Below are 288358 nucleotides of genomic sequence, written 5' to 3'. Positions count from 1 at the left end.
TTGCGGAGACAAGTGTCAGGTTAGGACTACTGGAATATTATATAGTACATATATAATATGTTCATATAGGTAAATATTTATGTAAACCATAATTCAAATACTCGCGCTACATTAGCGACATGATTCAATTTTGTCACTTTTTGTTAGTACATGTTTTTGACTGAATTTGTTGATACTACGTACATATATATTTGGTTGTGCCTTTTGGTAATTACATATTAATGATTAATAAGGAAACGACAACCAGTATCTGGAAAATATTTTAAAGAGGAAAAGGCTGTTATATGGATTTGTTTTTTTTTTTTTAAGATTGGTTTGCTTTTCATTTGCTCAAAATTGTGAGTTGCAAAATTGGAAAATGTTAACCTAACAAATTGAGGGTGTGTAAAATAAGCTGGTATAATACCAGTGGTATTACAAGTAATTTTATCTGGAATTTCAAATTTTGAATCGCTTTAAATCGAATGTTTTAGCACATGTGTCCTTAGTTTCGGTAGAAGACTCTTGTGTTCAATAACTTCACAAGCGGAGGAGAAAAGTTATCTAATATTATGTTGTTATTGTCGCAGGGCTTAACCTGTGCTTAGTTCGAAAAAAATTTAGTTTTTCACGTGACATACATAATTAAATTAAACAAAAAAAAGATGAGCTACTGAAGAAAGAGTGATTCTTAATGATTTTATTTATTTATTTGTAAACATCTTTGCTTACGGTATGGTGGAATCCTCAACGTAAGCGTAAGGTGTAAATGTAAGCGTAAGAGTAGTCTTTATAAGTAGTATGCTATAAGGCTGACATAAATATGTACAATGCAAATGAATCGGAGCGAGTAATCTTGGGAGGTTCCATGAGAAAGTGAACCTTCGTGCGGGGATAATTTTTTTTTTTGCAAAACTGGAGACCGTGTGGATACAAATGTTGTAAAATCCTTCAATCAACCGAAAGATATTAAATTTATTCTTTAAATATATTTTTAACACCTTTTTTCCTCATAAAACAATGTGCTAATTTAAATATTTCAATTAGGTAGAAAAACTTGTTTTGAAATAGCTGTCAAAAAATATGTGATTTAAACTGGAGTGATTAAAAAGAAAAATAATTGCATTAACCCATCATTGTTTTTTGGAGCTGATTAAAATACCAAATTATATAACCACTATTATTATTATGTCTATCGAATAGTGTTAGGTTTGTAGCACCCTCGACAAAAAAGTTAAAAGTTGTTATTCTAAATTTTGCAAGTCGTTCTTTTTTTATACTTATACAATGTAAGAAACATATTTTAATTAAATCCAACGTTTCAGCTTTGATATCTTTGAAGTTGTTAAGGAATTATTCAACAATAAAGTTTGTTGCTAGAGATATGTAAGTAGGCATTGTTAATACGCCTTATAATCCTAAAAGAAATATCAACTAATTACGTCCACTAGAAATTTTAATCAAAGTACAACATCTATGAAGTAGGTTTTCTCATGGCCATTGAATCTGAGTCAAAGCCTTAGAGTACGAAAATCTTAAAGTTTTCCGTAACTCAAATATATTTAGCCCATGATTTGATCCCGTGACATGAACCATATTTTGAACCCTTGAAATACTTTATTTAACATTAACAAGTTCAGTTATTTACCATTAACAAATTCAGTTTTTCATTCGAATATGCCCCACCCGTGACACTTAATTTTACATTATAGCAATAAATGATTTAAGAAAAATTAATTACTTTTTCACTATGGATTCCTTAAATGTTCGTTTATCTAAAAGTATTTAAACAACACAACACTTCCATATATTTGTAGAGCTTTTATAATTTATAACTTCACTAATGGATTACGTCTTTTTTTTGTCCCACCCGTGACAATTATAAAACTTATTATAATTTGCGTATATGTATGTATACTAAAATATTGTGACATTTTTTTACATAACAGTACTGATTCAATGTTAAGTGTCTTATGTATTAGAACCTGAAATCTTTAGCTGGTTTTATCAAAATGCGTCAACAAAGATGAAATATTGCGCACAAATGTCCCACCCATGACGATGGAACATCCCTATTGGCATATGTACTGTATGTAGTATAAGATAATATTTTAGCATAGGCGTTGTGTGTGGTATTAGTAGGAATAATATAATAAAGAATGAGAACATAGGTGCAACATGATTCTTGGCAGAATTATTATGAGCGAACTAACACAGCACTCAAAGCAGACACGTCACCTTCATACATAGAGATCTATGGCCGAGCTTCTCTTCCAATTTGCGTCGTGTTCCTCTTGATTTGCCCTACAAATTGGGCGGATGGGACCTACATGTTTTATGCCGACTCCGAACGGCATCTGCGAGGCAGATGAGTTTTCACTGAGAGCTTTTCATGGCAGAAATACACTCGGAGCGCTTGCCAAACACTGCCGAAGGGCGACCCCGCTTAGACAAATTTTCTTCTAATTGAAAAACCTTATTTCTAAAATTTTTGATGTTGCTTTGCACGGGGTGCGAACCCAGGGCATACGGTGTGGCAGGCGGAGCACGCTACCATCACACCACGGTGGCACTTACTAACCGAGCGTCAATTGGGGCTTACATCAAATATGCTGACACAAATTAAACATTATACACTTTATTATTTTGTTTTATTAAACGCACTTTCACCAAATTTTATATTTTATAATTTATTTAATTTATAGTTTTCAACTTCGCTTTGCAAATAGAAATGAAAAAAAGTAGTCACAAAACTGATTCTCAATTCTTTCGTTTGCAGCTCAGCTCATTCTCAATTTCTTCTCTCGTATGTAGTTGCCACACTTGATTGTTTCGAACAAAACTTGTATAAATGTTTGACATAACATTTTAAGTAGAGAACTTGTAAGTTATACAAAAGTAAAGAATCAAATCGCTAGAAGGTAATTCACCACTGGAGTAACACTTTAAGTTGAAACGATTCCAAAACAACTCAAACTTTTATGTTGTCGGAAACATCAACATTAAAAAAGGATGTTTTTTATTATCTTATTAAATTCGTTCGCGTGAGTGAAAATTCGCAAAAACTTGAACAAAATGTTACTAACTTTGGAAAAGTCCTGTTCGTTCAAACAAAACTTTTGCGACAAGAAGACGCAATTTTGCATTTCGCTTGGAGGAGAAGTTGCAAAATTGTCCCCGATAAATAGGTGTCCCGGTATCTCATAATTTTTTGCACAGTAAATTCAAAAAAGGGTTTTTCATTTTGTATTGATAACTGAAAAACTAGTTTTTTATTGTTTTCCCATTTTGTGTGTTTTTTCATTTGGGTGTTTCTTATTTTGGTATTTTTTTTAAACAAGTGGCACCATCGTCATAAGTACAAAGTAGAGAGCGCAGTGAGCGTAAAATTCTCTTTGAAATTTGCTCATGTATTGACTGTTGATCGCTGTTGAAAAGACCAGTGAGATCAGTTATGTTAACAGAAAAATCAGTTAGATTGACCAGGAATCTGTCAATTTTACAGAATTTTGTTAACTTAAGAGCGACAATTTCTCTTCTGTTGAAATGAATAAACTAATTTGTTCGTTTGACAAAGAACTCAGTTGAATTAACCATAATTCGATCAATTTCACCGAATCTCCGTTAAGTCAAGAACAACAGAACCGATTCGTTGATTTTACGAGCACCATTTCTTTCAGTGTACACTGCTGTTTTATTGGAAACAAAGAGCCTGAGCAGATGCGTTATTTTTATGACTGATACAAAAAGCGTTAACTAAAATATAGCACGTGGTGAGCTATTTAGGTTTATGTTTTATTTTTGTAGGTTGAAATATATTTTTACATTATTTGGCTGGATTTATATGAAATAATATTTGCACAAAGAAAAAAAGAATATGATGAAAAAAAATAAAATTTAAATTAACGAACTAAAAAATAAAAAATAAAATAAAATTTAAATTTACGAAAAAAAAAAAGTAAAATAAAATAACGTAGGACAAAATAAAATACAAAATAAAATAATAGAAAAGAAGATTCTCTTCCCATGCTAACTTCCTTAGAGAAAATTGAGTAAAAATTTGTTGGACTCTTTCGATTTTTTAGAGTGCAAGGCTTTCTGAACTCCGTTAAATTTTTTCCAATGAACCCTATTATGGAAAAATAATTGGATACTATAAAGTCAATATGTTGACGAAATTTCAATTTTGAATCGAAAATAACTCCCTAATCTTTCATTTCGAAATTTGTTGTTAGAGCACAGTTGTCCTTTCTGTAGTTATGTACTATACTGTTTGATACTGTTGATGATCCTGGTAAAGGCGACAACACAGCATTTGTTGATGTGTAGTTTAACACAACTTAATGTGCGCCGCTGTTTGAGTGAATTAAGGTCAAATTGAAACTTATGACTAACTCTAATAATTATTTTGAAAGCAGGCTCATTTAGTAAAGTTCAAGCAAATCGTGATAAAGAGGAAATATATATATAAAATATAAAAACTGACATTTATTTCTACTTAAGCGAAAAGCCACTATGACTCAAGCTTCATAGTATACCAACATTAGTACTTCATTTGGAAGTATGCGCTGACAAAATTTCAGCTTTTATAAAATGACGAAGGGGTGGCAGTCACGGGCTCCTAGGCTAGCAGGATGGCTTTCGCCAGCTGGCCCTTTTTTACCATTGATCAAATTCAACATCTAAAATGGTGGAATGTTTTCACTGAGAGCATGTTTGAACGGATACGTGAGAACAAAAACACCCACAAACTGATTTTTTTAATGTAATTTTTGTTATGTTAGAAAGTATTTACCTTTTTTTTAATAACTAAATTAAACTAGTATCCGCCGGGTTCAAAAACTCCACCAATCCAATTTCCTAGATAAGGGATATCAAAAATAAATGTATTTTTTACATGGGACATACAAATTTCTCTTTATATGAGATGTGCCATATTCCCTTTCGCTAAATTTCTACTCCTCTGTACAACACGGTGTTTATAAGGAGTAGCTTCAAACCAAATTTCACTAACCAGGCAGGCTCTTTTTGGTATTTCTGCTCTTTGTACAAAATGTTTAACCTATTCACTGATGATGGTATTATGTATATTTAAATCGGGGAATAACTTATTAAAATAGTGGAAGCCTTGCGCATGGACTAAACCAAAATGAAGTTAAAATATCTTTTTGTTAAAACATATCGTCGGCTTAGAGTGTAAACCTGCAAACCGACTTAAATAAGTTTTACATGACAGACATCATGTAAAAGATATAAAGTAAGCGCGTCATATAGGGTTTTTACTTTGTTTTCTAATCTCTCAGCTTCGTTTTTCGCCTGGTTGGTGGTCTATCAAGCTGCATTAACCACAAGTTTTTCGAAAAAATGGTAATTAGCAGATTTACACACCAGTCCGGTGATGTAATGATGCAAGACTTCCCATATTAGCAAATAAGGTACAGCGAATACTCAGATTCCGTGGTAACGGATAAACACAAATGGAGATTTGAATTTTTATGGTAGGTGCCACACTCTTCTTTACAATCTACCCCAACTTGCGTTAAAACTTTGACATTATCAATATTGACAGCTTATGCTAAGTTGCAGGAACATGAAGTAATCGGTACACCAGACATACGATATGGAAATCAAATTTGAATTGCAGGTGTCACACTCCCTTTTACAATTCCTCCCCTGACACAATATCAATGTTATGCATCTGCCCGCCAAGTATCACTGCCCTGGTAATACTATCCACAGAGATATTTAATTTTTCATTTATTCCATGCGCCTACATGCCAAAATTTTTGCACTGAAGAACCCTCTTTTCCAATTCTTTCCACTTTTCTCCACCGATATAATATCTGCCTGACAAGTATCATTGCATTTGGTTTTTCAGTGGGAATTTCAACTATTAAAGTTGACTAGAGTTTAACCTTGACACCTTGTTGAGCTCATCTCAGCTTAAGCGGCCGAAGTGGCAGTGCATTCAAATCGACCAAACGGTGCGTTCCAAAAAGTAGTTGAAAAATTTGAGTGTGGCGTATTTATATGTATGTATATAGATTTCAAAGTTTGATTGCTAGTATGAAATATTTCAATCGAGTGATTAGTTCTATAGATTTCTTCAAATTATTTTCAAGTTAACCATTTTCCATAGATAAGCTTTAAAATGCATAAAACCCGTTTTAACTCGGAGCTTCCTGTGCGGAGTTAATACATTAAATGGAAATTTAACGACTTCATTTTATAATGCTTGGTTTTCATTAGGTCAAAATTAAATTTTAATATCAAATTGCCTTGCCGTTGACCAATTGGTATTTTTCACTTATTGGTCAATTTAATTGTCCTTTGTACTCAAAACGGACGGCAAACGCATTTGACGTTGTATGACGAGGCTTTTTCACGATACGGCCAAGTCTATTGTCAAATTTGACCTGGTGAAAACCAAACATAAAAAATAAGGTGACGAATTTTTTTGCTTTACTCTTAAATTTTTCGTATTTATTTTTTCCAGAACTGCGGACAGCTCCCCAGGCTCATATCTAATATCGGATTTATTGACAACATATTTAATTTAAAATTGCGAATAAATGTTAAAACTGTAACTGTTCGCTAAACGGACGTGTTGAACCTGTTATAAAAATATATAATAATTGCATTGAATACTCGAGCAAATAAAAAAAGAAAAGATGAGTGTTATAATTCGTTTGCAGAATTTGCCGTGGTCGGCAAATGCTTTGGATATTAGACAATTTTTCAAAGGTCTCTCAATACCGGATGGAGGAGTTCACATTGTTGGTGGCGAGATGGGCGATGCTTTTATCGCATTCAGGTAGATATATAAATGTTTTTAATTTTAGTAAAATAATTTTAAGGCAAAGATGAAAGGTAAATAAATTGAGTCATATTGATTTTGCTAAGAGAAATGCATACGTTTGTGGTATGTGAATATGTAATGAGGCAAAGTAAGAGAGGTATAAGGTAAGATAAGAATAATGTTATGCAGTTAACGCCGTGTTCTTGAAAAATACTTACAAAGTTGTTCCCTAATGCCGCTCAGCCATGAATTCAATCTGTTAATGAATCTGTTAATCAGTTTAACTTCCTAAATTATAACTTTATATCTAAATAAGTTTTCTTTGAAATACATTAACGCGATGGTTACCTGTGTATCACCGAGGTCACAAGCGAACCCCGTTCCAGTGATATGTATGGTTGGTTATGTATCAGCAATATCAAGAACTTTAGGGAACCCCGATGAACTACATATATATAAGGTCAACGGAATAGGTGTATTCTAGTACGGGAAGTTTTTGAAACTCAGTGTTTCCAGCTTGCTTACACAAGTTTTCGAGAATAAACTACCGACCAAATCCTCTATGACCAAGTTATCGAGAATAAACTACCGACCAAATCCTCTATGACCAGTCAAAATTGGTTTCCTATGGCTACTAAACGAATTTTTGTCTTGAGTGGTTTAGAATAAGTTGAAAAAAAAATGTTAAAATGTATAACTCAAACCTATGGAAGAGGTGCGGTCATGGCACAACTCACACATCGTTTGCGATGCCGACAGGCCGCACCGGTTACGCTCGCTGCCTTCTGACTACAGACCCCCCCCCAACTCTGACTCGATCCGTGAGTGAAAGGGACTACCGCTGTGCCTTTAGGGTTGACCGCTCTCAGCTGACTTGTACATCTCATCCCTTTCATCCTGGCACCTTTTATATGTTGTGCAGCTATGGAGTCGCAAGGGTCCTACGAGTGAACCAGCACTGACATGAGTCCTAATCTCCAGTAACCTCCGACACGTGAGTGAAAGGGACTACCGCTGTGCCTTTAGGGTTTACCGCTCTCAGCTGACTTGTACATCTCATCCCTTGCATCCTGGCACCTCTTATATGTTGTGCAGCTATGGAGTCGCAAGGGTCCTACGAGTGAACCAGCACTGACATGAGTCCTAATCTCCAGTAACCTCCGACACCGTTCGCCGCATACTAGTAAGCCTGGCCATCTCACCTTCTCGGTCTCCACTCTTTAGTTACATAAAGCTGCTGCTACCTGTATTCGACATTAGCACATAAGAAATGTGTTTTTATTCATTGGATTGGAATCTCTACTTGACCCTGGATTGACTGAGTACTTTCTCAGCCTTCGACAAAATATATTTTTCTCCACTTATACAGAAAGGTCGTAAGTTTTGTTAACCCGGACCTATCTCAGAGACTCTTTTTAATAAGGCCGTAGTTGTTAATAAAGTCTTATCTCAGGAGGTTATTTAAAAAGGTTGTAACTTGAAAAATAATTTTTTTTACAGAACCGATATGTATTTTAACTTAGTTCATTTTCAATACGCAAAGGATTTAAAGTATTAAATTAGAATAAAGATTCATTAGGCTTCTTTAGTATAGAGTTTAGTGTTTTAAGTCGTCTACAGATTTTGAAGGGCTTAAACTGAATTAAATTCATACCGCTTCTGTTCAAAATGTGTCTTTCCAGTTACAGCCTTTTGAACCGGCCTTCTAAAATACGACATTATTAATGACTCGCTGAGATACGGCCTTATTAAAAGAATGTCTGAGCTATGCCATTGTTAACAAAACTTTTAAGTTACGACCTTTCTATTAAGATAGGTCGATATAATGTATAATGGCTATAGTATAAGCACTAAAGGACCGTCATTTAACCACTGAAAACCACAGAGAAATAATGAAAATTTAAAATCTACTTCGACAATGTGCTGGACAATCCCCTCCTCCGTTTTTTATGCACCTACAGCGTCGATAAGAAGTACCAATATTCCAGTGCCCAAACGAGAAAAGTACGTGAAATAGTGTTACTTTTCATATTATGCTAATGTTTTTACATAATGTCGCGATAAGTGCAAAACGTTCAACATTCAAAATGTAGTTACATGAAGACGTTAACATTTTTTAACGTTAAAACTACATGACACGATGTCGACTGTTGAGTGGAATAGCATCCTTTCTCAGCTGCCGTTTCAAAAGCGTCCTATCTCAAAAAGCGCTTGAAAAGCCCCCTATTTCAAAGTTTGTTTCAAAAACGCCCTATCTAAACGTAAATTCAATATATTTTGACGTTAGATATGGCGTTTGTGAAGCAATTCTGAGATAAGGCGTTGCTCAACTAAGTTCTGAGAAAGGACGTTTTTGAAACCAATTCTAAAATAGGGCGTTGTTGAAAAATATTCTGAGATAGGGCGTTTTCGAACTGGCAGTGTAGATAGGGTGATATTCCACCCAGCAGTCGATGTGGAAATTTCAACGTTTAATAGTTTTCAACTTTAAAACAACATGGCACAATCTGGAAATTAAAACGAAATTAGAAACTTGAGTTAGCAAAAAAAAAATTTATGTTAAGGCAACATGCTCCGATGCCAAGTTTACAACAGAAATGGCATTTGGACTGTATAATTTTTAATGTAGTATAATTATAATGTCAGACATGACATCAATTCGACATTTCTGCTGTGAATTTAACGTGAAACGTTAATGAAGCATTATAAATGTAAGGCGCGACCTCTGAAGAGATCTTAAACCGAGCTTCTCTTCCAATTTGCGTCGTCCTCATATTAATTTTTCCAAACAAATTTTTCACTGAGAAGCTTTTCATGGCAGAAATACATTCGGAGTGCTTGTCAAACTACTGTCGGGGGCGATTTCATATTAGGACTGTGAGACTAATAGAGACATACAAACTAACTTAACTCATTAAATTTTTGTTTCCTTGTACAATGTTATGACGTTCATGGCTCTCCTTACAATGTCATATGCCTTTAGGGCCGCCTGACTACGTGAGAAGATGGCTATCTTATTACCCGTGCCATGCATGGTAGCAATATATATATACATATATATATACGGTCAAAGGACAGATTTAGTATATTTTTGTTTCGATGTAGGAGTCATGGTATAGCTGAATACGTATGTACGCTTATGTAAGCTTACTCCATTCAACTCAAGTGTTAGGAGTACTGCTGTACTGGTATAAATACTTAAGACAGAACTGAATAATAAGCGGCTTGTGCGTTCCAGGCGTTGTTGAAGTTCATCCTGTTTCAATATATCTAGCCAAAGAGGTGAAATTTTAAAACGCCTGAAACACCATATCCGCTTGATGTGGTTCTGTGGATTCAATTCTTGACCGTTAAGATAAGGTAAGTTAAGTCTTGGTATTTAAGCCCTATGTGAAGAGCAGTATCTCTGCGTGACCACGTTAGGACACGAACCAGATACCAGATCCATTACGTCATCTGCATAAGTCACCGTTTTAGCTCAATTTTAGTTGAGCTAACTAAGTAAGCTGTCTATAATTGAAATAATAGAGTCTTCGGTTCCAAGGTTTGGATTTCAACCGACTGCTAATCTGCTAAATGTCTAATCACGTTATTAATTTCTACAATCTCTCATGGAACAATAGTCTCTAATAGGTTTATCTCATGCACCTCGACGGCTGATCTACAGATATGACGCCTTACACCTCTTACCCTGTTTTCCTTCACTCGAAATATGTTTCGGATAACAGATATGTATGTTTATACAAGCCAAAGGTTAAACGGCGCCAAAAATATATTTCCCGCGACAGACGCGCTAATACCGTAAGGCACCGGATGCGTATCAAGCCAACATTACCCCGGTCACATCGGTGACAGTACTAACCAAGTTGCCGCATCTGCTACTCAATGTCTGATCTACTCATATGACCCCTTCGACCTCTCACTAACAGTCTCCTGTTTTCCTTCACATCTGTAGGATACATATAGTAAGACAACCCGAAGGTCAAAGAAATCAATTGCACGGTAGTGCACGGGTTGATACCGAAGCACACCGGATGCTTAACAAAGAGCTGCCAACAAAGGTAATCCCTCTTCTAGACTTCGGAATATGGTTTGCGCCGTAAGCTGTGGAGGTCAGCTTAGTAACCACCAATAAGTGGGACGCTGCAAAATTACAACAAAAGTCTCCTCGGAGTTATATTGCGCCAAGTTATTATTGGGATAGTGTTGCGGATGTAACCAGTCCTTTACCTGATGTGAATCCGGTATGCTGCGGAATAAGCCCGAGTGCCAGCGGAACACTACTACACCTATTCAGGTTTATAATGAAGAGATATAAGTTTATATTGAGAAATATAATTTCATATTGAGGAAACACAAATTGATAATCTTAGTTTAATTTATTTATTATTACGGCTGTTTAGACCTAAAACCAGGGATAAACCTTAACGTTAAGCTAATCGTTTATCAAAAAATTTCCACCGTTTCTGTTGAAACACTTCGAAATATTATCGATAAAGAAATTATCAAAATAAATTGTATTTCGTTTTTAACCGAAACGAAAAGCTTTCGTTAACGTTAAAAACGTTAACAAAAACGTGATACTTTATGTTTGAATTGTGCTGGCAATGCTATAGCCATGGTGAAGCCGTAAGGTGGTAACAGCGAGCGGACATACACACACAAACTCCATGTAATTTGTTTGTGTAATTTGTTGGTGGTAGTGTCAAAAATACTCTGAGAAATGTTCGTACTGTCAAAATTCATGAGAAAAGTTGCAATCAGCTTGGCTAATGCTTTCACCTTTAATGACTCCGCCATCAATCAGCTTTGCCAGCATAGTGTAAAATTAATAATCAACAAAAACGATTTGATTTCGTTTTGATATGGCAGAAAACGAAACAAAATCCTTTCGTTAATTTGACGTTCTTAACGTTAATAAACGAAACGAAATGACTTTGTTTCGTTTATTAACGTTAATTTTCGTAACGAAATGATATCGTTTCATTGGTTAAGCATGCCTGCCTAAAACTTAAACTACTAGATACAATTGATTACTTAATTTTATTGAATATGCTGTCTGAATGCCAAGTGATTCCGATCAGTATATTTACTAGAATTACAAACGGAACAGTCTGGGAGGCACTCTTTTAAGGGATGTTGGAAAGAACATGTTTCCAATCACCCCCTACTTTGTTTAGTAATAACGCTGTCGGAATGCATGTAGATTGTGATCAGCACAGCTCAACATATAACGAGAAGTATAACTTGATGTTCAGAACATGTACATATGTGCACATATATGTAAGTTGTTTAAGATTGAGACAATTTCAAAATGATGAGAAATGTAACTTCATATTGAGAATATATAAAGTGATATTGAGAAATATAAATTGATGATGAGAAAATATAAAATTTTAATCATGAAGTGTTATACATTATAATAAATTGTGTTTAACTCACGCAACCATCTTAATACCGTGAAGTCAAATTCGGAAAACATGCATGTTAACTCACAAAAAATCTAGAAAAAGAAACTAAGTCCTTTAATTTCCCCATTAAGAGTTTACATTTTGTAAATATTAATTTATATATTCTTAGTATGTAGTAACATTTCTCATTATCAATTTATATTTTCTCAATACGAAAAAAATGCTCAATATCAATTTATTAATTCTCATTATGAAATTACATTTCTTATTATCAATTTCATTTTCCCAAAATAAAAAACATTTCGGATTATAAACTTGAAAAAGTGTAGTAAACCGCTGTCAGTCGAGCCTATACTAATGTACATATATTCTATCGCTATCTACGACGAGGACTTGTTTTGAAAAACTTCGATCCCTGTGTGATCAGCACATTTGGCGACAAATCTTGTTACTGAATGTCAAACTAAAAAAGAAGATTCGGAATATCGTCAAAGAAAGGAACCTTCGTAAAGCTTTATCTATGTATATTCCAGTTTCTGTTTAGCATGGATCCACTTATGGAAATTACTGTGGACTTGGACTTTTAGGTTTCTGATTTGTTTCGCGCACATGTTATGTAGCTCTTCAGCCCAGTTACAATTTTACTATTCTCAGCTGTATTTATTTCTCTACTGACCTTGAGCTTACCGTGCTATCGAATCGGCTACAGAATAAGATTCAACGCATACTATCTGACATCAGTTCACGAGTAATGGATTCACCATGCTGGTTTTATGGAACAATTTTATTTCTAAGTTATGAATTCACTAATCTCGAACTGATAGCACAATGGTATGCGAAGTTTGCTTCTCTTGTTATTATATCCTCTTTTGGTTAAGCTTACGTTCAATTGGTTTTATTGTGGATGTAGGAATTACTCCAATCAAAAACATTGAACGGAACCAAGTCACAGTATCTCAATAACAAGGTAAAAATATAACAGCAGACCTAAATCGCGATTGCACAATCTTATAATTGATATCATTGGGCCTAACAAACGTGCAGTAAGATTTGGCTTCTATGGATCGGATAAAGAGGCAAAAAGTGGTTAGTCTTGCTGTAAATGAGGACAAGACGAAGAACTTGCTATCATTCAGGAAAGAATCAGGACATTTTCGTCTTGGCAACCACGTCACTGTTGACGGATATGAATTCGAGACCACTTCGTCAACATGGGAACGACTTACTAGAGAAAACAATATCGGCTGGAAATCACACGAACAATAACTCTGCCAACAAGTCCTACTTTGGAGGAGTATGCAATTGAAAAATAAAGTCCTCTCTCGACGAAGACAAATCACGCTCTACAAGTCCCTCATCATTCTTGACCTGATGTATAGCTCGCAGTCATGGACGGTGTCGAGAGAAGCTGGATCTTGGAGTGTTTGACAAAAAAGTTCTCCGGGAGATGTATGATACTGTACGTGATGCCGACAGCGAGTATCGAAGGAGGTATAGGATGAGTTTTACGTAGATACAAGGAATAAAGCTCAAAGGCTGCGCTGGCTAGGTCGCATTATGCGAATGGACGAGGATGCTCCGCAAAGTATTTCAATCGACACCCGAATTTGCAAAGGAAATGGGAGACCTCCACTAAGTTGAGAGGTGCAATAGGAGAAAGACTTGGCCTCCCGTGGTGCTCCCAATCGGTGTAATGTTATCGCGAAAAAGGGATAGCTGGCTGACTTGTTCCGAAACGCCCAAAATCACCTTGGCGATTGGGCGCCAATTAATGAATCATGACCGGAACTATGTGAATGGGAATTCTATAACAAAATACCCGAAACTGTACCATAAGAAGCGAGTCTCGATTCCGAAAGAAAATAAAGCGGCAAGCACATGCTTTTAACAATAATGCTGGCTACAACATATAAAGAAATTGGGCTACGCGTATGGTCGCCTGATATGAGAGACACACTTGAGAGGGTTGCAGGGCTGCCAAAACACTGCGCTCGGAACTGATACCGAATGCTCCTTATAATACTTCAACATCATTTACTTAGTGAGGAAAAATGCAGGCAGATTCTTTTCAATTCCCGAAATCCTGAGGATCCGAACCGGCAACTGTATGATGCGGCACGCGTCTACTATCAATGTCTCCATGGCCAAACCCTATTTAAACAACCACCTTCCTTGCATTGGTCATAGCTATCTTACGAAACGTCTCTTAATTCTGGCGCTATGGCCTGGATTTTCAGTGCGAGTATAAATTAACTAGAATTTAACCCTACTACTTTGGCCTCTGAAACCGAGATTAGCAGTCAATTGTATATAAACGCTGAAAGTGGCAAGGTCAAACGTAGACCAAGTGGTAGTTTCGCACTGGAAAACTAGGCCAATGAAATAGAACATCGTAGCTTTTCTGTTTTAAGGGAGAAAGGTGTACACAATTGTATGTTTGGATATGTATGTATATTTCAGTATTCAACTAGTCGATAATAAGGTTAAGCTATATTCGATTCAACTACTAAAAAAAATGCGTCTTATACCGCATATATTCCCAACAAACATCGAAATAATACTTCTTCAGCCATCGAAAAATTTGTAGTTCTCATTTTGATATCCAACCTTTGAGAAATTTTATGAAACTTATATTCCTCAAATCTATATCCAGGACATTTCTCCACTTGATATCCTACATTGGATATCTAGTTGAGGTGAGGTTGAAAATAAGAATGTTCACCAAGTTGGGGCCGCCAAAGCCAATAGTTGTTTATTGTGCACAAATAAACAAGTGGTTGCCAGCATTGTGGATAAGAGAAGTCTGATATCTCGCATTGACGTCAAAATAACAAATACAAACAATTACCTGATGTTTAAAGTGACTTTCGTGGTCTCATCTTGTATTTCTTTCTATCATCCGCTGAAGATAGCCTATCGAATGCGTCGCCTATCGAATACTGCCAAAACGTAGAAATAAGCCGACAGGACGTTCAATGTCAGGTAGTTGACGGATAAGATAACACTTGTTTTGTACACAATGGTTGCTAGCATTAAGGAAGCGTTATAAATTAAAAATTATTTATACAGGGTTTATTTTATTTTCATGAAATTTCTACAATATTGGAATCTTACATTTATGTCCAATAAGATAATCACGCTGGAGTACAAGTTAGTAACTAACTTTTTCTCAATTTGAGAAACAGCAATTTTTGTCATTAAAAATACCCTTTTTTTTTGAAACCGCTTTGATTCCCAAGTTGAGCCACTATTGAGAAACAAAGCTTAAGGTTTGAGAAGTATAAGCAATTGGTTGATGACCAGCATATACACCATTGGTGATAATACCCCACCCTGTGGCGTTTTTATGTTTACAGATTTTAAGCCCTCGCATAGACGCCACTGCGGCGTGATCATTCTGCTGCTTATAGTGGAGCGAATTTGTTAAGGTCGGATGTACTTCAATAGAGTTGAGTGTTCGTTACGAGACATTGTCGAAAGCCCCGGAAATGTCCAGGAAAACGCCTAGGGTATATTCCTGGTGTTACAGGGCTTTTTCTACAATGCCCAACATCGGCGAACCAAGCGAAGCTACCCGGCTATTATCCAACGTAACCAACTCGATCATATTATATGCAGCACGAGTTTGGCAAGGATCCGAAATGGCCCACCAAAAGGATATACGAGCAGCCTACCGTATGTCCGACGACGCGATCCATGTTTTATCCAGTAAAATCCCAGTAGATCTACTCAGGTGAAATGGCCAATCTGTATGGCATTGGAGTCAGCCGAAGGCGCTAAGAAAAGCGCAAGGTCACGAACAATAGTCAGGTGGGAAGAATTGAGAAATGTGCGCTGGACCTTCATTCTAGATCGGAATATAGCGGAATGGTACGAACGCAAACACGGCCAACTAAAATAAATAAATAAATACAAAGGCTACACAGATATTGGGCAGACACAGAATATCAAGGAATATCTACACTTAAAAAAAAAAACCCAAGGAAAATTTTTCCCTGTTACGGCGTTTCCACAGTCACTGCAGCTGCGTAACGAAACTTTTTAGTTATTTTGATTAACATCGACAATTCCTAAACTCATAAGTTAGTGTATCTTAAGGCGAGAAAGCTAGAAAGTCCCTAGCAGTAAAAGCAACAATATTTCATAAAAGTAATAAATAGTTTTAGCCTTGCAGAAAAAATTAATATAATTTTTTACGAAGGAGAAATCACGCAAAATGTGGAAATTTATTAAATAGGTGACCTTATACTATCATTTTTGAAGTTTACGACCACGAAAGGCCACTGAACGCGTTGATAGGAATATCGTCATCATGGCTCTTATAAATATATTTTTAACTGCTCCAGAAGCTTCCGCGGAATTGAAAGATGGCACAAACATGAAAATTAGAGTCGTAACGGTCCAGCGTCTCTTGAGGCCCATGGCTAAAGAAAAACCCGCTTTCCACCACAATAGCGATCCCGCACGCTAGCTGGTATTACGAAAACATAAATTGGACAGGGAACGATTGGCTATGATTCATATTCTCTTATGAGTGCAAAATAAATTTTATTCAGTTAAGGTTCGCGATGCGTAGTAAGGCCCAAAAATCAGGAAGATTGAGTCAAAACTGCGTTAAAGCAACAGTGAAAGATTCTCCGTATATAATGGTGTGGTACGCATTAAAAACCGTGAGAGTTGCTTAGATTTTGTTAATGAGTAGTTAAGCTAACTCCCCCGCCTACATCCAGCATTCACGACGGTATCATACCAAGAATTGGGGGGGGGGGGGGCTAATAGAGCACGGTAATCTGAACGCAATTGTGAATCCATATATTTGTATTTTTGGTGCTAACCACACATAACGAAACTTAATTGATTATATTTATCTTGCGCTAAGAATACGACTCGTCCCCAGTCGCTCCGAGGCCAGTTTCTTTTTTCGCAGAACCAGAATTTTTGTGGTAAGAAGCTGGTTTCATTCTAGCCAGGGACCATCTAATTATTTTACCTCAAGTGACGGTGGACCAACAATATTATAGTTTTCATGTTTATACTATCCTTCAATTCCGGGTAAGTTTCTGGAATAGTTTTAAATACACTTACTCACAAAAGTATTTTGCATCCGATTTTTTGCAAATTTCAGCAAGTTTTCCCTAAGTTAAATTATTTTCGCAATTTTTTTATGAAAAAAAAAATGTTAATATGTAATACAGGAAATATAGGTTAAAGTTCACAGTTTTTCATCAAAGTTTTGAACTTTTCCCCAAGAATTTTCAGAATTTTTCTGAGTATGCAGTTTGGTAGCTCATTCAATTCTAGTATAATAATGTACTAATCTTAATCCGCTAAAGAGACTTCCCGATTTTTGGCCATTTTTTTTTTTCCTAGCGGGCCTTGGTTTTTTTCCCATATAAAAAACAAATCCGTTCTAAAGTTTATATGGGAATAAGTACGAAGGTCCGCTAAGAAAAAAATTGCCAAAAATCAGGAAGTCACTTTAGCGGATTAAGATTAGCACATTATTGTACTAAAATTGAATGACCTACAAAACTGCATGCTCAGAAAAATTCTGAAAATTCTTGGGAAAAGTTCAAAACTTTGATGAAAATTTGCCGAATTTTCCTGAATTTTCAGTAAAACTTTGAACTTTAACCTACATTTCCTCTATATATATTTATATTTTTTTTTTCATAAAAAAATTGCGAAAATAATTTAACTTAAGGAAAACTTGCTGAAATTTGCAAAAAATCGGATGCAAAATACTTTTGTAAGTGTATATTCAGAAGGACTATCGTGACGATATTCTTATTAACGCGTTCAGTGGCCTTTCGTGGTCGTACACTTCGCTAACGAATGGATAAAGTCGCCTATTCAATATATTTTGTCCATAAATTCCTTAGGAATAATTTATTTTAATGTTCTCCGCCGACTCTTTCCATATTTTTCGTGGTTTGTTCTTTTTAGACAATTATGTAAATTTTTTTTTCAAGGATAAGACTTTTTTACGAAAACTGCTGGGGCCTTTCTAACTTTCTCGCCATAAGATACCACATAATTTGTTAAGAAATTATCGAAGTTAACCACAATAACAAAAAAGTTTCGTTATGCAGCTGTAGTTACTGTAGAAACGCCGTAACAGGGAAAACATATTCCTTTTTTTTGACCGTATGTGTACATAAGCGTGGGATAGAGGAGGATCCTTTCTGTCCACACTGTCCCTCCAAATTGCAAAGCACAGAACACTTAATGTTTCACTGCCCTCGTTTTCGCAGCGAAAGACTCTGTACACAGGGTTTTTGGAGAGGAGCCTTTCATTAGGAATTTAGTTCCCCGAATGTGCAGACAAATAGATTGTTGGACTGCTGTGAGCAAGATGACCTTATTATGACGCAATTGATGCATGCTGAACGGGAGCGCAGAGAAATGCGCAGGCGACCTTTCTCGCCTTTCTCTGTGTTCATGACCACCCTATACAGCGCAGTATCGGCTTTTTATTTAGTGGAATCTAAGAGAAAAATGCTTCCGGGAAAAAAGCGAGCTTAACATATTACTACCCTGATTCTAAGCTTCATATTTCAAGCAAATTTATCGTTAGCTCCGGGGTCATTGAGATAAACAAGCTCACATTAGAATTATATCTAATAGATGTAGATATCATGTCTTATCATGAAGTCGGAACGCGTTTATTTCTAAACTCTAACTAATGCAGACCCCAGAATACCCAAATTTACTCAAATTCCTTAGTTGGACATAACTGTGAAATTTAAACTTTTGGGTCCTTTGATTAAAGCTTGGAAAAGTCCGCGTTTATGACATCGTCGCAGGTGGGATACTCGCTTACTCCACCAGCAAAATATCTGTCGCTACGAAGTGCAAGCAAAACGAGACGCCTTATATTATTCAGAAAAGTGGTTCCAAAAAAATTTTTTTTAAATTTTTGCTCAATCAAAAACGGTTTAAGTTGTCATCACAAAAATCGGTAAACTGATTACCCTGGTCATAAGGAATAAGCCTGGACTAAAAATTTATGAAGTTGGCTGAGCACCACGTCCACTTTTACCTAAAAGACTTTTAAAGTTATCATAGACGAATTGGATATGCAATATTTTTGCTAAAAAACACAATCATAAAAAAATTGGAAGTGGACATGGCACCGCCCCGTTTTTGGCCAAGCATTCTCTAATGTCTCGGGAGCCATAACTCGTAAGACGAATTTATGAAAAAAATACTTCTGGCAAAAATTGGCCAAATCGGTTAAGGACCACGCCCTTAAAAGACTAATGAGCGTAGGCAAATATAATAAGGCTTTGCGAGAAATAACTATTTAAAAATTAAACTATTTTAAAATGGGTGCGACACTGTCGCTTCAATGTCGCCAATCATTCTTCTATGTTTCGGGAGCCATAACTGGAAGAATAATTGACCTATTGTGAAAATCTTGGTACCCTTATTTCCTTTCTATCTCAGCTGAGTGTATAGAGTTCGTTTACATCTTGAAGCCCCTTTCGACGCACATTTCCCATCGAAAGACAATGCAGAAAAGCCAATAGACAACACCTTCACATGGATCCAGGAGTAGGTAGTGCCGATAGTATATTCCCTGCCATGCTACAAACCTCGAGTAGAACGATATTGTAAAGTCTTCTAAAAATAATATTCGACGGGTGCGTGAGACTGAATCATGTACCTAACTCTTGGAGAACTTCTCGTGTCGCTTTGTTACCAAAGGCGGGGAAGATCAGTCATATGTACCCCAAAGACTAGACTGCTGATAGATGTGTATATTAAGTCCAACACGGATGACAAACTGTTCTTCAAAACACAATATACGTACACCAAAAGCAAATCGGTAGATACGGCACTGCATAAGGTGGTTATAAACATAGAGAAAACCTTGGAATATAAGGAGTCGTCGTAGACATTTCCGGGGCTTTGAACAATGTCTCTAAACAGGCGTTCATGGAGAGTCTTAATTACATTGAAGTTCATCCAGCCCTAACCACATGGACCGGCTGCATGCTTAATTGCAGGAAGATTACTTCGCAGTGGGGGCTGTATTAGTCCACGAAATTGGTTTATCACCCTCTCTCTCTCATTGGATATTTACAGAGATTGGGAACCCCAACCTATTTTAAGGAGTCCTTGTTTGGTGAACGGATACACAAAAAAGTACCTTCCCCAAATGAATAGGAGGGTAGCTTGAGCGCACACCATACGACCATAGAAGTATAGCGTCATCAAATATTGGACGAACATACTACCTAAATCCCTACCTACGCTTCGATGGGTCACTTAGAGCCACAACAGAGGTAGAAGGTTGCCGCAAGGGTGCTCAAATGGCAGAAGAAGCGATACACGTGTACACCGATGGTTCCAGAGTAATGGAAGGAGTAAGGTCTGCGGTATACTGTGGTGCTCCGGAAATAAACAGATCTCATAAGCTGACATATCACTGTAGTGTTTTTCGGGCGGAAATAGTCGCCGTGACTAAAGCGATAGAAACCCTGGAGGAAACAACGTAAAAGTGTGTTAGAATGTAAGCAATCCCTGGAAAGAATTGTGATATAAAAAAGAAAAATATACATCTATATTGAGTCCCTAGGTATAGATGGAAATAAAAAAGCGGATGAGGTAGCTAAACAGATCGCGTCCCTCGTAGCTTATAAAGTAGACGTCCCAATCAGAATGGGGCGAAATTAAAAAAAGGCGAGAGTTGTACATGATCGACCAAGCAGGAAAGTCGTGGAACCAAGCTCGGGACTGCAAAGTGTTGAAGATCATGTGCATGTGTTACTCCCTTAGACTAACAAAGATGCTCCTTATCGTTGAAAAGAGGGGACTGTAGGCTAATGATAGGTTTTAAATTAGGTCTTGTCAAAGATAGCAGATGTAGGAAATGCGGATTGGAGGAGGAAGCGAAAGAACATGTTTTGTGCTCGTGCTCTGCGGACACTAGGTTAAGACTACAGCTATTAGGAGTGACACAGATATCAGATCTAGAAGCAGCAAGTAGCTCAAGTCCTATTTTATAACACAAGTTCTGGCTTCTAATAGGGGTTTTCAATTTGGTCGTGGAGAAAACTTCTGGTAACACTATGGGCTCATTCAGTCTATGTGAGAATCCGTTCTAAGTGAACACATGCTTTCCAAAAGGCACATTTTTCCGTCGGATAGATACCGCCTAAAGGGTCTTAGCGGAGCTACAAGCGGACTCATCTGTTTGGCTGGAAATAAATTCAATATTATAATATAATACATAATGCATAATATATCACACAAACTGAACCCTACTCAATTAATCGTCCGCAAACTTGAGGTATGGTGCATGAAATCAACCCACTGAAAGAAAAAGCTGGTAAAGTTAACAGAATTACGGGTCAATTCAATCGACATTTCTGTAAAGTTTTATCGCATCACAATAGATGTTAACTTCGCACAGTCGTAGCGCGCTACCATCACACCACGGCGGCGCCTTTTGTTGGAGTACTGCTTCGCCCCATCCAATAGACACAATCACTTACAAATTATTATCAATATCCTCTAACGGAAGTCCAAGGAATCTTGCAGTTTCAACAGGGGTGGACCAGAGTGAGAGGGGTGTTAGAACCGTTGGTTCCACATTCAATTAAAAGAGTATGGTTGGTGTCATGTGGGGACACATTGCAAACAGGATTTACATTGTCGTGAAAATGATTATTGCAAAGTTTCAGGCCAATCCGATAATGTTAACACGTGCCTCATTGAGGTCAAGGTTAAGAAAAACAACGATTTTTCAGAAAAAATTTTAGTGTTTCGTCAGTAAAAGCGAAACCATTTATGCCACGAACTTCACTCGTATATCATTCGATAAGTAATTTTATTTGTATTAATTTTGGCGCATTAAGATGAACGGATAAATGCCAAATACTGATAAAAATAACCTTGGGTGAGAACAGCAAGGTGCCACAAAAGATATGTAAAAATTACGGGGTCGACGGGTTTTGGAATCTAGCCCAGCACACCCCGTGCGATGTAACCATCCCTTGCACGTGACACTCTGGCAAGAGTGTGACCGTCCTAAAAAGATTATTTCCGCCACATGCAGCAGAACCATTTCTCTGGACCGGGATTAGGTACTGGCCCCGGATTGGGTTCGATACCTTTCCGGAGCAGGAGAATATAGCGCAGTCCCGCTGCAAGGATCTCCTGGGAGAATGAGAATTTGTGAGAGGGACACAAAAAACTCGTTTGCGTTAACCATAATGCGATAAGTTTTACTGAATGTCTGAACCAGGAACCTGATTTGTTGATTTTACTATATTAATTTCTTTCAGAGTAGTCCACATTTCGTTATTATAGGAAATCGACTACACATAATTGTCGGTATTCCTATCAACAGACGATTAAAATTATCGTTATAATAATTTAAATATTTTTGGGTGCTTCTCTGAAAAGTTTTGCCTCGAAAATAGTGCTTCCTGGCCGTGGGTTCAAATCGAGCTCAGTCCTCATATTTATTTACTATAAGCGTCAAAGTCGCCAACAATGTTTTAAAGTAGAAATCAATAATGTAATTGCTATCAGAGGCGGATGCAAATTTGTTTTATCGTTACGAAACAACTGAAGAAACCTGATCAAACCCCTGTAATCAGGACTTTAACATTATGCTAGGCAATGAAGGTTTTTGATGGATGTGTAATCAGCTTTGCTCGCCCCGGTAGAAACAAGAAAGGTGTAAGAAGCACTTACAGAAGCTGTTCTCCTGCGCCTAGACGATATTCCAATCTCCATTCCTTCGAAGGACTGACTAGCCATTTCGCTTCTGGAGGAACAGCTTGTAGACGGAGTTAGCTTCAAATACATCGCAAATGCCTGGTTATAAGACATTGTATTTTTGCTTCCGACTTACTAACACGTTTGAAACATAAACAGTGAAAGGGAAGACCCCAGCGGGTTAGTGGTTCAGAATATACCCGCGGTAGGTATGCCTGTCGTAAGAGGCGACTAAAATACCAGATTCAAGGGGCTGTGTAGCGCAACCCTTCAGGTAGCTTCTCCAAACCCAATTGTCAACCTCACCTATCCGCGGCGAATCCAGTTTCTCTAACAGACGAGGCTCTGGCGACCCCAATCTCCTCATGGAACTTGGGGGTGGGGAGGGAGGGGACGGCCTGAAGGTTTAATGTGGTCACATAAATCGTTCCCGAGATGGTCGGGCTAGTACCTTAATGGTGCTGTGGTACCGGAGCGTACCGGATATGTATCCGGCAAAGGACCATCACATCGGTAACACTCCCCAAAGCCTTCGGGGAACAACCTTATTGCTACAACAACAACAGGAAAGGGAAGGAAATAGAAGAAAAAATTTAAAAGGAGGGGTACGGATAGGTAAGAAACAGAGATCGGAAATGGAATCTGAACCGAAATCGGGAAAAACCTGGCATCCACCCTCACTAGGGTAGGCACCTTGTCATCGCTGTGAGAGTTTAGTCGAACTCGATAGCGCCCGACTATTAAGTTGAGGGGTTTAGGGCTGGCATCCACGCCGTTTCGCCTCATAGGAAGGCGGCGAGATATCGGTGACCAAGAACTGCCAACCTAATCCAGGGTGTTATGCGGACCGTGCCTAGTGGAGCCAGGGGATATATTCGGCTGTATTAAAATGGAGCCTTCCTGATACCGGGCCACCTCGGGAAGTTTTGATGGCTTTACCACAATAAAGGGCGCTGCTGTGGCGGACGGTTCTTTTCCCATATTTAGTACTGGACCGCTGAGCCCGCCTTGTCAGGCAGGTGGTCGTACGACCAAGATAAACTACTCAATATTTTATTTTAATGAGGAGGATAAGAAAGGGAGAACTGAGTCGCAAGCCAAGGAAGACAAAAACGCATAAAGCGATGCGTAGGACTCGGGTAGCGAGAGTAGTGGCGAATCAATGAGCTCCGTGTTAGGGAAGAGTACTAATGCTAACGGAGAAGAAGAGTGGAGAGGGGTACGGAGCAGAGGAAGTAAGAGAGCTCTGTCGCAGTACCATGCAGCACTTAGAATTGCCCAACGCTGGGGAGCAGTGGTCCACCCAACAAAACTGGAGAGCGAGCGCTTGGAATGAGCCCCTGGCGCGGTAGAAGTAAGACTAAGGCAGTTCAATATTCACTGCGAGAAACCCTCGCTACTGCAATCGGTTCGAGGAGGAAGAAGCGTCGAACGGTAGAATAAAGAGGCAAAGTTGGGCGGAAGGCGACAATCCTGCTTTCAAGAGGCAGAAAGGACCAAGTCTCAGGGCGGCGAGGCTAGGCAGCCGCATAGACAAGACAAGTAGGCCTAAAGCAGGCCCAATAGCGAAGTAGTAACCTCGAAAGCTGCATGTCAGAGAGAGGACGTTTAAGTGGCGATGAGTCAACCACGGATGTAGGAGACAAGCAAAAGGGAGATAACGGTAAGACTCTGGCTCTCTAGGATGTGGCAAAGATGATAACACTAAGACTGCGGCTGTTCCCCAGAATATGAGTGATGTGGGAAAGCAGTCTCTTCCGGTCAGATGACTACTGAAAGATGGAGACCTTTAGAAAGGGAGCTTATTAGCTTAATGCTCGAGATGATGTGGAAACAGGCCCTTCCCAACTTTTGGTTCGGGTGGTAGTTTAATGGTGTGAAGATGACAGCGTGCGACAACATCGCGAGCTTGCGGTGGCTGGAGAAAGTAGTTCTAAACCTACAAAGGCAAGGCACGAACGCGCGGTTTGAGATGGTGGATAAAGCGTAAATCCCCACGGTAACAAAAGTTAAAGTATGGATACTATGCGTGATGAAGTCTGCGGATACGCTGCAACTTCTACAGAGTCAGAATCCAAATATTCCGACATGGGATTGGAAGGTAATTACTGTATACCGGCCTACAGAGGAGGGTCAGTTCTCATCTTCCAAATAAATGAGCAGGCGGAGGATATATTGTACACGCAGCTTGGAAAAATATCCCAAGGGTAACAATCCTAAAACGCTAGAAGTGGGCGAAGTCGAAGAAGACCTCGAAAGCCTTAGAGCAAAGGGGCAGGTGGAAGACGCGGACGTCATTACGAAGGATGTTAGAGGTGGACAAACAGCCAAATGGTGCTGCGAATTGTACAGAGGAACACCGAACACAGTATTTACGCCTCGGGAAAAGAAATCCTGAGGATAAAGATCTTATTTTGCAAGAAGCGGAAGGGACCTAGAAACCCCCTAAACCCAAAAAGCAAGAGCAGGTCGTAGATGTGACGACTGAGTAGTTGGAGGGGAGCAAACAGCTCAATGGTGATGCGTGTCTTACAGATAAACCTCCAACACAGTGAAGTGGCGTCGACCGAACACCTCCTACCCTTGAGGAGGGTTCGTTTGACGTGACGCTGATCCAGGAGCCATGGCTCTCATTGTGAGGAAAGTTTCTGAGCTCGCGTGGATTTGGCGTTTACTACGCGCAAACTAAAGGAAGGGTGTGAACTATAGTCATGGTAAGGAAACATCTGCATTCATATATGCTGGCTAATTACACTACTGAGGACGTCGCAGAGTTGGCCGCCTAGCAGAAGAATAACAGGTATTTTTCCTGACATCCTGCTATATGGCCTATACTGCGGAGGGACCACCGGTGGAGTGCAAGAGGCTAGTACAGGAGGAAAAGCGCACCACAATGCGTGGTGAGATACGAATGATAAGAGGTGAATCTCTTTTTTGTTGCATCCTGCAAACCAATTTAAAGAAAGCAAATAGAGGAAGTGTCCCTACATTTGCTGGTCCAACATCCAGCAAAGTTCTTTATATTACTTTGAGGTATGAATGTGATATATCAAGGTATGATTTAACGGTTCTTGTTAGACCATCCTTCTCCACCATGGTGAAGCTATGAGCTGAGTCTTCTTACAAGACAGGTAAAAGAAATGTTTAAGCAGGCAAAGGCGGCGGAAATCGAAGCGTGCCAGGAAGAATATAGGGATCTGTTGAGGATCTACAAGCGTGAAATTTACAGGACAAAGACCCACATGGAAACATTTTTATGCGGATATGGAGTGATCCAGCGAAACAGCGCGGTCAAGGAAATTTCCTGTCAGGGGACCATAATCCAATGACTAATTAGGAGTCTTTTGAGCTGCTTTTCGACCCATATTTTCCATCGGGAGATGATTCAGAAAAACCAGCAGACAGCACTTACACTTCGACCACTGAGCAGGTAGTGCCGGGCACGGTGACCTAAACCAAGATCGAATGGGCTATAAAGACTTTCTCTAAGTTTAAATCGCCGGTCCCAGATGGTATATTCCCAGCCATGGTACAAATTTCAAGTAGAGCGGTCGTGGAATTGCTTAAAATAATATTGGATGGATACATAAGACTTAATCATGTACCGCACTCTTGGAGAAATACTCGTGTAGATTTCTTACCAAAGGTGGGACCGATCGGTCATATGTATTTCAAAGAGTAAAGGTTCATTAGGCCAACGTTATCTTCCACCATATGGTGGTAATAAACATAGACAAATCCCTGGAATATAAAGAGTGTGCCGTAGGAGTTTTGTTAGACGTTACCTGGGCTTTTAATAATGTCACCAAACGGCCGATATACATTGAAGTACATCCAGCCATAACCAGATGGATCGACTGGAAAGTGCCTTCCAACGATTACCTCTTTGATGGATCGGACGCTTTGGGTTAAATATACCTTGGCATCTAATATCCGGTTGACAGCCAACACAGAGAAGACGGATATGGTCTTGTTTACTAAGAGTTACAAGATCCGGAATTGGACCAGGCCTAAGCTAGGAGGGGTTACCCAGCCGGTAAAACCTTGTACAAAATATCTAAGAATCATTCTAAACAGTAAGTTGTGGAAGCTCAACGTGGAGGAGAGAGTGAAGGCCTCGACGGCACTTTATGCATGTAAAAGGATGCTGGGGTGTTCGTGGGGTTTCTCGCCCTCTCTCTCCGACGGATCCACTGTATGCTATTCTTCACATCCCACCTGTAGACCTGGTGTCAAAGAACATGGCAGCTTGAGCGCAGACCATACGGACATAGAATTATAGCGTCATCAATTACACTCAGAGAAAAAGGCCGTTCTAAAATCCAGCCCCACCGGACTCAATTCAAACTTGTCATGTTCTTACTTTTTTGTTCTTGAAAAACGAACGACCTGTTCCCAAAACAAAAACCTTGTTCTTGAACTGACAACCAGTTTCTTGAAAAGAGAACGGCTGGTCTTAAAATATGAACAAATGTTCTATTAATGAGAACAATGTTCTTAAATTAAGTTCAAGAAAAAAGAAACGGTATAATTCATGTGTACTACAATGTTAAATACAACATTTGGCACAAGCTATCAAGCAGATGTAGTGTCCCAGCGGCTACGATGTTGCGGTTGCGATCGTGTGGCGCGAGTTCGATTACCGTCAAACTCTGAAGTTTTTTAAAAAATTTTATTAGTTATATTAAATTTTTTAACTCTTATTTTTCGTTGAGTTCCATTCACATATGCACAGGTAATTCTCAATCTTGTTATGCAATGTTTTAAATATACATATATTCAGATTGCATCAACAAATAAGAAGAATTTCTAAATAAGCGAAATGTATGAAAAAATGCATATTATGCGTTTTTTCAAATCTTTTGGAATTTTAATACTAATTTTTTTTGTTATTAATATTTTTTATTAATGACAAAAAAAATATGTTATTAATAAAAAAAATAAATAAATGGGTTTTAATTGGAAAAACTACCTCCCCACCAATGATCAAGTACAAACCGTTCTTGAATTGATACCGAAAACTGTTAAATCGTTCTCGAAGCGTGAGAACGAAAAATCTTAAATCAAGCCCAAGTAGTGCTTGAAATGAACACAAAAGGTTTACACATCAATACCAAAGTGGTTTGGAAAAACTGTTCTTAAAACAAGCCCATCGGTCACGACTTTTGTCAACGAATGTTCTTAATTTCGAACTTGTTTCATTCGTTTTAAAACGATTTTTTCTCTGAGTGTACAGGACGAACAAACTACCTTGTCGACGACGATGAATAAAAGGCGAGAGGTTTTTAATATGTATTTAAATTACATTTAATTAAACACGATAAAATTTAAAATAAAATACAACAAATTTGAAGGTAAATTAATTTGACATGACGCGTTAAAAAAATTGCTGCCCTTGCTGGCCACTCGATTCGTCTTCTTTTCGATAACTGTCCTGCTGTTCAATTTGGTCCCTGTATAAATACAAATGTGTGCACAATGAAAGAACCGCAAAATCATACGATTATGCCGCTATGCATTGAAATTGCAGTAATGTTCAAAGCAATAAACAACATTAGCATGTATTTGTTATTGTATGGTTTTCTATGTTGGAAAGTGCACCGTAACTTGTATTAAAAAGGTAAAATAACTGAGCAAACCAAGCAGACAATTAGACCAGCTCAGTAACCCAGTAATATATTTTAATTTGCGTTGTTTGCTAAATTTATTATGAAATGACATCCCACCCCCCGGTGGATCCGCATGAGGATTCACCAACCATTAAAGCGGCTAGCTTACTGGCTGGTCGACGTATTAATCCGGATGCGGTTCGAACCATAGCACTCCGTACTTGGCCGTCTTTCGCAGTAAATACCTCCGTCACCCGACCTCGCATCCACTTGCTTCGTGGTACAGTGTGATCACATACAATCACTAATTGCCCCGGTTTTAAAGGCGTTGCCTGATCTCTCCATTTAGAGCGTCGTAAAAGTTGAGGCAAGTATTCGGTGGTCCATCTCTTCCACAGTCGATCTTTTATATTTTGCGATATTCGCCATTGTTTTCGAAGGCATACATGCTCGTCGTTTATACTAGGAGTTTGCGTTGAGTTGAGGCATCCTAGCAGAAAATGGTTGGGTGTCAAGGGCTCCTCGTCTTGTGGCGCTACAGGCAGTTCAGTTAGCGGGCGGCTGTTTACGATGTTTTCGGCTTCTATCAGTACGCTTCTGAACGTTTCCAGTCGCGGAGTTTCTTCCTTTAAGACCCGTTGTAATAACCTTTTGATACATTGTACGAGGCGCTCCCAGCAACCTCCTGCTGATGGGTTAGATGGACAATTGAATACCCACTAAATATTTTGGCGAGACATTTCCTGTTCAATAAGATTAAAGTCAAATAAACGGTTTTCTTCATTAAGTTGTTTTTGGGCTCCCACGAAGTTAGTACCGTTGTCGCTTCTAATCTTCACTGGCACTCCTCGGCGGTTGACAAAATTTCTAAAGGTAATAATAAATGCGTCAGTCGATAGATCTTCCGCTATCTCTAAGTGTATGGCTCGTGTTGTCAGGCACATGAATAGTGCAACCCATCGCTTCTCCCTTCGACCAATTGCAACAAAAAATGGTGCACAATAGTCGACACCGGCGTAAGAAAATGGGCGAACGTATGGTGTAAGGCGATCTGTTGGCAACTGACCCATGAGTGGTGTAACTGGCTTCGCATTGTTGTAAATGCACACTGGACACTCCCTCTTGATGGATTTCAATACGGCATTTAGGCGTGGAACCTAAAATTTTTGGCGTATTTCATTTATTGCCAGACGATCATTTTGGTGATGCAGCTTACTATGGTATTGCTGGACGATTAGACGCGTGACGTGGTGATTTTGTGGCAGAATTACAGGACGACGCGCGGAAAGACGTAAACAATAGGCGGCATTAATTCTACCGTTGACCTTCAACAAACCATCATCGTCTAAAAACGGCGTTAGCTGATATATGGCTGATGACTTCGATATTGACTTCTTCGTTTTAATGGAATGTATTTCTTCGGCGAATGATTCGGTTTGAACTTGACGTAAAATAGTTTTTTCCGCATCGGCAATTTCCATGGCGTTTAATTCCCCCTTGTGACGAATATCACATCTAGTGTTTTTAGCGAACCTTAGTACCCAGGCCAGAACTCTGGTGAGCTTTAAATATAAAGAAAAATTACAAAATTTGATTGGATACTCCCCTTGGTTTGTAAGCATGACTCTTTTAGGTGCTTCCTCCACGGCACATTGTTCAGACATCAATTCGCATGTTTCCCGCGGCCAGCGTGCTTCTTCTTCTTCTTCATAGAGAAAGGATAGACCATTCAGCCATTAACCCAGCGGGTCAGGGGGTTAGAATATACCCGCGGTAGGTATGCCTGTCGTAAGAGGCGACTAAAATACCGGATTGGCCTGAAGGTTTAATGTGGCCATATAAATCGTTCCCGAGATGGTCGGGCCAGCTCCTTAATGATGCTGTGTTACCGGAGCGTACCGGATCTGTAAACGGCAAAGGACCATCACATCGATCACTCCCTAAACCTTCGGGGAGCAACCGTATCGCTACAACAACAACAACAACAACCATTCAGCCATCTTGACCGTGTACCGTACTGAAATGTTGTGGACGTTCTTGTTGCTTCGTCTGCTACGTTAAGCGCTGTAGGAACCCATCGCCATTGATCTGATGTTGTCGTACTTAAAATCTCAGCTGTGCGGAATGCGACAAACTGTTTATACGTTCTGCTAGTTGAACGAATCCACAATATGATAGTTTTTGAATCGCTCCAAAATGTTGTACTATTGATGCGAAAGTCATGACAGTGGACCAATCATTCTTTTAGGCGACACCCCAAAACTGCACCTTGTAGCTCTAAACGTGGTATTGCCTTGAGTGGTGTGCATCTTGCTTTGGCCGAAACCAGCGTAACATCGACCTCGTTCCCTCGTTTTATTCGGAGATATCCGACGGCGGCGTATGCCGAGGAAATTGCATCCACAAAAATATGTAATTGAATATCATCAGCAACAGATAATAATGCAGAATAACAGCGCGGCACCGTGAAATTCTTCACCGACTGAAAATTTTCCCACCACGTCTTCCATTGATGTGCCAAGTCTTGAGGTACTACCTCATCCCACTCGATTTCTAGTCGCCACAATGACTGAACTAACAGCTTCAAAAATATGGTGATGTTTGCCAGAAGTCCGAATGGGTCATAAATTGACATAGATATGACTAACAATTCTCGCTTTGTTGGCGTTCGCGTGCCATTCAGAACATCCCGGGCGATTTTGTAAAACTGAAATTGAAATTCAAGAGCATCATTAGTGGTATTCCAATACATACCAAGCACCTTTTCAGTTTTTGTATTGCGATCCATTTTGACGAGTTCCGAGTTACTATCTAAATTTTCCCCATTTAATTTGTATTGAACCTCTTCATTGTTACATATAAAATTGCGTAATTTAAAACCCGCGGTTGCATTTATTTTAATGGCTTCTTTTGTGATGTTTAGAGCTTCTTCGGCGCTATCAAAGCTTATGACCAGATCGTCAACGTATGTGTTAGCTATGACAGCATGGCTACCACCTGGCATGGCGGTCTCAAATTTAGCGGCATTGACGTTATTTATATATTCGGCGCAGCAAGGTGAACAAATAGCTCCAAATATCATCGACGACATTACATAGGTAGAGATTGGTTCGTTTGACTTACCATCTCGCCACAAAAAACGTTGAGAATCTTGATCTTTATCAATTATTCGTACCAGAGAGAACATCTCTTGTATATCTCCGGCTACTGCAACAATACCTTGACGAAATTTATGGATGATCGCTATAAGCGGTTGCGCTTGTTCCGGGCCGTTCAGTAGTGCGGAGTTTAACGATGTAGAACTTGTAACGGCGGCTGCGTCAAAGACAATACGCAGTTTTCCCGGTTTCGACGGATTAACAACACCAAAATGAGGGAGATACCAAGGTTTGGGATTTTCAATAGCGGCTTCATCTTGTGTCAGCTTTCTAGCATACCCCTTTTCTATATATTTGGCGATTTCCTTTTTATAATTTTCAGCATAAACGGCATCCTTCTGCATTCTACACTCAGTACTCAATAAGCGCTGCTTCGCCATTGCATAACTCGACGCGAGTTCGGTAAAATCTTGTCTCCAAAGCAATCCTACTTCATACCTCTGGCCGATGTTTTTTGTGGTTTCTAACAGAATTTTCCTGGCTCGTTGATTTTCATCCGATTCCAATACGATTTTGGTACTCCGGACTCCAAAGCTCTCATTTGAAAAATACTCCTCCATTAAATTGTTTAATTGTTTATATGATTCCGACTTACGTATATGAAGCACCCCGGGCATGTCAACGCTTTCTTGTTGGTGTGGTCCGTATACCACCCAACCCAACTTAGTTTCCGCTGCTACTGGTTGATCATGTCCGGCTTCGACGACTTTGTTGGACAAACACAAGTGACAGTTGTCCAAACCCAACAGTAAGACTGGTTCGACATCTTCATAGTTCTCTATAGGCAAAGATTTTAAATGATTAAACTTACTTTTTTCAAATGATTGCTTTGGCAAATGGAGACCCTTTATCGTATGGACGTTTTTCAGTGAGTATGTATGGCGACTATTTACTTCTCCTATTTCAAGAGACACTTTTCTGGAGCTTTCTGTTGTCTGGCTGTCACCGTACCATTGAAGAGTGAGAGGCATGACACGACCTCGTAAACCTAACTGTGTTGCGACATCTTCTTCCAAAAGCGACACTGATGACCCTTCATCGAACATCGCGTAGATAGACATTTTTCCTCGAGGACCTGACAATGTAACTGGGACAACTTTAAAAAGACTGGTTACCTGGTCATTTCGACAATTCAAAATTCGTTCCCGGTCGGACGACGACGTAGAGGATGATCCTATATCCTTGTGCAACATCTTATGGTGCATACGTTTGCAACCGTTGATGGAACATTGCTTGCGGCGACGACAATTTAAAAGGTTATGACCTTTTTCCAGGCATCCAAAACAAAGGCGATGTTGTTTAACCAATGACCACTTGTTGACAAGGTCGAGCGACTGAAATCTTCGGCATTCTGGCAAAGTGTGAGCTTCGTTGCATGAAGGACATGCCAGCTGCTCGTGGTTGCTATGAACAACTCTGCGAGCCGACCCTCCCTTTGGACCGGTCTGATGATTAGTTTGTGCATTATATCGCGGCTGTGGTAAGGTTTGTTGGCTAGAACGCAGGGCACTGTTACTAACCCCGGGCATAGTCGCAACTACTTTTGCCAAATCGCTCAGCCAATTTGAAAATACGTCAACAGTGGCGAAACATTAGTGGCATACTCCATTCAAATTGTTTGGATGAAGGAAGCTTAGAAACCAATTGTTCCAGCAACATGGGATTCATAAGATAGTGCTCACATTTGGCTGACTTGAAAAACGCTGAAATATTGGCGACGCGATTCGAAAATTGTAATATCTGCTCAAGGTGGCTATCGTTAATGGCAGGAAACTGCTGCACTTTCTGCAATTGGCAGCGTATCAGCAAGTCCTGGCGTCCAAAGTTAAATTCAAGTTCCTTCATAACTTTTGGAACGTCATCAGGGTATATTAGCATTGACGTTACTGACCGCTTTGCATTACCTTGAAGTGCTTTCTGCAGTCGCATTAAATTCTGCCGGTTGTTGTAGGAGAACTAGGCTGTGCTGTCGCTGAAGTTCGCTAAAAAAAAATACAACAAATTTGAAGGTAAATTTATTTGACATGACGCGTTAAAAAAATTGCTGCCCTTGCTGGCCACTCGATTCGTCTTCTTTTCGATAACTGTCCTGCTGTTCAATTTGGTCCCTGTATAAATACAAATATGTGCACAATGAAAGAACCGCAAAATCATACGATTATGCCGCTATGTATTGAAATTGCAGTAATGTTCAAAGCAATAAACAACATTATCATGTATTTGTTATTGTATGGTTTTCTATGTTGGAAAGTGCACCGTAACTTGTATTAAAAAGGTAAATAACTGAGCAAACCCAGCATACAATTAGACCAGCTCAGTAGCCCAGTAATATATTTTAATTTGCGTTGTTTGCTAAATTTATTATGAAATGACATACCTGATTCCGTATTTGCGCTTCGAAGGGACTCTTAGAGCCACAATAGAGGTGGATGGTTGGCGAAAGGGTGCACAAATGGCGGGCGAGGCGATACCCGTGTACACCGATGGTTCCAAAGTAGTAGAAGGAGTAGGTTCTACGGTATACTGTGCTCATCCGAAATTAAACAGATTCTACAAGCTGCCAGATCACTAGCGTAGAAACATTGGAAGAAAATAGATTCAATTGCAGCCGCTTCAACTTTTATATTAACAGGCAAGCGGCAATGAAGGCAATAATCTCGCATAACGCAGCACCTAAAAGTGCGTTAGACTGTAAGCAGTCCCCGGAAAGAATCTGAACAGGGAGAAGCATACATCTATATTGGGTCCCAGATCATATGGGAATGGATGGGAATGAAAAAGCGGACGAACTAGCTGAAAATGGCGCATCCCTCCATCCCTCCCTCCGTAGAGGCCCAACTTATTTTGGACGAGATAAAGAGATCGCGAGAGGTGCTCATGATCGACCAAGCGGGAAAGGCGTGGACACAAGCGAGTCCGAGTTCTTCTGCGAGTTCGAAGTATTTAACTCTAAGAACGAAGTTCGCCGAGCGATCCGGTCCGACGTCTTTTTGTGGATATCACTGAGTACCTTTTTGTGTTCTTCTACATACGGTTGAGATCTCAGGTGGTGTATTTCTCCGTAATGCTTGAGGAGATGACTTCTTAAGACCCTGAAAGGGATGCCCAGGTCTCTGTATATTCAACAGAAACTGTTTTTTTCAGCATTTCATTTCTCCCTAATGGGGAGCACTGTCGCCTCACTATGTTGGTGGTGCTCTGGGGAAAAAGAAGACAGACCATATCGATTCTGAGAGCGGTGTTTTGACAGGTCCGTATTCTCTTAAAATGAGTAACCAATCGGCCGGTCAATTGCTTTGAAAGTGGTAATGAGCGTCTCTTTATCTTTACCCCAAGTGCTGCCGGCAAGATATTTCAGAATTTTGTTACGGCTCTGGATTCTAGGAACAATTGCGGTGAATGTTCGCCAAAATGTAGATCCTGAACGAACGTCACACCCAGTATTTTTGGGTGTAAGACATTCGGTAGCGTAATGTCATTGACGTGGATGTCGAATATGGTCGAAATTTAACATGTCCATATTGTAAATAAGGTCCCCAATGATTTCAGTGACATAGTTGTTTATTTTATTACATAGCTCATCGATGGGTGGGCTGGGACCTGTAGCCATTATCGTGCAGTCATCGGCGTAGGAAAAAATGGTAACTCCTTCTGGAAGTTAAACAGAAGCGGCGATAGAACGCCGCGATGTTTAATTCTTCTGGGCTTAAATGCTACGGTCCTGAATTGCACCGATGTCTGCCGACAACACAGATAATTTGCGGTCCACCTTTTGAGACTACGAGGACCAACAAGTCTTGTAAGAACGTGCCGTGGTTGACTGTATCAAAAGCTTTTGATAAATCTATCTCTACTAGAAGTACCATATATCTATATATTTGAAATTTTGTTAAGATTCAAACTGTAAGCTCCATTTCATCAAAGTAGACGTGGTCCTTATCCGGTTTTAATCGGACCTATATTATACCAAGGACCATATTTCCGCCTTATCGCAAAGTGATATCAACTGCTTTTGATTAACGGTTTGAAAAACTTTTAAATTTTCTCATGCCTAATGTGGGCGGCGCCATGCCAATTTTACAAAATTGTAATAAATATTATATTGTACATAGCAACTTTTTTTTATCCACTCATCAAGTTTCACCACTTCAGCAGAATTTGTTAAAGTATTGTTCTTTTTACCAGTTTTGAAAGTAGGCGTGGATATAATCTGACTTCGACCATTTTCAATACCGATATATCGTCGACGATACTGTAAAAGCTGCTGACTCCATCCACCACAATTTCACAGTAGAACGAAAAAGCTCTATTGCATGACAGGTTAAAATATATTGAAATTTTATGTAGTTAGCATTTCATAATTTTGTTGGAGTCAGTGATTCTGAACAGTAAACACATACTTTTCTTTTACCACTATATGCAGATCGTCTCCCACTCCACCATTATCAAAATTCGGTTTAAGTTAAACGCGGAACTTTTACCGCATCGGCGATAATCTCAATTTATGCTCAAGTTATGGTCTTAATGGACTGAACTTCGTTGATCTTAAATATTTAGACCACGCTCTTGGTAAAGTATCGCTACTTTACTCAGTACTTGGAAAAAAGCATCGAGTACGAAATACCCGAGTATTTTTTGGAAAAGTATCGATACTACTCACTCAGTACTCGTATCATTCTATCACTAGGTACACGAGTATCACTTTGAACGCAATTCTTCGGTAATGCGCTGAGTTCGAATTCCAAGAAAACGGGGGAAAAAAAAGATCGTTTATGACCTCTCGGTACACGGTCATATCAAACGGGTTTCGCCGTCCGTATCTCTGCTGAGCACCATCCCTAATATGGGGTAAAGTATGTCAACCGTTCCACTTAAAAAGCTTCATCGCTTCGATTTGAATGAAATTTGGTGAAATTGCTGTGCTATATAGTAGTGTTAATTTCACTTAAGTTCGCTCCTAAATTTTGGATGGTTACGGAGATATAAGCGTCTGAATTCTCAATTTTTTTGTGGAAGCCTTTTTTCTATAAATCATGAGTCGTGTAATTGGCTTTCTAAGAAGAAATGAATAAAACGGTTTCTAAAGTATTTTTTCCATTCTTTTGGAATATAAATATAAAAAAATTTTATTAAACAACTTTTTTTTTTTAATTTTTTTCAGAGGGGCATTTTTCATATTTTTATTTTTAAATAAAAGCTTGATATTTTTCCTTTAAAATGATACCTATTTTATTTTGGCACGCGAAAATTTCTTTAATACATTTTTATTTTAAACATATAGAGTTCCAGCTAAAATTAACCCATAAATTTTATAATTTTTTTTTTTTTTCAAGTTTGAACATTTTATGTATTTTTATTTCTATTTTTAAATAAAAGCTTGATATTTTTCCTTTAAAATTATACCTATCTTGTTATGCTGCCCGAAAATTAACAAATACACACCCCGAAGTACAGATTGGTTTATCAAAATTTTCCGGACTAAAGCCACGCCACTGTGTTTTGGCTGGTGCCAGTGGTACTCACACGGTGTGTGTTTGCGTCCATCACGAAAACGTAAACCTTATGCTGAAATCTGTCAACTTCAAAGACGTGACTCTTGGAACTGACTTTCCTTTTGAAAGTTATGAAGATGTTTTTAAAATAATTAACTGCGGAATGCAATCTCAATGAGTGTCAAAAATGTCCCGGAGTAGAGATTTTTAAAATGTCTTTAAAATCAGTTTTTGAAGATAAAGATATAGAAAAAGTAGAGTATGTGAGCTGGCAACAAACCGACAGATGTACATTGCGCACTATAGTTTCTAATTTGGAAGATTTTGTGGAAGAACTATGCGATCGCATTTACAAGTTAAAGCCTCATTCATATATTGCCAAACAACAGTCGAGCTTTTTCAAAGATAGAAGAGAGAACCTAAAAGAAGGCGAATTTGTCGTAACAAGTGACTTTGCTGAAAATTACTATTTCATTGCTCAAAATGCTGCACAATCTTTTCACTGGAATAATGACCAGATCACGATATTCACTGTCGTTTTTTATTATAAGGAAGGAAATACTGTTTCACATAAAAGTATGGCAATTTTATCAGATAGTCTAAAACATGACACAGTAGCTGTATATGATCTCCAACAACTACTGGTGAAGTATTTAACTAACAACTTCAAAGTTACCAGAATTATATACTTTACTGACGGGGCAGCACAACATTTTAAAAACAAGTAAAACTTTCAAAATCTTGTACATCACGAGGAAGATTTCGGTATTCGAGCAGAATGGCATTTCCATGCTAGTGCACATGGCAAAGGCGCATGTGATGGAGTTGGTGGAAACTTGAAAAGACTGGCAAGGCGTGCCAGTTTACAAGCTTCACCGGATAGTCAAATTCTTAATTGCGATTCTTTTTATCAGTGGGCCAAAGGAAACTTACTTCAAACAGAGATTTTGTTCAGTTCTAAGGAGAGTCATGCAAAAACAGGCAACGAATTCAAATATCGTTTTCATTCAGCTGAACCAATACCTGGAACACAAAAATTTCATTCATTTATTCCTGCTTCTACAACACAGCTTGAAGTAAAAATATTTTCCCTTCATACTAGCAGCCAAGAATTTCCCAAAAACAAAAAAAAAACATTAGTATGTACAACTCTACTATATAATGACTTTGAACTGAATAGATTTTAATGCCAGTATGTATAATTTTAGATTAAATTTATTCACTAAACTAGTAATAGTCGTAAGTACAACCTGTAGAATGAAATAAATAAAATGGTTTTATACACACAATAATATACAGGTGTTCAAGTGATTATAAAATTAATATAATGGCATTATGTGGGTGAAGTTTTATCTGTACCTCTATGTTAAAAAAAAAATTATCAAAGAAATTTTCGGGAAGCATAACGAGATAGGTATCATTTTACAGGAAAAATATCAAGCTTTTATCTAAAAATAGAAATAAAAATACATAAAATGTTCAAACTTGAAAAAAAAAATAATAAAATTTATAAAATTTATGCGTGAATTTTAGCTGGAACTCTATATGTTTAAAATAAAAATGTATTAAAGAAATTTTCGCGTGCCAAAATAAAAAAGGTATCATTTTAAAGAAAAAATACCAAGCTTTTATTTAAAAATAAAAATATGAAAAATGCCCCTCTATGAAAAAAATTAAAAAAAAATATTTTTTGATAAAATTTTTACTAAAATTTTTCTAAAAAATTTTTTTATATTTATATTCGAAAATAATGGAATTACACGACTTATGATTTATAGAAAAAAGGCTTCCACAAATAAATTGAGAATTGAGACGATTATATCTCCGTAACCATCCAAAATTTAGGAGCGAACTTAAGTGAAATTAACACTACTATATAGCACAGCAATTTCACCAAATTTCATTCAAAGCGAAGCGATGAAGCTTTTTAAGTGGAACGGTGGATATACTTTACCCCATATGTTCTTCCATTGTTTATATCATTTCTTGATTTCCATATTTAAGTCTCTGATTCGATGGTCTGTGAGGCGAAGCGGTGGTAGTAGGCTTGCTATCCGCGCTGCTCTGTTGGGGTAGAAGATAGATATGGAGTTTTCTGCAAATTTCAGATATACGCTCGAGTTTGTGAAGTTGACGTAGGTTTGATGAGTCTTGTTACTAAAATGAGTTCAACTTAGAGTGGATTGATCCTACTCTTATGTTGGAGGCTGTGTTCGAGCCTTCAAATAATTACAGCGGTATTGTTTCAGTGCTATTCTGCTCGAAAACACCAGCGAGCTTTTTTAGTCTCTCACCTGTAGAGGGCACGTCACTAACGTGTGAATGCCTACGATTTGAGGATACCCATCGCAAATATCAGATTCCTTAACGGGGATTGCTGATGATTTAGACGGAACAGTAAATACTCTAAAGAAAAACCTAGGATCTGTCTTAACGGCGACCTCAAGTCCAGAGCTACCCGTTTAATGGCGCCACCTATTCGCGATGTTTTGAAGTCAAAAAAGAGATGGTGCGTATCGATCCTTCTGGCGTATTTTTATAATGCTCTGTTAGGACAAAGAAATTGCTGTGAGCGAACCGGAACAATTGTTAGGGCTCAAGTACCTAATAGATGAAATGTTTGGATTGGAAAAGAACAAACAAACAAACTAAACACATCTACAGTGGGAGTACTTGCGGTCGTCATCTCAGATCACTGTCGTATTGCACCTATGCTTTGAGCTTGGCGTGTAGGATAGGCTACAAACGGGGAGGACATGGAGTTGGTTTATCACTTTCTTTGCCGATGAAATGGACTTTTGTCAGTCTGGCGGAGGTAAGGAAGGTGGGGGAATCAAGTATTTTATTGACGAATTGTGATGTATCAAGTTGGACAAATGTACCCAACCTACAAGCAATAAGGGTATTCACAAGAAAAGCAGAAAAGATCTCATGCACGCTCCCTTAACCCAGACTGCCGAGCTTGAATTTAGACTGATAAGAACCAATCGTTAGTAGGCGGTGAGGCTCAATCTTTTGCAATGTACGCTTGATAGAACCTATCGATACTAAAACAGGCTTCGAACACTACAGACTCATTCAGTCTATGTGATGTCCTCATGGACCGGCCAGTCCAACCTAAGCATGATTTTTTACCAACTTTTCGCCTGAGTGTCGGGTTATTGGCCTTCTTCAGACCACTCTCACGTCAAATTGATCTGTAGATGGGAGACAGGATTCCTTAAGGCTACCGTGGGCTTCGCAACAGTCTATTGGAAGAAAAAGGAAACGGCTCTCCGTTGGATTGTGAAGAAAATAGAGGGGACCGTAGAACATAAGAAATTGCTCTGACTGCCTTTCTAGACAGCGGTTTGGAAGTCAAGGAGGCTTTACTTGAATTCATTAAAAGCATTTATGTAATTGAAGTAGGAGAGGAAAAAGTGAGGCACCCATCATGGGGTGTTCTAACTGCCCTATCCTGGGTTGTGGTAGCCAAAGGCTGTCAAACTTAACTTGATCTATTGGATAAGAGTCATCGGGATCAGATAGGGTCACTCCCCAATAGAAGTAGACTGGCTTTATCATGGACCGGGTGACCATTACCAAAATGTGCGCTTTTAGAAAAAAACAGCTACATATACTGACAATGAATGTCATGCTGAACAAACAAATCCTGTAACATAGGCTATTGGCTCTCTCACTTTCGCCGTTCCAGCATTCTCTAAGGACGACATAGGCAGGACGGACCCATGTCGATAATTTCTTCGCTGTCCAAGTTTTACCTCGGTCATTCCCCCGAGAAAGGATTTGAGGTTGGTACTCATATGGGGCATCGGGCTGATTAACGATCAATTTATACTCAGATTTGCCAAGTATTTTTAAAATCCTTGAGTTCAACTGAAGTGCGATCACGGGTGGTTGATTGTGTTGAACCTTAGTAGTATCCCAAAACTGCTGGTCACCTCTAGTCTGGTGCTGTATATGTAGATTGACTTGTGAGTCGTCTATGAAAATGCTGGTCGGACACGAACTTCTGCTGGATAAGGAATCCTTCTGGGCGGAAGTGGATAACAGACGGTCTGTCAAAATTATTTCCTTCGCCCCGTCTTGACTATCAATGGTGATTGAAGTTTGGTGGGTCAGTGTTTAATAGGAGTCCATGCGGTATGTCCTGATGTTCTCTGGATGACTTGTCTAGGCTAGAGATTGATCTATATCTGCACTGGTTGAACATGTTTATATACCGTCGTGAAATATTAAGGTATCAGGTTTGTTATCTTCCTCGATCTCTTGCTGTGAAAAGCAGCGTTTCCTCTACAACTGGGGCTGATGTGAATAGCTAAAAATTGGAAATATGGAAAGAATATTTCGGTTCACGCCTGACATATTACAGCGCTCTATGAAATTGAATCTGTTGAAGGTAATGTATATGTTATATATGTATGTGTATATATAGATGGATAATAAAAAGATACCTGAATTGCCAACTTACCTCAAAACCTCATATGAATATGACTCATTTACCTTTCTCTGGTCCAAAGTAAACTAAAAATTTAAAATCTAACAGAGCTTGATTATATATTTCCTTTGATGTTTTCTATTTCCATTTACCACCTTAAATCCAATATATAGCACCGACGAAGATGCACGCCAAGCCATGATGCATGATCGTAAAAAAATCAATGAGGTACAAGTACGTTTACTGCTCTCTTCGCGTGCTGAAATGCAAAAAGTTATAGAAACCGCACGTCAACAATCACTACTCGCGCTTAAGAATGCAGGTGCTTTAGGTGCGCTTAAAGCGGCTGCTGTAACTGCGACTCCGACACCTCCACAAAATTCAACACCGCCACAACCACCAGTAATTACAGCAAATAGTTTGCATAATATATTATCAACAAGTGCAGCACCGTCATTTTTAGCATACCAAAAACAGGCGGGTATTACACTGATAGAACCACCCATCGCGACGCCACCTGCAGAGAGTAGCAATACCATAACTGAAAGCACAACTACAAGCTCCTCGTATCGTGGGCATACTGAAAAAAGTAGTCGCGACCGTCGACGTTCTTCCTCACGTGATCGTCGTCGTTCACGTTCACGTGAACGTAACGATCGTAATGATCGTACAAGTTCACGGCGTGGACGACGTGATAGAAGTCGCTCTCGATCGCGTGAACGCGATTGGAAGAGTCGACGTTCAAATCGACGTTCTAGAAGCCGTGAACGTAGTCATGAACGTGTTAATCGTGATCCACGTAGTATTGATCGTAATTCTGATCGTAATCCTGACCGTAATTCGGAGCGTCAGCGTAATACTAGTAGTCGCAGCAGTAATACGTCTAATAGAGAACGTGATAATAAAGACATGACCTCGAATAATAATAATATTAGAACGTCTTCAACAACAACTCCAAAGTTCATGGATATTAATGAAAATAGTAATAGCGCTAAAGTCGCCAGCATATCATCCAATTGGAGTATACCACCAGCAATGAATGCATATCAAACAAACACCATAGATGCTACACAGCAGCAGGGCAAGTCTATGAGTTTTCCTCTAGCACCCACCAGCGCCAATCTAATGTTGAATCCATTTAGTATGGGTGGCAGTGCTGCTTCCAATTTACCCGGATTAGGTGCAGCACCACAATTAGCAAATTCGTATACAACAAGTAGCGGTGCAAGCAACAAAAGTGCTGCAGAAATGCAAGCTAGCATGGCTGCTACAAGCACCTTACCATCATTTCAAAATTATACTACCTCACTATCGTCAACCAATAATTATAGCATAAATTTATTCAATACAAACTCCTCGGCACTACAAAATCCCTACACTGCAGCGGTGCAACAGCAACAACAGCAAAGCCCACTGTTGGGCGCAACTAATTCATTGGAGTCTGCAGCAGCTAATAGCGCAACAGCGAGCCCACAACCCACTAATCAAACAACGCCCAGCACAAACAATAACACAATGTTTCCTGGCCTCGCACTAATGGATACACCTGCACCATTAGCAGCCGGTGCACCCAATGCATCAACAACAGTTAATCAATTGCCACAAGAGCCAATCGCATTCGCTAATACAAATCCATATGCGCAAATGTATCCAAATTTATTTGCGCAAGCTGCTGCAGCTGCGCAGAGTATGGTGAAACCGAGTGGTATACAACAAAATCCAAAAATACGTAGTGGTGAACAAAATGATGCACAGATGTCAGGTATGCACAGGAACAACAAAAACGATCAACAATTTGGTGAGAGTTGTTGCATTAAAATGAGTAATATGTGTAATAGTACGACTTATAGTGATATACGTAAATTTTTTGTGGGTCAATTTATACCACATAACGGTATTAAAATGGTAAATGATAAACATGGTATACGTATTGGTGTTGCGTATATACAATTCTCACGTATCTCGAGCGTACATAAGGCAATGACGCGTAACAATGCGTCGCTGAGAGGAAATATCATTCAGATAGAGATGGTTAGCGTACAAGAATTTGATAGCGCCGAAGATAGTTATCGTCCGCAATCGAGTCGTTTTGAACGTAACTATAATGAACGTAATACATATCAAAATGACGACAATGATAACAATAGCGGAGGCGAAGAAGGTGACAACAATGATTCAAATTATCGACGCGATTATCGTGATTACGATAACAAAGCCGAACCATATACCGTACTATATATCGAAGATATACCATCTTCAGCAGTTGAACATGATCTTATGCGTATGTTTTCGTCATATACAATATTCGACATACTATTGACCCCCAGTCGAGAGAATAGACGTGAATTCAAAGGTTATGTGCTCTTCTCACGCGCCGAAGAAGCTAAAGCCGCTTTAGAGGATAGGTCTACACATATGATTGGTTATCGTAAGGTGCGTGTAAGTCCGGGGTCAACTGAAGAAATGGAACGTGTAAAGGAGAAATTACGTTTAGCTAATGAACAATTGATAAAAGAAGAAGAAGCACTTGCAGAAGCGGAGCGTTTGAAGCGTGATGAAAATATAGGTGGTGAGGATGATATGGATGTTGCAGAGGATGATAATGATGATGATGATGTACAAAATAATGAAATAAATGATAACGATGATGGTGGCGAAGAAAGTAATTTTAATGAAGCTAATTACAATAACAACGATAATCCAGGACTACAACAAATGGACGAACAGCTAAATGAGCAACATCAGCCGGCGCACCAGTATCATAACTCTGCAGATCCAAGAATCGCTAAGATACCCAGCCTCTTTGAGTTACCGCCAATTAAAAGTGAAGATTTATTAAAACGTGATGATGATATTTTACGAAGTAACCCAGGACCAAGTGATCCACGTTTGCGACGACAAAAGCGTAGTCGTTTTGAACCATTAAAACCGGAGGATGAAGATAGTATAAACATGAATATTGGTATGGATATGGGCGGCAACATGAACGATGGTAATAATATGATGATGGGTATGAACGATGGCCCCATGGGCGGCGGAAACATAGGTATGAATGAAGGGAACTCTATGGGTGGAAGCAGTATGAGCATGAATGATGGTCCCATGGGTATACGCGGAGGAGGTATGAACGTAAATGACGGACCTATTGGTATTGGAGACGGTGGTATGGGCATGAATGATGGTTCCATGGGTATGCGTGGAGGAGGAGGCATGGGCATGAATGATGGTGGACCAATGAACATGAATGAGGGCCCTGGAGGAATGGGTATGAACAACAACATGGGAATGAGCATGAACAACAACAACAGCAATGACAACAACAACATGAATAATATGAATATGAATTTCAACAACTCAATCGAACACAATTTCATACTGATGAAAAACTGCGATTACAATACGCGCATGAATGATGTTGCCGAACTGCTGCAAAGCGCTTTTCTGCGTCTCAAACATATTGAGCCTTTACGTGGTGAACGCAATATGCCCACCGGAGAATTTATTGTCGAATTTTTAGATGCACGCGATGCCGAAACAGCTATACGTCGTTTTAACAATCATACGTTTCGTCAACGTAAACTACGTATACGTTCGATAATGCCACAGGAAATTGCTGATCGCATTGGTAAGCCATTCATGAATTGCTTACCAGGTGGCGGCAACGATAGAAACCACTTTTCTAACAACAATGATGGTGGTGGCGGCGGACGGTATGGCAATAAAAGCATGGATAATAACGATAATAACAGTGGTCGTGGTGGTCCAATGTCGAGTCGCAGCGGTAGTCGCAATAATATGGGCGCTGGTGCTGGCAGCGGTAGTAGTCGAAGCGAACGTGATCGCAATGATCGCGACCGCAGTGAACGTGATTCAGGTAGTAGCACTATGCGTAAGCGTGGCGGTCGTTTCAATACTAGCGCGTCAAGTCATGATGGTCACTCGGACGATGATGTACAAGTTATTGATGATAGCAGTAATGATGTTACCGAGAATAGAAAAAATTTAAGTGGTAGTGGTGTTGATGATGATGAAAATGGTGGTATACCACAAAAATTCACACGTCCCGGCTGTGTTGTGGCCATGGAAAATGTTCCCTATAAAGCGGAGCTGGCGGATATTTCGAAGTTTTTCTCCGGTTTTGATTTGACACCCGATGATATTATAAGACGTTTTAATGATGATGGTACACCTACAGGTGATGCACGCGTAGCATTTGCATCGCCATCAATTGCACGGCAAGCATATAACTCACGACGAAGAAAACAGATATTCAATCGGACAATACGTTTGACATTGTTGTAGAAGGATAGTAAGGACTTAACAAAAAAGTACGTACATAATGATAAATGTATGTTGGGATGATGTACCAAAAAACCGTTGTGGGGTCTCAATTGGCAAAAAAAAAACGCTTTGGCGGAGTTCTGAAAATATAAAGGTTAAAAATCCGTTGGAAAAATTACCAAATTGTTTGTACGATGAGTAAAGCAACCTACGTATGGCATGTGTCAAATGGTAACTTTTTCTTATTGTAGGCCCTGTACCAACTAGAATAAAAAGTTAAATTTTGCCAGATGGAAGGGAAACTACATTTATCATGGTGAATACAAGCGACATTTTTCCACTGAGTAAAATGTTTTTGGTTGGCACACAACCTAATCTGCTACAACGTGAAATTGTATTCACCTCATATCTGTCATAACTTCCTTTCCAAGGTTCTTTGCTACCGTCAGCACCGGCCCTTATACACAGTATGGTTTTCTCCATGTCAGGCGAATGCTGATCGGCGGTTTACAAAATTTTCCGTTACAGTCGCACCAAATGGAGTATTTAAATAAAACTTTCATTTATGCAATCAGTATGTATAAATATTTACATAGATACATATTCGACTATTCTTGATATTAAAATATTCGTCGTATACCTTCGAATTTAATGTAATTTTGAAAAGAAAATTTCTTCAAAAAAAAGGACTTTCTTAAAGCAAGGGTTGGCTTGATATTTGGCTGCACTATTTTCGAAAATTTCGAAAAAAAAAATAGTTTTAATAAAACATTTTTTATCGCATGGATACATAATTAAATATTTCGAAAATAACTTTTTTTTAAGTTCGCTTTTTTTACTGAACGCAGAGGTCGGACGAAACATTTTCATTTTCGGTAATTTAAACATTTTTCTAGCGAATGTCGTCCCTGAGAGTTGAGACCGTTTTTGAGTTTTTCCGCATGTATAAACGCTGAGTTTACGCTTTAATTTTGGTAATTTCGAAAGCGTCATATATTCCATAATTTCAAATTTTTCTGCTTATGTTCTCATTTTTTTTTTTATAATTTACAGCCATTTAAAAAAAAAATTATTTCGAAGATCAATTTTTCGATTTTCGTTTTTTGACAGTTCGCAGAGTTTTTTTGATTGAAATTGCGTAAGACCTAGTTTACATATGACGATATTATCTTAATTTTCGTACTTATCGTTAATTATATAACTAGCTTTCCCTTATAAATGTGTCTCCTCTATAATCGGTAATTATAAGCAAATTTTAGAGATGCCGATTATTTTACATAAAAAAATGTCCACCTCTAAGGTGTATTCTCTAATTGGAAGCACAAAATAAAAGGGAAACGTAAAAATTTTACAGAAAATAATCTAGTTCCCAGGGATGGAAAATATGTAAACGCGTAGATTATCTATTGACGATTTATTGTAAACAGAGAGCCATACACACATATATATATACATAAATATATATGCCACATCTCATATGTAAATTAATGAATGTTTCCGGCTAGGATTCAGTAATATTAAATAATTTAAACTTTCGTTTTAAGCATCAATTTTTTTTTATTTGTATTTTGTAAATACGAAGCTTAAACTATGATGAATGCATAGATGTTAAGTAATGGTTAGATAATGCTAATGATTGCTAATTAACCTTCATTTGCGAAATTCTCTAATTCATTAAACAATTAGAAATAGTTCAACTAATTCCCATTAGATAATTGAAATTTTTTTCTAATGGTAAATCTAATTGCAATTAGTTGCCATTAGCAAAAAAAATTGGTTTACCTTTACAATTAGAAATCTAATTGATTTCTGCTAATGCAATTAGATATTCAATTAGCTCGAATTAGAATCAATCATTTTGATAAAGATAAATTTTTTTCAAAGAATGATTGAAGTGAACGAATAATGATGTAAATAAATATAAAGAATTTACTCTAATTCGAGCTAATTGAATATCTAATTGCATTAGCAGAAGTCAATTAGATTTCTAATTGTAAAGCTAAACCAATTTTTTTTGCTAATGGCAACTAGCTGCAATTAGATTTGCCATTAGAAAAAAAATTTCAATTATCTAATGGGAATTAGTTGAACTATTTCTAATTGTTTAATGAATTAGAGAATATAAACCAATTGCATCAATTACTAATTCTAATTGGAATTGAACATGTATGGATGAATGTATGTGAAAGATATGCGTATAGGTAAAATTAGTGTATTCACATAGCTGAGTTTCAATAAACACTGTTCCAGATACCGATAAAAATGTCAAAGTGCAACTCCATAGCACGCGAAGATGTATGCGTGCGTTTGACAGTTGAGTTATATTCTTACGGGATGGACTCCATAGGTACGCACGTAAACGCATTTTTTTCTTTTTTCAGACGTGTACTAGCCAACTTCAAGCTGTTTTTAATATCAATGGCTTGTTATTTACTTATTTTAAGTGTATAGAATTTATTTATACCGGGCATAGTTGCGACCTGTCAAACGCACGTAAATGCGTAATATCGGCGTGTTCGGTTTTTTCCCTCGAAAACGTTTAGAACGCCCCAGCAAACACAGTTTCTAACGTTAGAGAAATATTGTAATTTTACATTAGAATTGTAATGTAGTTCTCTAATGCAATTCGAATCAAAAACTAGGTTAAAGAACTAGGTTAGAATTCGACTGTGAAACGATTCGAATAACACTAGAAATGCGATGTTATGATTATTGTCACAGTTATCGATTATTTGCACGACATGATCACTCATTCTTAGTGTCATACAAACAAAATAAAAATAGTGGAAATACTAAAAGTTGCGAAATAAGTTTTTTGTTTATAATAATATTTACTAGTAAGTGAAAATGAATCAAAAAAGGTTAAAAAATGAAAGCGAGCAGATTATTGAAGGGCTACTTGAATGGCATGAAGGAAATGCTTCCTCATCCGTACCTCAAACCAACGCTGAGCTCAATCTTTAAGTACGTTTTTAATTTATTATAATAGAAAAAGCCTTTGAAATATGTTCATTCTTAATACATAAGATTATAACCAAATAAACGTATTTGATATAATCACCCTTATTGTCATTGTCGTCGTCGACATAGTCGTCGCTTTTCAGTCGGCGTCACATCGTATCGACGTCGTCGTCACTTCGACACCAAATCGGTATTGGCTAAGCTTGTTGAGACGACGACGACAATTTATCGATAAAACGAAAGGAAGATATACCATCTCTGCCATTTCTGGATCAGCTGTTCGATTGTTTTTACTATTTCTGTATCTTTTTTCGCGATTTGAGATTTGTTTAAATATTTCATTTCAAGATTTTACAAAAATGTTTTATTATGAGCTCTAGTGACGAAAATAATAAAGAGGAGCTTAGACTCAATAGAAAAAAAATCAGAAATAAGTCCGACCTTTTCTATCCCAGCTACAAGAACCTCGAATTGTTGCGCACTCGTTATTTTCATTTTGATTATCTAAAAAAACAATGCATATTACATATTTATATATTTAATGAATTAAAAAAGAAATGTTTTACTTACAAATTTTCCTTCTGTCGGCAGTAAAAACAGCTTCGACACAAATGGCGTCGTGTGAGGGCAACGACGACAGCAAATTTGCTTAGCCAATACAAAACATGTGTCGACAGTCGTCAACAGTTATCGAAAACGACGATGGCAATACCGAATTTAACACGTCGTCGTGAGTCGTCGTCGTTCAGTGACGACGACGACAATGACAATAAGGGCGAATTAAACAATAAAAATTTCGCTGATTTTAAATAATTGAATTTAATTGCGCATCACTTAAAGATTCTCATTAGAATTTGACGTTAGAATTCGTTTAGAATTCTAACCCTTTTCTCGTTGTCGAGAACGAAGTCCCCTTTTTGTCGAGAATGCTATAATTCGCGACAGTTTCGCAAATCGTCCTCTAAGCGTATACCTTAGAGAAATACATTAGAATTCGATTCGTCTTCTAATCGTTTTCTAACCTAAATGTTTGTTGGGGCCTTAGCACGTACACGTCTACGCGTACGTATAGAGTTTCGCTATAACATGCAAATACAAAAGCAAAGCGGTGCCGATATTTATCTGGATAAATTTCAGATCCACAGGGTGGCTTTGTTGATTTCGTCTTTTGTAGTAGATTTTTGACAGTTTATACCATTGTGTATGATGACTAAGTGTGATATCTTCTGCATAAACGTCAAAATTCCAAAGTGATTGGATCACCTGATTTGTATTTGACTATCGCTGTCTCATTCTGTCTCTCTTTCTATCACCCGCAGAAGATAGGCGCCGCCATATTGAATAGCCTGTCAAAACGCTGAAAAGTAGCCATATTTATCAGCCTGTCAGGCAGTTGACAGATAAGATAACACACTTAGTCATCATTCACAATGGTTTATACTTTTACTTGGTAGCACTTACAGGCATATGCACTAGGGCTTCCGATATTTACCAACTTTTTCCATTCTACACCCCATACATATTTACTTTAACTCTGACAAAAAATTATTAAGGTCATCACTTAATAGCATTTTATTTATTTTAAACCATGCTTAAAAAACCCAAACCATAAATTTTTCTCGTCAGTATTTATGGAATTGGCAAGTTTTTCCTATTTATTTAATAAAATTTGGAGAACTACACTCTGTGTAATATTTTTGAAGTTAAAACTGCCTCTGGCAATACATATTTAAAAATACAGAAAAGAACTCTGAGCCGATCCAAAATCGGCGCCCAAGCTATAGCTTTTTTGCAAAGAACACTTCTGCGTAAGTATGAAAAATTAAAAACCCACAACAAAATATGCAATCGTTATTTGCACATGATACACATGAGTTGAGTGCTGCCAACTCTCATAGAACCGGGGGTAGATTCAGTAACTGTGGGTTTTAAAATGTACTTTTTCTTTATATAATTTGTATGAAATAAATGTACATTTCACAACTCACATTTACTGAATACAGCCCCTGATCCAAATCGTTCCAGTTAGATTTGATAGTGATCCAGAGTTCGAAAGCTCTTTGGAACTCAACTATAGTCTTATGAAGGTGCAAGCATACAGTGACTGGAAATTATAAACGCATTTTCTATAATATATGTGGGGCTTAAAATCCTAGCCCATACGTTGAATAATAAATAGAATTATAGTATGCTGGAAAGCGTTGCCTGGTTCCAGCATAAAGATGGTGTTGCCACACTGTTTGATGCAATGGAAACGTACATATTTGTTTAAAAAAAAATTTGTTTTTGTGACAAAGTTTTTAGTGAATAAGTTTTATTTAATAACTAATTAAAAACATACATAAATACCAACTACATGTAAATATACCTAGACATATACATACAATTTATGTATGCTTAAATTTAACTATATACTTATATTATTATGTAAATTAATAATTTGAATAAAACCCTATATTAATATATAAATGTCTTGTGTAACTACCTATTGGCCATAAAGTTGAGGGTAAGTACTATAACAGTGGATTCACACAAAGGCCTTGGTCGCGTTGTTTTGCTTTGACAGCGTCATATCAATGGAACTCTGTGCCACTTTCTTCTTGAAGCGACTAAAACGTTAATGTAAAACCGGCTTAATGGGACGAACGAATCAAATAAAAAAAGTACAAATCCGTTGTCCCCTGCTGCCACCTTGTATAGTTCCGCCATGGATGTTACGGTCAAACCAAAGAGGATAAATATAATAAGAGCCGTCACTCCATATTTTTTAGGCACATTGTTTACTATATAGTTTGGCAGCTTAAGTAGAGGTTATGTTGCGAATAGAGTGGAAGGCAGTGGACTAGGCAGTCGAATGTCATATAATGAAGGAATGGTGTTCGGAGTTTTTTCAAAGTTAAAAAAAAAATGATAAAAGCTTTAATATAAATAAAACTATTGTTTTAATGACAACAAAAACGCCATATATATTCTGTATACATTAATTGGCAAGGATTATCTCACCTTAAAATTTGAATTAAAAAATCTAAAGTTTTTTTTGAAACTGAGTCGAGAACTGTGCGTGTGAATGTGCGAATTTTCACCGATCAGCTGTTAGTTGCGCTACTTGGTAAAATTTACAATGTTTAGGCATTTGCTCGATGTTAACTGAGAGGCAGTCGCTACTTTTTTTTTTGGCGAGATGTTTATAAATGACTTCTACACATTTTCGTGGGTGTCTTCTTCCGACTGTATTTAATTATTTATTTAATTCTCTTTCCAAAAATCACAGTTGAACAAGGTGCCTACACGGCATGGATAAATGCGAACCAATTATAAACGGGACATTTTTGAATTGCCTCCCATTTATCCATGCGGTGTAGGCACTTTATGCAAACGTGCTTTTTGGAAAGAGAATTAAATGATTAAATACAGTAGGAAAAATAAACACAAATACCCCATGAAAATGTATAGAAGACATTTATAAACATCTCGCCCAAAAAAAAAGTAGCGACTGCCTCTCAGTTAACATCATTGTTTACTACATATATAGTTTGGCAGCTTAAGTAGAGGTTATGTTGCGAATAGAGTACTAAGAGCTCTACCGTTGCTTATGATATACTTTTCGACTTAAAATAAAGAATATTGTGGTTGTTGTTGTATTAACAGTGAGAATATTGTGGTAGAATGTAAATACATATTTTAGCACAAATTTATACAAATAAATGTTCTTTCTTAAAAGAACCAATTTCCTTAAACTATTTCGATGCATTCCCTTTAATTTAACAAGTGAAAAAACTCCTATGAAATGACAGAAAAATCTCCCTCTCCCTCACATTCATAATACCTACTTTTCTCCCATAACCGGTTTCCGCTTTTTCGAACATTGTTTAAAATAGGAAGAAAGGGAGAAGTGATAAAACTCACAAGGAATTTTTATTTAGAATACGAGGAATGGGAGAAGGGAGAAAACTCGCACGGAATTTTCGTTTAGAATTGGGCTGATAATGAAGGAATGGTGTTCGGAGTTTTTTCAAAGTTAAAAAAAAATGATAAAAGATTTAATATAAATAAAACTATTGTTTTAATAACAACAAAAACGCCATATATATTCTGTATACATAAATTTGTAAGGATTATCTCACTTTAAAATTTGAAATAAATAATCTAAAGTTTTTTTGGAACTGAGTCGAGAACTGTGCGTGTGAATGTGCGAATTTTCACCGATCAGCTGTTAGTTGCGCTACTTGGTAAAATTTACAATGGTTAACATCGAGTAAATGCCTAAAAAATATTGAGTGACGGCTCTTACAAGCCAACCTAATAAAACCGCACCGTGTTTTTTTAGCGCACGCAAACAACCGGCGTTTTTTGCCCGAACCCAAATAAGCATGGTTCAACTATATACAGGTTGGCTCATCTGTAAAGCAACAAAATCAGACCAATTCTAAATATTCTCGCGGATTTTTTTATTCCCGCGGAAAAATTCCTCCAATTCTGTTCTCCTAGGGAGAACAATAATTGGGGAATAGGAATTTCGAATTTTCGAAGTCAGCTGTTTTGTCAATTGAAATTTCGTTGCACATTTCTTATTTTGTTTAAAAAATTGAAAAGTTTAATTACTGTTGCAAATTTGTTGCAAGTTAAGAAATAAAATATAAACAATGCACAGTATTTATTGCATTTCATGTGGTATTCACTGAAATGAGTAATGAATTGGTGCCACAGCAACATCAACAGCGGAACATAAGAAGAAGACGGCCGCATAACACAAATCTGCCGGAGTTGCTTGCTTTCATTCAGCAAAGCAATTTTATGGCGGCCAAGTTGAGTTGAATTCGTCCTTCGTCATATGCCAAACTCTATTTAAGCCTTCTTAAAATCCTTGCGCAATTTCTGGATGGCTGCATCAAATAAACGAGAGCTCTTCCGTTGCTTATGATATACTTTTCGACTTAAAATAAAGTATATTGTTGTTGTAGTTGTTGTATTAACAGTGAGAATATTGTGGTAGAATGTACATACATATTTTAGCACACATTTGTACAAATAAGTGTTCTTTCTTAAAAGAACTAATTTCCTTTAACTCTTTTGATGCATTCCCTTTAATTTAACTAGTGAAAAAACTCCTATGAAATGGCAGAGAAATCTCCCTCACATTCATAATACCTACTTTTCTCCCATAACCGGTTTCCGCTTTTTCAAAAATTGTTCAGAATAGGAGGAAAGGGAGAAGCATTGTTTACTATATAGTTTGGCAGCTTAAGTAGAGGTTATGTTGCGAATAGAGTGGAAGGCAGTGGACTAGGCAGTCGAATGTCATATAATGAAGAAATGGTGTTCGGAGATTTTTCAAAGTTAAAAAAAAATGATAAAAGCTTTAATATAAATAAAACTATTGTTTTAATAACAACAAAAACGCCATATATATTCTGTATACATAAATTTGTAAGGATTAACTCACTTTAAAATTTGAATTAAACAATCTGAAGTTTTTTTTTGAAACTGAGTCGAGAACTGTGCGTGTGAATGTGCGAATTTTCACCGATCAGCTGTTAGTTGCGCTACTTGGTAAAATTTACAGTGGGGAGAAGTGAAAAAACTCACAAGGAATTTTTATTTAGAATACGAGGAATGGGAGAAGGGAAAAAACTCGCACGGAATTTTGGTTTAGAATTGGGCTGAATATGTCTGTTCAAATTGTCAAAATCTGTGTATTGGTGTTGGTGCGAATGTGTAAGTAAAATGTTGCCAATGTGTTGGTTTCATTTTGAGTTTGCCATCTCCTTTTGACAATCCCTTCGACCTTGCAATGACATAAATAAAATCAGCTGATGAGATGAGCCAACCTCTACATAATTGAACCATGCAAATAAGCATGCGTTGCGACAATGTAAAGCATGTGTGCAAACGTCAAATCTAAATGTCACGCAGAACAAAAATTGGAAATCGAGTTAGGTTTTCACGCAGCAAATTCAATTTGAGTTGCTCTCATACAAGTTGTATGTGCATTAGACATTTTTGACAGGAAATGACTTGCGTGCGTTTATATTAGGTTGGCTTGTTATATCTATCTTTTTTGATTTCAGTTGAAGTGATGATTTGACAGATAAGTGAACAGTTGATCAATTTGTGGCGGACATTTAAGCACAAAACCGATTTTTTTATACTCAACGTGCTTTGCACACAGATTATATTAACTTTGATTGGATAATGGTTGGTTGTACAGGTATAAAGGAATCGAGATAGATATAGGCTTCCATATATCAAAACCATCAGTATCGAAAAAAATTTTATTGGGCCATGCCCGTCATTCCGCCCGTACGTTAACACGATAGCTTGAGTATATATTGACATTAGTATTGAAAATGAGCGAAATCGGATGATAACCACGCCCCCTTTTTATATATATAACGTTTTGGAAAACACAAAAAACCTGATTATTTAGTAAATAATACACCTATAATGTTCAAATTTGACATTTGGACTGATATTGAAACTCTGGATAAAAATGTTTGAAATGGGCGTGGCACCGCCCATTTGTGATAAAATCAATTTTACAAATATTATTAATCATAAATCAAAAATCGTTAAACCTATCTTAACAAAATTCGGCAGAGAGGTTGCCTTTACTATAAGGAATGCTTTGAAGAAAAATTAACGAAATTGGTTAAGTACCACGCTCACTTTTATATAAAAGATTTTTAAAAGGGTCGTGGACGAATATTATATATAATACTATATATTTGCAAAAAAAAAGAGCTTTATATCAATGGTATTTCATTTCCCAAGTGGATTTATAACAATAAATAGGAAAAACTTCAAATTTTTAAAAATGGGCGTGGAACCGCCCCTTTTATGACTAAGCTATTTTCTATGTTTCGGGAGCCATAACTCGAAGAAAAATTAACGGATCGTAATAAAATTGGGTACACAAATTTTCCCTATAGCAGGAAATATTTCTAGAAAAAATGGACAATATCGGTTAAAGACCACGCCCACTTTTATATAAAAGATTTTTAAAAGGGTCGTAGACGAAAATAATAAGCTATATCTTAGCGAAAACAAGCTTTGTATCAACAGAATTTTACTTTCGAAATTGAATTATAACATTAAATTGTAAAACACTAAAATTTTTGAAAATGGGTGTGGCACCCCTTTTATGAGAAAGCAATTTTCTATGTTTCGGAAGCCATAACTCGAAGAAAAATTAACATATCGTAATGAAATTGTGTACACATATTTTCCTTATAGCAGAAAATATTTCTGATAAAAATGTACGGGATCGGTTAAAGACCATGGCAACTTAGATATAAAACAAGTTTAAAAGGGTCGTAGACTGGAATAATAAGCTATAACTTAGCAAAAAATAGTTTTGAATCAATGATATTTCACTTATCAAGTCTTACTGTAAGAGTAAATGGGGAGAAATGTTTCTTTTAAACGGGCGGTGCCACGTGTTATGTAGAAAAGTAATTTAGCTGAAATGAAATGTACAATTGAAGCTCACGCTGATTATATAATGTTCGGTTACACCCGAACCTTGACAACTTTACTTGTTATTAATAGCAAAATGGATATTAGCGTAGATTTATTTTATACGGACGAAAATGTTGATAGCAAAATTGATATGTCGCGATTACGGAAAAAATTGGAGTAATCACTTCAATCCCTTGGAACTACCAAGCACCGAGTAAGAAAACGTTTAAGTGACAAATGATGAGCTTCTAATTAAGTTATTTTGCAGATTTGTAAGTTGTTTTCGGTGTAAGTAAGGAAGCATTTTGCTCCTTACTAAACAAAATTAAGGACCCTTTCCGCAAACTCTTTCGAGGGACGGTTGTTGTTGTGGACTGAACAACATTACAGTTATTAAAGAGGTTTTAGATATTATTAAGGAGCATATTTGTGCGGAGGGGATTAAAACCCAAAAGACTGCAGAGGAGCAAAGCGCTTCAAAAATCGCATTTTACTCTAAAACAGGATTCCCAGGAGTAGTGGTAGTATCGATGGGACTCACGTTCGCATAACTTCACCTATTTTGGCCGCATCTTAACTGCGCCTTGCCTCGTCCAACTTCGCGATTTCGATTCATAAGGTCAAACAGTTTTTCAATGTAATCCTTCGTTGAAACCTTGTTTCTTCCATAAATATATACAAAACTAGCAGATCTGGCAGACGTTGTTCTGCCCTAAATTTTGCCTATCTGCATTTTTTAATAAGCTTTTTCCGTCTAACTCTGCCCTCCCCCACCCCTCTTCACTTTTTCTTGATCCTTTTATTCACTCCTCCTTCCGTCTTTTTCGCTTCATCTATCTCCATATTCGTCTCATTCTATTTATTTCTCAGTATCCTTCGTCTTCTCTCTTTTCTCTCTCTCTCACCTTCTCATTCTTCTTGATCCCTTATTGCCTACCCCAGAGGGTGGTATGTATTTTGTTCCAGTCCCAGTCCCACTCCGAGTGTCAGACCCGGTCCTAGTTCTAATCCCAGTCCCAGTCCGTCTCTGGTTAACTTCCCCGAAAAAAGGATCGTAAATACTAATATAGGCAAATTTATATACCAAATTTTCAAATTTTAAATTTTTTCTAAAAAAAATCATAACTCATGAATGGCTAAACCGATTTAGGATTTCAAAATCAACTAACCATCATCTCTCCTTCCTATATCTTTCCTAAAAATTTCATGGCAATCTTTCTATCCGTTCTCGAGTTATGGAGTGACAATCAAAATGTACACTTCTTTTTATATATATAGATTTACGATTATAAAGTTTGTTTAAATTTATTTAAAAGAGGGTTAATTACCCGCTTTCCATGTGTTTTTTTCGGTAACGGTTTTTATCAAAAAATATCAAAGGTATCAAAAGACGCGTTTCAGCCTCCGTTTTTAGAATCCGAAAGCTTAAATTTAAAATTTTATTTCTGTCAAAAGATATTTCCAAAAAACCGAAAAATGGCTCCGGAGCGCTCCGAAACCGGTGGTGGGATCCATAGTATTTTTGCGCAGAACACCTTTCTGCATTGGCGGCCTTCGGCCGCGCTTATAAAAAATTACCCTGTGTGAGTCCAACACAGGTTTGGAGACCAAAACTATATCCGTGCAAAACACTTTTACCCACAGATTTTCTTGTGGGTACCCAAAAATTATCAAAATTACAACAACCACATGAAAATATTCAATTTTGTTTGCAAATATCTCCGAAAAGAAAAAAATTCCAATATCCGCTTTCGGATTCGTGATCCTGGGTCCAAAGCGCGTCTTTTGACACCTCACCTATTTTTGGACGAGTTTTAGCAGTTGTGAGCTAAAGTAAAGAATTACCGTTGAATGAACTGCTACAGATTGCTTCTATACCAATAACGCTGGTAGCGTCTACAAAAGGTTTCATATTCTGCACCGATGCATCCTGTGCATTAGCATTCATTTGAACACTAAATTCAGGAGCATTTCGAGATAGTATTTTCCCTACCTCATTAAATTTTTTTTCTCGCAGCTCAGCATACACATTTTCTCCTGAATTCATAAGAAGCGTTTTCTTTCCAGCTACAAGTTGTGATTGCCATAGAGTCACCTTTGGTCATAGATGAAGTGATTGCCATTGTGAATGATGACTAAGGCAAGGTGCACACGAGGCTACACGTCATAGACGCTGCAGGCGAAATTTGTGCACGTTGATGCCGAATACATGTATTTGAATGGAGAGCTGCATACGAGGCGTCAGCTGCATGAAAGCGACAAAGCATGAAATTTTCGTGTAGCTAAGCGTACAGCAATGTTGGTCGCTGAGCGTACGTACGCTTGAAAAAAAGGAAGAACAAGATGTTTGTTTACATTTTTTGTATGCAAATTTGTGTAATTAGTTAAAAAATGTTACTTTAGTTAATAAAAGGGCGTGAAAGGTATATTACTTATGCGAAAAAGAGTATTAAACACCACAACAGCTTGGTTAGACATTGTTGAAGCATTTAAAAGGCTAAAAAGTGTTGGAAACTAGAAATCACCCTTTTCTCTAGTCCGCGGTGGTTTAAAATTGCCTTTCATAATTTACAAAGGCACGGGGATGCAAACAACGTTTAATACCTATTTTCCTTTGGTTTGGGGGACGGATATAGCTGAAGAAATTTAATTTTTTATTTTTTTCAATAATTGTTTGCTTTTTGTAGCGACGCTCGAAAGTAGCTTCGTGTGCAGATCTTGAAGCGTAGAGAAATTGTAGCTATATCAAAGTGGAAGGAGTAGGGTCTGCGGTATACTGTGCTGATCCGGAAATAAAAGTATTCCACAGGCTGCCGGATTTCTGTAACGTTTTCCAAACGGAAATAGTAGCCGTAACCAAAGCAGTAGAAACCCTGGAAGAAAATAGCCCAAGCTGCAATCGTGTTAACTTTTATATTGATGGTCAAGCAGCAATTAAGGCAATAATCTCGCATAGCACAGCATCTAAATGCGTGTTCGAGTGTAAGCAGTCCCTGGAGAGAATCGGGACAGGGAGAAGCATACATCTATATTGGGTCCCAGGGCATATGGGAATAGATGGGAATGAAAAATCGGATCAACTAGCTAAAAAGGGCGCGTCCCTTGAAGCTTGCTCCGTAGACGTCCCAATTAGGCTGGGCGAAATTAAGCGAAGGCGAGAGGTGCACATGATCGACCAAGCAGGAAAGGCGTGGGTTCAAGCGCGGGGCTGTAAAGTGTCGAAGATTATGTGCAGGTCTTACAACCTTGGACTAACAAAGTTGCTCCTATCATTAAAAAGGACACTGCTTTCTGGCGTCACATGCCTTTAAATTAGGCTTGGTCAGTGATAGCAGATGTAGGAAGAAACGATTGAACACGTTCTGTGCTCTTGCCCTGCGCTTGCCAGGCTAAGACTCCAGCTATTAGGAGTGATACAGCTGTCAGATCTAGAAGAAGCAAGTGGCTTAAATCCTAGGCAGCTTCTAGTATTTGCTAAGAGGACGGAGTTATTTTATAACATAGGTCCTGGGTTTTGATAGGGTTTTTCAGTTTGGTCGTTAAAACAAACTTCTGGTAACACTACGGCCTTATTCAGTTTATGTGAGGTCCTCATGGACCGGCCAGTTCAACCTAACCTAACCTTATGGACGTTCGGCAACAACAAAATACACATCAGGATTACGTTTTCACTTCTGCTTCTACCTTGTAATTGTATCATGATTCAGCCGTTATAACCATAAAACTATCACAAATCACACACAGAAGATTGCCCTGCAAAAATTGTTGCATTAGGTGTTCCATTTTCTTCATGTTGGAGTACTCTAACAATACTCCTTTGCAATGCGTTTGCGGACCACCATCAGCCGATAATTCCTCGTTTTTTAACGACCGTGATCCCGACACGATGACGATCAAACAGAGTTGCCAAAACTAAAATATTGCATACAAATAACTGATAATAAAATTTTACTATGGCAACTCTGATAAAATACAACCGCGCACTTGTTTTAAGCCGGAGTCATTGGTGCCGCATGTCGTATCGCTGTATCCGTATCCCTAACGTAATCAGCTGTTTATCGTTACGACGGTAACCAAAACCCAATTGGTTGGCTACGATACGGTTACGACCTTAGCGGCACCAATAATCGATTGCATTGATTCTCATAAGGTTGGTCGAATCAGCTGTTATAAGGTTACCGTTACGGTTACCGATAAAGCACCAATGTCTCCAGCTTTATGTATGCACATAAATCGTGCTAAGCATGTTATTATTGTCTCAGATCCGGAAGGAAATTTCAATCCCGAAAAACAACAATTTCGCCTTGAACAGTAACGGTATGGCAATGCTTTTAGCAAAACAACAAACATTATGAAACTTCAAAAATCCCCAAATACGTCAAAAAATTCTGAGTTGAACTACCTTCTTTTTTATACCATGGTTTTACATGATGGAATTATAGAAGGGGGCGCATTTCGTATGTAAACATTACCCTTCAAAAAACGCGAGTACTCTATAAATAGTGTAAGCAATACTCCTTTAGGAGTATAGGAGTGTTCCGAAACTAATCTGTATTCATACAAAAAATTTGCTCCAATTAACATTGCGATGTCCTAGGAGAGGAGTAGGCGATCCCACTCTCGCTTTGTTTGTGAGTATTTCATAGAGTACATACGTGAGAGTACTTTCCAAAGTACTTTCACTGTAGTACTCCATGGAGCACCCACAGAGGATCATATGCCAAAGTACTAAAGAGGAATTGTGTCGGAAAGAATTATCGGAGTGAATTTAATTTAAAACGAAAGTAAATATACAACTTTTATATTTTATACTACGAATATTCTTATGTTATTTAGCATTTGAGTGAATAAAGAAACTAATATTTCTCTATACTATAGTATGTATACATAAAACCAGTTCGCGGTTGCATTTTATCAGAGTACCCATAGTAAAATTTTATTAACAGTTTTTTGTATGTAATATTTTACTTTTGGCAACTCTGTTCGATCGTCATCGTGTCGTGATCACGGTCGTTAAAAACGAGCAATGATCGGCTGATGGTGGTCCGCAAACGCATTGCAAAGGAGTATTGTTAGGGTACTCCAATATGAAGAAAATGGAACACGTAATCCAACAATTTTTGCAGGGTACCTCCATTTTTGGTATCATGTTAACACCCCTGCAAAAATCGCGAGTACTCCATGCATGCATGTATGAAGTACTCGCTATGTACCAACCGAGTGATCCAAAATTAACCACACTTTATACAAAAAATATGGTCCAATTAACATTGCGATGTCCTAGGACTGGACCATATACTCCAGCTCCGCATTACATCAGAGTAATCCATGGAGTACCCACAGTCCAATAAACATCGTGTAGTGATTACAATCGCTAAGAACGAGCAATGATCGGCTTACAATATGTTCGTGTAGAAACATGAGTTAGTCCATTGCTGCATTACAGTGGAGTATAATGGTAAGTACTCCAGTGGAACACATGATCCAACGATTTTTGCAGGGACCATAGCCAGATAAAACAGCTGATCGAACCCACCTTATAAAAATTAATGTAATCGATTAATGGTGCCATACCATAACGCTAAAGCCATAACTATACCATAGCCAACCAATTGGTTTTTGGTTTCTCGCCATATCCATAACCTAAAAATATTTGAGTTGGTGAATTTAATAACTTCTTTTAGATTTTATTCATTGTTTTAGATACGTTGTGACTAAGAGATTTATTTTTTGTGGAATATATTTGTAATTTTTTGCGTTTTCTTAATTTTTATGAAATTTTCACGATTTTTAGTTAAGGCACCATTGAGCTATCACATTGGAGATGGTTATGGATACGTGTATGGTTACCACTATGGCGTTAGGGTTAAGGAAGTTTAATTAGCCCTTAATGTGGTCGATTAATGGTGCCTTAACCTAAACATCGTGAAAATTTCATAAAAATGAAGAAAACGCAAAAAACTACAAACATATTCCACAAAAAATAAGTCTCTTAGTCATAACGTATCTAAAACAATGCATAAATCTACAAAAAGATATTAAATTCACCAACTCAAATATTTTTAGGGTATGGATATAGCGAGAAACCAAAAACCAATTGGTTGGGTATGGTTATGGCGTTAGCACAAATCACACAAGAAGATTGCACATTGCGCATGGAAGCGTGTTTTTTATGGGCAATTCATAGGTCATTTTCCTCTAGCTCTTGTTTTTTTCTCTTTTTTTCATTCGCTCAGCGTAGATGCGCAGAACGAAGCAATTTTGAACTCTTGAATGCGCAATCTGGGTAGGTGATTTCTGTGGCGTTGGTATGGGACCATTAATCGATTTCCATAAGGTAGGTTCGTTCAGCTGTTTTATCTGGTTATGGTTATGTCACTATTATTTGGCCCTTAAGTCCTATGTAAAAGCACGCACGACTATACATCGAAGATCGGATGTGTTCTGGCCTTAGGGTTTACAATGACTGTCCGCCACTAGAATTGTGCTTTTTCGTTCATTTCAGAGATTCGGTTCTTTCGTTCTTTTTCTGATGAACGAAGAGGTTGTTCTTTTTTCCATTTGTTCTCTTTTTTCAAGCAAATTTGTTCACTGCTGCTCACACCCACGAAAAAAGTCAACCAGTATAGAGGGGGCGTGTATGCAGCAATGCTTTGTGTAGGTATTTTAAATGTGTTATGAATAAATAAGTTAATATATATATGTACTAGCGGACCCCGTTACACTTCGTAGCAACCAACCAAAAAAAGAAATGAAAGATTATAAATTTTTTTTATGAAATGAATGCATTGTATTTCAAAATTATTACTGTCAATCCAAAACATTTGGATATGCAATATTTTTAGTTTGCCCATTGGATGCGAGCACAAACAAACAATTTGGAGTTCCAACTCTTGAGCAGGCCACGTATACCCTTCAAAAAACGCGAGTACTCTATAAATAATGTAAGGAATACTCCTTTGGGAGTATAGGACTTCTCCAAATCTATTCTGTATTCATACAAAAAAAGTGCTCCAATTAATATTGCGATGTCCTAGGAGAGGAGTAGGTGATCCCACTCTCGCTTTGTTTGTGAGTATTCCATAGAGTACATACGTGAGAGTACTTTCCAAAGTACTTTCACTGTAGTACTCCATGGAGCACCCACAGAGGATCATATGTCAAAGTACTAAAGAGGAATTGTGTCGGAAAGAATTATCGAAGTGAATTTAATTTAAAATGAAAGTAAATGAAGAGGGGCAATACAACTTTTATATTTTATACTACGAATATTCTTATGTTATTTAGCATTTGCGTGAATAAAGAAACTAATATTTCTCTATACATACCATAGTACAGGTTTACAAGTATGATATGTATGAGAAGGAAAAAATTCCTTTCGCTTTCTAACACACTGCCGTTTGACACTTCGGTCAGTGTCAAACTAGTGTGGAATTCAGTGGAACCTGTGTGGAACATGCGTTTGACACTGAACGAAGTGTCAAAATTACCAGGGTTGCTGTCGTGGAGAGCGACGCAGGGAAACAAAAAAAAAGGAGCGGAATATCAGATATGGGTTGCCGTGATGGTAAATTTTTTTTACGAATTTAGTATGAAAATGTATTGCACCTATATGCGTCCTACAGAAAATTATACAGAAGTCTTGAATTGGGGTATCTGAGGACACGTAGTTATACCAGCAGTAAGAACAGAAACGCGAGTGCTAAGTTTTTCTACCCGTTCAAAAGTTCTCCGCGAAAAACATTTTGAAACGTCCAAAAATGTGGAAACAGAAATAAAAAGACGCCTTTTGTCCTGGTATCTATAGTTCAAAAGCGAAAAAGTATTCGATTTATTGGAAGCGGGGCAAAAACGCGGCTATTAATACCCCCTCGATGGTCGTATCTTAGCAATCGTCCCCGGTAATAAAGTATCACAATTTATTAATTAAATTTGTCCAACACATATGGACTTTAAAGAGAGATGTAATTAAGTGCTCATTTGAAAGTAAATAAGGATATTTCTTTGTAATTTTGCAATACAAATTTTACACAGTTTTCGTTAGCAGCTACTACGAAGTACAACAGTGCCAAATAGCATCCACACAAAAAAACGAACAAGAACAAGCATTTTATCAGGTGAGCGTGGCTGTGTATGTGCGCGCTGCTACATATCTTACTTGTAGACCTGTACTATGATACATACTTTAAGCTGGAGACATTGGTGCTTTATCGGTAACCGTATCGGTAACCTTTTAAAGCTGCAGACATTGGTGCTTTATCGGTAACCTTATAACAGCTGATTCGACCAATCTTATGAGAATCAATGCAATCGATTATTGGTGCCGCTACGGTCGTAACCGTATCGTAGCCAACCAATTGGGTTTTGGTTTACCGTCGTAACGATAAACAGCTGATTACGTTAGGGATACGACTACAGCGATACGACAAGCGGCACCAATGACTGCAGCTTAACAGCTGATTCGACCAACCTTATGAGAATCAATGCAATCGATTATTGGTGCCGCTAAGGTCGTAACCGTATCGTAGCCAACCAATTGGGTTTTGGTTTATCGTCGTAACGATAAACAGCTGATTACGTTAGGGATACGGATACAACGATACGACATGCGGCACCAATGACTCCAGCTTTAGTATGTATACATAAAACCAGTGCGCTGTTGCATTTTATCAGAGTTACCAAAGTAAAATTTTATTATTAGTAATTTGCATGCAATATTTTACTTTTGGCAACTCTGTTCGATCGTCATCGTGTCGTGATCACTGTCGTTAAAAAACGAGCAATGATCGGCTGATGGTGGTCCGCAAACGCATTGCAAAGGAGTATTGTTAGAGTATTCCAACATGAAGAAAATGGAACACGTAATCCAACAATTTTTGCAGGGTAGCTGTTCATGTGAAAAGCACGGCTCCTCCAAATTTAATCCGCATATTTAAAGCGCCCTTGTGCCTTATTGATGGACATGACAAATGATAGACGCACTGGGAATTGCAAACGCTTAAATTCAAATGGCATGTCTGTTGCAATCTGTGGAATACGTGGTATGAGTACAGTTTCATTTTTCGCTGTTCCGGTCAATATTGTCGCTTCAATTAAATTCGGCATCAATTTTTTTACTACTAGTCTTGTGCCATTGCACTGTTTTGGTGCATTTAAATTCCGCAGTAAAATAATTGATGAGCCAACATTTAAATTCAAATAATGCGGTGGCATACCAGGTGGTTCCAATGAATTCAAAAATTCAATTGGATAATTCACTGCATCATCTGGGCCCGAATTACGTTTTCCGTGATCAAAACGGCAATCGTACGAATAAAGATTACGTGACTGATCGTACGTATTGCAATATTGGTATTATGAGGTACGTTCAGTAACGTATCGTAATTTATGACAGACAGTAATAGATTGAATGGTGATTTGTAATAGATATTTTGACATTTAAATGTCAATTTCTATTTGTAAATAATACAAATTATTTATTTACAAAAAAATTACATGTGCAATAAATACATAAAAAATATTTTATTATTAAACAAGGAAAAAACAAGTGCTGATTCCAACAAATTAACGAAGGTAATTATAGTGATGAGTGCACAGTGATTTAACAATAAATATAAATACGAGGTGGTAGAGAGATCCTCCTAGTTGCCGGATTAGGTAGTAGTACAGTTTACGGTACCCACCCTAAAGTTGGGCTAAGATTTTCGGGTGAGCTATCAAAAGACGCGTATTAATCTCGAGAACAATAATCCGAAGGCGGAAAAGAAAAATTTTATCTCTGTCCGGAGATATTTGCAGTTGAAGTTGGCGATTTTCGTGTGGTTGTTGTTGTGTTTTTACCCACAAAAAAAATTGTGCATCACCGTGGCGGTAGCCACGGTTATACCACACACCCGGACTTGGGAAAGCGTAGCCCAGGGTTATTTTTTATAAGCGCGGCCAAAGGCCGCCAACGCAGAAAGGTGTTCTGCGGAAAAATACTATGGATTCCACCCCCCGTTTCGGAAGTACCACCGGGTCTTTTTTCGGTTTTTCGTTAATAGCTTTTGAACGGGTAAAAAAAGTTAACTTCCGCTTTCGGATTCTTGATCTAGACGTGAATACGCGTCTTTTGATACCTCACTCGAAAATTTTGGCCCAAATTTCGGTGGGTACCGTAAACTGCACTATTACCCCGGATTATTGTTGTCGAGGTCAATACGCGTCTTTTGACACCTGTCTCAATATTTTTGGTAGCGTATTAGCAGTCGACCCCTCAACTAGACCTTTACCGTAGTTTGTTCAAACAATTGTTCCTGCGGGAAGATTACCATCTACGCCGCTTACGCTGGAATACATTCCCCTTATGCATAGAATAGAGATTTATGTGCTCTTTGTTATATGTAAATATTAAATGTAACAATTTAAAACAGGGCTGGACTGCTAATACTCGTCCAACAATATCGGAAGACGTGTCAAACGACATGGTCACATAAAAAAAAAGGTAATAGTCTAGTTGAGGGGTCGACTGCTAATACGCTACCAAAAATATCGAGAGAGGGGTCAAACGACGCGTATTAATCTCGAGAACAATAATCCGATGGCGGAAAAGAAAAATTTTATCTCTGTCCGGAGATATTTGCATTTGAATTTGTCGATTTCCATGTGGTTGTTGTTGTGTTGTACCCCCAAAAAAAATTGTGCATCACCGTGGCGGTAGCCACGGTTATACCACACACCCGGACTTGGCATGGCGTAGCCCAGGGTTATTTTTTATAATCGCGGCCGAAGGCCGCCAACGCAAAAAGGTGTTCTGCGCAAAAATACTATGGATTCCACCCACCATTTCGGAGGTACCACCGGGTCTTTTTTCGGTTTTTCGTTAATATCTTTTGAACGCGTTAAAATTTTTATTTCCGCCTTCGGATTATTAATACTGATGTCAAGACGCGTCGTTTGACACCTCTCTCGATATTTTTGGTAGCGTATTAGCAGTCGACCCCTCAACTAGACTATTACCAAAAAAAATTGTGTAGAAAGGGGTTTTGCACGGCTTTAATATTGACCCCAAACAGGTGTTGCACGAGCCGGGGTAGTATTTTATAAGCGCGGCCGAAGCCCGCCCATGCATATAGGTGTGCTGCGCAAATGCTATGGGTAATTTTTCGGGGTTTCGGGAATATCTTTGGATAGACTCAAAATATGGTTTTTTCGCATTCGGATCAATGATAGAGGGTTTAAGGCGCGTTCTCTGCCACCTCACGATATATTTAGAAGTATATTAGCAGTCGTCCCTCTTGTAATTATTCGTTATTGTAATAAAGATGACAACAATTTGGTAATTCTATAAGACAGCATGACACTGCTAATACGCGTCCAAAAATATCGAGAGAGGTGTGAAACGCGTATTGACATCAGTATTAATAAGAAAAATTGTATCTCTGTCTGGAGATATTTGCAGTTGAAGTTGGCGATTTTCATGTGGTTGTTGTAATGTTGCGTACCCACAAAAAAAATTGTGAACATAGGTGTTTTACGCGGATATAGTTTTGGTATCCAAACCGGTGTTGGACCCACCCAGGGTAATTTTTTATAAGCGGGGTCGAAGGCCGCCAATGCGGAAAGGTGTTCTGCGCAAAAATACTGTTGATCCCACCCCCGGTTTCGGAGGGACCCGTGGGTCATTTTTCGGTTTTTCGTTAATATCTTTTGAACGACTTAAAATTTGTCTTTTCCGGTTTCGGATTATTAATACTGATATCAAGACGCGTCGGCGTTGAAACCTCTGTCGATATTTTTGAACGCGTATTAGCAGTGTCATGATGTATAAATCTACCAACAATTTTTATAAGGTGTTCGAAGAACCGGTACTCTAGGCTTCCTTTACGTGGTTGTTGTTGTAGCATTGCTTCGCCGTATCCACTAGGTGCGACCACTCACAAATTGTCATCAATAGGCTCTAACGGGAGTCCTAGGAAACTTGCAGTTTCAACAGGGGTGGAGCAGAGTGAGGGCTGTTAGAGGCGTTGGTTCCACATTGCAATGACATAGATGTTTGGTGTCATGTAGGGAAACACTGCAAGCAGACATACATTATTAATGTCGGGGTTGAATCTGGATAGTTACATGTTATAGTATTCAATTGAAGTTGAGCCAGGGAGTGTGCTTCCTCTTCTTTGAGTTCTGGGTATTTTTCCTTAAGAACTGGGCTCGCCGGACAATTCCTGGCATAGAGGTCCGACACCTGTTTGTGTAAATCTCTGAGGATCTGCTTCTGCTTTTTTGCTTCATACGGTTGTGTTCTCAGGTGCCGTATTTCCTCATAATGCTTCCGGAGATGACTTCATAAGCCCCTGGCGGTGTGGCCTCTTCAATCAGATATCTGTTGAGATTGATATTCAACAGAAACAGTTTGTTCAGCATTTCATTTCTGTGCCTAATGGGGGAGTACTCTCGCCTCATTGTTTAGGTGGTGTCCTGGGGACATAAGAAGACAGCCCGTAGCGGTTCTGAGGGCAGTAATTTGCCAGGCCTGTATTTTCTTCCAGTGAGTAACCTTTAGGCTGGGCGACCATATCGGGGACGCGTAGCATGCAAACGGCCGGCCAATTGTTTTGTAAGTGGTAATAAGCGTTTTTTGTCTTTACCCCAAGTGATGCCGGTAAGAGATTTTATTATGACGTTATATATATTAGGAAAAATTGCAGTTCCATTCTTCCCAAATTTTTGGGCGTAAGGCACCCGGTAGCGTAATGAATGTGGTCCACATTTGGCGCGTCTATGTTGTAAATAAGGTTGCCGATGCTTTGGTCGGTGACAATATCAGGTTTGGTAAGTCGAAATAACCGGAGAGAGTGGGCCTGTGGTCATTATTGTGCAAGTGTGGATAGGACACCACCCTGTGGTACCCCTTGTTTAATTCTTCTGGGTTTAGATGTTATGTTCCTGACGTGACCCGATGCTTGCCGACCAGACATAATTTGCGGTCAACCTCTTGAGACTTGGAAGAAGGGAGGACCCTTCCAGGTCTTGCAGTAACGTGCCCTAGTTGACCGTCTTTATCTAGTAGAACGCTATTTCGCCTTTTTGTCCGTCTGTAGATCAGAATGCCATAGATCGTGGTGGGACCTGCCTAGAATTATGCAATTTTCTCCGGTGAGTAGTGCGCTGATTTCAGGGCGGTATACACTGGGGCATTAGGTGACAGGAGGGATGCAGATGTTGATACTTTCTAGTTTTTGTTATACCACTACTTCACCCTAACCAATAAGCTCTATCACTCCAAGAAATACCAAGAAAACTAACGTTGTAGTTTTTTAGAGTTGAAAATATGGAGCCGGAACTACTTTTCTTTTTAGAAAGTTCCGACGAAGGCGTGGATGGGCATGACCAGAAGGTTGTAAGACGCCAGCTAAGAGACAAAAGCAATCCTCTTTCTTTGTCTGAAAAAGCGTAAGTTCGTTTATAATTTCACTATAACTTGAACATTTGTGAACTGTTACCGAATCGTTTATATAACTGGCTAATTTTTAGGTTCATTAAAAGGTTTCGTCTTAATAAAGCAGCATTTAATTATGTCCTGAGGAACACAAATTTCAATTGCCATTCCTCAGCAGCTGCACCGCCCATCCTCCAGTTGGCAGTAACGCTTTCGTTTCTTGGAAGTGGCAGTTACCAGCGGGCGGTAGGGGACGATTACCTTATGGGAATGAGTCAAAGCTTGGTTTCAAAATTGAGCACCATAGTAGTGACTGAAATAGAAAGAAATCTATGTCCAGAACATATCCGTTTTACACTGGAGAGTTTGAGTGGCTGTATGGAATGGTTCTACGAGAAGTATAAGATACCACGAGGTGAGAAAATTAAATAAATTTTTTTGGATGCGCCCAAACTTTTCCCTCTTACAGTAATTGGATGTATTGACGGTACCCATATTGGCCTGCAGAAACCCAGCGAAAACGAACATATGTTTTTTAATCGTAAGGGATTTCATAGTTTAAATGTAATGATTGTAAGTTAAATATAAACTTCGAAGAATATAACGATCGAAAGAATTATTTTATCCGTATAAACACGTATCTTGCTGCAGATATGCGATCACCAATACAAAATTAATGCAATAAATGCTAGATATGGAGGGGCTGCACATGATTCCTTTGTATGGAAGCAATCAGAACAAAGAATAATGCTAGAAGAGAAATTTGAAATAAATTCTAACAATAATTCGTGGTTACTTGGTATGTATTTTTTAGTCAACTAGTATGAACTATGGGCATTTATTCTCTACTTTCATTTAATTAGGTGATTCCGGCTATCCACTTGAACCTTGGTGTATAACCCCATACAGAAATCCTGCGGAGGGTTCAAGTGAGAGTGTATTTAATGCGGTTCACTCAAAAGCCAGATGTATGGTGGAGAGAACAATTGGTATTTACAAAGGGCGGTGGAAAATACTATGCAACGATAAGCGCGGAAGATATACCCCACAAAAGGTGGCAATGTTTTCCAACGTTTGCGCAGCTCTACACAACATATGTATGGAATTTAAAGTCCCTTTTAACCAACCAAGTGTAACTGCCAATGATGTTGCTGTGAATGATATTGATATAGGCGAGCATACACAAATTTTAAGAATTGGTCAAAATATTCGAAACCAAATAAAGCAATCCCTTCTTAATTAAAATACAAATGGCCAATCACAAAAGTTAATATACAGGTGTCTTATCTGAAGTTCTTAGTAAGTTTGGCTTAAGATGAAATATTTTGGCAATTTTTTTCAAAAAAGTGTGTCAATTACACATAATATAGGCAATGTAAGTTGAGAACTTACCTGGAGTGGATCTGGCACAAGCCTTACACCAATTTGCTCCAGACGTTTTTACAGTTAAGTGTGAGAAATTCAGGAGAAATAACTAAATAAACTATGATAATCTTTTTATGTTTACAGATGCTTGGTTGTCCAAAATAAGCACAGTAGTAAATTAACGCTTGAGGATGAGCAATTTAAAGAAAGTTATTGAAGGTGTACATGATTATTACAACGATGTATTAAGTTATTCATTAGCAGATTTTCCTCAACCTGATGCTCAACGTATTTCCGAAAAATGTGATCCTGCGTTCCTGCTCGAGCGTTTTTTACAGCTTATACTAGGTTGCGCAGTAAATTGTGCTGCCAAGCAGATTATATACGACAAATAACGTGCTTAGTGGAATCACTTCAAGCTAATATAATGCGAACACTGCAAGATCTTGAGTCAACTTGGCATGGAGAGTGTTCATCTCGTAGTTCGTCAAGTATAGCTAATTTCGATTATAAAATATTGCAGGAAGGGGAGATGCTTTGCCTCAAAAGGGTTTCGAATCTGATAAAAAGGTATTTGGTGAAATTGAGTTTTACTTAAAAAATTTTATTTTTTTTAATTTCATATTTTACAGAAAAATCTAAAATACAAGAGCTTAATAACCGCAGGATGAAGTTCATCGGTTGGAAAATGCAACTGCTCAAATTGGTAATGATCGTGTATCACTGGGTCCAGTTCAAGCTGGTTCTGCACGTTATTGTGAACTTCGTCGATAGCTCGATCGAATGAAAGAAGACCTTATACAATCAGATGCAGCACGAGAGGACCTGAAATTTAAGGTTCAGCAGCAAGAAAAGGAAATTCAAATAATAAAACAGCGTAATGACGATCTGATAGTAAATATCGTCCATATTTATAATGCAACCAAAGATTTGCTATTTTCATTCACGTATTAATTTTATCTTTTTTCATTAAAAAAAAACACTTCTGAGTAAATACAGCTTAAAGATGAAGTTGACGTGCTTAGAGACGATAAATTGAAAGAGTGCGAAATCGAAATGGAAACATATAAGAAAAAATTCGTAGAATTTGTAAACTTTAAACTGGCTTAATCTTCTTATATATTGACATATAACTTTCTAAAAAAATAACGAAAATAATTTTATTGAAACGAAATTAGCTGGGACAAGGTTTTAAAGGCGCCACCCCGTGTTTCCAAGAAAAAAAAGTTGGGATCTTCCCACCTCTTGTATATTAACATAACGCCAACTTTCATCGTGGCAAATATTTTACTTGTTGTTACATTTCAATCTGTAAAAAATCTATTGGTTAGGGCCTTTGTGAATTAAGCTAACGATATGCACCTGTAAGATAAGAGATAAAAAGAATAACAATTTTTATCAGAATTTTTTTTTATTTATTAGCTAAAATCATTACATGATTTGTATAACTAAATTTATAGTATTTAAAAATAACTATACTAAAAAATAAAAATATGACTGGAGTTCAATAAATTTTTTGTATTCAATAAATGTATATATATATTTATATAATAAATACTATCCCTTAAAACTATGGACATTTTTTCGTTCAAGATTTAAATAAGGTTCAACATTTTAATTTCAGTTCTTATATACATACCCAACAGGCATTTCTGTAAATGTTTTGAAAAGTAATTTAAAGTAAACTTGTTGTGTTAAACGATTCCAGTATTAAATATATATATGTATATATTTTTTTTTTTTTCAGAAAACATTTTATAAGTTTTGTGAAGAAACGTTGATATGCAAATTAGCTGTGAAAATAAATTGTAAATGTTACCAAAAAAGACGACAGAACTATTTGCCAATATTTTTCAACTTCGAAAATTTTAAATTATTTTCATGAGAGGGAATGGCTGCATTTAAACCGTTTCCTGGATTCGCCTACAACTTATTCGAAATGCAGCCATTCTTTATTTAATATATGAATGAAATTCAGAATTAATTCATATGTAAATTTACATACACCTATGTATTTCTTAATATTATTGAAATGATTGAAATAAAAATTATCATTTATAAAAAGTTTTGGGAAATTATTTATAACAAGCTTTCTTTTCGAATTTTTTTTATAGGCTTAGAAGTAAGCCGTTTCGATTATTTCAAGCTTAATTCTAAACAATTTGTAAACAAAAAATCAACGTTTTGTAAGCTTAGTGTTTGTTTGAGAAAACTTTATAAATTTACATTACGTTTACTTTGATTGTTGGGTATATATGTAATAAAAATATTAATAACTAGCTGACCCGGCAAACTTTGTACAGCCTCAGAACGTATGGGCGGTGTCACGCCCCCTTCAGGAAACATTTTAATTCGCTACATTTCCGAAATTATTTTGAACAGGTATTCAATATTTGGTATGGGGATTTCATATCTGAAGAAATTGAGGTTGGAGAGTGGGATTGGGATGGGAGCTGGAGTGGATATGAGAATAGGAATGTTTATGGGAGTGGGATAGTTAGAGGGACAGGGAGTTTGAGTAGATGTTGGAGTGGGGTACGTTTTGGAACGGAAGAGAGATAAACGGAATAAGGTATGGAGAAGAATAAGAAGAAAAATATAGTAGAAGAGAATGGGATTGAGAGTGAAGAGGGGAGATGGGGCTCACTTTTTAAATGTAGGAAAACCAATTTTCGGGTAAGACATCGTCTGCCGGGTAGGCTAGTTATGTATATAAAAAAAAACTATGTAAATTAAATATGATGAAAATTATTGGCGAAAACAGGTGTACAATATTTGATACCTTTATTCGGAATCGGAAAATGGATTTAAGTCCCGCTTCCTCAGTTCTATTTCTAAATCGTTCAGGGCACAAAAACGTTTGTGTTTTTCTTCCCTGATCTGTAGCGTCCGCTCTTGGATTTGCAACATCCGCTCTTGAATATCCACGAGTCTGCCAAGCTTGTCATCCATATTGAGCTTTGCCTCATTTGCGGATTTTAAATTTTGCTCCAAAAGTGTTAATTTTGGATCCTCACATACTTTTCTCCTCCTCTTCGAAGTGGACGGGACATTATATTCTTCAATGTCATAATCAGAAACTTTGATCTTCCGTGTCGAAGTTGTTGGGTTGTTTGTGTCAATTTCAACTGAAGGCATCTCCGCCTGCAAAAACTCAATCTCGTCAAAGTCCTTGCTTACTTCGATTGGAGATTCAAAAAGGTGTTGAGAAAAACCCTTCGAGATGTTACCCCAGGTTTGCACTGTTTGCAGACCCTCAACCGTCGCTTCTAACCCGCTTGCTTCAATGATATTTTCCTCCGCTGATGTTATCAATTTCTCCTCGTATGGTCCACCACCAGTCCGAGACTTTGAGCTCCGGTTAAAAGTTAGTTTTCGCTTCGCTTGGTATTTTTGGTCAGCATATACCTACAAATTATAAATATCACAGAATTACAAATTATCATACCAAGCGATGAGTGTTCCGATCGGTTGTTTGATTTACCTTTCTCCACATTTTTGCATCTTTCATAGGTGGGCCTACAGCGTTAAGTTTTTTGGATAGATCCTCCCACAATCGTTGAGATGTCGCCTTTCCTTGGGCACAATTTGGTATGATGTTTTTGGCCAGGTTGGGGTGCTGCTGCATAAATTCTCCCATCATCTCCTTTTGCTTATAATTAAGCTTATTTAGATTCGTCCTTTGGGGAAACAAACATTTTATATTATAAATAATTTTAACTAATTTTATATTTATTTACCTACATTATTAAACTCGAAATTTTCCTTTTTATGTTTGATAAAATTTTCCTTTTTAGTTGTGCTAAGATCACTTTAATTTTTTAAAAACAAATTTAAAACGTAAGAACTATAAATTAATTCGTTTAATTTTCAAACTACAACCAATTTTTAATGCACTCGAACGTCTTTTTGCTATCGTATGAAATTTTTTGACGTTTACGATTTGTTGTGTACGTTCACTGAACACATAATACCGAATTTCGATAGCAGCTATTCGTTCACGTATCACGTAATACCAAATAAGTACTTTTAAGAGACGAGTGTTCAGTTCACGGAATACGTAATTCGGGCCCTGCATTCATTGCGCTATCAACAGATTTATACGATGTCACTGCACCTGGCAATTTTTCTTGAATCTGATAATTGATTGCATTGACGTGTAAATTTTTTGGTGCCAGTATTGCGCGTTCTCTCAACCAATTGTGATTCCTGTAATTTTGAACAATATTTGGAAACACACTTTCAATCAACTCTTCTGTTGATTGGAGAATGGTACAGAAATTGTTCGGCAATGTAATCAATCCATTTGTATTATCGACTCGAACTTTTCCATTGCCAATATCTAACAATTGCTTCGAGAACCGATCTGCAGATTGGTCGTTGTGGACTTGAACGCGCATATTTATGTTCAATGTCAATTTTTGCACATATCGCCACAGAAGAGAAGACTTTAAACATGCGTTGATCTCATCCGCCGGTGTTGATCGTGGAACCACAGGCAATATTTGTCGAAAATCCCCTGACAATAATATTAATGCACCACCAAAAATATCTTGATTCTGACGTAGATCTTGCATTGTACGGTGTAATGCTTCCAGCGATTTTTTATTCATCATTGTACATTCATCCAATAGAATAATTGCTGCTTGTTGCAAAACTTTTGCCATCGCAGAATTTCTTGAAATATTGCACGTGGGATGTTCAATCACCTGTTAATTTGAAAATAATTACATTTTAATTAATATCGATTAAATTTTAAAGTGATCAATCAATAAATATAAGCATACCTGCACATTCATCGGCAATTTTAATGCAGAGTGTACTGTTCGTCCACCATCCAATAGAGTAGCAGCGATTCCCGACGAAGCAAGTGCCAATGCAATTTTTCGTTATGCATTGGACGATTGGGTGGTGACAAACCTAATTGTCCTAATCCTTTATTTGCAATCGTAAGGCACATATCTTCAATCGCTATCAATGCATCATTATACATTTCCAATGAAATCAGCAAATCAGTGTTTCTTGTGTGATGACGCATTCGAATCAAATAGTCTTCTGCCATAAAATCTTTGTATTTATTCCACTATTCAAGAGGATTTGATGGAAAACATGTTGACACGATTTTGGCATATAAGATACGTATTTGATGTGGAGAAGAAGCAATCGATGCATCGTGAAGCGTTAAATCCCAATGCGCATCATTTTCAAGCAAACCTAATTTCTCGCATGCTTCACGATACGTAATACATAAATGACCATTCACTCTTCGCAAATGTTGAAATGAACGTGGCTCAATAACATTTACTAACAACAATCGCAAATAATAACATTCTGCATTGTTTGGATGAACTGTGTACAATCTTCCCATGGTATCTGCAAAAGAAACACCCGGATGGCCATCAAAAGGTGTTCCTTGTTAACGTCGTTGCCATTTCTTTGCATTCCAAGTGAAATAATGCGTTACATCTGAATACAGCAACGTTCTGGCAAAGTAATCGCTTTCTCACAATTGAAAGAATGCAGTTAATGTTGTTGCTGGTGGTTGTGCTGCTCTCTGCCGTACATTTGCATCGGTAAAAGACACACGCTGGCCATTTTCAAGATGAACTGCCAAATGAACTACAGCAGGATATCGCTCATGAATTGGAAATGAATAAGTTCTCCAAAGAGCTTCATTAGCGCCAATGTAGCGCACCTTTTGATATTGTGCGATTTCATCAATGCTATTGTCACCAGCTACTCCAAAAACAACCATATCTCTGCCTTTATTCATATATTTGCAAATGTATTTAATCGATTTCACAGAATTATAGTACTCAACATTTATGTGAGCCTGAAATACTTTTGACAATAGTGGAGAATAATGCACAATCCAACGATTATCAACTTCAACATCTTGATTGCGTATTTTAATTGTTGTTGTATGGCCATTATCCTCCAGTGACCAACGTCGGTACAACGGGTATCCGTCGGCACCTGTAATAGTATCCGAAGTTAATGCTCTTGGATACCGTTTTGAACATTTTCCATCGATCATGCATGGCGAATTCATATTTATCTGACCGCAAGGGCCATGGATCATATTTTTCGTGACAACTTCAGATAATTCTGGATCACAGATTTCATCTGGAATTTCAGCTGATGTAATGATATCAATTTGATCGGGTGTTCTTTTACGAACCAGCCATATCAAGATATGCACGTGCGGCAGCCTTCTCTTTTGCCATTCAATCGAATACATCCAGCAACGCACCTCCCCAAAAGTTCGCAATTTGATAATCAAATCCATCAGTGCTCTTACTTTTTGTCGAAATACACGTGCTGTTATATCGTGTCGATCTGTTGGATTCTGACCATCAAATAAATTGTTTTTTATGTTAGACCACTGTAGATTGCATGTGAATGTTATGAATAGGTCGGGACGACCATATTGGCGAACGTATGGCATTGCATCTTTCGTATATTCGTGCATGTGGCGCGGGCTGCCAACATATGTCGATGGTAAAATTGTTAAAGGTCCGATATCATTAACATTGCCATCATTCACTATTGCATCTCGCAAGTGTATGTATTCTTCCGGTCGTAATTTGGCTTGATTGAATCGAAGATAATTAAGGCGTTCTGCTTCAATTTTCGCATACATGTCAACAACGTATTGGTGGAAAAGTTTGCCACATCGCATAATAAAGTTGTCTTCTTGTGGGCGAATCATGAATCTATACGAATAATTCATCGCACTAACTGTTTTTTGTACGTCACGACCTATAATGAATACATTATCAGAAAATTAAAGTCATGTCTTCTTGTTATGAAATAAATACAATACATATTAAAATGAGTTCATTTAATTTTACCGGTTCGTGGATCTATCATTCGTATATTGATATGATAGCCGTCGTTACCTTTCCAGTGCAATAATGGATATTGTAATGCATCATAGCTGCGGTGAAGCTCGGAAACACGTCGTAATTCTTCATGTCTTCGATGTAGCACAATATCGCGAGATTGAAACTGGTCTCCAACAATCACAATTGCGACTTCATCAATTGTTGGTGCATTAAATCGTCTCGCATGATCTCCAAAGGGCGTTTTGTCAGCCCTTATAACGATTCTGTGATCATCAGATGGCATACGATCGAGAGCGGTTTTAAACAATCGAATTAATTCATTGTACTGATGTAAGAAGGTTTGAAGTTCAGAAACACTTTGTCGCCTTGCATGCGCAGCAATTGTACAACGCCGATCCAATTCACAATTTGCATCTCCGATAAAATAGATTTGCAAAAATTGATGATCAGCATCAGGATACGGCAATAAGGATCCAGCTCGATGATAAATCTGACCTTGAATCTGTAATATTTTTTTGAAATGTAACTAGATACTGAATACGAGTTCTTGAACACATCAAAAAAATTGCTGCTCAGATCGCAATTTTCATACGATATTCCGCATGAAGTAATTACCTTAAATGTCGGCATGAAATTGTCTCTTACAATTTTGGTCGCACCAAAAGAAGTCATTTGAAATGCCGCATTGTATTCTTGAATGTGAGACAAAAAATGCTTAGACATTTGCGACGTTCCAAAAATAAATGAATGAAGTGAATCGGGGGGATATTCAACACATCCTCCTTTGATTAAATCTATAGGTAGAATTACGCGTACGTCGACCTATAGTTGATCGTCTTGTTGGTGGCATTTCGATGCATATGATGATATTATGGAAAAAATCTTTTTTAACTATGATTTCTTGTACTGAACACACTTAAAATCACTTTTTAAATTAATAATAGTTGGAGAAATGTAGAGCGTTTTCTACATCTTTGTACTTATATGCCAAATCAATAGGCAAACGAAATTTGGTTTTTATATGGCTTTATTTTGTGGTAACTCTTTGACGATTACAAATTCAATGAACTTACATGCTAAGATAAAATTCAATTTAGGCAGCAGAATTTATGTTTAGGAATTTTCCATGGAAAATTCCTGCTATTTAATGTTGACAAAATAAGCGATGAGTGCGAAGAGTGTGTGGGCAAAGTAATATTAGTGCAGGTGAGTGTGCATTATGCTGCTGCAGTGGGAGTGGGAGTGAGTGGGAGTGCAGTGCATTGAGGAATATGCGATAATAGCAAAATGATAAAAAAAAGCGAAAAAGAAAAGCGAAGACGGTGACGTTACGTTGTACAACAAAGGCATGAATGCGTGCGATGAGTGGGAGTGTGTATTTGTATGTATGCAAATTATTAGGGGGACTCATGATAGCATATAAACTTATAAGGTGTAAAATTATATCCATTTACACACGCGGTTATATGAACGCACCTAGTAATACTCTTGATAAACTTGATTGTTTTTCAGCTGTATTATTTCCAAAAAAATTTTTTTGATTGTTATACAAATTAAAAAATACCAAGATTAAGTGAAAAATCAAAACTAAAACGCCTTTACTTGCTGATGTTGGAGATTTTTGATGAAAATGCTGTCTGTAATATCTGCAAGGTTGCATTCCTTTGAGTTTACCGCGTTTACACAATGAAATGTGCGCGTAAATTTATACAAGTTGTGTAAATGATTTTTCATACAAAATTTGACAGCTCGTGCGTAAACTAGATAAATTTATACGTTTACACACTTTATAAGGCATTTATACGGTTACATGAGTCCCCCTATTAACTTAACGAAGATATGATGGAAAGGCAGGCGTTAACACTAGCTACCATCAGAAGAAAGTGATTGATAAACATTTGCATTTGGACAGGTTCATCTGTTTAACATTTGTATGCTGTCAATGAAATTAACTTGTAATAGGTTGGATCGATTTTTTTCGTTAGGTCGGACCGAAATGTAAACTTTTTTTTTCAAATTTTGAATTTTTTCTAAAACCAAATCATAACTCAAGAATGGCTAAACCGATTTGGGATTTCAAAATCAACTAACCATCATCTCTCCTTCCTGTATCTTTCCTAAAAATTTCATGCCAATCTGTCGAGCCGTTCTCGAGTTATGGAGTGACAATCAAAATGTACACTTTTTATATATATAGATAATTAACTTCAAAAAAAGTTACAAATTTCGGAAGGTCCAGGAAGTTGAAAGAGTACACGCAATAATTGTAAATATGAACTTTTCAAGTTTAATAAATGTAATAGTTTCTTACAAAAGATCATTAGGGGGACTCATAAAGCATATAAACTTATAAGGTGTAAAATTATATCCATTTACACAGACTGTTATATGAACGCACCTAGTATATTTGTTACGGTTCACGGTTATGGTCTACGGTTACGGTCCACTTGGGAGCGTGTTCGCGCGAACACCCCTAGTGACTGGTGATGGGGCGAAAGTTGCGATACAAAAGTATCGAAAACAAGGAAAAAAAGATCGAAAAATCGGCATCAAAAAGAAAAAAGGAAAAAGAAGGGAAGAAAAAAAGACACGTTTTGCGCGGAAAAGAAATTTTTTTTGCTCTCTTCCTTATTTGGTTAGCTGGCGGATGGACGCAAGAAAAAATAGGCTCCAGCCTTGAAGTTTAGTTGCTGGTAAAAGAAGAAGCAAGAACTGGTTCTTTTATTGTGCGCAGTTAATCGGGGAATTTTTTATAAACCAAAAGGTTTATAGTAGAATTAATCATTATGAGATTGGTGATTTGGTTCAGCCTAAATTTTGGCGGCCTTTCGATCCTGCAAAGGATAGTATAACAGTTATGCGCACAACTTCAACCGGAAAGGCGTCAAGCTCAGAAACTGCTGTATTATCATTATTGTGTACATCAACTGCCCATCCCCAGCTATATTCAACGCATCGTAAAACGTCATCGCCGTGCTGTGCACATAAATAAGTGAGTATTGGTGAAGAACCAAAAGACAGCCACGAGGAAGCACGGCCGATTCCTTAGACCCACGACGAAAGGACAATCAGCAAAGCTTAGAAACTAGGAAAGAAGCGGTATAGCAAAGTACCGTAACGGTTCATTCCGGCAAACCTCGTTCCCACTCGTCTATTCTGGGATAGTAATAAACCACAAGACAATTTCCAAGTGAGCAGTAAGTCGGCCTTGGACAGTCACTCCTAGTGAGGAAAGCAATGGTGATTCAAAATCGGAGAGCCCTAAACTAATTGTGAAGAGTAGGCCTAGTACTCCGAAGGTACACCCTTCTCCCTGCGTCCACGAAGCACACCGTTTCCTTTGGCCAGCAGTACGCTGAAGTGTAATACAACGAACGGCAGAATTAGTCCCCAGTCATCCAAATAGTAAAGGTCAACACGACATGTATTGCCACCAGGTGCGCTCGACCACCTCGAACCAGAGCGCGACAACCACCAACGGTACCAGAACAGCGCGCCCAAGCCAACGACAGCAACAACAATACCAACTACAACAACTGTACGATCGTGCACCTAGGTCTGCTGGTCTGAGTCCGTTCCAAAGCCCCCCATGCGGAGAGCTTAAATACACTTGTAGATGTATATACATAAGCGTAGGCACACAAAGAAAATAAAACAATAAAAAATATACACATATATGTACCACAACATGAAGACATATGGTTAGTTACTTGTATTAATTATAGTTATATGCATATATAGGCATATACCCACTTAGAGTTGCGCATTGAGTGCAACCACCTATAAATATATACTTGGGTGCTAATAGCGAATATGGGTATATGTATATATAAGCATATGCCTACTTAGAGTTGCACATATGTATGCAACCCCCTTCTAAATACCTGCTTAGGTGCTGATATCGCCTATAGTAAATTACATGTAAGCAGAGGCATACATAAAATTACGCATAGGCATACGTTAGTATAGAAATACATACATATATAGTTATAGCAAACATGGTTACATACAAGCAAATACCTACCGGGAGATGATAACCGGAAGAATTAGTATTCGTTTTCATTGCCACTTTGTAACCATGACTGCATATGATTCATTTATCGTTCCATTTAATCTTATGAATTAATGATAAAATCTTTGAAGTTGTAGATTACATTAGGTCATATTATAATACATCATGCATAGTGCTTTATATTAATACATTGTGTCAACTCCATTTTGGTGAATGTAAATCAAAAAAAAAAAAAAAAAATAGAAAATGTTTACACCTTTGAATTTAGCAAGACTAAATTATATACATGTCATTAGTATCGTTAGTATTACAAGTGCATAAGCACATAGTCCTTTTTTTTGGTTTCGGTATAAACATTACGTAATGACCACTATTAAAAATTACTTATATACGTACACACCTAAATGCAGGAAGTAGAATTTGGTTATATATTAAGTGGTTTTCTTTTTCCTTTATTATTCCTATAAATCCCTTGGTATAAGTAAATCTAATTATATAATTATTTCGCCCTCTTCTACTACCTTCGATATATACCCCCAACCCATTTACATAACACCATTTCTAACATACACGAATTAACATATTCGTTATGATACGCGTACGGGTTAAGAGGTTATTGATTAAACTGAATTTACCAGAAATAAAACTAAAATAATGTGAACTTAAACGCGAATAAATTAACCTAAAATAAAACCAAATAAATTAAGATATAAAAACAAATTTGGGTAAAAGAACTGATATCGAAAGTCCGAACAAACCGCAAACGGGTAAAGGGTTACGAAATCCCAAGTACACACTACTTACGATTCCGCCTTTTCCATGCCCACGTCTTTTTTCTATCTATTCTTAAAGATTCCTAGTTTAAATAATCAAAAAAAAAAAAAAAATTATTATTTAATTCTTGCGAAAATATATATGATAATTGTAAACCATTGTAAAATTTAAACAATCGTTAATGTAATCACAACAAAAACTTAACTGCTCTGGAATTACCCCCTTTATTTTTGTAAGATGAATAATCAATAAAGTGTACTAATAATGGGAATGCTGACTCCCTCTTTGACTTAGAAGGCATGTAGGCATACAGGTAAGGGGCCACCGAAAAATAGGTGCGTCGGTGGCCATGGATTTGAGGGTGGGTATAAGCACCGGGCGTCGCAACACCACCCGCGGCGCCCCCTATGTATATTCGGCCCTCTTTGTTTATTTCCGTTTGGTTTCTTCTTTATTTTAATTTTTCAGCCTTTTTTTTATTATTTGATTTTAGAGCCATGTCCGGTTCGGTAATTTTTTTTTTGCGTTTAGCTTTTTTTGAATTTGAATTTAAATTTTTGAATGTTTAACGGTCTGTCCGTGACATCCGGTTCGACCTATTGTTGTTTTAGTTTGAATTTATAAGCGTTTTGAGTCGGTCTCTGCGCTTCTGTCAAGGTTTTTTGATTTTGACAGCCTTCAGTTTTGATAGACATGATAGGAACTTTTTTCTGTTTATGGCGCAGGAACAGTAAGGTTGGCAAGGACCCGCCCCAGCTGACAATGACTAGCCACTGTGCACCAACACATCATCCCGACCGCCTTCCTTACTGCTTCCATCATAGATGCGTTTCCATAACATATTCTTGATAAACTTGATTGTTTATCAGCTGTATTATTGCCAAACAAAAGGGGGACTCATGTAACCATATAAATGCCTTATAAAGTGTGTAAACGTATAAATTTATCTAGTGCGTAAACGAGCTGTCAAATTTTGTATGAAAAATCATTTACACAATTTGTATAAATTTACGCGCAAATTTCATTGTGTAAACGCGGTAAACTCAAAGGAATGCAACCTTGCAGACATTACAGCAGGCATATTCATCAGAAATCTCCAACATCAGCAAGTAAAGGCGTTTTAGTTTTGATTTTTCATTTAATCTTGGCATTTTTTAATTTGTATAACAATCAAAAAAATTTTGTTTTGCAATAATACAGCTGATAAACAATCAAGTTTATCAAGAGTATTACTAGGTGCGTTCATATAACCGCGTGTGTAAATGGATATAATTTTACACCTTATAAGTTTATATGCTTTCATGAGTCCCCCTAAAATTTTTTTGATTGTAATACAAATTAAAAAATGCCAAGATTAAGTGAAAAATCAAAACTAAAACGTCTTTACTTGCTGATGTTGGAGATTTCTGATGAAAATGCCTGCTGCAATGTTTGCAAGGTTGCATTCCTTTGAGTTTATCGCGTTTACACAATGAAATATGCGCGTAAATTTACACAAATTGTGTAAAGGATTTTTCATACAAAATTTGACAGCTCGTTTACGCACTAGATAAATTTATACGTTTACACACTTTATAAGGCATTTATAAGGTTACATGAGTCCCCCTATTGTTTACTATAAAGTTTGGCAGCTTAAATAGAGCTTATGTTGCGAATAGAGTGGAAGGCAGTGGACTAGGCGGTCGAATGTCATATAATGAAGGAATTGATGTTCGAAGTTTTTTCAAAATTTGCCCGAAATCCTGATTCACAAAAAGGACTGTAGTTAAGTACGAAAATGAAAAAATGTAGTTAGGTTTTGCTCCGTTTTTGGCAGGAGATTTTCATTTTAAAAAAATAATGTACAAACTAATTTTCATTCTATTACTTTTTTAGCAGGAGATTTTCATTTTAAAAATGTAATATATAAACCAATGTTCCTTCTATTACTCATTTTATCTATGGAGCTTCACATGCACTTTTTAAAAAACGTGCTTTTTATTTTTACGAACTTATTCCTCAATGAAAGTAAATGAAACACGTTTTAATGTAAGCATTGATCATGTTTCTTACTTCTTAAATGTTCTTCTTAAATATTATAAATGTGTTAAAAGTAGCAGGTTTAAAATAATATTGACAAATCTGATATGTCAAACTAATTTTATATAATAAAAATGATTTCATAAATTGCATGCATTTGATACATATGCATTATGTTTTAAATTTTCTTTAACTATTCGTTTTGTGCTGACTAAATTTTGCTTATGCATAACTTTCTTTGGCTATATAAGCTAACAATTCCAGGGGCCGTTTTCACCATCTTCGGTGAACGCTAACAAACACTTTATTTGAAAAAACTCGTTCAGTGATTCGTCAAATAAGGGTTACTTTAAAATAACGGACGTTAAAAGTTCCCCTGTCACATGAGGAAAAATGAAATACAACAATTTTTATAACATGAAGATAGATAGAAAATTTATTGGGGATTGCAATGCGACCGTTGATCTATTGTGCCGTCATCAGATTGCATCACGTTCCAGGAGGATATGTTCCACCGTCTCTCCTGATCGATCACGAAATCGACATGAATACAAAATAATGTTTTTTATTTAGTTGAACGGCGATAGAAAATCGGTTTTTTTTCTAAAATGCAAGAAACTTCAAGAAGAACGTAAGTTCTTAATTATTTGTGTGTTGCTTTGACGTTGGCGTTGCGTTTCTTATGGATTGAAGCAATTAAAGCACGTGTGTTCAAAGTCACATGTAGACGCAACGCAAGTGACAAAACGACGCAAAGGTCAACTTAAGCGTATTTGCTTTAGGTGTTATTTATCAATATTAATTAAAAATGCTAGATCTCCTAAAAAGTTGAACTTAGGCAAGATACACAAGAGGCGTAGCTTCGTAGGCGCCTGCAAAATATGGCATGCAGCTAAGATCTCTCTACACCTCAAGATTGCTTATGCTGTGCCTAATACGCGTCTATGAAGCTACGCCTCGTGTCCATCTTCTCTTAGATTATATTTCAAAGACATTTTTTTAGCTTTAAACTTTGTTCTTAATATTCATGTACATGTCTACTACTATGGCAGTCGCTTGCATACTACTATTTCATTATTTAAAAAAAAAATTAAGTTCGGAAAAATGCAACCTAATCACGTGTATTCTCAAACACGGTTGCCAGACCATGTTGTCATTTGGGACCAAAATTTGTCGAAAAAAGGACCATACATCAAAAAAAGGACCAAATTTTAGTTTTATTTTATTGGTATACAAACAATTCGGCAAGTTACTAGAGTATCGTATTTGTTGTAAAAAGCGCAAATTGTAGCATGTTTCGGGGGTGTCCTATATAAAATTTTAATAAAGGAGACACTTGGCTTTAGTTCAAACTGCACAAAAAATAAATAAAATGTACCTTTAGGTATTACGTTTTCAAATATTTAGGATAAGACTATGCCTTTCACCAATCTAACGTTGTGAACCTAGTTTTGATTGATTGCAATGAAATAAAATGTATAGCGCAGTTAGGATTTGTAAGGAACAGTTGAAAAATTTGCGTTGTGGCAAACTCAATAAATCGTAAATGAAACTAAGCAATTGTGCTAATGCTATTTTTATAGTTGCTTTCATTTTCATCCACAGTTTAAACTTCATACCATAGCCTAGATTCAGTAAGTGTGAGTTTTGAACTCAGACTAAAAACGAAGCGTCTTAAAAGTTTAACTGTACAATAATTGAATACCGATCGGAATATCTAAACAATAAGACAATTCTTTTTCTGATAAGTGCGTTGTTTCATCAAAAATTAATGACAATGTGTTTGTCCGAACATTCAACACTTCATTTTTAATGCCTCGCCTAAATTATCTCCCAAGTGAAATGTCATTGTTCTGCTACATTTTATTGATAAAGCAATTTTCGCACTTCGTTTTGTAACGTCGTCGCGTCACGTTCGATTTTCCCCACAACTCAGCCGTGCGTTATTAAAGGACTATATTCATGCGGTTGAGAACAAAATGGCGGATAGTGTGGGAAACGAAATAGCAAAAATTAAAAATACTAAATAATTGAATCAGAAAGTATAAGTGAAAGCATTTGAAAAATTAGAATTTATAACCTGGCGTGGGCCACATAATACCAAATCGATTTACAAATAATTTAATGTCGGAAAAATGGCGTGGTGCCAATATAAAACCTAACCTTAAATTTTAACATACATAAACTAACGGAATATCTGGCGTGACGCCATAAAAATTAAATGTGTTTTATACACGAACGGGATTCAAATATACATTTATTAATAATTTTGCGGCTGGCGTGGTGCCAAGGAAAAAAAACCAAAAAATTAACTGTTATACAAATAACGAAATTGAAAGATAACCTGGCAGTATAAGGGCTCTTTAAAGCACCTTGCCAACCGACGCTTGCGTATGCGGTGTCAATTAAAACCAAAAAAAAAAAGCAATTTTCGTGGTAAAGAATTCCACTAGAGTAAATTGAAAATTATATGTGGGGACCTAATGGATTTGCGGCAATTTCTTTAACAGTGTTTTGAATATTTGTTTCAGTGAAAAAGAAATAAAGGTACCAAAACCGTGCCGAAAAAGAACCAAAATTGAGAAATATGGAACAGTGGACCATATAGGGGAGAAAAGGAACGGACTGAAGTGGCAACCGTGTTCTCAAATGCAAGCTTCCACATCCAAGGCGAATTCATTCATAGATTCGCCTTGTTCCACATCAAATACATACACATATAAGTCAAGGCGAATCTATAACAGGTGGTGGCAAAGCGAATTCAATCAATTCGCCGTGCAGATGAATGTCAAGTCAAAAGAAAATTTTCATAGATTTCGATTAACTGACATTTTGTTGTACAAGGCTTTGTATGGAAAATTATCAAGAAGAAGCAATCAGGGGGCCTACTCTGTATTGCGATGCGAAAGAAAAAATACGCGAAATCGCAAAATCGGTACTCTGTATCTTGACATTCGCATGTATATTTTGACTTTCGCATTCACATTTTGCCCATTCGCAATTTTTCTCCCTTTTCGCATTGCCGGCACTCTGTAAAGCGAAAGCGAATGTCAAACAGCATTCATTTTCGCATTTTTCTTGCTACAACTAATAGGCATTCGCATTGTTCAAATATGTAAGTATTAATTGATGATTTTATAAATTGATATCTTTATATTCATTTAAAAATATATAGGACAACTCAAAAAATAAAACAAACACAAAAGCAACAATTTGTAATCCTAGTGGACTTAAAATACATAAATAAATAACAATTAAATCGAAACCACTTTTTTATAAAGCATTTCTTTTGGAAATCATGTCATTTTTTATTTGTTCTCTGATACAACTAGCAATAATTCCCATTCTATGATTTTCCACGTTTTCTGTATTTATCACGTTCACTTCTTCCAGTTCAATTTCTGAACTGGGAGAATTTCTTCATTTAAATCAATCCTTTCTTCATTTAAATCGTTCCATAATGCTACAGAATCTTTTTTTTAATTTGTTCAACAAAAATTAATCGTTTGCCGAAATTGTAATCGCCTTGTTTCTTTTGTTCTCTTTCTTTGAGTTTGGTCAGTGATGCATACTCAAGCAAAAAATTAGCGAAAAATAAAAAAGCGACATTGTTACCGATGCGATAGCGCTACAGAGTTCCAATTACCTTTCGCATCGCAATTTATTTTCGCATCGCACTGCCTTTCGCATCGCAATACAGAGTAGGCCCCCAGCTGATGGGATAACACCATAGTGTACCTATACCAGAGAATTTAAACACAATGAGAAGGCGTTTTTGCTAGATTCCAACTTTTTTGCATGTGAACACGTCTTGCACTTCACCACACACAATCCAATTTCAATGTTAACCAGTTAACAGCAGAAAATTCTCTGTCAACAGTTTCAGCTGGTGTATAAATTCTCTGGATTTTCTCTTAATATGATTTCTTTGTGGGAATATAGGTATTTAGTAGGATTAATTAAATTTAAATTTTATTACTTGTAGCAATATATTTGCTTGTTTTATGATTTAATATGAATTTGAACTTAATTAATATAATAATAGCAATATATTTGCTTGTTTTATGTTGATGCAAATTGCAGAAATTTTGCTTATTTCTTTACAAACAAAAACCTATTTATATACCCAAAATATGCCCTTTCATGAAATGTATGTAAATTAATCATACATTTATGAATTATCCCATCCCTTTTTGTTAATAAATTAAAATGTTAGGAAAATGTATGCAAATTGAAATATGCATGCAAATAGTGTTTTGCCGACGGCATTTGCACACTTGGAATTTCTGTGCACACGAAATCCATTGCATATTTATAAAACGTTAATTTGCATAAAATGTATGCATATTAACCATGAAGTATGAATTATTAATAAATTGAAAAATTGAAATAAATAAAATATTTGATAACAATTGAATTAATAAAAAATTATTTAGTTATTATTTGGACTATGGGTGGGAGGGGAGGTACCTATAAAGAAATTTCCTAAAGCATTTTATATGTGTTATTCAGTACAATGATGTAAGTACCTATGTACTTGAATATTTTCAAAGGCAGGTTTGATAAGCCAAGTCAAACTTAAATACATTTGACCTGCCTCAAATCAACCCTTAAATATGTAAATAAGACCAACAATACACAAAAGACATGTGCCTGTTGATCAGATGTTGAGCATTGTATCATTGAATATATATGTATGAAAATACAAACCAAAGCAAAAAAGTACAAATGTACATACATATATACATATTCAATAATACTCCAATTAAAGGCAGACATGTATAAAAAGCTTGGTCGCTTTGATGCTGTGGCAGTGTCTTAAGTTATTAATAAAACAACTTGTCGCTTTCCGCGTTATGAAGCGACCAAATCAATTATGGCAATCCGCGTATACGGCCATGGATATGTAAATATCAATGCTCGTAGCAATAAGCCGACGAAATACAATAGGCACGAGCCAAATTATGTGTCGTCGGTGGTTAAAAGTGTTGCCGTTTATACCTTTAATAACTCACAGCTAAAAGGGGAGTTTATTATAAAATTAAAATAAACGAATTTATTGCTCTTTTGCGAAATAATGTTACATTTCTTCGCAAAATTACTTTAATTTATTTCGCCGCTCCCATATATTAATTTCTATCTATGAAAATAATGTAAAATTCTTACTTTGTACTGACATGTGTTAAACAAGTCAGCATATACAGTATGACGTCACAGTGCGAATTCGGGCCAGAAACGGGTAAAACACCACTCTTATGTAGCAACTGCAACACAGTTGCTGCAAATTTGGCTGCGTGACTGCGCGAACAATTTTTCGGCAGAATATGATAGGGGGTTTCAAATAGCAAATAAAAATGTCCATAAGCTGTGACAACTCGGCAATTCAGGATATGAGAAAATTATTTGCAATAATTTATATGAACAATGGATGGAAATTTTTAGATTATATTGCTAATATGTTAGTGGACATTTACTAGGCAATATCTGTGCATGTTTATTTGCATTTTTTACTACCATATTAGTACTTTCATACAGGTTTATAAATAGTTTGGTATTATTTCAAAGGAAAAGTGCGGGGTTATGAAAGTAGTTATGCTCGTCATAATGAATACCCCCAATATGCATCGAAGTTGGAATTTATAAAATCGCAAAAATTTGTCTTTTGACGATTTTATCAAATGCCATGTTGCCGAATTCTATCACCAATTCGGACAACTTAAGAAGAAGCATTTATGAATGAAAAATCAAGAGGAAGCTAGTTTTCAGGATTTTGCGATTTACATACAAAACATGAGCATACATATGTACATATGTATGTGTGCTTGTGCGTATGGTTGAATGGTTGAAGTGAATTTTGTTTTGTTTGTCAACATGCGAATATAAAAATATTTCTTAGCTTACATATGGACATAGATTTGTACATATGTATGCTTGTGCGTAAGAATAGTTTTTGTAGGAAGTGGTTGATTGAAACAGTTTGTCTTTTATTTGAACATGTGAATGTACAAACATTTGTTAGCTTATGCATAGATATATTGGTATCAATGAAGTGGGTGGGAAATGGGGTTGTAGGCTGATCTTTAGTTTTGGAATATATGTGTGTATATATGTATACCAATCTAGGTTTGTTTATAGCCACTCACCATTTAGGTGATTAAATTTTCAATTTCCCTACATATCAATATAATTTGATTACTCTTTCTGACAAAATAATGAGTTACCATACAATTGAACAAAAGAAATAATCAAAAATGAATACTTTAGATGATCAAACACTGAATATATTTTTTCAACCACATTTTGGAATCATATTTGAATCAAATGTGTTTACTTTAGGAGATCAAAAATTTATAATAATTTTTAATTCAGCTTTCTGAATCTTTTTTGACTATATTTGTTGACTGAATAATGTATTTTATACTTGTCAAAATATTTCTTTACATCGGAGCTGCTCAACCCCTATACACTTGTAGCACTTTTGTTTTTGTTTTGCCCTGAATCATAGGCACAGATTCAAATTCACACTTTGAATATAAAAAAAAAACAAGTCAGGACAGGACTGTCTTCGGCCGTGCCGAAGACTTCAACCTTCCAACCATCATAATTTATTTACAAAAAATCAGAGAATTCAAATTTCCAATATATTTGCTCTGATCAGAGATTTTTTGGTAACAGACGAACAGAGGAAATCGTTAAGAGAATTTTCTGTTACGTCTTGCACCCTGTTAAGTTAACATGAATTTGGGGAATAGTGGTGAAGTGCAAGACGTGACACATGCAAATGGATCGTAAGCAGTGGATGCCAAAATAACGCCTTCTCATTGTGTTTAAATTCTCTGCCTATACCAAGTGTGTTCACTAAGCGATAAACGTCAAAAATACAAACAGCCTCGCTCACCTGATGGAAATCTCAGGTCTAGAGTCGCATTTTTGGTCTCAACGACAACATTTTAGACTACCAATCGTATCGACTTTTTCAATTTTTCAATCATTCGGCGCACTCGGTAATGGTATCTATTTTGAATTCGCTGTCATTCCGAATCCAGCGAGTGCCTGTCAGAATGCTTGACAGATAAGTCAACACACTTGTACTTGTACACTATGGATAACACCACCTGTAATGAATTCGCCTTGATATAAGTACTTTGACATTACGAAATACATTGTCGCGTTGTGAGCATAGTGTACAAGTAAACGCACATGCGCGAACACAACATGAAAACAAAGTAATGCAACAACAAAGTTAGAAAATTATAATAAAAACAAGTAAGGAAGGTTAAGTTCGGGTGTAACCGAACATTACATACTCAGTTGAGAGCTATGGTGACAACATAAGGGAAAATAACCATGTAGAAAAATGAACCGAGGGAAACCCTGGAATGTGTTTGTATGATATGTGTATCAAATGAAAGGCATTAAAGAGTATTTTATGAGGGAGTGGGCCATAGTTCTATAGGTGGACGCCATTTAGGGATATAGCCATAAAGGTGGATCAGGTTGACTCTAGAATGCGTTTGTACGATATGGGTATCAAATGAAAGGTGTTAATGAGTATTTTAAAAGGGAGTAACCCTTAGTTCCATAGGTGGACGCCGTTTCGAGATATCGCCATAAAGGTGGACCAGGGGTGACCCTAGAATTTGTTTGTACAATATGGGTATCAAATTAAAGGTATTAATGAGGGTTTTAAAAGAGAGTGGTGGTAGTTGTATAAGTGGTCGCCTTTTTGAGATATAGCCATAAAGGTGGATCAGGTTGACTCTAGATTGCGTTTGTACGATATGGGTATCAAATGAAAGGTGTTAATGAGTATTTTAAAAGGGAGTAATCCTTAGTTCCATAGGTGGACGCCGTTTCGAGATACCGCCATAAAGGTGGACCAGGGGTGACCCTAGAATTTGTTTGTACAATATGGGTATCAAAAGAAAGGTGTTAACGAGTATTTTAAAAGGGAGTAATCCTTAGTTCCATAGGTGGACGCCGTTTCGAGATATCGCCATAAAGGTGGACCAGGGGTGACCCTAGAATTTGTTTGTACGATATGGGTATCAAATTAAAGGTATTAATGAGGGTTTTAAAAGGGAGGGGTGGTAGTTGTATAGGTGGTCGCCTTTTCGAGATATCACCATAAAGGTGGACCAGGGGTGACTCTAGAATGCGTTTGTACGATATGGGTATCAAATGAAAGGTGTTAATGAGTATTTTAAAAGGGAGTAATCCTTAGTTCCATAGGTGGACGCCGTTTCGAGATACCGCCATAAAGGTGGACCAGGGGTGACCCTAGAATTTGTTTGTACAATATGGGTATCAAAAGAAAGGTGTTAATGAGTATTTTAAAAGGGAGTAATCCTTAGTTCCATAGGTGGACGCCGTTTCGAGATATCGCCATAAAGGTGGACCAGGGGTGACCCTAGAATTTGTTTGTACAATATGGGTATCAAAAGAAAGGTGTTAATGAGTATTTTAAAAGGGAGTGGGCCTTAGTTCTATAGGTGGACGCCGTTTCGAAATATCGCCATAAAGGTGGACCAGGGTGACTCTAGAATGTGTTTGTACGATATGGGTATCAAATTAAAGGTATTAATGAGAGTTTTAAAAGGGAGTGGTGGTAGTTGTATATGTGAAGGCGTTTTCCAGATCGCGACCAAAATGTGGACCAGGGTGACACAGAACATCATCTGTTGGATACCGCTAATTTATTTATATATGTAATACCTGCCAAGATTTTAAGGGTTTTTTATTTCGCCCTGCGGAACTTTTTCATTTTCTTCTACTTAATATGGTAGGTGTCACAACCATTTTATAAAGTTTTTTCTAAAGTTATATTTCGTGTCAATAAACCAATCCAATTACCTCACCATGTTTCATCCCTTTTTTCGTATTTGGTATAGAATTATGGCATTTTTTTCATTTTTCGTAATTTTTGATATCGAAAAAGTGGGCGTGGTCATTGTCGGATTTCATTCATTTTTCATACCAAAATAAAGTGAGTTCAAGTAAGTACGTGAACTAAGTTCATTAAAGATATGTCGATTTTTGCTCAAGTTATCGTGTTAACGGCCATGCGGAAGGACAGACGAACGACTGTGTATAAAAACTGGGCGTGGCATAAACCGATTTCGCCCGTTTTCACAGAAAACAGTTAACATCATAAAATCTATGCCCCTACCAAATTTCAAAAGGATTGCTTAATTTTTGTTCGACTTATGGCGTTAAAAGTACCCTAGACAAATTAAATGAAAAAGGGCGGAGCCACGCCCATTTTGAAATTTTCTTTTATTTTTGTATTTTGTTGCACCATGTCATTACTGGAGTTGAATGTTGACATAATTTACTTATATACTGTAAAGATATTAAATTTTTTGTTAAAATTTTACTTTAAAAAAAAATTTTTTTTAAAAGTGGGCGTGGTCCTTCTCCGATTTTCCTAATTTTTATTAGGCGTACATATAGTAATAGGAGTAACGTCCCTGCCAAATTTCATCATGATATCTTCAACGACTGACAAATTACAGCTTGCAAAAATTATAAATTACCTTCTTTTAAAAGTGGGCGGTGCCACGCCCATTGTCCAAAATTTTACTAATTTTCTATTCTGCGTCATAAATTCAACTCATCTACCAAGTTTCGTCGCTTTATCTGTCTTTGTTAATGAATTATCGCACTTTTTCGGTTTTACGAAATTTTCGATATCGAAAAAGTGGGCGTGGTTATAGTCCGATATCGTTCATTTTAAATAGCGATCTGAGATGAGTGCTCAGGAACCTACGTACCAAATTTCATCAAGTTACCTCAAAATTTACTCAAGTTATCGTGTTAACGGACGGACGGACGGACATGGCTCAATCAAATTTGTTTTCGATCCTGATTATTTTGATATATGGAAGTCTATATCTATCACGATTCCTTTATATATGTACAACCAACCGTTATCAAATCAAACTTAATATACTCTGTGAGCTCTGCTCAACTGAGTATAAAAATATATATTTTCCTTTTTCTTTATTAACTGAAAGGTGGTAAGGTAATATTTATATTTGTTTTTTTTTTTTTTTTTTTTTTTTTGTTTTGGCAGCTTTGTAATGCCATCAGTAAAATATATATATATATATAAATGTGCATGTTGCTACAAACATTGTGAATGATAACTGTGTTATCTTATCTGTCAACTGCCTGACAGGATGTTCAATATGGTTACTTTTTAGCGTTTTGACAGCGTGTTCAATATGGCGGCGCCTATCTTCAGCGGGTGATAGAAAGAGATACAGAATGAGACAGCGATAGTCAATTACAAATCAGGTGATCCAATCACTTTGGAATTTTGACGTCTATGCAGAAGATATCACACTTTCTTATCATTTACAATGGCTACAAAAGCGCAATTGATTTAATAAAAACGTTTATAATAAGTAAAAACAATGCAAAAATGAAATGTGAAATATACAAAAATCGAATTTAAGTTTATCGTTGCCAATTTATATAGATATGAAAGTGGATTAAGGTTTTGAAAGATGTGTAAATTGTAATTTAAAGTGCTTTAGAAATTTGCTAAATTTGCAAACTTTAACAACACATAACTTAAATTATAAGTTTTCTCACTTTAAGATATATATATATTTGTGATCGGGAGAACTCCCTCTTTCATTTGATACCAAGTTAAACCCCGAACTCGGGGGGGGTGCTAAACTAAATCGCTGCCTTCATTTGATACCAAGTTTTACCCCGAACTCGGGGGGTGCTATTCTAAAATTTTCCCACCAAATTTTTATAAAAATTATATAAAACGAACTAAAAGAACAAATTACAATTGCGGTTTAAATCAAAAACCCCACCATAGAACAGTACTCGTAGCGCTAGACCTAGCAAAAGCTTTTGATACGGTCAACCATGGCTCGTTACTGCAAGACCTGGAAGGGTATACCCTTCCCCATGTCTTAAAAGGTGGACCGCAAATTATCTGGGTCGGCAGGCATCGGTGCCATTTAGAAACGAAACATCAAAACCAAGAAGAATTAAACAAGGGGTGCCACAGGGTGGTGTCCTGTTCCCACTTTTGTTTAATTTCTACATATCTAAGCTACCTTCACCACCGCAAGGAGTCACACTCGTTTCCTACGCCGATGACTGCACAATAATGGCCACAGGCCCATGCCCACAGATCGTTGAGCTATGCAATAGAATAAACGGCTACCTCCCTGATCTCTCCAGTTTTTTCGCCTCGCGAAACCTGGCATTATCACCGACTAAATCTTCCGCGACCTTATTTACAACATGGACGTCCCAAATGTCGACCATTTTGAACACGTCGATGGCACTACGCTACCGACTGTCCTACACCCCAAAATCTTGGGTGTGACGTTTGATCAGGATCTACATTTTGGTGAGCACGCAGCCGCAATTGTTCCGAAAATCCAGAGCCGAAATAAAACCCTCAAATTCCTTGCTGGCAGTACCTGGCGCCAGCCGTTTACGTGCTACGCGTCACCCATATGGTCGCCAAGCCTAAAAATTACCCACTGGAAGAAGCTACAGGCCTGCCAAAATACTGCTCTCAGAATCGCAACGGGCTGCCTTCTTATGTCCCCAGAACACCATCTACATATTGAGGCGAGAATACTCCCCATCAGGGAGAGAAATGAGATGCTGACCAAACAGTTCCTGTTGAATACCCAGAAACCTGAGCACCCCAACATACATCTGATTGATGAGCCAGCACCGCCTAGGGGCTTAATAAGTCAAATCCGTAAGCATTTTGAGGAAATACGGCACCTGAGAACCTAGCCGTATGAAGCGAAAAAACACAGCAGGTCAGGTGAACTCCACAAACAAGCGTCGGACCTTTATGCCGGGAATTGCCCGGTGAATCCAGTACTTAAAGAAAAGTATTCAAAACTCGCGGAAAAGGAACGCATACTCCCCAGGGAAACGCGTGTCACTCTTGATCAACTTCGTTCTGGATACTGTAACAGGTTAAACTCTTACCTATCCAGAATCAACCCCGACATACAAAATGTATGCCCCGCCTGCAATGTGCCCAGATGACACCAACCATCTCTTTAATTGCAATGTGGAACCAACGCCTCTAACACCCCTTTCCTTATGGTCCACCCCTGTTGAAACAGCAAGTTTCCTTGCACTTCCGTTAGAGGATATTGATGACAATTTGTGATCGGTCGCGGCTGTTAGGTGGGGCGAAGCACTGCTACAACAACAACAACAACTAAAAGAACAAATAGAACCCAAATCGAAGATCTAGTTCACTTGTTCAGTTGAAAGACCCGGTCAATTGGCCAAGTTCAGAACGAAGCGACCCAACTCTATCCGCCACTGTACATACATAAATAAAATTAAAAGGCTAGTAGAAAAACCAAATATTTTATGGGTTTTACTGCTAGCTTTTTAATTAAGCTTATGTTAATCGAAGACTATAAACAAATTGGTTTTATTAATGACCTAACACAAAACACGACAGATTAACAATTCTGAAATGTTGGTACAACAAAACAACACAATTGATGCTACAAATAATTTTGCAACTGTATTACATTGGATTTCTTCAATTTCTCTCGGCATAATGGACAATCATCTCGTTCGTCCAACCAGTCCATTAAGCAAATCCAACAGAATATATGGCCGCATGGTGTAAGGCTACTGTCGATGCGTGGCTCAAAGCAAAGAATACATTGAGGAGCATCAGACGTTCCACGTTCCAACTCTGTCACATCTTGTTTAGTGCTTAGTATGCGTTGAACTGCATTATTTATTAAATTAAACTTTTTTCTTTGTTGGTCTCTCCATGTTTCGTATACGCTTATCAACAATGAAAATGTGACTTGCATGAATGTTATTAGTCCCAGTATTTTATAACCATATAATGAGAATTCTGGTTGTAACCAATGACGTATGAGCACATAATTAATGCCTATAGTGCGTTTGGAAAGTTGATATTTATTTGCATTTAGGTAGAAAAGCGATTTATGTAATGCCTTAATATATTGCGGTGACAAACGCATTATACGTATAGCTGTTAGTAATTTTTGTTTTGCTTCAGGCACGATTTCTTCATGATCCGCAATGTATTTTTCAAGTTTCTTTAAAATTCGCAAGTATAAAGCATCACCACCAAATTCAAGTATTATCGCAGCTAGTTGTAGCTGGAAAAAATAATAATACAAACTATATTAAATACATACCCACAAATCAAATTAGCATACATACCAAACGTGAAGGAACTTGCACATAATCGTTATCAATTTGTATGATACCTGTGTACTCCTCGCCAAGTGTTTGTAAATTATTTATTGAAGCAAACCCATGGTAAGCGATTTCGGCAAAAAGTTTGCACAATTGATTGTACTTTATCCAGTTACCTGTGCCAGTTAGACGCAGCAAATCGGAGAAATCCTCAGCTAGTTCGCTCGTATATTTAGCATCCTTTTGTACGGATCGCACAATCTCCGGTTGTCGTGCACGTGCATTTCGAAAATCTAAAGGATTACCGCGGCGCAGCATCTATATTTTATGGGAAAGAAAATATGTACAGAAAGTTCACTTAATAACGTTGATCAAAGTGCAAGTAGAAACTTATTGCAGTTTAAATAAAGTAATAACAACTTCAACAGCTGATTTAATGCGCAACAGCGTCGAATTAATTTTGGCCGGCGTATTGATAAACAAGGGCGGCGTCAAATTGAACATTAGAGCTCCGGCGATTAACCACGAGTTTGACTGAATTGTGTGTGTGTCAGTGCAGTCGGGTGATTCGTGACACACGTATTTGTTGTCTGCTACACCAAAGAGGATAAATACAATAAGAGGCGTCACTCGTTATTTTTTTGGCATTTACTCGATGTATACTGAGAGGTAGTCGCTACTTTTTTTTTGGGCGAGATGTTTATAAATGTCTTCTATACATTTTCGTGGGGTATTTGTGTTTATTTTTCGACTGTATTTAATTAATTTATTTAATTCTTTTTCCAAAAATCACAGTTGCACAAGGGGCCTACACGACATGGATAAATGCGAGACAATTAAAAATGTCCCTCTCAGAAAACATTCGGCATCAATTTTTTCAATTTCCAGCGAGATACTCGCCATAAAAAACGAGTAACGGCTCTTATTGTATTTATCCTCTTTGGCTACACGTTGATGAAAATCAAACATTTTTGATTTTTTCATTTGAAGCTTGCTTATTTGATAGTCGCGGGGTGTGATTGACAAAACAGCAGTGTTGTATTTAGTTTGTCTTGACATTAAGGGGACCGTATCGAATCCGACTAAGCACAAAGACAAAGTTTCCATCGCCTTTGACGACAAAGTCCTGTCGGATGCGTAAAAATGCGCGAGCGCTTTCTGCCGATAATATATAATGCATCCTACGGTTGACAAAGATAGACGGAGAGCCAATAGACACGCACATAAATACAAATTCAGTGCGTCACCAATCACCACACCGCTAAAGAGGTTGAGGACGCCATTGGTCGCGCAAAACCATCCAAAGCAGTGGGCCCAGGCGGCATAGCCATGCCGATGCTTAAAAACCTAGGGAAAGAGGGTTTCAAATATTTAGCGCATGTCTTCAACCTGTCTCTTTCCACCTTTGTCATACCCGAGAAATGGAAAATGGCCAAGGTGGTCCCGCTACTAAAGCCTGGGAAACCAGCTAACATAGGTGAATCGTATCGTCCGATATCTGTCCTATCGCCAGTGGCAAAGACGCTTAAAGCCATTTTGCTCCCTTATTTCCAAACAAATTTGCAGCTAGCCCCTCATCAGCATGGCTTCAGAAAACTCCATAGCACTACCACCGCGCTAAATGCCATTATCACCCAGATAAACTGCGGTTTAAATCAATACCCCCACCATAGAACAGTACTCGTAGCGCTAGACCAATCAAAAGCTTTTGATACGGTCAACTATGGCTCGTTACTGCAAGACCTGGAAGGGTCTACCCTTCCCCCATGTCTTAAAAGGTGGACAGCAAATTATCTGGGTGGTCGGCAGGCATCGGTGCAATTTAGAAACGAAACATCAAAACCAAGGAGAATTAAACAAGGGGTGCCACAACTGATCTCTCCAGTTTTTTCGCCTCGCGAAACCTGGCATTATCACAAACTAAATCTTCCGCGACCTTATTTACAACATGGACGTCCCAAATGTCGACCATTTTGAACATCCACGTCGATGGCACTACGCTACCGACTGTCCTACACCCCAAAATCTTGGGTGTGCCGTTTGATCAGGATCTGCATTTTGGTGAGCACGCAGCCGCAATTGTTCCGAGAATTCAGAGCCGTGACAAAATCCTCAAATCCCTCGCTGGCAGTACCTGGGGAAAAGATAATAAACAATTGGGTATGGGCTCAGGGTGAATTCGCACTCGCGCGGGGTTTCCGGGTTCTAAGGGCTAGGGGACTTTGGGGCGCTTAACTCACTCAAGAGAGACCAAGGGGCACTTGCACGGCACTACTTACGTCGCTTGCAATTTGAATAAATAGTAACGCACGAGTTTGAGGCGAAGGAAGCACACTATTGGCGGCACAAATAGATCGATGTGTTGTCGCGTTGATGCTCGCAAAGTTGTGTTCAAAAACAATTAAACAAGTTGACAGGTGTGGTGTGTTGTGTTACAATAAGTGTCTATGTGTATGTATGTATTTGTCTGCTTGTGTCCAGTGTGGAGTGTTGGGTAACGTGTTCTGTGTTCTGTGTGACGCGACCCCTGTGGGAATAATTGAATAATTGCTCATTTGACCATCCCGGCCCCCTAGGCGTATACTTAGCCTAGCAAACGTTGTAACTGTCGCAACGTCTCCACGACGTTGTTTAGCCCGGTGGCGCGTCGGTGATGCGACCGGGGCTGCTGACGATGATGAGTAGCTGGGAGAGGCCGAGATAGTCGACGATGCTGCGGCTGCTGAGAAGTTTGACGTACTACGGGACGGCGGCTTCGTGAGGCTGCGACGGGTGCGTAACTCCCGGCGCGTTGCGTTTCTCTCGACGTTGCAGGTTGGCGACGGCGACGGTTCCCCATGGCGATCGGATTCCCTTGTGGGCCTCGATGGAACATCGTGTGGTGGGGTTGGTAACAAATTTGGCACACGTTGGCTGATGTGCACTCCGTTGCGACATGCGTGTGCGCCAGGCAATTAAGGCAGTACCCGTGCGCGGCTGCCACTTGTCGACGTTGCGGTGGTGACATGCCCCGGAATATGGGACACAGGCGGAGTGCGTGAGGACGACTACAAAGTCTACATCGTAAACGGGTGCTGTTGGCGTCGCGCATCGTTTCGGTCGGGGCAGGCCGCTCCGGTGGAGCCGCTACGGCCCTTGGAGCGCGATTACGCGGTGCTGCGGCTGGGATCGCCATGGGCTGTGCGTTGCTGCGACGCGGCGGAGCTACTGGGGTTTCGTTGTGTCGTCCTACTACATTCCCAGATTGCGTGACATTGGATTCGGTGGTGGCAATCATCTCGGTGTCCATGATCTCTATCGGGAGAGAGAGAAAGTTCGTGTTTTATACGAGGTTGCATGTTAGGGGTAGGCAACTTGTTCAATATGGTAGTGAGGTTTGAGGTAGGGGTATCGTTTCGTAGGTTTCAGATTGAAGGGGTTACTATCTTAATCACTATTGGCAGTCGGCAGGAAGCATAACTTAACTAGCGGTCTAGTTAGCCTGCCATTTTGTGTTCGGAGGTCGACGACTCTGATATGACCGTCAGGTCCATGATGAACCTTTTCTATACGGCCAAGTCGCCACTCAGTGGGGGGGGGGGGGGGGGGGGGGGGAGACATTCGTCGCTTATTAGGACGCATTCTCCAACATTTGGGGCCTTTTGGGTGTCTTTCCACCGGTATCGTTTATGGAGGTCTTTGAGATATTCCTCCTTCCATCGGTGGCTAAATTCGTGATGTAGAACCTTTATTCGTTCCCATCGATTTAGAAGGGAAAGAGAGTCAACACTTGGTTCAGGGGTGGCCAAAAGCGGTGCTCCTCTAAGAAAATGCCCAGGGGTGAGGGCTGTGAAATCGGAGGGATCTTGCGAGAGTGCAGATAGTGGCCTTGAGTTAAGAACGGCTTCGATTCGAGTGAGTAACGTGGTAAATTCCTCGAAATTGAACTTGTGAGTTCCAGCGATTTTTTTGAAATGCATTTTGAAGCTTTTTACAGCTGATTCCCATAAGCCGCCCATATGTGGGGCCCTAGGTGGGATGAATTGCCAATCGATACCTTGGGGTGCGTATTTTGCTATGATTTCTGGGGAGACTTTTTCCGTGAATTTGACAAATTGTCTTTCGGATGCTCTTTTAGCTCCGACAAAAGTTTTTCCATTATAGCTCATCATTTTAGAGGGAAATCCTCGCCGTGAGACGAAGCGAGCAAATGCCGCGAGGAAAGCCGCTGTGGTCAGATCAGAACATAACTCGAGGTGTACCGCTTTTGTTGTGAAACAAACAAAGACGGCGACATAGCTCTTTGTATAGGTGGAAGACTTTAACATGGAGGCTTTTATCTGAAAAGGCCCGGCAAAGTCAACACCAGTGGTGGTGAAGGGCGGAGCGAAGTTACAGCGTTCCGGGGGAAGAGCTGCCATGATCTGAGTGCGCATCCTTTGTTTATGCATAGTGCAAGTTTTACACGTAAATATGCAGCTTTTGATTTGCGGCTTTAAGCGTGGGATGTAGAACTCTTGACGGACCATTTGTTGCATCAGGCGATGTTCAGCGTGTAACATTAACAGGTGGAGGAGATTTAAGTACAGAGAAGCAAATGCGGACTTCTCCGGAATTATTATTGGATATCGTTCGTTATAAGTGAGGGTCGAATTTGCTAGCCGTCCATCGGCACGAAGTAAGCCGTTCATGTCGAGGAACGGGTTGAGGACTAGAAGTGCACTCCTTTTATCAATGGGTTTGGAGGTTTGAAGCATTGATATTTCATGACTGAAGTGATTGGGTGATCGCTATGAGATATACCTTTGCTCTCTGTAGATTCTGGTGACTCAGAGCGGCATGTGGGGGGTTCGGCCTATTATTTACCTTATTTTTAAGGCGTTGTATAAATTGAATCATATACGCAACGACTCGCATGGCTCGGGGGAATGAAGAAAATCTCTCAAGGATGTCGGGTTCATCCATAGAAATGTGAAAGCATTCAAATTTTCGACCTTCGGGGGGTATTATGCTCCGCGCTGGAGCATATGGCCAGGATTCTGGTGATTCTACTAGCCAATTTGGGCCATTCCACCATAAAGCGCTGCTGGCTAGTTGTGGGGGATTGCAACCTCTTGTACCAAGATCAGCGGGATTATCACAACTGGCTACATGTCGCCAAATGGCTGGTCCAAATGGCTGTGCGATTGGAAACGTACGTTTTCCATGTATGGGGTGGTTTTTCCAGCCAGGCTAAGACGATTTCGGAGTCAGACCACAGATACAGTTTCCGATCGTTGAGACTTAAATGAGCTCGTACGGTTGAGACTAACTTGGCTAAGAGGAGTGCGCCGCATAGCTCTAGCTGTGGCAGGCTCACAGTTTTTAGAGGAGCGACCATACCTTTTGAGACTAACAACTGGCTGGTCGTTTTGCCATCGGCTAGCTGTGTTCGCACATATATAACTGCGCAGTATGCCTTTTCGGAAGCGTCGCAGAAACCGTGTATTTCGACTTGATGGTCGGGGGAGAAGTTGACCCATCGAGGTATCTGTATCTCTGAAATTGAGGGCAAATTGTTCGCGAATTGGGACCATTTTAGTAAGCGGAGTGGTTTTACGGACTCATCCCAATCGGTTCCGTCTAGCCATAGCTCTTGAATAAGCATTTTGGCCTGTATCATTACTGGCGATAGCCATCCTGCTGGGTCAAAAAGTTTTGCCACAGACGACAGAATTTGCCGTTTTGTCTTTGCCGATATAGCAGATATTGCTTCGAGGGTATAGGAGAATGAATCTGTAATCGCATTCCATTGAATACCAAGAGTTTTAGTGGTACTCTCTTTTTCAAACATTAGGAAATTCGAGTCCAGTATATGGTCTGGATCTATATCCTTAAGAATTTCGGGGTGATTCGCTGTAATCTTTTTCAGCTGGAATCCTGCTGAGTTGAGCGCTTTTATCACTTGGGATAGTGATTCGCATGCAAGTGGTAAACTGTGCTTCCAGACAGGATGTCGTCTACATACGTTTGTGTTTTTAACACCGGGGTTGCCTTGGGGAATTTGTACCTTATTTCCTCTGCTAGTTCGTGCAGGGTACGAATGGCTAAGAAGGGGGCGCATTTGACGCCGAATGTTACCGTCTTTAGTTTATAGTCAAGTATTTGACTATTTGGGGAATTTCTGAATATGATGCGCTGGTAATCTTGGTCGTCTTTATGCATCAGTATTTGCCTGTACATTTTTTCGACGTCACCATTAAATACGTACTTGTACATACGCCAATTTAAAATGAGAAGCATTAAATCGGGCTGTAATGTGGGGCCAGTGTATAAAACATCATTGAGGGAATTACCTGAGCTTGTTGATTTGGAGGCATTGAAGACTACTCTGACTTTAGTGGTTTTTTTATCTGGTTTTACCACCGCGTGATGGGGAGGTAAAATGAGGTGTATTTACTTTTTACTTTTCTCATATGGATTTACCTTTTCCATATGATCCAATTCGATATACTCTTCCAGGACACCATCATATACTGATTTTAGCTCGCCTTTTTTAAGCATGTTGTTTTCCATACTTAAAAATTGCTGAAGCGCAGCGATTCGGGAGCGACCTAATGCGAGTGTGTCGGGGAATTCGGGTTTGAAGGGGAGTCGTACGATGTATCGACCGTTTTCGGCACGCGTTGTGGTGGCTGCGTAGTAGTCTTCGCAAGCTTTGTCTTCTGGTGTAGTGACTTGCACGGGGGGAAGTCCAGCTCCCAAAATTTTTTGAGCTGGGAGTTCAGATATTCATTTGATATATCTGTCACTTGAGTTGTAAACGAGGAGATTTGTTCCGTCACTTGACCACTCAGAATCCATCCAAAGATGGTATTTTGAGCTAATAATGAATTTGAGATTTTCTCAATACCACTTAGCATTATCTGGGGTATAAGGTCACTGCCTAAGAGCATATCTATTTGAGCAGGTGTATGGCAGTTGGGGTCTGCCAGCTTCAGATGTGCAAATTTTTGCCTATCTTTGTTGTTTAATTTATAGTTGGGGAGCATATTCGTTAGTTGCGGTAATACAATGGCTTGTGCCCGTATTCTTATATCCGTATCGGGGGAAACTAGAGTTAATGAGCAGATTTTATTAGAGTTTTGTACAACTCGTCCGCCCATTCCTGAAATTTCAAAGCTAGAGGTTTCAGTGGGAAGTCTCAACCGGTTCTGTACTTTAGAAGAGATAAACGATCTTTGTGAGCCTTGATCGATTAGAGCTCTCAGTTTGAATAGTTCTCCACGGTGTTCGATGGAGACTATGGCAGTGGCAACAATATTCTGCTTTCATTATTCGAATGAAGTGCTTGTACATTCGATGCATGTGAGCAGCAAGCCCCCTGCTCAGGGTGCATTTCGGGATTTTGCGTCTCTGTACTTTCGGTTCTAGCTGTTGCAACTAGACCTGTTGTTCTTCTGGGGTGAGAACTATTTTGGGGGGTATTTGTATTGCCATTCATGTGGAGCATTGAATGATGTCTCCTTTGACAATACACACAGTCAAAATTAGTGTCACAATCTTTCAAAAGGTGGGAGTGTGAAAGACAATTGATGCATAGGCCTTTGGTTTTTACGACGTTGTATCTGTCATTTATTGACATCCTTTTGAATTTCTCGCAAGATCTTAGGGCATGACTCTCTGCGCAGGCTTCGCACGAACCATATCTATTTTCAGACATATACGTTTGCGATCGATTGTAGCTTCGATTTCTGTTATTCTGATTGCTGGCTTGGGGTTTTGTGAAACTTCTATAACTATCATTTTGTGCATTTTTTGGATTGAGTGTTTTTGTATCTACCCTCTCTGCGATTTTATATTGGGTGGTTAGGAAGTCTTTCATTTGTTGCCATGTAGGGACTTTTTTACGGGACGTTAACGACTGTTCCCATAATAATAGCGACTTTTCTGGTAATGCTGAGGCGCATATGTGTACCAGAATCGGATCCCAGTTATCCGTTGGGATATTCTGGGTGGATAGAACTGATAGACAGTTGCTTACGGTGGACTGTAATTTAATAAACTCTTCGCTTTGTTTCCCTCTGAATTTTTGGTAAACTCATTAAAATTCCTATTTGTTTATCTACCAGTGCTCGAGTGTTTTCGTATCTCTCTTTAAGAGCTTCCCAAGCCAGATTAAAATTACCATCGCTTAGAGCGAATTGCTTAACTATAGTGCCTGCCTGGCCTTTGGTTTTGTTCCTGAGGTGGTACAATTTTTGTGCTGGTGATAGTTTCGGATGGTTTATGTAAACGGCGGTGAACATGTCCCGGAAGGACGGCCATTGTTCATACCCTCCGTGAAACTCCTCCGTATCACAAGCTGGCACTTTGAGGTAAATGCCTGAGTTGACCTCTTTTATTTGAGGCTCGTCGACTCTCGGGGGTGGAGCAGGTGCGCTACTTGGCTTTAATATGTTGAGCTGATCGGAGATCTTGGCTTTGGTTTCTTCATATAGGTCAAGGCAGTGTTCGTATTTAGATTCTGCGGAAGCTTTGAAGCCATCGGGTAAATCGGAATCCTCAGCTTCCAAGATATTATCGTATGTGGGCTGCAAGCGAGCCCAAAAATCATCGAGACTATTATTTTTTATTATCAGAACTGATTCTGTATTGTCTTCGATTGCGGACTGTGAAAACTTTGTGCAGTACTTTATAAGTCTGTCACCTTCCGCAATGAATTTTGCGGCCGAAAATTCTTTGTTTTTTGGTGTTGCCCCTTGTTTTGAGCGGGTATTGTCGGCAGGGCTACTTTGGGCCTTTTCCTCATCAACTGTCTTTGATACAATTAATTTCGGTGGTGGGGTAATTTTTTGAACTTACGTTGGTTTTTGTTTTTTAACAAAAAAGGTATTATTATGTATGTAAGTAAATGTATAATTTTAGGTGTATTTTTTGGGGTATGGGGTTTTATCTGTATGCGCTGCTTATGTTTTGCTCGCAAGTGTTATTTCTAATTTGGCTTTTTATCCTAAATATATGCTAATGCTAATTTGAATTACTACCGCTTATTTTTACCTTATATTTTTTTGTAAATACTTACAGTATTTTTTTATGTAATTTACTGTGTAAGTACTTTTACTATTTTTTGCTGGGTTACGGTTTACCGAAATGTATATATGTAGGTTTGTTAGCTAGCGAGGGTGGGCTGTATACACGTTTGTGTGTATGCCTATTGTTATAGGTATACAATAATAAGCAACAGATCAAAATGTTTCAATTCTCTGTTTTGGTTCGATTTTCTTTTCGCTAAATGTCCTTATGTTGGGTGCAAGGAACTTAATTTCTTATGCAGTTATGGACTGCCGCTTTGTAGCTTGTAAGCGTTTGATATACGTACGCCGTATGATGATTTGTTGGGATTTAAAGCAGTTAGACTTTTTTTTTTTTTTGTTACTGCTTATTTTCTTTATACAATCCTGCCTTTGATAGACTTATGAATATAAGTGGATACTTGAATTTGAAGTTGTTGTTGGAGGATTATTGGTGTTTAACAACATGAAAAAATAAGCAGCAGAGCCGAGTTCGATATTTTATTTTTAACTAGGTATATATGTATGTATGTATGCCTATATACATAAATGTATTTAATATTGGGTTTTTATTTTTTTGTGTTCTGCGGTACAGTAATATGAAATTGGTAGGGGGTTTGAAACCAACGGGGGATATCTTATACGTATTTATACCGTACGTAACCAGGTGATTTTTTCTTTTTTTTTTGAATTTTCCAGAGAAATTAGAGTGTTTGCAGGAGAAACAAATTCTCGCTGCCTATACGGTTTTAGAAGAAAGCCCGTATAATATCAATATATGTAAATATATGGAAATTGGTGACGATACAACTCACTGCGATTTTTTAGGGGGTTAAAATGTTTCATTTAGGGGGTGGGTTGGATCCAAACTTCCTTTGTAGTTGATTCCCTCGCTGTCCGTCTATCTACGTTCTTGTTCCTTCTTATGGTGGTGTTGCTGTTGTTGTTGTTGTTATTGTTGCCTTTGTTTTTCTTGTTGGCGTATCGATGTTGATTTTGTTTCTTGTTGTTTACAGGTGATTTTTGTATTTTTTTTTTGTAAGTTTATGTGTCTTTTTCAATAGTTCAGTATCCTTTAATTTTTGATTTTCTTAAACTTTTTATTTTTTGGTTTTTTAATCACCCTACTGTATATATGTTATTTCGTCTTTCACCGTTCTTTTCTTTTTGGTTTTTTGAGTATGTATGTATGGGAATTTGTCTTCACAGCACTTTTTTTTTTTTGTTATGTGCGGGAAATTATTATATATATATATAATATTATTATATATATATATATCCGGCTCGAAGGACCATAAACAATTGGGTATGGGCTCAGGGGAATTCGCACTCGCGCGGGGTTTCCGGGTTCTAAGGGCTAGGGGACTTTGGGGCGCTTAACTCACTCAAGAGAGACCAAGGGGCACTTGCACGGCACTACTTACGTCGCTTGCAATTTGAATAAATAGTAACGCACGAGTTTGAGGCGAAGGAAGCACTTTATTGGCGGCACAAATAGATCGATGTGTTGTCGCGTTGATGCTCGCAAAGTTGTGTTAAAAAACAATTAAACAAGTTGATAGGTGTGGTGTGTTGTGTTACAATAAGAGTCTATGTGTATGTATGTATTTGTGCTTGTGTGCAGTGTGGAGTGTTGGGTAACGTGTTCTGTGTTCTGTGTGACGCGACCTCTGTGGGAATAATTGAATAATTGCTCATTTGACCAGATAAAGAAACGCTCATGACTACATACAAAGCAATTAGCCAGCCGATTACGTGCTACGCGTCACCCATATGGTCGCCAAGCCTAAAAATTACCCACTGGAAGAAACTACAGGCCTGCCAAAACACTGCTCTCAGAATCGCCACGGGCTGTCTTCTTATGTCCCCAGAGCACCATCTGCATAATGAGGCGAGAATACTCCCCATCAGGGAGAGAAATGAGATGCTGACCAAACAGTTCCTGTTGATTACCCAGAAACCTGGTCATCCCAACAGACATCTGATTGATGAACCAGCACCGCCTAGGGGCTTAAGGAGTAATCTCCGTAAGCATTTTGAGGAAATACGGCACCTGAGAACCCAGCCGTATGAAGCGAAAAAACACAAGCAGGTCCTTGGTGAACTCCATAAACAGGCGTCGGACCTTTATGCCGGGAATTGCCCGGTGAATCCAGTACTTAAAGAATATTATCCAAAACTCGCGGAAGAGGAACGCATACTCCCCAGGGAAACGCGTGTCACTCTTGCTCAACTTCGTTCTGGATACTGTAACAGGTTAAACTCTTACCTATCCAGAATCAACCCCGACATACAAAATGTATGCCCCGCTTGCAATGTGTCCCCACATGACACTAACCATCTCTTTAATTGTAATGTGGAACCAACGCCTCTAACACCCCTTTCCTTATGGTCCACCCCTGTTGAAACGGCAAGTTTCCTTGGACTCCCGTTAGAGGATAATGATGACAATTTTTGATCGGTCGCGGCTATTAGGTGAGGCGAGCATTGCTACAACAACAATAACAACAGCAGCGGGTTAGGGGAATATACCCGCGGTAGGTATGCCTGTCGTAAGAGGCGACTAAATACCAGATTCAAGGGGCTGTGTAGCGCAACCTTTCAGGTTGCCAGCGCAATATATAGCTTCTCCAAACCCAATTTTCAACCTCACCTATCCGCGGCGAATCCTGTTTCACTAACAGACGAGGCTCTGGCGACCCCAAGCTCCTCATGGAACTTGGGGGTAGGGAGGGAGGGAATGGCCTGAAGGTTTAATGTGGCCACATAAATCGTTCCCGAGATGGTCGGGCTAGCACCTTAATGGTGCTATGGTACCGGAGCGTACCGGATTTGTATCCGGCAAAGGACCATCACATCGATAACACTCCCCAAAGCCTTCGGGGAGCAACCTTACAATATGTTTGTGTAGAAACATGAGTTGGTCCATTGCTGCATTACAGTGGAGTATAATGGTAAGTACTCCAGTGGAACACATGATCCAACGATTTTAGCAGGGATATTCACGCCCGAACGCTATGGTTTCTCAATGCAAATGTTGATCATTGTAAATCTTACCAAGTAGCGCAACTAACAGCTGATCGGTGAAAATTCGCACATTTACACGCACAGTTCTCGGCTCAGTTTCAAAAAAAAACTTTAGATTATTTAGCTCAAATTTTAAAGTGAGACAATCCTTACAAATTTATGTACATAGAATATATAAGGCGTGTTTGTTGTTATTAAAACAATATTTTTATTTATATTAAAGCTTTTATCATTTTTTTTTAACTTTCAAAAAGCTCCGAACACCATTCCTTCATTATATGTCATTCGACTGCCTATTTCACTGCCTTCCACTCTGTTCGCAACATAAACCCAATTTAAGCTGCCAAACTATATAGTAAGCAATGATGTTGATAGAGGAATGTTTGAGTTTGAATGTCTGACAATAATTGAATTTATTAAAGAAATTCTTTCTCTTTTATAGATAATTTCTTAACCTACAGATTCATAATTATCCTAATACTAACAAACTAAAAATATGTACATTTGTAATAGTGGTATGCATACATGTAGATTTGTATGCAAAGTCAGCAGATTGATATTCATGTAAAATGTTTGTATGTGAATATTTGGTTAATTCACATTATTGGTTGTATGTAAATATTTTGGTGACAAACTAACATTAACGATCGGCAGTGTATTGACCGGAGTGTGTGACTAAGCAGAATTTATTATGTGTGAACTGACAAAGATTTCATATTCGGCATTCCATTGATGTTAGCTAACCGCTGTGTTAGGTCAATGTAATTTATGTCGCATAATATTGTAATATGATTATGCTATTACTAAAATGTATTGGCATAGAAGTTCATGGTGCGTAATGCCGGAAATGTATTGCATAGGTGGGCATGACGCATAATGCTACACCATCCGCCTTAGAAAAAGAGGATTATATAATTGTTTTGTGAACAATTGTATAAGACTCTTTGTTCGCATTTTAAATGATTTTAGTATTTTACTGTAACTTGATATTGTAGTGAAAGAGTTTGTGTACTTTGTTTCGAATTTGCTGACCTTGATACTTTTATTATTTTTACATTTTATATATATATTTTTTTTCAATGCTTTGTACATATCTTTTTTTCAAAATTTTAAATTTAACGATTATTTTACGTATAAAAATTTTTTAAATTTAACAATTATTTTACTTATTTTACTTATTCTATTTATTGTACAGCGGCCACCGTGGTGTGATGGTAGCGTGCTCCGCCTATCACACCGTATGCCCTGGGTTCAACTCCCGGGCAAAGCAACATAAAAATTTTAGAAATAAGATTTTTCAATTAGAAAAAATTTTTTCTAAGCGGGGTCGCCCCTCGGCAGTGTTTGGCAAGCACTCCGGGTGTATTTCTGCCATGAAAAGCTCTCAGTGAAAACTCATCTGCTTTGCAGATGCCGTTCGGAGTCGGCATAAAACATGTAGGTCCCGTCCGGCCAATTTGTAGGGAAAATCAAGAGGAGCACGACGCAAATTGGAAGAGAAGCTCGGCCTTAGATCTCTTCGGAGGTTATCGCGCCTTACATTTATTTTTTTTTATTTAAGGGCAATACCCGTGTACTGTCGATGGGGTCGTGTTGTAGCAGTACGCGAAATACCTGAGGTATTCGTCCCAATCATCTTTATCACTGGATATGTATGAACGTACATATTCGTTAAACGTCCTATGACTACGTTCTACAGTGCCCGAAGTTTGATGATGGTATGGTGTTGAGGTTTTATGCTCAATTTTTAACAGTTTGCATAGTTCTTCGAATAAGCAATTTTTGTATTCGGTTCCCATGTCTGTTAGGATTGTTTTCATGCAACCATAAATCAGAATGAAGTGCTCAAATACAGCTTTAGCAACTGTCATCGCGTGTTTGCTCGGAACTGGAATGGCTACCAAATATTTGGTGAGATCGCATATGATGGTAACTGCGTATTCGTTTCCGTTTATTGATCTCGGTCATGGTCCGACCGTATCGATCTGTACTATATCAAAAGCCTTCGGAGGCGTCTCCGTTATTGTCATTGGCTCTTTTATATGCTTATTTATTTTGTTTTTCTGACAGTGGATGCAGCTCTTTACGTATTTTCTTACGTCATTTTAATGTTTAGCCAGCTATATTTCTGCTTGATTTTATTTGTCATGCGATTTATTCCTGGGTGGCCACCACTAATAGGATCGTCATGATTTTTTTGCAGAATTTCCTTAATTTTCCCGGGTTTAGTCATATATATAACCTCTGGGGTTAGTGCAATTGTTAGTTCGGCGGCCTCCGTGGTGTGATGGTAACGTGCTCCGCCTATCACACCGTTTTCCCTGGGTTCAACTCCCGGGCAAAGCAACATCAAAATTTTAGAAATAAGATTTTTCAATTAGAAGAAAATTTTTCTAAGCGGGGTCGCCCCTCGGCAGTGTCTGGCAAGCGCTCCGATTGTATTTCTGCCATGAAAAGCTCTCAGTGAAAACTCATCTGCCTTGCAGATGCCGTTCGGAGTCGGCATAAAACATGTAGGTCCCGTTCGGCCAATTTGTAGGGAAAAATCAAGAGGAGCACGACGCAAATTGGAAGAGAAGCTCGGCCTTAGATCTCTTCGGAGGTTATCGCGCCTTACATTTATTTTTTTTATGTTTCCTATTTCAATAAATTTTCCTACTGCAGTATAATTTCTTTTAAACAATTTGTCCCTTAAGGACAACTGTATTCGTACAAGGCCCAAATTTCCGGCTTCTCTTTCGAGCCTGGTAAAGAATTGTCCTAAGTCAATCTTATCCTCAACAACTAGGTTGCTTGTATCAAAATCGCTACAAATTTTCTTTCCTTTTTTGAAATAGAATTTCGAAGGATTGAATACGAGCTCGACTAGTCTTTTTACTTCAAATTTATTTAGCGCTTCATATATTTTGGGGTTATCTGTATGACTTTCTTTAATTTTAATGTTATTTGTTATATTTTTAGCTGCTGATCTAGTTGAAACTTTCATTATTTTGCATGCTTCCACTGACATTTCTTTTAAATTTGTTATGTTAATGCGAGACAATGCGTCCGCGACGTGATTTTCTTTTCCAGCAATGTACTCCACTTCGAAATCATATTCTTCTAAATCGAGTCTTACTCGTGTTAACTTAGATGAAGGACTCTTCATCGAGAAAAGGTATGTTAAAGGGCAATGGTCGGTTTTAATTATGAATTTTCTCCATAAACATATGGTCTAAAGAAGGCTATGGCCCAATGGATTGCTGCTAGTTCTTTTTCTATTCTAGCTTTGTTTGTTTCGCCTTTTGTAAAGGATCTAGAAGCGTAAGCAATTGGCAACTGTTTGCCATCATGTTCTTGGCTAAGGACTGCTCCGCAAGCATACCCACTAGCGTCTGTTGTTATGCAGAATTCTTTATTGAAGTCGGGGTATTGCAAAAGTTTTGGGCTGATTAATGATTCCTTTAAATAGGCAAAAGCTTTTGGACATTCTTCTGTCCAATCGAAGGAAACATTCTTTTTGCAAAGATTAGTTAACTTTCTTGAGTATTCTGCGAAATTCGGTACAAATCTTCTGTAATAATTGCAGAACGCTACGAATCTTTTAACTTCATCTGCTGTTTTTGGTGTTGGGTAATTTTGAACTGTTTCAAATTTGCTTGGGTGGGGTAGTATTCCCTCGCTTGTGCATTTATGTCCTAAATAAAACACTGGCATTGAAAAGCCCTAACGGACGTACTAAAACGAAGAAAGAATGCGAGGGTAGTTTCAAGCCGGAGCGCACTACTGTTGTGAAATGTGGGAACGATACCGATTATGCAAAGCAAATCCGTCCAGCGCAAGCTCTACGAAGGTGTTCCAGCCAAATTTCGGTTCAGTTGGGAAGGCCCATGCAAAGTTGTGAAGAAGATCAGTGATACCATCTACCGCATACAAACAACTGGGAAACCACGGATTAGAAGAGTGGTTCATTTGGAGAGGCTAGCAGCGTCTAGATCGAGAGATTTGTCTGATCGGGACGATCAGACTTAGGTGGAGGGCAGTGTAACGAATGTTAGCAGCACTGAGCGATGCTATCGTCTCTAAGCCGATGCTAAGCAGTGACGTGAATGCACATCAATAATGCAATCATTATGTATATACATAAACGAAACAATAACTGCGTCTACATATATGTACCATGTACGTATACGAGCAGCGGAGAGTCAATGCACTAACACATGCATATATCTGAGAAGTTTGAGAGCTACTGGACTAGTAGATTCTGGAAGCGCCTAAAAGATGTATAAAATTGTGCAATTTTAGTTATAGCTGAGAAGCTTGAGAGCTCATGGACAATGCTAGTAGATTCTAGAAAAATGCGAACGAGGAAACCAAAGAGTATAAAAGGCGACAGATGTAGAGGCGCTGTAATTCAGTTTGAGTTGAGCTATCAATCAGTTTGATTAAGCACGCGATCTGGCGGCCAATAGTAGAGTTTCATTTGAGTTATCAATCAGTTTGGTTATTAAGCCAGCGAGTAGCAAAGTATAAGTGTTATTGTGAAGTACTTTAATAAAGGCCATTTTTCCATTATTCAATATTGGAGTTATTTATTCAACAGTTTAGTGATTCGAACTTAGCAGAGGATTGCAAATAAGAGGATTTGTAGCAAATTCGTTACAATAAGTTACCTCTTCGCTGAAGAATAGGCATTTATCTGGATGTAATTTTAAGTTGTATTTCCTACAAGTAGAGAAAACATCTCTTAAGTTTTTCAGCATGTGTTTTTCTGAACACCATAGTACAACTAAATCATCCATATATAGAAATGCTTGGGATGGTTTGAGGCCTGCAAATGCCAGTGTCATCATTCTTTGGAATGAGTTTGGTGCTACTTTTAATCCATAGGGTAGTCTTTTGAATCTATATGTACCATTTTCTGCTGTGAATGAGGTTATATCTCTAGAATCTTGGTGTAATTCTATTTGGTGAAAACCTGACATAAGGTCAAGGCATGAAAAGTATTTTGCTCTTCCAAGTTAGTCTAAAATATCATCAATTCTTGGAAGTGGGAATTTATCCGCTGCTAGTTTTTTGTTTACTTGTCTGTAGTCAACTACCAGTCTCCATCTTTTTTCTGTATTACCTGGAAGTGATTTTTTAGGTACCAGTAAAATTGGGATGTTGTACTCTGATATTGAGGGTTCTATAATGCCATCTTCGATCAATTTATTAACCTGTTTACTTATTTCCCCTTTTTGTGTCTCGGGAAATCTATAGTTTTTTATGTATACCGGTGTGTCATCTTTCATGTGTAATTTTTGCTTGTAAAAATTATTAGAGGAAATTGGTTCTATTTCCAGTGCAAATATGTCTACGAATTCTGTGCATAATGAGGTTAATTGTGAATTGACACATTTTGGGAAATTTTTAGTTAATCTTTTTAACTTTTCTGTGTCATTACTCTGTTTATTGTGTGTGTTTGTTTTAATTAAATTGTAGTCATCTAAAGTTTCAGTATGTATTTTGTAATTTTGAATAGTTGTGTTTTTATGTGTGGTGTTTATAATTCTGACGAAAGTTTGATCTTTATTTGTGATTGTGTTCGCTATGAAAACGCCTTCAGATAATTGTTGATGGGGTATGAAGATGGTTTTATTATCAGTGTTTACTGTTACTTGTCTAATGACTTCAGATCTAGCAGGGATCGTAATTGTGTTGGCAGACAGATAATTTGTTAAGTACATTGTAATTGTTTGGGGAAAATCATATGGTCTTAGGATTAGTTTATCCTCTGTTTTGCCATAATTTAGAATACAATTATATTTCTTTATAAAGTCCAAACCTATTATTCCATCGCACGGTATTGGAAAGTCGTCTTCTACGACGTGAAATTTGTGATAAATTAGAAGGTCATCGCCTTTTAAATCAGCTTTAATTGTGCCTAATGTACTGTTTATACCCTGACCAATGCCCTTTAAATCTGTTATTTGTTCTGTATTTATTTTTGTATGATTAAGTACTTGATTCTTTTTAATTATGGAGATATCTGCTCCTGTGTCTACTAAAAAATTTCAAATTGAGTTATTTAATGATGTTTTTGTAGATATATAACTATTTAAGTGTAGATTTAGTACACATATTTTCCTATCTACTGATTTTGAAGTGGAGTTTCTTGGTTTTCCTGCTGGGTACAATTTCGCACGTTACGCGTATGATTGTACTGTCTATTGTCATTTTGGGTTCCTCTTTGAGCATTGTTATTTGTTCTTGAATTATTGTTGTATCTTGGCTGTGGTCTAAGTCTTCTGCCTCGGTAATACCCATAGTTTTTACTTCGGTAACCTCCGCGGAAATTACTTCGATATTGATTTTGTTGACGTATATTTAAAATTGTGTTCGAGCTGCCTGTGATTTCCGTGCAGCTGTTTGTGAACTTTGAGATTGCGTCGTTCATTGTTGTGAATGTTCCCGCCTGCATAATCATTATCACTTTTTCATTGGAGCAGTTCTTACACATAGCTTTGACTGCTGCTTGGGTAGCATATCTCGTTGCCAAGTCTGGGTTTAATCCGTCCGAGATATAGGCTCCCTCCAATGACCTAGTTATCTTTTCTATTTCTGCAGTATACCGGTTTGCAGTTTTGCTGCGCTGTTGGATATTTACTAGTTTTGCTGTCAAAACTTCTACTGATTCGCCTTTTATTGCTGTTCTTAATTTTAATTTTATTTGCTCAATTGTAGTTTTGGCGCTAATAAAATTTCTTGCGGTGCCCTTTAGCTTGGTCTTTATCATGGTTATCGCTAAAGCTTCATGATTGTCCTTGATTTGATCTAGAATATCAAGAGCATCTAAGAAACTATGCAAATTTTCAGGCTTGCCATCGAACTCTGGTAGCACTGAGGTGGCAGTTTTGATAAATTCTACTACTGTTTGCGCCATTGTGACGTTTATGAGGGGTATATGTAGTGATTTATGTTCTTCCCCTGATGAAGTTTACTCAATGATGGTGAAGGGGTACGGTTTCTTGAAGGTTCGGTTAGAACGGAGTTAAAATCAATTTGAAAACTTTCTTCTATAGTAGTTGGTATGGGGATTTCGATGTTATATCTTGCTAATGAAGATACTAATTTATCCCGTACTGTTGAAAAAATTTGTTGAGCCTCTTTTTGGTGATCGTTAGTAAGTATGCCATTTACTTTACTGATCAACTCTTTTATAACATTTAACGCTTCTAAAATTATGTTCAAATGTTTTGCTATCGTTTCTGTTTTTATGGTAATATTTTTGTTTATGCACTTGTATGATTTATCGGCTTTTAATTTTTCTTCTGTTAGGTTATCATGGATTTCTTGCCATGTATTCATTTCTCTTTGAAATTTCCTTTAAACTCTTTGTACATTATTCAATTGTCTCAATTTGTTTTTATATAATTTTTTATTAGAATTGCAATTGCGACAATCAAAAATGTAGTTACACAAACAAAAATAGTTAACCATTTATCGGAGATTTCTTCTTTATTTTCTATAATTGCTTTTGGTTCGTACTTGACCAATTTATTTTCGAGATTGTTTTCTGTATTTTCCTTACCAACTTTGTATCTGTTAATATGTCTGGTTAATATGGTTTTCAACCATGCCATTTTTAAAAATTAATGAAGAAAATTTGTATTAAATTTTTATTTATTTATTTATTTGTCAACCAATACATGACTTAGTATTATGTTTTAATTCTAAAATTTGCAATTTTGTTTTGTTTTAAAAAATTTTGTTTCATTTGGGAAGACCATTCGTAATATCCTAGCTGTTTCTTCTTCCCTTGTTGTAGGGTTTTTCACATCTTCTATTGTAGGTTCCCTCTGCATACCTATTTTCTTCCAAAATGGTTTCAACCATCAAAGCTCTTTTTCATAATCTACCTTTCCTTTATCTATAATTACTTTATCTTCCCATGCAATGGGATGTTCCCAGTATTTAGCTGGCATTCCAATTTACTCAAAAAGTTATATTTATTTTTTTTTTTTAAATAAACAAATTTGTTCAACGTTTAACATATATGTTCTTCCTATTTCTATTTTATTAAATTTTCTTTACAACGAATCTTTTCTTCATATTAATTATTTTCAATTCCTACTTAGAGAAAAAAAATTAAGCAAAAACTGTCGTTTTACGTAGCCATATATGTATGAAGGATGTAAATATGTAAATATGTCAGCATTACTTGTCCGTTGGTTGTTTGAAAATAGTTCCTTGGTTTGTGTTTGTGATTGCTTTTGCGGATGCGTTATCGGGTTTTTCCTTTCAAAGTATACGTTTTTCCAATTTGGCAGGATTTTTTTTTATTTATTGTCCTGCTTTTCAAACTGGTATAATTTCCTCCAGTCAGATCGTCTTAGCAATATTTGCTTGTTCAGCAAATTTTTATGCTTATTAAGGATCGAACTGGCAGGATCGCCATGAAATGTTCGAATTAATAAGAGGAATGTTTGAGTTTGAATGTCTGACAATAATTGAATTTATTAAAGAAATTCTTTCTCTTTTATAGATAATTTCTTAACCTACACATTCATAATTATCCTAATACTAACAAACTAAAAATATGTACATTTGTAATAGTGGTATGCATACATGTAGATTTGTATTAATGGTACGCATACATGTAGATTTGTATGCAAAGTCAGCAGATTGATATTCATGTAAAATGTTTGTATGTGAATGTTTGGTTAATTCACATTATTGGTTGTATGTAAATATTTTGGTGACAAACTAACATTAACGATCGGCAGTGTATTGACCGGAGTGTGTGACTAAGCAGAATTTATTATGTGTGAACTGACAAAGGTTTCATATGCGGCATTCCATTGATGTTAGCTAACCGCTGTGTTAGGTCAATGTAATTTATGTCGCATATTGTAATATGATTATGCTATTACTAAATTGTATAGGCATAGAAGTTCATGGTGCGTAATGCCGGAAATGTATTACATAGGTGGGCATGACGCAGAATGCTACAGTATCACTGATCTTCTTCACAACTCTGTACGGGCATTCCCAACTGCACCGAATCTTGGATGGAACACCTTTCCGCCGGTGAGGGTTGTATAACAGTACCAAATCTCCCTTCAAGAAACCTTCCGAATTATTGTTCTCATCGTACCTGCGTTTTATCGTACTACTCTATACCCTGGTTCGTTCCTTCACACTCTGTTGATTGGCCAATGAACTACTTCGTAGAGCTTGCGCTGGACGGATTTGCTTTGCATAATCAGTATCGTTCCGACGCTTCACAATAGTAGTGTGCCCTGGCTTGAAAGCACCCTTGAATTCTTTCTGCGAAATTCTTTCCTTCGTTTTAGTACGTCTGTTAGGGCTTTTCAATGCCAGTGTTTCTCTCACAGGTACCTTCGGTTTTGATTTGTTTGGCCCATTCGTTCCATCAACCCTTGCCCGATCTGCTGCCTCTAACTTTTGCGGTTTTTGTCGAATCTCTTTCACCAGCCCTCGATTACTGCTGAACCCTTCTTCCAAACTGAAGTTAAGTGGTATATCCTGGTTCTTATAGCGCATAATATTTCTCCGCATATCGATCCTGATGTCATGGTCAACTAAGAAGTCCACTCCCACACCATGACCTTTCCAATTAATACCTCACATACCACTTCTCCTTGGACTTGGTTATACTCGCCAGTGACCGTACGAAACCTTGCTCCAGGTAACTCTCCTGTTGACCAAGTCAGATCGGATTAAGGAATGCCATCCTGCTTTCCTTCGACGGCAAGACTGCTCGATTTTCTTCCAATTTGCGACACAGATACCACAGGACATTCAATAGCTGGGGCAAGTTTTCGTTCTTTACATCTGACACGCTCTTGCTTATCCCCTCCATCTTTGCGTTTACAGCCACCCACATTGTTGGAACTATTAGGACCAAGATCGCAATGACGTGCAATTTGACCGGGCTTCCCGAATTTGAAGCATTTGATAGCTCTTTCACTCCACTTTTGCGATCCTTTCAGCGCCTCCAATATTGCGTCTACCAACTCTGGCCTTTCTACTTCCACACGGCGTGCTTTGAAAACTGGCTTACACAGAACCGACGCTGTTTCCTGAATCAGAGATTGTGACACCGTTTCTGCGAATGTTGGCTTTGGATTCGCATATGTAGCCCGCTTCGTTTCCACATCTCGTATGCCATTTATGAAGCTCTGGATTTTTACCTTTTCAGTGTATTCCACGGGTGCGTCCGCATTTGCAAGATGAGCCAATCTTTCAATATCTGGAGCAAATTCCTGCAATGTCTCATTTGCTTTTTGGTAGCGGTTTTGCAACTCAATTTGGAATTTGTTTTCTATGCTCGCTTCCATAACGTCGTTATACAGCAGCCATCAATGATTCATAGTTGTTCCGCTCTCCTTCGGGAATCGTCTGTAGGATTTCGGCTGCTGGCCCCTTCAATGCCACGAACAGTGCAGCAACTTTATCTTCCGCATTCCAGTTGTTCACTGCTGCGGTCTTCTCAAACTGTAGCTTGAAGACCTGGAAAGGAACAGAACCGTCAAAGGACGGTGTCTTTACCTTCGGATTGCTTGCTGAACAGCTGGGCGATTTATTTGTAACTGCTCCATACGACCTTTCAAATCATCGACTTCTGCCTGAAATTGAGCGAATTTTGCATCCTGCGCTTCCAGTTTTGATGATACCCTTATTTCCTGTTCTGACAGTTGCGAAGATATGTGTCGTCGTGAAGTGCCGATGAAAAAGAATAGGGTCAATCCTTTTGTTGGATAAAAGCCGCTATTTATTTCTATAAAGAAATGTACATACATATTTAACAAAGTCACACAAATAATATGCCCCTATTACCGTTTACAACTCAACTTAGTTGGGTTGTAATTAAAACAACTCAACTTTAAGACAACTCAACTCCTGTTTGGTATTACGAATTACAACTTATTTCAGTTGAAATTGAATTGAGTTGCCAACTTCAGAAAGTGATGATTTGACAGATAAATAAACAGCTGATCAATTTGTGGCAGAAATTTAAGCATTTTCAAATGTGATTTTTTTATTAATATTATATGAAATCTATTTTATAATGACAAACATGTTGGTGATTGACATTTCGCGAATACGGAAAACATTCGCGTGATCATTCCAATCCCTTGGAACTACCAAGCACCAAGTAAGAAAATGTTTAAGTGACAAACAAATAATGAGTTTCATATGAAGTTATTTTGCAGATTTGAAAGGAAGCATTTTACTCAGTACTAAACAAAATTAAGGACCATTTCCGCATACGCGTTCGTATTTTAAAATTATGCGCCGTACTCCTATTCCTTGCTGACAGCAGCTATCAAATATGATGTGGAAATGATTTTGGTGTTGGACTGGTTTTAGATATTATTGAGGAGAATATTTGTGTGAAGTAGATTAAAACCTAAACAGAAAAAACTGTATTTTACTCAAATAGGATTCCCAGGAGTAGTGATAAGTATCAATGGGACTCGCATAATTATTTCACCTATTTTGGCTGCATCCGAACTGCGGCCAGCCACGTCCAACTAAAGTCAAAAAGTTATTCAATGTAATTCGTTTAAACGTTGTTTTTTCTAGAAATGTGTACAAAATTGTTGATTATTGTTTGATTAAAAAAGGTTTAACTACCGGCTTTAAATGTTTTGCTTTTTTTTGGTAACGTTTTATAAGCCCGTGCACCATCTAACTCTTATCAAAGGTGGTATCGAAAGACGGGTTTCCATCTCCGTTTTTAGGATTCGAGAGCGGAAATTAAAAGTTTTATTTCTTTTGAAAGATATTTACAAAAACCCACAAAATGGCCCGAGAGGGTACGAAATATGAGGCCCGTTCCACAGTTTTTTTTGCACAGAACATCTTTCTGCGTTGGCGGCCTTTGGCCGCGATTCGTAAAAATAACTCTGGTTGGGTCCAACACCTTTCTGCATAGCTGTGTACAAAAAATCTGACAAAATACAACAACCACATGAAATTAGATTTTATTAGAAATAAAATTTTTAATTTTTGTGGTAATTCTTTACGACAGCATGACACTGCTAATACGTGTCCAAAAATATCGAGAGAGGTATTAAACGATGCGTCTTGGCATCAGTATTAATAATCCGAAGGCGGAAAATAAAAATTTTAACTCCTTCAAAAGATATTAAACAAAAACCGAAAAAAGACAACAACATTACAACAACCACATGAAAATCGCCAACTTCAACTACAAATATCTCCGGACAAGAGATAAAATTTTTCTTTTCCGCCTTCGGATTATTGTTCTCGAGATTAATACGCGTCTCAATATTTTTGGACGCGTATTAGCAGTGCCATGCTGTCGCAAAGAATTACAATTTTTGTTTTCGGATTCTTAAATCGGGGGTCGAAACGTGTCTTTGATATCAACTTTGAACATCTTTGTTAAAAATTAGGTGGTGAACCGTCTTCTAAAACGTAACATTTTTTCAAAACAACTGCAAAATTGCATGAGACAACTGCTAGTATGCAGTTGTAAGATTTTGACGTCTTTGACAACTACACCAACACAAGGTTGTAAACGGCAATGCCACAAAAAGTTTTAAGACTAGACAACTCAACCGAAATTTTTTTTGACAGGTTGAGTTGTAATCTGTAATACCAAATTGCGAAATTTCAACTCAACCAGAGTTGAGTTGTAAACGGTAATAGGGGCAATAATGTCACAGAAAATATAAATTTAACCATTAAAATGCTTACCGCAGTTTTGCGCCCTTCTTCTTTGGCTTCACGACAGAAATGAAATTTAGCTTTAGGTGTCGCTAATGAAACAAAGAGGAATACGCAAAATAGCGATGAGCGGATATTAAAATAAACATAACGACAAACATTAAAATCGAAAGTAATAAAACGATAACATTGATGGCACCCCACTAGGAATGGGAGTTTTGTCACATCCCCACCCCCGTGGATCCCGCGGATTCACTAGACACTACGTTCAAAACGGCCAGCTTCGATATTGGACGGCATAGCACTCCAGTGTTGGTTCTGACATCCGCTCTTCTAATCGCGCCATCTGCACCCCTATATACGCACTCGACCACGCCGCGGCACCACTGTCGCATCGGCATATTCGGATCACAAATATATACCAGATCGACCACACTCAACTCTTTCGACGGTGCGCACCACTTAGCTCGCCTTGTCAAAGTAGGCAAATATTAGTTATCCAACGTTTCCAGAATCTATCACGTAGCTGCCTCGAAATTCGCCATTGCTTCCGCAAAGTGAACGCCTTGTCCTCCTGCTCCCGTATACATGGTGTTTGCGTCGCATTAGCTGATCCGAGCAGAAAATGGTTTGGAGTAAGTGGCTCCTCTTGATCGGCGGAGATTGGAAGATGCGTGAGTGACGTTGAATTCACAATATTTTCCGCTTCTATGATTACGCTTTGTAAGGTGTATTCGCGCGGAGCAACTTCTTTCAAGGTATGGCTTAGGACTCGTTCACGCAACGTACCATGTGCTCCCATATGCCACCTTCGGATGGATTGTGAGGGCAATTAAAAACCCACTCAACACCTTTCGATGCCAAGTCGTCATTCACACGCTCGCAGTCGAACGCCTCGTCGAATCGTTTCGCTTCTTGATCAGCACCGACGAAATTCTTACCGTTGTCACTCCTCAGCCTAACTGGTACACCGCGTCGATTGATGAAATTCCTGATGGCTAGGATACAAGCGTCAGTAGACAAATCGTAGGCAACCTCTAAATGTATCGCGCGGACTGTTAGGCATGTAAACAGGGCTATCCACCGCTTCTCAGTGCCGATAGTGACTTAGAGCACCAAAGTAGTCCAGGCCAGTGTAACTGAATGGCCGGACGTAGGGCGTCAATCTGTCCTCGGGAAGCGGGCCCATAATTGGCTGAACTGGATTGGAACGCGCGATCCTGCATTCCATACATGCGCTTATAACTCGTCGTAAAACTTGCCTTATATTAACCCAAACATCCAAGCCGTAGTTCTTTTCAACCTTGTATATGAGGAAAAACGATTAAAATCAATTAAATTGTAGTTATTTGCAAAACATATATGTCTCTTCTGAATTTCTTCTTCAGTTTCATCTTTTGAACTCACAGCAATAGGAGTACGTGGCCACGACTCGGCGCTCATAAGCAAAAACTTTGGCCCTGAAAACCAGCGTGTTTTCGGTTCAATATCTATATCGCTCGTTCGACGCGTAGCTACGCCAGCTACGTTTTCGCTTGTAGGAAGCCATCTCCAATCGCTAGGGGAGGTTGCCGAAAGGATTTCCGCTATCCGGTGCGCTACAAATGGCTTATACTGCCTATGCATGGAATTTATCCAATTGACCACGGTAGTCGAGTCATTCCAAAAAACGCGCGAGGAGATAGCAAGCCGATGTTTGTCAAGGATCGTTTGGGACAGTCGAGTTCCGAGAACAGCTGCTTGGAGTTCGAGCCTAGGCACCGTCATTGGTTTCATGGGTGCGCATTTTGTTTTCGCGCATACAAACGAAACTTTGACAGTTCCGTCACCGGTGACATATCTCCAATAGCAAACAGCGGCAAATGCTTCCTCGTTAGCGTCGACAAACACATGTAACTCGAGGTACTCTCGTTCACCTCCATTGAAATAAAAACGATCTACTTTAACTGCGGCAGTTCTTCGAACTTCTTTCTGCCAACTTCTCCAAGCGGCGGTAATGTCATCAGGGAGCGGCTCGTCCCAGGTGATCTTGCGTCTCCAGACTTCACGCATTATAAGCTTAGCTCCAACTACAACTATAGCTAAGTACCTCTCGCTTCGTTGGCGGCCTGCTACCACTGATGACGCCAGCCCCTAACCGTGGGAACCGCAGCTCGTATCTGAAGGTATCATCTTGAGGCTGCCAAAACATGCCCAGGACCCTTTCGGTTGATGGATTCTTTGCGTTAAAATAGCTGTTTCTCATCGTGTTCCCTTCGTCTTCGCTAGCTAACGCCTTTATAACAGCGACTGAATTTGAGCTGTCAACAAAGTCATCAACATAATGGTACTTTACAATGGACTCCACCGCACGGGGAAAATGATCTGCATATTCCGAAGCGTTCAACGTCTTTACATATTGCGCTGCACATGGCGAACAGGCGGCACCGAAAATCATAACCTGCATCTCATATATGTCTGGTGAGCCCTTTTCATCATCTCTCCATAGGAATCTCTGCGAACATCTATCTTCAGGCCGAATGTAAATCTGATGAAACATCTCGGATATGTCTCCGCATACCCCAACTGATCCTATACGAATGTTAAATAACACGGAAGGCATCGGCTGATACTCATGTGGCCCTTTAAGTAAACATGAATTTATTGATACCCCCTACAGATGCGGCGGCGTCAAATACAAGGCGGAGTTTCCCTGGCTTATTGGGATTCATCACCCCGAAATGGGGCAGGTACCAAAGTTTTGCGTTTACTATTTCTTTATCACTCGGTACTAACTTTCGTGCATACCTTTCTCATTGTAACGATGTATAATTTCTTTGTATGCTGTAGCAAAAACTTTATCTCTTTTAAATTTACGTTCGATACCGATCAATCTACTTGCGGCCATCTGATAACTGTCAGGCAACTTTACGTGGTCTTTCTTCCACAAAAGTCCTGTCTGAAACTTCCCATTCACTCGAATCGTAGTTTCTCTAAGTATGCGTTCAGCGCGCTCATCATCACGACTTTTTAGTACTGGCGCATGACGCACTCCAAAGCTATCAATTTCAAAATATTCTTCTACTATTGTATGCAAATCACCCACCTTACTTACATGTAAGCACGCTGCGTTTGATGTGCTCCTTTGACTAGTAGGCCCAAAGACTACCCAGCCAAGTTTAGTGTTGGCTGCATATGGACCGCGATCCTCCAGCGACATAGTGATGGATGGTAAACCCAAATGGCAATGATCCAGACCGATGAGCATCATTGGAGTAACGTTGGAATACGGCATGGGCACGGTTGGCAAATTGCTGGTGGAGAGTCCACGCAAATCACTGCTGTTCAAACTTTGCACTGGAAGATTAAGCTTCGGCAAAACATAAACACGGTATAACCTATGACGCTTAGTCATTCCAGGTGTATAAGAAGCGATTCTTATGAGGCAATTCACACCTAGCGGCAGCAGCACTGCGCGACACTTCCCAACGCGGCTTTTTTGCCTAGTTGATCAAATTTGCCGCGCTGTGCCGGGTCGCGCAGTGCTGCTGACGCTAGGTGTGAATTGCCTCATAAGAATACATGCAAAGAATATTTTGTAGTGCAGTGCAGTACTGCGTAGTGCAGCCTAATGTGGCTTTACCTTTAGCAAGCAGCCGTTATGTCCGCTATGTGAAAATTTACATGTACAAGAACAAGTATATACAAGAACAGTGCGACTTAATGCACTGCGAAATAAAGCTGTCGTCGTGAAGTGGCGATGAAAAAGAATAGGGTCAATTTTTATTGGATTAAAGCCGCTATTAATTTCTATAAAGAAATGTACATATTACACAAAGTCACACAAATAATAATGTCACAGAAAGTATAAATTTAACCATTAAAATGCTTACCGCAGCTTTGCGCCCTTCTTCTTTGGCTTCACGACAGAAATGAAATTTAGTTCTAGGTGTCGCTAATCAAACAAAGAGGAATACGCAAAATAGCGATGAGCGGATATTAAAATAAACATAACGACAAACATTAAAATCGAAAGTAATAAAACGATAACATTGATGGCACCCTACTAGGAATGGGCGTTTTGTCACAATATGCGAGATTCTTGTGCTTTCAACTGCTCAGCCATATATGTCTTCTGTTCTTCTAACAGTGTTTCCATCTTATACTGTTTTCACACAGAAATTTAATGATCTCATTTCACCTTCTAATGAAATCGTAAATTTTTTGCTTTCACACAGATGTATCTGCTCGATTAGTATGAAGGATGAAATGTCAAGCGAATAAAATGACAATGCTATATGACAGACAATCATGGCGGAACGATACAAGGTGGCAGCATGGTGACATACCTACAAACATAAAAAAATTCCATGTACTTAAAAATTCGATGGACAAATGTCAAAATCGTACTGCGCCGGTAGTTGATGTATCAAATCAAATAAAAAAGATTATAATCACCTGTTCGATGCGGCCACCTTGTATCGTTCCGCCATGCAGACAATGACATTTACTTTGACAAATGACATTTTTAAGCACTGAACACACCAAAAACTAAGAAGCGGAACGCTGCCAACAGAGTTGCATTGTGCTTTTGACTTCATTAGGCATTCGATTAGCTACTAATGAAATAATTATAGAATCGAATTTTGTAGGGAAGATTGAGCTCAATAAGCGTCTTAATGTAGAAAATTGCCTTCATTGTTCAATAAGCCGTCTGTGTGAAAACAGTATTAGATGTTATACGTGTCTCCTGTGATTCCAGTTGGGATGCTATACTTGTCTTTTGTTCTTCCAGTTGAGATGTTATATCTGTTTTTGCTCTTCCAGTTGAGATGCCAGTTGAGATGTTATATCTGTCTTGCGAATCCAGTTGAGAAGCCACTGTCGATGTTTGAGCAGATATTGCAGCCAAAATTATGTTCAAGTCTGTGCTCGTAACTGTCTCTTCCATTTTTGTTGTTTCCTCGCCATCAAGATGAAAGTCATACACTTCCACGTCAATTCCTTCTAATTCCATTGCCTGTCGTATTCGTTCCTGTAGTTCTAGTTTAATGCCGGTTATATTCAATCTACGGCTCTCCAACTCCTTCTTCAGTTGCTGGATCTTCAATTCACTTAACTTTGGCATGTCCAAGTTGTATTCGAAGTCTACGGTATTTATTCAACAATTCCTCTTCTGACACCAATTGTAACGAATTTACTGCAAATCCTCTTATTTGCCCTTCTGCTAAGTTCGAATCACTAAACTGTTGAATAAATAACTCCAATATTTAATAATGCAAAATGGCCTTTTTTAAAGTACTTCACAATAAATAACTCTACTATTTTCAAATAATACTGCTATTGCTCGCTAGATAGCGTCTTAATCGAAACTGCTTGTAGCGCCTGTACCGCTGGTGCTTCTATACTCTGTGATTTCCTCGTGGAATCTTCTAGGCGCTTCCAGAATTTACTTAGTCACCGCCATATAATTATAACTACAGATGCACGTATATAGCTTCTCATATGCTTGTATTTGTGAGCGACACTTCCACAATTACAATTGCATACTTTTGGAAGCATCTCAGATATCTGCATGTGTTTGTGCATCTCTTCTCTGCTGCGTATACGTACATATGTGTAGACATAATGATTTATTCGTTTATGTAGATACAAGTGACTGTTTGCATAGTACAGGTTTACAAGTATGATATGTATGGGAGGGAAACAATTCCTTTCTCTTTCTAACACACTGCCGTTTGACACTTCGGTCAGTGTCAAACTATTGTGGAACTCAGTGGAACCTGCGTGGAACATGCGTTTGACACTGAACGAAGTTTCAAAATTACCGGGGTTGCTGTCGTGGAAAGCGACGCAGGGAAACAAAAAAGGGAGCGGAATATCAGATATGGGTTGCTGTGATGGTAAATTTTTTTGAACGAATTTAGTATGAAAATCTAGTGCACCTATATGGGTCCTACCGAAAATTATATAAAATTATTAATATTAAGAATAGAAACACGAGTGCTAAGTTTTTCTACCCGTTCAAAAGTTCTCCGCGAAAAACAGTTTGAAACCGAGGTCGACTGCAATAACCCGTCCAAAAATGTGGAAAGAGAAATAAAAAGACGCGTTTTGTCCTGTTATCTGTAGTTCAAAGGCGAAAAAGTATTGGAAGCGAGGCAAAAACGGTTTTGGTCGTGTCTTAGCAATCGTCCCCGGTAATAAAGTATCACAATTTGTTAATTAAAATTGTCCAAAACAAATGGATTTTAAAGAGAGATGTAATTAAGTGCTAATTTGAAAGTAAATAAGGATATTTCTTTGTAATTTTGCAATAAAAATTTTACACGGTTTTCGTTAGCAGCTACTACACTTTTCTTGGACCTAAGAAGTACAATAGTGCCAAATAGCATCCACACAAAAAACGAACAATAACAAGCAGTTTATCAGGTGAGCATGGCTGTGTATGTGCGCGCTGCTTCATATCCTACTTGTACACCTGTACTATGATTGTATGCTTTATTGTTGTTGTGACTTCATTTATTTAAGCGCCAAATACACGACACGAACATTTCCGCGAACATTCCGCAATCTTGTTCGCAGCTTTGGCCATACACCATACGAACTTTTGGCCGAACATTAGTTCTCTTTCAGACAGCGATGAAAACGGACACCAATTGTGCTGCAGCAATATTGCTCGCTGTGGCAATAATCTTTGCTTTTTACTTGCCACAATGATGGCAAAGATTTATACATTTCAATAAATTCACTCAGAAATTTTTTATTGTCCATTTTACTTTTCCGCGCACGTCTGTTCCGTTCAGAAATGACTACGATTATGAGCTATTTCGCCATACACGCACGAACAGTTCGCGCAAATGTTCGCCAAAAATTAAAATATTTTGATTTTTGGCGAACATTTGCGCGAACTGGCAAACACCACCATACACGACAGAAAAGGTCGCAGAAACATGACATAACTGGAATGTTCGCGGAAATGTTCGTGTCGTGTATTTGGCGCTTTAGCATCAGACTAGGGATGTGAGTATCACTTATCGTCACAGTATGGTTATGGCTTTAGCGTTATGGTAAGGCACCATTAATCGAATACATTGATTTCCATAAGGTTGGTTCTATCGGCTGTTTTATCTGGTTATGGATAAGTCACCATTAATTGGCGCTTAAAGGACCATAAGAAATAAGTCTCTTAACCTTTCGGGCGGAGTTTTATTCGGTAAATGGGAATAGTCTGAAGGAAAAATTATACTCACACCTATACATTGGGATAATAAGTTATGTTTTGCATACTCGAAAATCCCGAAATCGTCCTTTTATCCTGGGACATATAATCCCAATAGCCATTTTGGGTGGATATGAGATCCCACGGCCACCGTGGTGTGATGGTAGCGTGCTCCGCCTATTACACCGTATGCCCTGGGTTCGCACCCCGGGCAAAGCAACATCAAAATTTTAGAAATAAGGTTTTTCAATTAGAAGAAAATTTTTCTAAGCGGGGTCGCCCCTCGGCAGTGTTTGGCAAGCGCTCCGGGTGTATTTCTGCCATGAAAAGCTCTCAGTGAAAACTCATCTGCCTTGCAGATGCCGTTCGGAGTCGGCATAAAACATGTAGGTCCCGTCCGGCCAATTTGTAGGGAAAATCAAAAGGAGCACGACGCAGATTGGAAGAGAAGCTCGGCCTTAGATCTCTTCGGAGGTTATCGCGCCTTACATTTATTTTTTTTTATTAGATCCCAATAAGCATATTATAATGGATATATAATCGCAGTAATTATACCTTTCATGAAAATGAAATGGTATATTAATTTCGTCACGAAACCCAAAATAGTAAGTCCTTAAAGGAAAATAGATAGACCCATCATTAAGTATACCGAAATAATCAGGATGAAGAGCTTAGTTGATTTAGCCATGTCCGTCTGTCCGTCTGTCTGTTTGTATGCAAACTAGTCCCTCAATTTTTGAGATATCTTGATAAAATTTAGTGAGCGGGTGTATTTGGGTGTCCGATTAGACATTTGTCGGAACCGGCCGGATCGGACCACTATAGCGTATATCCTCCATACAACCGATTTTTCAGAAAAAGAGGATTTTTGTCATATCTTACTCAATTTACCAGATTGAAGCTTCAAACTTCACCATATAATTTCGTATATATAGTATATATCCCCCACAACCGATTGCTCAGATAAGAAACTTTTCGTAATTACTGCCCTATTTTAAGAGCTAGACGAATGCTTACGTATATAGCATATATTGTTGTCTGAAAAAATCATAGAGATCGGTTGTATATATAGTATATATCTCATACAACCGATTGTTCAGATAAGAAACTTTTCACAATTTCTGCCCCATTTTAACAGCTATAAGCTTCAAATTTCACCGATTGCTTACGTAGATAGTATATATTGTTGTGTCAAAAAATCATAGAGATCGGTGATATATGTATGTTGTAACGAATTTACTTGCAATCCTCTTATTTGCCCTTTTTCTGCTGAGTTCGAATCACTAAACTGTTGAATAAATAACTCCAAAATGGCCATTATTAAAGTACTTCCAATAACACTCAAACTGTGCAACGAATAGCTTGCTTAATAACCAAACTGATTGATAGCTCAAATGAAACTCTACTATTCAAAATAATACTGCTCTTGCTCGCTAGATGGCGTCTTAATCTAAATCTCAAATCAAACTGAATTCCAGCGCCTCTACAATTGCCGCCTTTTATACTCTTTGATTTCAACCTTCGCATCTTCTAGGCGCTTCCAGAATCTACTAGTCCAGCAGCTCTCAAACTTCTCAGCTGTAACTACAATTGCACAATTTTATAGTTTTTCTCATTGCATACTTAGAGGAGTATCTCAGATATATGCATGTATTTGTGCATTGACTCTCCGCTGCTCGTATACGTACATGACACATATGTGTAGACGCAATTATTGCTTCGTTTATGTAGATACATAATGATTGATCTATGGATGGGAATTCACGTTTTACAACTTTGTATGGGCCTTCCCAATTACACTGCAATTTCGGGGACAAACCTTTTTTACGTTGTGGGTTGTATAACAGCACCAAATCTCCTTCCTGAAAACCTTCTGAGTTAATTGCTTTATCGTATCTGGCTTTCATCTTGTCACTCATAATCTTTGTTCGTTGCCTTATCAGATCATGTATTTCTCTTAGCTCTTCTTCCAAATCACTAGGGGATTTCTTGAAATTTCTCGCCGCATTGGCATCTATCCCAAACTTCAAATCAGCTGGCAGTCTAAGGTCATTGCCAAAAATTACTTTTGCAGGGGTTTGGCCCGTTGTCTCATGCACTGCTGTTCGGTAAGCCATCAAGAATAATGGTATGCGGGTATCCCACTCTTTATGGTACTTGTCTACTACTTTCCTTAAGTGCTCCTCCAATGTTCTATTGAATCGTTCTACCATACCATCGGATTGAGGATGCAATGCAGTTGTTCGTGTTTTTCGAATGCCTAATGATTTACACATTTCCTGGAACACAGCTGATTCGAAATTCCTGCCTTGGTCAGAATGTAACTCCATTGGTACACCATACCTTGCAACCCAATTGTTTACAAACACTTCTGCTAACGTTTCCGCTTCTTGATTTGGGATTGGGTATACCTCTGGCCATTTGCTGAAATAATCCATAACTACCAGTACATATTTGTTTCCGCCGTTGCTAGTAGGAAATGGACCGGCGACATCCATAGCCACCTTTAAAATGGCGCACCTGAGTTATATTGCTTCATCTAGCCATGACTTCGGGTTCTGGGCCCTTTCGCTCTGCTGCAAACCTCGCAGTTCGCAATCCACTCAGTGACCGACAGACGGCAACCAACCCAATAGAATCTCTGTTTAATCTTCTCGAGCGTCTTCGTGATTCCAAGATGACCTCCGCTTGGACCATTATGCAGCTCGCTGAGCACGTCAGGAATCCTCTTTCTGGGAACAACTATCAGTTTCTTCTTGCATTTACCATCCTCACTCTCCCATACTCGATGAAGGCAACCGGATATCAATTCTAAACTGTTCCACTGTGCCCGATATGACTTCGCAATGGGACTCTCTGCTGACATCTCTTCTGTGTTTGGTCTTTCGTTTCGTTCGAGCCCTTGCATAACACGTGACAGATCTGTATCTTCTAGCTGACACTTTCTTAACTGTTCCTTGTCCCATTCATCTGTACATGTTATAGTCATTAGCCGGACATCTATAATGTCTTCTTTAGCATCGACTTTTGAACAGTACTTGCATTCCAAACTACATGGTCTTCGTGACATTGCATCGGCATTTCCATAGGTACTACCCTTTCGATGCTCAATGGGAAAGTCATAGCTTTGTAGTCGCTCAATCCACCGTGCCAATTGTCCATCCGGATTATGGAACTGCAGAAGCCATTTTAAAGCTGCGTGATCTGTCCTAACACGGAATCGCTGGCCGTAGAGGTATTTGTGAAAATGTTTAATGCACTCTACCAATGCCAACAGCTCTCTTCGCGTAACGCAGTAGTTCCTCTCTGGTTTTCCAATCGAACGGCTGTAATATGCAACTACCTTCTCCTGTCCATCGACCAGTTGTGATAAAATGCCTCCTATAGCATATCCACTCGCACCTGTATCTAGAATAAATGTTGTTCCTGGAATCGGATATGCTAACATTGGGGCAGTGCACAAACGCTCCTTCAATGTTTGGAAAGCCACTTCTTGCTCCTTCTTCCATTCAAAAGCTTTATTTTTTCTTGTAAGCTCATGGAGGCTATGGGCTACGCTGGAAAAATTTGGTACAAATCGGCGGTAATATGTGCACAGCCCAAGGAAACTTCTTAATTCATGTAGGTTCTGTGGTCTTGGCCAATCCTTTACAGCCTCTATATTTTCGTTCGCAGTGCAGATGCCCTCTGTCGTTACCTTGTGACCCAAATAATTTACTTCCTTTTTAAACAGCGGACACTGACTTAACTTCAGACCAGCGCCAGCTATTCTTTGGAAAACTTCCTCCAAGTTATTAAGATGTTCATCAAAATTCTAGCCCAATACGATGATGTCGTCCAGGTACACCAAGCATGTTTTCCAATGTAGTCCTTTCAGTACCTGGTCCATGAGTCTCTCAAAAGTAGCTGGTGCATTACAAAGTCCAAAAGGCATCACTGTAAATTGCCAAAGACCATCACCGACACTGAAGGCTGTTTTCTCTTTATCTTCCTCCTTCACCTCCACTTGCCAGTAGCCGCTTTTCAAGTCCAGCGTAGAAAACCATTTCGTACCAGATAGCGAGTCCAGAGTGTCGTCAATTCTTGGCAGTGGGTAGCTATCCTTTTTCCTTACGTCATTAAACTTCCAGTAGTCCACGCAAAACCTCATTTTTCCATCCTTCTTCTTTACAAGTACTACCGGTGAGCTCCACGGACTAGCTGATGGTTCGATGACGCCGCTGTCGCTCATTTCTTGTATGATTTGACTCACAACTTCCCGCTTCGCCAGTGGAACACTACGTGGAGCTTGACGGATCGGCCTCGCATCTCCAGTGTCAATTTGATGTTTCACAACATTGGTGCGGCCTGGTTTGGAACCATCCTGGTCAAATATGTTCGCGTACTTTAGGAGCAGTTGTTTTGCCTTACTCTGATAGGCTTCCTCTAGCCCCTGCATCCATGCAGTGATGTCATTTGAAAGATCAGTATTACTAGATGAAACGTGTTCCTGGAGCTGTTCACAGTTAATAACTACTTCAGTCTCTTGGGATCTTCCCAAAATAGCTCCTTTAGTCAGTTTGAGTGGTGAGTTGAACTCATTGAGCACTCTTACCGGAACACGTCCATCTTGTTTTGTCATAGCCAGGGTTTTTCCTACAAGTATGTTCAGTGCTGATTTGTTTGCTGCTTCGACAACCCACAATTTGTTTGTTCCACAATCTCCATCAACTTTTGCCCAGATGACTGCTTCGGATTTTGGTGGTATTTGCTGACTCTCTTCCACCAGCACTCGTTTACTGCTGTAGCCTCTCTCGTAGCCGAAGTTAAGTGGTACATCCATGTTTTTGTATCGCATCGTCTTGCTTTGCATGTCGATCTTTATGCCCTGGTCGATTAAGAAGTCCACTCCAATTATGATTTCATCAACAATTTCTGCCACTATAAACTTGTGTACTACCGTGACGTTCCCAATTGCGACTTCACATGATACTTCTCCTAGAGCCGTGCTGTCTTCTCCAGTGTCTGTACGCAATATTGCTCCATGCAATGGTCTTATCTTCTTGTTGACTAAATCCGCTCGAATGATGGAATGAGATGCACCCGTATCTGCAGTCAGTAAACGTTCCTTTCCATCCACATGTCCTCCGACAGTAAGATTGCTCGACCTTCTTCCAATTTGTGAGAGAGATTATGGGGTATTCAATTGAGGGAGTCAGCTGTCGCCCCTTGCTGCTGACTCGCTTTAGTTTAACGATTGATTTGTCTAGGAGATTTGCTCATCTCCTTCTGCTCTGCGTTTACGACCACCCACATTGTTGGAACTGTTAGGGTTGGTGTTGCAATAACGCGCAATATGCCCTGGCTTTCCACACTTAACGCATTTGACTGCATCATTATTCTTCTGCTGCGTACCCTTCAATGCTTCCAAAATTGCGTCTACCCAGCATATGTAGCCCGTTTCGTTTCCACATCTCGTATGCCATTTATGAAGCTCTGGATTTTTACCCTTTCAGTGTATTCCACGGGTGCGTCCGCATTTGCAAGATAAGCCAATCTTTCAATATCTGAAGCAAACTCCTGCAATGTCTCATTTGCTTTTTGGTAGCGGTTTTGCAACTCATTTTGGAATATCTGTTTCCTATGCTCGCTTCCGTAACGTCTCTCTAAAACGCTCATCGATGTTTCGTAGTTGTTCCGCTCGTACTCTTGGATGGTCTGTAAGATGTCCGCAGCTGGTCCTTTTAAAGCTACGAACAATGCAGCAACTTTATCTTCAGCATTCCAGTTGTTCACTGTTGCGGTCTTCTCAAATTGTAGCTTAAAGACCTGGAAAGGAACAGAACCGTCAAAGGATGGTGTTTTTACCTTTGGATTACTCGTTGAAACTGCTGGGAGATTTAGTTGCAACTGCTCGATACGCCCTCTCAAAGCATCCACCTCGGCCTCGATTTTTCCTTCAAACTGTAAAATTTTTGTATCTTGCGCCTCCAACTTCGAGGAAATACGTCTTTCTTGCTCTTCCAGTTGAGCAGAGATCTGCGATGATATCTGTGCTGAAATTTGCGCCGACATTTCAGATATCCGTGCCTCTTGTGCTTCAATCTTCGCTGTTATACGGTTCTCCTGCGATTCCAGCTGAGATGACATGTTGGTGGATATTTGTGATGACATTTCTGTTATACGTGCCTCCTGTGCTTCCATCTTGGATGTTAAACGTGTCTCCTGCGATTCCAGCTGAAATGCCACTGTCGATGTTTGAGCAGTTATTGCAGCCAATATCATGTTCAAGTCTGTGCTGGTAACTGTCTGCGATGTTTCGTTTTTCTCTTCAATTTTTGTTGTCTCCTCGCCATCAAGATGAAAGACATACTCTTCCACATCAATTCCTTCTGCTTCCATTGCCTCTCGTAGCCATGCCTGAAGTTCGAGTTTAACGCCGCTTGTATTCAATCCACGGCTCTCCAACTCCTTCATTAGTTGCTGGATCTTCAATTCACTGAACTTTGCCATGTCCTTGTTGTCCTCTGGAATTTATTCAACAATTACCTCTTCTGACACCAATTGTAACGAATTTACTTGCAATCCTCTTATTTGCCCTTTTTCTGCTGAGTTCGAATCACTAAACTGTTGAATAAATAACTCCAATATGTAATAATGCAAAATGGCCTTTATTAAAGTACTTCAAACAACACTCAAACTGTGCAACGAACAGCTTGCTTAATAACCAAACTGATTGATAGCTCAAATGAAACTCTACTATTCAAAATAATACTGCTCTTGCTCGCTAGATAGCGCCTTAATCGAAATCTCAAATCAAACTGAATTCCAGCGCCTCTACAATTGCCGCCTTTTATACTCTTTGATTTCAACCTTCGCATCTTCTAGGCGCTTCCAGAATCTACTAGTCCAGCAGCTCTCAAACTTCTCAGCTGTAACTACAATTGCACAATTTTATAGTTTTTCTCATTGCATACTTATGGGAGTATCTCAGATATATGCACGTGTTTGTGCATTGACTCTCCGCTGCTCGTATACGTACATGGTACATATGTGTAGACGCAATTATTGTTTCGTTTATGTAGATACATAATGATTGATCTATGGATGTGAATTCACGTCACTGCTTAGCATCGGCTTAGAGATGGCAGCACTCCTTAGTTTTGCTAATATTCGTAACAATATAATATATATATGATGGTATATATAGTATATATATTTTTTTTTTGCAATTTCGGCCCTATTTTAACAGCTAGAAGCTTTAAATTTCACCAAATGCTTACGTGTATAGCATATATTGATGTCTGAAAAAATCATTGAGATCGGTGGTATACATAGTATATATCTCATACAACCGATTGTTCAGATAAGAAAATTTGCGCAATTTCTGCCCCGTTTAACAGCTACAAGCTTCAAATTTCACCAAATGCTTACGTATATAGCATATATTGTTGTCTGAAAAAATCATAGAGATCGGTGGTATATATATCATACACTTCATATAAGCTGTCATTTTTGCCCCTTTTTACGGCTAGAAGCTTCAAAATTCATCAAATTTCATCAAATAGTTACGTTTACGTCACATATTTTTGAAATACGTGATTCGTAGTCATAGTTTTTACATGCAGACCACAAAAAACGTGAAGCTTTGCATCTTCACACAAAGTACCTACCTATTTTTTATTTTATATTTATCTTAAAAATCGTTTAGATATGTTCAAAAAGACCGGTGGTATATATAGTATATATCTCATACAACCGATTGTTCAGATAAGAAACTTTGGGCAATTTCTTCCCCATTTTAACAGCTAGAAGCTTCAAATTTCAACAAATGCTTACGGGTATAGCATACATTGTTGTCTGAAAAAATCATTGAGATCGGTGGTATATAGTATATATCTCATACAACCGATTGTTCAGATAAGAAACTTTTCGCAATTTCTGCCCCATTTTAACAGCTAGAAGCTTCAAATTTCACCAAACGCTTACTTATATAGCATATATTGTTGTCTGAAAAATCATAGAGATTGGTGGTATATATATTATATACTCCATATAAACTGTAATTTTTGCCCCTTTTTTACGGCTAGAATCTTCAAAATTCATCAACTTTCATCAAATAGTTACTCTTACGTCATATATTGTTGAAATACGTGATTTGTAGTCATAGTTTTTACACGCAGACCACAAAAAACCTGAAACTTTGCATACTCACACAAAGTACCTACCTGTTTTTATACTCAGTTGAGCAGAGCTCACAGAGTATATTAACTTTGATTGGATAACGGTTGGTTGTATAGGTATAAAGGAATCGAGACACGATAACTTGAGTAATTTTGAGGTATCTTGATGAAATTTGGTACGTAGGTTCCTGAGCACTCATCTCAGATCACTATTTAAAATGAACAATATCGGACTATAACCACGCCCACTTTTTCGATATCGAAAATTTCGAAAAACCGAAAAAGTGCGATAATTCATTACCAAAGACGGATAAAGCGATGAAACTTGGTAGGTGAGTTGAACTGATGACGTTGAATAGAAAATTAGTAAAATTTTGGACAATGGGCGTGGCACCGCCCACTTTTAAAAGAAGGTAATTTAAAAGTTTTGCAAGCTGTAATTTGGCAGTCGTTGAAGATATCATGATGAAATCTGGCAGGAACGTTACTCCTATTACTATATGTATGCTTAATAAAAATTAGCAAAAAGGAGAACGACCACGCCCACTTTTAAAAAAATAATTTTTTTAAGTCAAATTTTAACAAAAAATTTAATAACTTTACAGTATATAAGTAAATTATGTCAACATTCAACTCCAGTAATGAAATGGTGCAACAAAATGCAAAAATAAAAGAAAATTTCAAAATGGGCGTGGCTCAGTTCACATACTTCTCTGAAATCACTTTGTATTGGTATAAAAAATGGCCGAAATCCGACTATGACCACGCCCACTTTTTCGATATCGAAAATTACCAGAAACGGAAAAAATGCCATAATTCTATACCAAATATGAAAAAAGGGATGAAACATGGTATTTGGATTAGTTTATTGACGCAAAATATAACTTTAGAAAAAAAATTTGTAAAATGGGTGTGACACCTACCATATTAAGTAGAATGAAATGAAAAAGTTCTGCAGGGCGAAATAAAAAACCCTTGAAATCTTGGCAGGAATACTGTTCGTGGTATTATATATATAAATAAATTAGCGGTATCCAACAGAAGATGTTCTGGGTCACCCTGGTCCACATTTTGGTCGATATCTGGAAAACGCCTTCACATATACAACTACCACCACTCCCTTTTAAAAGCCTCATTAGTACCTTTAATTTGATACCCATATCGTACAAACCCATTCTAGAGTCACCCCTTGTCCACCTTTATGGCGATATATCGAAAAGGCGTCCACCTATAGAACTAAGCCCCACGCCCTTTTAAAATACTCATTAACACCTTTCATTTGATACCCATATCGTACAAACATATTCTAGAGTCACCCCTGGCCCACCCTTATGGCGATATCTCAAAAAGTCGACCACCTATAGAACTAAGGCCCACTCCCTTTTAAAAAACTCATTAACACCTTTCATTTGATACCCATATCGTACAAACAAAGTCTAGAGGCACCCCTGGTCCACCCTTATGGCGATATCTCAAAAAGTCGACCACCTATAGAACTAAGGCCCACTCCCTTTTAAAAAGACTCATTAACACCTTTCATTTGATACCGATATCGTACAAACACATTCTAGAGTCACCCCTGGTCCACCTTTATGGCGATATCTCGAAAGGGCGTCCACCTATAGAACTAAGCCCCACGCCCTTTTGAAATACTCATTAACACCTTTCGTTTGATACCGATATCGTACAAACACATTCTAGAGTCACCCCTGGTCCACCTTTATGGCGATATCTCGAAAGGGCGTCCACCTATAGAACTAAGCCCCACGCCCTTTTGAAATACTCATTAACACCTTTCATTTGATACCCATATCGTACAAACATATTCAAGAGTCACCCCTGGTCCACCTTTATGGCGATATCTCGAAAAGTCGACCACCTATAGAACTAAGGCCCACTCCCTTTTAAAAAGACTCATTAACACCTTTCATTTGATACCCATATCGTACAAACAAAGTCTAGAGTCACCCCTGGTCCACCTTTATTCCGATATCCCGAAAAGGCGACCACCTATACAACTACCACCACTCCCTTTTAAAACCCTCATTAATACCTTTAATTTGATACCCATATCTTACAAACACATTCTAGAGTCACCCCTGGTCCACCTTTATGGCGATATCTCGAAAAGGCGTCCACCTATAGAACTATGGCCCACTCCCTCATAAAATACTCTTTAATACCTTTCATTTGATACACATGTCATACAAACACATTCCAGGATTACCCTCGGTTCATTTTCCTACATGGTTATTTTCCCTTATGTTGTCACCATAGCTCTCAACTGAGTATGTAATGTTCGGTTACAACCGAACTTAACCTTCCTTACTTGTTTATTTTATATTTATCTTAAAAATCGTTTAGGTATGTAGATCTGTTCACTATATATTTCTTATCTTATACATCCGATTATTCGGAGATTACGAACGGGATAAGATTATTGTTCAGCCCCATTCATGAAAGGTATGAAGTCTTCGGCACAGCCGAAGACAGTCCCGTTCTTACTTGTTTTTTAATTGGCTTTAAAACTTCAAAAAAGAAATTGAGAAAAACCTGTGTTAATAGAATAATGAAATGCCTCAAGACAATTTCTAAAGGCCATGTTGGACTGCTAACACGTGGGCATTCCTTCACGAAAAGAAAATGGAAAATTTTGTTATTTTTACTCGAAAGAGTAGAGGGCATTCATCCAAGATTTTTCTTCTTCAAAATCCGCTAAAGCTGAGCATAGAAAAAAATGAGGACACCACTTCCGAGTTTTAGCAGTTGTAAGAAGAGTTACCGCAAAACCTACAAGGAAACCCGCAAAAATATATTTAAAACATTTATTATCGATTTTTTATTAATAAACAAAATTATTAAATGAGAATTGTCACACGTTTGAATCATATAAAAGTCAACACAAAACGGATCTTGAGAAAAAAAGTGATGCCGTTGTATATTTTTTCAGAAAAAAACCATTTGTATAGTTTTACATAAATTTTTTCCTCTGAATAAAAAAGTAGTTTTATAAAGCGACAACATTCTTATTTCTAAGGGTGTTCAAGATGGCGGAGTTAGAGCGAGAAACTGCTTACATCCGCCACCTTCTATAATTCCATCATGGAATAACGTGTGACAGTTTGAAACTAAAAGGGCGTCTTTTGAATCCATCCAGCGGGCTGCCAAAATGCCTCTGGAATTAACTTGAAATCGACTTTCTCCTCTGGCTAGCTTCCCGGAAAATTTGGGTGTATTTTTTCGATTTTGCATGTAGTTCCAAGGGCTGGATATGGAACCAACATCCTTTTCACGAACGGAAGATACCAATTTAAGAACGACTTTTTCTCCAAGAGTACTAGGTTCGCTCGGTATAGTATTTGCTTCCTTACCAGTATAAATATTTAGATCGTAGGTATACCCTGTTTTTGAGTCACACCGCATCCACAACTTTATTCCCCGTTTTATCGGTTTCATTGGCATATATTGCTTCATGCTTGACCTGCCTTTAAATTTTACCATGCACTCATCAATAGATTGGAATGCACATTCACTTCTAGCAGCTGGAAAGGTATGCTTTAAAAATTGCAAAACACCAGAAATGTAATAATCCTTTGACATGTCATCGGGCTTATCACAGTCATTGAAATAAAGCTTCGATGATAACAGCAAAAATCGATCTCGAGACGTACAATTTTTTCAAGTTTCCAAACGACGGATTTTTACTCCAATAGTCTTTTAGGCACGGTAACTTGTTGTAATGCATTATAAGGGAAACTCCAAGAAATACCAGAATTTCATTGAGGTCCGTTAAATTTCTTTTTGACTGAGCTCGACGATTCAAAGCTGTCAATAGCTGATTGGTGCATTCCGCAATTCTAACACACAAGCTGTATGGAAATATTTTGGAAAATACTTTGAACTCGCTAGCACATTCAGCTATGTCTATTAGAATTTTACAGTCTCGCTCAGAAGGAAATTCATGCTTTGGATTAATAAAGCTCTGGGTGTCATCAGGAAAAACATTTAACCACTGGGCAGCTAACCTAATTTCATTGTTTGTTCCAGAAAGTCCAGGGACCGTATCAAGATTATCATCATTTTCTTTAGCATATTCAGTCTCTGCGTCGCTACTGTTTAGCAAGTAATCGCTTCCTGATTCCTCAAAATCACTACCCAAGTCTGATTCCTTACACATTATACGCTCCAAATCATTAAGATTTAACTTACGTTTCGCCAACTAAGAGCAAATTAATTGGGACAAATAATCCCACATAAAAAGCTTATTGGGATTATATATCCCACCTTCATAAACTGTATTTTAACTTACCCTTCTTTATTAAAAATTTGATTCAAATCAAATGATATCACTTATTAAAGTCTTTTTATCATAAAAAAAAAATACGAAATTTCTAATCACACGTCTATTGCGACAAATTTTGCGTAAAAACCAAGCCAAACTGATAAAATTTGATGGTAGTGCGGGATTCCGTGAAATGTGACATCAAAACGCAAAAATTTACCGTTATATTTTTGTTCACAACTCATAAACGATACCTAAACCTGTTCTTGCGAGTTTTTGCTTAACCAACAGCGTACATAGAAAAGAAAATACAGACGTTTGAAATTTGTTGGGATGTATTATCCCAGTAGTCTCAAAAGGGTTAAGGCTTGGTTTCCTCCAAAAGCGGCGCCGCTTTATTACGACCGCTAAAGAGCGGCCGGTATACTCACCATTTTCAATGGTACCGTTTTGTTGGAAACTATGAATACTTACGGCAGGCGACCCCGTAAATTTCAATTTTTCATTTTCGCTTGTTTTTTTAGTTTCTTTATTAATTTTTTAAATGCGTATGTGCAAAAAACACATGCTCAGAAAAATTAAACTTCAAAAATGATGTTTATGTTATAAATAATTTCAAATATTTGACAATATGTTCACCGCTTTGAGTATAGCGGTGGGAAAAAACTTTGATGAACGAGTTTGTGCCGTCATGACGGCCGTTATATTTATTGCCCCGCCGCTATTTTATGTTACGGTGAATTTCACCGTCTTCTTACTTTCCACATAATAGGGGGACTTATGTAACCGTATAAATGCCTTATAAAGTGTGTAAACGTATAAATTTATCTAGGGCGTGTAAACCAGCTGTCAAATTTTGTATGAAAAATCTTTTACACAATTTGTATAAATTTACGCGCACATTTCATTGTGTAAACGCGGTAAACTCAAAGGAATGCAACCTTGCAGACATCGCAGCAGGCATTTTCATCAGAAATCTCCAACATTAGCAAATAAAGGCATTTTAGTTTTGATTTTTCACTTAATCTTGGCATTTTTTAATTTGTATAACAATCAAAAAACTTTTGTTTGACAATAATACAGCTGATAAACAATCAAGTTTATCAAGAATATTACTAGGTGCGTTCATATAACCGCATGTGTAAATGGATATAATTTTACACCTTATAAGTTTATATGCTTTCATGAGTCCCCCTAATTACTCTTACACTGAAACATTTATGACAACGTACTCTACCGTTACATAACGGGCGCTATATAGCGGCACCGCTTTCGAGGAAAACAAGCCTTTAGTCAAAACGTATTGACAACGGCCTACGTGAATCTCCGCTTGAACAGCGGAGGCAGCCACTTCAACCTAACCTAACCTAGTCAAAACGTATCCAATTAATAAAATCTACAAAAAGTTATTAAATTCACCAACTCAAATATTTTTAGGTTATGGATATGGAGAGGAACAAAAAATCAATTGGTTGGCTATGGTATGGGTATGGCTTTAGCGTTATACTATTTTCACACAGACGGCTTATTGAATAATAAGGGCAATTTTCTACATTAAGACGCTTATTGAGCTCAATCTTCCCTACAAAATTCGAATCTATTATTATTTCATTAGTAGCTAATCGAATGCCTAATGAAGTCAAAAGCACAATGCAACTCTGTTGGCAGCGTTCCACTTCCGTTTCCGCTTCTTAGTTTTTGGTGTGTTCAGTCCTTAAAAATGTCATTTGTCAAAGCAAATGTCATTGTCTGCATGGCGGAACGATACAAGGTGGCCGCATCGAACAGCTGATTATAACCTTTTTTATTTGATTTGATGCATCAACTACCGGCGCAGTACGATTTTGACATTTGTCAATCGAATTTACAAGTACATGGAATTTTGTTTGTTTGTAGGTATGTCACCATGCTCCCACCTTGTATCGTTCTGCCATGATTGTCTGTCTCATTCTTCATACTAATCGAGCAGTTACTTCTGTGTGAAAGCAAAAAATTTACGATTTCATTAGCAGGTGAAATGATATCATTAAGTTTCTGTGTGAAAACAGTATTATGGTTTGGCACCATTAATCGATTACATTGATTTCCATAAGGTTGGTTCGTCAACTCTTTTATCTAGGTCACCATTAATTGGCCCTTATAGTGGACGCAAACACAAAGCGGTTACTAATTATTGTAATAGAACAAATATGCATGTTTAAAATTAAATTATATAAATGAGATACCTAGAAATTTATGTTATACAAATTTGACATCGTGTAATAAAAATAAAATTAAAATATCAGACTAAACCTAAGAATACAACATGCAAAGCGAATGCAGTTAGACAAATCAAAACGTGAGTTCCTATGACTCAGAGGCTATTTTGGCAAAATTTTGCCGGCATAGAGGTAAATGAAAAGGCTCAAAATGCCTGAAGGTCCTAGCAGGAACAACAAAATTTGGCCGACTGATTAGGACAGGGACGCTACTGTTGGCAGCCATAATGTCGAAATAGTAAAAGACTTCGATTATTTGGGAACCAGCATCAACACTAGCAACAACATCTGCACTGAAATCCAGCGAAGAATCAATCTTGCCAATAAATGCTACTTTGGACTAGGTAGGCAATTGAAAAGTAAAGTCCTCTCTCGGCGAACGAAAATCATACTATGCAAGTCACTTATCGTACCCGTCCTGCTATATGGGGCAGAAGCATGGACCATGACAACAGCAGATGAAGCGGCTTTGGGAGTGTTCGAGAGAAAAGTTCTTCGAAAGATTTATGGACATCTACGCGTTGGTGATGGCGAGTACCGAAGAAGATTTAATGATGAGCTGTACGAGCTATACGCTGACATCAACGTAGTCCAGCGAATTAAAACGCAGCGGCTGCGCTGACTAGGCCATGTTATGCGTATGAAAGATGATGTTCCGGCCAAGAAAGTGTTTCTATCGGAACCCGCCTATGGAAGCAGAGGTAGAGGGCGCCCCCACTCCGTTGGAAGGACCTGGTAGAAAACGATTTAAACTCCCTTGGTGTGACCAATTGGCGCCGGTTGGCGGAGCGAAAGAGCGACTGGCGCGCCTTGTTGGACGGCCATAACCGTTTAGACGGTTAAGCGCCAATTAAGTAAGTAAGATTAGGACAGGGAAGTCAACCACGCTGATTATGAGCTTGGAGGCAGAAGGTCACCAGTGATCGCGTGTGCAGATGACATCTGCGTCACCATGCGGGGGAAATTTCCGCAAAATCTTTGCAACCTAATGGAAGGGGCACCATCCAAAATTTCGCACTGGGCCACAGCCACAGGTTTGGAAGTCAACCCGGATAAAACCGAGCTTGTCCTCTTCACGAGGAGGAACGAAGTGCCAAATTTTACACCGCCAAGAATTGGGGGTACGTTCTTAGCGTTTAGCGATCAAGTCAAGTATTTGGGAGTCATTCTGGATAGGAAGCTATTATGGAGTGACCATATAGTGGAGCGATCTAAGAAAGCAGCAGCAGAGCTGTTCACCTGCAAGAGGGCAATTGGCACCTCCTGGGGATTCTCCCCTAAGGTGACCTACTGGATTTACACAGCCATTGTGCGCCCGATTCTTCTTTATTGTGCCTTGGTCTGGTGGCATGCACTAGCTAAAAGTACATATCTTAAAATGCTTCAAAAGGTGCAATGGAGTTCGGAGCTCTGCATTACCGGGGCTCTCGGCTTCACTCCAGATTACGTTACATACATACATGTATACATAGATAGACACAGGCGAAGCTAACAAAAGCATGTTAAATAGGGCTCTAGTATGCTCTTTCGTAGATGTGTCATGCATCCACTTCTATCGTTAATAAAGGAATGCGTTTTTCGCATTATGTGCAACGTTTCAAATCTATGGCCATTTGGGGTGGTCATAAGTTCAATTGACCTTATGTCCGTTAACCGTATGTCACCCCACCATCACATTATTGCATTGTCATCGAGCCTTGATACGTGTGCAAAGTTTCAATCAAACTTATGGCCATTCAAAGTGGTAATAAGGCCAATTGATCTTATGGCCGTTGACCTTATGTCACCACACCATCACATTAATGCATTGTCATCGAGCCTTGATATGTGTGCAAAGTTTCAATCAAACTTATGGCCATTCAAAGTGGTAATAAGACCAATTGACATTATGGCCGTTGACCTTATGTCACCACACCATCACATTAATACATTGTCAACGAGCCTTGATACGTGTGAAAAGTTTCAATCAAACTTATGGCCATTCAAAGTGGTAATAAGGTCAATTGACCTTATGGCCGTTGACCTTATGTCACCACACCATCACATTAATGCATTTTCATCAGTCCTTGATACGTATGCAAAGTTTCATATTAATCAGACTTCTAGAAACCGGTGAAAATTAAGCTCAAAGATTCCGTTACATACATATATAGATAGATACAGGGCAACCTAATAAAAGCGTGTTAAAAAAACTAATGTTGCCGCACAAAAAAGCCAACCCCAAAGGCGGACCTAAACTGTGACTGAAAAACTGCTCAGTAGTTTAACTAGAGTTTAAATTTGACTAGAGTTTTAACAAACTTATTTTAAACAAACTTAGTTTAAAGTTAGTTAAAGTACATCCTGCCTTAATCAGATGGATCGGCTGCATGTTAAATTGCAGAAAGATTACATCACAATAGGGATTGTACGAGGCCACAAAATCAGTGGACAGGGGCACGCCGCAGGGAGGGGTGCTATCACATCTGCTGTGGACGCTGGTCATCAACCAACTGCTCAGGCAATTCGATGAGTGACCCGTAAAACTTACGGCTTACGCAGATGACGTTGCAATTGTCAGAAGTGGAAAGTGCCTTCCAACGATTAGTTCTTTGATGGGCATCTAATGTCGGGTTGAAAGTCAATGCGGAGAAGACGGATATGGTCTTGTTTACAAAGAGGTACAAGGTCCCAAATTGGACCAGGCCTAAGTTAGGAGGGGTGACCTTACAGGAGAAACCTTGCACAAAATAGACAGTAAGCTGTCATGGAAGCTCAACGTGGAGGAGAGGGTCAAGAAGGCCTCAACGGCACTCTATGCATGTAAAAGAATGCTGGGGTGTACATGGGGCCTATCGCCCTCTCTTTATCATTGGGTTTTTACAGCGATTGTTAGCCCTATTCTATACTATGGAGTTCTTGTTTGGTGGAAAGCCACACAAAAAACAACATACCTCAAAAAATTAGAGGGGGTATGCAGACTATCGATGCTTAGCATTACGGGAGCCCTGAAAACAACCCCGACGGCTGCACTGTATGCTATTCTGCACATCTCACCTGTAGACCCGGTAGCAAAGAACAAAGCGCTAACGACCGAAACCAGGCTCGGTGCTTCGGGGCAGCTTGAGCGCCGACCATATGGCCATAGTAGTATAGCGTCATCAATCACAAGACGAACAGACTACATGATTCCCTATCTGCGCTTCGAGGGAGATCTTAAGGCCACAATAGAGGTGGACGGTTGGCGCAAGGGTGCGCAAATGGTGGACGAGGCGATACATGTGTACACCGATGGTTCCAAAGTAGTGGAAGGAGTAGGGTCTGCGGTATACTGCGCTGATCCGGAAATAAGCAGATCCTACACGCTGCCGGATTACTGTAGCGTTTTCCAAGTGGAAATATTAGCCGTAACCAAAGCAGTAGAAACCCTGGAAAAGAATAGCTTAAGCTGCAACCGTGTTAACTTGTATATTGACAGTCAAGCAATTAAGGCAATAATCGCGCATAGCACAGCATCTAAATGCGTGTTATAGTGTAAGCGTTGAATAAATATATTATTTTATACCAAGCTATGTATATTTGGAATTACACATGCATACTAATAAATGCAACCGTTCTATGTAAATGACATCTTGAATATTAAATGTCAATAAAATACTTACTTCCGTTTTTTCTAACCATACAGAAAACACGCGTTTTCTTACAACTATAACTTTTTAATATAATCTGCGCAACAGGTTATGGGCCGACACTTAGTTGTATTAAATTAAGAATTCGTTTGTGTTATTGCGCTTAGCAAATAATAATTTGTCATCGTTGCTGAATAATTGGACTTTAGCTGGTAAAATGAGCCACAGTACATTAACATTCCCTTTCGAAAAACTTCGTGGTAGAAAGAATTTTGACGTGTGGAAGCAACAGGCCAAGGCATACCTGGTCATTAAGGGACTATGGAAAACAATTGACCCCGGACTGAGCGCGAATGCGACTCCAGCTGAGAAAGATGCTGATTGTCGTGCATCTGCGGAAATTTATCTGATGCTAGATCCAAGCAACTTTGGAATTGTTGCCCAAAAGAGCACTGCAAAAGACGCATGGGATAGTTTAATGGAAGCATATGAAGATAAAGGTCTTACTAGGAAGGTTGAACTGTTAAAGCAACTGGTTCAATTAAAGTTATCAGATTTTCCATCCATGCAAGAGTACATCAATGCTATGGTACTCACATCAATAAAAGTGAAAACAGCTGGACTCGAACTTGATGATGAGTTAATTGCATCGCTGTTATTAGCCGGGTTACCTAATGAATTTAAGTCACTAGTATTAGCTGTTGAAAATTCCAAAAAAGTGCTGACAGTTGACTCAATAAAATCGCTATTACTTCAAGATGTAAAATTTGATACACAAAGCAATGAAGAAAAAGCTCTATACTCAGGTAACAAAAACAACAGGCATAAAGCAAAAAAATATTTCTGCCATGCATGCAAGCAGTCTGGTCATTTCGCTAAGAACTGTCGGAACAAAACAAAAAAAGTAAATGATCAAGTTCTGCTGGCCTCGCTGTGTACAAACACAAAAAATGCAACTGACTGGCACATTGACTCAGGCGCGACCAACCATATGACTTGCAGTGAAAAAAATCTTCACAACAGAAGACCTACACCAAACAAAGCAATAGCAATTGCAGACAACAACAAGTTAAACGTCGAATATGGACATCTACGCGTTGGTGATGGCGAGTACCGAAGAAGATTTAATGATGAGCTGTACGAGCTATACGCTGACATCAACGTAGTCCAGCGAATTAAAACGCAGCGGCTGCGCTGACTAGGCCATGTTATGCGTATGAAAGATGATGTTCCGGCCAAGAAAGTGTTTCTATCGGAACCCGCCTATGGAAGCAGAGGTAGAGGGCGCCCCCACTCCGTTGGAAGGACCTGGTGGAAAACGATTTAAACTCCCTTGGTGTGACCAATTGGCGCCGGTTGGCGGAGCGAAAGAGCGACTGGCGCGCCTTGTTGGACGGCCATAACCGTTTAGACGGTTAAGCGCCAATTAAGTAAGTAAGATTAGGACAGGGAAGTCAACCACGCTGATTATGAGCTTGGAGGCAGAAGGTCACCAGTGATCGCGTGTGCAGATGACATCTGCGTCACTATGCGGGGGAAATTTCCGCAAACTCTTTGCAACCTAATGGAAGGGGCACCATCCAAAATTTCGCACTGGGCCACAGCCACAGGTTTGGAAGTCAACCCGGATAAAACCGAGCTTGTCCTCTTCACGAGGAGGAACGAAGTGCCAAATTTTACACCGCCAAGAATTGGGGGTACGTTCTTAGCGTTTAACGATCAAGTCAAGTATTTGGGAGTCATTCTGGATAGGAAGCTATTATGGAGTGACCATATAGTGGAGCGATCTAAGAAAGCAGCAGCAGAGCTGTTCACCTGCAAGAGGGCAATTGGCACCTCCTGGGGATTCTCCCCTAAGGTGACCTACTGGATTTACACAGCCATTGTGCGCCCGATTCTTCTTTATTGTGCCTTGGTCTGGTGGCATGCACTAGCTAAAAGTACATATCTTAAAATGCTTCAAAAGGTGCAATGGAGTTCGGAGCTCTGCATTACCGGGGCTCTCGGCTTCACTCCAGATTACGTTACATACATACATGTATACATAGATAGACACAGGCGAAGCTAACAAAAGCATGTTAAATAGGGCTCTAGTATGCTCTTTCGTAGATGTGTCATGCATCCACTTCTATCGTTAATAAAGGAATGCGTTTTTCGCATTATGTGCAACGTTTCAAATCTATGGCCATTTGGGGTGGTCATAAGTTCAATTGACCTTATGTCCGTTAACCTTATGTCACCCCACCATCACATTATTGCATTGTCATCGAGCCTTGATACGTGTGCAAAGTTTCAATCAAACTTATGGCCATTCAAAGTGGTAATAAGGCCAATTGATCTTATGGCCGTTGACCTTATGTCACCACACCATCACATTAATGCATTGTCATCGAGCCTTGATATGTGTGCAAAGTTTCAATCAAACTTATGGCCATTCAAAGTGGTAATAAGACCAATTGACATTATGGCCGTTGACCTTATGTCACCACACCATCACATTAATACATTGTCAACGAGCCTTGATACGTGTGAAAAGTTTCAATCAAACTTATGGCCATTCAAAGTGGTAATAAGGTCAATTGACCTTATGGCCGTTGACCTTATGTCACCACACCATCACATTAATGCATTGTCATCAGTCCTTGATACGTATGCAAAGTTTCATATTAATCAGACTTCTAGAAACCGGTGAAAATTAAGCTCAAAGATTCCGTTACATACATATATAGATAGATACAGGGCAAGCTAATAAAAGCGTGTTAAAAAAACTAATGTTGCCGCACAAAAAAGCCAACCCCAAAGGCGGACCTAAACTGTGACTGAAAAACTGCTCAGTAGTTTAACTAGAGTTTAAATTTGACTAGAGTTTTAACAAACTTATTTTAAACAAACTTAGTTTAAAGTTAGTTAAAGTACATCCTGCCTTAATCAGATGGATCGGCTGCATGTTAAATTGCAGAAAGATTACATCACAATAGGGATTGTACGAGGCTACAAAATCAGTGGACAGGGGCACGCCGCAGGGAGGGGTGCTATCACATCTGCTGTGGACGCTGGTCATCAACCAACTGCTCAGGCAATTCGATGAGTGACCCGTAAAACTTACGGCTTACGCAGATGACGTTGCAATTGTCAGAAGTGGAAAGTGCCTTCCAACGATTAGTTCTTTGATGGGCATCTAATGTCGGGTTGAAAGTCAATGCGGAGAAGACGGATATGGTCTTGTTTACAAAGAGGTACAAGGTCCCAAATTGGACCAGGCCTAAGTTAGGAGGGGTGACCTTACAGGAGAAACCTTGCACAAAATAGACAGTAAGCTGTCATGGAAGCTCAACGTGGAGGAGAGGGTCAAGAAGGCCTCAACGGCACTCTATGCATGTAAAAGAATGCTGGGGTGTACATGGGGCCTATCGCCCTCTCTTTATCATTGGGTTTTTACAGCGATTGTTAGCCCTATTCTATACTATGGAGTTCTTGTTTGGTGGAAAGCCACACAAAAAACAACATACCTCAAAAAATTAGAGGGGGTATGCAGACTATCGATGCTTAGCATTACGGGAGCCCTGAAAACAACCCCGACGGCTGCACTGTATGCTATTCTGCACATCTCACCTGTAGACCCGGTAGCAAAGAACAAAGCGCTAACGACCGAAACCAGGCTCGGTGCTTCGGGGCAGCTTGAGCGCCGACCATATGGCCATAGTAGTATAGCGTCATCAATCACAAGACGAACAGACTACATGATTCCCTATCTGCGCTTCGAGGGAGATCTTAAGGCCACAATAGAGGTGGACGGTTGGCGCAAGGGTGCGCAAATGGTGGACGAGGCGATACATGTGTACACCGATGGTTCCAAAGTAGTGGAAGGAGTAGGGTCTGCGGTATACTGCGCTGATCCGGAAATAAGCAGATCCTACACGCTGCCGGATTACTGTAGCGTTTTCCAAGTGGAAATATTAGCCGTAACCAAAGCAGTAGAAACCCTGGAAAAGAATAGCTTAAGCTGCAACCGTGTTAACTTGTATATTGACAGTCAAGCAATTAAGGCAATAATCGCGCATAGCACAGCATCTAAATGCGTGTTATAGTGTAAGCGTTGAATAAATATATTATTTTATACCAAGCTATGTATATTTGGAATTACACATGCATACTAATAAATGCAACCGTTCTATGTAAATGACATCTTGAATATTAAATGTCAATAAAATACTTACTTCCGTTTTTTCTAACCATACAGAAAACACGCGTTTTCTTACAACTATAACTTTTTAATATAATCTGCGCAACAGGTTATGGGCCGACACTTAGTTGTATTAAGTTAAGAATTCGTTTGTGTTATTGCGCTTAGCAAATAATAATTTGTCATCGTTGCTGAATAATTGGACTTTAGCTGGTAAAATGAGCCACAGTACATTAACATTCCCTTTCGAAAAACTTCGTGGTAGAAAGAATTTTGACGTGTGGAAGCAACAGGCCAAGGCGTACCTGGTCATTAAGGGACTATGGAAAACAATTGACCCCGGACTGAGCGCGAATGCGACTCCAGCTGAGAAAGATGCTGATTGTCGTGCATCTGCGGAAATTTATCTGATGCTAGATCCAAGCAACTTTGGAATTGTTGCCCAAAAGAGCACTGCAAAAGACGCATGGGATAGTTTAATGGAAGCATATGAAGATAAAGGTCTTACTAGGAAGGTTGAACTGTTAAAGCAACTGGTTCAATTAAAGTTATCAGATTTTCCATCCATGCAAGAGTACATCAATGCTATGGTACTCACATCAATAAAAGTGAAAACAGCTGGACTCGAACTTGATGATGAGTTAATTGCATCGCTGTTATTAGCCGGGTTACCTAATGAATTTAAGTCACTAGTATTAGCTGTTGAAAATTCCAAAAAAGTGCTGACAGTTGACTCAATAAAATCGCTATTACTTCAAGATGTAAAATTTGATACACAAAGCAATGAAGAAAAAGCTCTATACTCAGGTAACAAAAACAACAGGCATAAAGCAAAAAAATATTTCTGCCATGCATGCAAGCAGTCTGGTCATTTCGCTAAGAACTGTCGGAACAAAACAAAAAAAGTAAATGATCAAGTTCTGCTGGCCTCGCTGTGTACAAACACAAAAAACGCAACTGACTGGCACATTGACTCAGGCGCGACCAACCATATGACTTGCAGTGAAAAAAATCTTCACAACAGAAGACCTACACCAAACAAAGCAATAGCAATTGCAGACAACAACAAGTTAAACGTCGAATGTGTTGGTGATTTAGAATTTTCGGTAATGACAAACAACGAAAATAGAATACTTACTGTGAAAAATGTTGAATATGTGGCAAGGCGAATTCATTACAGGTGGTGTTATCCAAACAGCTGATTGCTTCTTCTAGATTATTTTCCATACAACGCCTTGTACTTCAACATGTCAGTTAATCGGAATCAATTAAAATTTTCTTTTGACTTGACATTCTTCCGCACGGCGAATTGGTTTAATTCGCTTTGCCACCACCTAGTATAGATTCGCCTTGATATGTGCCGAATTTATGCTCTAATCTCCTTTCAGTTAGCCAAATGGCGTTAAATGGAAAAAAATTGTTTTCGAAGGTAAGTTCTGCAAAATATTTAATAAAAACAACACAGTAGTCGCTTCTGCAAAATTGATTGATGGGCTTTATAAATTAAATTGTCAACAAGTTGAGAATAGAAACAAGTGTGCATTTGTTGCTGTGGATTACAATTTATGGCACAGAAGACTTGGGCTTGTAAGCAACAAACTGATGTCTGCTACAGGCGTAATGAATGGTGTGACATTTAATTCGGCTGATAATCATAAGTGTGTCGTGTGTATTAAAGGCAAACAAGCCAAATCGCCATTCAACCTTAACGAGAGTTATGCGACTAACGTTTTGGAAGTTGTCCATACAGACATCATGGGTCCATTTCAAGTACCATCACATGCTGGTGCACGTTATTTACTAACATTTGTTGACGACTACACACGCAAAGTGTTTGCTATTCCAATCAAATCGAAATCCGATGTGTATGAAGAATTTATAAAATTCAAGAACTTCCTTGAAAATCAATGTGGCAAAAGCATTAAAATATTACGTTCAGACAACGGGACCGAGTATGTGAACGGCCCGTTCAAGAAATATACTGCGAAATGTGGAATTTTGCATCAAACAACAACACCGTACACGCCTGAACAGAATGGCGTGGCAGAGCGAATGAATCGCACACTAATGGAGCGGATTCGATGTATGCTTTTAGATGCTGGCCTTGAAGACAAGTTTTGGGCTGAAGCAGCGAATACGGCAGCATATATATTAAACCGTATAGCTCGTAACTCAAAAAATGCTAGCCCTGAAGAACTTTGGTCAGGCAAGAAACCAAATATAAAACATTTGCGAGTATTTGGGTGCAAAGCGTTAGCACTCATACCAAAACAAAAAAGGGGAAGAAAGTTGGCCCCGAAATCTATTGAAAGCACATTTGTAGGTTACAGTGAAACTGCTAAAGCGTATAGGCTGTTTAACCCACTAACAAAAACAATTATCATCAGTCGCGATGTTACGTTCCTTGAGAATGAAAAATAAATCTCTTTAGCGCTGCCTAAGAATAACTACGTTTATGATCTAAGAGAAAATTCGAACGAAACTGTTGCCAATTCAGAGGGAAGTGCTGAAAATATTGAATCGTCATCAGCAAGTTATTCAGAAGAAGAAGGTGCCACAACACAAAGTAGTAATGCTGATGCAAGTGGCATTTTAGAATCCATTGATGAGAGCAGCTATGAGGAAGATGCCAACGACAAAACATATGTGCCGGAAGCTCACATCTCTTTAGCTGATATGGAGGTACGTAGATCTGAACGACTTAATAGTAAGTTATGTACTTCTAATAATTTTTGTGCATTGAGTTTTGTTCTTAAAGAGCCGCAAACAGTTGAAGAAGCTTTATCGCTAGAAAATGCAAACGAATGGAAGTCAGCTATGGAAGATGAAATGGCTTCGCACATGGCTAACCAGACTTGGGATCTTACCACGCTACCTCCAGGAAAGACAGCTATAAAAAGTAAATGGGTTTTTAAAACCAAAGTGAATGCTGATGGCGAAGCAGTTCGACACAAGGCGAGACTTGTCCCCTTTACGACAAGTATAGTCAAAAAAAGGGAATCGACTACGAAGAAACCTATGCGCCGGTCGTAAGGTATACATCGCTTAGATTCCTTTTAGCTTTATCGGCCAAGTTCAATTTGATTATACACCAAATGGATGCTGGCACCGCATTTTTAAATGGAAATTTAAGGGAGGAGCTATATATGACACAACCTATTGGTTTTGATAACAATTCTGGAAGGGTCTGCAAGCTTCGCAAGTCAATATATGGCTTAAAACAATCAAGTCGAGTTTTGAACGAAAAACTCAACCGCGTACGACTGAGCTTTGGGCTACACAGAAGTGAAGTGGATCAATGCATCTACCATGCCAATCGGAAAGATGAATTATTCTTTGTGGCTATATATGTAGATGATGTACTGATATTCAGCAACGAAATTGATAAGATCATGAAGCTAAAAGAAAGTCTAATGAAGTCGTTTCAAATGAAAGACATTGGCGAAGCTAAGTCAGTTTTAGGCATGAGAGTTACACGCGACAATAGCGGCATAAAGATTGATCAGTCGGCATATATCGCCGATGTTTTAAAGCATTTTGGCATGCATACATGTAATCCAATATCTACACCGATCGATACAAATCAAAAGTTAACATCTGAAATGTGTCCGAAGTCTGACTCCGAACGAAAGGCGATGGCTAACGTGCCGTATATGCAGGCGGTAGGGTGTCTCTTATACGCCGCACAGATTACTAGACCGGACATCTGCTATGCAGTGAATATTTTAAGTCGCTTCACCTCTAACCCCGGTCAGGCACATTGGACTGCACTGAAACGAATAATGCGTTACCTGCAAGGCACCATAAACAAGTGTTTATTATACAGAAAAGACTCTGAAGAAATTACTGGCTTCTGTGATGCAGATTGGGCTGGTGACATCGACAGCAGACGATCCACTTCTGGGTACATCTTTATGTATCAAGGTGGCGCAATCTCCTGGTCAACAAACTGTAGCACTTTCAACCACAGAAGCAGAATTGATGTCAATGGTCTGTGCTATTCAAAAGTCTATATGGCTTAAGCGATTACAAAACGAACTAGTTCAAAGCGAACCGAAGACTATGGTGGTTTTTTGTGGCAACAAAAGCGCAATGTTCATAGCAACTAACAATTCATTTTCTGCGCGCACAAAACATGTAAATATTAAAGCAAAGTTCATTCAAGAAAAAATTGAAAGCGGTGAAATTAAACTTGAATGTATTACTTCTGAGAATATGTTGGCGGATACTTTAACGAAGGCCGTAACCGCAACCAAAACTAATTTTTTCTTGAACGAAGTTGGCTTAAAGTAATTTTACGCCCATTTGTATAAAGTATATATTCCGGAAGGGTGTTGAATAAATATATTATTTTATACTAAGCTATGTATATTTGGAATTACACATGCATACTAATAAATGCAACCGTTCTATGTAAATGACATCTTGAATATTAAATGTCAATAAAATACTTACTTCCGTTTTTTCTAACTATACAGAAAACACGTGTTTTCTTACAACTATAACTTTTTAATATAATCTGCGCAACAGTAAGCAGTCTCTAGAGAGAATCGGGGCAGGGAGAAGCATACATCTATATTGGGTCCCAGGGCATATGGGAATAGATGGGAATGAAAAAGCGGACGAACTAGCTAAAAAGGGCGCATCTCTTGAAGCTTGCTCCGTAGATGTTCCAATTAGATTGGGCGAGATTAGGCGAATGCGAGAGGTGCACATGATCGACCAAGCGAAAAAGGCGTGGGTTCCAGCGCGGGGCTGTAAAGTGTCGAAGATTATGTGCAGGTCTTACAACCTTAGACTAACACAGTTGCTTCTATCATTAAAAAGAGAGGACTGTAGACTCATGACGGGTATTTTGACTGGACACTGCCTTCTGGCGTCACTTGCCTTTAAATTAGGCTTGGTCAGTGATAGCAGATCTAGGAAGTGCGGGTTGGAGGAGGAAACGATCGAGCACGTTCTGTGCTCGTGCCCTGCACTTGCCAGGCTAAGACTCCAGCTATTAGGAGTGATACAGCTGTCAGATCTAGAAGCAGCAAGTGGCTTAAGTCCTAGGAAGCTTCTAGTATTTGCCAAGAGGACGGGGTTATTTTATAACATAGGTCCTGGTTTTTGATAGGGTTTTTCAGTTTGGTCGTTGAAACAAACTTCTGGTAACACTACGGACTCAATCAGTATATGTGAGGTCCTCATGGACCGGCCAGTTCAACCTACCTACCTAGTTTAAGCTTAGCTTAACCAACTACTGAAAAATCGAGCCAAAGCAGCCACTCGTATGTAAGTAAACACATCAATCATCATTTACGTACATACATATAAGGCAACGGAGAGATATTCACAAACACATTTAATCATCAGCTGAAGTAGTACTCACATATACACACGCATATGGTAACAAACTACAAATATACATGTATATGGCTGGTAACCAAGCATGAAGTTCACGAAATTACTAGACCTTAGGAGAAATGGGTGAACGAGGAAACCGAGAGTATAAAAACAGCGCAAACTAGTAGCTGCTAACGAAAACTGGGTACACTTTTTATAATGTATAGTGTATAATTTACTCAGTCTATGATTAGAATAATCTTACAGACTAGAATACAAAAGTAAATTAAAAAACTTAAAACAAAATATCAAGTGAAAACCACAACGAAAAACGTAAGTAACATGACTAGCGAAAACAAAAAACAAAAAGATATTGCAAGTTAAGATTAGCGGTACTCTTGCAGAGTTGACTTGAAGATGTTTCTCGACAAAGAAAAATCAATAAAAAACCTCCCTGAGAGTCTATTAAATTCAGTTAGTGCCCGAAAAATTGAGTCAAAATTACAATAATTAGCCCTGCAAGCACGCGTGTAAAATGGAAAAAATGTTCGAAGACTCCGATTAGGTACATTAAATGACACCTTCGCTAAGAGAGCTGGGCAAGCAAGAGAGCCAACTATTAGATCATAGATGAACATTAGCAGATGTTCTATCCTTCTGGATTCGAGAGGCTGGAGGTTTATGAGTAAGCAGCGCGAGTGATAGGATGGAATTGGGTCGTCAAAGTTGAGTGAAAATAGAATAAATTTTCTTTGAACCCTTTCAATTCTGGCAGCATAGCAGCTATAGATAGGATTCCAAACAATTGAGGCGTATTCTAGTTTTGGACGAACGAGAGAGGTATAAAGAGCCTTCCTTGTAAAAGGATCCCCAAAGTCTTTTGCATATCTACGAAGAAAGGTAAGGTTTCTGTAAGCCTTGGGAAGCATATAGGAGATACGATTGACAAAAGAGAAAGAGGAATCAAAAACAACACCTAAGTCAATAAATTCATTAACCGAAACCAGTCGAGCACCTGCGATTTCGTAGAGGGTGAAATGTAAGTTAGATGATTTAGTAAAAGACATGTGAAAACATTTATTCACATTGAGGAAGAGATTATTGGCACTACACCATTGGATAAGATTATTTAGGTCATTTTGTAGGAGTTGGGAATCCGACTCGCCATTAACTCTATGAAATAACTTTAAATCATCTGCATATAGAAGGAAAGAGGACGAAAAAAAACAGGAACCAACATCATTTATAAAAATCACAAACAACAAAGGCCCGAGAATGCTACCCTGAGGAACTCCAGACGTTGCATAAAAAGGGAGGACTTGCAGTCCTCGATTTCAACACATAGAGACCGGTTCGACAGATACGATTTTAACCAAGATAAAAATACAGAATGAAATCCAATATACTCAAGTTTAGATAGTAAGATTTGATGTGAAACTTTATCAAAAGCCTTTGAGAAGTCAGTATATATGGTATCAACCTGGCAGCCATCCTTAAATGCAGAGGTAGAGAAATCAGAAAACGACCCTAGATTAGTAACAGTAGAGCGACCAGCAACAAACCCATGTTGACGCGGGTCAATCACCCTTTTAATGACAACTTCTCCTTTATGATTTTTTCGAAAAGCTTTGAGCATACTGTGAGTTTGGCAATAGGCCTATAGTTAGAGATGACATTTTTATTACCGGATTTAAAAATAGGACCAATTGAGCTCCTTTTCCATCTATCGATAAAAGATCCAGAGGACAGAGATAAATTGAAGATATGGAAAACGGGGGCGCAGAGTGTTAAACTACAGTGCTTCAGTAAAAAGGCGCAAAGGCCATCAGTGTCACAACTTAGCGAGGGTTTAAGGGAAAGCTTAGCATTGCGAACATCATCCTCGGAGATAATGAGGGAGCCGAAATCTATCTGATCTCAAAGTCCCAAGCGCGAATGAGAGCCAGCCAAACCTACACTGGCATCATCAAAGTTAGATTTAAAGAAAAGCAGTTAGATGAGCAAAAAGCTCAACTGTTTCAGTTAGCGACTGGGAGCTTACCCCATTAAAGGTCATACAGATCGGAATATTCGTTGAACCTCGTTTGGAGCGGATAAAGTTCCAAAAGGCTATTGGATTTTCTTTAAGCTCATCTTCGAGCCTACGCATGTAGCGATTATAAAGAAATTTGTCGAGAACATTAAACTGCCGTACACTATTAAAGTACTGTTCCCTAATAGAAATGTTTGCCCTATTTGCCTTATATAATTTATTGAATTTGTTACGCTTGTTTTTCAACCTATTAAGAGTTATGTTATACCAAGGTAATTTATGCAACCTAGGCCTAAAACGAGGCACTGTACTATGAAATATCTCAGACAACTTCGATAAGAAAAGATCATAACACATGCTGACGTCATTAGAGAGAAATATATTTGCCCAGTTAAGTGCAAGTAAGACATTGTTCAACTCATGATGGAATTATAGAAGGTGGCGGATGTAAGCAGCTTCTCGCTCTAACGCCGCCATCTTGAACGCCCTTAGAAATAAGAATGTTGTCGCTTTACATAAATACTTTTTTATTCAAAGGAAAAAGTGTACTTAAAAGCATAAAAATCGTATTTTTTTTTTTTTTTCAAAAATATGCAACGGCATCACTTTTTTATCCAATTCTGCTTTGTGTTGAGTTTTCTTTCTATCAAATGTGTGACAATTATCAAATAAAAGTTTGTTTACTTCAGGCATGCTTAACCAACAAACCGATATCATTTCGTTACGATAATTAACGTTAAGAAACGAAACAAAGTCATTTCGTTTCGTTTATTAACGTTAAGAACGTCAAATTAACGAAATGATTTTGTTTCGTTTTCTGCCCTATCAAAACGAAATCAAATCGTTTATGTTGATCATTAATTTCAAACTATGCTGGCAAAGCTGATTGATGGCGGAGTCATTAAAGATGAAAGCATTAGCCAAGCTGATTGCAACTTTTCTCATGAGTTTTGACAGTACGAACATTTCTCAGAGTATTTTTGACATTACCACCAACGAATTACACAAACAAATTACATGGAGTTTGTGTGTGTATGTTCGCTCGCTGTTAGCACCTTACGGCTTCACCATGGCTATAGCATTGCCAGCACAATTCAAACATAAAGTATCACGTTTTTGTTAACGTTTTTAACGTTAAAGAAAGCTTTTCGTTTCGGTTAAATACGAGATACAATTTATCTTGATAATTTCTTTATCGATAATATTTCGAAGTGTTTCAACGGAAACGGTGGACATTTTTTGATAAACGATTAGCTTAACGTTAAGGTGCATCCCTGGTTTACTTAACGAAATCGGGTAAAAAACGCTTTTTTCTGCGGAAAAAAAGCAAATATTTGTGTTGTGTGGTAAATACTAGAGTATTCTTTTGTTTACAACAGTTTAATTGTGTTTTTGTGAAGCATAAAAGAGGAGAAATGCAGAAAATTTGCTGCACATATTGTTTGTTTGTATGTGCAATTAAATATGTAAATAAATTGCCATTAATTGGGAAAATTTCTTTAAGGAAGACAAACATTTGCAGAAAAAAACTGATTTTCGCGGAAAATTGGAATTTTGCCAGCATATAAAGGCAAGAAGCATCATAATTTTTCTTTATGTGATATATTTATTAATAATAATGTGAAATTTATTGTTTTTGAGTGATTTTGTTCCCCTCATATATCCCCATATATATCCACATATATTTGCTTCCTAAGTGGACATATGAAGAAAAACCGAATGTAGGTAAGGAATTAATTAAAAAATAAGAAATTGAAGGTGTTTGATACTAATGGAAACAAATCCCTTCTACATTGAAAGACTTATACAAATGAGTGAAAGTATCGACCTCATCTTTGAAGTAAAAAGGCTCTTTTTTAGAAGCCGAATGTATTTCCGCATAAAGTTGCTTAATAAATTCATGAAGCCTTAATTGCACAGTAAGTCTTGCAAATCTTATTATAAGTACCATTAAATAATCATGAATACCTTTCATTATAGTTTGTGCTCCATGTACTTACATATTTGTATAATTTTCACTACTGCAATTTTAGCAATCCGCGTATTTTGCTACGAGAGAATGTAGAAGAAATGTGAAACCGGTTTCAAAGTAGCGAAGAAAAAAAACATATTTTTATTTCCGTTATTACCAAATTCAATTTCATTGTTATAACCGCCATTATTCGATCTTCACTTATTGCAAAATGTATACAAATAAATATGTAAAATAATATAAACCAATTTTTAATTTAATTTTATCTCAATTTATTAATTTCAAAAACTTGGTAAAATTTAATTAAAAGAAAAACTTTGTAATGGCATATAAGTATTTTGTAAGTAATGTTAGTCTTATGTCAATTTCGATGTAAAATAATTTTTTCTAACGTTAAATTTACATAAAACATAAATAAAACTTTAACGAATCGCGAATTTGATGGGTGAAATTATTGTTTTTTCTTAAAATTTCACAACCTACATAGATACATAGAAATGATTACTGTATCTTTGAAGAAATTCGTTTCTACTAAGCGCCAATCCTATTTTAGATAGCTTGGTATCTTTGCATTTTATTCTCTGATTCTCTACCTAAACAACGCAGCGCTTGATTTTCCTTTTAAATTGAATTTTAATTTAAGCAGTAAAACGCATTGGGCTTATAATTCATACATTTTCTCAATATAAAAAAGTCGCTAATGATTGTTAAGCCGAAGCAAAACATTTGTTTTTTTACTTAAATTATAGTTCAAATCGTTTCTTTACTTTGCAATCCCATTCTAACAATAAATAAAAAAGTATGAAATTAAGTACTATTTTAAAAATCGGGCCCTTTTTTATGCCCCATTCTCTTGTACTTCCAAAATACAACCTGGAGCTCACTGGAGCTAAGGGCGTTCGATATAACAGCTGTCAAATCTTCCTCCACTTTCTATCAAAACATTATGGTTCAACTCACTGAAATCAGTAAGACGGCCCATACATGACACAAAAATCATGCGCAAATATAAAACGACGAAGTGTGAGCAAATGAAAATTTTGACATACACGGCTCAAAAACACTGCGCAATATTCATTTTTAAAGTAGCGCAACAAATGAAATATGTGTTTTAATTGTATAAAAAAGGCACTAATTGTGTAAAAAATCACTATTTATTTTCCACAGTGCTGGTAATTCACGGTATAAGTCGAAAAACTCGCACCAGAAGCGTTTATTTTCCATTGTATTTATAAAATATATATTTTAATTGCAAGACCAGCTCAATTCATTGCAGCACTGCGCAATATTCATTTTTCAACTAGCGCAACAAATGAAACATGTGTTCTAATTGTATAAAAAATTATTATGTATTATTGAATTTGTGTCAATTCCCGTTAAAAGCTAGAGATGGTCCTTACGCCTTCGATATTAACATTTTTAAGCAGTAATTACTGATGTTATATTATCAGGAATCACAGGTAAACTGTGAAAGATTCACCACACCCGAAGAAAAAAGCATGTGCAATATTTGCAGCCATGCGTAAATATCAAAATCGTTTTGATTTTAGCGCAGTTCTCTGCGCAAATAGCGCAACCAGTGCACACACCGGGCAAATCCTTGTGCAAATTGGTAATTGGCACAAGGATACTTGAGCCGTGTAATTGGCGTATAAGTCGAAAGTTAAAAGGTGAGTTATCCAATGGCGTCAGCGTAGGGATAGCAGCAAAGATATTTAATTGAATGACAAGCGGTAAGTAATATCTATCGGATGGACACACAGGAAGAGTACTCTAAGAGAGATCAAATATTAAATTCTCATCGACAAACACAAGATCAAGCAACCTCGAAAGAGTATTAAATAAATTATTGTTTTGAATCAAATTGCAACTTAAAATATTATCTATAAGGTTGATTTCATAAGAACGCGTGACATTCGTAGGAGTTAGAATACCATTACATTGAAAGTCCGTCCAAACAATATTTGGCAGATTTAAATCTCCAAGTATGCAAAAACTCGCATCAGGGTGACTTTCGCGTAGTTTGAGGATGTTCTCGACATGAGATGAGTATAAGAAATCACCACTGTTCGGCTGTATGTACGAGCAACATATGAAAGTTGAGCTAGAGGAACTGGAAATACATACGCACAGCTGATCTAGTAATGAATCATGGTGTAGAAGTTGAAACCTTGATGAATGCAGGTTTCAGTTAACTGCAATCAACACTCCACCCCCTTTCTATTGACCAGTTTTCACAGAGTCTCGATCTTTCCGGAAAGTTAGGAATAACTTAGAGTCAAAGTATTCTTCATCAAAGAAGTCAATGACATAAACGTCATAGTCCATACGAGACGAAGACAAAAGAAAATCATTAGATTTGGTGCACATGCCGCCGACATTTTGAAAGTAGACTCTCAAACGTGCAGTCGATGAGCAAGTGGATATATTGATTGTTGTTGAGTTGGTCATTACGTGAACCTACGATACCGATGGTTTTATTGTAAAATTACAAAGAAATATCCTTACTTACTTTCAAGCGAGCACTTAATTGCATCTCTCTTTAAAATCAATATATTTTGGACAATTTTAATTAACAAATTGTGATACTTTATTACCGGGGACGATTGCTAAAACATGACCAAAACCGTTGGGGAAATATTATTAGACGCGTTTTTGCCTCGCTTCCAATAATTCGAATACTTTTTCGCCTTTGGACTATTGATAACAGGACAAAACGCGTATTTTCATATCTCTTTCAACTATTTTGGACGGTTTATTGCAGTCGACCTCGGTTTCAAACTGTTTTTCGCGGAAAACTTTTGAAGGGGTAGAACCAGTGTTTGTATTCTTAATGCTGGAATAACTACGCGTCCTCAGATACCCCAATTCAAGACTTCTGTATAATTTTCTGTATGACCCATATAGGTGCACCTCATTTTCTACTAAATTCGTTCAAAAAAATTTACCATCAATGCAACCCATATCTAATATTCCGGTATTTTTTGTGTTTCTCTGCGTCGCTTTCCACGACAGCAACCCCGGTAATTTTGACACTTCGTTCAATGTCAAACGCAGGTTCCACTGAGTTCCACAATAGTTTGACATTGACCGAAGTGTCAAACGCGAGTGTGTTAGAAAGAGAAAGGAATTGTTTCCTTCTCATACATATCATACTTGTAAACCTGTACTATAATTTCCATTGTTTACTATCATGGTGGAATCACCAGGTGAAGAAAATAAAAAAAGACAGAAGATGTACGCTATCTTAAATGGTAGGGATGTATTTTGAAAGGCCAGAAGAGGGTAAAATTTGTACCCGCTTCGAAAAAATAGGAGTAGAAAAGTAGATGCCTTGCTACGAAAGCCATTACAGAAACTGTTTTATTGATTGTTGTTGAGTTGGTCATTACGTGAACCTACGATACCGATGGTTTTATTGTAAAATTACAAAGAAATATCCTTACTTACTTTCAAGCGAGCACTTAATTGCATCTCTCTTTAAAATCAATATATTTTGGACAATTTTAATTAACAAATTGTGATACTTTATTACCGGGTACGATTGCTAAAACATGACCAAAACCGTTGGGGAAATATTATTAGACGCGTTTTTGCCTCGCTTCCAATAATTCGAATACTTTTTCGCCTTTGGACTATTGATAACAGGACAAAACGCGTCTTTTCATATCTCTTTCAACTATTTTGGACGGTTTATTGCAGTCGACCTCGGTTTCAAACTGTTTTTCGCGGAAAACTTTTGAAGGGGTAGAACCAGTGTTTGTATTCTTAATGCTGGAATAACTACGCGTCCTCAGATACCCCAATTCAAGACTTTTGTATAATTTTCTGTATGACCCATATAGGTGCACCTCATTTTCTACTAAATTCGTTCAAAAAAATTTACCATCAATGCAACCCATATCTAATATTCCGGTATTTTTTGTGTTTCTCTGCGTCGCTTTCCACGACAGCAACCCCGGTAATTTTGACACTTCGTTCAATGTCAAACGCAGGTTCCACTGAGTTCCACAATAGTTTGACATTGACCGAAGTGTCAAACGCGAGTGTGTTAGAAAGAGAAAGGAATTGTTTCCTTCTCATACATATCATACTTGTAAACCTGTACTATAATTTCCATTGTTTACTATCATGGTGGAATCACCAGGTGAAGAAAATAAAAAAAGACAGAAGATGTAAGCTATCTTAAATGGTAGGGATATATTTTTAAAGGCCAGAAGAGGGTAAAATTTGTACCCGCTTCGAAAAAATAGGAGTAGAAAAGTAGATGCCTTGCTACGAAAGCCATTACAGAAACTGTTTTTTCACAGGACCAGTGCGCTCTTATATTACTTTTGGCAGCGAATAAAAATAAAAAGGTAAAACTGTGATGAGCAGTAAATCTCAATAATGCGTCTAAAGCAAACTGACCTCAAATTCAACTGCAGTAGAAACTTTCATCGAAAAACCGGACGTAAAAGGGAGAGGTGTTATCCATTATTTAGTTGAACTGTACTAACTTAGCGCACTTGAATGGGTTTCGGGTATGATGAAAAGTTTTACAGTCACACTTGGAAGTGATGGTAATACTTTTAAATGTGTTTGTATCCCTAAAAATCCATTGTTATTTCCATCTGCTCTGTTGATTTGTGGTTAAGAGTTGGAAGTAAAACATATGCCCTTCTAATATATCATACACATTTGATTAGAAAAGCTCTTGACAGTTGAATTCGTGATGTATTACTAATTTTACCATGTTATTATTTATTAAAATGTGTCAGGGGATATAATATTCGGCCTAGAAGATGTTGATCCGATCGAGCCGGATTCATATACTCTAAATTACAATCCATAACTGTAACACTCCTCTTATCTTAGTGATCTGATTTTTAGGGCAAAACAACAACAGTAAGTTAAAATTTTTTGTAACAATATTTAGAAATCCGTTGTTTTAGCGGAGTTTTTACATAAATAAGGTGTAATACGACAGTTTTGTTATTCTTGATGCAGGAATAACAAAAACATTTTTCGATAGTCTTCAGTAGCGCTGCACAGGCGAAAATCCTTGTTAGATGTGACGTGAATACAAATTGTTTGTTTTAACAAAGACCTGTTTAAATTTTTTTTGGAACAAATTAAACATATATATAATGGAAGCATTAACAATAGAACGTAATAGTTCAACACGGCCCTACTTATGGAAGCCAACACCAAAGATACCCAAATGATGAATATCTGAATATATTCACCAAATGGTTTATGTGAAAAAAGTACTAAAACTACCATATTTTACTCCTGAAAAATGGAAAAAACAACACTTTCGGGGACAACATTGGTGAAAAATTTTCAGATAGCCGAATGACAGAACAAAGAAGAATTTAGAGCGAGACAATTGACGGCTTACTTCACCTGGTTGTTCCACCATGGTTTACTATATAGTTTGGCAGCTTAAGTAGAGGGTAGAGGTTATGTTGCGAATAGAGTGGAAGGCAGTGGACTAGGCAGTCGAATGTCATATAATGAAGAAATGGTGTTCGTAGATTTTTCAAAGTTAAAAAAAAAATGATAAAAGCTTTAATATAAATAAAACTATTGTTTTAATAACAACAAAAACGCCATATATATTCTGTATACATAAATTTGTAAGGATTATCTCACTTTAAAATTTGAATTAAATAATCTACAGTTTTTTTTTTTGAAACTGAGTCGAGAACTGTGCGTGTGAATGTGCGAATTTTCACCGATCTGCTGTTAGTTGCGCTACTTGGTAAAATTTACAATGATAATTTCCGTCATTCGTTCTGGAATTGGGAAAAAGTATTTCGAGATTTTGGTCATTTTCAAGAAGCTGGTATTTTAGGAAGTTTAAATTTTCCCGTTCAATCTTTCATCTAATTAAAGTTAATATATTAATGTGCTAAGACTTTTGTGTGCTGGGAAAAGCCACAAACGTTTATTGAAATCGCAGAATAAATTCGTCAACGTCAGCCGTTGCTGTACTAGGAACTCGGCTACGAGTTTTTCATCTCATTTTCGCAAGCAAAAATACTTCGTGCATTAAACTTCTACACGACGTAAATTTTCGTGTTTTTATAGTTAAAATCATGGCACAATAAAAATGTCTCGAATTAATAATAAAGTGCACAAAACTCCATTTGGAGAAAACATCTGTAGCAGTTCGCTGTCGAGGAGGAGAAGCTTCGTTTTTCAATTTCGCTCAGCTTCGTGCTGTGCCTCAGCTATTTTCGGTTTAAATAAAAATGGAGAACAAGAAACAAAACAATTTTACGGGCTCATCAAGGGCATGTCAACCTTCTGAACTATCCGTACGCAAGCCAGTTTCAGGTAAAATTTAAAATAATTATTTTATTGCGTATGATAATATAATTCTTAAATATGTCTGCGTCATAGATTTACAAGCCAATAAGCCTTGTCCACGTAATTCAAGACGACGCGAACAACCATCCACAACTCGTAACGATCCTCAACGCAACTCAAAGCAGTATCCTAGCGTTAAAGCACGTCCCAATGTTGATAAGCGGCCACCCCAACGCGGCGGCGGTGGTGGCGGTAGCGGTGGCAACAACTTTGATAACAGCTATGCAGTTGACATTGACGAAGATGGCATTGCATGCGAGTTTGACGGTGTTTCTTCTTCCGGCGCCGGATTAGCCACTGTTGGTGAGCCGGCTGTCACCGGTGCTTTGACCAAAAAAAAGTTTCGGCAACATATTCAATATGGCCAGAATTCCATATATGCTCCAGGCAGCAAGAAGCAGAATTTGAATCATTTGCTCAATTTTCATTATGCTCCGCGTGATACTGACAATGCTTTTCGTTTTAACGTTTTCGGTCGTAAAGGAGGTAGCGGTGCAACTGGAGGAGCTACTCAGCGTTATGGAGCTAATGGCGGCGCAAGCAAACGTCAGCGTTATAATAAAGAGCAGTTCTTACAAGCAAAGTATGTTTCTTGGTAGATTCGATTGCCTGGACCGGCAGAGGTTACTTATTATTTTAGCACATCCAATCAAGTCAGAGATTGAAAAACTAGGTGCTACGTAAATATTTGTCAATCAAAGTGTTTATCGCGTTTTATAAGTTTAAAGCAATGATGAACGAAAAATACTAGTAATATTGTGGGGCGAAGCACTGCTACAACAACAACAGCTAGTATTGTGAAAAAAGCGTCGGGCGTTCGATATACGAAAAATATGGCACAAATGGCCCACTCCTTTTTCACAATAATACTAGTATTTTTCCTTCATCATTGTTTAAAACTTATTTTGAAAATTATTTTTAACTTTTTATTTCGATATATTATTTAAAAGCGTGTTTTTTAGTTTTTTTAAACTATTTTTTTTCTGGATGCAGTCTTGTAGCCCAATCAATTCTAGTCTAGCAAATTAAAAATTTTTAGAGCAGCCTTCGACAGTTCGAAACGGAGCTGCCTATATGCCACTATATCTGAATTTGGTTTTCCCACACAACTTATGCGGCGTGCAAAATGACTTCTCGAATTTCGGAAGTTTTTTGAAAACCTTTTGGATAGTTTCAGTTACAAAATTCATAGACGTTTTTCTTCAAGTATCGAAATTAAAAAATTTATGAACGAAATTTGACAAAAATTGCAGCTGCTTTTTTCTGTTCGCTGCTGTTGTTGTTGTTGTTGTTGTTGTTGTTGTAGCAATGCTCGCCCCACCTAATAGCCGCGACCGATCACAAATTGTCATCAATATCCTCTAACGGGAGTCCAAGGAAACTTGCCGTTTCAACACGGGTGGACCATAAGGAAAGGGGTGTTAGAGGCGTTGGTTCCACATTACAATTAAAGAGATGGTTGGTGTCATGTGGGGACACATTGCAAGCAGGGCATACATTTTGTATGTCGGGGTTGATTCTTGATAGGTAAGAGTTTAACCTGTTACAGTATCCAGAACGAAGTTGAGCAAGAGTGACACGCGTTTCCCTGGGGAGTATGCGTTCCTCTTCTGCGAGTTCTGGATATTTTTCTTCAAGTACTGGAATCACCGGGCAATTCCCGACATAAAGGTCCGACGCCTGTCTATGGAGTTCACCAAGGACCTGCTTGTGTTTTTCCGCTTCATACGGCTGGGTTCTCAGGTGCCGTATTTCCTCAAAATGCTTACGGAGATGACTCCTTAGGCCCCTAGATGGGATGCCCAGGTTTCTGGGTATTCAACAGAAACTGTTTGGTCAGCATCTCATTTCTCTCCCTGATGGGGAGTATTCTCGCCTCATTATGCAGATGGTGTTCTGGGGACATAAGAAGACAGCCCGTGGCGATTCTGAGAGCAGTATTTTGGAAGCCTGTAGTTTCTTCCAGTGGGTGGTTTTTAGGCTTGGCGACCATATGGGTGACGCGTAGCACGTAATCGGCTGGCTAATTGCTTTGTATGTGGTCAAGAGCGTTTCTTTATCTTTTCCCCAGGTACTGCCAGCAAGGGATTTTAGGATTTTATTACGGCTCTGAATTCTTGGAACAATTGCGGTTGCGTGCGCACCAAATTGTAGATCCTGATCAAACGTCACACCCAAGATTTTGGGGTGTAGACAGTCGGTAGCGTAGTGCCATCGACGTGGATGTCCAATATGGTCGACATTTGGGGCGTCCATGTTGTAAATAAGGTCGCGGAAGATTTAGTCGGTGACAATGCCAGGTTTCGCGAGGCGAAAAAACTGGAGAGATCAGAGAGATAGCCGTTTATTTTATTGCATAGCTCATCGATCTTTGGGCCTGGGTCTGTGGCCATTATTGTGCAGTCATCGGCGTAGGAAACAATTGTGACTCCTTCCGGTGGTGAAGGTAGCTTAGATATGTAGAAATTAAACAAAAGCGGGGATAGGACACCACCCTGTGGCACCCCTTGTTTAATTCTCCTTTGTTTTGATGTTTCGTTTCTGAATTGCACCGATGCCTGCCGACCACCCAGATAATTTGCGGTCCACCTTTTAAGACATGGGGGAAGGGTAGACCTTTCCAGGTCTTGCAGTAACGAGCCATGGTTGACCGTATCAAAAGCTTTTGATAGGTCTAACGCTACGAGTACTGTTCTATGGTGGGGATATTGATTCAAACCGCAATTTACCTGGGTGCCAATGACATTTAGCGCGGAGGTAGTGCTATGGAGTTTTCTGAAGCCATGCTGATGAGGGGCTAGCTGCAAATGTGCTTGAAAATAAGGGAGCAAAATGGCATCAAGCGTCTTTGCCACTGGCGATAGGAGAGATATCGGACGATATGACTCACCTACGTTAGCTGGTTTCCCAGGCTTTAGTAGCGGGACCACCTTGGCCATTTTCCATTTCTCGGGTATGACAAAGGTGGAAAGAGACAGGTTGAAGACATGCGCTAAATATTTGAAACCCTCTTTCCCTAGGTTTTTAAGCATCGGCAAGGCTATGCCGTCTGGGCCCACTGCTTTGGATGGTTTAGCGCGACCAATGGCGTCCTCAACCTCTCTAGCGGTGATGGTAATTGGTGACGCGCTGAGTTTGTGTTTATGTGCGTGTCTATTGGCTCTCCGTCTATCTTTGTCGACCGTAGGATGCATTATATATTGTCGGCAGAAAGCGCTCGCGCATTTTTTCGTATCCGACAGCACCTTATCGCCAAAGGCGATGGAAACTTTGTCTTTGTGCTTAGTCGGATTCGATAGGGACTTTACGGTGGACCAAAGTTTACCTACACCGGTAGAGAGGTTACAACCTCTTAGGTGCTCTTCCCATTTCGCCCGCTTGTGTTCGTCCACAAGCAATCTGATGCGTTGGTTTATATCCCTTATTTGGGGGTCGCCTGGATCAAGCTGTCTTATAAGGTCGCGTTCCCTCGCTAAGCTCGCGGCCTCTGCCGGGAAGTGGGGCCGGATTTCGGGAATTCTCCCGGCGGGAATGAAATGTGCCGAGGCGGATTCAATGACCTTACGGAAGGCACGCTCCCCTTGGCGGGCATCAGTCGGGATAGGGAGGGCAGCAAAGCTGCTGTCTGTTGCAGATTTATATTCTTCCCACTTTCCTTTTTTGAAGTTTATGAAAGTGCGTTTTTCGGTGACGATGAAGTCGGCGGTACGCTCGAACGAAATAAGTATGGGCAGGTGGTCGGATGCCAATGCTACCATCGGCTGCCAGTTGACGCAGTTTACGAGTTCTGCGCTCACGATTGAGATATCTGGCGAGCTATGACAGCTTCCTACCATACGTGTGAGGGCGTCTCCGTTTATTGTGCAGAACGTCGTTTCGTCTATTTGATCCGCCAACATCTCACCCCTACTGTCCGCCCGCAAGTTTGAATGCCATAGGTCGTGATGGGCATTGAAATCGCCTAAGATAATGCGATTGTTGCCAGTGAGTAAGGCCTCGATATTAGGGCGGTATCCACTGGGGCAACAGGTGACAGGAGGGATGTAGATGTTGATGATTTCTTGATTTGCATCGCCTGACCGGACAGATAGGCCTTGACGTTCTAAGACATTGTCACTGCGGTCGATGCCAGGATCAAATATATGATATTGCACAGAGTGGTGTATAATAAACGCGAGGCCGCCTCCATTTCCGCTCTCGCGGTCTTTCCTGTGGACATTATAACCAGAGCAGGTCTGCAATGCAGATCTTGCTGTGAGTTTAACCTCTTGAATCGCAGCAATGCGGATGTTTTGCCGCTTCATGAAATCGACTATCTCCGTAATCTTCCCAGTTAGTCCATTACAGTTGAACTGCAGAATTCTGAAGTGCATGAGGGGTGACGCCGCCACTCTAGGGGTAAGTGAGGGGTGACTACGCCTAGGTTGTGGAAGGCCAGGATGCAATTGCTGTTGTGGCCTTGGGACTGGGCGCCCTTGGGCAAGCATTGGGGTACCCGGATGATTTGGGTTTGCGACCCTGGCAACATGGCGCGATGAAACCCGTCGAGGGGTTGCCGTCGCGGAGACCAGAACATCTAGGAAAGTGGCACCACCCAAGGCAGGAGCTGCATTGAGCGGATGTCGCAAACCTATATATTCTGTGCTGGCAGACGGTGCAAACGGAGGCAGGGACTAAGAGTCTGTTTCCCAGACCTGCACGATTGCTGCCAGGAAAGGGGGGGGGGGGGGGGGGGGAGAAGAAGACGGGGGCAGGGGCTGATGCTCAGCGTTGCTACCAGCTCTACTACGAAGGTAGTAGTTATGAGTGGTATCAGCTGTTTGAGTTGTTGGCGCCGTGGGGCGCGAGCAGCAGCGGGTACTTGTTGTGGCTTGCTGAGCAGCGAAGCTGCTGGAAGGTAGTGGGGATACGCTTAGGCGTAGACTACGGGACGCCCTTGGGCGTGAGCAGCAAGGAGCCACAAAATATTTATAAAAGTTACGTGGACGTCGGGTTTTGGGATCAAGCCCAGAACAACCTGTCCTATGCAACCATCCCTTGCACGAGACACACTGAACAGAGTATGACCGTCCTAAAAAGATTCTTTTCTGGCAAATGCAGCAAAACCATTTCTCAGGACCGGGGTCAGGAGACGGACCCGGATTGGGTTCGATACCTTCCCGGAGTAAGAGAATATGTAGCAGTCCTGCTGCAAGGAGCTGCTGGGAGGATGACAATTTGTGGGAGGAACGAAACAAATTAAATGGGGTCACACTGAAATGACAGTCCTTGGTCGGGAAAAATCCCGAGTCGCTCCGGTACATAGAACCGACTGCCTTGGGAAGCGTCTGTTCGCTGCTGTTAATAGTTGGTTCACAAGCAGGTTCAAAATTTAGTTTAGTTTCGTTTGAATGTAAAATATGAACCCATAACCCCATCATTTTAATGGCATGTAATGTTGTAGTTTTCAAGAGAAGATCGGGCTAATACAAAATCCAAGCAATATATCTAGTGTTTGAAAAACAAATCTGGAACGTTCATACCCGCTTTATATTATAAATATTATTAACGCTATTCTTTTAATTTTAGTTTCCAATTCGTCGTTAATTCGGGTGTAAAGCTAAACATGTATGCTTCACCTGACACTTTAATAGATTGGCATCTCATTGACCAAATAAATATTCAAACTGAAGAAGAACCCCAATGCCCGATTTGCCTCTATCCACCGATAGCAGCTAAATTGACACGTTGTGGCCATGCATATTGCTGGCCATGTATTCTACACTATTTAGCTCTAAGCGATAAAACTTGGCGTAAGTGCCCCATATGCTATGAAGCAATTCATATAGCTGATTTAAAAAGTACTACAATTGTACAGCAACGCCAATTCAACGTTGATGATGAAATTACGTTTCAATTAATGCGGCGCAAAAAGGGCTGCATGATGATAGAAAAATACCAACCTAACCACAATTTAAATAACGACAAGTATCCATTACTGTCGGCAAGTAATGAATGTAAACGCTTTTCAAAAATTTTGATTGCAAAAAGAAATGATATTTTACAAATTATCGAACGCGAACATAATGAATTAATTGCTGGTCATGATCCGAACAGCCCAGAGTATGTATTTATAGAGCAAGCATTAGATTTGTTAAAAGAACGACGTGAAAAAATTGAAGATAGGCCAGAAGATAGAGATGAAGATGACGCCGGTTTTAAAACGAGCGAAAATGAATATTTTACGAATGACTATAAAGAAAATCCTCAGGAAAAAGACATAGAGAACGGTTTTGAAATTGATAAATTTGTACATGCACCACTTGACTTTGAAGGCGAAACAAGTACAGATAGCGGGGTAATCAGCATTGAGGATTCGCATATATATAGCGCAAGCAATTTTATCGAAGAAGGACATGAAAAGGATAACACAAAATATTATTATTTCTATCAATCCGTGGATGGGCAAAATATTTATTTACATCCTTTGAATATTAAAATGTTACAAGCTTGTTATAGCACCTTAGATCGTGCACCGCTATTAATAAGCGCGCATGTTTTACAAAAGGAGTATCATTCAATGGATGAAGAACGTCGTCGTAAATTTACATGCTTAGGACATTTGCCATTAACATGTCAGTTTGCTGTTATTGAAGTCGATTTACAGCCTCCATTCGTTTCTGACGAAATATTGCGTCTATTTAAAGGTTCGAAATAATAGTAGACAGCATATTAAATGCGTACAATAATAGTGCAATTTTTTTTTATTCATACAGGAGATATACAAATGCGCAAAAAGGAGCGCCAGCGTCGAGAACGTGAGGAGCAACGTCGTGAAAAGAAAATAAACGAGATTAATGATCGGCAAATGGGTAAATTAATAGCTAATACAGCCAATTTGAATTTAACTTCCGCTCAAGAATTTCCAATTGTAAGCAAAACTTTAATCTACACATGTGTGTGTTTTTAACAAAAAATCTATTTAATTTTTAGTGTGGTTTTGAAGAAGCACTTCCAATCGTTGGTATTGCTGCCCATATACTCAGCAACAACAGCAGCAAGCCACAGGCAATACCAAAATCCAAACGTCAAGCAACATATTCAACTGTGGCTGTAGTTGGTGAATCCCCTAAAGCTGAAACATATTGGCCAACGCTATCTTCGCCAAGCGGAAATAACAGTAATATGTATCAAGAATTATCTTCGTGGGGTAGGAATATTTCTACACCGAAACCAGACACTTTGAATAGCACAAATCGCATGGCAAACTCTGATCGCTTTAGTGAGTGTGAATCGATTGATGATTCTTTAGCTGATATTACGCCAATGCATACTGACTTGAGCGATGTACTTGCTATGGCCATGTCACAAAAGAAGCAAAAATCTACAGCTATGAACGCTGGTCAAGCAGCTGGTGGAAAAAGGAATAAAAAGGCTAAAAAATTAGTGCCTCTATTCTCAACGGGCATAAATTACAGTGGTAAATAATTTGACCAGGTTTAAAAATAAATATAAAAAACCGCTTAAATGACTTAAATGCAAAATATAATCAGGTATATCTTACCTTTTACAGTTTCTTTCCGTAATTGTAATTCTGAAAAAACAACGTAGATATGTATAACGTATTGGGTTTATAAAAATACGTATGTTTTTTGTTTCGTTTATTTGGTTATAACAATGAATTATCATGAATTATAAATATGAGCCGGCTTGAATTAAATTAGATTTATTTGGCAAAAAAATGTGTAATGGTAAAACATGTTTTATTTTTTAAAATGTAAATGTAATCGGCGTGTGTATTTGTTGAATTCAAAATTCCGAGTCACTCTCCAGAATATTACAGCTCTTTGTAATATAATCAAATGATACCAGTAATTTCAATAAACAATGCAATAAAGCTACGTGAAAACAGTTTTTAACATTTCTGAAATTAAGTAAGGAGAGACAAATTTGATTCGTTTTTTGTGTTGATTTTCTGACAGTGCGGTTAATTGATGTATGTATATTGGAACGATCTTCCGTCATCCCTTCATTCGAACGTAAATCGATATTGATGATGGCTGGAGGCGAATTTGCCGGAATGACAGGAACCAAACCTCAAAATCTGCAAAGCGGATCGAAGAGGGAAATATATGTAAGTACTGGAAAGCTATATCCCTCAAAAGCTGTAATACAGGAAGAGGAAGGTAATAATGGCTTGAGAAGCAAAGACAAGTGTTAATAAGCTAAAGGGAGCGAAGCAGTCCCTGACTGTGGCAATAATAGATTGCAGCGTCCCCAATGGGCAGATGTCAACCGAAAGGTGGAGATCCATAGAAGGGGAGCTGATCAGTATTATGATCAAAAGGATGCATGATGAACCAAACAGCCCGCAACCAGCCTTCGAATGGTTGGCACAGTGTGGTTAAACTGATGACCTGCACCAGTAAGGCGACTTTAGAATGGCTGCAGAGAGTTGTTCCAGACCTTCAAAAACAAGAAGGCGCAAGTTTGAAGGTGGTGGTTAGAGCACTTATCCCCACGGTACCAAAGGCCAAGGTTTGGATCCACCGAGTGATGAAGGCGGAAGTCACGCTTAGCATGCTGCAGCGGCAGAACCCGAACATACCAACACGGGATTGGGGGGTACTCCACCTGTGGAGGGCGGCCAGTACTACATCCTCCAAACTAATCAGGAATCGGAGGATCTGTTGCACTCAAAGCTTAGGAAAATGTCCAGGGACGCAGGTAGTATATTTATGCGCCTTAAAAAGAGGAGTCCTCAGGACAATAACCCCAATACGCTAAAAGCCGAGGAGGTGGAAAAGGATCTCGATAACCTGAAAGTAGCGGCAAATGATGGGGGCAAAGGCGCAGTGGCAGAGGTGCACGAGCAAATCAATGGTGCTGAAAACCTTAAAAAATATCTTGGAGTTATACTAGATAGTAAGTTGTCGTGGAAAGTCCATTTGGAAGAGAGAGCGAAGAAAGCCTCCTATGCATGCAAGAGGATGCTAGGATGCACGTGGGGCCTATCGCCCGAACTCTCTCATTAGGTATTTACGGCAATTGTGAAACCCTTACTTTACTATGGGGTTCTTGTTTGGTGGACAGCCACACAAAAAAGTACGTATACCAAAAAAACTTGAGAGAGTATGCAGAGTAACAATGATTAGCATAAGGGAGCCTCAAAAACTACCCCACCAGCAGCGCTTCCCAAGGCAGTCGGTTCTATGTACCGGAACGACTCGGATTTTTCCCGACCAAGGACTGCAATTTCAGTGTAACCCCATTTAATTTGTTGTGTCCCTCCCACAAATTTTTACTCCTCCCAGAAGTTCCTTGCAGCATGACTGCGCCATACTATCCTGCTCCGGGAAGGTATCGATCCCAATCCGGGTCCGTCTCCTGACTAGAGATATACGCCGCCGCCGAATGTCAAAAATATCGGCGCGGTACTATATTTTCTACTCATTTAAGACTGTCTAGGCCATTTATTGTTCATGTAGAAAATTGGTCCGATATAGTCGAAATGGGTATCAACGGATGCGCACCACTGCCAGTTATAAGAATCCAATTGCGAAACTTAACTCTTTCTAACCGTTTAAAAGTTATTTAAAATAAGTAAGGAAGGCTAAGTTCGGGTGTAACCGAACATTACATACTCAGTTGAGAGCTATGGAGATAAAATATGGGAAAACCACCATGTAGGAAAATGAACCTAGGGTAACCCTGGAATGTGTTTGTATGACATGTGTATCAAATGGAAGGTATTAAAGAGTATTTAAAGAGGGAGTGGGCCATAGTTCTATAGATGGACGCCATTTAGGGATATCGCCATAAAGGTGGAGCAGGGCTGACTCTAGAATTTGTTTGTACGATATGGGTATCAAATGAAAGGTGTTAATGAGTATTTTAAAAGGGCGTGGGCTTTAGTTCTATATGCGGACGCCTTTTCGAGATATCGCCATAAAGGTGGACCAGGGGTGACTCTAGAATGCGTTTGTACAATATGGGTATCAAACGAAAGGTGTTAATGAGTATTTTAAAAGGGAGTGGGCCTTAGTTCTATAGGTGGACGCCTTTTCGAGATATCGCCATAAAGGTGGACCAGGGGTGACTCTAGAATGCGTTTGTACAATACGGGTATCAAACGAAAGGTGCTAATGAGTATTTTAAAAGGGAGTGGGCCTTAGTTCTATAGGTGGACGCCTTTTCGACATATCGCCATAAAGGTGGACCAGGGGTGACTCTAGAATTTTTTGTAAGATATGGGTATCAAATGGAAGGTGTTAATGAGTATTTTAAAAGGGCGTAGGCCTTAGTTCTATAGGTGGACGCCTTTTTGGGATATCGCCTTAAAGGTGGACCAGGGGTGACTCTAGAATTGTTTGTGCTAGTGAGTATTTTAAAAGGGAGTGGGCCTTAGTTCTATAGGTGGACGCCTTTTCGAGATATCGTCATAAAGGTGGACCAGGGGTGACTCTAGAATGCGTTTGTACAATATGGTTATCAAATGAAAGGTGTTAATGAGTATTTTAAAAGGGAGTGGGCCTTAGTTCTATGGGTGGACGCCTTTTCGAGTATCGCCATAAAGGTTGACCAGGGGTGACTCTAGAATGCGTTTGTACAATATGGATATCAAACGAAAGGTATTAATGAGTATTTTAAAAGGTAGTGGGCCTTAGTTCTATAGGTGGACGCCTTTTCGAGATATCGTTATAAAGGTGGACCAGGGTTGACTCTAAAATGCGTTTGTACGATAGGGGTATGAAATGAATGGTGTTAATGAGTATTTTAAAAGGGAGTGGGATTTAGTTCTATATGTGGACGCTTTTTCTAGATATCGCCATATAGGTGGACCAGGGGTGACTCTAGAATGTGTTTGTACGTTATGGGTATCAAAATAAAGGTATTAATGAGGGTTTTAAAAGGGAGTGCCCCTTAGTTGTATATGTAAAGGCGTTTTCGAGATATCGACCAAAATGTGGACCAGGGTGACCCAGAACATCATCTGTCGCGTACCGCTAATTTATTTATATATGTAATACCACGAAAAGTATTCCTGCCAAGATTTCAAGGGCTTTTGATTTCGCCTTACAGAACTTTTTCATTTTCTTCGACTTAATATGGTAGGTGTCACACCTATTTTACAAAGTTTTTTCTAAAGTTATTTTTGCGTCAATAAACCAATCAAATTACCATGGTTCATCCCTTATTTCGTATTTGGTATAGAATTATGGCATTTTTTTAATTTTTCGTAATTTTCGATTTCGAAAAAGTGGGCGCGGTTATAGTCGGATTTCGTCCATTTTTTGTACCAAGATAAAGTGAGCTCAGATAAGTACGTGGACTAAGTTTAGTAAAGATATATCGGTTTTTGCTCAAGTTATCTTGTTAACGGCCGAGGGGAAGGACAGACGGTAGACTGTGTATAAAAATTGGGCGTGGTTTCAAACGATTTCGCCCATTTTCACAGAAAATAGTTACCGTCATAGAATCTATGCCGCTACCAAATTTCAGAAGGATTGGTAAATTTTTGTTCGACTTATGGCATTAAAAGTATTCTAGACAAACTAAATGAAAAAGGGCGGAGCCACGCCCATTTTGAAATTTTCTGTTATTTTTGTATTTTGTTTCACCATATCATTAGTGGAGTTGAACGTTGACATAATTTACGTATATACAGTAAAGATATTCAATTTTTTGTTAAAATTTTACTTTAAAAAAAAAAAATTTTTAAAAGTGGGCTGTTCTTCATCCGATTTTTCTAATTTTTATTTAGCACATATATAGTAAAAGTAGCAACGTTCCTGCCAAATTTCATCATGTAGATGACTGCCAAATTACAGCTTGCAAAACTTTGAAATTACCTTCTTTTAAAAGTGGGCGGTGCCACGCCCATTGTCCAAATTTTACTAATTTTCTATTCTGCGTCATAAGGTCAACCCACCTACCAAGTTTCATCGCTTTATCCATCCTTGGCAATGAATTATCGCATTTTTTCAGTGTAAGGATAAAATCCCCCAATTTAACTTTTTAATAATCATCTGGCAACATCTCAACATTGTTGCTCACAATAATATTTAATTGTGAATGTTACACATAAAATGAATATAACATAACACATTATGGCATGACCCATTGTAATATAGTATGTAAGAAAGAATAAGATATATGTGGGGTGAAACATGAAAAACGACATGCAAGAGTGACATCGGCATTTTTCATGTTTCACCGCCATCACATTACAATTTTGGACACGCATAAAGACACGCAGTTTTAAACAGTCGGAAAAATATTTAATAAAACAAATATTGTAATTTACAAAAAAGTAAAGTGTTGAGTTTTAATGTACTGGAAAGTTTACCGCAGGCGTCCGCCAAGATAAGGCAAATTTAATCATCGTATACACAATGGCAACGATATGGAGGCGGCGCCCTCCACGGATAGAATTCCTCCCAGAGCAATGGGCATACGATCGAGGGTGAGTTTGATAGTGCGGCTAGCGAAGCCGTACAGCACATGGCGACCGTGAGGCTGGAGCCTCGTCCATTTTATTTTAACATCGGAACGAGCCGGACGTCTAGTAAGTGGTGAGTGAGAATTTTTTTTTCAAGTGGACAGAAGGCAAAAGTGTGTGTGTGGTGCGATAAACGTGCAAAATTAAAAATACAATTTTCTAATAAATTTCAATACTTAAATTGCTAATTAAAATTCTAACCTACGGAGTAATTTTCTACATAAATTCAACTAAATTTCTTCTAAATAAATTTCCAATAAACTACAACACAATTTTCTAATTAAAATTCAACCTAAAATTTTCTAAAATAAAATTTCGTTAATCTACGATATATTTTTCTAAATGAAATTCAACTAATTTTCAACACATAATTTTCCAAATACATTTTTAATAAACTACCGTGCAATTTCCTAATTAAAACTCAATAAAACCTCAATATGCAATTTTCTAAAATAAAACTCTACTAAAGTACGATATAATTTCCTACATAATTTTCTATCTAAATTGTACTAAACTACGATATAATTTCTTAAAATAAAATATAACAAACCTAAAATATGTTCTTCTAGTACAAATTTAAACAATTCTACGATTCAATTTTACAAATCATATTTAAAACCGACAATACAAATTTTCTACATTAAATTAATTAACCGCAAAAACAATTCTACTAATCAAATTCAACAAAACTAAAATACAATTTAATAAATAAAATCTAACGGAAAACTTTATAAATTCCATAAATTTCCATAACGGCACTCGCACCACGCCACGCATAACGGCGAAGGTAACGGCACCCAGAAGCATACAAAATTCTCCACCACCAACTATAAGCATAAAACAACAATATCGAAGACACATACATCGAAGACAACACTAGCAGCAACACCAGCAGCGATTCAGGTCTGCCAGCGCAGCAGCAGCAGTAACAAAAATAAGTATACATATGTATATGTATTAAACATTCTTTTGCCTACGGGTACTTTTCTTTAAAATTATATATGTATGTATATTAAAAATTAAAATTTCATATTAAATATCTCCGTATTCCAACTAAATTAACTTCTCATTCAATATAAATTTTGGATTTTTTTTTGACAATACATAAGTGGTTTTCGGAAAAACCAATCAATTTTTCGGTGCATGCGGTGGTTCCGCTAAAAACCAAATTTTTTTTTTTATTACATGCGGTGGTTCCGCTAAAAACCAAATTGAGATTTTTTTGAATAAAGCGGTGCGTCCGTGAGTACATTTTAAGATTTTTACCTATTCATATACATAATTTTGAGCCATTTTAAAATCAATTACTTTCATAGATCTTTCATAAAAATTCACTGCAGTTTCAATTAAGTTCCTCTACTAAATTGTTAAATATTTCTTTACTTTTTTTCTCTTCGCTCTTTTTCCTCAACAATTTAACTTAGAATATAAATTCAACATTCAAGCAAGTGCTTTAGTAATTTCATATGTACAACCTTAGAAGTGGTAGACAAGTGGAAAAAACTTCAGATTCAGAATCCGATTCAGACAAATCAGGCTCAAGCTACGAAAGTTTAGCCTCATCTTCGACCGAAAAAGTCACAAACCAGGAAAATAGATTATCTTTATCAACAGATTTTCCAGGCTTCGAAAATTCTTCCATTAAAAATTCAACTTCTAATTTAGCTCCAAATCTTAACGATTCAAATAGTGAAATTTTAACTTCTTCTACTTTAAAACAAAATCCTAACGACCCAAATAGTGCAAACTTAGTTAATCCTTCTTCCAACGAAAACCCAGATCTTAACGATCCAATTAGTACAAACGTGGCCTCATCTTCTGCTAATTCAGCTCCAGATCTTAACGATCAAATCATGGCAACTCCAGAGGAAAAGAGAATTTTTATTAACACATGTGCTAATTCTATTAGAGAAAACTACAGTGGTGATCCACTAGCACTTGATTCTTTTATAGACAAAATTGAATTACTCGAACAATTCGCTACTGCAGATTTAACCAATACTTTTATAGCGTTCTTGAAATCAAAATTAGAGGGTAAAGCTCGTGAAGCAATACCAACACAAGTAGCTTCAGTCAATGAAATTAAAACAGCTCTACGTAATAGGATCAAACCAGACAACTCGAAAGTTGTAGCAGGGAGAATTGCAGCGTTGCACGTTAGCGGTAATAATTATACAGATTTTGCCAAAAAAGTAGAAGATTTAGCTGACTCACTTGAGCGGTCTCTTATTATTGAAGGGATCACTCAAACGAAAGCTCATGAAATGGCAGTCGAACAAACTGTTAACGTGTGTCGTCTAAATGCAAAATCCAATTTAGTAAAAACCATTTTAGCCTCAACGGCATTTACTGATCCGAAAGACGTAGTAGCAAAATTAATTGTAGAACAAAACAACGAAGTAACTGAGCGTCAGGTTTTAGCTTTTCGATCACGTGGTAACAGTACATTTAGAAATTCACGTGGTAGTTATCGAAGTTTTTACCCAAACCGCGGCTATACTGGTTACAGAAATAATAACAGTTCATTTTCACACCACAGTAATTATAACGGTAATAATAATCAAAGATACAGGAATTATCACGGAAATAGATATCAAAATAATAATGCGCGTCCAAATACCAACTCTAATCCAAACAATAGTAACAATAGAAACAACAATTCGAGACCAGCCAATGGTAGAGGTCGAAACGCAAACAAAAATTTTGTTCTTTCCTAGTAGACACTCAAGCCGACATTTCCTTAATAAAAATATCATGTCTAGACAGAAATATTCCCTTAAATACGAACGACATTATTAACATTACCGGTGTCACTTCTAATTCAGTTTCTACTTTAGGTAAAATTACCGCAAATTTAAATTTTTCAAACTTTTCTATTAAACATACTTTACACGTAGTAAATGAAGACTTTAATATTCCATCCGATGGCATACTGGGTAAAGATTTTCTGAAAATTAACAAATGCATTATTAATTATGAAAGAAATAGTATTTCCTTTTGGGTAGGTAATGAAAAAGTCGCGATACCAATCCTACACGGAACAGAAAGCGACAGTTGTATCATTCCACCAAGATGCGAAATATTCAGACTTTTTGATTTAGGAAATTCACCCGAGCCACTTTTCGTGGACTCGCAGGAAATCGAAAAAGGTGTTTTCACAGCTAGGTGTATTGTTAATTCCAGTAACCCAATTATCAAAGTTATAAATACAACGGATGATATAAAGTGTGTCAAAAGAAAAAGTATTCAGACAGAAAAACTTTCAAACTACAATGTTTATACAATTAACAATACAGAAACAGAAGACAAACGTACGAAAAAACTAACTTCGATTTTAAAAAATCAAATACCTCAACATGCTCATAGTAAATTAATTGACCTTTGCATAGATTATGCCGACATTTTCGCTCTTGACACGGACAAGATGACTTTAAATAACTTTTACGAGCAAAAACTAAGATTGACAGACAACGATCCGGTATATGTTAAAAACTATAGATTGCCATATTCTCAACGCGAAGAAATAAATCGCCAAGTAAATAAATTATTAGACAACGATTTGATTGAACCTAGTTATTCGAATTACAATAGTCCTTTGATTGTAGTCCCAAAGAAAGATACAAATGGTCAAAAAGCATATCGTATGTGCGTAGATTTTCGCGCAGTAAACAAAAAACTCATTGCTGATAAATTTCCACTAGCTAGAGTTGACGATATTTTAGACAATCTCGGTAGAGCAAAATATTTTTCCACATTAGATCTTTTTTCAGGATTTCATCAAATCCCCTTGCATCCTGACTCTCGTGACATTACGTCATTCAGCACTGATCGTGGCGCATTTAGATGGAAAGTGCTTCCATTCGGCTTAAATATAGCACCAAACTCATTTTCGCGAATGATGACCATAGCTTTTTCGGGTATACCACCCAATGTCGCATTCTTATACGTCGACGATATTATCGTCATAGGGTGTAGCGAAGCACACCACATTAAAAATCTTTCAAAAGTTTTCAATACTTGTAGATCTTTCAATCTCAAACTTAACCCAAATAAATGCAACTTTTTACGACCAGAAGTTACATTTTTAGGTCATAAATGCTCAGCCAAAGGTTTGTTGCCAGACGACTCTAAGATAAACGCAATTAAAAAATATACAAAACCGACTGACAAAGACGCGGTACGACGATTCGTCGCGTTTGCAAACTATTACAGACGGTTTATACCTAATTTTGCGTCTCTGGCAGCGCCTTTAAATCGATTAAGCAGGAAAAGAATTGAATTTGTATGGGATGTAGAGTGCGAAAGAGCATTTTTATCTTTGAAAGCAGCGTTACTTTCACCAAAATTACTTCAATATCCAGATTTTACTAAACAATTCATTATTACAGTTGATGCTTCCACAACTGGATGTGGCGCTATTTTAAGTCAAGAACAGCAAGGTAGTGATTTACCAATTTGTTTCGCTTCTAAAGCATTTAATAAAGCAGAACAGAAAAAACCTATTATAGAATTAGAGCTTTTAGCTATTTACTTTGCAATCAAGCAATTTCGACCATATGTGTATGGTACCCATTTTATTGTAAAATCAGACCATAGACCTCTAGTATACTTATTCAACATGAAAGACCCATCTTCAAAACTTTCAAGAATAAGACTGGAACTATCTGAATATAACTTTACTATTGTATATATAAAAGGTAAATCAAACGTTTGTGCTGATGCACTATCGCGTATAACAATCGATGAGATTAAAGAAGCTAATAAACAAATTTTGGCAGTACAGACAAGAGCCATGACAAAAAAGGCAAACGACAAACATTTACACAGAAAAACAGACAAAACCGACGAAAAGCAACTTACTTTACATGTCTACGACAAATTTTCATATAATTTTTCGAAAAAAGTCCCACGAATAAGATCTGCAATTACGTACGATAAAAATAATAAAACAACAAATTTAAGAATTTTTGCGCATATTAAACATAAGAAACTCGAGTTACTTAGTTTTGAGCTTGTTAACGAAATAATGACTTTAGAGAAATTATTTTCGAGGCTTGAATCAGAAGCCGGCAAACACAAAATTAAGCAGATTGAATGGCCTAAAAACGATATTATGTTCGAACATTATACAATTACGAATTTCAAAAATATTGGAAATAAAATTTTAAAATCATTAGAGATTATACTGACAGATCCAGTGGAGACAGTAACAGACGAAGATACAAAATTAAAACTTATGAAAATTTACCATAATGATCCCATTTCCGGTGGACATTGCGGAATGAAAAGACTTTACGCAAAATTGCGAACAAAATTTTATTGGAAGAATATGACTCGCGATATATCGAAATATATCAAAAATTGTAAGGATTGTCTGTTAAACAAGGTTAAACCTAAAACAAAAGAAAAACTTGTTTTAACACCAACTCCTTGTAAACCATTTGATATACTAGTAATTGACACAATAGGACCCTTACCTGAGTCCAAATATGGTAACAAGTTCGCACTTACCATGATTTGCGACATGACTAAATATCTGGTAACAGTCGCTGTACCGGACAAATCGGCAAAAACAATCGCTTCAGCTATTTTTGAAGGATTCATTTTAACTTACGGCACAATGAATGCCATAAAATCAGATTTGGGTACTGAATTTAAAAACGAATTATTTGAAGAATTAACAAAGCTTTTAAACATTAACCATAATTTTTCAACTGCATACCATCATGAAACTGTTGGCACGATTGAACGTAATCATAGAGTTTTTAATGAATACTTACGTGCATATTTAAAGGATACTTTTTCTGATTGGGATGTTTATTTAAAATATTTTACCTTCCTACACAACACTACGAGTAGCACAGTTTTCGACAATCAATTTTCGCCTTACGAGTTAGTTTTTGGAAAAAAGGCAACTTTGCCTAATGAATTAACAAAAGAAAAAATTGACCCGATCTATAACGTCGAAAACTATGCCAAAGAAGTTAAGTTTAGGATGCAGAAAACGCACAAAATGGCACAAAACCTAATTAACAAAAATAAATTACAAAGTAAAAATTTGTACGATAAAACGGCACGACCTTTAATTGTAAAAATCGGAGATAGAGTGCTTTTACAAAAAGAACCACATCATAAACACGAAAAAATTTATCAAGGTCCGTTCATCATAACCAACATTAACGAACCCAACGTAACTATTTTCGATGAAGTCAAAAACAAAGAAAAAGTGGTACATAAAAACCGACTTAGTAAAGTAAATTAATATTACCTTAATAGTCTCACTAAACTTTAAATTTGATTAAAAAACAAATCCAAAATTTACTTACTATCATTTAAGCAGCCACGAAGGCGTAAAAATTGTTAAAACAAAAAAAAAAAAAACAAAAAAAAAAGAAGCACAAATTTTGTAAAATGGTCCGTAAAAAAAAAAAAAAAAAAAAAAATACATATTTAGTATCTAATACAAAATATAAAACTTTAAATTAAATATGTAAAACACAAATATTTACAAAAAAAAAAGAGAAACATTCAACATATTTTGTCATAAATTAAAAAAAAAAAAAAAAAAAAAAAAATTTATTAATATTTATACCTTTCATTTAAGTTACAATGAACTATAAAATTTAACTAAAATCTAACTACTCGATGTATAAAATCTTTTTTCAATTATTAATAAAAATGGTTCCGAACCAACGAAAAAAAAAGGGAAGGTACACCCTAATATAAATATAAATATATATTCGTTTGTTCGCAACAATTTTTATAAGTTATGGCCAAAGAAGAATGTGACAAAATTGATCACTTTGTCAATTCTTCTTTTCCCCAAAAAGGGTGATGTAAGGATAAAATCCCCCAATTTAACTTTTTAATAATCATCTGGCAACATCTCAACATTGTTGCTCACAATAATATTTAATTGTGAATGTTACACATAAAATGAATATAACATAACACATTATGGCATGACCCATTGTAATATAGTATGTAAGAAAGAATAAGATATATGTGGGGTGAAACATGAAAAACGACATGCAAGAGTGACATCGGCATTTTTCATGTTTCACCGCCATCACATTACAATTTTGGACACGCATAAAGACACGCAGTTTTAAACAGTCGGAAAAATATTTAATAAAACAAATATTGTAATTTACAAAAAAGTAAAGTGTTGAGTTTTAATGTACTGGAAAGTTTACCGCAGGCGTCCGCCAAGATAAGGCAAATTTAATCATCGTATACACAATGGCAACGATATGGAGGCGGCGCCCTCCAGGGATAGAATTCCTCCCAGAGCAATGGGCATACGATCGAGGGTGAGTTTGATAGTGCGGCTAGCGAAGCCGTACAGCACATCAGTTTTTCGAAATTTTCGATATCGCAAAAGTGGGTGTGGTTATAGTCCGATATCGTTCATTTTAAATAGCGATCTGAGATGAGTGCCCAGGAACCTACATACCAAATTTCATCAAGATACCTCAAAATTTACTCAAGTTATCGTGTTAACGGACAGACGGACGGACGGACAAATTTTTTTCGATACTGATGATTTTGATATATGGAAGTCTATATCTATCTCGATTCCTTTATACCTGTACAACCAACCGTTATGCAATCAAAGTTAATATACTCTGTGAGCTCTGCTCAACTGAGTATAAAAACAGCCGCTTTCCATGCCGGCTTATCACGGATTTTGCATCACAAAATTCACCAAGTTATTACAACAAAACACTAAAAGAAAAGTTTATATTAAAAATGTAAATGCTCACTTTGTATAATTTTGAAAAGTATTTCTTTAGAGCATTAATGAGCTCAGACAAACTCAAGCGGTTGTCTATTATAATTCCTAGGTATTCGAAATTCTCACCAACTTCAACCCTGAAGCAGCTCTCACTATAGGTTCTATTACAATCAAAAGATCTCATCGCGTCACTTTGAGTGCACGCTATATGGTGAATGTTAAAACGAGAGCACACTGCGGAGTGAAATATGACATCATAACTTGGTTGTTCTTTGAGAACATGACTGAAATACATAAGTCTAGTCTTACTACTTACAATCAGTTTATGTGAAGCGAACCAGGTTCGTAACAAATGTATATCATGGTTAATGTCGCATATTAATTCAAAGTAATTCGGTATACTGTACGCAATTGCAAGATCGTCTGCAAAAGCGATGGAAGCTTAAATATTGAATTAATATAGCCAAGAACTGAGCCTTGGGCAACGCCCAGATTAACAAGCTGTAAGCTACTGAAGCTACATTCTACTTCAACTTTGTGTTCTACCCGATAGATACGATTTAAGCCACTTATGCATAACACCGCGGAGTCCTGCACTATATAGTTTATCCAATAGTACACCCCTATCGACCATATAAAAAGCTTTTGTTATGTACACAAAGAGACCAGCGCAACTTCTTTTCTCATCCAAAGCTTTGTAGACGTTGGTGCAAAAATCCAGCAGAGCGTCTTCTGTTGATAGGTCAGAACGAAAGCTAAACTGCATGGAGCTAAAAAAGCTCGCTTTATTTAGAAAATTAACAATTCTGGTTTTAACAGCCTTTTCAAAAACTTTAGATATGGCCGAGAGCAGTGAAATAGGTCTGCAATTATTAACATCTTTTTTATCCCATTTTTTCATATTGAAATTTTCATATTCATAGTATTCATATTGTAAATAAACGTAATTAAAATATATTAAAATTGAAGGTCTTTACCTACGGACCTAACACAAATAAAATGGCTCAAGTCGAATGTTTTCAAATTGTCCTTAAGTTGTTAAAAAAGCAAGTTACCGGAAAAAGTACAGATTTTCACAAAAAATTCTATATTCCGATAGGCTAAAATAATTAGCGAAATCGGTGATGCAAAATCCTTTAGTAGGTTCCAGGGGTCTTAAACGCTCCTTTGAAATGATTCCCACCTCAAACTTAAGGTTAAGATATATGTACGTATGAGAAGGGTATAAAAAATCACTTAGCCTTATATTCAAACTTCTGTTTATTTGCGAAACTTTAAAATATCGTCTGAAATGTTAAATTTTATTTTAACACTTCATCATTCAACACCCAAGTCTCCCGGTTTGACATTTCCTAAAGTTGGCGGCCATATGCCAACTAGTCACTTGGAGTGAATCACATTGATTCTAGCCTATCAACCAAGTTTAAATATCACCTACACGTTACGGCTCCTGTTACATATGTCAATACGTAGGTATATATTGTAAAGAATTTTGGATAATTCCGCTTATTTGAAACCTTCTGCTAACGTTCGAATCGCTGAACTGTCGAATAAGTAACTCCAATATTCTGTATTGCAAAGTGTTCTTTATTAACCTACTTTGGGAGTAGTACAATTATACTTCACTTCGCAACTAATAGCGTGTTTAAATCAAACTGGTTACTGATTCCTCAGCTTGCGCTGCTTTTATGCTCTCGGTTTTCTGGTTCACCAACAGTTCGAGGACATTTGTATCTCATGCTTGGTTACCAGCTATATACATGTATATTTGTAGTTGATGCTTTTCTGATAGCCATATACATGTGTGTGTGTGAGTAAATACTTCGGCTGATGACTACGTCTGTGTGTGTGAGATATCTCTTCGTTGCCTTCTACATAAGTGTAGCTGCTTGCTGTGTTTTGTTGTTGCGATTATTTACTAACAGCCTAGTGATGTCAACATTCGCCACAATATATTTACCAGGTGGGGCTTTGTCCTTCGCAAGAACACTCAAAGTGGTGAAGCAAAAGTGGTGTTCTACTAACCTAACGTAGGGGATAGTCGAACTAGTCTAAAAACAAAAACTACGCGGTTATTCATAATGAATTCTTGTATCAAAAGGCCGGAAAACAACAGTTTGGACTGGGCATATAACCTTAACATCTTTCAACTTAAAATCGGCCGACTTTCATTCTAATATGACGTTTTGGTTTAACGAAGGCTATTGAAATCAAATTTTCGAACGCAAAATTCTGCAAATTTTTGTCTGCATTTAAAAAAATTTATTCAGGGTCTTGTAAAATTTAAATTATGTATGATTATAATATTTTCACCCATGAGTTATGCAATAATATCCACTTGGACTGCTTATGATTTCGAGGGCGGCATCCTTGGCCGAATAGTTACTCCCTATCGTTTGGAGGTGTTTCTCTGGTAGTGCTCGGTAGCATAGCGCAAAAAAAAATTGTTAGAAAGTCTTCCAGAGCTTCTAGGAAAGTGACGTCAACGAAGGTATGAGTTCGAAGTCGTAGTCCTATAGCTTCTGTGATGGATTGTGGTGTGAGGGCCAGGAGGCGTTGTAGTGACTGGTGGTGACAGTATTGCTACTGTTCACACATCGGGATTTATAGTTCTTAAAACAGCCGAAAAAACAGTTTGGCGCGTTCATCAATAGGCCAGCGTTGGTGCTAATCGTTAAAACTATGCCACGAGAGTTATGAGTATTGTAATACCATTAATAGCAACCATGATTCGTCTTTGTGCGTGACCACAAGGAGCCACAAATGATGTAAAGAAATCGTGTCGACAACGAGCATTAGGAGTTAGCCCAGGACATCTCCTTTGGTGAAACTATGCTTTGCACGAGACATACAGAAAAAAGTGGGACCATTTTAAGTACTTGAATTTTTTTTCGGCAGACGCAGCAGTACCAGTCCCTTAGACCTGGGTTAGGTTCGAAGGCTCCCTGAAGTAAATTAACGAAGAACAGTCTCTCCGCAAGGAGCTACTCCTGAAATTTTTGGAACGAAATGGCCAAAACATTGATTTCTTGAAATATATAGAAACAAAACCTTTTTTAAATAGAAAAATTAAGATTTTTAAAGTAAAAATGCCGGGGTACCACGGCGCGCCGTCCACGCCGCCTCCGCCGGTATAATATAGTGCCTACACCACCGCCGCCGATAAAGTGATCGGCGTAAACCTACTCCTGAGCCCAGTCCTGAGAAATGGTTTTGCTGCGTTTGCCGGAAAAGAATCTTTTTAGGACGGTCATACTCTTGTCGGTGTGTCACGTGCAAGGGATGGTTGCATCGGACAGGTTGTTCTGCGCTAGATCCCAAAACCCCACGTCCGCGTAATTTTTATAAATCTTTCGTGGCTCCTTGCTGTTCACGCCCAAGGGCGTTTCGTAGTCGACGCCTTAGCAACCCCCCCAGCTCTGCTGCTCAGCAAGCCACAACAAGTACCCGCTGCTGTTCGCGCCCTACGGCGCCACCAGGGATTCAAGGGGTTGTGTAGCGCAATATATAGCTTCTCCAACCCAATTGTCAACCTCACCTTCGAGCGGCGAATCCCGTTTCACTAACAGACGAGGCTCTGGCGACCCCAAGCTCCTCATGGAACTTGGGGGTGGGGAGGGAGGGATGGCCTGAAGGTTTAATGTGGCCATATAAATCGTTCCCGAGATGGTCGGGCCAGCACCTTAATGGTGCTGTGTTACCGGGGCGTATCGGATCTGTATCCGACAAAGGACCATCACATCGATAACACTCCCCAAAGCCTTCGGGGAGTGGCCTAATCGCTACAACAACAACAACAACAACAACGGCGCCACCATCTCATACGGCCGATCCCACTCATAACTACAATCTCCGTAGTAGAGTCGGTAGAAATTCTGAGCATCAGCCCCGCCCCGTCTTCTTCCCCCTCTCTTTTCCAGCAGCAACCGTGTAGGTCAGGGAAACAGACTCTTAGTCCCTACCACCTTTTGCACCGTTTGCCAGCATATAATATATATGTTTACGACATCCGCCCAGTGCAGCTCCTGCCTTGGAAGGTGCCACTTTCCTAGATGTTCTGGTCTCCTCGACGACAACCCCCCGACGGGCTTCATTGCGCCATGTTGCCAGGCAGCAAACCCAAATACACCGGGTACTCCAATGCTTACCCAGGGACGTCCAGTCCCAGGGCCACAACAGCAATTGCGTCCTAGCCTTTCAAAACGCAGGCGTAGGGACAGTGTCTTAGAACGTCAAGGCTTATCTGTCCGGTTAGGCGATGCAAACCTAGAAATCATCTACATCCCACCTGCCACCTGTTGCCCCAGTGGATACCGCCCTAATATGGGCGCCTTACTCACTGGCAACAATCGCATTATCTTAGGCGATTTCACTGCCCATCACGATCTATGGCATTCATACTTGCAGGCTGGCAGCAGGGGTGAGATGTTGGCGGATCAAATAGAAGAAAGGACGTTCTGCACTATAAACGGAGACGACTTCATCGTCAACGACAAACGCACTTTTATAAACTTTAAAAAAGGAAAGTGGGTTGAATACAAATCCTTTACAGACAGCCGCTTTGCTGCCCTCCCTATCCCGACTAATGTTCGCCCAGGTGGGCGTGCTTTTCGCAAGGACATTGAATCCGCCTCGGCTCACTTTATTCCCGAAATTCGGCCTCACTTTCTGGCGGAGGCAGCAAATTTAGCGAGAGAACGTGACCTTATAAGACAGCTCGATCCCGGCGACCCCCAAATAATATAAACCAACGCATCAGATTGCTTGTGGATGAACACAAGAGGGCGAAATGGGAGGAGCATCTAAGTAGTTGTAACCTCTCTGCCGGTGTGGGTAAGCTTTGGTCCACCGTAAAGTCCCTATCGAATCCGTCTGGGCACAATGACAAAGTTTCCATCGCCTTTTGCGATAAAGTGCTGTCGGATGCGAAAAAATGTGCGAGCGCTTTTTGCCGACAATATATAATGCATTCTACGGTTGACAAAGTTAGACGGAGGACCAACAGACGCGCACATAAACATAAATTCAGCGCGTCCCAATTACCATCACCGCCAAAGAGGTTGAGGATGCCATCGGTCATGCTAAACCATTCAAAGCAGTGAGCCCAGACGGCATAGCCATGCCGATGCTTGAAAGCCTAGGAAAGAGGGTTTCAAATATTTAGCGCATGTCTTCAACCTGTCCCTTTCCACCTTTGTCATTCACGAAAAATGAAAAATGGCCAAGGTGGTCCCACTACTAAAGCTTGGGAAACCAGCTAACATAGGAGACTCATAGTGCCCGATATCTCTCCTATCGACTGTAGCCAAGACGCTTGAAGCCATTTTGCTCCCCTACTTCAAAGCAAATTTGCGACTAGCCTGTCATCAGCATGGCTTTAGAAAATTTCATAGCACAACGCTAAATGCCATTAGCACGCAGATAAATTTGCGGCTTAAATCAAAACCCCCACCATAGAAGAGTACTCGTTGCGCTAGACCTATCAAAAGCGTTTGATACGGTCAACCATGGCACGTTACTGCAAGACCTGGAAGGGTCTACCCTTCCCCCTAGTCTTAAAAGGTGGACCGCAAATTATCTGGGTGGCCGGCAGGCATTGGTGCAATTTAGAAACGCAACATCAAAACCAAGAAGAATTAAACAAGGTGTGGTGTCCTATCCCCACTTATGTTTAACTTCTACATATCAAAGCTACCTTCGCCACCAGAAGGAGTTACTATCGTTTCATACGCCAATGAATGCACAATAATGGCAACAGGCACAGGTCCACAGATCGATGAGCTTTGCGACAACTTAAACGGCTACGTCCCTGATCTCCCCACTTTCTTCACCTCGCGAAACCTGACATTATCACCGACTAAATCATCGGCGACCTTATTTACAACAGGGACGTCCAAAATGTCGACCATTTTGAACATCCACGTCAATGGCACTACGCTACCGACTGTCTTACACCCCAAAATCTTGGGTGTGACGTTTGATCAGGATCTACATTTTGGTGAGCATGCAGCCGCAATTGTGCCGAAAATCCAGAGTCGTAATAAAATCCTCATGTCTCTTGCTGGCAGAAAAGATAAAGAAACGCTCATTACCACTTACAAAGCAATTGGCCAGCCGATTGCAAGCTACGCGTCCCCGATGTGGTCGCCAATCTTAAAGACTACAGGCTTGCCAAAATACTACCCTCAGAACCGCCACGGGTTGTCTTCTTATGTCCCCAGAACACCATCTACATAATGAGGCAAGAATACTCCTCATCATGGAGAGAAATGAAATACTAACCAAACAGTTCCTGTTGAATACCCAGAACCCTGCGCATCCCAACAGACATCTGATTGATGAGCCAACACCGCCCAGAGGCTTAAGGAGTCATCTCCGTAAGCATTATGAGGAAATACGGTACCTGAGAACACAGCCGTATGAAGCCAAAAAACAGTGAACTCCACAAACAGACGTCGGACCTCTATGCCAGGAATTGCCCGGTGAACCCTGTACTCAAAGACTAATACCCTAAACTTGCAGAAAAGGAACGCAAACTCCCTAGCTCAACTTCGATCTGGATAATGTAACAGGTTAAACTCTTAGCTATCCCGAATCAACCCCGACATACAAAACATATGTCCTGCTTGTAACGTGTCCCCACATGACACCAACCATCTCTTCAACTGTATTGTGGAACCAACGCTTCTAACACCCCTCTCATTATGGTCCACCCCTGTTCAAACAGCAATTTTCCTTGGACTCCTGTTAGAGGATATTGATGACAATTTGTGATCGGTCGCACCTATTGGCGAAGCACTGCTACAGCAACAACAACAACCCCGACAGCAGCATTGCATGCCATTCTACGTATCCCGCCTGCAGACCTAACGGCCAAAAATATCGCGTTAGCAACGGCAACAAGGCCTAAGGCCTCGGGCCGCTTGAGTGCAGGCCTTATGGCCACAGTAGTATAAAAATAACCTAACCGCGATAACCTCCGAAGAGATCTAAGGCCGAGCTTCTCTTCCAATTTGCGTCGTGCTCCTCTTGATTTTCCCTACAAATTGGCCGAACGGGACCTATATGTTTTATGCCGACTCCGAACGGCATCTGCAAGGCAGATGAGTTTTCACTGAGAACTTTTCATGGCAGAAATACACCCGGAGCGCTTGCCAAACACTGCCGAGGGGCGACCCCGCTTAGAAAAATGTTCTTCTAATTAAAACACCTTATTTCTAAAATTTTGATGTTGCTTTGCCAGGGGTGTGAACCCAGGGCATACGGTGTGGTAGGCGGAGCACGCTACCATCACACCACGGTGGCCGCCAACAGTAGTATAGCGCCATCTAATAATGGGGGCCACAATTGAGCCGGAAGGTTGGTGCCGGCGTTCAGAAATGGCAGAACATGCTATACACGTGTATACGGATGGTTCCAAATTAATGGAAGGGGTTGGGTCTGCTGTTTACTGTGTCGACTCAGAAATAAGTAGATCCTATATGCTGTCAGATTACTGTAGCGTACTTCATCAAGAAGTGTTCTGGAATGCAAAGAAACTTTGGAAAAACTTCGCTCAGGCCGGACCAGATATCTTTACTGGTTTCCCGGTCATAAAGGGGCTTCTATCCTTTCTGGTAACGAAAAGGCCGATGAGTTGGCAAAGGAGGGTGCAACACTCGCTGAGTCGATGATAGACGTCCCAATGCGTTTGGGACAAGTCTAAAGGAGACAGGAGTTGCATATGATTCATCAAGCAGGAAAGGCGTGGACAAAAGCGCGGGGCTGCAAAATTTCGGTAAAAGTCTAGTTGAGGGGTCGACTGCTAATACGATACCAAAAATATCGAGAGAGGTGTCAAAAGACTCGTATTGACCTCGAAGGCGGAAAAGAAAAATTTTAGCTCTGTCCGGAGATATTTGCAGTTGAAGTTGGCAATTTTCATGTGGTTGTTGTAATGTTGTAGTACCCACAAAAAAATTGTGAACATAAGTGTTTTGCGCGGATATAGTTTGGTTCCACTTCGCTCAGGCCGGACCATATATCTTTACTGGTTTCCCGGTCATAAAGGGATTTCTATCCCTTCTGGTAACGAAAAGGCCGATGAGTTGCCAAAGGAGGGTGCAACACTCGCTGAGTCGACGATAGACGTCCCAATGCGTTTGGGACAAGTCTAAAGGAGACAGGAGTTGCATATGATTCATCAAGCAGGAAAGGCGTGGACAAAAGCGCGGGGCTGCAAAATTTCGGTAAAAGTCTAGTTGAGGGGTCGACTGCTAATACGCTACCAAAAATATCGAGAGAGGTGTCAAAAGACTCGTATTGACCTCGAAGGCGGAAAAGAAAAATTTCAGCTCTGTCCGGAGATATTTGCAGTTGAAGTTGGCAATTTTCATGTGGTTGTTGTAATGTTGTAGTACCCACAAAAAAAATTGTGAACATAAGTGTTTTGCGCGAATATAGTTTTGGTCTCCAAACCGGTGTTGGACCCACCCAGGGTAATTTTTTATAAGCGCGGCCGAAGGCCGCCAACGCAGAAAGGTGTTCTGCACAAAAATACAATGGATACCACCCCCGGTTTCGGAGGTACCCGCGGGACTTTTTTCGATTTTTCATTAATATATTTTGAACGAGTTAAAATTTTTATTTTCCGCCTTCGCAATATTAATACTGATGTCAAGACGCGTCGTTTGATACCTCTCTTTTTGGGCGCGTATTAGCAGTGTCAGGCTGTCGTAAAGAATTACCGAATCGTCTTTTATTTTTCATTTTATTAAATGGTTTTTAACTTCTTTTCATTTTACTTGTCTAGCTCAATGGCAAAGCAACGTAAACAATATGAGGATCTGTTTAAAAATATAATTGTAAGGCGCAATAATTTCCGAAGAGATTTTAGGCAGCTTCTCTTCCAATTTGACCCCGTTTAGAAGAAATTTCTTCTGATTGAAAAAACTTGTTTCTAAAATTTTTGACATTGCTTTGCCCAGGGAGTGAACCCAGGATCTTCGGTGGGGTAGGCGGGGGCATGCTACCACCACAACACGGCGGGAGCCAATGGGTACATTTATCTTCACCAGGTTTATCTTGACCCAGAATAAATTGCAATTGATATACGGCGTGTCTCTGTTGGAGTTCTCCTCCAAGAACTTTAAAGTCCAATTTTGTCATCACTTTGACACTTGTTTTAAATTTTGATTTAAAATGGTTTGGCACAGTAGGCGGTGGAAAAAAGAAGCGCTCATTAAAGAAAAACTGCCAAAACTTCGCGTTTATTATAAATTTCTCAAACGGTACGGTTATCTTGGTCTTTAGCTGCAATTCAATATTCAATTCAATAAAATTACATTTAGCAAGACGGTGGAAAAGCATCATCCAGTAACATGTAAGTAGTTTATAAAAAATGAAGCTTTAATAAAGACTTTCTTTGTTATATTACAGCCAATTCAGTTCAATAACAAGACTGTGGAACAGCATCATCCTTCTCAGCAATTCAGCCAGAAGCGAGTAACATGTAAGTTGTTTTAAAAAACTTATTATTTTATTTATTTACTAGAGGAAAAGCAGTGTCAATAATGAACTTCGGTTTGAGGGTGCGCAGGTTTGACCCAGGTAACAGCATTTTTGTGACCAAAGGGAAGTAGTCACTTCCATGGAGTTGGGATAGGGTTGACCGAGTTAGTTTTGGACATATGCTAGCGGAGCATATGCATACGTCAATGTGAGTAAATGTCTGTTGTGTTGTGTAATGAGTCGGGGCCATGTCGTTTAGAACTATTAGGTTCTTGGATAGCAGAAAGTCTTCAACTATTTTACCTCTTTGATTGGGGGTTTCCGAACCCCATGCATCCAGATCACCTATGAGTAACAGATCTGAGTTTGCACCAGCTGTTATGTCGAATGGATCTTTAACGCTAAATGGTTGCTGAGGAGGGATATAAGTGTAAATGATGGTAAATTTGAAGTTCAAGCGTATCTCGATAGCAATAGTCGCAAGAGGAGACTGCACATCAATGCGTTTATGAGGTATATCATTTCTTATCATGAGAGCTATCCCTTGTTTCTTTGTTAAATTTTTGGTAAGTTATGAAAGTATGTAGTGTACGAGTTAGATATTGGAAAGATTTTGTCTTATGCGAGGCGTGTTTCTTGTAACGAAATGACCCAAGATGTGAGTTCTTTTATTTGAAGGTGTAGTTCGTTCATGTTATTTTATATTCTTTTATGTTCCATTGTAGAACTTTAAAGGTCATGGTTATAGACAGATCTGTCGTCCAGGTTGTCTCCTGAACCAGCATTTGGAATATCTATGTCCCAGTTAGGCGACATAAAGTAATTGCCGTTTATAATTAATTCCTGACTAAGCAAGAGTTATCGGCGAATTGATTGGTGCATGTTTTGTTTTGGGGTTTCTTGGGCTGCTGATGCAGTTTTTGCAACAGTTGTTAATTTGGGGTTTTATCATAAGTGCTTGTGCTAATAATTTCTTCTTTATTGCTAGAAGCACTGTTGCTGCTATGGTCGGGTGTTTCATTAGTTGTATTACTATTGATGGTGTCTTATTTTTGTTGTACATTTTTTGTCGTAAGTTCATTGAAACTCCATCCGGCAAAGGACCATCAACATCAATAACAAACCCTAAGGCCTTCGGGGACTGTCCTTATCGCTACAATAACAACAACAAAGATAGTCGATGACAACACAGATATTTTAAAAAATTTTGTTTTTCTAACAAACGAATATCGAAGCGTATCAATCATTATCAAACGACTGTCAAACGATTAGCATTTTAAAAAATTTAACATTTTTAGTTGGGGGGGGGGGGGGGGGGGACTAACTTCACAGCGCTATTACATATTGGCACAACCGAAACACAGCTGGACATCCAATCGATATTAAAGCTATTCATTCAAAAGTGTTTGTACCAGCGCCTGCTGCACATCAAACTGGACCAATTTATGTAAATAATGTTACTGCTAATGTTTATTTGCTCGGTTGAGCACATACAGTATCTACATACGTTTATACATGGTGGAACACCACACTACCTACATGGGCATGTAGCCGCCGATCACTTTGGTGTAAGAGCTTACTTTTAATATGTTATTTCATAAACACTGATTTTTATATTTGGTTCTTACTTTAGAATCAGCCAGTTATGTAAGCGGTCAGCTATGCCTGTAACTTAAGCGCCTTCAAATGTAGTAGTTACGGCTGTGTTAGTGGTAATTCCGCGGCGGAAGATTTGAGTAATCGTGGCACTAGACGCGGGCGTAGCCGTGGAAGTAGCTCACTACGTGCATATTACACTAATGAACGACTTCATATCGGAAGGTAGACCAGCACTACAACAACAACAATCGCCAGGTATCTGGACCCTTATTGGACATATTTTTTTGATGGCTTTTTCAACCTCTTTGCCGATGATGGTAATGGGAGAGGCAATGTAATGATAATGAGCGCGCTTGTTGGCCAGTCGACTGGATTTAGTTGGATACCCTAGGGTGGGATAATCTAGAAGGTTCAAGGATGAGGGGCCAGGCAGAAGGGTGCAACAAATACACCATTCAGGGGGATATCCTTTCTGAGCTCAGAAAATCTGTGAAAATGAGATGTAAATGGAGACAACGAAACCTTTATTTTCCTGTCCAAACGTAACTGGTGCTCGACACTACTGCTAAAGAAGGATAGGCGTAGTCATATCAATTCGTTCCCGTGTTAGGCATCTGCATTTATTTGTTTTTGTAGCACGTCGAATTTACTTCGTAGCATCAATCAATTATCCCTTTTTATAATTTTATGTTCTCTATAAACGCAACAGCGAAGTATCTTCGGGTACCCAGTGTCATGCCGGCATGGTAGAGGGGTTCACTTGAAGTTACTTTACCAGGTCCCGATTCTAGTAATCTTAAATCTCCTTGGGTCCCTTGTGCCTTAGGCCTCTCAGAAAAAGCTAACTGTGGAGCTCTATTTAGAGAACAATTTTCGGGTTATATTAAAAACCTTTAATCTACATATGTATACTTACTGATATGAGTTTCTTTTTCATTCTAGGTAATTTGATTTTGACGATGTGCGATTAGCAATATCCTAAATATTCCAGCAGCTGTGGCTGTAACCACATATAACGCCCTAACAAGCATGTTATGGGAAACGGTCAAGACCAAAGGCTCAACATCACTGGTATTATGCCCACAAAACTCATATGGCTCTGCAAACTGATTTGAACAACACCACCAGCGCAGGAAAAATTGATCAGCATCACTCTGAGCTTCGAAACAAGGTTTCTGTTACCGCCGTCTAAGGTTTAGTTAAGGAGGCAGTACTTTATTTCATTTAACTAACAACGCTATACACATTCATTTAACTAATATACATACACATGAACATACGTATTAAGTCTTTATCCTATTTTCTCATTTCACGCTATTCTTTATCCATATGCCCTGCAAAAATTATTGGATTACGTGCTCCATTTTCTTCATGTTGGAGCACTCTAATAATACTCCTTTGCAATGCGTTTGCGGACCACCATCAGCCGATCATTGCTCGTTTTTTAACGACCGTGATCACGACACGATGACGATCGAGTAGAGTTGCCAAAAGTAAAATATTGCATACAAATAACTGATAATAAAATTTTACTATGGCAACTCTGATAAAATGCGCACTGGTTTTATGTATACATACTATAGTATTGAGAAATATTAGTTTCTTTATTCAGGCAAATGCTAAATAACATAAGAATATTCCTAGTAAAAAATATAAAAGTTGTATTGCCCCTCTTCATTTACTTTCATTTTAAATTAAATCACTCCGATAATTCTTTCCGACACAATTCCTCTTTAGCACTTTGGCATAAGATCCTCTGTGGGTGCTCCATGGAGTACAACAGTGAAAGTACTCTCACGTATGTACTCTATGGAATACTCACAAACAAAGCGAGAGTGGGATCACCTACTCCTCTCCTAGGACATCGCAATGTTAATTGGAGCACATTTTTTGTATGAATACAGATTAGTTTTGGAATACTCCTATACTCCCAAAGGATTATTCCTTACATTATTTATGGAGCACTCGCGTTTCTTGAAGGGTGTATATACATAAAGTTAACAGCTGTTAATATGAAATTAAAACGGCAGTAGTCATTTTGTCGTCAGCGGTTTAATACAAATTATTTTTAACGTTCACTCCTTTCGCTTTCATACATATTGATTCGCTTTACGTAATCGTATTTAAGTTCGCACATGTAATTGAATTGATACTTGAAATTAAAAGCACAGTGTTCTATTAAAAATTTGACTTTTATTTATCCGCTTGGCTACGTGCATAACTGCAACGACGGTAACAAATCTTTAAAAATAATTTTGTATTAATAAATTAATCGCGAGCGGTGCGTGAAAACTATCGGTAAAATTGCTTAAATCTGCCGCGTGGTTAATTAAATTTTAGTTTCTACTAACTCACGCTCGATCCGCATACGCCTCATCAACAAGAGTAATTTTACATCAAAATGGGAAGAAGTTATCACTGCAATATGTAAATGTGACCAGCCAGATAATGAAGAAATGGTACAGTGTGATCACTGCGATAGTTGGTTTCATTTCGTTTGTGTAGGCGTGGATAGCACTATCGCAAATGAAGATTGGAGTAGCGATGTGTGCATCCAAGACGCTACAACTACAACGGTGAACAACGAGGCACCAGCATTGTCGACAGCACCTCCAATATACGGAACAGCGACGACAACACCTTTGCTACAGCCAGCAGCAGTAACAACGTACGCAGACATTTTCGGCACGGGAAATATCCCAAACGGGCAACAAACATCAGCAAATCGCGTGATAACAACACCAACAACGAACATAATCACCAGTTCTTCTGCTTTTATTATAAGCTTTTGTTTACCTTCACTTGGCTGTTGTATCTAATGGAATCTTGCAAGTTAAATTTGATACACTTCCCGGTGTCCGATTGAGCTGAAATTTTGCACACATGTATAGTCCGATGACAATGCAATATTACTTTGCGAGAATTTGATAAATTAATCGATAACACAGTTAACGGTAAAGATTTGTGTTTACTTTGGCATAACAGGCTAAGTCCCATACAAACCCGCCGGTACCTAACCGTAGATTTTGAGAATTAGACGTGGTGAATCACGCGTGTCACACGTGGTGAATCTCACGCTTGCGAAAAGCGGAGACACAACACTGTTGTATTTCTGTGTACAACCAACATAGCTGAATTTTTAAGGCTGTTAACTCTGTAATCTTTTCTGTAATTTAATTTGGTTTTGGAAAAATTACCTATTTGAAAAAAGCTGGCTGAAAAATATTGGCATAACAGCTTAAGTTAAATCAAGAATGGAAAATCTAGGAAAATTTGAGCAGATGTGGCAATTTCGCGCGTCCGTTGAACGAAATATTGACAATCTATTGATCATCGCTAGGAAATTAGCGACATTCCATCAACTTAGCAGCACTTTAGCAATACTACTGTTATGTCCTATAAAGGAATAAATGCACGCGCTTGATTTTAGGTTATACTAAATAATAAAAACTTCAATTTATGTGAATGAGGAATTTTACATCATAGCTATAGTAGTAGTAATTATATCACTATATGAAGAAAGGGAAAGAGTATATATATATATATATAATAATGACAGTAGGAAAAAGAGGGCTGCCAACTGTTGGTAAATACATAACAGTCTCCCACGCTTAATAGAGAACATGGTCATCTAAGCGTGCAGGAGGTCTTCGGACCCTACTCGATCTTCTTACAGTTTCGTCAGGCGTTGATACTGGATTGGGTTGTACCATTGGTATTTGTTGTATAGTCGGAGTGGTAACGGTACGCTCAATGTAGATTTCCTCATTTTCTTGCACGGGAGGTTCAGCAAACGTTACATGCTTTTTAGGTTGATCAATACCAGACTTGTACAATTGGTTTATATGTCGTTTCAACTCATAACCGTCATCCAGCTTAACTTGATAGTAGAGATGTCCGAATTTGCGTTTCACAACATAAATTTCCAGCTACGTTTATTCCTGTGAAACCACCGCACTTGAACTCTATCGCCTACACTTAGATGACGCACTTTTGGATTATGTGTTGCTGATTTCAATTGTTTGACTGGCCGCATAGCATCCAATTTAATTCTTAATTCACGTCCTAAATACATTTGGGCTGGGGTTTGACCATTTGCCAAAGGCGTTGCCCTGAATCGAAACAGGATTTCTCGTAGTTTGATATTCAATGGTAATTTTTCATCATCCATCGCTGTTAGCTTCCTTTTCAGAATTTGGACGTATCTTTCAGCCAATCCGTTTATTGCTGGGTGTCCAGGGGCTATAAACTTCTGAATAATTCCATTTTCGCAACAAAATTCTCTAAACATTGCACTTTGGAATATCGTTGCATTGTCTGATACAATGGCTTGTGGTAATCCGTGCGTCGCACAAATATATTGTATTAAATCTATAGTCTTTTCAGAGGTTGGGGCATCCCTTATTATTCGAATTTCCGGCCATTTCGATTTCGCATCTACTAGTATGAAAAAATAGTGATTTCGAAATGGTCCTGCGTAATCAATGTGCACTCTTTGAAAATTTTCGGTTGCTTGTTCCCAATGGTGCGTTACAACTTTTGGAGGACTTTTTTCACATCCGCCCAACTAGGACACAATTTTTCCAGTCGCTCTATATCCGCGTCGATGCCCTTCCAAAAACAGTACTTCCTAGCGAGCTGTTTCATTTTTACTATGCCCACATGTGTGTAATGTAGCTCTTTCAAAATTTCTGCACGTAATCTTCATGGTATAACAACACGGTCACCTTTTAATATGACGCCATCTTGCAACGAATAATTGGGATCATAATTCTTGCCATCCAGTAAGTCCTTCTTTAATTTTGCTAGTTCCACATCACGCTCTGTTTCGTTTGAAATAGTAGTGGCGTTGATTGAAAATGTCGATATTTGATTGATCGTCCCGTTTAAACGTCGATATTTCGTTGTTAGGTGCTCTCGATAAATAATCTGCGTTTACATTATCTTCAGCTGTACGATGTTGTATTTTGTAGTTGAATCCCTGCAAAAATTAAGCATAACGAAGTAGTCTTGCTGAGGTAATGGCTCGTGTTTTTGCACTCTGATGAAATATTCTTGTTAGAGGACGATTATATGTCGGTAATGTGAATTCTCTTCCGTATAAATACATAAAAAACTTATCAACGGCAAAAATAATTGCTAACGCTTCTCTGTCAAGCTGGCTGTAATTTTGTTCTGCTTTTGTTAATGCTCTTGAAATAAATGCGACGGGGCGTTCCTCTCCTTCAACAATATGAGATAGTACTGCAGCTATGCCCGTTGGGCTTGCGTCGCACGCTAATGTTATCGGCAAAGCTTCGTTGAATGGTACTATAACCCTGTCTTTAAGAATTTCCTGTTTAAGCTTTTTAAATGATTCTTCGCATTGTGTTGTCCAATTAAACTTTTTATTTTTTTCTAAAAGCTTGCGTAAAGGGAATGTAATTGTCGAAATATCCGGTAGAAATTTTGAATAATATGTAATCATTCCAAGGAATCTTCTTAATTGCTCTACATTTTGAGGTTTTGGCATGTCTATAATCGCCTTTACTTTATCTGGACATTTTGCTATTTTGTTATGACTTACTATATGTATATACAAGGTATTTAATTTTTTCTTTAAAATATTCACATTTTCTTTTGTTGACGTGCAGTTGATATTTATTCAATCTTTCAAAGCATTTGATCAGATGTTCTTCACATTCTTTCAACGTTGCACCATGTATAATTATATCTTCAAAATAAGAGACTGTACCTTCGAGGCCTTGTAATATTTGATCTAAAATACGGTTAAACTCACTCGGAGCAGTTTTAATTCCAAAAGATAATCGATTCATTTGGTACGTACCTCGGTGCGTTGAAATAGTTTGCACTTCTTTGCTGTCATCACCAACTCGTACATGCAGATATGCCTTGTATAAGTCTAACTTGCAAAAATATTTAGAATTCTTTAAACTGTTAAAAATTTCATCGACTCTTTTGATTGGATAATGAGCGGTTTCCAACTGAGGGTTAACAGCTACTTTATAGTCGACGCATAGTCGTACATTACCATCAGGTTTTGGAATTACCACCAAAGGTGAACCCCAATTGCTAGTATTAATTTTTGTAATTATGCCGTCTCGTTCTAAATTATCCAGTTCACGTTCTACTTTTTCGCGTATGCCAAAAGACACTGGCCATTCTTTTAAGAACACTGGCTTTGCACCCTGGCGTAGTTTTAAACTACAAACCAAATCTGGAATGCATCCAACACGTTCTTCGGAAATTTCTGAAAATTGCTGTTCGATTTCTGATATAGAATTTATGTTGTTGTGGCTAATGTCGTTTTTAGAACTGTCTTCGTCAATTTCATGTAGATTAATTTTCAAATGGCGTATCCATACACGTCCCAGTAATGCGGTACGTTTCGAAGATACAATGTACAAATCTTCTTTTGATTTCCTATTTTTGTACTTTACGTCCACAGTAACGACTCCTATTGGCACAGAAACATCATCTGTATAAACGCGGAATGCAATATTTGTTTTCCTTAGCGGTGTTTTGATATTTAATTTCATAAATTGATTTTCCGGCAGTAACGTGTAGCCGGCACCTGAGTCGACTTCGAAGTTTTGTTTTCTTCCATTAATTAACACATCTGTATAAAATTTTTCTGTGTCCATACGTGATATTTTTGCAGTGCTATGTTCATAAATGTCGATAACTTGATTCATACCATAATATTCCTCTTCTGTTGTGAACGATTCAATAGCATTTGATGTAGTGGTGTTATTGGTTGCAATTTTCGATTTCTTTTGCTTTATTCTATCTTGAATGCAGACCTTTTTGACATGACCAGTTTTGCCACATGAATTACATTTTAACTTGCCTTTCTCTACATTGCATTCTTTTGATAAATGATTATTACGGCGCATCTTAGACACAATCCTTCTATGCCTAATTCGCTGTAATTAACTCTTGTCGATGATTTTGAATTTCTATTTCTAGAGAAACTTCCATTACGATTTCTACTACGACGATAGTTATGATTACTAACGTGTTGACGGATTTGCTGAACATCGATTGTTGAACCGGTTGCCTTGTTTGCGATCACGTTATTATTTATTTTAGCAGCTTCCAAAGTTGTTGCTTTTTCAACTATTTGCTTGAATGTTGCTTTCGGATTCTGTAGCAGCTGTTCTCGAATATGCCCATCGCGTATACCTCTGATTAGTTGGGCTCTTAGAAAAATATCTGAGATAGACTTCCCACATTCACATATAAATCCACACTCCATTGCTCTTTTCTGTAGGGCAATTAAAAATTCTGCCAACGACTGTTCGCTATTTTGGATTTCACAAAGAAATTTGTGTTGCTCTACAAAAATGTTCTTTTCGGGACAAAAGTGTTTTTCCAGTAATGCCACTATTTCATCATATTTCAGTAAATTTATATTTTTGGGTGAAGCCAACGTTGCTAAACGGGAATACGCCGCTGGTCCGATGTATTGTAATAGTAGTTTTGCACACATCTCTTTGTCCTCAACAACTTTCTTAATATGGAAATGATTATCCAGACGCTCTTTATATGTTTTAAATGATTCTATTTTTGGATCGAATGCTTCGAAACTTGACATGATGTTTACGTTGGTACTGCTCGTTTGATGATTTGCCGCAATTTGCTGTTGCTGCTGCTGCATCGTTGTCGTCATGGCGGTTATTGCCTGTAGCAATTGTTGAATTTGAGCCTCCATTTTATTTTGAGGTTATGTTCGTGCACGTTTAGTAAAATTTTTGGACCGTCCATCTAAATTATTATTTTCCGATTTTAATGCTCGTCGCCATTTCTATTGTTATGTCCTATAAAGGAATAAATGCACGCGCTTGATTTTAGGTTATACTAAATAATAAAAACTTCAATTTATTTGTATGAGGAATTTTACATCATAGCTATAGCAGTAGTAATTATATCACTATATGAAAAAAGGGAAAGAGTATATATATATATATATAATAATGACAGTAGGAAAAAGAGGGCTGCCAACTGTTGGTAAAAACATAACAACTACTATTATTATTTGGCCGCTTAAACACACCCATATTAATTGTGCATTAAATCTAAAATATACAACTCAAAAATGACTCCGGTTGTTATGTCCGCAGCATTTATTTGGCGCAAATACACCATAATAATTTACACGGCCAAAGCCATAATAATTTACACGGGCCATCAATTCTTTCTCTGATTCAAAAGCTGAACTACCAGCACTACCGTCATCAGCTCAGTGTCATCATTGCCAGTAGCGCCAATAACACCAAACTCGTGCCTGACACACAAAAGTCCTTTCACTCAATAGCGCAAGTGAAATGTACTACGCACTCACTACTAAGTAGCGTCAAAAATTCGCTTGGAGTCATTTCGTCAATGAGCTCCCATTCAGCTGGCACCGCATTGGCGCTGGCGCCATGCAATTTATACATCACTAAAATGTGCGAATGCCCAGGCTCATGACTTTGTTAATCCAGATGGTGAAAACGTAGACTCACGGAATGCAACCTTGCAAACAACAGCCGTCATTTTTAAAGTGTAAAAATTCTGCGATACAACGAGCGCTAACGCGGTTAGGCTGTTATCGGTAAGTGTTGCATACTTTTCTGCGCACTTGATTTTGTTTTACAGATTTTTGGCGATGGTATTTTAGCTAAGCGCAAGTTGGAATATTAGCCGTGTTTTTTCATACACGCGTATACGTTTACGTTTAAATAAAAAAAAAACGCCCATCATCGCGTAGATAATGCTTAGGAGACCCATCTAGCGGCAGTGGTTAAACTAGGTACAGCTACAGGGTGTACCGAAAAGCGGAGACTACCTTCTGTTGTATGCCTGTGTATAACATATAGCTAAATCAGTTGCGATGAATTGTGGACACACATAGAATACATAGAATTAGTGTAGAGGGTGAAACAAAAACACATATTTCAGTTACATTTAAGTATAATGCGTATTGAAATTTAGTAGTACACATTTTATGCGCAGCAACTTCAGAGGTGTATTTAAAGTTTGACGCTTAGCAGTCTATATAAAGTATAAGCGTATAGACGTTTACGTGTAAAAAAAAAAACACGGCTATTATTTTAAAACAGATTTAACCCACAGAGCAGAGATCTGCAATGAGTAGTTGTAAACTTAACACGACATAGGCAGTCACAATAAAATATGATTTTAAGTTAGTTAACACTGTTTGACACAATTTTATATGTGCTCTCTGTCAAAAATGCTTCAACTAACTTAGCCACATTTTATTTCGATTATAAATATGCCCCAATATATTCGGATCATGATATAAAAAATCGTGTACTCATACCCAGTCAGGGTTATTCAAACGTAGCGATTCGTATTAGTAATTTGGTTGAGAGTCATTTTTATCCTGACACCGCGTTAGCGTTGAACGCGAAAGATTTGACAACCGAAGATGCTGATATCCGAAGTGAAGCTACTTTTGACAAACACATACGATATGTTTTCTCGAAAATCTGTACATTCATATGCATGTATGTATGTATTTAACGTTTTGTTGTTGCAAGAACACGTGAACATGTGTATGCACATATATACAAATTCATTCGAATGAGTTGAACAAAGCATAGGGCGCATTCCAAAAGCGACACTGCTGGCGAAGTTGAGTAATGATAACTTCTTGGAACACAGAGTTGCAACTTTACGGCAAATTAGTGAGCATACAAATTTTCCGCTCCATTCACTCAACGTTTTTATCGATGGGTTGTTGACAGTTGGCTCAACGTATCGTTTCAAAAGCACAATTTCTTTCACTCAGCTGATAACTGATTAGCTGAGCTAGCAGTTGCGTTTCAAATTCACCCTTCGAAGCAAACTTTTGCTTCGTATTTCAATTAAAATTTCGTACGAAAAAAAACCAAACACGAGAATAGTTCGCGAGAGACCATTGTAGCTTGTATCCATATGCATCATAGCTTATATTTTGAATTTGAATTGAATTTTTGAATTGAATTGAATATTTATTGAATACAACATATATATAAGATCGACAAGTTTTTAAATATAACCCGCGAAGCTACAGTGCTTGTCTGCAGGTTTATATTATAGATTTTATGATTAAAACTAGCAATTGCATAATATACAATGTGCACAAATGACATAACAAAATTACAAAAACATTTTTATTTTGTGTATTTTTACAATAAGTTCAATTATGGATAGCGTTACACTCTGATTTACTAAAAAAGCAACGGAATTAAAATAAGGTACGGTTTACAGTAATTGTGCAAGTTTTGCGGTTTGAGAATTCATTTACAATAAACTTTTAATACGATTTTTGATTAAATTTTTTCTTTTGACTGTGTTCGGTAGATTTGTAAGCTCTTTTGGTAGTTCATTGAAAAATGATGGAAGCAGTACAGATAGGGTGTTTTTACCATAATTATTTGAAAACTTAGGCACTACGAGGCGATTTTCTAACCGCCTTCGCGTTCCATGATCGTGGGAGATAGGAATTTTGAATGTGCAGTCATCGTAAAACTCGTTGAGTATCGTTAATTTAAAAATGGACTTTACGTCTAGTAATTTTAAGGCTGTATTTAATTCAAGATTTGGGGTATATATATTTTTCTTCTTGGCAAGTATTTTCAAATTATAATATTGACTTTGTTGAAGTATCCTACAATATGTTGACGATCCCCAAGCGGCGATTCCGTGTCTTAAGTAAGACTCCGACAGGGCTAAATATGCCTGGAGCAACACGTCGTAACTCGTACAGAAACTTAGATGGCTTAAGACGTACGACGTCGACCTTAGTTTTCTTTGGAGATGGGAAATGTGTGCATTCCACTTAAAATTTTCATCGAGAATAACACCGAGGTATTTGTATGATGGAACGGTTTCTATATTCTCGTTGCAGTTACAGGATGTCTGATTTTTATGTAAGCAATCATGGTTATGGAATATTAGCCGAATTGTTGATTGGGAAATATGCGGGGGTCTTATGTGCATTAGTTTGGTTTTCGTTACGTTTATTGCCAGACCACTATCGTGCGCCCATTTGGTTACTACATCTAACTTTCTCTGCAGGATGCTTATTGCAGTACAGAGATCCCTGTGTGGCACTACTATAGCTGTGTCATCTGCGTATGCAAAGGCTTCGCAGTTGTTGAGTGCTCTAAGCATGCTATTTGCGTATATTATATACAGAATCGGCCCTAGTTTTGAACCCTGCGGGACTCCGCACGACAAACTTATTTGGTTACTGTATTCATTTTGTATTTTTACACTGTAACTTCGCAATTCTAGGTAGCTTGAAAACCATTTAAGACAATCCCCCCTTATTCCGGCGTTATATAGCGCCTCGAGCAATTTTTCATGTGATAAGGTGTCAAATGCTTTGCTGAAATCTATAAATAGGGCAAGGACGTGATGATTTTTTCCCAAGTTTTCATTGATTTTGGACGAGAATTTACCCAGCAGCTGGTTTATGTTTTTGTTTTTTTGGAAACCGTACTGTCTGGAGTCGATAACTTTATATTTTTCTATAAACTCTATCAACCTATTGACAATAACTTCTTCCATTATTTTCTCAATAACCGGTAATATAGCTATTGGTCGGTAGTTACATATATCAGATTTCACTCCGGCTTTATATATAGGTTTTACCACAGATATCTTTAGAGCTACGGGTACTTCGCATTGGGTTATGCTAAAGTTAATTAGTTTCACTATTATCGGGACTAGAATATGTGATAATTTTTTTATATCTTTTGGTCGAATACTTACACAATAGCCGTGTTTTTTAACACGCGTATATCCGTTTACGTTTAAACTTGATATGGAATGCTAAGCGACAAACTTTAAATACACCTCTGAAATTGTTGCGCATAAATTTTTTCCTAGTAAATTTCAAAACGCATTATACTCAGATGTAACTGAAATATGTGGCTTTGTTTCACCCTCTACACTAATTCAATGTATTCTATGTGTGTCCACAATTCATCGCAACTGATTCAGCTATATTTTATATCCTATGGCCATCAGAGCGTTGTGTCTCCGCTTTTCGGTACACCCTGTTGCTGTAGCTAGTTGTTTAACCACAGCCGCTAGATGGGTCTCCTAAGCATTATCTAAGTGAGGATAGGCGTTTTTTTTCACGCGCAAACGAAACGTATACGCGTGTAAAAAAAAAACACGGCTAATAATTTTTGTATGTAAACGAATAGATCAGGCTAGCTGCGCTTGGTTGTTTTATACGTACTCATACCCAAATTGCTGCGGATATATTAGAGTATCAAAAAAGTTACCTGATGCCGATCTCTGCCACAGACAAAATTTGTTGGTTATGAATGTGGATTTTTTCTGATTTATTATTAGTATTTATGACCCAATGCCAAGGTGAGCACGTGCCGAGGGCTGAATGATATGAGGGTGTATACAAATTTCATATCGCTAACGTTGCGCCTCTGGGTATCAGGGTGAACCCTGTTGTACTGAAGCCCTTATCCCTTTACAATTGACCTCTGGCGGGATGGACCGTTTTTGTCCTATACTCGTGGGAACAAAATGAACAATAAAATTTAAGAAAAAAAAACTTTTTTAAAATTAAGCTTTTATTATTGGTTAAAAATTAACTAAAAAGTAAAAAATAAAATTAAAGAAAAAAAACTTTTTTAAAAATAAGCTTTTATTATTGGTTAATAAAATTAACTAAAAAGTAAACAATAAATTGAGTCTAAAGAAATATAACACTTTATAAGTTCATTGTAACCTTTAACGATATTTAGGCTTTTTCGTCTGCGAAAAAAAAATTCTATATTGTACATAATTATATATTCTTAACATTAAAACTTTACACCTAAATTATTAAATCTTACAGTTTATATCACAGTCCTAATTGTTCTAATAAAAGCGTGCTACATTGCGATAGCAAGAAAAGGAGATCCTAAATGTTCTTAATTATACCATCAAAATTTAACACGCTTTTTATTAGAACAATTTGGACTGTGATATAAACTGTAAGATTTAATAATTTAGGTGTAAAGTTTTAATGTTAAAAATATATAATTATGTACAATATAGAATTTTTTTGTCGCAGTCGAAAAAGCCTAATTATCGTTAAAGGTTACAATGAACTTATAAAGTGTTATATTTCTTTAGAGTCAATTTATTGTTTAAATTTTAGGTAATTTTCTTAACCAATAATAAAAGCTTATTTTTAAAAAAGTTTTTGTTGAAATTCTATTTCATGTGGCAACTCTGTTTTTCATTTGCAACTTGTAATCGCATTTTTGCTTTGCGAATTCTTTCCTTGTATTCGCCATTTTAACTTACGAATAATTCTTTTCTATCTGTGTGTATCTAACCGACGTTGAAGTAAGTCGAAATAAACATTCTTTATTGTTCAGAAGAGCGGCTGTTTTTATTTTAAAGTAGAGGACCTCCAACAGGTTATGGGCCCAGCCCCTACATAAAGTGCTAAGAAAAATGAACAATTCCTCGTTTTTTAATGTTGAGAAGTTGGATGAGTCCAACTATGACGCATGGTGCGTTCAAGTAAAAAGTATACTTGTATACAAGGAGCTCTGGGATGTGGTGTCAGGTGCACTTATGCAGCCAGCTACAGAAGCCGAAGACGCTGAACAAAAAGCATGGAAATCGAGTGATGAGAAGGCCATGGCAACAATTGTGTTAAGCCTAACGCCAATACAAATTGCCTATGTGAAAAAATGCAAAACAGCAAAAGAAGCATGGAGTGTGTTGCAGGATATACATCGACCAAAAGGCCCTGCGCGAAAGGTGTCTTTATTTAAGCAGCTAGTGGATATGCGCATGGCAGAAAGTGATCAGGTACAACAATATCTAAGCAATTTTTCGAGTATAGTTGAGAAGCTAGCAGAAATTGGTATAGATCTGCAGGAGGAGTTATTTGTAATAATGCTCCTAGCTAGTCTTCCGAAGTCTCTCGAAAATTTAGTTGTCGCGTTAGAGTCACGCGATGAGCTTCCAAAGCTGAGTTTGTTAAAAATTAAATTGCTTGAGGAAGAGCAACGTCGAAAAATTAGTGTGTCGCCTATTGCAGAAAGTAGCGTGCAGGTTTTCATGGCACATGAAAAGGGTAAAAGCAGTGGCAGCAAGTCGTCGCAGCGAAGTAAATGTTCTAGAAATCGATCGAACTTAAAATGTTTTAGTTGTGGACGCACGGGTCATTTTGCTGCACAATGCAACAAAAGCAACAAAAACCAGGAACAGACAGATAAAACAAACGAGAAACCAAAAGCATTTACTCTGTTCTCAGCGTTTGAGTCAAACAACTTGCAGTCGAACGTATGGTGTATCGATAGCGGAGCCACGTCGCATATGTGTTGTGACAGAAACATGTTCGATGAGTTGAATGAATACAATGAAAACATTTTGTTAGCTGGTAACAAATGTATAGAAGCAATGGGAAAGGGAACAGTTCGACTAAAAGCAGAAGGGAAAGAAATCCAGCTGATTGATGTACTTTATGTTCCTGTATTGCAATGCAATTTTATTTCAGTATCGAAAGCAGTGAAAAATAACCTTTGTGTTAAATTTGCAAAAGATTTTGTCACGGTATATGAAAACAACGGCAGCGTAATATTACGTGGAAACAAAGTTGGTGGTATATTTTTGTTCACAGAAAATAAGAAAATGTTATTCTTTGCAGGCCAGCAGAATGAAGCAATGAAGTGGCATGCACGGTATGATCATTTGAACTATGACAGCATGCGTATGCTTGTAAGCAAAAATTTAGTGAACGGGCTTCAAGTAAATGTGCCAAAATCTGTTCCGTGTGTTGTATGTATGCAGAGTAAATGTGTAACAAAACCATTTACATCAAGTTCAAATCGAGCAAGCGAATTACTTGAACTAGTACATACAGATGTATTTGGGCCAGTAAAAACATCGGCTGGTGGTTCGAAATACGTATTGACATTTGTAGATGACAAATCAAGATATGGTTTTGTTTATTTAATGAAGCACAAAAGCGAAGTTTTCAGTAAATTTAAAGAATTCAAGGTTTTCGCTGAACGTCAAACTGGGTGTCTAATTAAAGCCATTAGAAGTGACAATGGCACTGAATACACAAATAATTTGTTTCAGGAGTATGTAAAAGATTGTGGCATTTTGCATCAGTTCACGGTACCCTACACTCCGCAGCAGAATGGTGTAGCTGAACGCTATAACCGGACATTGGTAGAGATGGCACGGAGCATGCTAATTGGTGCGAACTTGAGTGATACATTATGGGCAGAAGCTGTAAATACTGCAGCCTACTTGCGAAATAGGTCACCAACAAAAGCAGTCGATGAAATGACGCCTTATGAGGCATGGTATAAAAGAAAACCAGTTGTGTCACATCTAAGAACATTTGGATCAGTGGCTTACGCCTTAGATAAAAAACCTAAAAGTAAATTTAATGCTAAGGGAAAAACGTATGTAATGGTTGGTTACGGTAGTGCTACCAAGGGCTATCGCTTGTATGATTCTGCCACAAGAGGAATTATTTTAAGACGTGATGTATCATTTATAGAACCAACTATTCCGAAAGAAAATCTAAACGTTGATTTATATATTTTAAAGTCAAATCAAGATAAGCCAGAAGGTGAATGTATAAGCACTGAAGACAAGCTAAAGAGTGAGTGGGTTAGCACTGAAGACAAGCCAGAGAGTGAATGTGTTAGCACTGAAGACAAGCTAGATAATGAACGTGTTAGTGCTGAAGACGACCCAGAGAGTGATTATAAATCTGCAAAAGAAGAAAGTGATGAAGAGCCTGCTACTAAACAAGTAGGACCTGGTCGGCCTAAGTTGGTGCGGTCAGGGAAACCAGGAAGGCCAAAGAAAGAATACCATTATGCAAATTTTCTCTATGATGTTGATATTCCGAATACAGTGGGTGAAGCCATGTCTAGTGACCATGCAAGTGAGTGGCGTAAAGCAATGTGTGCTGAATATCAAGCTCTTTTAGACAACGATACATGGGAGCTAGTAGATTTACCAAAAAATCAGAAAGCCATAAAGTGCAAATGGATATTTTCGATCAAGAAAAACAAGAACGGTGAAATTGATCGATTTAAGGCAAGGCTAGTAGCCAAAGGGTGCAGCCAAGTATATGGGGTGAACTATACCGATACGTTTTCACCTGTGGTGCGGTATTCTACGATCCGTACAATTTTCGCGTTAGCTGCAGAGTACCAGCTATACCTACACCATGTTGACGTTTCATCTGCGTTTTTAAATGGTATCATAGATGACGAAATATATATGGTGCAGCCTGAAACATTTACAAACAGCGAGTATCCCAATAAAGTCTTAAAGTTAAAGAAAGCTTTATATGGTTTGAAACAGGCAGGACGTCAATGGAATATGAGGTTGCATGACATTTTAATTAATATTGGTTTTAAACAATGTGTAACAGAGCCTTGCGTATATACGAAGCATCACGACGGGCACATCAATTTGTTAGCAGTGTATGTAGATGATTTGCTAATAGCCAGCTCAAACAAGAAAGAGATGAGCTCTATTAAACACGAAATTTCGAAAAGACTGCAAGTGGTAGATAAGGGTCCTGTTCAATTATTTCTTAGTATGGAAGTCGAAAGAGAAGGTGAAAGGGGCGCAATAGCTATACGACAAAAAGGGCAAATCAAAGAATTGCTGCAACAACATGAAATGTTAGACTGTCGTCCTATAGCAACACCACTCGATCCTAAGCAACAAATATTATGCGCTGATTCTAGTTGCAAGCGCGTTGGCAAACAAGAGTACCAGTCGCTGATAGGCTCGTTGTTGTATCTGGCGTTGTGCACAAGGCCAGATATTATACATACAGTGTGCAAGCTTGCGCAGCATAATAATGAGCCACATAGCGAACACTTGGCAGCGGCAAAAAGGGTGTTAAGATATTTATGTTCTACGATTGATTTATCGCTCACGTACAGTAAGAAGGGAACGCCGATACAATGCTATGCTGATGCTGATTGGGGTGGAGAGTCACTCGAGCGCAAATCGTTCACTGGCTATGTATTTCTTTTAGCCGGTGGTGCGGTGTCTTGGGAGTCGAAGAAGCAATCAACAGTGGCCTTGAGCAGCACCGAAGCGGAATACATATCGTTGTCAACTGCCGCAAAAGAGGTTATGTTCATAAAACAATTTTTGGACGAAATAAATGTACATAGGCCTGACAAAATTGTTGTAAATGGTGATAATTTAAGCTCATTACATCTTATCAAAAATGCTGTATACCATACAAGATGTAAGCACATAGAAATTAAATATCATCATATAAGAGATATGTATCAGAAAAATTTAATTGAATTACAATATTGTTCAAGCTCAGATAATATTGCAGATGTATTTACGAAAAATCTAAGCAAGTTAAATCATAACAAGTTTGTAAAATTGTTAGGTTTAATCTAGTACATGTAAAATAACTTCAAAGTTTTTTTTTGAGTTAAATTATTAATTTGTGACTGCAAATGAATACCAGATTTGAGGAGGAGTGTTGAAATTCTATTTCATGTGGCAACTCTGTTTTTAATTTGCAACTTTTAATCGCTTTTTTGCTTTGCGAATTCTTTCTTTGTATTCGCCATTTTAACTTACGAATAATTCTTTTCTATCTGTGTGTATCTAACCGACGTTGAAGTAAGTCGAAATAAACATTCTTTATTGTTCAGAAGAGCGGCTGTTTTTATTTTAAATTAGAGGACCTCCAACAGTTTTTTTTCTTTAATTTTATTTTTTACTTTTTAGTTAATTTTATTAACCAATAATAAAAGCTTAATTTTAAAAAAAAATTTTTCTTGTTTCGTTTATTAACGTTAATTATCGTAACGAAATGATATCGGTTCGTTGGTTAAGCATGCCTGGTCGCAACTGGGATTATGTACGCGAGAAAAACCTTTGTCGTATATGCCTACACGTACATCGCCGAAAGTGCTCGAGCTTCAAAATTTGCGATATAGATGGATGCCCAGCAAAACACCACCCACTATTACATAACTGCAAGGTAGAGGATACCAAGCAAATCGTGAGTACAAACAATACCAATGCAAATACACAGGTAAGCGCACATAGCTGTGAAGGTAGTAAAGCGCACTCATATTTTCGAATCGTGCCTGTAAATATTCATGCAAAAACAACGTAATAAAAACTTTCGCATTCCTAGATGAAGGCTCTGCTGTTACACTCATCGAGGAGAACTTGTTCAAGAACCTAGGCATAGAAGGTGAACCAAGTCCATTGTGCTTGAAGTGGACTGGCAATACCACTCGCATCAATAGATATTTCTAACGACAATGGCCATAAATTCACCCTAAAGGACGTACATACTGCGGAAACTTTGAATTTACTTACGCAATCGTTAAATGTGAAATACATCGCATCGAAGTACCCGTATTTAAAAGGGCTACCCTTAGGATCATACAACAACGCGAACCCGAAAATTTTAATTGGGGTGAACAACTGGCGCTTGGCAATACCTCTAAAAATAAAAGAGGGTAGAACCAACGATCCAATAGCAACCAAATGCCGGCTCGGCTGGACGCTACAAGGAAGCGTTGCCAAAAAACGAAAACGAATATCACATAAACGTACATACTTGCGACATTCTACAAAACGATCAGCAGGTACATGAAGTAATGAAGGAATATTTTAAAATCGAAATTCCTAAACCGACGCATCTCTTATCTGAAAACGATAAGCGGGCCTTGCGAATATTGAACGAAACTTGTAAGCAGTACGACAATCACTACAAGGTCGGACTGTTATGGCGCGCAGATAATTTACGCCTACCAGAAAGTTATAATCAAGCGCTACGTCGACATATGTATGTGTCTGCAGAATAAATTCAAAAAAGAACACAGCCTGAAAGCTACGACTCAAGCAAAAATTGATGATCTCGTCACTAAACGCTATGCTCGCAAGTTAACATTGGACGAAGTGGCAGCCGCTAATGAAAAGGTATGGTACTTGCCAATTTTTTTAGTGAAAAATCCCAACAAACCAGGGAAAATACGCCTGGTAGGGATGCCGCTGCTAGATCAAACAGCGCTTCGCTTAACGTTTTTTTATTGAGTGGACCCGACCTACTCAACTCTTTGGAAAATGTTTTACTGGCCTTCAGAGTGGGTAAGATAGCAGTGTATGGAGACATCGCGGACATGTTTCACCAAATTAACGTTCGAGAGAGCGACATGCATGCTCAACGGTTCCTGTGGTGTGACATCAACGATGACGAAATCCATCCCAGCTCATATGTAATGTGCGCGCTGAGTTTTGGATAAGCTGCGCACGATGTATCGCACATTTTGTACGCGACAAAAACGCCGAAAGGTTTCGCAACAAGTATCCCCGAGCGGTGGAGGCTATCCACAAATATCACTACGTCGATGACTTTATCGACAGCACAGACAACAATAAGCTATCGAGTTGGCAACACAAGTGAAGCAAATACATGCAGCCCTGGGTTTAACGTGCGCAACTGGTCATCAAGTTCATTGTCAGTACTGAGAAATTTAGAATCAGATCCTAAAATCGGCCAAACGTCCCGAGAGTGGGGCTCGACTACCAAGGTTCTAGGTATGTCTTGGGACCCCGTTAACGATGTGTTTAGATATATTTTCAGATTTTCTCGAATGCGTCGTGATGTGATCAATGAGCCCCTCGTGCCAACCAAAAGGGCAACACTACATACATATACGATCCGTTGGGTTTTATTTCATATTACACTATGGGCCTCAAAATCCTGCTACAAGACATTTGGCGTTCTGGGTTGAATTGGGATGAGCCGCTCTCTGAGTTTTTATACAATAAGTGGTGCGAATGGAAGGCTGTGATACCCGTCGTCTTAAACATACGTATACCGAGATGTTACTCAACGTCACTTAGCTCCGCAACTGAGGTTCAGCTCCACACGTTCGTCGACGCAGGGGAAAAGGCATATTCCGCCGTAAGCTATCTAAGCGTAGCACACGCTGATACCACGACTGTTATGTTAGTGGCAGCTAAAGCGAAGGTGCGCCACTAATTCCACTATCGATCCCAAGATTAGAACTGCAAGCTGCTCTTGTCGGCGTGAGATTAGCAACATACATTCTAAGCGTACACCGTATACGAACCACATCACAGTTCTACTGGACTGACTCCAAAACCACGCTAAGATGGCTGCGTATGGACCCTAAAGGTTTCCAACAATTCGTAATGCATCGTGTTGGCGAAATATTAGAACAAACTAACGTCGAGCAGTGGAAATGGGTGCCGTCTACTCTGAACCCAGCTGACCTCGCCACGAAGACTACTTCACATGTGAAAGAGAAGACATGGTTCTCAGGGCCCGATTTCTTGTCTTCCAATAGTGATGATTGGCCTGTTACTAAACTACGCGAGAAAGTTGAAGAAGAAGACTCTGAAATAAGGCACCGCGTATTGGTTATCCAAACACCTGATGTACGTCCACCAGATTTTAACTATTTTTCATGTTGGAAACGTTTGCAACGTGCCATCGCTACATTTATTTTATTTATAAAAAGGTCGATTGCAAAATCTAAAAGTATGAAAAAGCCCGAAATGGTAACAAGCGAAATGATTGAAGTCGCACGCACGTTTTTGCTAAAGTACGCTCAAGCCGTAGAATATAGCGAAGAAATCTATAATCTTCAGCGCGGTAAGCCTGTTCATAAAACTAGTAAACTAATTGGTCTTAATGTTTACCTAGATGAAAACGGGATCCTTAGAAGCAAGGGCAGGGCAGAACACCTAAACAATCATGGCGACGTTATCATACCCTCTCAAAATCATATTACGTTTTTACTTGTATGGTGGCATCATGAGCGCTTTCACCACCAAATGCACGAAACTGTGATCAATCGTATAAGAAGCCAATTCCACATCCCACGTCTTAGAGTGATGTACCGTAAAGTTCGAAAATTGTGTCAAGTTTGCAAAAATAACAGTGCCACACCAAAAGCGCCCAGATGGCTGTTTTGCCAGTAGCAAGGCTTGCGGCATTTGAGCGACCCTTTACGTTCACAGGAATCGATTACTTTGGTCCTTTATACGTGTTGGTTGGAAGGCGCCGAGAAAAGAGGTGGGGCGTAATATTTACGTGTCTCACTATTCGCGCCGTTCATATTGAGGTGGCACAGAGTCTGGACGCTAGCTCATGCGTTATGGTTATAGCAAATTTTGTCTCCCGAAGAGGAACACCCCGCGAGATGTTCTCGGATAACGGGACTAATTTTAAGGCAGCGATGAAGATTATGTATGAAAATATCAAGTGGAAATTTAATCCACCCGGCGCACCGCATATGGGCGGCGCTTGGGAAAGACTAATCAGGTCTATAAAAAACGTACTTTACGGCATTTGCCCGACGATGCAATTCAACGACGAAAGTGTTCGATGCGCGCTTAACGAGGTTGAGTTCATCATCAACGCCCGACCCCTTACTTTCGTTTCCGTCGAATCGACCGATGATGACGCTATTACTCCCAATCATCTGCTGATGGTATCATCAGATGGGTATAAACCAATTTTTAACGAAAATGCAGATTACAAAAATTTGCCGATCAGTTTTGGCGCCGTTGGACCAAAGAATATTTGCCAATGGTATCTCGTCGAAACAAATGGTTCAGCAAGCGACAACCAGTTAAAATCGGCGATATAGCAGTAATAGTTGACTCTGACCTTCCGCGCAACAGTTGGCCTAAAGGTATCATAATCGATATGCATTTAGCTAAAGCGCCAAATACACGACACGAACATTTCCGCGAACATTCCCGATATGTCATGTTTCTGCGACCTTTTCTGTCGTGTATGGTGGTGTTTGCCAGTTCGCGCAAATGTTCGCCAAAAATCAAAATATTTTAATTTTTTGCGAACATTTGCGCGAACTGTTCGTGCGTGTATGGCGAAATAGCTCATAATCGTAGTAATTTCTGACCGGAACAGACGTGCGCGGAAAAGTAAAATGGACAATAAAAAATTTCTGAGTGAATTTATTGAAATGTATAAATCTTTGCCATCATTGTTTTGCGATCTTCTCTCTTTTTTTACGCTTAATTGCCACAGCGAGCAATATTGCTGCAGCACAATTGTTGTCCGTATTCATCGCTGTCTGAAAGAGAACTAATGTTCGGCCAAAAGTTCGTATGGTGTATGGCTAAAGCTGCGAACAAGATTGCGGAAATGTTCGTGTCGTGTATTTGGCGCTTAAGGATGGTCAAGTAAGGTCCGCCATAGTCAAGACAAATAAGGGCATATTCCAACGACCTGTCACGAAGATAGCAGTTTTAGACGTCGGCTTTTCAAATAGTAAACTTGCCGGACAGGGCTCATTTACGGTGGAGGGGATGTTACCGCCGTCTAAGGTCTAGTTAAGCAGGCAGTACTTTATTTCATTTAACTATTAACGCTATACACATTCATTTAACTAATATACATACACATGAACATGCGGCGATTATTCTTCGTAAAATCAAATTGATTGGATTGTTTTTCTTCATATTGTTACATCTCCCGCATTTGACAAAGAAAATAGTAATTTTACAACTCAGGTGTTTAAACGAGCAGAAAACATCAAAATATAATTATATTTCAAATTGTTCGATACCAGAGAACACATTATAAACGTTTTAAATGCCAATAACGTAGAATTTCCTCCCACTGTCACAACTATGCAACTCCGCCGTCTGGTGCAAAGCATAATTGGTGGCGAACAGATATATGGCATGCAGACGAAAAACGAAGCCACCATTAATGACGATTCGGATGAGAATACAAAAAATTTGAATAATGCCGCCTCGACTGCTGGCGTAATGACTACGACCAACACCACTAGTGCCGTTTGTTCTGCCGCCACTATTGCCGTTCATGCCGTCTCTACTGCCACTTTCAGTCGCAACACTGCCTTTCCTGCTAGTTCCATTGCCGTTTCTGCTGTTCTTACCGCTGACACTGTTAATGTACCGAATGATTTGCTTATTGTTCAAGGCTTTTAATGCTACCACTGCCGTTGACGCTAACATCGCCGCTGCTATTGATTTCGCTGCCGTTCCAAGCGCCCAAATTCTATGGTAAATGTTACTGAAGGTAATATAGTCAAAACTGTTATTAATTCCACCGCCGACTCTGCGTAGCTAATACAACCTCCGCTGGAGGCGTGCCAAAGTTACGCACACCAAGTTTGGATGATGAGCTGACGGACTTGCGAAACGTCTCGAAATAATGAAATTAGTAAAGGAAATAGATGACGTGAAGGCTAGCACCGCCCTACAACAACAGCTTGGAGTGCATTTCGCAGACGTTGAACATGCTATCCCAAAATTTAGCGGGGATGATGTATATGTCACGGTCGAACATTTCATACAGGATTTTGAAGAGGTGATGGAGTCGTCGGGAGTAGACGAGGGCTTCAAATTGCTGGCCCTTCGTCGCTGCCTCATTGGAACCGCAAAGGTCTTCCTATCCACGACAAAGGCACTCAATTACTCCGAACTAAAAAAGCCTTCTTAACTGAATTTGACGTGCCGGTGCAGAGGCATGAGGTATATAAGATGTTATCACTGCGGAAATGGGACAAGAAGAGTCTCTACATTGCTATATCCTGTCAATGCAAGCGATAGCAAAACGGGCAAGCATAGGCGAGGCGGAAGTCATCGACTTCATCATAGACGGCATAGGTTGTGCGGTGCCAAATGCGCACATACAGTGCGGCGAATAAATATAAACTCAAATATATTATTTACTTTTGCTATGTAGAGATGTTCACATTTTTTTCAAGCTACTGTGTATAAATAGTATTTCTGTTATTGGGAAAAATGACCTCACTGGATGCCTTTACCCAGTAGAAAATGTCCGTTATTTTAACAAAACTGAGAAGTGGGAACGCATTTCTGCTGAGAATAATTATAAACTCTATACATAATTGATCTCTGTAACTGTAAATTATGTTTTAGTAGGATCTTTCACTGAATGGTGGTTATTCCCATTTCTCCTTTAGAATTAAAGGCCAGTATCAGTCGTGCAGTGCTCTTATTAGAACGCTTTCTTTACTTGGTTTATCGAAGGGCGCCATGCCACGTGGAAAACAGTTGAGTGAAATTGAATTTCAAAAAATATTAGATTTACGAAAATGCGGAAAAACACAAAGACAAATCGCTTTCGAAATAAATAGGTCACAAGGTGTTGTTAAAAATTGTTTGAAGCTTGGTCGTGAAAACTATGCCAAGAAAAAATGTTTGGGCCGTCCTAAAAAATTTTCTTCCACCACAAAACGGGCAGCCCTTCGGGAAATGTCGGTCACTGGAGCATCGTCATCCAAAGTTGTAAGCCGACTGAACCTAAACTGTCATCCTAGCACCCTGAGAAAATGGGCAGCGTCTTCAGAAAATCTATAATACAGAAGATGCATTTCAAAACCGGTTTTAAGACAAAGGCACATTGAGGCAAGGCTTAAATTTGCGGAAAAGCACAGACAAAATGGAACAATCTGGCACACGTTATATTCAGTGATGAAAAAAGTTCAACTTGGATGGTCCAGATGGATATCGCTGCTACTGGCATGATTTCTTATTTCATATTTCTTTATTCAGTCTATGATTTACAATAATCTTACAGACTAGATTATCAAAAATGTGTTATATATAAGTAGAAGGTGTTAAAAAATTTACATAATATAGAGAACTAGCAGACCCGGCAGACGTTGTTCTGCCCTAAATTTGGTCTATTTGCATATATTTTATTAAATATAGTCATCTTTGAAATACAATGTTTCTTACAGACTCCATAACGAATTAAATGTATTTACAAAATAATTGTTTAGGTTAAAAATTCATTTAATTGTAATTTGAATTTAGATTTTCCAATTGAGAAATCTATATTCAAAGAATTCGAGAACAAATTAAACTCTCGTAAGGTTCTGGTGAGAGGAGCATAATATACATAGTTAGTCCTCACGCATTCAATAAAAAACAAATCATTACTTCTAAGGTTCCTCTGTGGAACTAAGAAGTTAATTCGTTGTAAAAGAGTCAGAGCGTCTACTATGCCTTGAATGATGTCAAACACAAAGCTAAGCGAAAGCTCGATTCTTATGTTATCCAACGTCTTCAGGTTAATAAGGCGACATCTAGCATTATAAGGCGGAGTAGGCTCTTCAAAGTTTAATCTGCGCAGAGCAAATTTTATGAAGGTCTTTTGTACCCGTTCTAGCCTCTTTATATGGCAATCGTAAAATGGTCTCCATATAAACACAGCGTATTCTAACGTGGAACGAACCATCGAGGTGTAAAGAAGTTTTAGAGTGTATGGATCAGTAAAATCAGTACTGCAACGGCGTATAAAGGCAAGCATTGCGTATGATTTAGCAATTGCATGATTTATATAATCATGAAACATAAATTTGGAGTCAAAAATTACTCCTAAATCTCGAATTTTAGACTGCGTAGCCAGTTTAGATCCATTAATATCATATGATGTAGGAATTAATGAACGGGATTTTGAAAAAGTTATATGAAAAAATTTAGTAATATTGAGTTGCAGGTGGTTTATTCTGCACCAACTGGCTACATTGTCCAGATCATTTTGAAGACTATGGGCTTCAGAAATACACGAAATTTTTTAAAAGATTTTCAAATATCATCCGCATACAAAAGGAACTCAGAGGATAAAAAACAGGAAGATATATCATTAATAAAAATAACAAAAAGGAGGGGACCTAAGATACTGTCCTGAGGAACGCCTGAGGAGGCAATGGAGGGATCGGACGCACAATCATCAACAACGACTACACACTTGCGAAGAGAAAGATAGGATTTAATCCATGATAGGAAGGTTGAATGAAAACCGGCATTGGCTAACTTATCTATTAAAATTGAATGACTAACCTTGTGAAAGGCTTTTGAGAAATCTGTACAAACAGTGTCCACTTGCTGCCGATCATGAAAAGCTGACACACAGTAATCAGAGAAAACCGCCAGGTTGGAAACTGAGGATCTGCCAGACACGAAGCCATGTTGATTGCAGGAAATTAAGTGACTTACAGAGAAATACATCTTCTGTTTAACGATGTATTCAATTAGCTTCGACGTTGTTGATAATTTTGCAATAGGGCGGTAGTTAGCTACATTTGCTTTATTACCGCTTTTATGAATAGGGGTAATTGATCAATAAAAACTCCACTTCCAAAGGATTTGTTAAAAATGAGAAGAAGAGGAAGAGCCAAAGCTCTACAGTTCTTAAAAAGATATGACGAAAAACCGTCCATATCAGACTTCATAGAGGGTTTTATGTTATTTACTCCTACAACTATATCTTCTAAAGTGAGCACCAGAAAGCCAAAATTTATTGCGCTATTAAAATTGGAGACTATATTAGGCGCTGATTGAGAATCGCTATTAAAGTTCGATTTGAAGAATTCCCCAAAGAGATTAGCAGCTTCGTAAGTCGAACTTACCCTAGTCTCATTGTAGAACACGCCTGTTGGAATATTTGAACGAGCCTTCTTCGAGTTAACGTATCGCCAAAAAGACTTAGGGTTACTCTTGATTTCGCGCTCAAATTTGCGCACATAATTCCTGTATAGAGATTTATTAAGAGATGTGAACTTCTTCGCATATCTCAAGTAGATATACTTATAAAAAGAGCCATTTGAAGAATTAAACCTTTTATAAAATTTGTTTCTCAAATTCTTGAATTTCTTCAACTCCTTGGTGTACCATGGAATCCTGTGACAAGATTTTTTCTTAGATGGTACAAAAGCTCGACATGTTTCTAATACGATGTTTTTAAAGGTCTCAAAACATTCGACTACCCCGACCCCTTCGAAAAGCACAGCCCAGTCAACAGAGCATAGTTCATTATTCAAAAGCTTTAAGTTATGAGTATTAAATTTAAAATTAAAACAAGTAAGAAAGGCTAAGTTCGGGTGTAACCGAACATAACATACTCAGTTGAGAGCTATGGAGACAAAATAAGGAAAATCAATCTGGGGTAACCCTGGAATGTGGTTGTATAACATGTGTATCAAATGAAAGGTATTAAAGAGTATTTTAAGAGAGAGTAGGCCATAGTTCTATGGATGAACGCCATTTAGGGATATCGCCATAAAGGTAGACCAGGGCTGACTCTAGAATTTGTTTGTACGATATGGGTATCAAATGAAAGGTGTTACTGAGCATTTTAAGAGGGAGTGGGCCTTAGGTCTATCGGTGGACGCCTTTTCGAGATGTCCCCATTAAGGTGGACCAGGGGTGATTCTATAATGTGTTTGTACGATATGGGTATCAAATGAAAGCTGTTAATGAGTATTTTGAAAAGGAGTGATCCTTAGTTCCATAGGGGGTGTTCCACCAGGGGTGTCTGTACGATATGTGCATCAAACGAAAGGTGTTACTGAGCATTTTAAGAGGGAGTGGGCATTAGGTCTATAGGTGGACGCCCTTTCGAGATATCGCCATTAGGGTGGGCCAGGGGTGACTCTAGAATGTTTGTACGATATGGGTATCAAACGAAAGGTGTTACTGAGCATTTTAAGAGGGAGTGGGCATTAGGTCTATAGGTGGACGCCTTTTCGAGATATCGCCATTAGGGTGGGCCAGGGGTGACTCTAGAATGTGTTTGTACGATATGGGTATCATGAAAGGTGGTAATGAGTATTTTAAAAGGGAGTAATCCTTAGTTCTATAGGTGGACGCCTTTTCGAGATATCGCCATAAAGCTGGACCAAGGGTGACTCTAGAATGTTTGTACGGTATGGGTATCAAACGAAAGGTGTTACTGAGCATTTTAAGAGGGAGTGGGCATTAGGTCTATAGGTGGACGCCTTTTCGAGATATCGCCATTAGGGTGGGCCAGGGTGACTCTAGAATGTGTTTGTACGATATGGTTATCAAATGAAAGGTGGTAATGAGTATTTTAAAAGGGAGTAATCCTTAGTTCTATAGGTGGACGCCTTTTCGAGATATCGCCATTAGGGTGGGCCAGGTGTGACTCTAGAATGTTTGTACGATATGGGTATCAAACGAAAGGTGTTACTGAGCATTTTAAGAGGGAGTGGGCATTAGGTCTATAGGTGGACGCCTTTTCGAGATATCGCCATTAGGGTGGGACAGGGGTGACTCTAGAATGTTTGTACGATATGGGTATCAAACGAAAGGTGTTACTGAGCATTTTAAGAGGGAGTGGACATTAGGTCTATAGGTGGACGCCTTTTCGAGATATCGCCATTAGGGTGGGCCAGGGGTGACTCTAGAATGTTTGTACGTTATGGGTATCAAACGAAAGGTGTTACTGAGCATTTTAAGAGGGAGTGGACATTAGGTCTATAGGTGGACGCCTTTTCGAGATATCGCCATTAGGGTGGGCCAGGGTGACTCTAGAATGTGTTTGTACGATATGGGTATCAAATGAAAGGTGGTAATGAGTATTTTAAAAGGGAGTAATCCTTAGTTCTATAGGTGGACGCCTTTTCGAAATATCGCCATTAGGGTGGGCCAGGTGTGACTCTAGAATGTTTGTACGATATGGGTATCAAACGAAAGCTGTTACTGAGCATTTTAAGAGGGAGTGGGCATTAGGTCTATAGGTGGACGCCTTTTCGAGATATCGCCATTAGGGTGGGCCAGGGGTGACTCTAGAATGTTTGTACGATATGGGTATCAAACGAAAGGTGTTACTGAGCATTTTAAGAGGGAGTGGACACTAGGTCTATAGGTGGACGCCTTTTCGAGATATCGCCATTAGGGTGGGCCAGGGGTGACTCTAGAATGTTTGTACGATATGGGTATCAAACGAAAGGTGTTACTGAGCATTTTAAGAGGGAGGGGGCATTAGGTCTATAGGTGGACGCCTTTTCGAGATATCGCCATTAGGGTGGGACAGGGGTGACTCTGGTATGTTTTTGTACGATATGGATATCAAATTAAAGGTATTAATGAGGGTTTTAAAAGCGAGTGGCCCTTAGATGTATATGTGAAGGCGTTCTCGTGATATCGACCAAAATGTGGACCAGGTGATCCAGAAAATCATCTGTCGGGTACTGCTAATTTATTTATATATGCAATACCACTAACAGTATTCCTGCCAAGATTCCAAGGGCTGTTGATTTCGCCTTGTAGAACTTTTTCATTTTCTTCTACTTAATATGGTAGGTGTCACACTCATTTTACAAAGGTTTTTCCAAAGTTATATTTTGCGTCAATAAACCAATCCAGTTACCATGTTTCATCCCTTTTTTCGTGTTTGGTATAGAATTATGGCATTTTTTTCATTTTTCGTAATTTTCGATATCGATAAAGTGGGCGTGGTTATGGTCAGATTTCGCCCATTTTTTATACCAAGAAAAAGTGAGCTCAGGTAAGTACGTGGGATAAGTTTAGTAAAGATATATCGGATTTTGCTCAAGTTATTGTGTTAATGGCCGAGCGGAAGGACAGACGGTGGACTGTGTATAAAAACTGGGCGTGGCTTCCACCGATTTCTCCCATTTTCACAGAGAACAGTTACCGTCATAGAATCTATGCTCCTACCAAATTTGAGAAGGATTGGTAAATTTTTGTTCGACTTATGGCAATAAAAGTATTCTAGACAAACTAAATGAAAATGGGCGGAGCCACGCCCATTTTGAAATTTTCTTTTATTTTTGTATTTTGTTGCATCATATCATTACTGGAGTTGAATTTTGACTTAATTTACTTATATACAGTAAAGATATTAAATTTTTTGTTAAAATTTTAATTAAAAAAAATTTTTTTTTAAAAAGTGGGCGTGTTCTTCATCCAATTTTGCTAATTTTTATTTAGCACATATAGAGTAATAGTAGTAACGTTCCTGCCAAATTTCATCATGATATCTTCAACGACTGCCAAATTACAGCTTGCAAAACTTTTAAATTACCTTCTTGTAAAAGTGGGCGGTGCCACGCCCATTGTCCAAAATCTTACTAATTTTCTATTCTGCGTCATAAGTTCAACCCATCTACCAAGTTTCGTCGCTTTATCTGTCTTTTGTAATGAGTTATCGCACTTTTTCGGTTTTTCGAAATTTTCGATATCGAAAAAGTGGGCGTGGTTATAGTCCGATATCGTTCATTTTAAATAGCGATCTGAGATGAGTGCTCAGGAACCTACATACCAAATTTCATCAAGATACCTCAAAATTTACTCAAGTTATCGTGTTAACGGACGGACGGACGGACGGACGGACGGACGGACGGACATGGCTCAATCAAATTTTTTTTCGATCCTGATTATTTTGATATATGGAAGTCTATATCTATCTCGATTCCTTTATATATGTACAACCAACCGTTATCCAATCAAACTTAATATACTCTGTGAGCTCTGCTCAACTGAGTATAATTAGTAAACTTTTTTTTCCCTGGAGTGATGGGAAGGCATAAAACTCAAGTTTCAAGACAAGAGGAACATGATGTTGACTGGCATAAGACAAAGGTTCAGAGCACTCGTCTAATGAGAAATTCATGTTACCAGTTATAAAAATTTTATTTTTTAATTATTTATTTGAATTAGATCTATGCTTAAAAATTTATCTACCAGATAAGTTTCGCAAAAGCTGGACATATTACCGGGAATTAAAGATCTGCTATCATCTAAAAATGACCAAGTTACGTAAGGGAGGTTAAAATCACCCAATAAACAAAAATTGTCATCAGAACCAGTATTCTTAGAAACTAGAGCTATTACATTATCAACATGAGCTTCATTATTTATGTCACAACTAGCAGGGGAAAAAGTTTAGATGAGCCTTTCACTAGAACGCATACTTGATCTAGCAAGGAGTTTTCATTATCCAGAGAAACTAGGGACGACTGATAGCATTTTTTAACCGCTACTAGTACTCCTCCCCCTATGGATAGTCCAGTCTTGATAACATCCCTGTCTTTGCGGTATACATTATAAGAATTTGAATCAAAGAATTCATTATCGTTGAAATCTGCATTAAGCCAAGTCTCAACAAAGACAAAGATGTCATAATCAGAATTTGTACTTGAAATAAATATAGATTTATATTTAGTTCTTAGCCCAGATACATTTTGAAAGTATATATTAAGGTGACTGCCATAATTACCACAAACTTGTGCCACTACGGGGTTTTTTGTTCGGGTACTACCTTTTGAAAAAAATTAAAAGGACGTACTTTAACATTTGTGGGCCAGATGTTGGCATTTAAAACCTTTTCATAGCATTCATCAGCTACTCCGAGCTTGAAACTAACTTTCGATAGATGTTCCGCATTGGCACCTTGCTTAATTAACGAATAACATCTCAAATTCTTTGAATCAATTTTAACATGCTTTGTAACATATATTATAATATCAGTGCATGTCACACTCGATGAGAACGACGATATATGTAACCATTTAAATTTAAGTGCTGCAACCACACTAAGCTCGTTGTTGTTGATTGATCCAATAACTAATGCGGCAGTTACCCACGAACGTGTGCCGTACGTATGGACGTTTGTCGTACGAAGCACGTTTGACCGAACTCTCAGGCCCGTAGGAATCAATGTGTGCGTCTGTGTACATCTACATAACATATTTGTGTGTGTATTGTTTACAGATAAGCACTGTTGCCATTGACCATTTTGCATGCATGTTTATGGAAACATCAACTTTTTCCAATTTAATTTTTGATGTTGTAAAAGGCTGGAATTAATATTAATTAAATATAAATAGATTACATATTTCTAATCTGCACTTTTACATAATTATTTCGAATTATTTTCACAATTTTTCAAACTTTAATTAGGTGTTTTTGTATAAGACTGCAAACGGTCAAAAATTAGCGCACAAAAGTTTACTAGGCAACTCTGTCTAGTGAGAGAGCGATCAGCTGACACGTTCTTACGGAAAAAATCAAAATTGTTTTGATTTCTACGTTCCGGGCTACGTACGTACGGGCGTTGCACGTCGGTGAGTTTTCGTTTACATTGCACACTCATAAGATAGGTCGTGTCAGCTGACACGTTTTTTCTACGTACGTTCGTGAGTAACTGCCGCATAAGGGTGGTTTGAGAACTCGTATGTGTTTAGAGCCAATTTTCCGCTTGGGATCGATGGAAGTCTCACACGCAGTACCATTAACAGACGCATCAGCGGCCGTACTCTTAGTTGCAGCAGTAGACGCAGCAGAAGTTGGCGTACAGTGCTTATGATTTGCGAGAGCTTTCTTGCTTGTATTACTAGCAACATTCATTGATTTTGGAGCATCATATGCAACACTTGGTATGATTTGTGCAACCCCACTAGCCACAACAGCGCTATAGGACTGAGGTGTTCGGTGTTGGGTATGCATAACCGGGTTTGTACACGACATCGTAGGCAAGGTACTAGTAGACAAAGAAATAGGAAGAGTGCTTTTATTTTTACTAGGGGTGGGACTATCCGAATAAAAATTATCCGAATAATAAACTCTTTTATCCGCCAGGTATTCGTAATCCGAATAATATTTATTCGAATTTTTTATTCGTTTATTCGGATAGTACTATCCGGATAGTACTATCCGAATAAACGAATAAAAAATCCGAATAAATATTATTCGGATTATTTGAAACGAATAAATTTATTCGTTTATTCGGATATAATTCGAAAATAATCCCACCACTAATTTTTACTCTTACTAGCATCATCAGTGTTATGACTCGGCAAAGTATTTGCATTATCAACGCCTACAGAACGAAGCTTTTCAATTTCAGACGTAAGCTCAAGAATATTGGCATTTTTATCAGCCACAGCAGATTTCAGCGAACGAATTTCAGCAATTAGTTGTTTGTACTTTTCTTCTATTTGATCTTTAAAATCAACAAGAGAAGTTAATAGCAACAAAATGTGCGCGTTCTCAGCTTTAAGCTCGGCAATTTCTTTGAGTAGAGAGAAACGAGCCACTGGTTGAGTATTATTGCTATTAATGTTACTGCTGTTGTTATTATCGTTAACGTTCTCAGCAGACAAACTGGTCAAACCAGTATTTGTAGTGCTGCATACTTTGCATATAAACAGCTTACCAACATCAGCTGACCCTGGATCAATGCACTCCAAATGAAGAAGTTTTTTACAATTGTAGCTTATTGCACCTTAGATTGGGCACGATCGACTTTCTGCCCACACACACACGTCATAGTTATATAAATATATGTTTATGTTTATGTTTTTATAATTGATTTTCATATCTATCACTCAACAAGTTTAAAAAATCCAACATTTACACAATTGGTAGACCACCAATAAGCATCAATATATCACCAATTTGAGAGTCACTGTCTCGTACATTTAATTGAATTAATTGATTTATAATACTGTCACGGATATTAGCATCCCTAAGCTATACCATCACTAAGGCGATGCTAAGCGATGTTCACGTCAATAATCAAATCATGTATACACATATATAAGGCAGCCGAGAGATGTCACACACAGATGCATTTACTTATACGCCTATTTGTGTGCGAGAGACTGTAAACTACAAACTCACATACATCTGAGAGACGCTGAAAAGTAGAAAATTGTAAACAAGTAGAAACTATATGAGAACTATAAACACTCGAAATAGTTGGTAAGTTCTGGAAATAGAAGAGCCTAGATGTATGCAGCGTAAACTATAAAAGCGGCACAAGCGAGTAAAATGTAATTCAGTTTGATTTGAGTTGTCAAGCAGTTACGACTAAGACGATATCTAGCGAGCAATAGCAGTATTATTTTGAAAGTCAGTTTCATTTAAGCTATCAGTTTGGTTATAAAGCTATTCGTTGCACAGTTTGAGTGTTATTGTGAAGTATTTTAATAAAGGCCATTTTTTTCCATTATTCAATATTGGAGTTATTTATTCAACAGTTTAGCGATACGAACCTAGCAAAAGGGCAAATAAGAAGATTTGCAGTAAATTCGTTACAATTGGTGTCAGAAGAGGAATTGTTGAATAAATTCCAGAGGACAACAAGGACATGGCAAAGTTCGGTGAATTGAAGATCCAGCAACTGAAAAAGGAGTTGGAGAACCGTGGATTAAATACAACCGGCAATAAGATCGAACTTCAAGCACGGCTACGAGAGGTAATGGAGTCGCAAGGAATTGATGTGGACGAGTTTGTCTTTTATCCTGAAGGGGACGAAACAACAACAAAAATTGAAGAGAAAAACGAAACATCGCAGACAGTTACGAGCACAGACTTGAACATGATATTGGTTGCAATATCTGCACAAACATCGACAGTAGCATCAATGTCGTCGCAATTGGCATCCCAACTGGAAGCGCAAGAGGCACGTATAACAGAAATGTCGACACAGATTACATCGAAGATGGAAGCACAAGAAACGCGTATATCCGAAATGTCGTCGCAAATGTCATCTCAGCTGGAATCGCAGGAGAACCGTATAACAGCGAAGATTGAAGCACAAGAGGCACGGATATCCGAAATGTCGGCTCAAATTTCAGCACAGATATCATCGCAGATCTCTGCTCAACTGGAAGAGCAAGAAGGACGTATTTCCTCGAAGTTGGAGGCGCAAGATACAAAAATTTTACAGTTTGAAGAAAAAATCGAGGCCGAGGTGGATGCTTTGAGAGGACGTATCGAGCAGTTGCAACTGAATCGCCCAGCAGTCTCAACTAGTAATTCAAAGGTAAAAACACCATCCTTTGACGGTTCTGTTCCTTTCCAGGTCTTTAAGCTACAGTTTGAGAAGACCGCAGCAGTGAACAACTGGAATGTGGAAGATAAAGTTGCCGCACTCTTCGTAGCATTGAAAGGACCAGCTGCCGAAATCTTACAGACTATTTCAGAGTACGAACGGAACAGTTATGACGCATTGATGGCTGCTGTAGAACGGCGATACGGAAGCGAACACAGGAAACAGATATTTCAAATAGAATTGCAAAACCGCTACCAAAAAGCTAATGAGACTTTGCAGGAGTTTGCTTCGGACATTGAAAGATTGGCTTATCTTGCAAATGCGGATGCACCCGTGGAATACACGGAAAGAGTGAAGATTCAGAGCTTTATAAATGGCATAAGGGACGTCGAAACGAAGCGAGCCACATACGCGAACCCAAAGCAAACATTTTCTGAAACGGTATCCCATGCATTGACTCAGGAAACCGCCTCACTATTGAGTAAACCAGCATACAAAGCACGCCGTGTGGAAGTAGAAAGGCCAGAGTGGGTAGACGCAATATTGGAGGCATTGAAAGGATCGCAAAAGCGAAGTGAAAAAGTTATCAAATGCTTCAAATGCGGGAATTCCGGTCACATAGCACGTCATTGCGATCTTGGTCTTAATAGTTCCAACAATGTGGGTGGCCGTAAACGCAAAGCTGGAGGAGATGAGCAAGAGCGAGTAAGAGGTAGAGAGCTAGATCCAGCTATTGAATGCCCTGTGATATCTGTGTCGCAAATTGGTAGAAAATCGAGCAGTCTTACCGTCAGAGGGAATGTGGATGGCAAAGAACGAGTACTGACTGTAGATACGGGCGCATCTCATTCCTTGATCCGATCTGACTTGGTCAACAGGAGAGTAAAACCGTTACCTGGAGCAAAGTTGCGTACGGTCACTGGCGAGTATAACCAAGTTCAGGGAGAAGTGATATGTGAAGTATTGATTGGGAAGGTCATGGTTCTACACAAATTTGTTGTGGCGGAGATTGTTGATGAAGTTATATTGGGAGTGGATTTCTTGGTTGACCATGACATCAAGATCGATATGCAGAGAAGGGTGATGTGTTATGAGAACCAAGATGTGCCACTTAACTTTAGTTTGGAAAAAGGGTTCAGCAGTAATCGGGTACTGGTGGAGAAGACTCGACGAAGGCCACGAAATTCAAAGGTAAAGGTTGATGGAACAAATGGGCCAAACAAATCAAAACCGAAGGTACCTGTGAGAGAAACACTGGCATTGAAAAGCCCTAACGGACGTACTGAAACGAAGAAAGAATGCAAGGGTGGTTTCAAGCCAAGGCACACTACTGTTGTGAAGCGTCGGAACGATACTGATTATGCAAAGGAAATCCGTCCAGCGCAAGCTCTGCGAAGTAGTTCTTCATTGGTCAAGCAACAGAGTGCGAGGGAACGATCCAGGATAATGAGTAGTAAGATGAAACACAGGTACGACAAGGAAAATAATTCGAAAGGTTTCTTGGCGGGAGATTTGGTACTGTTATACAACCCTCACCGGCGGAAAGGTGTTCCATCCAAATTTCGGTGCAGTTGGGAAGGCCCGTACAAGGTTGTGAAGAAGATCAGTGATACCATCTACCGCATCCAAAGCATTGAGAAACCACGGAGTAGAAGAGTGGTACATTTGGCGATGCTAGCAGCGTTTAGATCGAGTGATTTGTCTGATCGTGACGATCAGACTTAGGTGGAGGGCAGTGTCACGGATATTAGCATCCCTAAGCAATACCATCACTAAGGCGATGCTAAGCGATGTTCACGTCAATAATCAAATCATGTATACACATATATAAGGCAGCCGAGAGATGTCACACACAGATGCATTTACTTATACGCCTATGTGTGTGCGAGAGACTGTAAACTACAAACTCACATACATCTGAGAGACGCTGAAAAGTAGAAAATTGTAAACAAGTAGAAACTATATGAGAACTATAAACACTCGAAATAGTTGGTAAGTTTTGGAAATAGAAGAGCCTAGATGTATGCAGCGTAAACTATAAAAGCGGCACAAGCGAGTAAAATGTAATTCAGTTTGATTTGAGTTGTCAAGCAGTTACGACTAAGACGATATCTAGCGAGCAATAGCAGTATTATTTTGAAAGTCAGTTTCATTTAAGCTATCAGTTTGGTTATTAAGCTATTCGTTGCACAGTTTGAGTGTTATTGTGAAGTATTTTAATAAAGGCCATTTTTTCCATTATTCAATATTGGAGTTATTTATTCAACAGTTTAGCGATACGAACCTAGCAAAAGGGCAAATAAGAAGATTTGCAGTAAATTCGTTACAATACGATATTATATCAAAAGATGAGGCATCAATAACAGGAGCGACGTAAAACACGACCGACCAGCTCGACACTCAAACTTCATTTATGCAACGAATTTCGAATAATGCGAATAATAACGAAGAATTCATTTTCCAGCAAGATCACGCGCCCATTCACTCAGCAAAAACAACAAAGAAGTGGTTTGAGGAATTCGGTGTCCCGGTTTTAGCATGGCCAGCTTTAAGCCCAGATTTAAACCCCATTGAAAACTTGTGGGGAATCCTGTCAAGAAAGGTTTACGATCCGGAAAGACCTTCTATTGAGACAGTGGCTGAACTCAAACACAGAATCATAAGCTCGGGGAGGGAGATTCCTGGTGGTACTCTAAATAAGATTGTTCAAAGTGTCCCACGCCGATTAGTGGATGTACTCAAAAACCATGGTCGGCCCACAAAATATTAGGGAAAAATAAAATAGTGAGTTTATAATTATTCTCAAGTTTTTGGACGAATAAGCGGATTCTGTTTAGTTCAAACCAAAAATAGTTAAACGTATTTAATAAATTATGTTTAATATGTAGCTGTATCTAGTAAGTATACATGTACGAAAGTTTAGCTCCATTCATTTTCTTAATAAAAAAATATGTCGCTGTATCTAGTAGGTACACATGTACGAAAGTTTAATTTTCTTAATAAAAAAATATATGAAAAATTATATTTGAGTTTATATTTATTCGCAGCACTGTACTTCTGCCAGCTAGAACATTAGATGAACTCAAAACATTGGTAAGCCGATTTCAAAGGAAATACTTTCCGTCAGAACCAACAGGGGTACTGAAGCAACCAGCTGCAGCAAGACCAACAAACGATGGCAAACCGACGAAATGCTACAATTGCTCAAAAGATGGGCATATGAAGCCACAATGTCCGAACCCATTACGTCCATATGGTTCATGTTTCCGGTACTGGCGTATGGGTAACGATCATCGTTCATGCACAAATCCAGCGAAGATATTAAAACCTTGAAATGAGGTGGCAGCCGTAGGTGAGGACAACGACAACCAACCATTGGAAGACGTAGTCAATGCATTTAATTTTGTAAGTATTATATTTGATCTAGATCAAAGGTCAATGTCTGATACACTTTTTCCATTATTTGATACCGGTAGTCCGGTTAGTTTCATCCGGAAATCGTACGTTCCGAAACAACTGGTGGAGGACCTAAAGAGGAGAAACACTCCAAAATAGGTATTGGAGGAAAAAATATTCATATTATTAATAAAATATTTTGCTATGTAAAGTTTAATAAAAAGTGGAATAAAATTGAATTAAACGTTATACCAGATGACGCTATGGTGGTACCAATTATTTTGGGACGCGATTTTCTCAGTATGTTTAATATTAAGTTAACGAAAATTAAAAAGAAATGTAAACAATTCGCCGATATAGGGGGCAAAAATAATTTAGATAAGCCCAAGACTCCTCACCCTGTAATTGGTTCCGCAGCATTCTCCCTCATGAAGCAGTCGGGCTCTGATAAAGACAAAGTCCTTTTGCTAAATTTAACTGCCGGTAAAAGTCTAATTCCATCTCTTTTAGTTTGCCTGATATATTTCACATAGACATTCCTTACGACATTCCTTACCTTAACCCTAATATGAAATGCGAACCATTTAAATACGAAATGAAGATTAGGTTGAAAACTGATGTTCCCTTCTACTGCAGTCCTGGCCGATTGTCCTACCTTGAACGTAGTGAAGTACGAAATATTTTAGACGAACTTTTGAATGAATATATAATATGACCAAGTGACTCCCCATTCGCTTCTGCTATTGTCCTTGTTAAAAAGAAGAACCGGAAAACTAGGATGTGTATAGATTACAGGCCACTCAACAACTTAACTCTTACGGCCCGATTCTTAGCGTTACCGGTAAAATAGTACCCAGAACATTATGTAACCGAAAATCGTTACCAGTTGTTTTATTTGCGATTCGGTCCAAAGTTGTAACGCTGTCATTACCGAAAAACTCACCAGTGTCTGTGGTGAAATTTAAAAGTTGGTTTTCTTCACTTTTCCCATGGCGGAACGATACAAGGTGGCAGCATGGGACAGCTGAATATAAACTTTTTTTATTTAATTTGATACATCAACTTCCGGCGCAGTACGATTTTGACATTTGTCCATCGTATTTACAAAAACGAAGTACATGGAATTTTTATTTATGTTTGTAGGTATGTCACCATGCTGCCACCGTGTATGGTTCCGCCATGGCTTTACCGAAAATGTGTCACTCGTAGATACGATGTTAACGAATAAACGAGACGATGTGTATATACATATGTGCATACATGCATACGTTTTTACATAGCTATATTGTAATATATACTGTGAAAGTACATGGAAACAAATATGTATAGCAAGAGGCAACACTTTTTTACTATTATGTTTACTTATTTGCGCTCACAATTCTTTATTTTTCAGTATTGCCTTTTTCTAAACAACAGATTTTGTGTGGTTACATCGATGTTACCACCTATTTTAGTGGGTAAACAATTATCCGGCGACTTTCGGGGGCAGAATACCAAAACGGTACAAAAGTTACCACATGAAGAAAGTTGCCGTGGTGAAGAAAGTTGTTACCACATTAGAATCAGGCTGTTAGAGATAACTACCCATTACCGCTAATTGATGACTGCATAGAATATTCACCCCCATTACGTTTGTGAGGAAATTAGTGTCGACGCTCATGAATTGGTATCGGCGTTGTCAAAGTCGATAACTATTGACGGGTGTTGACGCTTTTTTGGTATTGGCTAAAACAATGTTGAAGTTGTGTTGACGTGACGCGACACAAAATTTGTCAACACAGTTTTTGGTGACGACAAGCGCGGCAATACAGAATTCAGCTATTAAAAATTTAAAAAATAAGCTTTTCTTATGCTTTATTAATTTTTTATTCAATTTTAGAAAATAGGCACAATAACCAGCAACAGTCAGTTTAATAGAATTGTGGTAATGTTCTAGGGCAGCGGTCGACTGCTAAACCACGTCCAAAAAACTCAGGACCTCGATTTTAATAATCCGAAGCCGGAAAATAAAAATTTTACTTGCGTTAGGAAATATTGGCAAAAAAACAGTTGCAAGCTTTCAAGTGGTTCATTAAAAGGTGTTTTGTGAATATTCAAGGATTTTTTATTTCCGCCTTCGGATTATTAATACCGACGTCAATACGGGTATTTTGATACCCATCCCGAATTCGATTAAGTTTTCCATTAGTACTCCACGCTCTGCGAGGTAGAGGAGTCGCTAATGGTGTACTAAAGAGAAATACAATCATCTACAATATATTCACTAAAGTTCGTAAACAAATTCCTTGTGTGTATTTTGCCCGGAATGCTTAATTGTGCATTAATAGATTTCGGCTATTATTTATATCCACAAATTGTCCACTAAACAAAAAATTTACTCAATACAAATTGTCGTCGTCCTCACTTGCGAATTTAACCAATAATAAAGACAGGCTAATGTGGCAAAGTACATTTATTGGAATTAAATTGAATGGATTGATGAAATGGAATGGAATGGTTTATTTCTATAAAACGACATAAATTATAAGACGAACAATATAACGAAAGCAAGTACTTACCGCAGTGTGATCCTTCTCCCTTTGTTGACGACAGCTAACAAAAATTTGTATGCTGCCAAAAATGATAGAAACCTATCATTCTAATGCGCAGCGGTTTGCCGAAAAAGCTCAACCGATTATGCACATAAGCAACAAAGGAGAATGACGCATTACGGTTGAAAAATTCAATACAAATTTAGACAACAACAAACAACAGAGTATACAAAAAATAACATGAAAGGTGCATATACATAACTGCTTTCGACTGCATGTATGCATATGTATGTACAAATGAAATGAAATAGAGATGTGCAGGCATATTTCGGTATTGAAGATTACCCCATTACCGCTGGCTAATTAGATGTAAGGGCGTGCCGTGACATCCCGGCCCCCGTGAAGCGATCCGGTTCACCAACTTCAACGTCCAAGATGGCAAGCTTGGAAACGGCACGTCTTTTGATTCCAGCAGAGGTAAGAATATCTGCTCGCCTTATTACTCCGTCTGGTCCAGGATACAGTTGCTCAACTTTTCCACGACACCATTCTCTCCGTGGCACATTTGGGTCACATATAAAAACCAGATCACCTTCCTTTATAGGTGTTGTCCTTTCGCACCACTTAACTCTTCTTGTTAATGTTGGGAGATACTCCGAGATCCAGCGCTTCCAAAAATGATCCCTTAATTGTCGGGCAACACGCCACTGTTGGCGCAAGACGCACATACCATTTGTTACATCGGCTACACCTGGAGTCTGCGCTGTGCTCGGAGATCCCAACAGGAAATCGTTCGGTGTTAACGGTTGCTCTTGTTCAACAGAGATTGGCAAATGGGTAAGTGGACGGGAATTGACGATGCTTTCTGCTTCGATGAGGAAGCAGTTTAAAGTGTGCTCACGCGGCGCTACTTCTTTGAGTGTGTGGTGCAGTACTCGCTTGACCGACTGCACTAGTCTTTCCCAGACACCACCTTCGGCGGGATTACAGGGTGTATTGAACACCCAATCGCCTCCTCTTTGCGCCAGCTCACTTTGCACCCGCTGGCAATCGAAAACCTCATGGAAACGTTTTGCTTCGTTACCGGCGCCCACGAAATTCTTGCCGTTATCGGACCTAATGCGCACTGGCACCCCGCGGCGGTTGATGAAATTGCGAATAGCTATTACACGAGTCTGTGCTCAGATCTTGGGCCAGTTCCAAGTGGACAGCTCGTACAGTGAGGCAAGTGAAGAGGGCCACCCATCTCTTTTCGGTGCTTCGGCGAACTCGTACGTTGAGCGGGCCAAAATAATCGAGGCCCGTGTAACTAAAAGGCCTTACGTATGCAGTGAGCCTATCGACGGGCAATTGCCCCATTAGTGGTGGGACTGGCGTGGCTGTCCTGAGACGACACAGTTGACAATTAACGATAACACTACGTAACAAGGCCCGTAGGCGAGGAACCCAGTACGTTTGACGAATAGCGCAAATTGTGGCTTCGATGTTTTGGTGGCGCATTAGATTGTGGTGATGCGCTACGACCAGCCTGGTAAAACCTGATTAGGTGGCAGAATAATCGGGCGTCTGGCACTTATTGGGAGCCAGCTGGCTGCGTCAATGCGTCCGCAAACTCGAAGCATTCATCATCATCGATGTACGGTGATAGCTGGCGTAGCGAACTGTTGCGAGTGACCTCTTTGCTATCCTTCAACTGTTGTATTTCTGGACCAAAACACTCGTATTGTACGATGCGACACAGGATTAGTTTAGCTGCGTTAATTACAGTAGCTGTCGGTCCATACATACATCTGGCTGAGCTTCGATTGCGACACATATTGATGAAAAGAAGGACCCGAGCAGTCGTACGAACTAATCTGTTGAATGTAGAGAAACGATTAAAATCTATCAAATTGCTACTCACAATGACCATGACATATTTGGGTCGCAACTCCTCATCGTGTTCGTTTTGATGAATGGCGGGAATCTCATCAGTGGGCCAGTCGCATTCGTTAAGGCGTAAGAATGGTGAACCATGAATCCAACGGGCTGCTGGGCCAAAGTCAACTTTACTACTGAAACGCGTTGCTTCATCAGCGACGTTTTCCTCAGTGGGCACCCATCTCCAGTTGGAAGCATTTGTGGAAGACAATATGTCAGCCACTCTGTGTTGCACAAAGGGCTTGTAGCGTCGGTGCTCACTGTTGATCCATTTCATCACGGTGGATGAATCGCTCCAAAGGAAGCAATCATTCACGACGAATGAGTGCTCATTCCGAATTATCTGCATCAGACGAGTACCCAAGACAGCTGCTTGTAGCTCTAACCGCGGTACTGTAAGCGGTTTCAAAGGCGCGCACTTGGATTTCGCGCATATTAAGCTGACACTAATTTCGCTTTGACTGGTGGTTGATCTCCAGTAAGCAACAGCAGCGAAGGCATCCTCGCTGGCATCGACAAATATGTGGAGCTGCAGATTTTCTGGCTTACCATGACCAAAGTAGAATCTAGGAATGGCGTATTCGGTGGCGGCTGGCAGTTGTCTTCGCCATCGTTCCCATACAATACAGATGCTGTCAGGCAATGGCTCGTCCCAGCATGTATTTTGCTTCCAAACCTCTCTCATAAGCAGTTTGGCACCGATGACGAACTGAGAAAGGAACCCCAATGGATCGAAGATCGACATTACCACGCTGAGGAGTTCGCGTTTGGTGGGGCGTTTGCTGCCTGTCACTACGTCTGGGTCGACTCTATTGAACTGCAAATTGAATTTGAAATAGTCGGTTGATGACTGCCAGTACAATCCAAGCACCTTCTCAGTTGCCAAGCCCTCCTTACTAGATATTGATTTTGTAATCTCAGCACCACCCAAAGTAGTGGCTACCTCCGGTGAATTGGAAGCGAAGTTGCGGAGTTCGAACCCGGCGTCCAAGTGGATTGATCGAACCTGTCTGACAATGGATATGGCTTCTTCATAAGTGTCGAAACTGTCTACGAGATCATCGACATAGTGGTAATCGGTGATTGCTTTGATAGCGCGATGCGAGGCGTTGTGGCTGTGCTCAAGTGCGTTCCGCGTTTTGACGTAGTGTGCTGCGCATGGCGAGCAAGCAGCGCCAAAGGTCATGACGCACATCTCATACACATCAGGCTCTCTTCCATCCACTCCGTCGCGCCAAAGAAAACGCTGGGCACATCTATCTTGAGGTTGCATCACCACTTGGTGAAACATTTCTTTAATATCGCCCGTTACGCCAACTGCTCTTTCGCGGAAGTGAAAGAGGATCGATGGTAGAGGTCGATACTCTTGCGGACCCTTCAGCAGCATTGAATTTAACGAAACACCATTGACCTCAGCTGCGGCGTCGAATACCATCCGTAACTTAGATGGCTTGTTGGGATTGACCACTGCAAAATGTGGTAGGTACCAGGTGTGGGGCGTGACCATCGATGCTTCCGGCTGTTCGAGCTTACGGGCGTAACCCTTCGCTATGTAGGAATCCATCGTGGCCTTATAGGCTATGGCAAATTTGGTATCACTACTCATTCGTTTTTCGACGCTAACTAATCTTTTCAACGCCATGGTGTAGCTATTGGGCAGCTGGATATTATCACGCTTCCAAATCAGACCTGTTTGGAATCTTTTATCGGAGATACGGCATGTGACTGAGCTCAATACAAACCTGGCACGGATGTCGGCGGCACTTTCGATCGGAGGCGATGGTCTCACCCCGAAACTTTCAATGGCAAAGTATTCTTCGATTAAATTATGTAGGGAATCGTTTGTCATGCGATGGGCTAGTAGGCAGGAAGGCGCGGTTGGAAGACGCTTGCTGGTTGGCCCAAAAACTACCCAGCCCAATTCGGTGTTGGCGGCGAATGGTCCGTTCTCCCTCATCCTTACAGTAGCAGAAGGCAGACCTAGGTGGCAGTGGTCGAGGCCGATGAGAAGCTTAGGTGTCACTCCCCTGTATGGCTGAACTGGCAATTGACGTAGGTATATATCATCGCAATGTAGGTCGGTTTTGAGTAGACTCTGTGATGGCAACTGCAAGTTGGATACGGTGTATACGTTGCGAAGCTTGTGCTTCTTCTCTAGGCCAAGACCATTGACGAATAAGTCCACCAAAGTTGACGACTCTTGCGTTGACTGTCCACCAAACCATTGGATATTGAGGCGCTGTTGTTGTCCATGTAGGCCGAGCTCTTGGGCAAGCGCATCATCCAGCATTGTGACAGAAGAGCCTTCATCCAACAGTGCATATGTATCAATGCGCTTGTGTCTTCCATGCAAGGTCACTGGAAGTATTCGGAAAAGAAGCTTACCTTCAGCTGCACTGGCAGAACAGCTTAAGACGGATGCTTCTGCATCGTTCGACGATTGCTGGCATTGAGATACTCCTTGCGCTTGTATGTAATTTCGATCATCGTTTGGGCGTTTCGCTAACTGCGTGTCAAAGGCACCATGACTTGGCGGTGATGCTGGATGCGTATTGTTCACGGCATTTGGAACCTCATGCAGAAATTTGTGGTGCATTATTTGGCACCCGTTGATAGCACATGTCTTCCGGCGCTGGCAATCCCGAGTAGCATGACCAGGATTGAGACATGCGAAACACAAGCGCCTTGATTTTGCCTCTTTCCACCTGGTGGCTACTGTAGCATCGATGAAGGTTTTACACTCAAAGGGCTTGTGGCCGCCCTGACATATTGGACATCTTCTTGGCTGTAGTTTCTCGGCGCTTGGAATCGCGTTTGGCCTCTGCGTCGTATACTGTGCAGATCACGTTGGCAAGTGAACTAATCCACTCGCTAAAGTGCACCACTGTGGGGCGAGGCTTTACCTTTGCTGCAACCATGGCCCACTCGACGCGCTTACTCGTTGGCAATTTGGCTATCAGCTCGTCAAGGAGTGTGGGATTGGCCAGCTGATGTTTACCATTAGCAGACTGGCGAAAGGCGCAAATATTTTTTACCTTCGTTGCAAATGGAACCAGTTTCCCTAAGGCATTTTCGGGAATAGGTGCAATCTCATGCACTTTAGCTAACTGGCTGCGGATGAGCTGCTCCGGCCGACCATACCTGCACTGCAACTGCTCAATGATGCAGCCAACGTTATTGGGGTGAATCAGTAATGCTTTCACCACTTCGCGTGCCTCTCCCTTCAAGGCTTTCTGTAGTCTTTGGTTATTTTCAAAATTTGAGTAACCATATGCTGCTGTTGACTCAACCAACGCTGTATGGAATACAGGCCAGTCTTCAGCATTTCCAGAAAATTCTGGTAAATCAATAATCTTTCTCGGCATTATCGAACCGTGTGACATAAACTGCATATTCCCGTTACCTATGTTGGCGGAAATTGGATGAAACGTTCCGTTGGACGAATGGCAAGAAATTGAGTCACCAATAGGAATGGTTGAGGCTGCATATGAGTTATGGCCCACATATGATGATGTGATGCAGGAGACTGATGGCGCGTAGGCTGAATTATAAATAGCTGTACTAGCTGGCACAAAATTAGGGGGATCGACGATTGTATTTGTATGTACGGTTACCGGTTGCGCAGGTAAGTGTAGCGTTGATGGCGACGCAAGCATTGGCTGCGCTGCGACGTCAGCAGAGGTAGTGGCAGAGCTTCTACAGTTAGGTCCGTTACCTTGGAGTGCTGCAGTCAGTACCTCGTTTTGCAGGTCCCCGTTCTTTTAAAGCTCTTTCCAGCAAGGCGATTCGTCTTTCCATGGCCAGAAGTGTACTGTCATGATGAGATGTGGTTATCGTCGCTGAGTATGTTGATGCTTCAACGGCCGTGGTAGCAGATACCTTTTTAATGGTCCCAGTGGCAGTGGGCGTGACATTGCTAGTTCCTTTGGGGGAAATACCACCGCCGCTGTAATCCCTGGCTGGCATTACATTTATTGCACCAGGAGTAACTGGTGTTGTATTGACAGATATATTGACGTTTGCGGCGGTTACTGGTAGCACCTTGGCTGGTGCTGCGCTACTAGTGGTGGTGACGACGGAATTGGGCGGCGGAAACAGCGGTTGATGCAGTTGAACTTCTTTCACCAGATGTTGAATTAGCGGCTGCGCTGGAGTCGCTTTCTGTATTCAATCGAGTGCCTCGACGTGGAAGATCGCGTGTCATTTCAGCCGAAACCAATGGCAGATGTATAGGCACTTTGTTAGACAAATATGACGTATGGCAAAGTCGCTAAATTTATTAAATATATGCAGGTTGCGTTATGTAATTAAAATTATGCTGCTATATATGCAGCTCTGCGAAATAAAGATGTTAGCCATCGTCCTCGCTTGCGAATTTAACCAATAATAAAGACAGGCTAATGTGGCAAAGTACATTTATTGGAATTAAATTGAATGGATGGATGAAATGGAATGGAATGGTTTTTTCCTATAAAACGACATAAATTATAAAACGAACAATATAACGAAAGCAAGTACTTACCGCAGTGTGATCCTTCTCCCTTTGTTGACGACAGCTAACAAAAATTTGTATGCTGCCAAAAATGATAGAAACCTATCATTCTAATGCGCAGCGGTTTGCCGAAAAAGCTCAACCGATTATGCACATAAGCAACAAAGGAGAATGACGCATTACGGTTGAAAAATTCAATACAAATTTAGACAACAACAAACAACAGAGTATACAAAAAATAACATGAAAGGTGCATATACATAACTGCTTTCGACTGCATGTATGCATATGTATGTACAAATGAAATGAAATAGAGATGTGCAGGCATATTTCGGTATTGAAGATTAACCCATTAACGCTGGCTAATTAGATGTAAGGGCATGCCGTGACAATATCCATCGACTGAGTGTGCAACAGGCACATTCAGGAACAAACGAGCAGCAGTGCTTGTGACAAGGTGCGATGACCACGGCGTGTGCACTGGCGTTTAGGCCCGGAGCTTCAGCTTCGTGGATTCCTTAACGTGATCACTGCACAGCACTACTCTCCCCAGTCAATGGTCAAACAGAATAATTTGTTTTGCACACTGGGATACACTAGCATAAGAAGATAAAATAAAACAACAAACGCACTTACATGCCACACTTCAGTCATATGACCCACCGTATACTCACTTCTATGCATGGCAGCTCATTGTTGCAAGGTTTGGTGGCTGCCTCTTTACCCGCCCTACCATTGGCCCCATAGATGTTATTGAGGCCCCGATACATTACCACTAACTCCTGTGTCTCAAACCAAAGCAAACACAAATTATCTACCCATTTTAACAATTATTATTTCATCCAAAATCAATCCATTACAATATTAAGGATATTAGCTTAGTTTGCCTATTATTTCCTAAAACTAGACCGAAAAGTATGAGGTGGCAGAACTATAATGATTCCTATAAGCATACTCACTTTTTTTTTCGTCTTTAACTTCAACTTCAATAAAAAGCTTTATACAGATGTATGTAAATATGTATGTGTGTAGATGCAAAGAAAACTCACTTTGCAAGAACAAAGTATTTATCATTAAAAATCATCGAATTTCACTTAAGTTGAAATTACATTCGTATATCCGCACATGCTTATGTACATACAGTATGTATGTACAACAACAACAAAGTAAGTATGTTTTAAGAAAAATATGTGTTTAAGTAACATTAATAAAATCTTATGAATAGATATTCATATGTATGTGGTGTGCTTCAATATTTAGGGGCATCAAAAAAAAAGGTAGATATAGGTATATATTATATATATAAATATTTATATATATATTGCATTGCTACGTAGCATCGAAGGCCTTCACGCTTGCAGTTGCTGCATTAGGAATATCGTAAACATTCAAATATTCTTTTAAATATAAATTACCCATCTATAATAAATTTGCGAATGACGGTAACCATCCGAATTCTTACAAAATGCTTAAGAGAGATCGCAACAAAAAATTATTTAAGCTACAATTTGGGTTCAAACGACGTCATACGACTCTCTCTCAAACATGTTCAATCATTCTCATTCCTTACAATTTATATTTGTCGCATGTTTAAACAATCTGAATGTACACGAACAACAACATAGGCATATGTTGATGAGCGATCGCTAGTTACATTACATATTCATGTTGATAATCATTATATGAAATTTGATTATGAAAATCTAATGGATATGTTAAATTTAACTTTTTTTGTTTTCCACAGTGGGTTTAAATCTAAATGGGACTAAATCTAGGTATTATTTTAATTTTATTGGATAATCCTTCTTAGATTGATGTTTCTATTCGGAAATAATAATAATTTCAATTTCGCAACATCTTTCTATCATATACATTCTTATTAGCAACCTTTTGCTCCAAGTTTTGTTGTATTTAATGACTTGTCTTTTCAGTATACTAACTTTTAACTTCTTCTTCTTCTTTGTACATTGTACTATATGCCAAATTTTACATTTTTACATATTTCCATATTTATGCAAATACTTGAGAGGATTTGCTATTCATTCATTTTGAAAATTCCAAAGCTGGGGGTGGGAAAACTCGATCAGGCTGGACTTAGAGATAGGTCAAGGGTGGCCCTAGGAAGATCTCAGCAACGTTTGCAGCGTTTAGTACAATTATGCTTTGATGGCGAAATGCAGGGAGATGAGAGAGAGGGTTGCTTGTGGCTCGCACATGAAATGCATATGATACAACTTTTCTGCTGGGAATTCTCGAAAGAAATCTAGTAGAATAAATAAAACACCGCAGTTTTTATATTTTTACTTAAACTGGTATAGCAGTAAAAAAAAGGGGAACTTTGCACGTATGGGTTTATAACTTATTTGAAAACTCACCATGTATATAGATGCAAAATTTAAAGATTAGATAACAAGGCTCCGGCTCGCAGTTGACGACTGCTTTTGAGTGTTTTTGTTGGTCAAATATAATTATGCTCACTCGCGCTATTTAATTTATTTAGTTAACTTTAGGAAGCTTCACTTTTACTTCACTTCTAACTCAAAAGAAATTTATATCACCGCGCCAACTTTACAAACTATGTTACTTCTTTCAGATCTCCACAGGAAAAGAAAGATAATTTTTTCAGGAAATGGTACTAGACCCTTGCGTTTCCAAGATGTGTCGATAACTCAGTTCAAAACATATGTCTTTGACATGAGCTGAGTTACTTAAAGTTTTGAAGTCTGAACAGTGGTGGCAAGGAAAGTAAAACTATATGAATCAAAAAAAAGAAGAAGTAGCTACAAATGAAAGTAGAAAAAGCGAAATTATTTTTGCGGCTTTGTACTATGGTACAAACTGTCAAAAATATAGGCATCGTATTTTTATCTATATCACGTCGACATCAATACATTGCCTTAGTAAATACCAATTATACATTGACGTGACATTGATGTTGATACGAGGTGATATCGATGACGATGCGAAGTGATGGTTGACGTTGATTTAAAAAGCAGATTTCATCAGGTTCACATGGCATCTGATTCCATACCATATACGTCTTTCGTAACTCCGCATAGGCAGTTTGAATATCTGAAAATGCCATTTGGATTGAAAAATGCCCCTCTTGAGTTCCAAAGGTTTATTAACAACATTTTTCGAGATATGCTGGACAAAAAAAAAAATTATTATCTATATGGCCGATATAATTATTGCTCTGAAAGATTTGAAGAAAATGTGGAACTGCTGAAATTGGTATTATACACTTTACGTGCTCTGAAGTTAAATATGAATAAATGCAAGTTTGGTTATAAGGAGATTGATTATTTAGGTTACAAAGTTACTCATGAGGGATTATCACCTGGTAATTCTCATGTTAAAAGTATACAGAACTTTCCAGTACCAACAAATTTGAAGCAACTACAGTCATGTTTAGGGATGTTTTCTTACTTCCGAAGATTTGTGGAGTCATTCTCAGAAATCGTCAAGCCCCTGCAGAATTTACTTAAAAAGAATAATCAATTTCACTTTAATAACAGCTGCCATGAGGCTTTCTTGGATCTGAAGTCTAGGTTGGTTAGGAGCCCTGTTTTGGCTACTTACAGCCCTACTAAGGAAACTGAATTACACTGCGATGATAGCAGTATCGCTTTTGGGGCAGTCCTGCTGCAACGTCAAGAAGATAACAAATTTCACCCGATCTTATATTTCTATAAAACTGCCTCCAGTGCGGAATCAAAGTATCACAGTTTCGAACTGGAAACGCTGTCTATAGTTTATGCATTAAAAAGATTCAGACATTATTTGGAAGGTATACCGTCTCTCTCTCTCGCGATGACCCTGGATAGGAAACAATTGAATCCTAGGATAGCCAGGGGGCTCTTGGATTTGAAAATTATAATTATATTATGCAGCACAGAAAGGGTATCTCTATGGGTCATGTGAATGCTCTAAGCAGAAGGCAAATAGCGGCAATCATAAAGAATTTCGTATTCAAGTGGCACAAGAAAGGGACCCAGAGATTCGATCGGTACGGGAACGGCTTGAGAAGGAGGAGCTTAAGGATTATAAATTAATTGATGGAGTAGTATACAGAATAAACACGAACCATAAGGACGCGCTCTATGTACCATATGAGATGGAGAATAACGTTATACAGCTAATACATGAAAAGATGGATCATTTATCTTTAGATAAAACTCTCAATAATTTAGGTCTTTATTATTGGTTTCCAGAATGCGTGCAAAGATAGAAAAGTTTATTATAAATTGTTTAAAATGCATTATGTATGCCAGTCCCCCTCATGTTAAGGAGAGAACATTATACCCAATTCCCAAGACGCCTTTACCATTTGATACAATTCATATCGACCATTTTGGACCACTGCCGTCACTAAAGTCAAAACGCAAGCACATTCTGGTCGTGGTAGATGCCTTTACAAAATTTGTGAAATTGTATCCGACAAACTCCACTAGCACTCGGGAGGTCACAGCAGCTCTTGGAAAATATTTTAAATATTATAGTCGTCCAAGACGTATTGTGATCGATAGAGGGACCTGTTTCACTTCTCTTGAGTTTTCGGCTTTCTTATTGAAAAATAACATAAATCAAATAAACGTTGCTGTGGCATCCCCTCAAGCCAATGGTCAGGTAGAAAGGGTGAACCGAGTATTGAAGGCAATGTTAGGAAAATTGACTGATGAAATAAACCACGACGACTGGGTCTAGAGATTGCTGGAGGTTGAGTATGCACTAAACAACTCTGTTCATAGCACGTGCAAAGAGACACCGAGTCGGTTGCTGTTTGGGGTGGAGCAGAGAGGTGTAATAGTTGATGAATTCACTGAATACTTCCAGGATAAGCTGTGTCCAGACAGTGATAGGGATCTGGATCTTCTGTTCAAGGATGCACTGTATCGTATGGAAACCAATCAAAAATATGATTCTAAACGAGCTTTTCAAGATAGGACTGTGACCAAGACGTATAAAGTAGGAGATTGCGTTGTTATAAGGAACGTCGATAATACTTGTGGGAGTAATAAAAAAGTATTTCTTCATATAAAGGCCCGTATGTCATACATATGCTTACACAAAGTGCTCGGTCACGACAAGTATGTCATACGAGATATTGATAATTGCCACAACTACCATATGATGGAGTGGTGGAAGCGTATAGAATAAAAAGCTGGCCTCCGCTACCTGAAGGAGAAGCCGGCGAACCAAATGAGGATCCCTTAGACACTATTTAATCTTAAGCAGTTCTGTATCGAGGTCGATTACAGTGTCAGATTGGCCGAGCTGTAAACAGCGTTTAATAAAACTGTGTAAACGCAGCTTTAGTTATAAAGAATACATGTAATGTAATAAGCAAATACAACTCTGAACATAGAGTATTAGAGCTTCTTGCGATTTACAACCAGATTGACTGAATTTTTGTATGTGTGCGTGTCGGGTATTTGACGCTTGCCCCGCGACTATCAAATAAAAAGCCATCAATCAACATTTGCATTGAGAAACCGCAGCGTTCGGACGTGAATATGCCGTCATCGGATGATGACTTTTTTACTTGCAACTACAGCAGTTTTATTAAATAATAAAAAAAATAATAAAAATTTTATTAAATAATAATAAAAGCTTTACATTCCATAAAGCTGCTAAATATTGATAATTTTCAATAAATTTTAATACGAATTGTTGTCCTTCCGCGCACGTGTTCATTTTGAATGTCGACACAAACTAAATACAACACTTCTGTTTTGTCACCCGCGACTATCAAATAAGCAAGCGTCAAATGAAAAAAATCAAAAATTTTTGATTTTCATCAACGTGTAGCCGACAACAAATACGTGTGACACGAAGCCACCCGACTGCACTAATACACACAAAATTCAGTCAATCTGGTTGTAAATCGCAGGAGGCTCTTATGTCATAGAATAAGCGAACGAATTTCTGTAAAAAATACAACCCTGGAATAAAAAGAAAGAAGAAGGCGATTATTCTTCGTAAAATCAAGTTGATGGAAGTGTTTTTCTTCGTCTGGTTACATCTCCCGCATTTGACAAAGAAATAGTAATTTTACAGTGTGATGTTTGTAAAGAATTATTTTTGGTAAATTTGTGGAATTGCGGTGGTCAAAATATACTTTGCTTTATTTCTTAATGTTGAAGTACTTATATACATGTGTACTTGTTGCGGAAATTCGAGATATGGAGCGTGATATGCACTATTATTTTATTTATTTATTTATTTTTATTTATTGTATTGTTACATGTAGTAATTATAATGGACTTCATATTTATTTATTTATTTTATTTTAGCATTCACCGGATTCAAAAATATATTGTTAAATACATGCAATGGATTTGGTTGCTGAAGAACCACGAGAAACTTTATTTAAAGAACACGAGTACGACCTGATACTAATTTCCAATGAAGGCAATGTAACATTTTTTCCCACCAGCATATGGGATGAAACGCTTTACAAGTATACTAAACTGTGGCACAATAATACATATATAAATTCTCCCAATTAGAGAGCTTGGTCCTGCATTGTCACTATGCTTATACCCAATGTGAAATGGATGGTGGACGGGAGTCAATTTATGAGTGCATTTTATACTTGAAGTGGAGCATTGGCCATGCAGACGAACTATATCTAACCAGTCCACAGGGTGACCGTTAAAAGAAACTCTATTTTTCGGATTTTCTAAATAGTTGCGTGTACTTTTTAGCAGATGATGTGAATCATGGAAAAAGAAAATTTCTTCGCCATTTACTTCAAAGATGGGTCTATCTAATGTTACTCCTACTATCTTGGCAAAGTTGACAAAGTTTTTACCTTGGTCACAAACTGATATATACTTCCTCAAAATATCTCCTTCATAAACCGTATGGAAAAAAAGTAAGCTAATGGATGGGTCCAAGACTCCCCACCAATACCTTGGACTAAGAGACAAAGAACGCTCGAAGCTACTCTAGAAGTACCGTTTTTGTCGCCGTAATCTTCTAGCCCTACAATCATATCAGTACTTTTCTCATATTGCAAATTTATCTTCAGTGCCATTTCGTCGCAGCATATCGATACATATTTTTGGGCGTCGGAAAAACCTCGACTTGTTAGCTCCAGGGTTTTTTTCCCGTTGGAACTGCAGCCAGGGGATCGTGGCCACTCTTGAACAAATTGTTCAAGGGTTCTCCTAGAAGGCGAATCCAAATTTGGTTTCAAATACCTACACGCAATCGGTGAAATAAACTTTACCGCTAGAGTCGTCGAAACGATGACCCGTAGGAGCTCTAGGTCCTTTTTTCAGACTATTCCTCACACATACAGCAAGGTACGGAGCAGAGATCTGCTTTGAGTACTAATAAAATTAGTGCACTTAGTCATGAGCAAAAAATGTTGTCTAAATGCGTACTTAGTCAAGTACAGACAAATACTATGAGTGATTAGCACATAAAATAGAAAATACATACGAGTGCCCCGTAACATATATGTCTCATACATATATGATATTCACCCTTATCGCGAGTTTTATTTTCACCCGAAAATATTCACAGTTTTTGTTCACCCTATCGCAGAGGGTGGCGAAACAATTTTTCATGTTTCGCCTTATCGGCAACTCTTTGTTCGGGCGAAATGAACAGCGGGGAAACCAAAATTTGTTCACTTATATTTTACAGGCGAACGAGAGGAAAACAAAATGTAATTAATTTTTTTTTTTGAAATTTAATACTCTTACAATTAATAAATAATACACAATCGTAAGCTGAGCGGAAAAAAGTGAAATTCCTGTATTGCTAAGTATGTAAATTCTATTTTTCACAACGTATCAGTCGGCCAAGTTATCCATTGTGGAAAAGCAACGGTTCCAAAATGTTGATCACCTCACTGAAACAAGATTACCTAAGACCCACTTCATCGGCCTTTCCAACGCTTTTTCCCTATGCGAAAAAAACGAAGATATTTACTCAACTTTACAATTGGTGGAACTCCAAATTTTTGCTTCAATGGTGGCAAGGAGTTGGTAAGAATAACTAGCAGATATCAGAATGCCAGCTTGTTTAGCTTGTAATATTGGCGAAAGCTAATTGAAAAAAATTAACTTGTTATTCAAAAGTGCTGAAAATAGTAATTTTTAGCTTACAGCAAATGATTTAGCTCCAAAGGGTTAGAACTGTCCCTTAATTGCCTCCAAATCGCTTTCACATATATATTCGCCTCGCGCTCAATCAATACCAGCCTAAGTGCAATACTACACATTATTTTATTAATTTTTTATTTATATTTTTGTTGTATTTTAAGGAAATATATGCTTGGTTACAAAATTTACACAATTGTTATTTGTTCACTGACAATTCGCAATAGAGCATCAGCTGTTTCGAAGTGAACTTTTGTTCGCCCGAAATTGCCGATAGGCGGAAAAAGTTCACCCGAACAAAAGAAGTGAAGGCGAACACTTTTCCGCGTGAACTTCGCGATAAGGGTGATTGTTGAGTATAAACTGATGTTACAGTCGCTTTAACTCAGTAGCACGTTGATTTCGTGTGTAATATACTGTATATTTCGTTTATCATCGGTTTTACTTTGGCGCTGTATTCAGTTTAGTTTCGTGTACATCGTTGTGTTGCTAGAGTCGGAAGACTGGTATGACTTTATTCATTTTATTGCATTATTAGTCTTACTTATTCCAATTAGTCAGGGCTGTCATGGAATCCAATTGTTGTCGGAATCGGATTTAAAAACGACAAAATAATTACTTTGGTGTCATGAAATCCAACGTTATCGGTTTAATGTTCGAATTGGAATTAGTGTCGGTTTTAGGTGTCAGAGAATCCGATAATATCGATTCTGCTATCGGAAACAATGCAATCAGTTAAATGCTGTTGGATTTAATTTTTTCCTAGTTGTATTTCTCTTGCAGTTGTGTATTTTCTAAAAATGTAAGTAAATAAAGGTTCATTTTATAAAAATAAATGTAAATTTACATATATTTTCATTCTTAATAGGGGAAAACTGTTATGGATACGCATCTATGATGGAAGCAGTAAGGAAGGCGGTCGGTATGATCTGGTGGTGCGCAGTGGCTAGTCATTGTCGGCTGGGGCGGGTCCTTGCCAACCTTACTGTTCCTGCGCCATAAACAGAGAAAAGTTCCTATCATGCCTATCAAAAAACTCAGCTGTTAGATTTAAAAAAAACTGACAGAAGCGCAGAGACCGACTCAAAACGCTTATAAATTCAAACTAAAACAACATCCGGACGAACCGGATGCCACGGACAGACCGTTAAACATTCAAAATTTAAAATTCAAAGAAACCGAAAATCTAAAAAAACTGTTCAAAAAAACTAACCGAGCCGGAAACGACCGGTTACTAACTCTGAAATCGAAATCAAAAAAAAACTGCTGAAAATTAAAAGAAGACAAAAAGGAAAATGAACAAAGAGGGCCGAATATATATAGAGGGCGCCGCGGGTGGTGTTGCGCCGCCCGGTGCTTTTCCCACCCTCAAAATCCATGGCCACCGACGCACCTAAAATTTCGGTGGTCCCTTACCTGGTTTACCCTATGCCTTCTAAATAAAGGGCGACGTCAGCATTCCCATTATAAATTACACAATTTATTCACAATTCATATTAACGTATGTATGCAACAAAAAAAAAAATGCGATAGTGCAGGTTTCTTAACCAGGGCTACAGCATTGTTGAACTACGAATAGCGAATTACACTATGGAAATGTAGGTAAGTGTGTGTAGTGCATAAGTGAGAGAAAAAAAAAAATGATCCAACAGATCACACTTTATTGGGCCGAAATCGAAACGAAATCTAATATGAATACTTAAGTCTGACTAAGCTTGTTCTGTTGGGGGTTCTTTTCTTTTTTCTTACTTTTGCTCGTAATATTTTAAATTATACAATTATTTATGTTTCCCGTTTTTTTTTGATAATCGTTATAAACGCTATGTGTGAGAAAAATATGTAATTAAATGTACTTATGTATTGTAAATATACTACCTACAAAGTAAGAATTTGGTTGAATTTTTTTCTTTTTTATTCACATTCACAAAACATAATTTAAGACTATAAAGTTTGGATACAAATTTCGATATTTGGGGCTCTCTTACAAAATTATTATGTGGTCGTAGTAGAACTTACTTTTGAGTGTAACTAAATATCAATTTGGTATAATGCGCATAGTACGATGAGAATAATATGTAATATGTGCTAAGAAAATTTGTTATAAAAGCAATAAAGATCAAATTGTGATAGTACTACGTATTATATGCACGTATATTATTTTCTTCTGGTTGTTCGAACGATATTGCTAGCAATATTGATTCATATGTATACATGTATATATATATATATATATATATATTGTATTTGTATGATATAAGAAAAAAGTTTAAATCTTTAAGCCAATTCGTGCATAATCGACCAATGGCTGCGGTCGCAAATTTTTTTTTCCTAACAATTTATGGTTGAGCTCCAAAAATGGATCGCTAAAACGTTTCACGCGATGAAGACGGCTTATTATGAATAAAATTTATAGAGCTGACTTCAATCATTTTAAAGCAAGAAAAAATATCATTAAAATAAAAAAAAAGGAAATGTATGCTCCTTGTTGTATAGCTAACAATTTCGAGTATTCAATAATACAATTTGATGAAAAAAATCGACCCTTGTTAAATGGTTTAACCGGGCTGTATAAAACTCTCTAGGTACTGCTTAGAAGTTTCTTTAACTACCCTGCAAAAACGCTCTCGTAATTCCACGTCATTTGACTAGCTATTATACAGTCAAAGGTTATATTCCTAGTCACATTTGCATGGGCGTGGGTAAGTTTTATGACCAAATTTTTTGTTGGGTAGCTATTTTTAAGTCTATACAAGGCTGATACTTACATGGCCGCCAGATTACGTACTGTGGGCCTCTGCCGGCGTGGTTACTGGTGATGTTGATTTTGCTGGTGAAATTGACGCTGTTGTTGGTTGTGGTGCGCGGTCTTGGGCGCGCTGTGTTGGTACTGTTGGTGGTTGTTGCGCTCTGGTCCGAGGTGATCGAGTGAACCTGGTGGCAATAAAACTTCGTGTTGACTTTTACGACCTGTATGACTTGGTGCTAATTGGGCGTTCGTTGTATTATGCTGCAGCGTACTGCTGGCCCTTGAGGCGGAGATGGTGGTCGGACGCTTTTCCGAAGGTGGTAGTGTACTTCGTCGACGTAGAGAAAGGGGTTTATTTGCGGATACCAAGGGTTCTCATCACAATTAGTTTAGTGCCGTCTGAATCCGAATCGGAATCACTAGTACTTTCCTCACTAGGTGTGACTGTGAAACGCCGACCTACTTCAACTGGATATTCTATACGTTGAGTTTGTGCCAACACAACACAACCGTTGTAATGTTTATTACCACCCAAAATAGACGAGTAGAAAAGAGGTTTGTCGGAATGGACTTTGCGCTATTGACTCTTCCTAGTTTGTGGGCATTTACTTGAATACGTGCACAGCCGGCGAGGGTGTTTTGCGATTAGTTGAGTATAGTTGGGGATACGCAGTTGATGTGAGCATAAAGTTGTAGATGTTGTGCCAATAGATGTTACACGATCCTTTTGTATAATCGCAGGGCCGCCAAAAATTAGGCTTTTTGTTTTATACAATGTGTCCGATTAACTGGGCAAAACTCTTGCTTTTTTCCCGGCCGGAAAAACGTGGCTATCGTTTTTGCTGCTTTTTTTCTAAAATTTTCCACTCCTTCTTCGTTTTACTTGCGGCCGGAAACTCATGCTTTTTTTCGCTAGTGATCGCCGAATTTTTCTTTTCTTTGTTTCGATACTTTTGTATCGCAACTTTCGCCCCATCCCCAGTCACTAGATGTGTTCGCACGAAAACGCTCCCAAGTGGACCGTAACCGTAGACCATAACAGCAGACCGTAACAAACCTGCTTCGCTTTGAAGACCTGACGATGAAGCGAACAGGAAACCGGATCCGCTGTGGGAAGCCACTGCCAGAGGCCTCCGATGCCAATCAACGTGGGGCACGACTCACCCCTGAGATAAGAGTCTCAACGTCCTACTACGAAGCTAGCCGGGCAACATAGGTCCATCAAAAAAAAGGTTTAGTCAAATCGGGAATTAATTCTGTTTCCTAGTTTAAAGGGCTTTGCGGCAATCAGACATTTGTTATGGAGAACTCGTCAAAACTTCGAAAGATGATTTCTAGTGGTTATCGCCCCCACAGAAAGGCAAAACAAAAAAAAAAGGTGTAGACATTTTGATCTGGAGAACTCGTCCAAACTCCGAAAGGCTAGTCCGACCTAAACGTGGACTGCCAGGGGTTCACGGTCCTCGGTGAGTACGCGTGTGAACCTCCTATGAGGTCAGTGCTCGGGGAGAATACTGGGCGAGATGTCCCCGACGGCCAAAACGCCCAGACAAAAAGAGGTCAAATTGGTAGTTATATATAAAAAAAGTCATATTGTAATTTGGCAAAGAAACGTTCTTTCTGGTTCATTGCGGACGAATGTCCGAAGCGTGAAAGCTACCTATCAATTTCCCGTTTAGGTCTTCGAGATCATACAGTGCATTGCCTATTTTTCGAAGCACGCAACACTTCAGGTATTTTGGTAGGAATTTGGCGTTAATGCCCTGTTTGAAGTTACTTAAGGCAAAGTTTTTCCGAAAAACTTCCTGACCTTCCTTGTAGTTGACTTGCCTAGAGCGCTTGTTATAGGTGGTTACTCCCCTATCCTTGGCCTGATCTAAATTTCTACGGATCTGCTCGCGAATATTGGTCAACTTGTCAGCTCTACCTACTATCGTAACTTGGTCTTCCCGAAGGCTGCCGAGCTTCTCTAAAATTTTGTACGTTGAGGCATGTTGGACCATATTTTGGCCATATAATGCAAAGTATGGAGAGCACTGAATCGCCGTATGAAAATCGCTTCTCAAAACTGATAAAATCTCGGGTATATGCTTATCCCAATCGGTATGGTCAGGTTTATCTTTCAGGAAAATCCTAATCTTCGAAACAATTTCTCTATTAAGGGCTCGGATGCGTTTGCTTGGGGAGAATATAACCCCGTCCTCACGTGCGTCACCCCGTAATTTACTAAAAATTGGTTCATTTCCTTCGAGATAAACTGCTTGCCATTGTCACTATGAATAAATTCAGGGACCCCTACAGCTGGAAAAATTTGTGAAGCGAAGTAATTTATAACGTCGACAGTGGTGGCTCTCTGCATGGTCTTTAGCCAAACGTATTTTGAACAAGTAAGGAAGGCTAAGTTCGGGTGTAACCGAACATTACATACTCAGTTGAGAGCTATGGATACAAATTAAGGGAAAACCACCATGTAGGAAAATGAACCTAGGGTAACCCTGGAATGTGTTAGTATGACATGCGTATCAAATGGCAGGTATTAAAGAGTATTTTAAGAGGGAGTGGGCCATAGCTCTATAGGTGGACACCTTTTCGAGATATCGCCATAAAGGTGGACCAGGGCTGACTCTAGAATTAACTTTTCCGATATGGGTATCAAATGAAAGGTGTTAATGAGTATTTTAAAAGTGGGTGGGCCTTAGTTCTATGGGTGGACGCCTTTTCGAGATATCGATATAAAGGTGGACCAGGGGTGACTCTAGAATTTGTTTGTACGATATGGGTATCAAATGAAAGGTGTTAATGAGTATTTTAAAAGGGAGTGGGCCTTAGTTATATAGGTGGACGCCTTTTCGAGATATCGCCATAAAGGTGGGCCAGGGGTGACTTTAAAATTTGTTTACGATATGGGTATCAAATGAAAGGTGTTAACGAGTATTTTAAAAGGGAGTGGGCCTTAATTCTATAGGTGGACGCCTTTTCGGGATATCGTTATAAAGGTGGACCAGTGTTGACTCTAGAATGCGTTTGTACATTATGGGTATCAAACGAAAGGTGATAATGAGTATTTTTAAAGGGAGTGGCCCTTAGTTGTATATGTGAAGGCGTTTTCGAGATATCGACCAAAATGTGGACCAGGGTGACCCAGAACATCATCTGTCGGGTACCGCTAATTTATTTATATATGTAATGCCATGAACAGTATTCCTGCCATGATCCCAAGGGCTTTTGATTTCGCCGTGCAGAACTTTTTCATTTTCACCTATTTTACAAAGTTTTTTTCTAAAGTTATATTTTGCGTCAATAAATCAATCCAATTACCATGTTTCAACCCTTTTTTCGTATTTGGTATAGAATTATGGCACATTTTTCATTTTTCGTATTTTTCGATATCGAAAAAGTGGGCGTGGTCATAGTCAGATTTCGGCCATTTTTTATACCAATAGAAAGTGAGTTCAGATAATTATGTGAACTGAGTTTAGTAAAGATATATCGATTTTTGCTCAAGTTATCGTGTTAATGGCCGAGCAGAAGGACAGACGGACGACTGTGTATAAAAACTGGGCGTGGCATCAACCGATTTCGCCCTTTTTCACAGAAAACAGTTATCGTCCTAGAATCTAAGCCGCTACCAAATTTCACAAGGATTGGTAAATTTTTGTTCGACTTATAGCATTAAATGTATCCTAGACAAATCAAATGAAAAATGGCGGAGCCACGCCCATTTTGAAATTTTCTTTTATTTTTGTATTTTGTTGCACCATATCATTACTGGAGTTGAATGTTGACATAATTTACTTATATACTGTAAATATATTAAATTTTTTGTAAAAATTTCACTTAAAAAAAATTTTTTTTTAAAAGTGGGCGTGGTCGTTCTCCGATTTTGCTAGTTTTTATTAAGCATACATATAGTAATAGGAGTAACGTTCCTGCCAAATTTCATCATGATATCTTCAACGACTACCAAATTACAGCTTGCAAAACTTCTAAATTACCTTCTTTTAAAAGTGGGCGGTGCCACGCCCATTGTCCAAAATTTTACTTAGTTTTCATTCTGCGTCATAAGTTCAACCCACTTACCTAGTTTCATCGGTTTATCCCTCTTTGGTAATGAATTATCGCAATTTTTCGATTTTTCGAAATTTTCGATATGGAAAAAGTGGGCGTGGTTATAGTCCGATATCGTTCATTTTAAATAACGATCTGAGATGAGCTCCCAGGAACCTACATACCAAATTTCGTCAAGATATCTCAAAATTTACTCAAGTTATCGTGTTAACGGACAGACGGACGGACGGACGGACATGGCGTAATCAAATTTTTTTTCGATACTGATGATTTTGATATATGGAAGTCTATATCTATCTCGATTCCTTTATACCTGTACAACCAACCGTTATCCAATCAAAGTTAATATACTCTGTGAGCTCTGCTCAACTGACGTCCTTAGCCTGCTGCGGCCAGAAGTACTTCTGCCTAACACGTTCTAAGGTTTTCTGCCACCCGCCATGGTAACTCCGGTTAGCGTCATGTGCTAGTCTCACTGCTTCCTCAGTCAACCCTTTCGGCAACCATAATCGTCACAGCGAGTTCTTCCCCTTCCATTCCCTTACGAAATTTAACCCGTTTGAAAATTACCCCGTCCACCACTCGTAAATCCGGAAGCGATTCCTCATTTTCGGTGACGGTCCGAATTAAGTCTAAATATTCGTTGCTGCTAAATTCGGGAGAGACTAAATCTATTTCCCCGGGTGTGGTAGTGAAAAACAACCCATCGGCATCAAACCGCGACAGCGCATCTGGTACTACATTCAGGGTGCCCTTACGATGTTCCATTTCAAAGTCGTATCTTTGCAGTAAGAGCGACCACCTCGCCAACCTCCCGCTCAAGTCCTTTTGAGTCATTAACCACTTGAGACTGGAGTGGTCCGTGATGATACGAAACGGTAATCCCTCCACATAGGGTCGGAAACGTTTCACGCTGATTATGGCAGCGAGACATTCCAGCTCGGTTACCGTGTAATTGCGTTGAGCATTGTTCAGTTTTTTCGACACAAACGCGATCGGATGCTCAGCGCCCTCGTCATCGACCTGGAACAACACTCCGCCAACACCTATTTTGGAAGCGTCGCATTGTATTACGAATTCCCTTGAAAAGTCTGGTTGGGCCAAGACAGGGGCGGAACTCAAAGCTACTTTTAGCTTTTCGAAGGCCTCTATAGCTTCAGAGGTAAGCTTGAACGGGCCTGCTGACTTACGGAGACAGTCGGTCAAGGGACCTGCCAAGTCAGCAAAATTGGTAATAAACGCCCTGTACCAATTCGCCATGCCCACAAACCTACGCACTTGCCGAGGGGATTTAGGGATCGGGAAGTCTTGCATTGCTGCTATTTTTCCCGGATCCACTTTCAGACACCCGCTGCCTATCAAGTACCCTAAGTAGCGTATTTCCTTCTGACAAAATTTACTTTTCTTCACGTTTATTGTCAGCCCTGCGTCTCTCAAACATTGGGCCACTTCCGCTAGCAATTTCAGGTGGTCTTCAAAATTAGTGCTGCATACAATCAGGTCGTCCAGATAGACAAAGACGTTCTCTCGCAAACGCGAAGGGATTGCCTTGTCCATCAGCCTACTCATAGTCTGCGGTCCATTGCACAGACCAAATGGCATTATTTTGAAGTGGTACAGAGGCCTCCCCGGAACTGCGAATGCTGTTTTTTCCTTGGAGGACTCTGTCAATTTGATCTGGAAGAACGCGTCCTTCAGATCAATGCCACTAATAAAATGCGTATCCTTTAGTCTGCTCAATAAGCCGTTGATATGAGGAAGGGGGTAGGAGTCCTTCTTAGTCACCGCGTTGACCTTCCTCGAATCTATGCCCAGCCAAACTTTACCTGGTTTCCGGACCAGTACTACAGGACTACACCACGGGGAGTTTGATTCTTCTATAACTCCTAATTCGAGTAATCTGTCTAGTTCGTTAAAAGCTTCGGCTTGCCTCGGTGGCGAAAGAGGGAAATGTTTGCTTTTTATGGGAACGGCGTCACCGGTGTCGATGTGATGCTCCACTAATTTAGTTTGCCCTAGGTCTAATTTCTCGTACGAAGGAAACGTCTCGATGACCTTTTGCAATTCTAATTTCCGGTTTGGTGACAATTAATGGAGGTTAAGTTCCTCTTCCTTTTCAAGTCTAATCTCTATGCACTCTACGCTTGGGAATATTTCGGGAGCTAACGCAAATGCTCTCCAAAATCTACCCCGAAGTAGGCTTCTTGGAGAAGTGAAGGGACAAGGTAAAAACGAATAACCTTTGTGATATTTTTAAAGGTGACCGGTAGAGATACTGAGCCTAAAATTTTTTGCTTGTTGCCGCCCGCGGTATATACGAACGCATGTAAGGGCTGATATTCGAAGCCGTTGTCCTCTAGGAATTCTAATCCATTTTTGCCTAAGATGGAGACGTTGGCTCCCGAGTCCAACAGCCCTACAAGAAAACTATCTTTAATTTTAGCCTTTACCAGAGGCCTTTCATCCTCTGTAATCGTTAACGTGGTGGCTTGCAGCAGTCTACGCTCCTGTACTCTCCTGTGGTATCTCTTCCTACACTTCAAAATATTGTCCGATACCGGGTATTGTTCCAAGATGGTATGTCTTATTTGTTCATACTTATGTTCCCTTCCTTCTAGGTTTGGTGGAAATTGCGTCTGGCAAGCCACATCCTTATGCTGACGTTGCAGAATTCTGGTCGGTTCGCCCATCGCTGATGAGGACGTTTGACTCTCGGATTCAGAACTATTCGAATTGTCCGTACTGTCAGGGTAAGTTATTATCACGTTTGAGGGCTCTTCTGCCAGGGTACTACTGCACCTCGGAAGCTCATCACCTCCATGCAGAGATTCACCCTCTGGTTCGGTGCACGGGACGACACCTCGAGCACCGGCTGGTGTGGGAGCTATGAAGCCGAATGAGGTTCCCCCGCCTTCTCGCTCGGGTACTGGTTTCCCTGCCTGCGATGGTCCCTAGGCCATTTAGAAGTAAATACACCCTTATACCCACATTTAAAACAAAAAAGATTTTTAATGGGTTCCTCACAATATATATAGGAGTGGCCCATTGCCTGGCAATTCCAGCATTGGATTCCCGAATAGTGCGGTCTCCTATTGCGTCCTCGCCTTCCATCCTCATGTCCGGGGTTGTCACGCGTGCTTCGTTTACATGCCGTCCTGGGTAAGTGGCTCCCAACAGCTTGCTTTCGTTCAGCACTTGTTCACCTCTGCGTGCTACATCGCGTAGATCATGAAGGGTCCTCACATCTGCGTTGAAAAGCATCAGTTTAAGGCTACTGTTGACGTTTCTTTTTATTATGTCAATCAGTAGAAGCTCCGACATGGGTTCTCTTAAGCGCGCGTTCAAGGAAATTATGTCCGTGTGGAACACGTCATAGCACTCGCTTGCTTTTTGCTTACGCATGGAGATCTCCATCATGATCTCGTGGTCAGTTTTCAAAGTGCCAAACTCTCTTTTCAATGAGTAGCACAAAAAGGCATAAGTCGCGTTTGGGTTTTGTTTCGTGAAAAGCCAGTACCATTCTTCGGCCCGCCCTGAAAGAAACAGGTGGAAACCAGCCATTATTTGTTCGTCCGTGCATTGTGTGCGCTCACACAAGGTGTTCAGTTTAAAAAGGAAATCGGCTACGCTCCCAGTGCCGTCGAACGAGATTTTCCACTCCTGCGGTTTCACTACTATGCTGCTCGGAGCCGGGTACATTGGTGATACTACTGTTGGAAGTGGGTTGCGGTCCATCCTATTTGCGTTCCGGTTTTGATGAATTGAGTGCTGCGCGGATTCGAGAGCGGCGAGCTGGTCCATATTGGTTCTGATTGACCCCATCTCTCCGCATTTCCTCTTGCGAAGCCTGGAACAGCTGGTGTAGCACGTCCACCCACGAGCCTCCACGAGTAGCTTCGTTCTGGATCCCTGGAGTATTCGTCCGGTCACTTGCAGCTTCTCTTATATTTCCCATTCCATAATTAGGTGGTAAAGCACCAGCTCCATCTGGAGCGTAGGTCGACACATTGGTCATTAGCCCCGAGATATTATGCGCGTTTAATAGGGGCGCATTCGGATTACTGGTGCTTCCAGGTCTGTCCAGTTTATCGCGAGGGTCATTCAGGTCCGAGCCCATATTCGTTCCCGCGGGATCTCCATATGGTCCACCTACTGGGGTGTGCACCACCAAGGGACGCCTGGCCTTGGAGAAAGCCCCCCTATTATTACCGCCCCGGTTCTGGTTTCCCCGAAAGCTTCCCGCACTCCCGAACGGAGTATTTTGGCCCGGTTGGTCGTACGACTGCTCGCGGGACATAGTCCGGTGAAAAAAAAAATGTAACTAGTTATGTGGTAGTTGATAAAAAACTTTTGCCGCGTAATGCAGTTAGGGGTCGAAAAAAGGTCAGAATTCCCCCTTCACCTTATACCCTAAACGATGGGTTGGTTTAAAAATAAAAAAAAATTATATATAGGTGTAAAAAAATGCGCGAGGAAATACCAAAAAAAACTCGCAAGCATAAACACCAAAATAGCTAGCCGTATCTAACCAAAAAAAAAGTCGAGGCTGCACAAAAAAAATTGATTAGTTATATATTTTGTATAGTCAATGGGAATGCTGATGGGTCGATTCCTCCAGAAGGCACGGGGTACAACAAAAAAATCACATAAATTAATTCATACTTGTCTCTAGTGCTCCCAACCGCAGTGCGAGGGGGTCTTAAGGCCCCCCTCCGAGACTGGTTGGGGCCACTAGGGTTGGTCTCAACACGCCCAGCCGCAACGCAGGGGCAGTCTCCAGGGGCTCGCCCCTGGGACTGGTTGGGGGTGTTGAGGCCTCCCGTCCATTCTCACTGGACACCCCTCCTGCCTCCGCCGCAATGGGTGGAGCGGTTTCGGAACCGCTCCCCCAGTCTGGTGGGACATGAAGGAGTGCCACTTTGAATCCCAGCTCAACCCGTCACAATCCAGGTGGCACTATGGGTTGCCACCTGAGACGTGGGATGAGCTGGGCTCCTACATCTCACTCACTCACACACTCATACCAACGACACAAATTCGGCAGGAAAAAATTTTTTTTTTAAACATTAAAAGAAAAAAAAATCTCAATTAGCGGACAAAATTATTCCTAGCCGACTCACGGACCACATTCCGGCAACCAAAACAAAATCCCACTTACCAAAAAAAACTAAGTGCGTGCAGCACTGCCTCGCTGGGTGAAATAAAAAAAATCCGGGTGACTTGACGTGTAGTCCGTGGCTCCTTCGGCCACTGCCCCCGATGACCAGCTCGGACAACCTGATCCGTCCAACCATCCCACCGCAACGTAGGTGGCAGCTCCTGTGGCTGCTCACTCGGACTGGTGGGATGGTCAACTTCACAGGTTGACCCGACTGACCCTCGCGACCATCGCCTCAGGCGCCACGTTGGGCGCCATCTGTTATGGATATGCATCTACGATGGAAGCAGTAAGGAAGGCGGTCGGCATGATGTGGTGGTGCACAGTGGCTAGTCATTGTCGGCTGGGGCTGGTCCTTGCCAACCTTACTGTTCCTGCGCCATAAACAGAGAAAAGTTCTTATCATGCCTATCAAAAAACTCAGCTGTCAGATTCAAAAAAAAAAAAACTGACAGAAGCGCAGAGACCGACTCAAAACGCTTATAAATTCAAACTAAAACAACATCCGGACGAACCGGATGCCACGCACAGGCCGTTAAACATTCAAAATTTAAAATTCAAAGAAACCGATAATCTAAAAAAACTGTTCAAAAAAACTAACCGAGCCGGAAACGACCGGTTACTAACTCTGAAATCGAAATCAAAAAAAAACTGCTGAAAATTAAAAGAAGACAAAAAGGAAAATGAACAAAGAGGGCCGAATATATATAGAGGGCGCCGCGGGTGGTGTTGCGCCGCCCGGTGCTTTTCCCACCCTCAAAATCCATGGCCACCGACGCACCTAAAATTTCGGTGGCCCCTTACCTGGTCCCTATGCCTTCTAAATAAAGGGCGACGTCAGCATTCCCATTATAAATTACACAATTTATTCACAATTCATATTAACGTATGTATGCAACAAAAAAAAAAAAATGCGATAGTGCAGGTTTCTTAACCAGGTCTACAGCATTGTTGAACTACGAATAGCTAATTACACTATGGAAATGTAGGTAAGTGTGTGTAGTGCATAAGTGAGAGAAAAAAAAATGATCCAACAGATCATACTTTATTGGGCCGAAATCGAAACGAAATCTAATATGAATACTTAAGTCTGACTAAGCTTGTTCTGTTGGGGGTTCTTTTCTTTTCTCTTACTTTTGCTCGTAATATTTTAAATTATACAATTATTTATGTCTCCCGTTTTTTTTTGATAATCGTTATAAACGCTATGTGTGAGAAAAATATGTAATTAAATGTACTTATGTATTGTAAATATACTACCTACAAAGTAAGAATTTGGTTGAATTTTTTTATTTTTTATTCACATTCACAAAACATATTTTAAGCCTATAAAGTTTGGATACAAATTTCGATATTTTGGGCTCTCTTACAAAATTATTATGTGGTCGTAGTAGAACTTACTTTTGAGTGTAACTAAATATCAATTTGGTATAATGCGCATAGTACGATGAGAATAATATGTAATATGTGCTAAGAAAATTTGTTATAAAAGCAATAAAGATCAAATTGTGATAGTAGGTACTACGTATTATATGCACGTATATTATTTTCTTCTGGTTGTTCGAACGATATTGCTAGCAATATTGATTCATATGTATACATGTATATATATATATATTGTATTTGTATGATATAAGAAAAAAGTTTAAATCTTTTAGCCAATTCGTGCATAATCGACCAATGGCTGCGGTCGCAAATTTTTTTTTTCCAACAATTTATGGTTGAGCTCCAAAAATGGATCGCTAAAACGTTTCACGTGATGAAGACGGCTTATTATGAATAAAATTTATAGAGCTGACTTCAATCATTTTAAAGCAAGAAAAAATATCATTAAATTAAAAAAAAGGAAATGTATGCTCCTTGTTGTATAGCTAACAATTTCGAGTATTCAATAATACAATTTGACGAAAAAAAATCGACTCTCGTTAAATGGTTTAACCGGGCTGTATAAAACTCTCTAGGTACTGCTTAGAAGTTTCTTTAACTACCCTGCAAAAACGCTCTCGTAATTCCACGTCATTTGACTAGCTATTATACAGTCAAAGGTTATATTCCTAGTCACATTTGCATGGGCGTGGGTAAGTTTTATGACCAAATTTTTTGTTGGATAGCTATTTTTAAGTCTATACAAGGCTGATACTTACATGGCCGCCAGAGTACGTACCGTGGGCCTCTGCCGGCGTGGTTACTGGTGATGTTGATTTTGCTGGTGAAATTGACGCTGTTGTTGGTTGTGGTGCGCGGTCATGGGCGCGCTGTGTTGGTACTGTTGGTGGTTGTTGCGCTCTGGTCCGAGGTGATCGAGTGAACCTGGTGGCAATAAAACTTCGTGTTGACTCTTACGACCTGTATGACTTGGTGCTAGTTGGGCGTTCGTTGTATTACGCTGCAGCGTACTGCTGGCCCTGGAGGCGGAGATGGTGGTCGGACGCTTTTCCGAAGGTGGTAGTGTACTTCATAGACGTAGAGAAAGGGGTTTATTTGCGGATACCAAGGGTTCTCATCACAATTAGTTTAGTGCCGTCTGAATCCGAATCGGAATCACTAGTACTTTCCTCACTAGGTGTGACTGTGAAACGCCGACCTACTTCAACTGGATATTCTATACGTTGAGTTTGTGCCAACACAACACAACCGTTGTAATGTTTATTACCACCCAAAATAGACGAGTAGAAAAGCGGTTTGTCGGAATGGACTTTGCGCTATCGACTCTTCCTAGTTTCTGGGCATTTACTTGAATACGTGCACAGCCGGCGAGGGTGTTTTGCGATTAGTTGAGTATAGTTGGGGATGCGCAGTTGATGTGAGCCATAAAGTTACTGAAGCAGTATCGGTGCTAGACGCCTTTGCTGTAGATGTTGTGCCAATAGATGTTACACGATCCTTTTGTATAATCGCAGGGCCGCCAAAAATTAGGCTTTTTGTTTTATACAATTTTTCCGATTAACTGGGCAAAACTCTTGCTTTTTTTCCCGGCCGGAAAAACGTGGCTATCGTTTTTGCTGCTTTTTTTCTATAATTTTCCACTCCTTCTTCGTTTTACTTTCGGCCGGAAACTCATGCTTTTTTCGCTAGTGATCGCCGAATTTTTCTTTTCTTTGTTTCGATGCTTTTGTATCGCAACTTTCGCCCCATCCACAGTCACTAGGTGTGTTCGCACGAAAACGCTCCCAAGTGGACCGTAACCGTAGACCATAACGGCGTACCATAACAAAACATAAAAATTCAATGCAAAACAGTATTTTGACTAAATTTATGGAGAAACATCCAGATATTGCGAAGGGCTTCACGAAGCACATCATCTAAAATCGTTGACACCGTGCTTCTTCCGACACTCATGCTGGAATTTTGCCAACTGATCTTTGATAGGATCCTTCAGCTAAAAGTCGTAAGGTAGCAGCTAGTTGCAGCACTGGCAGAACTTTCGAGCGGGTTAAGCGTCCTTCAATGATGTCCAATACCATTCGGAAAGCCTTTTTGTTTATGCGATATTATTCAATGTAACTGCAAATACACTATAAATATTTAGAAACCCATATTAAGAAATATTTTTAATTACGCTGTCTCTGGCAACTTAAATGGATTGCTGCGATCTCTCAGCATTTTCCTTTTGACCCGCTCGCAACTTTCTTCTTCCAATAATATAAATGCTACAACTGCTAATGCCATTTTGATGTCAATAAATTTGTTGTTTTCTGTTTAAATACACAAAACAGCTATTTTATAAAATTTTGCCAAAAAAATTAACATCAAAATTGCCGGTGCATCGCAAAACAGCTGATTCGAACATCGCTTTTATTTACATTCGAAAAGAGCAAAACCAAAATGGTTCTATGACACCAATTTAAATCAATATTCGTTTGTAATTCCGGCAAAACGCAAAACCCACTTGGATTCCATGACAGCCCTGAGTGTTTTCGTATAACACAGTTGACTTTCTTGCTCAATAAGACAATTGAGTACTGAGCTGCTTCGTGGCTTATGAGCGGTTATTCATTTTACGAAGTATGACTATGTTAATGTGTTAGTGGATATAAGTGCTTGATATTCTTTGTTTGGTTAGTCCACTAATAACCTTAAAAGATGAATAATTGCAGCTCACTGGTACGGAGGTATTTCACAGCAAAGCTCTGCGATGTGGCTCTCCCGTAAGTGCGAACTATCTTCTAGCCTTTCTACTTTTTTTCTAAAAATGCCAACCGATTGCGTAGCCTCTTTAATTCCCCATCCTTGGTTTCAATAACTTCCTGGTACTCTCTTTTCCTAGGAGTGCCATCCCTTAAAAAAGCCTCAGTTTGTACCCCAGAACTGGCTAAAGGAGAAAAAAGTTCTTCAAAACCAATGGGTTGGATGGCCTCGGAAAGTATCTCGAATTCAGTCAAATCGTTATTTGACGTAGAGGCACTTTCAACATTTCTGGACATACCTACTGGTACGAAGTCTTCTACGCCTAATTCCATAAGGGGGTATTCTACTTTCTAAGTTCATTGTAAGCTTTAACGATAATTAGGCTTTACGACAAAAAAATTCCATATTATACATAATTATATATTTTTAACATTAAAACTTTACACCTAAATTATTAAATCTTACAGTTTATATCATATATATATAATTTTTCTAATAAAAAGCGTGTTAAATTTTGATGGTATAATTAAGAACATTGAGGACCTACTTTTCTTGCTATCACAATGTAACACGCTTTTATTAGAACAATTAGGACTGTGATATAAACTGTAAAATTTAATAATTTAGGTGTAAAGTTTTAATGTTAAAAATATATAATTATGTTCAATATGGAATTTTTTTGTCGCAGACGAAAAAGCCTAATTATCGTTGAAGGTTACAATGAACTTATGAAGTGTTATATTTCTTTACAGTCAATTTATTTTTTACTTTTTAGTTAATTTTATGAACCACTAATAAAAGCTTATTTTTTTCTTCAATTTTATTTTTTATTTTTAGTTCGTTTTATTAACAAGTAGTAGAAACTTGTTCTTAGGAAAGCTTTTTTGTTAAATTTAATTTAAATATGAATTTTTTTTAAATTTTTAGTAGGGTAAAATATTGTTTAAATTAGTTATGTAATCTTTACTTAGTTATTTTTAACGTTTCTCATCCTATCCATTCCTTTTAATGCATCAACATTACAAGGTTTCTTCGAAGTCAACTTTGAACAGTCAAGTTCTTCTATTCGAGTGTTAACTAACTTAAAATCATATTTTATTGTGACTTTGCCTATGTCGCGTTCAGATTACAATTACTGATTGCAGATCTCTGCTCTGTTCCATCGCCAACACGGTTGCCACACCATGTTTTCATTTGGGACCAAAATTCACGGAAAAAAAGGACCAAATCTTAAAAATGGGACCAAATTATTGTTTTATTTTATTGGTATATAAGGAGGTCGTATTCGTTGTAAAATACAAAACTTTAGGATGTTTCCATGTTTTCCTATATAAAATTTTACTGGACATAATAAATTCTTTGCTTAAAATCAAGGAACAAAGAAAAATAAAATGTAGTTCATGGTATTATATTTTCACATTCCTAGAATAGGTGTATGTCGTTTACCAACCTAACGTTGTGAACCTAGATTTGCTCACAAAGCTTTTAGTTCCATCATTATGTTGTTGGTTGCAATGAAATAAAAGGTATAGCGCAGTTAAGTTTAAGTACGGAAGGGTTCAAAAATTTGCGCTCTGGTCGAACTATGTGAAAAACTCAGTAGAGCAGAAATGAAAATAAGCGATTTTGTTAGTTCTATTTCTATAGATGCTTACTTTTTCTCTTAACGTTTAAATTTTATATCATAGCCTAGATTCAGTAAGTGTGAGTTTTGATACCTGGCATCAGGGGTTAATGCTAGCACCTACGGGGATAATTTTACACAAAATATTTCTTCCAAAATCAAATCTCTTTTGCATTTGCTTCAAAAGCTGACTATAAAAATAAAATTTTTTAATCGCAGTCGTCGTACATCTATAAAGTTATCGCCTTCAAGAAGTATTTCTGGCTTCCAGTTAAAATATTTCCTGTGCTGGGTGAAAAATATTTAAATATCGACGTGCCTTCACAAATTCTCAAAATTTCTCGGTAGACTTGAATTAAGTAAGTGGCAAGTACACTTAATATAAAATAAATTAGTTTCATTCTTTTACTTAGTTTTCAATTCATTAAACTCCACGCTTCATCAGTAGCAAGCCGTGCCAAATTTCTTAGAGGCGCAAGTGCATTTGAAATACATACTTTTAGCTCTACTAGTTACCTGCGTTCTTGAGGACTTAGGCTGTTATTCCCGTGTTAATACAAATCTTTACCGATAACTCTGTTATCGGTTAATTTATCGAATTCTCGCAAAGTAATATTGCATTGTCATCGGAGTTATACATGTGTGATAAATATAAAATAAATAAAAAAATAGGTAGGGACTTTGTGTGAGGATGCAAAGTTTCAGGTATTTTGTGGTCTGCGTGTAAAAACTATGACTACGAATCACGTATTTCAACAATATATGACGTAAACGTAACTATTTGATGAAATTTTATGAATTTTGAAGCTTCTAGCCGTAAAAAGGGGCAAAAAAATACAATTTATATCGGGTATATAATACATGTACCACCGATCTCTATGATTTTTTTCAGACAACAATATATGCTATATACGTAAGCATTTGGTGAAATTTGAAGCTTCTAGCTGTTAAAATGGGGCAGAAATTGCGCAAAGTTTCTTATCTGAACAATCGGTTGTATGAGATATATACTATATATACCACCGATCTCAATGATTTTTTCAGACAACAATACATACTATACACGTAAGCATTTGGTGAAATTTGAAGCATCTAGCAGTTAAAATGGGGCAGAAATTGCGCAAAGTTTCTTATCTGAACAATCGGTTGTATGAGATTATATATACCACCGGTGTCTATGATTTTTTCAGACAACAATATATGCTATACACGTAAACATTTGGTGAAATTTGAACATATCGTAACAATTTTTAAGATAAATATAAAATAAACAAGTAAGGAAGGCTAAGTTCGGGTGTAACCGAACATAACATACTCAGTTGAGAGCTATGGAGACAAAATAAGGAAAATCAATCTGGGGTAACCCTGGAATGTGGTTGTATAACATGTGTATCAAATGAAAGGTATTAAAGAGTATTTTAAGAGAGAGTAGGCCATAGTTCTATGGATGAACGCCATTTAGGGATATCGCCATAAAGGTAGACCAGGGCTGACTCTAGAATTTGTTTGTACGATATGGGTATCAAATGAAAGGTGTTACTGAGCATTTTAAGAGGGAGTGGGCCTTAGGTCTATCGGTGGACGCCTTTTCGAGATGTCCCCATTAAGGTGGACCAGGGGTGATTCTATAATGTGTTTGTACGATATGGGTATCATATGAAAGCTGTTAATGAGTATTTTGAAAAGGAGTGATCCTTAGTTCCATAGGGGGTGTTCCACCAGGGGTGTCTGTACGATATGTGCATCAAACGAAAGGTGTTACTGAGCATTTTAAGAGGGAGTGGGCATTAGGTCTATAGGTGGACGCCCTTTCGAGATATCGCCATTAGGGTGGGCCAGGGGTGACTCTAGAATGTTTGTACGATATGGGTATCAAACGAAAGGTGTTACTGAGCATTTTAAGAGGGAGTGGGCATTAGGTCTATAGGTGGACGCCTTTTCGAGATATCGCCATTAGGGTGGGCCAGGGGTGACTCTAGAATGTGTTTGTACGATATGGGTATCAAATGAAAGGTGGTAATGAGTATTTTAAAAGGGAGTAATCCTTAGTTCTATAGGTGGACGCCTTTTCGAGATATCGCCATAAAGCTGGACCAAGGGTGACTCTAGAATGTTTGTACGGTATGGGTATCAAACGAAAGGTGTTACTGAGCATTTTAAGAGGGAGTGGGCATTAGGTCTATAGGTGGACGCCTTTTCGAGATATCGCCATTAGGGTGGGCCAGGGTGACTCTAGAATGTGTTTGTACGATATGGTTATCAAATGAAAGGTGGTAATGAGTATTTTAAAAGGGAGTAATCCTTAGTTCTATAGGTGGACGCCTTTTCGAGATATCGCCATTAGGGTGGGCCAGGTGTGACTCTAGAATGTTTGTACGATATGGGTATCAAACGAAAGGTGTTACTGAGCATTTTAAGAGGGAGTGGGCATTAGGTCTATAGGTGGACGCCTTTTCGAGATATCGCCATTAGGGTGGGACAGGGGTGACTCTAGAATGTTTGTACGATATGGGTATCAAACGAAAGGTGTTACTGAGCATTTTAAGAGGGAGTGGACATTAGGTCTATAGGTGGACGCCTTTTCGAGATATCGCCATTAGGGTGGGCCAGGGGTGACTCTAGAATGTTTGTACGTTATGGGTATCAAACGAAAGGTGTTACTGAGCATTTTAAGAGGGAGTGGACATTAGGTCTATAGGTGGACGCCTTTTCGAGATATCGCCATTAGGGTGGGCCAGGGTGACTCTAGAATGTGTTTGTACGATATGGGTATCAAATGAAAGGTGGTAATGAGTATTTTAAAAGGGAGTAATCCTTAGTTCTATAGGTGGACGCCTTTTCGAAATATCGCCATTAGGGTGGGCCAGGTGTGACTCTAGAATGTTTGTACGATATGGGTATCAAACGAAAGCTGTTACTGAGCATTTTAAGAGGGAGTGGGCATTAGGTCTATAGGTGGACGCCTTTTCGAGATATCGCCATTAGGGTGGGCCAGGGGTGACTCTAGAATGTTTGTACGATATGGGTATCAAACGAAAGGTGTTACTGAGCATTTTAAGAGGGAGTGGACACTAGGTCTATAGGTGGACGCCTTTTCGAGATATCGCCATTAGGGTGGGCCAGGGGTGACTCTAGAATGTTTGTACGATATAGGTATCAAACGAAAGGTGTTACTGAGCATTTTAAGAGGGAGGGGCATTAGGTCTATAGGTGGACGCCTTTTCGAGATATCGCCATTAGGGTGGGACAGGGGTGACTCTGGTATGTTTTTGTACGATATGGATATCAAATTAAAGGTATTAATGAGGGTTTTAAAAGCGAGTGGCCCTTAGATGTATATGTGAAGGCGTTCTCGCGATATCGACCAAACTGTGGACCAGGTGATCCAGAAAATCATCTGTCGGGTACTGCTAATTTATTTATATATGCAATACCACTAACAGTATTCCTGCCAAGATTCCAAGGGCTGTTGATTTCGCCTTGTAGAACTTTTTCATTTTCTTCTACTTAATATGGTAGGTGTCACACCCATTTTACAAAGGTTTTTCCAAAGTTATATTTTGCGTCAATAAACCAATCCAGTTACCATGTTTCATCCCTTTTTTCGTGTTTGGTATAGAATTATGGCATTTTTTTCATTTTTCGTAATTTTCGATATCGATAAAGTGGGCGTGGTTATGGTCAGATTTCGCCCATTTTTTATACCAAGAAAAAGTGAGCTCAGGTAAGTACGTGGGATAAATTTAGTAAAGATATATCGGATTTTGCTCAAGTTATTGTGTTAATGGCCGAGCGGAAGGACAGACGGTGGACTGTGTATAAAAACTGGGCGTGGCTTCCACCGATTTCGCCCATTTTCACAGAGAACAGTTACCGTCATAGAATCTATGCTCCTACCAAATTTGAGAAGGATTGGTAAATTTTTGTTCGACTTATGGCAATAAAAGTATTCTAGACAAACTAAATGAAAATGGGCGGAGCCACGCCCATTTTGAAATTTTCTTTTATTTTTGTATTTTGTTGCATCATATCATTACTGGAGTTGAATTTTGACTTAATTTACTTATATACAGTAAAGATATTAAATTTTTTGTTAAAATTTGAATTAAAAAAAATTTTTTTTTAAAAAGTGGGCGTGTTCTTCATCCAATTTTGCTAATTTTTATTTAGCACATATAGAGTAATAGTAGTAACGTTCCTGCCAAATTTCATCATGATATCTTCAACGACTGCCAAATTACAGCTTGCAAAACTTTTAAATTACCTTCTTGTAAAAGTGGGCGGTGCCACGCCCATTGTCCAAAATCTTACTAATTTTCTATTCTGCGTCATAAGTTCAACCCATCTACCAAGTTTCGTCGCTTTATCTGTCTTTTGTAATGAGTTATCGCACTTTTTCGGTTTTTCGAAATTTTCGATATCGAAAAAGTGGGCGTGGTTATAGTCCGATATCGTTCATTTTAAATACCGATCTGAGATGAGTGCTCAGGAACCTGCATACCAAATTTCATCAAGATACCTCAAAATTTACTCAAGTTATCGTGTTAACGGACGGACGGACGGACGGACGGACGGACGGACATGGCTCAATCAAATTTTTTTTCTATCCTGATTATTTTGATATATGGAAGTCTATATCTATCTCGATTCCTTTATATATGTACAACCAACCGTTATCCAATCAAACTTAATATACTCTGTGAGCTCTGCTCAACTGAGTATAAAAATAGGTAGGTAGGTACTTTGTGTGAGGATGCAAAGCTTCACGTTTTTTATGATCTACATGTAAAAACTATGACTACGAATCACGTATTTCAAAAATATATGACGTAAACGTAACTATTTGATGAAATTTGATGAATTTTGAAGCTTCTATCCGTAAAAAAGGGGCAAAAATAACACTTTATATGAAGTATATAATATATATACAACCGATCTCTCTGATTTTTTAAGACAACAATATATGCTATATACTTAAGCATTTGGTGAAATTTGAAGCTTCTAGCTGTTAAAACGGGGCAGAAATTGCGCAAAGTTTCTTATCTGAACAATCGGTTGTATGAGATATATACTATGTATACCACCAATCTCAATGATTTTTTTAGACATCAATATATGCTACACACGTAAGCATTTGGTGAAATTTGAAGCTTCTAGCTGTTAAAATGGGGCCGAAATCGAAAAAAAATATATATATACTATATATACCATCATATATATATTATATATATCACCGATCTCTATGATTTTTTGGCACAACAATATATACTATATACGTAAGCCATCGGTGAAATTTGAAGATTGTAGCTGTTAAAATGGGGTAGAAATTGTGAAAAGTTTCTTATCTGAACACTCGTTTGTATGAGATATATTTCAGACAACAATATATGTCATATACGTAAGCATTCGGTGAAATTTGAAGCTTCTAGCTGTTAAAATGGGGCTGAAATTGCGAAAATATATATATATACTATATATAAAAGTCATGAAGTGACTCTGATGGGATCCCGGACGGATGACGGAAATATTCCGAAATTATCCCAGAAGGGTCCCCAAATGATCCCGAAAAAGTCCCGATAGCTATACTGACAATAAATACAGTGAATCAAGTTTCAGTAATAGAAAGTCTAGAACAGGGGTTGACTGCTAATATGCATCCGAAAATACCGGCAGAGGTGTAAAAATTACCCTTGTTCCCTCCGAAACTGGGAGTGGGATCCCTAGTATTTTTGCACAGCCTTTCTGCGTTGGCGGGCTCAGGCCACGCTTATAGAAAATTCCCTGGCCGGTCCACCAATGGACAACATCCCTTTGTACCCAAAATTTTTTTCAGTGCACAACATGAAAATTACCAACTTCAACTGCAAATACCTCCGGACAGAGAGAGAATTTTTCGGATTTTTGTTGTCGAGGTCAATACGCGTTTTTTTACACCTTTATCGACATTTGGATGCGTATTAGCGGTTGCCCCCTGTTCTAGACTTTTGAGCCAAATTCTACACTCTTACCTATAATTATATATGTATGTATATAACACAAATACATTTTATAAAATTATTTTTTCCTCGTTTACCACGTATCTACAAAGCACTTATCAATCTTCGATTTCACAAGACTAATAGCGTTTTCTTTTCTGAAATAAATTGTTGCCTATGTAAATGGTAAAGCCTTAATAGAGTCCTACCCCTGAAAATGTTGAACATTTATACTGCATGCAAAGAACATAAATGGCTTCCCCGTGTATTACGCCCCTATTATGAATTTTAATGCTATAGATGATAAACGCTTCCTAGCGTATCTTAAAAAAATAGCTTTCATATTGCGATTTCCACACGCCCGATAGATGTACTATTGTGAATGACAGCAGAGTTTTGTTTAAAAATTTTTGTGAATCTGTACGAAACAGAGAGCAAAACAAAACGTAAATACTAACAATTCAATTGTCTTGTACGTAAAAGTGGCAAAAGTTTTTAAAAGCAGTACTAATAATATGTTTTCTGCAACCTATTGTAACGAATGTTAGCAGCACTGAGCGATGCTATCGTCTCTAAGCCGATACTAAGCAGTGACGTGAATTCACATCCATAGATCAATCATTATGTATCTACATAAACGAAACAATAATTGCGTCTACACATATGTACCATGTACGTATACGAGCAGCGGAGAGTCAAAGCACAAAACATGCATATATCTGAGATACTCCTGAAAGTATGCAATGAGCAAAAAACTATAAAATCGTGGAATTGTAGTTACAGCTGAGAAGTTTGAGAGCCGCTGGACTAGTAGATTCTGGAAGCGCCTAGAAGATGCGAACGTTGAAATCAAAGAGTATAAAAGGCGGCAATTGTAGAGGCGCTGGAATTCAGTTTGATTTGAGATTTCGATTAAGACGCTATCTAGCGAGCAAGAGCAGTATTATTTTGAATAGTAGAGTTTCATTTGAGCTATCAATCAGTTTGGTTATTAAGCAAGCTATCCGTTGCACAGTTTGAGTGTAATTGTGAAGTTCTTTAATAAAGGCCATTTTGCATTATTACATATTGGAGTTATTTATTCAACAGTTTAGTGATTCGAACTTAGCAGAGGGTTGCAAATAAGAGGATTTGCAAGTAAATTCGTTACACTATGTTGCCTTTTATATGAACTCAAATGACCAAATTGACGAAACTCGCATAGAGGCCATAGAAATAAAAAAATTGAGAGATGCTTCCAATTTTCTTGAAATGAACTCTACACTGCAAGTACTTGACATACTAAAAGTAAAAAAAGTTTAATAAAAAAATAGATTTCAGAGTATATCTTAAGAGAGATAGAAGGCAGTTTGCGCACCCATAAAAATAGGTCATCCATCCCAAATATTTTGAAGGTTTGTGCCACTTTAAGGCTTCTTGCCCAGGGTGTTGCAACAGAGTGTTGGGAATGAGGCTTTAGTTGGATCCTTTGGATTTTGTAATAATTTATATTTACTTTTATTTAAATAGTTCCCAACGTATCGTGCAAAAATTTATCAACGATTGCTAGCGAAGAAAATTGAACAGCTGATGCGATAGTTAGCGTATGGCAGTACCATGATAAACGATGAACGCTAACGATCGGGTTTCACACGCTAGAATTTATTTCATAATACGGTATAACAGATTGCAAGTGTTTACCGTGTATCGTATGAGTTCATAATAGGGGTGTGAGCTGATTTTCATAAACGCGCTGTCAAATAAAATAAAAATTCATTAGCAATTATTTGCTTCATTTCAATTTTCTTCGCCTAAAAATATGTGAAGTTACGAAAATAAATTGTGACGCTCAGCTAGTTTAGCAGAAGCTGTATTTCGTTGCAAACTATTACAATTAAAACACTAGCTAGCTTACCGAATTGCATGGAAAGCAACAATAAAAAGTAATCGAGTTGAGTTGGCTAACCGCTTAGGTAATTGTCGACCAGATTGATAGTGTTGTATACTGTTGCATATTCAAAAATAGGGCACTATTGTGAACGAGCGAATGAAATGAACATACGAATGTGCAGATAAACAAAAATAACAAAAGAACAGCGTGGCGGCAGGGTGACATACATACAAACAAACACACGCATTTCATGTATTTTGTTTTTGTAATTCTCTGGTTGAGTGTCAAAAGCATACTGCGCTAGAAGTAGAAATGTCAAAGCAGCTAAAAAAGTAACCATCTGTATGGTTTTGCCATAATGAAACTTTTTAGCTAGTTGAAGAGTTTTTTCAAGCTCGCTTGCAAAAAAAAAACACCTAGGGTAGCACTGCCACACCGCCATTTTATACAGGTTAAAAGTGTAACGCTTTTGCGTTGCGAACAGGCAACAATTTTCACAAAAGACCGAAATACTCCGTAAAGGCGATACCTGATTTTTAGAACAGAACAAAATATATTTACAACCCTTGCGCGGCGTACAAAAAGCGTAACACTTTTGCCAGAAAAGAAAACGCTATAACTCAACTGTAGATACTTGGTTTACGCAGAAACCACTCTGTTAAGTATAAGACATAAAAAGATCTGGCAGTCTGCGGGTTGCATAGAAATAAGAGTTGGTCTGGCAGCTTGTGGTCAGCTGTCATTTTTATTAAAAACCAAGTAAGGAAGGTTAAGTTCGGGTGTAACCGAACATTACATACTCAGTTGAGAGCTATGGTGGCAACATAAGGGAAAATAACCATGTAGGAAAATGAACCGAGGGTAACCCTGGAATGTGTTTGTATGAAATGTGTATCAAATCAAAGGTATTAAAGAGTATTTTAAGAGGGAGTGGGCCATAGTTCTATAGGTGGACGCCATTTAGGGATATCGCCATAAAGGTGGATCAGGGTTGACTCTAGAATTTGATTGTACGATATGGGTATCAAATGAAAGGTGTTAATGAGTATTTATAAAGGGAGTGATCCTTATTTCCACAGGTGGACGCCGTTTCGTGATATCACCATAAAGGGGACCAGGGGTGACTCTAGAATGCGTTTGTACACTATGGGCGTCAAACGAAAGGTATTAATGAGTATTTTAAGAGGGCATGGGCCTTAGTTCTATATGTGGACGTCTTTTCGAGATATCGCCATAAAGGTGGACCAGGGGTGACTCTAGAATTTGTTTGTACTATATGGGTATCAAAAAAAGGGTTAAAAGGGAGTGGACCTTAGTTCTATAGGTGGACGCCTTTTCGGAATATCGTTATAAAAGTGGACCAGGGTTGACTCTAGAATGCGTTTGTACAATATGGGTATCAAACGAAAGGTGTTAATAAGTGTTTTAAAAGGGAGTGGGCCTTAGTTCTATGGGTGGACGTCTTTTCGGGATATCGCCATAAACGTGGACCAGGGGTGACTCTAGAATGCGTTTGTACAATATGGGTATCAAACGAAATGTGTTAATGAGTATTTTAAAAGAGCGTGGGCCTTAGTTCTATAGGTGGACACCTTTTCGAGATATCGCCATAAAGGTGGACCAGGGGTGACACTAGAATTTGTTTGTACGATATGGGTATCAAATGAAAGGTGTTAATGAGTATTTTAAAAGGGAGTGGGCCTTAGTTCCATAGGTGGATGCCTTTTCGAGATATCGCCATAAAGGTGGGCCAGGGAAGACTCTAGAATTTTTTTGTACGATATGGGTATCAAATGAAAGGTGTTAATGAGTATTTTAAAAAGGAGTGGGCCTTAGTTCTATATGTGGACGCCTTTTCGAGATATCGCCATAAACGTGGATCAGGGGTGGCTCTAGAATGTGTTTGTACGATATGGGTATCAAATTAAAGGTATTAATGAGGGTTTTAAAAGGGAGTGGCCCTTAGTTGTATATGTGAAGGCGTTTTCGAGATATCGACCAAAATGTGGACCAGGGTGATCCAGAACTTCAGCTGTCGGGTACCGCTAATTTATTTATATATGTAATACCACGAACAGTATTCCTTCCAAGATTCCAAGGGCTTTTGATTTCGCCCTGCAAAACTTTTTCATTTTCTTCTACTTAATATGGTAGGTGTCACACCCATTTTATCAATTTTTTCTCTAAAGTTATATTTTGCATCAATAGACCAATACAATTACCATGTTTTATCCATTTTTTCGTATTTGGTATATAATTATGGCATTTTTTTCATTTTTCGTAATTTTCGATATCGAAAAAGTGGGCGTGTTCATAGTCGGATTTCGGCCATTTTTTACACCAATACAAAGTGAGTTCAGATAAGTACGTGAACTGAGTTTAGTAAAGATATATCGATTTTTGCTCAAGTTATCGTGTTAAAGGCCGAGCGGAAGGACAGACGGTCGACTGTGTATAAAAACTTGGCGCGGCTTCAACCGATTTCGCCCTTTTTCACAGAAAACAGTTATCGTCCTAGAATCTAAGCTGTGGTATTTAATATATAAATCACTATTTAATAATAAGCACTATTTATTTTTATAAGATATTTTTATTTAACCGCTCCTAAAAGTATGTTACAAAACGTTTTTAAATATTTCAACCGAATGAAAATTTTTGAAAGACAATATTTTACAATTGAAAAATAAAAATTAACAAGAACAAAAAAATTTAATTTATTTAAAGTAGGTACATTTAAAGTTGAATATAAATATAACCCTACAATACTCCCCCTTCCGGAGATTTAATGTTAAATAAATTAAAAGTAACTTTCTTTTTTGTTTTTGTGTTAGGTATCTGTATTTTATCAATCATTGCTGGTTTTAAACGATCAATAGGAATAGATTTAATTTCATTGTTTATTTCAATTTTAAAGTTTTTAATATCTTTTTCAATAACTCTATAAGGACCTTCATACGGATGTTGCAAGGAATGTTGGTTTATTACACGTACAAAAACAAAATGACAATCTTTTAAATCTTTTGGAACAAAAATACCACTAGAATTTTGATGATGTTCCAAATTTGGTTTAAAATTTTTAAAATGTTCACGCAAACTACTTAAAACATCCGTTGAAGTTATATTCTCTGTAGTTGAAACAAATAATTCACCAGGTAATCTTAAATTTTGTCCATAAACCATTTCAGCCGGTGTTGCTGAAATATCTTCTTTAAAAATCGATCGCAATCCCATAAGTACTATTGGTAACTCTTCATACCAATCTCTGAATCCATTCCTAGCCATTATTGAAGATTTAAGCTGTCTATGAAAACGTTCTATCATTCCATTAGCTTGGGGATGATAAGGAGAAGTTGTTATTTGATGACTTCCAAGAAGTTTCGTTAATTCTGAAAACAAGTTTGAAGTAAATTGAGATCCCTGATCTGTTATTATTTCTAATGGAACTCCAAAACGTGAAATATATTCTTTAAAAAAATTTATTTACAACCGTAACTGCAGAAATATCTCTTAGTGCGAATGCCTCTGGCCAACGTGTAAATCTATCAATTATAGTTAATATGTAACGATATCCTTTTGAAACAGGTAAGGGTCCAACAATATCTAAGTGAATGTGTTCAAATCTAGATTTTGGAATTGGAATTTTCATAACTGGAGATTTTGTATGACGATGTACTTTCGATTTTTGACAACTTATACATTCTTTAGACCAAGTATTAATATCTTTATTCATTTTAGGCCAAAAATATTTCTTAACTATCAAACGACGCTCTACTACCAGGATGTGAAATCCCATGTAACATATCAAATATTATTTTTCTTAAATTGTTTGGAATGAAAGGCCTAGGATTTTCTCCTGACACTTCGCACCATATATTAAAGTTAAGAACAGGAATTTTTATTAGTTTAAAAATGTTTGCTCTGAGGTAAGTTTGCTTAATTCACTGTCTTGTTGTTGTTCACTTTGTAAAATTTTTAAATTAATGTCCGAATTATTAATCGCTTCTACTTCAAACGCACGAGATAATGTATCAGCTACAACATTTTCTTGTCCTTTAATATACCTAATGTCATTTGTAAACTGAGAAATGAATTCCATATGTCTAGTCTGTCTTGGACTGCGTTCTGTTTTTGAATTTAAAGCAAATACAAGAGGCTTGTGATCTGTGAAAACTGTAAATTCACGTCCTTATAGAAGGTAACGAAAATGTTTAATGTTCAAATAAATAGCTAATAGTTCCCTATCAAATGCACTATATTTAATTTCGGATGGAGACAATTTCTTTGAAAAGAATGCAAGTGGTTCTGACTTATTATTAAACGTTTGATGTATGACACCACCTATTGCCGTATTGGATGCATCTACATTTAAAGAAAGTTTTGCATCTTTGTTAAAATGATTTAACAATATCGCAGATGCAAACTTTTCTTTAATGCATTCGAAAGCTTTATTAGATGTATCGTCCCAAATTAAAATCTTGTCTCGCTTCTTATTTGTTCTATTAATTAAATCATAGATATCTGTCGTAAACTCTGCTAATTTTGATATATATCGATGGTAATAATTAACCATACCAATAAATTTTTGTGCCTGCTTAATAGATTTTGGACGATCATACTTGCGAATAGCTAAAACTTTATATTCCGAGGGTCTAATTCCCGTTTCAGAAATATTATGTCCTAAAAAGTCAACATTTGTTACGCCAAAAGTACATTTACTTGGTTTTATATTTAAACCGTACTCCGTTAGACGCTGAAATAGTACGCGAAGATCTTTGAAATGTTGTTCCTCATTTTCGCTTGCCACTAAGAGATCATCAATATATGTAAAAACAAAGTCTAAATCATTAACTACTTCATTAATAAATCGTTGAAAAGTGTGCGCGGAGTTCCTAAGCCCGAAAGGCATTCGTACAAATTCAAACATGCCAAAAGGCGTAGTGATTGCAGTTTTATAGATATCCTCTTCTGCCATTGGAATTTGGTGATAAGCTCTTACCAAATCTAATTTTGAAAATATTTTCTTATTTCTTAGATTCATGTTGAAGTCATGAACATGGGGCAAAGGATAACGATCAGGAACTGTTACGACATTTAATCTTCTAAAATCTCCAAAAGGACGCCAGTCATTTAACTCCTTCTTGGGTACAAGATGTAAAGGAGATGCTCTACATATCCCTGTCTTTACTAAAAAATCGAATTCAGTTTTAGCTACTTTGAATTTAATGGGGTCTAAACGTCTTGGTTTAGAAAATGGCAAATTTCCTTCAGTGACTAATCTGTGAACTGTTGTATGTCTAACTGGTTGTGAATAATCTGGTTCAGAAAATAAAGAAGGAAATTATTTTAGTAACTTTGTAAATTTGTTATCAACAGCGAAAACTTTTGGTAGCGAAACATTACAAACACATGAAATTGTGTTAACTGAAAGACTTGTTATCGGATCTACTAAGCATTTGCGTTTAACATCAACTAAGAGACCATATTTACACAAAAAATCAGCACCGATAATTGGTTTAGCTATATCCGCTATTAAAAACGTGAACGGAAATTCGCGACGCAGTCCTAAATTAATATTTAAAAGTTTTTTACCGTATGTCGAAATCGTTGAACCGTTAGCTGCAGTTAAAATAATATCTGATAAATAAGCGACGTGTAAAGGTGTCTAAATGTCCGTTGTTTGTCGCCGTAACAACGGATAACTTTAGTTTGACGAACTATTATTTTTAAAAGCGCATGGTTGTTCGCACTTCAAAGCCTGATTACCAAACTTATAATGATACCTACAGAGCCAATTTGGGTTGTCACGAGACTTTGATCGATATCTAGAAGGACTTCTAAAACGATTCCTACTAAAAGATCGGGACCTTGAATAATTTTGACTCATCTGATTTTTAATTTCACTGATCTCTAATGACAATTTTTCAAAATTTTTGCACATCATGTTAGTTGTTTGAACCAAATTTTAAATAATTGCATTTTCGCTTTTAGAATTTGGAAAATTACTAACTGAGGCTATTTCATTTTTATTATAAACTTCCCAAATATTATCGGCTAATTTAACTAATTCACTTATTTCATTCAAATTCGAACTAGTAAGAATAATACTTAAATTTTTGGGCAACTTCCTTATCCAAAGCTTTTTAAGAATTTCTTTGCTAAAATTGTTTCCAGAGAGTAGCACTAGAGACCGATTCTGAATCGGATAACACTCGATCTAATTTGGCATTCTCACTTAATGAGTGTCGTTCAATTAAAATTTTCTTTAATGCAGAAAATTTGTCATTTTCAGGAGGATTTTGAATAAAATCAAGAATTGTCATAATTACATCCTGTGGAAGTGCAGTTATGACATATTCATATTGTTATAATTTCGAATTCATTTATTATTAGAAACTTAAAATACAAAATTGATAACTATTTGATTTTATGTAATTTATGAGTCAAAGGTAAATTATAGCGCGCAGGCAAAAATCGGCCACCGACGGACAAGCGTATCCCCAAAAGCAAACGTCAAATTCAGTGCTGCATGTAGATATATTTATCAGTGTTGCATTCAAATGTATCAATTCCTCCGCGCTTATTCAGAAACCACTGTGGGTCCGGATAGACGGCCAGACCTAGTTATCGGAGCTGTTGTCTCATCTGGTTCTCCATCACTATGTGGCGTGCGGTTTGAACTCCGCTTCTTCAACTGGTTACAGTGACGACGAAGTATACCTTGATCCGTTTTCACGCGATACATCATGTTACCGTGTCTACTCTGTATAATACCGGGAATCCAAGGTGGACCACGTGCATAATTTTTAGCATAAACGGTCGCCGAAACTGGATATATTGCTTTGGAACGAGCAGTAGCCATTTGATTGGATCCGGGTACGATCCGAGCCAGTAATGTCTTTGGTTGACGCCCATGTAGCAGCTCTGCCGGCGACTTGTTGTTGCTGCCGCTGGGACAAGTTCTGTAAGTACTGAGAATAGTCAATAAGGAGTCTAACTGATTTTTACCATCTGCTGTTGCTTTCTTGAACGCCTGCTTAAAAGTACGAACAAATCGTTCTGCCTCACCGTTCGATGCCGGATGGAACGGTGCCGTTGTTAGATGAGTAGTGCCATTACTTTTGCAGAAAGTCCTAAATTGTGTCGCTGTGAATTGACGCCCGTTATCTGAGACAATAGTATCAGGTAGACCTTCTATGGAAAATATTGCTTTCAATGCATAGATTGTCGATTGAGCGGTAATGTTTGACATTTTCGTTACAAATGGATATTTGGAATAAGCGTCGATGCAAATGAGCCAAGTAGCATTTTGGAACGGACCTGCAAAGTCCAAGTGTATACGCTGCCAAGGGCGTTCGGGCGTAGGCCAATTTGTATATTCGCGAGTTGGTGACGATGTACTTTGTTGTTGGCATACATCGCAGTGTGAAACACACTCTTCAATATGCTTATCCATTGAGGGCCACCAGCAGTATTGGCGCGCCATCTGTTTCATTCGCGACATGCCCCAGTGCCCTTCATGTAACAGTTCAAGGACGGCGTCTCGTGCTGACGCTGGTAATATGACCCGAGTATACTCTGTCGCTAGTAATATGACCCCCATTTCGAAACTAAGTGCATGTCGGCGCGAAAAATATGGCTGAAGGTCACGATGTTTTGCCGAAAGCCTTTCAGGCCAACCATTTGATATAAAACGACACACTTGGTTGAGAACGGGGTCCTTCGCTGTCAACCTGGCTATATGTTTTACGTTAAGCGGAGATGCAGTGAGCTCGGCTTGTACTTCTACTTGCATGCATGCATCGCTCCGATCAAACTCTTCGTCGGGTCCCATGGGAAGGCGTGAGAGCGCATCTGCGTTACCATGCTGATCTGTTGGTCTGTATCGTATTTCGTAATTATAAGACATCAGAAGCAATGCCCAGCGCTGTAGGCGTTGTATCATCATCGCCGGTAGTTGCTTATCCGGACTGAATATCGACACCAGGGGCTTGTGGTCAGTGATTAGCGTGAACTTGCGGCCAAATAGGAACTGATGGAACTTCTTCACACCAAATATAATTGAAAGCGCTTCCTTTCCTATTTGGCTGTAACGTTTTTGGTGCCGGTCAAGCGTTTTCGATGCGAAGGCAATAGGCTTCTCTGAGCCGTCAGGCATGCGGTGTGATATAACGACTCCTATTCCATGTGCAGAGGCATCAGTTGCCAGAATAATAGGCAACTGGTCATCGAAGTGCGTTAGCAACGGTGCTGTGCTGAGCTGGCGCTTAAGAGCTACAAAAGCCTTTTCCTGCTCC

General features: G+C 38.6%; 5 protein-coding genes across 16 annotated transcripts in view; 3 read left to right on the top strand and 2 right to left on the bottom strand.

The window, feature by feature from the left end:
- The window catches only part of LOC137253561 (putative uncharacterized protein DDB_G0282133), an 84348-nt gene extending 33034 nt beyond the window's left edge, over window positions 1–51314 (top strand). For all 4 annotated transcript variants that reach the window (XM_067790736.1, XM_067790737.1, XM_067790739.1 and 1 more), the window contains 2 exons: window positions 6476–6793; window positions 41794–51314. In XM_067790736.1, coding sequence (XP_067646837.1) covers window positions 6651–6793; window positions 41794–45922 — 4272 coding nt within the window. In that variant the 5' untranslated portion in view covers window positions 6476–6650 and the 3' untranslated portion in view covers window positions 45923–51314. The remainder of the gene's footprint in view (window positions 1–6475; window positions 6794–41793) is intronic.
- A 14342-nt stretch (window positions 51315–65656) lies between these two features.
- On the top strand, window positions 65657–73147 carry LOC137253533 (putative nuclease HARBI1). Of its 3 annotated transcripts, XM_067790643.1 has the most exons (9): window positions 65657–65893; window positions 69620–69751; window positions 69833–70152; window positions 70207–70310; window positions 70389–70536; window positions 70601–71036; window positions 71108–71182; window positions 71247–71672; window positions 71735–73147. In XM_067790643.1, exons 2-6 carry the CDS (start codon window positions 69630–69632, stop codon window positions 70978–70980), a joined length of 1074 nt encoding a protein of 357 aa, XP_067646744.1. In that variant the 5' UTR covers window positions 65657–65893; window positions 69620–69629; the 3' UTR covers window positions 70981–71036; window positions 71108–71182; window positions 71247–71672; window positions 71735–73147. The 3 variants fall into 3 exon arrangements, with proteins under 3 accessions (XP_067646744.1, XP_067646743.1, XP_067646745.1); XM_067790642.1 differs by having other exon boundaries at window positions 65658–65893; window positions 70601–71182; window positions 71735–73146; XM_067790644.1 differs by having other exon boundaries at window positions 65710–65893; window positions 69658–69751; window positions 70601–71182; window positions 71735–73144.
- Window positions 72522–79146, bottom strand: LOC137253532 (uncharacterized). Of its 3 annotated transcripts, none has more exons than XM_067790639.1 (6): window positions 78566–79146; window positions 77957–78452; window positions 75890–77864; window positions 74843–75811; window positions 74587–74782; window positions 72522–74510 (listed from the first exon to the last, which is right to left on the bottom strand). In XM_067790639.1, exons 1-3 carry the CDS (start codon window positions 78671–78673, stop codon window positions 76606–76608), a joined length of 1863 nt encoding a protein of 620 aa, XP_067646740.1. In that variant the 5' UTR covers window positions 78674–79146; the 3' UTR covers window positions 72522–74510; window positions 74587–74782; window positions 74843–75811; window positions 75890–76605. The 3 variants fall into 3 exon arrangements, with proteins under 3 accessions (XP_067646740.1, XP_067646739.1, XP_067646742.1); XM_067790638.1 differs by having other exon boundaries at window positions 74847–75811; XM_067790641.1 differs by having other exon boundaries at window positions 74847–75811; window positions 78005–78452.
- An 18027-nt stretch (window positions 79147–97173) lies between these two features.
- Window positions 97174–248949, bottom strand: Pex10 (peroxin 10). 5 transcript variants are annotated; one of them, XM_067790633.1, is made up of 3 exons: window positions 248754–248949; window positions 97974–98267; window positions 97174–97909 (listed from the first exon to the last, which is right to left on the bottom strand). In XM_067790633.1, the coding sequence occupies exons 1-3, from the start codon at window positions 248754–248756 to the stop codon at window positions 97274–97276; spliced, it is 933 nt and encodes a 310-aa protein (XP_067646734.1). In that variant the 5' UTR covers window positions 248757–248949; the 3' UTR covers window positions 97174–97273. The 5 variants fall into 5 exon arrangements, with proteins under 5 accessions (XP_067646734.1, XP_067646735.1, XP_067646736.1 ...); XM_067790634.1 differs by lacking the exon at window positions 248754–248949 and adding an exon at window positions 153525–153666; XM_067790635.1 differs by lacking the exon at window positions 248754–248949 and adding an exon at window positions 100229–100342.
- LOC137253528 (E3 ubiquitin-protein ligase RNF10) lies at window positions 167338–175955 on the top strand. The gene is made up of 5 exons (XM_067790629.1): window positions 167338–168042; window positions 168109–168658; window positions 173644–174761; window positions 174831–174985; window positions 175048–175955. Exons 1-5 carry the CDS (start codon window positions 167958–167960, stop codon window positions 175540–175542), a joined length of 2403 nt encoding a protein of 800 aa, XP_067646730.1. The 5' UTR covers window positions 167338–167957; the 3' UTR covers window positions 175543–175955.
- Window positions 248950–288358: the final 39409 nt, after the last annotated feature.

This window comes from Eurosta solidaginis, chromosome 5 (assembly GCF_040869045.1).
Source record: "Eurosta solidaginis isolate ZX-2024a chromosome 5, ASM4086904v1, whole genome shotgun sequence".
NCBI lineage: Eukaryota > Metazoa > Arthropoda > Insecta > Diptera > Tephritidae > Eurosta > Eurosta solidaginis.
The sequence above is the reverse complement of the archived record's forward strand: the minus strand, read 5'-3'. Positions and strand labels throughout refer to the sequence as shown.

Excerpts from the sequence above, each read along its gene's own strand:
- Pex10 (XM_067790630.1), bottom strand. The coding sequence starts at position 98,453 with ATGTTCAATTTGACGCCGCCCTTGTTTATCAATACGCCGGCCAAAATT. Across the intron at positions 98,268-98,366 it reads TTAAATCAGCTGTTGAAGTT|ATGCTGCGCCGCGGTAATCC; the intron begins GTTATTACTTTA and ends CATAAAATATAG. Across the intron at positions 97,910-97,973 it reads TGCAAGTTCCTTCACGTTTG|CTACAACTAGCTGCGATAAT; the intron begins GTATGTATGCTA and ends TATTTTTTCCAG.
- LOC137253532 (XM_067790639.1), bottom strand. The coding sequence starts at position 78,673 with ATGTCTAAGCATTTTTTGTCTCACATTCAAGAATACAATGCGGCATTT. Across the intron at positions 78,453-78,565 it reads ATTTCATGCCGACATTTAAG|ATTCAAGGTCAGATTTATCA; the intron begins GTAATTACTTCA and ends AAAATATTACAG. Across the intron at positions 77,865-77,956 it reads AATGATAGATCCACGAACCG|GTCGTGACGTACAAAAAACA; the intron begins GTAAAATTAAAT and ends TATTCATTATAG.
- LOC137253533 (XM_067790643.1), top strand. The coding sequence starts at position 69,630 with ATGGAGCCGGAACTACTTTTCTTTTTAGAAAGTTCCGACGAAGGCGTG. Across the intron at positions 70,311-70,388 it reads ATAGTTTAAATGTAATGATT|ATATGCGATCACCAATACAA; the intron begins GTAAGTTAAATA and ends ATCTTGCTGCAG. Across the intron at positions 70,537-70,600 it reads CAATAATTCGTGGTTACTTG|GTGATTCCGGCTATCCACTT; the intron begins GTATGTATTTTT and ends TCATTTAATTAG.
- LOC137253528 (XM_067790629.1), top strand. The coding sequence starts at position 167,958 with ATGGAGAACAAGAAACAAAACAATTTTACGGGCTCATCAAGGGCATGT. Across the intron at positions 168,043-168,108 it reads CGTACGCAAGCCAGTTTCAG|ATTTACAAGCCAATAAGCCT; the intron begins GTAAAATTTAAA and ends TCTGCGTCATAG. Across the intron at positions 174,986-175,047 it reads CCGCTCAAGAATTTCCAATT|TGTGGTTTTGAAGAAGCACT; the intron begins GTAAGCAAAACT and ends TTTAATTTTTAG.